Genomic DNA, 288,358 nt, shown 5'->3' with positions numbered 1-288,358 from the left:
GAGGGGATGATTGGCAGTATTAGAGGGGGATGATTGGCAGTATTAGAGGGGTGATTGGCAGTATTAGAGGGGATGATTGGCAGTGTTAGAGGGGGTGATTAGCAGTATTGGAGGGGGATGATTGGCAGTATTAGAGGGGATGATTGGTAGTATTAGAGGGGATGATTGGCAGTATTAGAGGGGATGATTGACAGTATTAGAGGGGATGATTGGTAGTATTAAAGGGGATGATTGGCAGTATTAGAGGGGATGATTGACAGTATTAGAGGGAATGATTGGCAGTATTAGAGGGGATGATTGGCAGTATTAGAGGGGTGATTGGCAGTATTAGAGGGGATGATTGGCAGTGTTAGAGGGGGTGATTAGCAGTATTGGAGGGGGATGATTGGCAGTATTAGAGGGGATGATTGGCAGTATTAGAGGGGATGATTAGCAGTATTAGAGGGGTGATTGGCAGTATTAGAGGGGATGATTGGCAGTATTAGAGGGGATGATTGACAGTATTAGAGGGAATGATTGGCAGTATTAGAGGGGATGATTGGCAGTATTAGAGGGAATGATTGGCAGTATTAGAGGGGATGATTGGCAGTATTAGAGGGGATGATTGGCAGTATTAGAGGGGATGATTGGCAGTATTAGAGGGGATGATTGGCAGTATTAGAGGGGATGATTGGTAGTATTAGAGGGGATGATTGGCAGTATTAGAGGGGATGATTGACAGTATTAGAGGGAATGATTGGCAGTATTAGAGGGGATGATTGGCAGTATTAGAGGGGGATGATTGGCAGTATTAGAGGGGTGATTGGCAGTATTAGAGGGGATGATTGGCAGTGTTAGAGGGGGTGATTAGCAGTATTGGAGGGGGATGATTGGCAGTATTAGAGGGGATGATTGGCAGTATTAGAGGGGATGATTAGCAGTATTAGAGGGGTGATTGGCAGTATTAGAGGGGATGATTGGCAGTATTAGAGGGGATGATTGACAGTATTAGAGGGAATGATTGGCAGTATTAGAGGGGATGATTGGCAGTATTAGAGGGAATGATTGGCAGTATTAGAGGGGATGATTGGCAGTATTAGAGGGGATGATTGGCAGTATTAGAGGGGATGATTGGCAGTATTAGAGGGGATGATTGGCAGTATTAGAGGGGATGATTGGCAGTATTAGAGGGGATGATTGGCAGTATTAGAGGGGATGATTGACAGTATTAGAGGGGGATGATTGGCAGTATTAGAGGGGATGATTGGCAGTATTAGAGGGGATGATTGGCAGTATTAGAGGGGATGATTGGCAGTATTAGAGGGGATGATTGGCAGTATTAGAGGGGTGATTGACAGTATTAGAGGAGAATGATTGGCAGCATTAGAGGGGGGTGATTGGCAGTATTAGAGGGAGATGATTGGCAGTATTAGAGGGAGATGATTGGCAGTATTAGAGGGGGATGATTGGCAGTATTAGAGGGGTGATTGGCAGTATTAGAGAGGGATGATTGGCAGTATTAGAGGGGGGTGATTGGCAGTATTAGAGGGAGATGATTGGCAGTATTAGAGGGAATGATTGGCAGTATTAGAGGGGTGATTGGCAGTATTAGAGGGGATGAATGGCAGTATTAGAGGAGGTTGATTGGCAGTATTAGAGGGGATGATTGGCAGTATTAGAGAGGATGATTGGCAGTATTAGAGGGGGTGATTGGCAGTATTAGAGGGGGATGATTGGCAGTATTAGAGGGGGTGATTGGCAGCATTAGAGGGGGATGATTGGCAGTATTAGAGGGGGATGATTGGCAGTATTAGAGGGAATGATTGGCAGTATTAGAGGGAATGATTGGCAGTATTAGAGGGGGATGATTGGCAGTATTAGAGGGGATGATTGGCAGTATTAGAGGGGGTGATTGGCAGCATTAGAGGGGGATGATTGGCAGTATTAGAGGGGATGATTGGCAGTATTAGAGGGAGATGATTGGCAGTATTAGAGGGGGTGCTTGGCAGTATTACAGAGGATGATTGGCAGTATTAGAGGGGACGATTGGCAGTATTAGAGGGGATGATTGGCAGTATTAGAGGGGTGATTGGCAGTATTAGAGGGATGATTGGCAGTATTAGAGGGGATGATTGGCAGTATTAGAGGGGATGATTGGCAGTATTAGAGGGGATGATTGGCAGTATTAGAGGGGTGATTGGCAGTATTAGAGGGATGATTGGCAGTATTAGAGGGGATGATTGGCAGTATTAGAGGGGATGATTGGCAGTTATTAGAGGGGATGATTGGCAGTATTAGAGGGGTTGATTGGCAGTATTAGAGGGAATGATTGGCAGTATTAGAGGGGATGATTGGTAGTATTAGAGGGGTGATTGGCAGTATTAGAGGGGATGATTGGCAGTATTAGAGGGATGATTGGCAGTATTAGAGGGGGTGATTGGCAGTATTAGAGGGGGCTGATTGGCAGTATTAGAGGGGGATGATTGGCAGTATTAGAGGGGATGATTGGTAGTATTAGAGGGGTGATTGGCAGTATTAGAGGGGATGATTGGCAGTATTAGAGGGATGATTGGCAGTATTAGAGGGGATGATTGGCAGTATTAGAGGGAATGATTGGCAGTATTAGAGGGGATGATTGGTAGTATTAGAGGGGTGATTGGCAGTATTAGAGGGGATGATTGGCAGTATTAGAGGGATGATTGGCAGTATTAGAGGAGATGATTGGCAGTATTAGAGGGGATGATTGGCAGTATTAGAGGGGGATGATTGGCAGTATTAGAGGGAATGATTGGCAGTATTAGAGGGGTGATTGGCAGTATTAGAGGGGGATGATTGGCAGTATTAGAGGGGGATGATTGGCAGTATTGGAGGGGGATGATTGGCAGTATTAGAGGGAATGATTGGCAGTATTAGAGGGGATGATTGGCAGTATTAGAGGGGATGATTGGCAGTATTAGAGGGGGATGATTGGCAGTATTAGAGGGGGATGATTGGCAGTATTAGAGGGGGATGATTGGCAGTATTAGAGGGGATGATTGGCAGTATTAGAGGGAGATGATTGGCAGTATTAGAGAGGGATGATTGGCAGTATTAGAGGGGGATAATTGGCAGTATTAGAGGGGATGATTGGCAGTATTAGAGGGGATGATTGGCAATATTAGAGGGGGTGATTGGCAGTATTAGAGGGAGATGATTGGCAGTATTAGAGAGGGATGATTGGCAGTATTAGAGGGGATGATTGGCAGTATTAGAGGGGATGATTGGCAGTATTAGAGGGGTGATTGGCAGTATTAGAGGGGATGATTGGCAGTATTAGAGGGGGATGATTGGCAGTATTAGAGGGGATGATTGGCAGTATTAGAGGGAATGATTGGCAGTATTAGAGGGAATGATTGGCAGTATTAGAGGGGGATGATTGGCAGTATTAGAGGGGATGATTGGCAGTATTAGAGGGGGTGATTGGCAGCATTAGAGGGGGATGATTGGCAGTATTAGAGGGGATGATTGGCAGTATTAGAGGGAGATGATTGGCAGTATTAGAGGGGGTGCTTGGCAGTATTACAGAGGATGATTGGCAGTATTAGAGGGGACGATTGGCAGTATTAGAGGGGATGATTGGCAGTATTAGAGGGGTGATTGGCAGTATTAGAGGGATGATTGGCAGTATTAGAGGGGATGATTGGCAGTATTAGAGGGGATGATTGGCAGTATTAGAGGGGATGATTGGCAGTATTAGAGGGGTGATTGGCAGTATTAGAGGGATGATTGGCAGTATTAGAGGGGATGATTGGCAGTATTAGAGGGGATGATTGGCAGTTATTAGAGGGGATGATTGGCAGTATTAGAGGGGTTGATTGGCAGTATTAGAGGGAATGATTGGCAGTATTAGAGGGGATGATTGGTAGTATTAGAGGGGTGATTGGCAGTATTAGAGGGGATGATTGGCAGTATTAGAGGGATGATTGGCAGTATTAGAGGGGGTGATTGGCAGTATTAGAGGGGGCTGATTGGCAGTATTAGAGGGGGATGATTGGCAGTATTAGAGGGGATGATTGGTAGTATTAGAGGGGTGATTGGCAGTATTAGAGGGGATGATTGGCAGTATTAGAGGGATGATTGGCAGTATTAGAGGGGATGATTGGCAGTATTAGAGGGGATGATTGGCAGTATTAGAGGGAATGATTGGCAGTATTAGAGGGGATGATTGGTAGTATTAGAGGGGTGATTGGCAGTATTAGAGGGGATGATTGGCAGTATTAGAGGGATGATTGGCAGTATTAGAGGAGATGATTGGCAGTATTAGAGGGATGATTGGCAGTATTAGAGGGGATGATTGGCAGTATTAGAGGGGATGATTGGCAGTATTAGAGGGAATGATTGGCAGTATTAGAGGGGATGATTGGTAGTATTAGAGGGGTGATTGGCAGTATTAGAGGGGATGATTGGCAGTATTAGAGGGATGATTGGCAGTATTAGAGGAGATGATTGGCAGTATTAGAGGGGATGATTGGCAGTATTAGAGGGGGATGATTGGCAGTATTAGAGGGGATGATTGGCAGTATTAGAGGGAGATGATTGGCAGTATTAGAGAGGGATGATTGGCAGTATTAGAGGGGGATAATTGGCAGTATTAGAGGGGATGATTGGCAGTATTAGAGGGGATGATTGGCAATATTAGAGGGGGTGATTGGCAGTATTAGAGGGAGATGATTGGCAGTATTAGAGAGGGATGATTGGCAGTATTAGAGGGGATGATTGGCAGTATTAGAGGGGATGATTGGCAGTATTAGAGGGGTGATTGGCAGTATTAGAGGGGATGATTGGCAGTATTAGAGGGGGATGATTGGCAGTATTAGAGGGGTGATTGGCAGTATTAGAGGGGATGATTGGCAGTATTAGAGGGGGATGATTGGCAGTATTAGAGGGGATGATTGGCAGTATTAGAGGGGATGATTGGCAGTATTAGAGGGGTGATTGGCAGTATTAGAGGGGGATGATTGACAGTATTAGAGGGGGATGATTGACAGTATTAGAGGGGGATGATTGGCAGTATTAGAGGGGGATGATTGGCAGTATTAGAGGGGGATGATTGGCAGTATTGGAGGGGGATGATTGGCAGTATTAGAGGGAATGATTGGCAGTATTAGAGGGGATGATTGGCAGTATTAGAGGGGATGATTGGCAGTATTAGAGGGGGATGATTGGCAGTATTAGAGGGGGATGATTGGCAGTATTAGAGGGGGATGATTGGCAGTATTAGAGGGGATGATTGGCAGTATTAGAGGGGATGATTGGCAGTATTCGAGGGGATGATTGGCAGTATTAGAGGGGATGATTGGCAGTATTAGAGGGATGATTGGCAGTATTAGAGGGGATGATTGGCAGTATTAGAGGGATGATTGGCAGTATTAGAGGGGGATGATTGGCAGTATTAGAGGGGGATGATTGGCAGTATTGGAGGGGGATGATTGGCAGTATTAGAGGGGGATGATTGGCAGTATTGGAGGGGGATGATTGGCAGTATTAGAGGTGGATGATTGGCAGTATTGGAGGGGGATAATTGGTAGTATTAGAGGGAGATGATTGACAGTATTAGAGGGGGATGATTGGCAGTATTAGAGGGGGATGATTGGCAGTATTAGAGGGGGATGATTGGCAGTATTGGAGGGGGATGATTGGCAGTATTAGAGGGAATGATTGGCAGTATTAGAGGGGATGATTGGCAGTATTAGAGGGGATGATTGGCAGTATTAGAGGGGATGATTGGCAGTATTAGAGGGGATGATTGGCAGTATTAGAGGGGATGATTGGCAGTATTAGAGGGGTGATTGGCAGTATTAGAGGGGGATGATTGGCAGTATTAGAGGGGGATGATTGGCAGTATTAGAGGGGATGATTGGCAGTATTAGAGGGGTGATTGGCAGTATTAGAGGGGGATGATTGACAGTATTAGAGGGGGATGATTGGCAGTATTAGAGGGGGATGATTGGCAGTATTAGAGGGGGATGATTGGCAGTATTGGAGGGGGATGATTGGCAGTATTAGAGGGAATGATTGGCAGTATTAGAGGGGATGATTGGCAGTATTAGAGGGGATGATTGGCAGTATTAGAGGGGGATGATTGGCAGTATTAAAGGGGGATGATTGGCAGTATTAGAGGGGGATGATTGGCAGTATTAGAGGGGATGATTGGCAGTATTAGAGGGGATGATTGGCAGTATTAGAGGGGATGATTGGCAGTATTAGAGGGGATGATTGGCAGTATTAGAGGGGATGATTGGCAGTATTAGAGGGGATGATTGGCAGTATTAGAGGGATGATTGGCAGTATTAGAGGGGGATGATTGGCAGTATTAGAGGGGGATGATTGGCAGTATTGGAGGGGGATGATTGGCAGTATTAGAGGGGGAGGATTGGCAGTATTGGAGGGGGATGATTGGCAGTATTAGAGGGGGATGATTGGCAGTATTGGAGGGGGATAATTGGTAGTATTAGAGGGAGATGATTGACAGTATTAGAGGGGGATGATTGGCAGTATTAGAGGGGGATGATTGGCAGTATTAGAGGGGGATGATTGGCAGTATTGGAGGGGGATGATTGGCAGTATTAGAGGGAATGATTGGCAGTATTAGAGGGGATGATTGGCAGTATTAGAGGGGATGATTGGCAGTATTAGAGGGGATGATTGGCAGTATTAGAGGGGATGATTGGCAGTATTAGAGGGGATGATTGGCAGTATTAGAGGGGATGATTGGCAGTATTAGAGGGGTGATTGGCAGTATTAGAGGGGGATGATTGGCAGTATTAGAGGGGGATGATTGGCAGTATTAGAGGGGGATGATTGGCAGTATTGGAGGGGGATGATTGGCAGTATTAGAGGGAATGATTGGCAGTATTAGAGGGGATGATTGGCAGTATTAGAGGGGATGATTGGCAGTATTAGAGGGGGATAATTGGCAGTATTAGAGGGGGATGATTGGCAGTATTAGAGGGGGATGATTGGCAGTATTGGAGGGGGATGATTGGCAGTATTAGAGGAAATGATTGGCAGTATTAGAGGGGATGATTGGCAGTATTAGAGGGGATGATTGGCAGTATTAGAGGGGATGATTGGCAGTATTAGAGGGGATGATTGGCAGTATTAGAGGGGATGATTGGCAGTATTAGAGGGGATGATTGGCAGTATTAGAGGGGTGATTGGCAGTATTAGAGGGGGATGATTGGCAGTATTAGAGGGGGATGATTGGCAGTATTGGAGGGGGATGATTGGCAGTATTAGAGGGAATGATTGGCAGTATTAGAGGGGATGATTGGCAGTATTAGAGGGGATGATTGGCAGTATTAGAGGGGTTGATAGGCAGTATTAGAGGGGATGATTGGCAGTATTAGAGGGGATGATTGGCAGTATTAGAGGGGGATGATTGGCAGTATTAGAGGGAGATGATTGGCAGTATTAGAGGGGGATGACTGGCAGTATTAGAGGGGATGATTGGCAGTATTAGAGGGGTTGATAGGCAGTATTAGAGGGGATGATTGGCAGTATTAGAGGGGATGATTGGCAGTATTAGAGGGGGATGACTGGCAGTATTAGAGGGGATGATTGGCAGTATTAGAGGGGATGATTGGCAGTATTAGAGGGGATGATTGGCAGTATTAGAGGGGTTGATAGGCAGTATTAGAGGGGATGATTGGCAGTATTAGAGGGGATGATTGGCAGTATTAGAGGGGGATGATTGGCAGTATTAGAGGGGATGATTGGCAGTATTAGAGGGGATGATTGGCAGTATTAGAGGGGGATGATTGGCAGTATTAGAGGGGGATGATTGGCAGTATTAGAGGGGGATGATTGGCAGTATTAGAGGGGATGATTGGCAGTATTAGAGGGGATGATTGGCAGTATTCGAGGGGATGATTGGCAGTATTAGAGGGGATGATTGGCAGTATTAGAGGGATGATTGGCAGTATTAGAGGGGATGATTGGCAGTATTAGAGGGATGATTGGCAGTATTAGAGGGGGATGATTGGCAGTATTAGAGGGGGATGATTGGCAGTATTGGAGGGGGATGATTGGCAGTATTAGAGGGGGATGATTGGCAGTATTGGAGGGGGATGATTGGCAGTATTAGAGGTGGATGATTGGCAGTATTGGAGGGGGATAATTGGTAGTATTAGAGGGAGATGATTGACAGTATTAGAGGGGGATGATTGGCAGTATTAGAGGGGGATGATTGGCAGTATTAGAGGGGGATGATTGGCAGTATTGGAGGGGGATGATTGGCAGTATTAGAGGGAATGATTGGCAGTATTAGAGGGGATGATTGGCAGTATTAGAGGGGATGATTGGCAGTATTAGAGGGGATGATTGGCAGTATTAGAGGGGATGATTGGCAGTATTAGAGGGGATGATTGGCAGTATTAGAGGGGTGATTGGCAGTATTAGAGGGGGATGATTGGCAGTATTAGAGGGGGATGATTGGCAGTATTAGAGGGGATGATTGGCAGTATTAGAGGGGTGATTGGCAGTATTAGAGGGGGATGATTGACAGTATTAGAGGGGGATGATTGGCAGTATTAGAGGGGGATGATTGGCAGTATTAGAGGGGGATGATTGGCAGTATTGGAGGGGGATGATTGGCAGTATTAGAGGGAATGATTGGCAGTATTAGAGGGGATGATTGGCAGTATTAGAGGGGATGATTGGCAGTATTAGAGGGGGATGATTGGCAGTATTAAAGGGGGATGATTGGCAGTATTAGAGGGGGATGATTGGCAGTATTAGAGGGGATGATTGGCAGTATTAGAGGGGATGATTGGCAGTATTAGAGGGGATGATTGGCAGTATTAGAGGGGATGATTGGCAGTATTAGAGGGGATGATTGGCAGTATTAGAGGGGATGATTGGCAGTATTAGAGGGATGATTGGCAGTATTAGAGGGGGATGATTGGCAGTATTAGAGGGGGATGATTGGCAGTATTGGAGGGGGATGATTGGCAGTATTAGAGGGGGAGGATTGGCAGTATTGGAGGGGGATGATTGGCAGTATTAGAGGGGGATGATTGGCAGTATTGGAGGGGGATAATTGGTAGTATTAGAGGGAGATGATTGACAGTATTAGAGGGGGATGATTGGCAGTATTAGAGGGGGATGATTGGCAGTATTAGAGGGGGATGATTGGCAGTATTGGAGGGGGATGATTGGCAGTATTAGAGGGAATGATTGGCAGTATTAGAGGGGATGATTGGCAGTATTAGAGGGGATGATTGGCAGTATTAGAGGGGATGATTGGCAGTATTAGAGGGGATGATTGGCAGTATTAGAGGGGATGATTGGCAGTATTAGAGGGGATGATTGGCAGTATTAGAGGGGTGATTGGCAGTATTAGAGGGGGATGATTGGCAGTATTAGAGGGGGATGATTGGCAGTATTAGAGGGGGATGATTGGCAGTATTGGAGGGGGATGATTGGCAGTATTAGAGGGAATGATTGGCAGTATTAGAGGGGATGATTGGCAGTATTAGAGGGGATGATTGGCAGTATTAGAGGGGGATAATTGGCAGTATTAGAGGGGGATGATTGGCAGTATTAGAGGGGGATGATTGGCAGTATTGGAGGGGGATGATTGGCAGTATTAGAGGAAATGATTGGCAGTATTAGAGGGGATGATTGGCAGTATTAGAGGGGATGATTGGCAGTATTAGAGGGGATGATTGGCAGTATTAGAGGGGATGATTGGCAGTATTAGAGGGGATGATTGGCAGTATTAGAGGGGATGATTGGCAGTATTAGAGGGGTGATTGGCAGTATTAGAGGGGGATGATTGGCAGTATTAGAGGGGGATGATTGGCAGTATTGGAGGGGGATGATTGGCAGTATTAGAGGGAATGATTGGCAGTATTAGAGGGGATGATTGGCAGTATTAGAGGGGATGATTGGCAGTATTAGAGGGGTTGATAGGCAGTATTAGAGGGGATGATTGGCAGTATTAGAGGGGATGATTGGCAGTATTAGAGGGGGATGATTGGCAGTATTAGAGGGAGATGATTGGCAGTATTAGAGGGGGATGACTGGCAGTATTAGAGGGGATGATTGGCAGTATTAGAGGGGTTGATAGGCAGTATTAGAGGGGATGATTGGCAGTATTAGAGGGGATGATTGGCAGTATTAGAGGGGGATGACTGGCAGTATTAGAGGGGATGATTGGCAGTATTAGAGGGGATGATTGGCAGTATTAGAGGGGATGATTGGCAGTATTAGAGGGGTTGATAGGCAGTATTAGAGGGGATGATTGGCAGTATTAGAGGGGATGATTGGCAGTATTAGAGGGGGATGATTGGCAGTATTAGAGGGAGATGATTGGCAGTATTAGAGGGGGTGATTGGCAGCATTAGAGGAGGTTGATTGGCAGTATTAGATGGGATGATTGGCAGTATTAGAGAGGGGTGATTGGCAGTATTAGAGGGGATGATTGGTAGTATTAGAGGGGATGATTGACAGTATTAGAGGGGATGATTGACAGTATTAGAGGGGGGTGATTGGTAGTATTAGAGGGGGATGATTGGCAGTATTAGAGGGGGATGATTGGCAGTATTAGAGGGGGATGATTGGCAATATTAGAGGAGGTTGATTGGCAGTATTAGAGGAGGTTGGTTGGCAGTATTAGAGAGGGTTGATTGGCAGTACTAGAGGGGAATGATTGGCAGTATTAGAGGGGGATGATTGGCAGTATTAGAGGGGGATGATTGGCAGTATTAGAGGGGGATGATTGGCAGTATTAGAGGGGGATGATTGGCAGTATTAGAGGGGGATGATTGGCAGTATTAGAGGGGGATGATTGGCAGTATTAGAGGGGGATGATTGGCAGTATTAGAGGGGGATGATTGGCAGTATTAGAGGGGATGATTGGCAGTATTAGAGGGGGTGATTGGCAGTATTAGAGAGGATGATTGGCAGTATTCGAGGGGGATGATTGGCAGTATTAGAGGGGTGATTGGCAGTATTAGAGAGGATGATTGGCAGTTATTAGAGTGGGGATGATTGGCAGTATTAGAGGGGGATGATTGGCAGTATTAGAGGGGGGTGATTGGCAGTATTAGAGGGAGATGATTGGCAGTATTAGAGGGGGATGATTGGCAGTATTAGAGGGGGATGATTGGCAATATTAGAGGAGGTTGATTGGCAGGATTAGAGGAGGTTGGTTGGCAGTATTAGAGAGGGTTGATTGGCAGTACTAGAGGGGAATGATTGGCAGTATTAGAGAGGGATGATTGGCAGTATTAGAGGGGGGGATGATTGGCAGTATTAGAGGGGGGTGATTGGCAGTATTAGAGGGGATGATTGGCAGTATTAGAGGGGGATGATTGGCAGTATTAGAGGGTGGTGATTGGCAGTATTAGAGGGGATGATTGGTAGTATTAGAGGGGATGATTGGCAGTGTTAGAGGGGATGATTGGCAGAATTAGAGGGGGGTGATTGGCAGTATTAGAGGGGATGATTGGCAGTATTAGAGGGGGAGATTGACAGTATTAGAGGGGGTGATTGGTAGTATTAGAAGGAATGATTGGTAGTATTAGAAGGGATGATTGGTAGTATTAGAGGGGGTTGATAGGCAGTATTAGAGGGGATGATTGGCAGTATTAGAGGGGATGATTGGCCGTAATAGAGGGGGATGACTGGCAGTATTAGAGGGGATGATTGGCAGTATTAGAGGGGATGATTGGCAGTATTAGAGGGGATGATTGGCAGTATTAGAGGGGTTGATAGGCAGTATTAGAGGGGATGATTGGCAGTATTAGAGGGGATGATTGGCAGTATTAGAGGGGGATGATTGGCAGTATTAGAGGGAGATGATTGGCAGTATTAGAGGGAGATGATTGGCAGTATTAGAGGGGGTGATTGGCAGCATTAGAGGAGGTTGATTGGCAGTATTAGATGGGATGATTGGCAGTATTAGAGAGGGGTGATTGGCAGTATTAGAGGGGATGATTGACAGTATTAGAGGGGGGTGATTGGTAGTATTAGAGGGGGATGATTGGCAGTATTAGAGGGGGATGATTGGCAGTATTAGAGGGGGATGACTGGCAATATTAGAGGAGGTTGATTGGCAGTATTAGAGGAGGTTGGTTGGCAGTATTAGAGAGGGTTGATTGGCAGTACTAGAGGGGAATGATTGGCAGTATTAGAGGGGGATGATTGGCAGTATTAGAGGGGGATGATTGGCAGTATTAGAGGGGGATGATTGGCAGTATTAGAGGGGGATGATTGGCAGTATTAGAGGGGGATGATTGGCAGTATTAGAGGGGGATGATTGGCAGTATTAGAGGGGGATGATTGGCAGTATTAGAGGGGGATGATTGGCAGTATTAGAGGGGATGATTGGCAGTATTAGAGGGGGTGATTGGCAGTATTAGAGAGGATGATTGGCAGTATTCGAGGGGGATGATTGGCAGTATTAGAGGGGGTGATTGGCAGTATTAGAGAGGATGATTGGCAGTTATTAGAGTGGGGATGATTGGCAGTATTAGAGGGGGATGATTGGCAGTATTAGAGGGGGGTGATTGGCAGTATTAGAGGGAGATGATTGGCAGTATTAGAGGGAGATGATTGGCAGTATTAGAGGGGGATGATTGGCAGTATTAGAGGGAGATGATTGGCAATATTAGAGGAGGTTGATTGGCAGTATTAGAGGAGGTTGGTTGGCAGTATTAGAGAGGGTTGATTGGCAGTACTAGAGGGGAATGATTGGCAGTATTAGAGAGGGATGATTGGCAGTATTAGAGGGGGGATGATTGGCAGTATTAGAGGGGGGTGATTGGCAGTATTAGAGGGGATGATTGGCAGTATTAGAGGGGGATGATTGGCAGTATTAGAGGGGGGTGATTGGCAGTATTAGAGGGGATGATTGGTCGTATTAGAGGGGATGATTGGCAGTGTTAGAGGGGATGATTGGCAGAATTAGAGGGGGGTGATTGGCAGTATTAGAGGGGATGATTGGCAGTATTAGAGGGGGAGATTGACAGTATTAGAGGGGGTGATTGGTAGTATTAGAAGGAATGATTGGTAGTATTAGAAGGGATGATTGGTAGTATTAGAGGGGGTTGATTGGTAGTATTAGAGGGGATGATTGGCAGTATTAGAGGAGGTTGATTGGCCGTAATAGAGGGGATGATTGGCAGTATTAGAGGGGATGAATGGCAGTATTAGAGGGGATGATTGGCAGTATTAGAGGGGGGTGATTGGCAGTAATAGATGGGTTGATTGGCAGTATTAGAGGGGGATGATTGGCAGTATTAGAGGGGACGATTGGCAGTATTAGAGAGGGTTGATTGGCAGTATTAGAGGGGGTGATTGGCAGTATTAGAGGGGGATGAATGGCAGTATTAGAGGGGATGATTGGCAGTATTAGAGGGGGGTGATTGGCAGTATTAGATGGGTTGATTGGCAGTATTAGAGGGGGATGATTGGCAGTATTAGAGGGGACGATTGGCAGTATTAGAGAGGGTTGATTGGCAGTATTAGAGGGGGATGATTGGCAGTATTAGAGGGATGATTGGCAGTATTAGAGGGGATGCTTGGCAGTATTACAGAGGATGATTGGCAGTATTAGAGGGGATGATTGGCAGTATTAGAGGGGGATGATTGGCAGTATTAGAGGGGATAATTGGTAGTATTAGAAGAGGTTGATTGGCAGTATTAGAGGGGATGATTGGCAGTATTAGAGGGGGACGATTGGCAGTATTAGAGGGGGTGATTGGCAGTATTAGAGGGGGATGATTGGCAGTATTAGAGGGATGATTGGCAGTATTAGAGGGGATGCTTGGCAGTATTAGAGGGGGTGATTGGCAGTATTACAGAGGATGATTGGCAGTATTAGAGGGGATGATTGGCAGTATTAGAGGGGGATGATTGGCAGTATTAGAGGGGATAATTGGTAGTATTAGAAGAGGTTGATTGGCAGTATTAGAGGGGGTGATTGGCAGTATTAGAGGGGATGATTGGCAGTATTAGAAGGGATGATTGGGAGTATTAGAGGGGATGATTGGCAGTATTAGAGGGGGATAATTGGCAGTATTAGAGGGGATGATTGGCAGTATTAGAGGGGATGATTGGCAGTATTAGAGGGGATGATTGGCAGTATTAGAGGGGATGATTGGCAGTATTAGAAGGGTTGATTGGCAGTATTAGAGGGGATGATTGGCAATATTAGAGGGGATGATTGGCAGTATTAGAGGGGGATAATTGGCAGTATTAGAGGGATGATTGGCAGTATTAGAGGGGATGATTGGCAGTATTAGAGGGGATGATTGGCAGTATTAGAGGGGATGATTGGCAGTATTAGAGGGGATGATTGGCAGTATTAGAGGGGATGATTGGCAGTATTAGAGGGGATGATTGGCAGTATTAGAGGGGTTGATAGGCAGTATTAGAGGGGATGATTGGCAGTATTAGAGGGGATGATTGGCAGTATTAGAGGAGGTTGATTGGCAGTATTAGGGGGGGATGATTGGCAGTATTAGAGGGGGGTGATTGGCAGTATTAGAGGAGGTTGATTGGCAGTATTAGAGGGGATGATTGGCAGTGTTAGAGGGGATAATTGGTAGTATTAGAGGGGGGTGATTGGCAGTATTAGAGGGGATAATTGGTAGTATTAGAGGGGATGATTGGCAGTATTAGAGGGGATGATTGACAGTATTAGAGGGGATGATTGGCAGTATTAGAGGGGATGATTGGCAGTATTAGAGGGGATGATTGGCAGTATTAGAGGGGATGATTGGCAGTATTAGAGGGGATCATTGACAGTATTAGAGGGGAATGATCTCTACCCCTATTCAGGGAATGATCTCTACCCCTATTCAGGGAATGATCTCTACCCCTATTCAGGGAATGATCTCTACCCCTATTCAGGGAATGATCTCTATCTCTATTCAGGGAATGATCTCTATCTCTATTCAGGGAATGATCTCTACCCCTATTCAGGAAATGATCTCTACCTCTATTCAGGGAATGATCTCTACCCCTATTCAGGAAATGATCTCTACCCCTATTCAGGGAATGATCTCTACCCCTATTCAGGGAATGATCTCTACCTCTATTCAGGGAATGATCTCTACCCCTATTCAGGGAATGATCTCTACCCCTATTCAGGGAATGATCTCTACCCCTATTCAGGGAATGATCTCTACCCCTATTCAGGTAATGATCTCTACCCCTATTCAGGGAATGATCTCTACCCCTATTCAGGAAATGATCTCTACCCCTATTCAGGGAATGATCTCTACCTCTATTCAGGGAATGATCTCAACCCCTATTCAGGGAATGATCTCTACCCCTATTCAGGGAATGATCTCTACCCCTATTCAGGGAATGATCTCTACCCCTATTCAGGGAATGATCTCTACCCCTATTCAGGGAATGATCTCTACCCCTATTCAGGAAATGATCTCTACCCCTATTCAGGGAATGATCTCTACCCCTATTCAGAGAATGATCTCTACCCCTATTCAGGGAATGATCTCTACCCCTATTCAGGAAATGATCTCTACCCCTATTCAGGGAATGATCTCTACCTCTATTCAGGGAATGATCTCTACCCCTATTCAGGGAATGATCTCTACCCCTATTCAGGGAATGATCTCTACCCCTATTCAGGGAATGATCTCTACCCCTATTCAGGGAATGATCTCTATCTCTATTCAGGGAATGATCTCTACCTCTATTCAGGGAATGATCTCTACCCCTATTCAGGGAATGATCTCTACCTCTATTCAGGGAATGATCTCTACCCCTATTCAGGGAATGATCTCTACCCCTATTCAGGAAATGATCTCTACCCCTATTGAGGGAATGATCTCTACCCCTATTCAGGAAATGATCTCTACCTCTATTCAGGGAATGATCTCTACCCCTATTCAGGGAATGATCTCTACCCCTATTCAGGAAATGATCTCTACCCCTATTCAGGAAATGATATCTACCTCTATTCAGGGAATGATCTCTACCCCTATTCAGGGAATGATCTCATCCACCATTCAGGAAATGATCTCTACCCTTATTCAGGGAATGATCTCTACCTCTATTCAGGGAATGATATCTACCTTTATTCAGGGAATGATCTCTACCTCTATTCAGGGAATGATCTCTACCCCTATTCAGGGAATGATCTCTACCTCTATTCAGGGAATGATCTCTACCTCTATTCAGGGAATGATCTCTACCTCTATTCAGGGAATGATCTCTACCCCTATTCAGGGAATGGTCTCTACCTCTATTCAGGAAATGATCTCTACCCCTATTCAGAGAATGGTCTCTATCTCTATTCAGGGAATGATCTCTACCCCTATTCAGGGAATGATCTCTATCTCTATTCAGGGAATGATCTCTACCCCTATTCAGGGAATGATCTCTACCCCTATTCAGGGAATGATCTCTACCCCTATTCAGGGAATGATCTCTACCCCTATTCAGGGAATGATCTCTACCCCTATTCAGGGAATGATCTCTACCCCTATTCAGGGAATGATCTCTACCCCTATTCAGGGAATGATCTCTACCCCTATTCAGGGAATGATCTCTATCTCTATTCAGGGAATGATCTCTACCTCTATTCAGGGAATGATCTCTACCCCTATTCAGGGAATGATCTCTACCCCTATTCAGGGAATGATCTCTACCCCTATTCAGGAAATGATCTCTACCCCTATTGAGGGAATGATCTCTACCCCTATTCAGGAAATGATCTCTACCTCTATTCAGGGAATGATCTCTACCCCTATTCAGGGAATGATCTCTACCCCTATTCAGGAAATGATCTCTACCCCTATTCAGGAAATGATATCTACCTCTATTCAGGGAATGATCTCTACCCCTATTCAGGGAATGATCTCTACCACCATTCAGGAAATGATCTCTACCCTTATTCAGGGAATGATCTCTACCTCTATTCAGGGAATGATATCTACCTTTATTCAGGGAATGATCTCTACCTCTATTCAGGGAATGATCTCTACCCCTATTCAGGGAATGATCTCTACCTCTATTCAGGGAATGATCTCTACCTCTATTCAGGGAATGATCTCTACCTCTATTCAGGGAATGATCTCTACCCCTATTCAGGGAATGGTCTCTACCTCTATTCAGGAAATGATCTCTACCCCTATTCAGAGAATGGTCTCTATCTCTATTCAGGGAATGATCTCTACCCCTATTCAGGGAATGATCTCTATCTCTATTCAGGGAATGATCTCTACCCCTATTCAGGGAATGATCTCTACCTCTATTCAGGGAATGATCTCTACCCCTATTCAGGGAATGATCTCTACCCCTATTCAGGTAATGATCTCTACCCCTATTCAGGTAATGATCTCTACCTCTATTCAGGGAATGATCTCTATCCCTATTCAGGTAATGATCTCTACCCCTATTCAGGTAATGATCTCTACCTCTATTCAGGGAATGATCTCTACCCCTATTCAGGGAATGATCTCTACCCCTATTCAGGGAATGATCTCTACCTCTATTTAGGGAATGATCTCTATCCCTATTCAGGTAATGATCTCTACCCCTATTCAGGTAATGATCTCTACCTCTATTCAGGGAATGATCTCTACCCCTATTCAGGTAATGATCTCTACCCCTATTCAGGGAATGATCTCTACCTCTATTCAGGTAATGATCTCTACCCCTATTCAGGTAATGATCTCTACCCCTATTCAGGGAATGATCTCTATCGCTATTCAGGGAATGATCTCTATCCCTATTCAGGAAATGATCTCTACCCCTATTCAGGGAATGATTTCTACCCCTATTCAGGGAATGATATCTACCCCTATTCAAAGAATGATCTCTACGTCTATTCATGAAATGATCTCTACCCCTAATCAGAGAATGATCTCTACCCCTATCCAGGGAATGATCTCTACCCCAATTCAGGGAATGATATCTACCTCTATTCAGGGAATGATCTCTACCTCTATTCAGGGAATGATCTCTACCTCTATTCAGGGAATGATCTCTACCCCTATTCAGGGAATGATCTCTACCCCTATTCAGGGAATGATCTCTACCCCTATTCAGGGAATGATCTCTACCCCTATTCAGGGAATGATCTCAACCCCTATTCAGGGAATGATCTCTACCCCTATTCAGGGAATGATCTCTACCCCTATTCAGGGAATGATCTCTACCCCTATTCAGGAAATAATCTCTACCTCTGTTCAGGTAGAGATTACTACCACTATTCAGGGAATGATCTCTACCTTTTTTCAGGGAATGATCTCTACCTCTATTCAGGGAATGATCTCTACCTCTATTCAGGAAATGATCTCTACCTCTATTCAGGAAATGATCTCTACCCCTATTCAGGGAATGATCTCTACCCCTATTCAGGGAATGATCTCTACCCCTATTCAGGGAATGATCTCTACCTCTATTCAGGAAATGATCTCTACCCCTATTCAGGGAATGATCTCTACCCCTATTCAGGGAATGATCTCTACCCCTATTCAGGGAATGATCTCTACCCCTATTCAGGGAATGATCTCTACCCCTATTCAGGGAATGATCTCTACCCCTATTCAGGGAATGATCTCTACCCCCATTCAGGGAATGATATCTACCCCTATTCAAAGAATGATCTCTACGTCTATTCATGAAATGATCTCTACCCCTAATCAGAGAATGATCTCTACCCCTATCCAGGGAATGATCTCTACCTCTATTCAGGGAATGATCTCTACCTCTATTCAGGAAATGATCTCTACCCCTATTCAGGGAATGATCTCTACCCCTATTCAGGGAATGATCTCTACCCCTATTCAGGGAATGATCTCTACCTCTATTCAGGAAATGATCTCTACCCCTATTCAGGGAATGATCTCTACCCCTATTCAGGGAATGATCTCTACCCCTATTCAGGGAATGATCTCTACCCCTATTCAGGGAATGATCTCTACCCCTATTCAGGGAATGATCTCTACCCCTATTCAGGGAATGATCTCTACCCCTATTCAGGGAATGATCTCCACCCCTATTCAGGGAATGATCTCTACCCCATTTCATGAAATGATCTCTACCCCTATTCAGGAAATGATCTGTACCCCAATTCAGGAAATGATTTCTACCCCTATTCAGGGAATGATCTCTACCCCTATTCAGGGAATGATCTCTACCCCCTATTCAGGGAATGATCTCTACCCCTATTCAGGGAATGATCTCTACCCCTATTCAGGGAATGATCTCTACCCCTATTCAGGGAATGATCTCTACCCCTATTCAGGGAATGATCTCTACCCCTATTCAGGGAATGATCTCAACCCCTATTCAGGGAATGATTTCTACCCCTATTCAGGGAATGATATCTACCCCTATTCAAAGAATGATCTCTACGTCTATTCATGAAATGATCTCTACCCCTAATCAGAGAATGATCTCTACCCCTATCCAGGGAATGATCTCTACCCCAATTCAGGGAATGATATCTACCTCTATTCAGGGAATGATCTCTACCTCTATTCAGGGAATGATCTCTACCTCTATTCAGGGAATGATCTCTACCCCTATTCAGGGAATGATCTCTACCCCTATTCAGGGAATGATCTCTACCCCTATTCAGGGAATGATCTCTACCCCTATTCAGGGAATGATCTCAACCCCTATTCAGGGAATGATCTCTACCCCTATTCAGGGAATGATCTCTACCCCTATTCAGGGAATGATCTCTACCCCTATTCAGGAAATAATCTCTACCTCTGTTCAGGTAGAGATTACTACCACTATTCAGGGAATGATCTCTACCTTTTTTCAGGGAATGATCTCTACCTCTATTCAGGGAATGATCTCTACCTCTATTCAGGAAATGATCTCTACCTCTATTCAGGAAATGATCTCTACCCCTATTCAGGGAATGATCTCTACCCCTATTCAGGGAATGATCTCTACCCCTATTCAGGGAATGATCTCTACCTCTATTCAGGAAATGATCTCTACCCCTATTCAGGGAATGATCTCTACCCCTATTCAGGGAATGATCTCTACCCCTATTCAGGGAATGATCTCTACCCCTATTCAGGGAATGATCTCTACCCCTATTCAGGGAATGATCTCTACCCCTATTCAGGGAATGATCTCTACCCCCATTCAGGGAATGATATCTACCCCTATTCAAAGAATGATCTCTACGTCTATTCATGAAATGATCTCTACCCCTAATCAGAGAATGATCTCTACCCCTATCCAGGGAATGATCTCTACCTCTATTCAGGGAATGATCTCTACCTCTATTCAGGAAATGATCTCTACCCCTATTCAGGGAATGATCTCTACCCCTATTCAGGGAATGATCTCTACCCCTATTCAGGGAATGATCTCTACCTCTATTCAGGAAATGATCTCTACCCCTATTCAGGGAATGATCTCTACCCCTATTCAGGGAATGATCTCTACCCCTATTCAGGGAATGATCTCTACCCCTATTCAGGGAATGATCTCTACCCCTATTCAGGGAATGATCTCTACCCCTATTCAGGGAATGATCTCTACCCCTATTCAGGGAATGATCTCCACCCCTATTCAGGGAATGATCTCTACCCCATTTCATGAAATGATCTCTACCCCTATTCAGGAAATGATCTGTACCCCAATTCAGGAAATGATTTCTACCCCTATTCAGGGAATGATCTCTACCCCTATTCAGGGAATGATCTCTACCCCCTATTCAGGGAATGATCTCTACCCCTATTCAGGGAATGATCTCTACCCCTATTCAGGGAATGATCTCTACCCCTATTCAGGTAATGATCTCTACCCCTATTCAGGGAATGATCTCTACCCCTATTCAGGAAATGATCTCTACCCCTATTCAGGGAATGATATCTACCTCTATTCAGGGAATGATATCTACCTCTATTCAGGGAATGATCTCTATCTCTATTCAGGGAATGATCTCTACCCCTATTCAGGGAATGATATCTACCTCTATTCAGGGAATGATATCTACCTCCATTCAGGGAATGATATCTACCTCTATTCAGGGAATGATCTCTACCCCTATTCAGGGAATGATCTCTACCCCTATTCAGGGAATGATCTCTACCCCTATTCAGGGAATGATCTCTACCCCTATTCAGGGAATGATCTCTACCCCTATTCAGGAAATGATCTCTACCCCTATTCAGGAAATGATATCTACCTCTATTCAGGGAATGATCTCTACCCCTATTCAGGGAATGATCTCTACCCCTATTCAGGGAATGATCTCTACCCCTATTCAGGGAATGATCTCTACCCCTATTCAGGGAATGATCTCTACCCCTATTCAGGGAATGATCTCTACCCCTATTCAGGGAATGATCTCTACCCCTATTCAGGGAATGATCTCTACCCCTATTCAGGAAATGATCTCTACCCCTATTCAGGGAATGATCTCTATCTCTATTCAGGGAATGATCTTTACCTCTATTCAGGGAATGATCTCTACCCCTATTCAGGGAATGATCTCTACCTCTATTCAGGGAATGATCTCTACCCCTATTCAGGGAATGATCTCTACATATTGTCACAAAGCTCCAGTAATCGTCATTGATTCGTTAAGCATTGTTCCCCAAGCATTGCTTGCATCTTTTACAATATTTCAAAAAAAATCACTATATTTTGTAGCAGCAAGTTATTCACTGGGGCACTGAATTCCAAATCTTTGTTATGCGATTGAGAATATATTAGTAACACAGACCTTTATGTATAACAGGTAAGTCTATAAAAATAAATGCATGCAAAACTTTCTCACAGACTTGTGTACATATCTAAAAATGTGAGTTTGTTTTTGTGATCAGCAGCATCTTGCAGCCTCCTATCTACATTGAGTATAATATCTGAACTCAGTCTTGATACTCTAAATTAATTGTACAATGGTGTAAGGTCAAAGCAGCACAGTTGTTATAAAATTATTCATGACTTACTTTTATGTGAACTTGACGAGACAGAAATGAAAAAGGTGTCGGTGGATTATCCGCATCATGGCGCTGCACTTTGTTAAAATTAATTGTATTACCATGCAATCTGGCTGGAGTTCCTACAAATAAGTGAATGAACAACTAATGATATGGCATCTCACTTGAAACAAATAATTGCTTTACACAGTCCTTGCAAATTGTTGAAAATCTTGTAAAGAAGGTTACTATGTGTCTTGCCAATTACACACAATGTTTGCTGCCTTCTTTTTTTCACAGATTTTGGTATGTCTGTGATTGTTTTCAGCAGGGAATATGTTAAGTTTAATAAAAAGTACATGTACTCGACCAATGACTAGACATGCCTATTAACTGGCAGAATAGTGACACCATCTGGGCCAAAAGATCCCTCATACCCCCAACCAATGCCACCAGGTGCAGTGTACTAAAGCAGTGTCATACTAAGTAAATAAAATTGAGAATCAAAAGAATCAGATTGGTCCGTGCGAACAGAGTGTACATTTCATATCATGGAAGGTGATATCATGAGACAACAGTATCTCAATCTAAAACAGACCTTTAAACAAACCTTTAAAAATCAAAGAGGGCTTCAAAATTGGTTAAAACGAAGACTTAAAGCTGCAAACCTGTTTTTAATCTTCCAATTTGAAATCCTGAATCTTCTAAAGTTTTTGCTAATCCAACAGTCGCTTGATCGCCAAGACGACCAGCTGGTTTACTTTCTAGTCCAATATGTATCTCTCCTCGTAAAAATGTACCAGTTGTTAATATGACAGTCTTGCTAAGTATTGCTGTACCATCCTCTGTGAATAACAATCAAAGAAAGCTTAGAAAGAACTCCCGTGTGCTGAGAGTTTTGGAGACACATTAAAAATTAATTCAAAATTACTTATACTTGAGATATTGATGGAATAGCTGAAAACTAATTATGCAAATAAGGTAACTAATATGAACAGATTTAGGTGTAAAACTAATAAGGTCTGCACAATGTACCAAGTTTCATTGGAATGTGATTAGAACCAAAAAAATATTAATTATTATGCTAATTAGAGAATTAATATGAACAGATTTTAACCCAAAATTAATCAGGCTGTCTATTGTCCTAGAGCATTTATGTACCAAGTTTTATTCAAATGTGATGATCAATACTTGAGATATTAGTATTAATTAATTATGTTAATTAGGTGATTAAGAAGCATAAATATTTACCAAAAACTAATATGGTGCATAGTCTTAGGTTCATTGAAATGTGATGGGTACTCTTTAAAAGTTTTATTGAAATCCAATGAGTGGTTTTTAGACATCAGTGCAACAGCCATAGAACAGCAAAAAATTAACTAATTATGCAAATTAGGTAATTAATAGGCACAATTTTTTATCTCAAAATTAATCAGGTCTCTGCATAGTCCTAGAATATCTATGTCGCAAGTCTCATTGAAATGTGATGATTAGTACTTGAGATATCAGGTGAAAAGCTGAAAATTAACTAATTATGCTAATAAGGTGATTAATATGCACAAATATTTACCAAAAAACTAATTAGGTCTCTGCACAGTCCTCAAGTAACTATGTACCAAGTTTCATTGAAACGTGATCATTACTACTCGAAATATCAAAAGCTAAAGTTAATTAATTATGCAAATTAGGTAATTAATATGTACTGATATTACCCTAAAAACCATCAGGTCTGTGCAGTGTCATAGGACACCTATGTACCAAGTTTTATTGAAATTTTATGATTAGTACTTGAGATATCAGTGGAAAAGCTGAAAATTGATTAATCATTATATAAATTAGGTAATTAATAATATTAACATATTTTTACCAAAAACTAATCAAATCTGTGCCTTAGTTCAGAGCATCCATGTGCCAAGTTTCATTGAAATCCAATAAGTGGTTCTTCAAAAATCAGTGGAAAAGTCATAGAACAGCTTAAAATCAGCTAATTATCATGCAAATTAGGTAATTAATATTCATAGATTTTTACCCAAAACTAATCAAATCTGCGCACTAGTTCAGAACATCCATGTACCAAGTTTCATCAAAATCCAATGAGTGGTTCTTTAGATATCAGTGGAACAGTCTTGGGACAGCTAAAAATCAGCTAATTATCATGCAAATTAGGTAATTAATATTCATAGATTTTTACCAAAACCTAATCAACTCTGCGCATTATCCCAGAGCATCTATGTACCAAGTTTCATCAAAATTTGATTGTGGTTCTTGAGATAACGGTGGAACAAAAAAAGTGACATACATACATACATACATACATACAGACATACAGACATACAGACAGGGTAACTGCAAAGACTCCCTTTTGTGCTTCGCACACGGGAGTCAATAATTAAAATATGAAAAGCAGCACCTACATGTATGTGTAATGTACTTTTACAAAAACACCTGGGCACTTTTTTTAAACATGCCATCAACACCAAAGCCAAGTAAAGCAGGAATGTTAAAAACTACTCAAATAGCAGTCACACATTGTATGAACATTTACAGTGACAAAGGCTTTTCAAACACGTGTACAATCTAATGAAGAGGAAACTGCTTCAAATGAAAACTTTCCTCAGTGCTTTTAGGATTTGCAAAACAAAGTAATATGCATTCAGGTTCCATAATGTCCAATATATGAACCAAGTTTGAACAAAATCCCTCCATACATGACAAAGATATACTTCTGGGATGGTAGAAATGCATGATTTTGATACATTCTTTAAACAAATCACAAAACTTTTGTGATATACATGTATAATAATAATAATAATAATAATAATACAGTTTTATTACACTGTAATGAAATTACAAATTCATTTTTGGCTGAAAGTAATAAAAGGTATAGTAAAAAGGGAAGTAAAAAACAGAACGTTAAAATAACATAAGATTTGGTAGTAAAAAATTAATGTAGTTTGTGTTTTCAAAACACACTTTCAGATACTGTGTCACATGTCGAATTTGTTTAGGATTATTAGTAGTAATAATGATAATAAACTTGTCGATATTGTTTTCAGACTGGAAAGTGGGGATTTCCTTGGTAAATTCAGTGTACATAATATCCCTTTCATCAGTGTAATAGCTACAGTCTGTAATAAAATGAACTTCGTCTTCAATACAGTCGCTCCTACACTTATCACAAATCCTGTTCTCTAATGGGATTTTAGGTCTCTTATGTCTGCCTACTTCTATTTTGAGTTTGTGACAACTAAGTCTCAATTGAGACAATAATTTAATATCTTGTCTATTATTTAACAGTTGTAATAATAATAATCTTTATTGTAATCGTATCCTTATTAGGATCTTGACAAAAGTGTACAATAAAGTATAGAAAAAAAAAAAGAAGTAAAAATAAAAAAATAACATTAAACACATTAAATAAAATTAAAATACAAGTATTGTAAGTATTTAGCTTGACTAATATCACTTTTAAGTAGACTATAAGATCTGAGTTTGGCATCTGGTCTCTTGATATTATTAATCCACATGTTAGTATAATGGTTTTTAATTTTCTGGTAGAGTACCTTACTAGAAACAGTCTGGATATCAATATTATACAGGTCTTTAATTTTGTTAATGTCTTCCAACTATGATCCTTTATAGCAGTTGTTTTCAAGTTCTTTAACTGCATGGAAAGTAAAATTAATTGGACCATTGTTTTTAATGTTTTGGTAGTACATGACAGCTTCAATTTGAATCTTTGAAATTGAAGGTAGCCTGCCAGTTTCAAGCCTACAGCCTATTGTACTACTTCTGTTATTAATATTAAAAATGTGCCTGCAATATTTTAGGTGAAATTTTTCAGTAACAGTGGTGTCCCACTTTTCTGTCCTAACCGACATACCCCATAACTCAGATGCATATAGTAAAATAGGTAGTTGTAACATTTCAAAAAGTTTGGCCTTAAGTTTAAAGTTGTTGAAATTATTATCATAAATATTAGCCATCAGTCGTTCTGCTTTTCTAGCCTTATCTGAGAGTGTCTCCATAGTTTTGTTTAGGGAGCCATTGCTGTTTAATGTCACACCCAAGTATGTGAATGTCTTGGTATGGTTTAGTGTTATGTCACCATAAGTAAAAAATGGATCATCAGATCTCTGCTGTATTTTAGAAAATGTCATGGTCTTAGTCTTAGTGGTGTTGACTTCCAAGCTCCATTCAGTAGTATAATTATGAAGTGCATTAAGTAATGACTGTAATCCACCCTTGGAAGTTGATGTAAGAACAATATCATCTGCAAATAATAAACTAGATATTTTTATCTTATTTAGCTCAGGTTGGTCAGTAGCAGTCTTATTTAATACTTCAACAAGGTCATTAATGAAAATACTGAATAAAGTGGGGCTAAGGAGGCATCCTTGTTTGACTCCATTGGCTGTCTGAAATTCGGGTGTAATTTTGTCATTAAGCTTGACATGGAATTTAATATTTGAGTACATGCTTTTGATAATGTTATATAATGAGCCATTAATGCCATTAATTTGCAATTTGTATAAACGACCAGTTTGTCATATACTATCAAAGCACTTCTTTAGGTCCACAAAGCAGCAGAACAGTTTTTTTTATGTTTTTTACCATAGTATGTAAAGTTAGAATATGATCTATGGTCCTGTGTTTTTTTCTGAAACCTGTTTGATTCTTGTGTATAATGTTGTTGTCTTCAAGATGTTTGTTGTTTCTTCCATTAAGTATCATAGCGAAGATCTTACCAATGACACTACTGGTTGAAATCTCCCTATAGTTTCCTGGATTCAGTGGGTCATTTTTCTTGTGAATTGGAGTAATGGTGTTTTTATTCCACATATCTGGATATGATCTCGTGTGTAGGATATGATTGTATAATTTTTGAAGTGCAGTAATTAACAGTGGAGTGTTGAACTTCAGCATTTCAGCTGGAATCCTATCCATTCCTGAAGATTTCCCAGTTTTCAAATTTTTGAGAGCCTTACCCGGTACTAATTTCTTGTGTTGACATCTCTTTGTTTAGAGATATGTTGTGATTATTGTTTTCCTCCTGTCTGAGTAATTGGTTGTTCATATCATGTTGTTGATTTATCGGTATGTTGGCATTATTACTAATGAATTGGAAATGTTTTATCCATTCCTCATATGCAATGTCTGGTAGTTGGTTAACTTTGCGTGGGCTTCTGCAAGTTTTCTTAACCATCAGACAGTCAAGCGCAAGATGTTCCAGTGTTTGCTGAAATTGGTCTGCAATGTAACTGGTGGAGACCTCAGAAAGGTTTATTTGTATGAAGTTATTGATAGTCTTTTCACTTTTTTCTGTTTTTAAGTACAGTCGGTAGAGACTTTTGGTTTCTGTTGACCATTAATATTTTCCTGGAGCCTTCTTTAATCGGATATTTTGATTAGTGTTATTATGTTTGAAGGATGGTAATTTGATGACTGTTGTTAACTGGCAATGGTCAGATGCTATATTGGGCTCATGTATTTTGAAATGCATGATATATTTTTGTAGATAGACGTCAGTAATTGAATAATCCACTGTACTCGAACCATTCCATTCATGACATGTAAATCGTCCAATTTTATCTCCGATAGCCCTCCCATTCAAAACTGACTCTGTTTGCACATATTTACCAATTCATCACCAAAAGTATTTTTCATTGTGTCCATATTATGTCTTTTAGTGGATACAGTATCATACAAATAATAATCTGGTGTTGGTACATGATTGTCATCATCATCTTCAATAATGTCTTGTAGATCAGCAGTCCGAGCATTAAAATCACCTTGTAGCATTATATGACCTTGTTGTTTGTAGAAGTTGATTTCATCCTGTAGTAAACTGTATGGATCAACATTGTTATTCTCATAGTATGATGAGTTAGAAGGTGGAATGTAGACCGTACATAAGTAGATGTCCTTAGTAAGATTGAAATATTCCTTATTTAATGTATTTTATGTATATGTGAAGTTTGAACATGATCGGTTCAGGCATGTATGGAATACACACAATTTAATCTTAGCAAGTGGCAATTTTCCTACCAACTGGAACATAGGTATTATCACACCTATACACAAAAAAGGTGACAAAGCCAACCCAGACAACTATAGGGGTATAACTCTGCTCAATACTCTGAGCAAACTGTTTACATCCATCATGAAACAAAGGCTTACAGTTTATCTACAAGAAAAGAACTATATAATTAAAGAACAAATTGGATTCATGCCAAAATTTGGCACAAGAGACCACATTTTTGTTCTTAAACAGCTGCTAACTAAATATCTTCAAAATAAAAAATATATATTTGCCTGTTTCATAGACTTCCAAAAGGCCTTTGATTCAGTTTGGCACCATGGCCTATTATACAAACTAAGACAAATTGGCATTTCTGGCAATTTCTATCAAGTAATTAAAAACATCTATCAAAACTCAACAAGTACAGTCAAAACCAAAAATGGCATGACTAAATGTTTCCCTGTTCAAAGAGGCATCAGACAAGGGGATGGCCTTAGCCTTCTCCTTTTTAATATATTCGTGAACGATATTAAATCACACATTGAATCTGGCAAAAATGACCCACCAATGCTACTAAACAATAGGCTCTCTTGCTTACTTTATGCTGATGACTTGGTTCTTTTGTCAGAAACAAGTAGTGGTTTACAAAACGCTATTAACAATCTACAGGATTACTGCAAACAATGGAAGCTACATATAAACATTTCTAAATCTAAATCAATGATCTTCAATAAATCAGGCAAGCTTCTAAATAATTTCAAATTCCAAATCAATGGCTCTGAATTAGAAAGAGTTTCAGCATATAAATATCTTGGAATGAAACTAAATTTAACAGGGAAATTTAATGTAGCACAACAGGATCTGAAAAATAGGGCACTGAAGGCATGTTTCAAAATTAAACAGCTACTATATTTAGAAACATTAATCCCAATTAAAATATACTTAAAAATGTTTGACTCAATGATCAAACCAATTCTTTTATACTGTTGTGAAATTTGGGCGGGTGACATTGTGAATAATAAAAAATACTTTATGAATCTCATGTCACCCATGGAAAAAATGCACATTAAATATTGCAAATTCCTACTCAAGGTCAATAGTAGAGCAACAAACATTGCATGCTTAATTGAATTAGGGAGATACCCATTAATTATCACTGGCATCAAACAAATGTTAAAATATTGGCTTAGAATTAAAAAAATGCCTGATAATACACTAATATATGATGCGTACAAGCTTGGCATCGCTCTAGACAATTCTGGCACTCAAAACTGGGTATCCAGCATAAAAAATTGCCTAGAGTATACAAGCATGGAAAGTGCATGGAGTGATAAAAGCATAGAAGATAACTTTATTGAACAAATAACTGACAAACTAATAACCAAATTTAAAGTACATGCCAGGAACACTCTAAACAACGATAATAAAGGCATCAACCACAAAAATAAACTTCGTACCTATAGGCAGCTAAAAAAGGACTTTACATTTGAAAAATACTTAGACATAATAAAAAACCCGCATCATCGATCTTTATTATCAAAATTTAGACTAAGTGCACATGTTTTGCAGATTGAAATGGGAAGATACAGTAATGTAGAAATAAGTGACAGAAAATGTCCAGTCTGTGATGAAAATGAAATAGAGGATGAAGAACACTTCCTGCTCAAATGTAAATTCTACACAAATGTGAGAGAACCCCTAATTACCATGTCAAAACATCTTAATAATATTATATCAAATGAAGAAAAAATGATAGCCATAATGACTAGTGATGATGAGTCAATTATAATAGAACTGTCTAAATATATTTACAACTGTTTCAATCTGAGAGAAGAAAATATTAAAAAAAACAGTATGTCATCTGCCTCAAAATCTAAATAGTTACATGTATTTTAATTTTATTTAATGTGTTTAATGTTATTTTTTTATTTTACTTCTTTTTTTTTTCTCTATACTTTATTGTACACTTTTGTCAAGATCCTAATAAGGATACGATTACAATAAAGATTATTATTATTATTATTATTATTATTATTACACAAACATGGACAGATGGAAGCACAGAGGTGAAATTATAAGTTTTCATACTTACTGTAACTCTACTATGTAAACCTTTAACACATCCTTACCTGTTATAACACCATTGCAATTTTTTTTTATTTCACCACCCACAGGACATGTCTGTACAATTAAATCCTCTACTGAAGAAGCTTTCACTGTCAGATTGTGCATATTTAATAGTTCATCTTGCATATATGTTTTATAAAGGTTCCTGTCAATCTGAGCTCGCGGACCCTGCATATTAATCATAAAGAGCTTTCATTACAGTGTGCAAATTTTGACATTGCTTGGTAGCTGGTGTTAACGCAAATTCATTTTGAAGACAGTCCCAACATATAGTAGTGTGATACACTTGAAATGGATTAATTGTTAATTGGTTCATGACAATATAGACCACACTGCCAAGTTATCACTAATCAATAAATATATCATACCACCATATCATTTGCTGAATACATTGCTCTGATTGGTTGAGAGTTTTTTTTTTAATTATGCAAGCTATGGTAACAGTATACTTTAAATTACTTTCACTTGGGATTTATTTTTGCTATTTTCGCTGAAGGGATGAATCAGCAAGGTAAATCAATGTTGCCGCTAACAAGAATCTTCTAGTACTCAAATAAACCTTGCAATGACCAATTACAATCAAAGAAAGCTTAGAAAGAACTCCCATGTGCTGAGAGTATTGGAGACACATTAAATATAATTCGAAATTACTTAGCTGAAAACTAATTATGCAAATCAGAAAATTAATATGAACAGATTTGAGTGTAAAACTAATAAGGTCTGCGCAATGTAGCAGAAAATCTATGTTTCCAAGTTTAATTGAAATGTGATTAGAACCAAAAAATTATGAATTATTATGCTTATTAGGGAATTAATATGAACAGATTTTTACCCCAAACTATTTAGATTTGTACATTGGCCTAGAGCATCTTTGTACTAAGTTTCATTGAAATGGAATAATTAGTACTTTAGATATCAGTGTGATGGCTTAAAATTGGTTAATTATGCAAATTAGGTAATTAATATGTACAGATTTTAACCCACAATTATCCAATTCTGTCTATTGTCCTACAGCATCCATGTACATTCATTGATATGTGATGTTTAATACCTGAGATATCAGTGTGAAAGTTGGTTAATTATGCAAATTAGGTGATTAATATGCACAAAGATTTACCGGAAACTAATTGGGTCTGCATAATTCTAGATTCATTGAAATGTGATGATTAGTACTTTAGATATTAGTAGAAAAGCTGAGAATTAATTATGCAAATTAGTTAATTAATATGCACAATTATTTACCCTAAAACTAATCAGGTCTCTGCATAGTCCTAAAGGATCTATGTACCAAGTTTCATTGAAATGCGATGATTAGTACTTGAGATACCAGTGGAAAAGCTGAAAATTAACTAATTATGCAAATTAGGTAATTAATATGCACGAATTTTTACCAAGAACTAATCAAATCTGCGCATATGTTCAGAGCATCTATGTACCAAGTTTCATCAAAATCCAATGAGTGGTTCTTTAGATATCAGTGGAACAGTCATAAAACAGCTAAAAATTAGCTAATTATCATGCAAATTAGGTAATTAACGAGCATGGATTTTTACCAAAACCTAATCAAATCTGCGCATTGGCCCAGAGCATCTATGCACCAAGTTTCATCAAAAACCGATGTATGGTTCTTGAGATAGCAGTGGAACAGTCGGACACACATACACACATACAGACACACTAACTGCAAAGACTCCCATTATGTGCTTCGCACGTGGGAGTCAAAAACAAACTTGCTCCATCAGTAATATGCTACTTCAAGGACTCATTGCAAGTTCAAGAGGAACATTTTGAGTGCTTTATAAAATTTGTACTTCATTTTTTATGATTTAAAGTTATTAATTACTCAGCTCAGAATTACATTTAAAATGAAGTTGATATAATGTTGTGGATTGTGCAACATTTTGTAGTATACCTGCCTTTTTCAGTGCCTCAGTATTAGAACAGATATTTTACAATGACAAAAATACCTTCAATGAACAAATTAATTTCATTGTCAAGATATAAACATTGTAGTAATATGTCCTTTTCATAATACACAGCAAAAATAACATTTTGGAACCAAATAAATGTTGATATCAATACATGGCCTTAAATGACATTTGAATTAAAAAAAATCTAATGTCATAAAGTCAAGCTAACTTACCCATACTGCAGGTCCTTTCCTTCGATTCAATATTTTGTAATGTATACCAGCCCGGTCTAAAAAAAAATGCCAAAATAAGTGATCACAGTAACAGATGACTGAGAACGAGGCTAAGCTCCACTTATTCAGCAATGAAATCACCAATATCACCTTGACAATTCCTTTCAGTGAGTGCACCCTCTGTGACAATTCAAAATCCAATCATTATGTTTTAGCTGCTATCTGCTAGACTAGCTCTGATTGGATACATTTACCTTGTTCAAATACACAGTCTCTTGCTGGAATCACACACAGTTTCATCAAGTTAAAATGATTAAAACAATCCAGAAAAACAAATTCTGGTAATTTTCACCACCAGATTTTTCTGCACTGTTAATTTTCAATATTTTTGGAAATCAACCCTAATTTTGGAGCCAACAGACAAAATTTGTGTAAATTTTCAGAAGGAAATGGCAGACTGTAAACAGGACTATTTTGTGAATTTTTGATGAAAAGAGGGAACTGGTGGTTAAAGGTTAAAATAGATATGACAAAAGGATGACATGCATTAGAATATCCTATTGTTTCAATACCAGGCTAGAAAGACCACAATTATAGATTTACAGATACAAACCCACTGATTTACAGATACAACCCCACTGTTTTACAGATACAAACCCACTGATTTACAGATACAAACCCACTGATTTACAGATACAAACCCATTGATTTACAGATACAAACCCACTGATTTACAGATACAAACCCACTGATTTACAGATACAAACCCACTGATTTACAGATACAAACCCACTGATTTACAGATACAAACCCACTGATTTACAGATACAAACCCACTGATTTACAGATACAAACCCACTGATTCACAGATACAAACCCACTGATTCACAGATACAAACCCACTGATTCACAGATACAAACCCACTGATTCACAGATACAAACCCACTGATTTACAGATACAAACCCACTGATTTACAGATACAAACCCACTGATTTACAGATACAAACCCACTGATTTACAGATACAAACCCACTGATTTACAGATACAAACCCACTGATTTACAGATACAAACCCACTGATTTACAGATACAAACCCACTGATTTAGTCAGAGTAAATTGGAACCCACGCTTTCGAGTCAGTGTTTTGGATTATACCATTGAAAGACTCTGCAATCTGTTGTACACTTTGTCATTTGCTCATGAATACCTAACATTGACATTACTTTCCCAGTAACCTCCATTGGAAATCTAATATCCCAGTTGTTAGAGGCTCTACCAACAGTGGTTGATGTGGATTCTATCTATCTTGTTGTCAACTCCAGACGTTGTACATTGACTAAAGCTGCTCATTCCTAGCCAAGGTGCATGGTCTTATTTACAATAGCCAGTGTTCTCACCAGGCCTCTGAATCGTCACAGTACCGTGACACTTAGATACTTGCCTGTGATGCTTTTTAGTACATCCATGCTTTGTTAAAGGGGAACCGCTCAATCCCATGGATTGCACCAAAGAATCATGGGACACTATTGTTTATGTTGTTTTTAAAGTTAATCTGTCTTTTGTTATCCATTGTAAATTTAATCCAGAAAGTAAATTTGTTGTGAGATTAGGCTTAACTTAACTTTAACAAGTGTCTGTCTCATCTTGCCCAAATTTAAAACAATAACATGTATTGCTCGAACGTTAATCCTGCCTTTGTTAGCCATACAAAGACGGTGATAAAAACGTAAGTCTGCCAAAAAGTTGCCAAGTCGTTCACGGGTGCGGCGCCGCTGAATTAAAAAACAAATACTTGAGAAAGAACAGTAATTTGCCCATTGCAGGTAATGGCAATGATGTGACAAAACAAGTCTCACTAAGGCAGCGTACATCGGGAAGATCTATCATGATTTGTTGCATTTGCTATTACTACTCAACTGCCGGTAACACTAATTGCCAAAAATAAAATAAACAAGCAGCCTGTCATCTGAGATAGCTCCACTGTTAGCAATGTACATTTCAATTAAGAACTGAAGATATCATTAGAAAATATGTATAGTATCAAAACAATCTGAATTCAAAAATGTCATGTTTTACCAAATATGACAAAAATATTCATTAAAATTAGAGAATTGAAGATATCATCATAAAATGAACAAATCTGAGAGAGGTCTAGATGTAGTACCTATACATATAATATTAGAGCAATCAGACTAGTGGTTTTCAACAAGAAGTCAAAAATATCACTTTTTACCAAAAATTACAAAAATATTCACCAAAATTAGAGAATTAAAGATATCATTGCAAAATGAACAAATCTGAGAGATGTCCACATTAGTAGCTATATATGTAATATCAAAGCAATCAGACTTGTGGTTTTTAACAAGAAGTCGAAAATATCACTTTTTACCAAAAATGACAAAAATATTCACCAAAAATAGAAAATTTGAGATTTTGACATGAAATGAACAAATCTGAGGAAGAACCATCCAAGGTACTTGCATATCCAATTTGAAAACATTTTTGCAGTTTCGAAGAAGTTGAAATTGTAAAGTTGACGACGACGGACAATCAATAATATGAACACCTCTGCTGTGTCGACTTTGTTGACAACGGAGCTAAAAAACAAGTAAAATTAAGTTGCATTGGAAAGAAAAACTGTAAATAAATCTAAGCAAAAAAATATTCAACTGCACAAAATATGTCACATTTATCTGTAGCAATTACACTCTGCATATGAATACAAGAGTGATTGGTTTACAATTAGCATAAAGATAAAGAAACGTGTATATTTACAAAATGACTAGAATAGGTCACATGACCAAAAGTTATATAAATAACCATATCTACCTTTGATACATACTGCAGTGTTTTGTTTTACTTACCACATATTTTAGCACACAGTCCATCCAATGCATCCACCTCTTTCATTAAATGACCTTTCCCAATCCCACCAAAAGATGGATTACAAGACATTTCACCTAGCACAAAACGAGCATACATTATAACGTGACATTTAATTACATTTATACAAAATGTGTCAACGTTTGGACTGTGCAGACAAGCCTCTTTGTTATACACTGCCAGTGAGGTCTCGCACAACACTGTCTATAGTCCGTGGTGAATGAACAAATACTGAAATGGCTGAAAATCATGATAAAAATAAAGAAAATAAATATCTATTACAAATTATTTGTTTGCTTCTCATTGCAGTAAATTGTATGATTTTAAGGTCATAAGTAATTACAACATATGAAGCACCTCAAAAAAGGTTACTGTGACTCTTTTAAAGTTGTATTGGTGACAAAACATGAGTAAAATATGTCATCACCTTAATTTTGCTAGCATGCATAGATTGATTTTATCCAGACATCACTTGCGTGATTAATTATCTGTTGATTTTGAAAAAAACTTTTAGAGAGAATGAGAAACGGCCGATTCCGCCTACAAACTCAATTTTTAGGAGGTTCACAGAAATGTTCGTAACTTAATCCCCTGAGCAAATATATACAAGAAAAATACATGATCCTATTCTCCTACGAGGGACGTTTAATAAGTAATGCCCCTGACCCACTTCCAGTTTTCTGATCTAGATATATATATTTATATTTTTTTTTTTTTTTTATTTGCTCTTATAGGCCACTGGCCCCTTTTGCTTATTACAATACTGATGCAACAAATCTTTTGGTCAAAGGTCAAGTACATCTTGTCTCAACTTAAATGCATTTTGTATAAAAACAGCTAAGTTACTAATAATTTCAAATGAATTACATGACATTAAAGAATAAAACTTATTTGCAGATGGATTTGTATAAGCCCAAATGGGAATGAGCCGCTTTCTAAGCATCTCGTACAGAGGACATATCATAATGAAATGATATTCGTCCTCTACTTCCATCATGTCACAGACTCGACAAAGTCTAAAATCAATGTCAAGCCCCAAGATCCTGCCGCCCTCTATTGCCAATACATGACTGGAACATCTAAAGCATGATAATGTTCTTCTCAATTTAACATTACTAATAAATAATAAATAATCTTCCCTCTGGAATAGGACTTTGAAATTACAATATGTACGTAGTTTGTCTTTTGTACACACCTCCGCTCTCCAATTTTGTCTGAAAATATCATTTGCCCTTGACATGAATTGACAAAGAAAGGCTTCAGGGTCACCAGGACCCTGCCAAAACCACACTTCACCAAAACCAAACTCAAAAAGAATAGATTTTATGTGTGTTGCCCATGACGTTCTGTCATTTTCATCAAGATTGAGCGCAAGTTTATAAGCTTGCTTAGCAACTCTACTTGGGTGCATGCTTAATAGTCTTAGCCAGTATTTCATACACTTTTTGATTGTATAATTATATATAGGGTATCTACCACACTCTCCGAGTACTGCAACGTCGGATGTGGAAGACTTAACTCCTAAAAAAGCTTTGCAATATTTTAACTGGGCTCTTTCTACTACCTGATACCTATTATGTCCCCATATCTCTGATCCGTAACTCAAAATTGGTAAAATCATACCATCAAATAATTTAAAATAATCATTATATGGAAGACTCCCAGTATTATGTATCATGCGAAAAATTGCCCCCATCGCTTTTTGTGCTTGTCTTGCTAATGTATTTACAGCCATTGACCATGAATTTCTACTAGAGATCAATAAACCAAGGTATTTGTAGTAACTTACTGTATTAATCTGTGTCCCTCCAAAAGCCCAGTTTTCACTTTTCTTAACAATGCCCCCGCGTCTAAAAACTATAATTTCTGTTTTACTTAAGTTTACCGACATTTTCCAAAGTGTACAAAATTTTTCCAAAATCGACAGAAGTCTCTGTAAGCCAATAGGAGAATCACTAAAAATGGCCACATCATCTGCATACAAAAGTGAAAATAAGTTTAGAAGTTCCTGTGAGATTTGAATACCCACGTGACCTGAATTTTTTAACATAGTATTGAGTTCATTGATGAATAATGTAAATAAAAATGGACTAATCATGCATCCCTGACGTACCCCAACATGACAAGAGAAGTAGTTTGTAATACCTTGCTGCGATTTAACACAGGCTTTGACATCTTTGTACATGGACTTCAAAATAATAAGCATTTTCCCACTAATACCCTCTATACATAGTCTATACAATAATAAGTTATGGTCTACTGAATCAAAAGCTTTGCTAAAATCCACAAATGCACAATAAAATCTACCTTTTGATTTACTCAAATATTTTTGAACCATAACATGCAAGACAAAGATGTTATCAACCGTACTATAACCTTTGCGAAAACCTGCCTGACAATCTGTAATACAACCCACAGCATCTGCCCATTTGACCAGTCTTATATTCAATATTGATGTGAAAATTTTACTCATTGAGTTTAATAAGGTAATTCCCCTGTAATTCTGTGGATCAGTCATACTTCCCTTTTTATGTATTGGTACTATTATACCTTTACACCATTCATTTGGAAAGACACCGGTGTCAAAAATAACATTAAACATGAACATTAGAACGGGAACAAGTATATTTTTGGCAGCTTTATAAAAATCATTGGGAATGCCATCCGGTCCAGGGGATTTGTCATTTTTTAGTTTTTTCAGTGCATGTAAAATTTCTATTTCTGAAATTTTCCTATTCAAAATTTCATTTATACTGCCATCCTGACTATTGCCCGCGTAATCAAAATCTTCTAAATATTGCTCAACTGTGGCATCTAAAGGTGACTTTTGTCTTTCGGGGTTGTGAAGTATTTCAAAATGTTGCAGCCATTTTGTCGGTGCAATGTTTGGACAATGCTTACTGACTCCCGTGAACCATTTGACCTGTTTCCACAAATCATTTCTATCTACCTCTCGTAAATTCTTACAAGCATCACGTTTGAATTTGCTTTTTGTTTTTTCACATACCTTTTTAAAAGCTACCTTTAATGTTTTATAATTTTGTAAGCTTTCAAGATCATCATGCTTTCTGAATTTACGTAATGCAGAGTACATGTCACGTTTAGCTGACATACAATGTGTATTAAACTAGGTCGAGTATGGCTGCCTGTGAACACCTTTGCCACAATATGCACGTTTCCTGAAATCACTAGCTGCCCAGTTTAAAACATTATACAGATTTTCGATAATATCATTTACACATTCTGTATTAGAATTTAGAACCTGATTTATCATATTTACCCCCTTATTGGACATCATATTTTCTAGAAAGAAGTGACTCTTTTCCTTATCCCATTTAAATGGTGAATACGTATAATAAAGTGTTTCAGATTCCTCTGATGTGTTATTCAACAACTTAATATTCATAGAACACAATAATGGGAAATGGTCTGAATCACCTCTGTCCCCTACACAAAAACTGGTAATGTTTTGAAATAGTGGAGTCGATGCTATAACATAATCTACCACACTGGATCCCCTGTTAGCTGTACATGTGAACTCCCCTGCTAAATCTGCCCCCAATCTACCATTCAGGAAATGAATTGAATATTCACAACACAATTCAAGCAGACTATTCCCAAAATTATTTTTAAGCATATCTTTTGAATTTCTCTTAATCTCAAAGGTATCCTCTACATAACTTTCAGTTGAAGTTTGAATGTGGTCTAAAGAATCGCCAATAATATAATCAAAATCTTGACCTGTTCTGGCATTGAAGTCGCCCATAAGTAACCAGTAACAGTCAGGGTACTGAGCCCCCAAACTACTCAATTGTTGACCTAATAAATCAATACCATTAGTTTCGTCTGTATAGGCGGTTGACCGCTCTGGAGGAATATACAGAGAACCTACAATAATGTTATTTTGCAAGCCAAAATAACCTGCATCTAGCATAATGAAAACCGAATCTTTTAATTTAGTTGACAATTTAGTTATCCCTTGGCGGCACCATCTTTTAATGAAAACAGATACCCCGCCACCACATCTACCGGATTGTGACTTTTTCTCTCTGACTGAATGAAAAACATCATAATCAGCTAAACATACATCGGGTAAATTCTGCTTATGAAGCCATGTTTCCTCAAAGGAAATAATATCAAACTCTGACACAAATTGTTGAAATGATTCATTAAATAACTTATTTCTTAACCCCTGAACATTCCATGACAGAAAACGAATACTGGATTCGGGAACATCTCGTATACCCGGGCCTTGGCCCCACCTCTATCTATGTGTATTAAGGGTTTTGACAGTACCAGTTGTATCATCTACCATATACTTAACTTTCTCCCCACTTGGATATACAACGGACATGGTAACATAATTTATATATACCTTTGCACTATTATTTGCCTGCAGAATGTCTTTCTTCTTTGCAAAAAGTTGCTTGCGTTTAGCTCTAGTGTTTCTTGAAAAATCTTCCTCGATTGAAAAGTTAGTATTTTTCAGTTTGTAAGCGTTTCTTCGAACTTTCTCTTTATCCTTATAACGCACAAATTTAACAACAACTGGCTTTGAGCCTCTAACATTTGGAGCATTAAATACGCGATGTGCCCTCTCTATGTCCATAGATGACGAATCTAATTCAAGATTTTCCGATATTTGGCTCTTCACTTTTTCCTCTGTCATTTCCCAGGTCTCATTTTGTTCTTGTGGAATACCGTAGAATACCAAATTTGATCTCCTTGCTCTATCTTCACTTTCACTTTTTTCCCTTTCATATTGTAGCAAACGGTGATTTATAGAACTGTTTTGAAGTTTTAACTGTTCATTTTCCGATCTCAACTGAGTTATCTCTTCTTTAAGCACATGGATGTCTTCAGTATTACGTTGTATTTGTTTGGATAATTCATCTTTCATTTCCTTCACATGTTCCTCAACTTTATCAACCCTTTCACGAATATCAGCTCCCATTTTCTTTAATGTGTCCATAATGGCCGCATTTGTCACTTCTTTGATCTGTTCGGATGCCGACGCAGCATGCCCATCTTTATCCTTACCATTTCCAAATGCCAATGTTGTTTGTCTGGTTGTTGGTTGTGGGCCTGGATTCACTTCAACATCGCCCGATACTATTAATAACGCGATCAGAACTAACCGTATAGCGATCGCTACAAGGTGAATGTCATGATCTGACCTTGACCATGAACGATAATGGCGATCCTTTGTTGTCTTGACACGTTGAGTGAAACAACCCACACGCACTCGAAATAGCTCTATTGAGATTCCCATCTTCACACAAACACGACAAGTTGACAGATGATACACTTACAGTCCCTGTCTTGTGTAGATAGTGAAGTTTTGGCTTTTTAAACTTGTAAAAAACTGATAGTTTTTGAGAGCGACGTGAACGCAGCAACAGCCTAGACGTGACCCTTGACCTCTGATCTAGATGAAATTTTGCATGTGTAGTGATTTACATCTCTATGGGGTATGTTGCAAAAAACAGCTCTGAACTAATTGTGGTTTCTGATTTACAGGTGTTTGAACTGAGTCTGGTGTGAAATGGAGCCAGTTGGGTGTCGCGCAGTGATCCGGTTTTTGTATTTGAAAGGACGCACATCAAAGGAGACTTTTGATGAAATGAAAGAAACTTATGGTGATGATGCTCCATCATATGGCCTTGTAAACCTTGCTAGCATCGTGGATTCAAACATGACTGGAAGTCCGTGGAACCAGCTCCCAGACCTGGTCGTCCCTCTTCTGCCATTGATGAGGCATCTGTCCATCACGTTGAGGCAGCCATTTTGGAAGATCGACGCATTACTGTTTGCCAAATAGCAGGGTACAGGGACTGTGGAAACTATCATTCATGACCATTTGCATATGCATAATGTGTCTGCCAGATGGATTCCCAGGTTGCTCACACCTTTTCAGAAGCAAGAACACGTTGAGTGCTCGTCAAAAGACTAATTACACAGGATGAAACTTGGGTCCATCACTATGATCCAGAGACCAAAGCCCAGTCAATGTAGTGGAAGCAGATTTACTCACCACCTCCAAAGAAGGTAAGGGTGCAGCCCTCCACTGGCAAGGTCATGCTCACAGTCTTCTTGGACCAGGACGGAGTAGTGATCACACATTTCCTGGCAAAAGCTACCACAATTACAGGAGCCTATTACTTTTGACGAAATTAAGAGAAGCTATCAAAATCAAGAGGAGGGGCAGGACAACGCTCCGGTCCACAACTCGCATGTCACCAGATCAGAAGCACGGGCGTGAGGCTATGAAATCCTCCCCCATCCCCCTAACTCTTCTGAGTTCTGAAGTTGTTTTTGGAAGGAAAGTGTTAATCTAGATTTGTTTCTGCAATATATGTTTATGTAATCACAGAGTTGTTGAAGTATGTGATATCATAAATGATATGTTTGTCCAATATCTTCGGGGGCATCGGCATCACTCCATGAAGTAGTCTGGCGCGAGTGAGTGTGGATGGCACGAGAGTGGAGAATGTTCGGCCGGAATAGTGGTCTGGCCCTGAGAATTAGTGAGAAATGTTGAAATAGAGACAACTTGGTCTCAATGCGCAATAATAATAATAATATTAATAATAGATATAATAGTTAATAAAAGTTATATGCGTTGCTGTGACGTGAAATACCACTTTTTAAACTGCTATACAGTTAAAGCATGTACATGTACAGATATGTAAAGAATGACATTCGCAGTTACAAGGCTTGTAAACTTGCTCGATTCTTATTTTTCCAGCGACAACAGAGGTGAACTCTGACAGGCGAGACCGTGAATTCGGTTACGAGAAGGTAAAGAGATGGTTTTCACCCCATTGTTGATGAAACGACGAACCTAGCCACGGGTACTGGCATAGTTGGTTGGCTATGATAACCTGATAGTCGGGTTGCTCAAGAGGCTAATCATGCACTTATGCGTGTCAGTTGTCTGACAAAAAATATGTCATGGACAATAGGTGGAAATGAACTAGGCGAACCATGCAAATTACATTTCCCATGACACACTGGTGCAATCCCTGGGGTTGCCGGAGCCGCACGTTACTTTAAGGGATTACATTAATCCTTCTTCTCAGACTTCAGATATAATAGACTGACAGTCTTATTTGTTTCAAGATTTATAGATAAATTTTGTAAAAAAAATTAGATCTGTTTTTGGCCAGTGTGTGTGGCTGTGGGAATTCGGTTTGAATAAATCACATACAGTAGACTCAAGTGATCAAGTTCAAAAGAAAGTCATTAACTTCTTTATTCATGGGTAGAACACTGAACATTTCAACCAGTAACGACATCAGTAGTACAAACTTCAGTATTAAACTGTGAGTGCCCTTGATGAGGGGCAAAGAAGTGAATAACTTGGAAAACTATGAACTAAATTCAAATGTAGACTCCATTGATGACTGCCATGTCTATCAAGGCTAGGAATCATGGGTAACACTTGCATAATAATTAGCATGTTTGAGGTTGATTCCATTGCTCATAGGGGGTAACTCTTAATGTGAGAACACATATAAATGATCTAACAGTGAAATAATAAGGTAATTTCCTCAGTTAATAGGGAAATATGAATAAACTAGAATAATCTAAACTGTTTATAAAGATAACACTAGATAAATAAATCTATCTAAATGTAGAAATGTATTGATACATATTATTATGCATTTAACTAATTAACAAACACACGTTGACCTGTGCCTGACAGTGTGCACATCAGCCACAAAAAAGGAGATAAAATTTGACTTTCTGCATTTTTTCTAAAAAAAAAGAAAATCACATTGAGCATCCTTTTTTTAAGAAACTTATACTCGGAAACAGATTTTTTTTTCAATGAGGAATATACTAGCTAGTGCAATTTCTGGTGTGCACTAGATAATTGTAAAACAATTGAATTGTATGGCCTGATCATGATCACATTTAAATTTAAACAATAGTAAAAGCACAAAGTGCATCACTCTGAGATGGTGCTATAGCAAAGTTTGTATATGAATCATATGAGTCATCTGATAATGTTTATTTAAATAGATGTAGATATCAACGATAACAGCGAGGACACAAAGTCTGTGACACCACACACACAGTTCCAAATTGTCCGAAAATGCATTTAGAGGCAATATTTATACATTATTGACTGCATTTGAGATTGAAGACATTATTTATGCATTATAGGCAGCATTTAGTGGAAATATTTATACATTATTGACTGCATTTATAGGTAGCATTTAGAGGCAATATTTATACATGATTGACTGCATTTGGGATTGAAGACATTATTTATGCATTATAGGCAGCATTTAGTGGCAATATATATATACATTATTGACTGCATTTGGAATTGGAGGCAATATTTATGCTTTATGGCAATATTATACATTATTGACTGCATTTGGGATTGAAGACATTATTTATGCATTATAGGCAGCATTTAGTAGCAATATTTATACATTATTGACTGCATTTGGAATTGAAGACATTAATTATGCATTATAGACAGCATTTAGTGGCAATATTTATACATTATTGACTGCATTTGGATTGGAGGCATTATTTATGCATTATAGGCAGCATTTAGAGGCAATATTTATTTACACATTATTGACTGCATTTGGATTGGAGGCATTATTTATGCATTATACGCAGCATTTAGAGGTAATATTTATACATTATTGACTGCATTTGGGATTGAAGACATTATTTATGCATTATAGGCAGCATTTAGAGACAATATTTATACATTATTGACTGTATTTGTGATTGAAGACATTTATGCATTATAGGTAGCAACTTAGACTAGAGGCAATATTTATACATTATTGACTGCATTTCGGATTGAAGACATTATTTATGCATTATAGGCAGCATTTAGAGGCAATATTTGTACATTACTGACTGCATTTGGAATTGGAGGCATTATTTATGCATTATAGGCAGCATTTAGAGGCAATATTTATACATTATTGACTGCATTTGGGATTGAAGACATTATTTATGCATTATAGGTAGCATTTAGTGGAAATATTTATACATTATTGACTGCATTTGGAATTGGAGGCATATTTATGCATTATAGGCAGCATTTAGAGGCAATATTTATACATTATTGACTGCATTTGGATTGGAGGCATTATTTATGCATTATAGGCTGCATTTAGAGGCAACATTTATACATTACTGACTGCATTTGGAATTGGAGGCATTATTTGTGCATTATAATCAGCATTTAGTGGAAATATTTATACATTATTGACTGCATTTGGATCGGAGGCATTATTTATGCATTATAGGCAGCATTTAGTGAAAATATTTATACATTATTGACTGCATTTGGGATTGAAGACATTATTTGTGCATTATAGGTTGCATTTAGAGGCAATATTTATACATTATTGACTGCATTTGGATTGGAGGCATTATTTATGCATTATAGGCAGCATTTAGAGGCAACATTTATACATTACTGACTGCATTTGGAATTGGAGGCATTATTTGTGCATTATAATCAGCATTTAGTGGAAATATTTATACATTATTGACTGCATTTGGATCGGAGGCATTATTTATGCATTATAGGCAGCATTTAGTGAAAATATTTATACATTATTGACTGCATTTGGTATTGAAGACATTATTTGTGCATTATAGGCAGCATTTAGTGGAAATATTTATACATTATTGACTGCATTTGGATTGGAAGCATTATTTATGCATTATAGGCAGCATTTAGAGGCAACATTTATACATTACTGACTGCATTTGGAATTGGAGGCATTATTTGTGCATTATAATCAGCATTTAGTGGAAATATTTATACATTATTGACTGCATTTGGGATTGGAGACATTATTTATGCATTATAGGCAGCATTTAGAGGCAATATTTATACAAATTATTGACTGCATTTGGAATTGGAGGCATTATTTATGCATTTTAGGCAGCATTTAGAGCCACACACAACAGAAAATCAGTTCAACTTTTTTTAATGGCATTGGAAATCAAGATTTACTTGGGCTTTTTATATAATAAAATGAATGCAATGTTATTGTTAGCATGGAGCCATGATTTACAAATCACGATACTGTGGAACAGGAAAATTATTTATATAAAATATCAAAATAAAAAAAAAAACACAGAAAATTAAGAAGCAATGGGCCATTCCAGTTTATATCTGCACCCCCACCCCCCCCTGTTGATGAGCTTGTGTGTTTACTTCATACATTAATGACAGTAACGATTATCTTTCATTACTGGACTCTGTCACTGTTGATAAACAGTACAAACGAAACAACATGGACAAACATACTAACAATTATGGTAAAACAATTGTTAACCTATGTTGCAACAGCAATTTCTTAATTATGAATGGTTGAGTTCCGGGGGATTCATTGGGTAAATTTACAAGCCATCAATTCGGGGGGAGTAGTTTAGTTAACTATGGTATTATCAGTTCAGGGTTATTTCATAAGGTGCAATATTTTAAAGTCATGGCACTTAATCATCTGTCAGATCATTGTCCCATTTCTCTTTCTCTCTCTGTTCAGTTTCAACAGGACTACACTGACAATTATGCAAATTTATCCCCACTACTCGGGAAATTCATTTGGGACAGTAAAGGCAGCCAGAGTTTCATTAAGGCTTTTTCAAATAAATCAATGGATGTGAAAATTAGTAACTTCCAGAGTACTAACTTTGAAGATATTGATGTAGCTGTTAGCCGTTTTAATAGTATCCTAACTGATGCAGCTAACACGTCTCTGAAATTCATTCATCCCAGGATTAAGAAGAAAAGCAGTAAACCTAAGCATAAAAAGTGGTTTGAGTGTGATGTTAGTGAGACGCGAAAACAGTTAGTTAGATGCTCTCATTTACTAGGTAAATTCCCCAATGATAATACTATCAGACAGGAAAGATATAACATTAATAAGAAATATAAAAAGTTAGTAAAAGCTAAGAAGAAAGAATATAGGGCCAAGCTTTGTAATAAAATAATGTCACTTCAGCATTCTGACCCTAAGCAATTCAATTAAGCAACTTTGACAATAGTCCCAGTAAAGATGATCACATTAGTGGTGATTCATGGCTTAAACATTTTAAATCTCTGAACAAAGAAATTAACTTAGAAAATAACAGCCACAATTTAAATATCAGAACTAGTATCAGTGATATGGAAAATAGTAACTGGCAGAATACTAACCTTGACATTGATTTTACTAACAATGAAGTTATGAAGCATATTAACTTGCTTAAATCAGGTAAATCGTCAGGCAATGACTTAATTTTAAATGAAATGATTAAGAAAAGTGCTCCTCATGTAATCCATTTAATATGTAAATTATTTAATCTAATTTTAAAGTCAGGTAAATTCCCAGCATTGTGGAACTGTAGCTATTTAATTCCCATCTTTAAATCAGGTAACCCAACTGACACTAATAATTACCGTGGTATTGCAGTTTTGAGTTGTCTCTCAAATGATACTTAATAGTAGGCTTACTAATCACTTGCACCAGACTAACCAAGTCACAGATAATCAGTTCGGGTTTAAGAAAAACCATAGAACTACAGACAATATTTACATTCTTAGAACCCTAATTACCAAATATGTTAATAGTAAGATTAAAAAATCTGGTAATTACTTTTTTTCATGCTTCTTTCATTTTTCCAAAGTCTTTGATTCGGTATGGCGTGATGGTCTAATATATGAACTCCTAAAATTAGGGGTGGGTGGATAAAATTTAACAAGATCATCAAGTCAATTTATAGTAGCACTAAATATTGTGTTAAATTAAATTGTGGTGTAACGCCATATTTCGTTTCACATCGGGGAGTTAAACAAGACTGCAACCTCAGCCCGAGTTTGTTTAACATCATTGTAAATGATTATTGTGACAAAGTTAATAATTTTGACCCTGTTGACATGAATGGTCTAAAATTTAATTGTATCCTTTATGCTGATGACCTGTTACTTCTATCAACTAGTCATGAAGGGTTACAGAGTGGTATCAATAGCATTGACAATTATTGTCAAATATGGAACCCTCAGGTTAACATTAAAAAATCAAATGTCATGATCTTCAATAGCTTGGGTAAAAATTTGGGTAAAACTTTTCAATTTTATTTTAATGGTATTCAACTTGAATGTGTTGACTCCTATAACTATTTGGGAATTATATTTCATTGTAATGGGAAGTTTGATGTGGGTATTGCTCGGTTATATGACAAAGCTCGAAAAGCACTTTTTAAGATTTACAGAATGTTATGAGATAACAATGACTGTTACTCTGTGCGGTTAGCAGGCAAATTATTTGACTCATTAGTAAAACCAATTATGCTTTACAGTTCCGATATCTGGGGTAGTTTCATGTTCAATTTATTTCACGGCACAGGAAATACTAACAGACTTGTAATTACCAATGACAAGTTTCTTTCCAAATTATTTAGTGATAAAATGCTCATTGAAAAATTGCATATTAATTTTTGCAAACAAGTCTTGGGAGTTAACAGAAAAGCTTCAAATAATGCTTGCAGGGGGGGGGGGGGGGGAATTGGGTCGATATCCAATTATTATCAATGCCTGTACTACAGTAATGAGTTATTTTCAAAGATTGCATTGTAAGAAAACAAGCAATTCTATTTTAGAAGCCGCTTTTAATTTTAGCAAGTCTAGTAGTTGTGATTCATGGTACATCTATGTCAAACAACTATTACAAGTTACACAGCTTACAGTTGATGACCTTAATCAGAATGACTTTGGTGAGATGTTCAAAGAAAAAATGGAAATCATTTACTTTAGTAAATAGAAGAAGGAAATCACCAAAACAGATAATAACAAACTTTGCACTTATAGCACTTTTAAATCTTGTACTAATTTGAACAATATTTAGAAAACACCAAAAACAGGAAATTTAAAAATGCTCTAACCAAATTCAGGATTTCAGCCAATCAGCTACCAGTAGAAAAAGGTCGACATAGAGGCATTAAAAGAGAAGACAGATTCTGTCATCTGTGTAACTGTAATGAAGTTTGTGATGAAAAACATTACCTTTTCAGATGTAATCATGACAAACTTAGGGAATTAAGAAATTCATTATTTACAGTAATCTATGTTTATGCGCCTAGTCTACAACTATTAGCTAGAGAGGATATTTTTGTTTTGATTCTTTCAAGTTCTGATCTTTTTATTTGTAGTAGTCTAGCAAAATTTGTTTTTCATGTTTTAGAATTGTTTTAGCTTATTTTTTTTGTGTTATTTTGGACTTTACACTAGCTCTGTATTGTGTATGTGCCAAATAAAATATTCTATCCTATCTTATCCTATCCTACAGAGTATAATTTCCATGGGTGTATAAGTCATACAAAGTTGTATTTCCAAATCACCATTCACCATACAGTAATGGAAATCCAAAACTATAGTTCCTACTTATGGTGTTGATGAGTTCCATTGTGCCACCATACAGAGTAGGATTTCCAAATATAACTCTCATCATATGCTGATTTACCAAGTTCAAAATTTTATATTTGATAATGGAAATCCAAACTAGTCCTGATTCACGGCGTTGATAAGCTCATTCGTGCCACCATCCTTATCTAATTTCAGTAATAACTATTTCATACTGGCCCAATTTTGTTACCATATACAGTCAGAATTCCAAATTTTTTTTAGTCATACTGTTGGAAATCCAACCTCATCAACCGGTATGTGGCGAGATAAACTAGGCCATATTTTATTTAGTAGCCATAACTGCCTGGATTTCCAGGAATTTTTTTTCCATACTCGTCTGGATTTTCAGATTCTGTTTATCTATATACAGTTGGAATTCTGAGGTATTTTCCCCATTATACAGTGCTGGAAATCCTACCACATCAACAGGGGAGGGGGGGTGCAGATATAAACTGGAATGGCCCAATATGCGTTTTCCTCCCAACGATGTCAATTTCATTCCACCCTGACATTAGAAACATAATACCTTTAAGTGTGTCACAGTCAATTGCTTGTCTTGCATGCTGAAAAGAACTTGATTTTCAAAGACTATACATATTTCACCAAAATGAGTCCTGACAGATTTTAAAGTTCCTATGAATCGTTTGAAAACAGATGGTTAAGATGAGATATTTCTTATCCCTGTCCACTGATGTCCATTGGTGAGAAATCATTTTTTAAAACACGATTTTTCCCATTTTCATTGTTTGTTTAGGAAGATGTCAAACTTGTGGAAGATCACATCTCGATAAGTTTATGTAGATAGATTATTTTTCATGTCATTGAGTGCAGAGAGAGAAAATGCACAATTTATGATAATAGTATGACTACTTTTAACCGTAAAGCACACAAGTTTAACATTTTGTAATTGTTTTTTTTAGCAATCACACCTCTACTAAATAAACAAAATTTCTCTTTTGGGATTTTGGATTTTTGTTTTACATTTATACTATACAATTTCCAGTATGGAAGAAACTTACAGACACTTAAGGTTGACCAGCAAAAGATTATTATGTTAATCTGTTTATATTTCAAGATAAACGAAGTGGATATCAGCTGAAGAGCGAATAAACTATAATTATCATAGAACAATGAATTAAATAGTGTCCTCTCTTTTTTAGCTCCATGTTGTTGGAAGTATTGACTGAAATGGATGCTCCCATAATCTCTTAAAACATCACCTGGTGATGCAGTTATATATACTGGTACTATCCATGGAAGTTTTCAGCACGTGAAGTGTTGAATTGCTGTATTTATAAAAACATAAAATAAAATACTCACCAATGCTTTGAATTTTGTGTGTTATGAGTAACGTAGATGCACCCATTCTAGCAGCAACATGTGCAGCTTCACATCCTGCATGGCCTCCCCCAACTACGATCACATCAAATATCACATCACGAATACGCTGACTGCTGCAGTAACATCCATTGACGCTAGAGAGTAAATATTTTCCAGATGTTCGACAGATCATTATTCAGTCAGCTATGAAATTAAAAAATTACTCAAATGAAAATTATTTTTTTGCAAATCAAATTGTGAACTTGAAGATCGAAGCACATGGAGTACAGTTGATTATATAGTTCCTGGGCTCCCTGTGATCGTAGGAGTGTGTATGCAGCGGTTTTTTTTTAATTTGCATTACATCTTGCTCAGTATTAAGCGCTACTTTGCTTCCTTACTCTTTGTAACATTACTACGTGTTTGAGAAACACATTATTCACGTAAACATCCTTTTGGAAATGAATATACAGTAACGATGAATCATGAATGCTGATGGAATCGTCTGGTTTCAGCGAAGTTCAAATTAGAAGTCTGTGTCCTGGTTGTACATTTCTGGTATGAAATCACAAATACATGTATCACGATCAGTTATCGACTAAAACGAATTACAACGAAACAAAGAACCGACAAGTATCACAGCTCTGCTTTCAAATCAAACTAAACATTCACCTAAAGCAAATGTAGTCGTCCTGGGCGCAGACATTTTGACTCTTGAATTCTGGGATATTAAACAGCAACACGGACACAGCGTACAGCGCCGCCTGTGTTGACGCACTGTACACCTATTCGTGGTATTTTCGTAAGCTGTAATGAATTGTTTTTATTTTCGTAATAATGTAATTTAAATAAATACAAAAATAGTAGACACGGGCAAGGTGTAAAATGTAATCAGCTATTTTATTCGTCCGTAAATTGTACAAAGATCTTATTTTTTGGAATCGTATAAAACATTTTCCACATTAAATGTCGTAATTCGTATGCAAGTTCAAGTTCCAATTTTGATTCTTAAACACAAATTATCAAATATATTATAAAAATGTAAAATGTAATTCGGAATTTGCTTTATCTTTAAAGTGGAAAAACCTATTTTTTACTGTAAATGGAACTTTCATTTCATTTTCTGTAAAATGCCGTTTTTATAATCTGTACCAGCTACCCCCTTGCCATCCCACCCCATTATACAACAGGAATTTGGAATAAGCGATATTTCTGTCTTTTCTTTTCTACCCCTCCCACTTTTATTATGAAGTTCCTTGCCTGACTCAGTAATATGTATTTTTTAAATGTTGCCTGCGTCGTTAATCTGTGATTTTAAAAATGTTTTTTTTTTAGTCAATAATATGTGATTTTCCCTGTGGTTGTGTGACTCCTTTAATTTGAATGGTTGTATCCCTTATTTCGGATGACATAGACCCGTACGAGTTGTAGTCTGTTCAAACAAAAGTTTGTCACAAGTTGAACGTTCAATCCCGGTAGAGGACGCTGTGGTCCACACGCAGTCAATCATGGAATTATCGTGTTGATCAGGTTGAAGAACTGTGGATCAGACACCAGTAAAAATGATTGGTCCATCGCTTAACGTACGACCCAGAGAGGCATTGTATTCCCAATATTATAAATAAAAACTTGGCAATTTTACAGGCAAATCACAGATGCAGATGCGCAGTTCGGTCTAAGTTGAGCAGGAAGGGGTTCGGCAAGAGAATATCTATCGGCTTTGCTTGTCCAGGATTCTAGTCTGTATTTTGCATAGTGAGTATTACCCTGTCGGTTGCAAAATGTTCTATTTGTACACTGTCTACCTCAACCACTTGATTCCTGCTTTACGTTGATGCAGTGCACGAATTAAAACTTTAACACCCCGATAGGGTGCTACTAATTTTTCTTCGGGACTGACCAAACCACAGGGGCTTGACGATCTATTCGTCTCAATGCGTGGAAGTCTATGGAACCGAGCAACTATGCCCCGGTACAGGACCTTGCCCTTGTTCAAAATAATAGAAATTATGGAATTAAAACAGTTTAGTAATGTAAAGCAAGCATATGTTTGTAAATTTAACCAGCACGTTCCGAACCACGAAAATCGCTAATACTTGTTTCCGGCTGAAGTATTATAATTAATTTTTGTGGTTTCGAATGCGACTGTCCGGGACTGCCCCGGACTGCAAAGACAGAATGCGATTGTCCGGGCCGAACATGACCGGGGTCATCCCAGTTGCCCAAAGGTCCACGAGACCTAAAGTTCAAAACCAATTAGACTAAAGCTTGAGAATACTTGAATACATTTTTTGAAAAGTTTAGAACAGAATCAGCGAACTTCTTTGTGAAGTCCGGTCAAAGCCTGCATAGTGGCAGCCATGTTTGTTTTTATTATTAGAACCGTATCCCAGAGTAGGATTTTAGTTGAAAATACAGTAAGGTAACACAAAAAGATAGCAAACAAAAAAAAACGCAAGACAATCACAGACATTTGAATAATGAAAAAAAAAAATATTTGGTGGTTGATTTGAAACAAGTGTGGATGAATTTTCCTAGCTCATAATTGTTTTGTCATTTTTACTTTTTAGTTCATCATCCGTCCACAAGTTGCTTTTATTATATTTAATATTCTTGATCATGGTTTCTCGTTCCTCCTTGTATAGATTACAATTGAAAAGAAAATGTTTTTCGTTCTCAATCTCCTGTTTGTCATAAACTGGGCAAATTCGGTCTTCCGCTAGAATGTTATTATAATTGCCCCTTTCGATTTGAAGGGTATGAGTACTTATTCTGAGTTTTGTCATAGCAGCTCTATGATTTGAATTTTTAATTGTGGTGAGCTGTTTTTCATATGCAAATTCTGTTTTAATTTTCCTATAGATTCGTAACTTGTTTTTATGGTTTTTACCTTTACTGCCATCGTGTAATGTTTCTGTGCTATGTATTGAATATTTATATTTCCCGCTAACAGCAATAATAAAGGTAGAAGAAACCATTGTTAAAAAAGTAATAACAATAATGATGCGTTAATGCATTAAGGGTTAACAATCTTGGAGGTATTGCTGTCTTAAGTCGAGGGCAGTTTTAATGAATTGTCCGAGTGTGATATGAAATGAGGTAAAATTGTCAGTGCAAATTGTTCATTAATTGTAAAATTATTAATTTGTTTCTTACATTTCTCAAATATTAATTTTCTTTGGTCATTGTAAAATGGATAAGTCATAATGAAATGTTGTTCGTCTTCTATTTGGTTTTTTGTGCAAAGTTCACATACTCTTTCTTTTACAGGTGTTTTTGGTTTGGAATGTCGTCCTGTTTCTATTTTTAAATTGTGGTTGCTTAGTCGAAATTTACATAATGTTTGTTCAATATTTTTCAGTGATATCAAATAGTTTTCTAATTCTAATTCAAATTTATTTTTAAATTTTCTGTATGTTCTCAATTTATTATCCTCTCGATCATTATTCAATTCTTCTTTCCAGTACTGTTTAAATTGTTTTTCCAATTATATTTGTAAATTTTTGTTTTCAACAGTTGTTGTTATTCTGTCCAAATTAATTGTGTCACTTTCATTGATGTTGTTAAATTGTGTCGTTATTGCGATATACCATTTACTGTTCATTTGCTTGTTTAGTATTGCTGCTTCTTTAATTAGTACGTTAGGCGAGTTTATTGCGCGGTTGTAGTATTTGATCATTTGTTTTTGTATAAATATATGTAGCGGATATTCAACCAATTCTCCGTATATTGCCATTATGGGAGTGTTTCTTTTGATACCGAGAATAAATCTGCAGAAATGTAAATGGATATCTTCAAATTCCGATTTATAAGAACTCTCATGGCCCCATATATCACTGCCATATGTCAGAATAGGTCTTACGAGCCTATGGAATAGGGACATCAATGTTTTTATAATTATATTAGGATTTTGTCCTAGTTTCCCTATTAAAGAGAACATGGCCTTTTGACCTTTACGTTTTAAGTATTTTTATGGCTTCTTTGAATTTCCCATTTGGGCTTAAAGTGATACCAAGATAATTGATTTCTTAACAATATCAATTTCCTGCTTTCATAGAAAAATATGTTATCTTCTAATAGTCTGTTCGATTTGTTGAAAACCATAATTTTATTTTTTTCTGTGTTGACTGATAGTTTTCATTGTTTTATGTAGGTGGATAAGTTATCTAAACAATTTTGTAAGCCGGTCTTATTTTCTGATAAAATCACTATATCATCGGCAAATAGAAGACTGCTAATTTTATATGTGGTAAAACGTTGCTTTCTTATATGTTACCACTACTGTTTGCTTGATCTGATTAGGAGATATTTCATTTATATCGGCAACGCTAATTTTAAAATACTGAAGATCGTTTATTTTACAGAAGAGCGCCATGGACAGAAAGTCCGCCCTGGTCGAAACGCGTGGCCGAAACGACCGGCATTCCATGTTGATATGTCTCGGACCGTTTACTTATCAGTGTCTGACTGGTATATACCATAGTTCCATGTATATACGAAATGCGACCAAGAAAACGTCAGAGAGCCACAGAACCAAAACAATCGGTCGCCGTGCACACCATCAGTATGAATTTACACATAGAAATTGCATAGAAGTGAACGTTAAATACAGCTATCCCAGCCAGAATTAGAATCATCAGTCTTCATGAGTGATGTAACTGGTGTTTCCATCTATTTGCTTAGTGGTCTGAGAGTGAATATTGTCAAGTTCGAGTGTGACATACGTCATGGAGGTATAATGCATACGTCAACGTGAACATTATTGATACAATCAAAGACGTGCTGAACAGGAAGTCCATAGTATGGGGTGAGAATACCGCCAAAATTAGCTTGGTGTCATTATTTGAACATTGTTTAGTTGGTCTTTATTTAGAAACATGTTTGGTTATTAGTTGGTCATTATTCGGTTATTTGGTCTTTAATTAAACATTATTTTGCGCTTATTCCATTATTGTGTTATTACTGCAGCATCCTATTGCTATTGTTTCATTATTTCAACTTTATTTCTTAATTATTTCATTATTGTGTAATTGCTACAATATTATTTTGTCATTGTTTCATTATGTTACAATTGTGTCGTTATTTAGACATTATCTTGAAATTCAATTGTCATAAGATTCGGTTATTTTCACGTCCAAATGTCTTGACATTCAGTTCGCTTGACTTGCGGTTACCTGGACATTCGGTTCGCTTGACTTGCGATTACCTCAACATTCGATTACCTGACCTACATTAACTGACCCCGCATACATGTAGTATACTAGTAGTTCAATCCATAGTCCCGGGCCGCCTCCGACAAAGCATTGCTCATGATGGTAATGTAGCGTTTGTAAAAGTTAGCGGGAATTTCTAAATGATGACCGTTTCATCAACATCCAGGGAACTGACTGAGGTCGTCAGAGCCTGTCGTGACGAAATATCAAATGTCCCAAAACTTATTGTTGACACGACCACAGGGAGCCCAGGAACTATGATCAAATGTACGCACTCTCAATGGGCGGCGGGGGGGGGGGGGTATTGGCTGGTATCTAGTGTAAGATATAGACACAGTCCCTCAACACCTAATATTCTTCAAGCTGGTATTTTTTTATAGATTTTATTTGTCATTCTTTTCGCCTGTTTTTCGAGTTTAAAAATGTGAGCTGGCCGAAGCCTTTATCCCTTGTATATTTCTAATACACTAGCCGATACCAGCCGATACCAGCCGATACTAGCCGATACCAGCCGATACCAGCCGATCACGCCCCCCTCGCTCATAGGTACCGCGTACAGTTTATTATAGTTCCTGGACTCCCTGTGGTCTAAGCTGTGAAAAGTGAAATTAACAATTCGTTTCTGGTGACTAGGCAGCTTGTTGGAACTGGCGCCGGCATTACTAATGTATTACAATCATGCAGGACTGTGTTACAATCAGGTGCAGCCAATGGAGCTGTTCATCGGAAAAGCTGTTCCAGGGGATTTTTGTTGAGGGCAGGGGATTTTTTTATATTTTTTGTAGGGGGCGGGAAATATCAGTAACCCCCCTAGTGGGCAGGGCAGATTTCTTAAAAAATGGAAGGACAGGGAAACTTTTTTTTAGTGGGTTGGGTACTTACTTACAAAATATCACAGGGTGGGCAAAACAGTCTTCAGGGCAGGGTATAATAAAAAACGCATTGGGGGGGGGGATAACAGCGAAAATTAATTCCAGCCCAAAATAAGATACTAATAGTTGACCCAAAAGTACTCCTAACCTTAAGTCATAACATCTCAGACTACTATAGTAACATTGACATGCGTGCATCGGTGTTTTTTTATTTCATTCAAAAGATTTAGGGACACGGAAAAAAACACGCAGAGTTAATTGTTCCTTGTTTATACTCCACACAAAGAGTAATTTGTCAGTCGTGGCGAGTATGTGTGACAGTTTATTACTTCTGTGTGAATATACTAAAATTATGTAATTTTTGGTACGGTATCACTCTTTTGGGAAAATATGGTAGCCCTGAAAAGGACCGTTTAGTTTAGTTTCGTTAGAAAACGATATGAATTTACTCCAATCTATGACCCGCGTATGTGTGTGTGTGTGGGGGGGGGTCGATCTTCTTGGCAGTGAAACTGAAACGGACACGTCGTGAAAATTACAACTCAACCTCGATTTATTCTTCAATAGCATACATACACAGTGGCAGCGGCAGCGGTCGCCCCACGAAGAAAATCATGGGCCTCGCCCCTCCAAAATCAAGCGGAAACCTATTGTGTCAGCAAAATTTTCCCCTCAAAATGGAGGAAATATCGTTTTAGAGGGTCTAGATTTAAAATTTGTGTATGCCGATGCAAAATTTCGTGCCGCCCCATCTGAATTACAGATGTGAACTAACACGAATGCCAAAAACGTACAACGTTGCCATAGATTCCGTCGAGTAACAATTTTTAGGGCGGAGGCGTTACTCCGATGTTCGAAAAATATTGGCCAAATTAATGCTCGGTGTGCTTACTTGTAGTTTTCCATAGGATTACATGCATAAAATGAAATACGGAGTAAACATATGGTTATGAAATGATGATTCTAAGAAATATACTGTCAATAAATGTGATATGAATAAACACAAACTTACATTATTCTGTAAACCGTCAAAGGTTATATATAAAGATCGATAAAACGAATGAATTGTCATGAATTAGTTTACGCGTATCTGTTGATCGACTTAATTAGTTGATTATTAGCGAATTGCTGTGTTATGTCTGTCATCGTTTAGGCCTATTTGAAGTTTTGGACGGAACTTGGCTCAGTGATTTGGAACTAATTACGAAATAACCGTCGCTATTCTGACTATTAATTCTGACAGTTGGTATCCGTAGTTATTAATGTAGTGAACGATTAATCAAAAGATATGACGTGTTCAGTACTTAGTGTGATTGGCTTTATGATTGAAGGTTACGCCCTAGAGTCTTTTTACTGTTTTGTAATTGGTTAGAGTTTTGAAAATGAATAAAGAGAGTTTGAGTTGGTCTTGACGAGTACACCGCGGAAGACGCAGTCAAAGTCGAGTCCTGGAGAGCCTTGGGGCGAGTGTTGACGCAGTCTAAAAGAGTCTTGGGTCAGCCTTGCGATAGTCTTGGGGACTTTTCTCCAGGGCGCTGTGTCTTATGGAGTGCTCGACTGACTGATCATGACTAAGACAAGAGTTGAAACGTATTTCGTTGTGAGCGTCTATTTGACTGTAAAGTATAAGTGACTTTCCCGATCCCGCACCTCAAGGGGACGAGATATAGAGACGAGACGAGATTCCCCCTGACACGTGTGGAGAACCCCGAGAGTAGAAGAGTTTCCCCGTGATAGAATCCCGCCCACACATACTGATATTTCTGGAAATTACTTAAATACATTGTGTGGTGATACTGAGCAGAAAATGTTTATAACCACAGTTTCATCTAACGAGAACCGAAATTTCACAGATACAACTGCAACCAAGTTTATTTAGTCCATGGCGCAACTTATGAAAATCCGTTGCAACCGGGGGCATGCATTTCGATGGAATTCAGCTCTCCATCTACTAAATAACAAATTTCTAGTCGACTACAGAATTGTTTGTTTTGTTCAACCGTCGGAATAGGCTACTTTGGCCAGTAATATATGGAGAATTTGACGGAGGAAACATTCACAGCAATCGAATCAAAACGAAATTATATATATATCTTTATTCAGTACTATAGACCATGGGCCCTACATGTACAATATTAAATATTCTTGAAAATAAATAAATAAACCCTCTCCCAGTCATTCAATAAGTTGTCGGCATTAATTTTCTGTAATGAAAAGAAAATAAACTTGCCTAGATTTACTAATGTAGTTGAATTGAATTAATTAACGAAATACATTTCCATTCTTCTGCTGGAGAAAAATAAAAGTGTGGAATAAATTTTAGCCTAAGATTGGCATATTGTGGGCAAATTAGAAGCATATGATATTCATTGTCAATTCGATTACAACAAAATAAACAAAACTTCAGTTCCAGTGGAACCCCCGTCCCTCTACCAGTCTCAATATTTATTAGGTCATGTGTAGAAATTCTAAAACAAGACAGTGCCCTTCTATAAGTAACATTTGAAATACATTATAAATATTTTTCACAAGTCATATTACATTTAAATTTACAGTATGTACGCATTTTGGGATACCCTGCAACCCTAGTAAGCCATTCTTGCACAGAAATATCAGGGGCGGATCTAGGATTCTGGAATAGGGGGCTGATTGCGCCGCGAAGCCCTGTTGGTTGTTAAAAATAGGGGGGCCGCGGCCCCCTCGGCCCCCTCTAAATCCGCCAATGAATATCAAAACTTCGTTGTTTAAATTCATATCGAAAGAGGTCACTGAAACTGTGAAACTGCTTTGCGAGAGGAAGTCGACGTTTACGAAAACCTCGAAGACAACATAATTATGATTACTGCAGGATGCGAGGCATGGCTGGCGAAAAACTCTCGTGACAATTCTGGCAATTGAATTTCAAGATAATGTCTAAATAACGGCACAATTGTAACAGAATGAAACAATGACAAAACAATACTGTAGCAATTACACAATAATGAAATAATTAAGAAATAAAGTTGAAATAATGAAATAATAGCAATACGATGCTGCAGTAATAACACAATAATGGAATAAGCACAAAATAATGTTTAAATAAAGACCAAATAACCGAATAATGACCAAATAATAACCAAACAAGTTTCCAAATAAAGACTAAACAACTAAACAATGTTCAAATAATGACACCAAGCTAATTTTGGTATTCTCACCAAATACATTGGGGGGGGGTTACTGTCATTGTAAAATTTTGGAGAGAGGAGGAGTATTTATATAGTACAGAAGATGTTCCAGTAGGGAACCATTAAAATTGTTCGATTGGCATATCTAAATCCTTTTTTGGAACAGATCATGTTCTAGATTCACCAAAATAACAACGTTGATATGTTTCTATGCATACACTGCAATGAACTCGAAACAAAAGAAGTCGTCCAATCGTCTTGGAAAATCGAGTCTCGTCGATCTTGTATTTCCGTGCGAAATAAGGTGGAACCCAAAAAACGATTTTCGCCCAATCTTTCCAGCGGTTAGATAGACTAACTGTATTTTTTATTTAGAGTCGCCCAAGACACTAAAATTTGGGATGTGAATCACTCCGGCGACAAAAATTCGGTGATACCGGTAATAACCAAGGGGGTGAAAGACTATTTACCTTAGCGATAGCTACAGTGATTGTGACCCAATCGATATTTGCAGGATTCCGGGAAGCGCAGTAACCAGTTCGGCCCAAAACTACACAAACCGTTATGAATTATAATGAAAGACATGAACTCAGTTTTATTACAGACTCCGGGGGAACAAACATTCGTGGTGTATTTCATTCTGGTGAGGGAATAAGTAGTTACTAGTAAGTCCCATCTTTGCTAGTTTTCGGGCCCACATAAAACTCATGCTCGTGAAATCTGTTGTATTTTTTACCTACAATATATCTATTTAATTCTTTTGTTAAAAACATCATTAGGCAGAAAAATGGGAAACTTTCCTAGGGGAGATAAACAAATGTTTCTTAAATATAAACTTACAGCGGAAATAAATGCAGTTTGAAAATTGGATAGTGACACCGTTTTTTTTTTTTTTGTATTACTTTAGTATTTGATTTACAGATTCCCGGGAACACATATTAGTGCTGCAATTCACTCTTGATTGGGAATATGGGTGACAAAAGTCAAAAACAAATTTGAGGGACGATATTTACTGCACGTGAATTTCACGACGAACTTTTCAACGTTTTGGTTATCTCTATGCGACTGCAGTCTTTGTAACAAAATTGAGAAACTCTACAAAAGCAATTCATGGCACAACACAAACGCAATGTAATGCAATATCCCAACAAACGTTTCGAAATTTTCGCCCAATCTTCCATGTTAGTTTGGCGATATGAATGATTCAGCCCAGCACTTAGATAGTTTATTTATTAGAGGCGCCCGGGGAACCAAAATTTAGCGTGAAAGGCTTTCCGATCGGAAAAGGTCGTGGTAAAAAAAAAAAAAAAAAAAAAAATTTGACGAATCATTCATTTTTTTGGTGATATTTCATTGATTCAGCCCAGCGGTAATATAACTCATTTATTAGAGGCGCCCGGGAACCAGTGGGACGTGACCACTGACGTGAATTACTTGGACGACAATAATAACCAAGAGGTGAGAGACTACTTACCGCGGCGATAGCTACGGTGATTGGGACTTTTACTATGCAAACATATTTTAGTATAAGGTAGTAATTACTAGAAGGTGAGTGTATGTGCGGAAATGTTACTCTATACATATGGCGTCTGAACTAAGCTAATAACAATAAACACAAGTTCGTTTTTAAACGAAAGTATCAGCAGAAAATAAATTTCCTTTGTATTTAGAACGATGTGACAGTCAACTAACCTCAAATGCCAATGTTTATCATGCTTTGTTAATAACTGCAAATACTGTTTACAATATAAGTATTTTTATAATATTTTTACATATATCTTGTTATTATTATGAAATTATTTTTTGTTGTACTTATCCTATGTAATTCTTTATTATTAATATTATTATATTATCTACACTTCCCATCTGTTTTATTATGTTTATGTTATATTGTTTTGTATTCAATCATATACCTTAGAAAACATGACTAAAGTATATGATTCAATACAGGATTGTATGTGATTATTATCAGACGAATACTAATTATTTGAAACGCCAATTGAATTAGGTTAATGTTAACATGCGAAATATGTTGAATACAATTGTAGTATACACAAAGAAGCTGTAATTATAGTAACTAGTTTCTTTGAAAGTTTCGAAACCTTAGATAGAGATTAAATTAATATTGCAGATGACATTTATCGCTCAAAGAACACAACGAATGACATCATGGCTGATGGAAGCACATATCAGTAAAAATCTTAATTAGTAATTATACTTAGTCATTTTAGCTATCGCTTTATAAGCTTTATAATCTTATAACATTTTTATCCTAGCCAGTACATAATATAAGGAAACTATATACTATCAGAGGTACATTAGATGATACTATTTATATAAGTGTATCTTCATCCCCAAAATCATAGTGTGGGCTGAGATGACGGAAACACATTATAGAGATTTTGAAGCGAGAATGATTGAATGAATGTGTCGATATTGTCGACATATTTTCTCAATACCTTAATAAACTGTTCAAATTATTTTATTTGCACCATTTTGAGCTAGGACGGACCAGACTCGTATTGAGACATATCCCCCCCCCCCTATATAAGCAACTGACCAACCACACAAATAGATCGTCAGACCTATATATGTTGCATATGTTGATTATGGGTAATGTATACATAATTAGTGTCAAATAAAATACAATTTTATTTACCTCTAAGAAGGGAGGAAACACACGCACTTATCTCGATGGCGGCGCTATTTCGAATGTATAATCCCTTTTTTCACAGTTTATTTACATGAACATTAGAGAAGAATTGTACAGACTAGAAAAACTGTCAAACGTTCTAATGAATGTCCGATAATTTTAGGTAAATCTTCACTTGTTCATCCCAAAACGCCATTAACAGTTTTCCGCGACAACTTTTCGGGCCTGGGGTTTCCGGTCATTCTGTGTTGTGGTGACCCAATATGGTGACCCCGACTATTTGCGCATGCGTCCAAGGTTAAGCGTGAAAATTGTCGAGAAACCCTTGGCAGCTGGTTACTGTTTACCATGTTATCTATTTACTTGGCGACCTTCAAAGATCTCCCATTTTTGGACCGTTATTCTACATGAGTGATAAAGTGTACATGATGTAGTCCAGGGGTTCAACTGAAACGGACCTGTATTTGGAGCTTCTTGAGGATTCCATGCATTACTAGTTCGTGAGATGTAAGTTTGTTTTACCACTTATAGTTTGGACAGTACAGAATAAATCTGTGTCATTAACTGGTCACTTTCATTCAAGTAGTTGTACTACGTGACATTCTCATTGGTGTTGTTTTGATCATGGACCTTACTTTATTATTATAAAAACAAAACATATATTAAAAATTCAACCAAATTAATATATATAAATTTAAAAAATAATATTATTAATGATAATATTATCCCAAACAGTTCATCAGTTTTTAAACACACCTTTTATCCCTTCAAAATGAGGTTTTAAAATCAGTACTACAAATAATATGTTCCTGTTTACTCCTTCAGAAATGAATGTCTCTCCTATTGGATATTGCAATAAACAGCCTAGATCTGTCATCTATGAATTATGTACATAAAGTAAACCCCTATAGGTGGAAATCATCGCATTTGTATTAGTTGTCACAATAATATGAGGTTATTACGAGGCTTTCACAAAGTATGCACAAAGACAGTAGAGTCAGTGTGAGTTTCGACTGACATGCAGCGCAAATAAGACAAACAAAACATCACTGAGCAGTGAAGTTGCTGAATTTTTATTTCCCTTTAATAATTACCCTAGCACAAAGCAATCCTATCTCCCATACGAAGGATCAGCTTCAGGAACAACTTGGTTATCAAATTCTCTCTAAATATGACACCGGATATGACAAAATCGTCAAACACTTCTCTAAGATAATTATGGAACAAAAGGGTATTTTTTTTTAGTGAAATCTCACTCACATGTGACTTTTTCTTGATTCTATAAACAATTGCTTTTTGGCCTTTGTAATAAATTTCACTAGTTCCATGGCCTGTCATAATTCAAACTAGGTTAGATAGAGTTAATTTATACTCAGTGTTCTCCCCAGGATGTAAACAGCGTGGCGGTCCCGCCACAGTGCTTCGATTTGCCGCCACACCGGTCTGACACCGCCACGGTGATTAGCAAGACCGCCACAGTGCTTTTTTCATTGGGGATTTCGTCACGCTGGTCGGCCCGACCGGCACTCAAAATTAGCGACCACCACGGAAACGCGTCCGACTATTGTCATATTGTTATTATACTTACGTACCGACCGACAAGCATCCTGCCAGTCGTGGATAATAACTTGTAAACAAAAGACATAGTCGTGCGATGTGGTATCGGCTTTAAACAATACAAGTCAATTTTGTAAAATTAGCACCTCTTTGTTTGTAAGTAAATATTTTCTGATGATAGATGCAGTCTTTAGATTGATAGCTAAAATTCATTCAAAATCAATTCCACCCCGATGTAACATGGGCAAAGCGGAGTTCACGATCAGTTTAATACGCTACTCAAGAAAAAACAAGGTGTTTATTGCGTGATTGGGTAAAATACATTTGAACTGTTATCATCGTGAATCATGTAAAAATTCTTCTTTCAAGACTTCTTTTACCTTTCAAAAATTGCTAATCACCTCTTTCGAATACCATCATGCAGGTTTCATCTAAAATCCATACCAACACATCGTGCTACGACATCGCTTTACTTCCGCAATGTAATTTTTATGATCACGATCATTCGGAAAACTTCGGGTTCTACCGGCATTACCATGCGGCATTCTGATTGGTTAATGGCGTTTTTGACCCACCGGGTCAAAGGACATATGCGGTCAACTAACGCGTCACAGCTATCATGGCGGGTCTGTGTTTTTCACGAAGTGATCGAGTGATCAAAAATAATTTCTCCCGATAAAACTAGTTAAAATTTTACGTTTTATTCATATAAAAAAAGAAGTATTTAATTTTTGCATGGCATCATGACCGAGTAAGAGGAATTATTGGTATAACCGGTGTATAACATCGCGAAGTAAGTTATGTCACGCCGTAACTTTGATGATTGTTTGGAAGTGTTATTTGTTCGTTCATTTATTGTAAATGTAAACGTTGTAGAAGCTGATGGTCGGAATAATAACCAACAATCCGCCAAATAATTACGTGGTCGATTTTTTTGGAGGAGAATTTTGTAGTAAATAAGATCATGAAAGTCTTGAACATAATCCTGGCTGGAACGTTTCAGATGAGTTTCATTTAATCTTTCACAATTTATTTGTTTCTTTTTAGTCTGCAGTATTTGCATTTTGAGAATGTTTCATTTTTAAATTCAAACTCTTCTAAGTTGTGAAACGTAATTTTTTGACTCCAAACAAAAATATTTGCACTGTGACGGAGCTCATTAATATTACAAAAGTGCCCAAAATAAAAGTGTTTATAACACTGTGTAAAGCAAATAAATATCTGCCACTTTGTTTTTGAAAATATATGTTGTTTATTGTGTGGGTGTAAATGTGCTTTGGTCAATTTCTATTATTATGTAAATGATATGCAAATTAGGCCGCCACAGTGGTTTAAATTCCTGGGGAGAACACTGATACTTCTATAATTTATAGTTTATTTCTAGTAACATCAAAGACAAAAATAGGGTAGGTAGATAGAAATAACTATTTATTTTATAACCCTTTTTATAACCCTGAAAATTAATCACAATTAATCTATTCTTAATTTATTATTCCACAGTGCTGGTTGGCCATAACTGTTATATGAGAGTATATTTATCCACTCCTGTCTGTTTTGGTCATCCTCGTATAGAAAAATAATATTTTTTTTATTTTGTTATTTAGAATGTAATAAAATAATGAAAGACAAAAACAAAGCAAAGATCATTAAATTCAATGAAAATAAAATAAATGCAAAATAAAAGTTTGACAACTTTAAAGCGACATTAGCTGTTTAGATTCAAAATGGATCTCGGATCTGGATCTCGGTCATGCATAGACAAATATTGTTGAAACTTGGTATGTACATTGAACTTTTATGAGAACTTAATGCATGTCATTTCGTTCATCAGATCAAACTCAAAATATTTGATGCATTTTTATACACAGAGAAGTGTGTAGGATGTTAATAACTTGGTGTGCTAACCGAAAATACCCAGGTTGCCAAGACATTGTGTAGGTTGGAAGGAATAGTAGGAGTAGAGTGAGTAGTGGAGGGAATAAGGCTTGGACCCACTATCCATAGCAGATATCACAGCAAACATTTACTACAAATCTCAGATAGACTTTAACAGTTACCAAAGGTAAAAGCTAACTATTATAGCACAGATACTGAATAATGTTTCTGTTGACATTTGCTGAATACTGCCAGTAACATTGGTGTACGAATGGACAATTATTATGTCATATCAGAGGTACATTACTTGAGGTTTGCAATGCGCATAGTACTTTATGATGACATCATGCCAAAATCCCATTCAAGTCTCATCTCGTAGATAGCGAGACTGATGCTACGACCTTCTGACATGACATAGACAGTTTGTAATAAAACATGTATTACCACATTGTCATGATTTGAGGCTATGACGTTTAGTTTAGTTATTTGCATAATGATATTGATACATTGTATGGAACATCTCGTGAGTATTTAGACTCAGTTCCAGGCCTAGCAGTTGAGCAATAAACACCTTGGCTACAAGTGCTTCTCTCCAGTGTGTTATTCTCCTCCCAGATCTGGTGACCAATACTCACTTGGTTCACTCTACCTTGAGAAGTCTGTTCTCAGTTTACACACATTCATAGTGAAAAAGTGTAATACATCGAAAATGTACTGAAAATACAGTTATCATAATCCATCATATCGTGAGCAGCTATTTTGATCCACCTGGACATCCCAGTATCCTAGTTACCTCGGGCATGCGCATTCGCATTTTTCTTAGTTGGAACGCTTATGCGAGAGCGATATTGAAACAGGATCTTGGTATCATGTCACCGTATTTGCAAACCAAAAGTAATGTACCTCTGGTCATACTTCTATTATAAGCAACTATAATCACTTGATCAAAATAACATTGCATATAATGCTTTGAAAAAAATAGAAAATAACAAACATATTGACTTGGCTTACAAATTTTTCTATTTTTGTCCACCAATCTTTTGAAAGAAAGGGCAGAATATAAGTGGAACTATTTTGTGAATTTGTGATGTTAGGTGGTGTTACAAAAGAACACTTCAAAAACATGCAACAAGATGACTCCAAAATGAGAACATTAAAATTCTTTAAACACCATTCATCAAGAAACCTATCTAAACAGTTGAATGACAAGTTGTAAGAACATTAAGCACATTTAGATTTAGCTGCCATAAATTACACATTGAAACTGGGCGACACACTAGACCAAAATCTGAAATCAATGAAAGAAAATGCCCTTCATGTACCTTACTTGAGGAAGTTTATTTTATCACTCAATGTAAACTTTACACAGATGAACAAAAACTAATGTATTCTATGTTTTCTCATTTACCCAGTACATGCTTTTTCTTCCTCATCTGATGAAGAGGAATTTATACTTATAATGAGCAGAAATGACAAAAAACTTGTTATAGAATTAATTAACACCACCTTCCAGGGTGCGGAACAGTCAGGTGGACGCCTTCCAAATAGATAGCCCCCAGACTGTTTCGGACTGTCCCAAGATAGACCTATTTGCCAAGCTCCCGGCGTATGTGACATTATTGATCCCATGGGCCCACATGGATGCGTATGCCTTTCCTCCCTTCCCGCTGATTTCCGGGTACTGTAGAAACCTCAACAGAAGCACATCTGCATCTTGATGCTGGTGGCGCGTAATTGGCCAAACAAGGCCGGGTTTCCACTATTGTTGGAAATGTTAGTCAGCAGGATGGCACACTACCAATGAGCCCAGCAGTGTATCACTTACACCCAGGAAGGCTCTCAGTAGACCCGCACATCAAGTAGCAGGATTACGTTGATTGGTGTAGTGGGAGGGAGATTTATCCATGGTTGGCCAGGTAGCTGTTTTTTTTTCGTCCACCTGTTTGACGAGTTAGGTTTACCCTATGCAGCAGGTTATAGGTCAGCCTTGTCACCCACCATTGAGAACTCTTTGGAGACAAGACTAGCCAATTGGGACTTGTCAGTTGTGTTGTCAGCTCTAAGCGAACCACCCTTTGAATCGCTTGAATCAGCACCACTGAAATATTTGATTGGTAGGCATCATTCTGAGTTAGGGGCTCTGTCCTTGTTGGATGATTGCGCTGACAATCAAGCTGTGCTAAAGACACAAATTAGGTTTCTCGCCAAGAACCAAATCCCAGGGCACGATCCACAGCCGATCGTCATCTCCCATCTGGCCAAGATTGCCGGCCCGGAGGATCAGGAGGAGTTGCTTCTATGCTCGGTTTGAGCTTTGAGTTACTACTCGAGACATACTAGGGAGTCGAGGCAGGGCAACCAGCACATATTTATGCTTTATGACCCGTGTAAACAGGACAGACCAGCCTTACTGACTTCCTTTTTTAGGTGGATCACTTCGACAGGTTTGAGGTTTATGTCCGGTTGGCATCCTCTGCACAGGGTCGACAGAGACACCAAGTACGAGCGCATGAGGTTTGTCTGATTGCAAACTCATTAGCTCTTGCGTCAGGTGCCCCCTCGAACACGCTCTGAGGGCAGGCTTCTGGAGAACGCAAAACGTCTTAATCAATTATTACCTAAAAGACACGCAATCCATTGAGGAAGGTCTTTTTCGGGCAGGGTGCGCATAGGTGGTAGAGCAGTCGCGGCCACAGATTTGTGCGGAGATGTTTCTCCCATCAGCATTCCTCGGACATCCCAGGTCTCGCTTTCGGCCTATGCCTTCATGCAGAACTGTTTCGGCCTCTTCTTCTGGGATGCTAGTTACCCCCAGAAATTAGTTTTGGGTCTAGCATCCTCAGGCAATGCCGACCCCGCCAACCTATCAGCAGTACACTGTTACTATGGGGATGACACTGGTAAGAAAAGACTCTGACTGTCTGACTCTGCCTACAGTTCAAAATAGTCATTTTGACTGACCGGAGTCTATGGTGGGTAATTGAATGTAGTGAATTTAGCCAGAGTGTTTTCAACCCGCCTATTCACCTAGTTCATACCCATCATAGACTCCGGGTCCTTCCCCTCTTTCTGTAGCGATTGGCTTTAGTCCTCGTATACGAAGAAAACAGGTGAGTAAAGATGGGGCAAGATGGCGCTGGCCTCTTTGCCTCGGTTACGTGATGTGGAAGAAAATCTATGAGGTCATGGGGCTTCCCCTGACCTAGATTTCTCTCTCTGTCATTGGCTTAATCGCAGATTAATTCCTATAGTTTAAAATAGTCATTTTGGCTGAGAGGAGTTTATGGTGGGTATCGAACAAGGTGAATAGGCGGGTTGAAAATACTCTGGCTAAATTCACTACATTCAATTACCCACCATAGACTCTGGTCAGTCAAAATGACTATTTTGAACTATCATTTCTTTGACATTTTCTGCTGTTTTCTAACCAAATCATTCTTATCATGTATGTGCCAAAAAGGATTCTATATATTCTATTCTATTACAGCCAGTGACTACAGGAAACAATTTTACATTGCAATGCGATGAAAACATGCTAGTAAATGCTCTATCAGTGCTTTGAATATCAGGTGTAATTTGAATATAATTGTCTTATTGTTTGAATATTTGCGGTTGATCATTTGGTATATATTGTATTCTGACAGTTATTAAAGAGATGATTGTTGTGTCATGTGATACATTCACACAGGGTACAATATCTTTGGCCTATTGAGTCTGCTTCATGGGCACCTAATTATTAGCTAAGTTATGTGCCAATCGCTTTCTGGTGTTAAATATCTTTTGTGTATGATTTGAAATCAGAACCTATTGCTCACAACTATCCCACATATGATTTGAAATCCAAACCGTTGTATCACAACTATCCCACGTATGATTTGAAATTCAAACCGTTGTATCACAACTATCCCACATATGATTTGAAATCAGAACCTATGGATCACAACTATCCCACATATGATTTAAAATCAAAACCCTTGGTTCACAACTATTCTACATGTGATTTACAATCAGAACCTATGGATCACAACTATCCCATGTATGATTTTAAATCAGAACCTATGGATCCCAACTGTCCCACATGATTTCAAATCTGAACCTGTGCATCAGAACTGTCTCACATTGATTTAAAATCAGAACCTATGGATCCCAACTGTCCCACATGATTTCAAATCAGAACCTATGGATCACAACTATCTCATGTATGATTTTAAATCAGAACCTATGGATCCCAACTGTCCCACATGATTTCAAATCAGAACCTTTTCATCAGAACTGTCTCACATTGATTTAAAATCAGAACCTATGGATCCCAACTGTCCCACATGATTTCAAATCAGAACCTGTGCATCAGAACTGTCCCACATTGATTTAAAATCAGAACCTATGGATCACAACTATCCCACGTATGATTTGAAATCAGAACCTTTGGATCACAACTATCACAATGCTGCTGCTGATCAGTATTAATTGATGATTTCATGAATGACATTAACTCTGATTTACCTAAATTATGTATCTTATATTTCTCTCTTTTGTTTGTTTTGTTTAGTTTATGTAAATATTCAACTGTAGTGAGTGTAGCAAGACATTGGTTCACTGTCAGAAACTACCAATCTAGCAGAGTCATTCTTATACAACCCTGTAAGTTTAGTATAAACATTATATTCTTTATTTTGTCAAATATTCTTATTTTATAGTGAAAAAAGTCACACTTGAAAAATGTGATATGGTCAATATTGACATGATTCTATTTTGACAGGTACATGTAATAACAACTCACAGTTTCTTATACAAGTGAAACATACTAAAAAATTAAATTAGTGACATTTTCTCATTCACATAATTCATGAGAATCATTAATCGAAATTATGTTTTTCTTGTGATGAAGCTCCATAATATTTGATTTTTCATTCACTGCGAGACCTCACGAAATGCGGGAAAGGTGCAAATCAAATGACTGCTAAACAATCAAATAATTTGATTTTGAATATTTTTTTTATATCATTCAGTGATGTGGTGTTGAGATACCCCTACTACATCAAAAATGTATTTAACACATTATATTAAACACTAATAATTTTGCATTTGTTGCATTTGCACTACAATACTTTTTTGTCTTTTTTAGCTCTGCTGTCGACTTTGTCGAGCGGAGCTTACCATATGAGTGGTTGTCCGTCGTCGTCCGTGGTCCTGTCAATGTTTTACTTTTTCGACTTATTCTTGAAAACTACAAGCCTAAATGCTTTGATACTTGGTGTATATGTACCTTGGGTAGACCTCTCTCAGATTTGTTCATTTCATGATCATATCTTCAATTCTCTAATTTTGGTGAATATTTTTGTCATTTTTGGTAAAAAGTGATATTTTCGACTTCTTGTTAAAAACCGCAAGTCCAATTGCTTGATATTACATATATAGGTACTACAAGTGGACCTCTCTCAGATTTGTTCATTTTGTAATGATATCTTCAATTCTCTAATTTGGGTGAATATTTTTGTAATTTTTGATAAAAACTGATATTTTCAACTTCTTGTTAAAAACCGCAAGTCCAATTGCTTTGATATTACATATATAGGTACTACATGTGGATCTCTCTGAGATTTGTTCATTTTGTAATGATATCTTTAGTTCTATAATTTTAATGAATATTTTTGTCATTTTTGGTAAAAAGTGATATTTTCAACTTCTTGTTAAAAACCGCAAGTCCAATTGCTTTGATATTACATATATAGGTACTACATGTGGATCTCTCTGAGATTTGTTCATTTTGTAATGATATCTTTAGTTCTATAATTTTAATGAATATTTTTGTCATTTTTGGTAAAAAGTGATATTTTAAACTTCTTGTTAAAAACCGCAAGTTCAATTGCTTTGATATTACATATATAGGTACTACATGTGGACCTCTCTCAGATTTGTTTATTTTGTAATGATATCTTCAATTCTCTAATTTGAGTGAATATTTTTGTCATTTTTGGTAAAAAGTGATATTTTCAACTTCTTGTTAAAAACCGCAAGTACAATTGATTTGATATTACATATATAGGTACTCCATGTGGACCTCTCTCAGATTTGTTAATTTTGTAATGATATCTTTAATTCTCTAATTTTGGTGAATATTTTTGTCATTTTTGGTAAAAAGTGATATTTTCTTCTTGTTAAAAACCACAATCATTTATGGTGAAAAATGATATTTTTGAATTCTTGTTGAAGTCCCATTGCATTGATACTATGCATATTGTTCATTTTCTAATGATATCTTCTGTTCTTTAATTGAATTGTGCATTGCTAACAGCGGAGGTATCTCAGCCGAGAGGCTGCTTGTTTATGTTAGATTTCATGCTTAGCACAAGATGACACATTGAACAGAAGTTGGTCTGTTATTTCAATAGTTAGATGCGAAGACTTAATATAAGCAAACTTATTTATTTTCGTGAGTGCTCATAAACTGCATCTATACTAAAATTGTCAACAAATAATTAACAAATAAATAACAATATTGGTCAAAGATTTAAAAATGTTCTAACATGCCATGACCTTATTGAATTATAGATTCTAGTGTTTATAAAACATGGCTTTAAAAAGAAATAAAATGATTTCAATTGAATCTTTTAAATTTTAAATTCATTCCAGTATTTTGTTTTTTTTCTCATCAGGTAAGATTGCATGCCAATATGAGTGGTTTTGTTGGTGATCTTAGTCCCAAACAGGAAAAGGCATTGCAGAAGGTAATGTAAATTTAGTTATTTGCCAAAGTGTGTGTTCTTATATTACAAATGTTCCCTAGAAGTCTATAGAACTTTTAATAGTCTTTCTATAGACTTCTATCAAATTTTTCTATAGACTTTTTTTTAATAGGAGTCTTTTTGAATTTCTATAAATTTTTAGACCATTTTTACCATCATTTTTGTTATCACTATTTTAATCCATAATTAGGCATCAGATGACAATCACAGGCATTCAATACTGTAACATCTTTTAGCTATTTTTTAGCTTTATTTTAGCTAATCCATAATTTTGCTAATTCAAGATGCTGTATATTCTCACAATGAGATTGTTGATACTTCATGTATGGAGTCAAATTTGCTAAAATAGCTTGTAGCTATTTCAACATGTTTTGCAGTATTTATGTCACAAAATAGTGTAAAACAACATTTTTATGTTATTTCTTTGTGATACCAGAAAATACTTAGTGATTGAAATATAATAATATGCATTGGTTTTAAAATGTCAGTAAATTGAAGTAAAGAACAAGTTTCAAATAAAAAAAAATGAATTCATGCACTTTTTTGACAGAAAATGTCTATTCTGTTATACTGAACACCAGTAGACTGTCTATTCTGTTATACTGAACACCAGTAGATCAGTGCTTATAATTGTTAATGTCAGCTTAAAAATCAAACAAGATGTTTTTGGCTGTTCCCATAGTAGGACGTAAACGTCGGTTTGTAACTAAACCTGAGCATAATATATGAAATTTGCAAAGAGTATTCAATCTTCCGAAGTCACTTTATTATTTGACATTATTGTTATTATATTCACGCAAGTTGACCCTTTAACTTTTTTTATTTCTGACCGTTCGGTTATTGTATTTATCACATTCTTTCATTTTTTGATTGAACGCAGAATTTACAGCTCAGTCAAAGTTGTGTTGGATCTTGTGTTGATACAGTGCAGTACAGAATGCACTAAACAGTTTTCAAATTTACTGCAAAAAATGGAAATTAAACATTAATATTAATAAATCAAAAACCATGATATTCAACAAAAGTGACAAACACATTAAAAACCAAAATTTTCACATAGATGGTAGAGATGGTCAACATACAATTATCTTGGAATTAAATTGAAAACAAATGGTAAATTTGACTTGGCTCAAGAAGATCTTAAAAATAGAGCTATGAAAGCATGCTTCAAAATGAAACAGTTATTATTCTCAGATACATATATACCAATAAAAACATATCTTAAAATGTTTGATACCATGATAAAACCAATACTGTTATACTGTGCAGAAATCTGGTCAGATAGTATAATTAAACACCAAAAGATGTATATGAATATCATGTCACCAATGGAACAATTGAAATACAACATGAAATACTGCAAATACCTACTCAAAGTTAACAGCAAAGAGACCAACAAGGCATGTCTTTTAGAATTAGGAAGGTATCCATTAATTACAACAGGTATAAAACAGATGATAAAATACTGATATTGAATAAAAAAAATGCCTGAAAATTCTCTGGTATAAGAAGCATACAGTCTTGGCTTAGAACTAGACAACTCTGGCACCTACAACTGGGTTTCTGGTTTAAAACTTATACTTTAAGATCTAGATATAGACCATTTGTGGCAGGAAGAAAAAAATGTGAACGATGTAATTATAAATAAAATAATATCAGAAAAACTAAAAACAAAATTTGAAAAAAATAACAGATTTTAGACAATGATAACAAAGAGAAAAATCACAAAAATAAATTGCGCACTTATAGAAGCCTGAAAACAAGCTTTGGCTTTGAAAACTACCTACACGTAGTCAAAAATGACAAAATTGAGGATCAGTAATCATAGACTACAAATAGAGACTGGGAGATATAACAACACAGATATAAGATAAGATAAGATAAGATAATTCTTTATTACAACCTTATAGAATGAATTACATATCTATTTTGGTTTATGAAATGCAATAAAGGTGTTAAAATAAACATAACAAGTTAGATATCTAAAATCTACTACAATACAGTTACATGAAATAATGTTAAAAAAAAAAAAATATTAATGACCCATTAGGTGGTTTTCTCTAATGGTATTTGCTGTTTTTATAAATTTGATAAGCTCTGTTAGTAAATATTTGTTGTTTGTATTCAATATATGAATGAATTTTTCTTTGTTTGTACAGTGTTGAAAATTGTTAATTTTCTTTGAAAAATGTGAATATAACAACTCTCTTTCATCTGTGTAAAGTTCACATTTTGTGATGTAATGAATTTCATCCTCAAGTAGGTTGCATTTAGTACATTTTCTGTCTTCTGTTTTTATTTTTGGTCTTTTGTGCCTTCCCATCTCGATGTTTAGTTTATGGGCACTTAGTCTCAATTTTGCTAATAGACCAATGTTTTCTTTATTATCAAGGATTTTAATGTATGGTTCAGTATTTATATTTTTCTTCAGTAATGTATAAGTTCTTAGTTTTGAATCTGGTCTTTGATTATCTTGGTTCCATTTATAATTGTAATATTCATTCACTTTTTGTTTAAACTGGTCTTTTTTAATTGTTTCTAAATTCTTAATACCATACAGCTGTTTTATTTTATGCAGATTCATTAACCATGTGTCATTATATTTGTTTTGTTGTTGATCTTTTATTGCATCATATACTAGACTGATTGGGCCATTCTTAATAATATTTTGGTAGTATATGATTGCATTCAGTTGTATTTTTGCTAGTAATGGTAGTCGTCCAATTTCCATTCTACTACCAATGTTACTTGTTCTGTTATTAACATTTAATAATCGTCTACAGAACATTAAATGGTGTTTTTCTGTACACGTTTTGTCCCAGTACTCTGGTCTGCTATTGATTCCCCAAATTTCTGCAGCATAAGTTAAAATTGGTGTCTGGATGCCCTCAAATAATTTCAATTGTAAAAGCATGTTTAACTTGTTTGATGTTAATACTGGTTTGATTGCTGCATCAGCTTTTTTTGCTTTATCTACCAATCTTTCCATGGTCATGTTCATTGCCCCATTTGTATTAAATGTTACCCCTAGATATGTGAATTGGTTTGTTTTTTCAATCGTGTTTAGCCCATATGAGAATTCTGTATTTTTTGATTTATGACCATTTTTTGTGAAAATCATAATTTTTGTTTTTCTCATATTCAACTGTAGACCCCATTGTTTTGTATATTCATAAAGTGTGTCTAATGACCTTTGTAAGTCTTCTTTGTTAATAGCTGTTAGAACAATATCATCAGCGAATAGAAGTGAAGAGATGTTTTGACTACTTAGGTTTGGACTATTCATTGTACAGTTATCAATGTTGGCTACCAAGTCGTTTATAAAAATGTTAAATAATGTTGGGCTTAATGGACACCCTTGTTTGACACCTTCTTGCATTTTAAAGCTCTCGGTCACTTTGTCATCTAATTTAATTTTGAATTGCATATTCATATACATATGTTTTAGGACTCGATATGCACCACCACATATGTTGTTTTGTAATAATTTTATGAATAGTCCCTCTCTCCAAACTGTATCAAAACATTTTTTTAAGTCTATAAAGCAAGTGCAAAGCTTTTTGTTTTTTCATTGGTATTTTTTGATCAGTGTATGTAATGTCAGTATATGATCAGTTGTTCTGTGATTGCGTCTAAAGCCGGCTTGGTTTTTATGGATTATGTTGCTGGTTTCAAGATGTTGTGTTATACGTTTATTTAAAATTATTGCAAATAATTTTCCAATTGTGTTACTTGTTGATATGCCTCTGTAATTGGCCGGATCATATTTGATATATCTGACAGAAAATAACGCTATAGAGGACGAAGAACATTTTCTTTTAACATGTGATCTCTAAGCGGGAGAAAGAATAAAACTTCATCAGCTGTTATCACCCCCACATTTCGCAAAAAATAAAGAAAAACTAAAATACATTTTAGATAATAACAATAATACAAATAGCAAAATACATAAAGAACTGTTTTTAAAACAATATAGTCAGCCATCTTAAGATACAAATGTAAGGTCATGTACATGCATTAGTAATCCAAACATTCACCAACACAAATATAAAAAACAGTTGAATTTACTTTTTTAGTTCCCGTTCGGACGTAGTCCGAAAACGGGGACTTATGTTTTGGCCTGTGTGCGTCCGTGCGTCCGTGCATCTGTGCGTCCGTGATCACCTGTATCTCGAACATGCATGGACCGATTTAGTTCAAACTTCACTCATACATCACACATTATATGGGACATATGCACATGCATTTTTTTCATGATCCGATTATCGATAGCCGAATAGCCGCCATTTTAAGGCCAAAAATGCATCAAAATCGCACATTTTCACCATTCCGGACCCGGATCTCAGTTATGCATGGACGGATTTTGTTCAAATTTGGTACATACATTAAACATAATAGGACCTTGATGTACGTCATTTTTTTGGGGGGGATCGGGCTTGAAATGGTCGACTGGTGGCCATTTTGTTTTAAAGAATTCAGTTCTGGATCCGTATCTGAGACATGCCTGGATTGATCGAGTTCAAACTTCACACACACAAGGTACATCATGTCACAAATATGTATGTGCATTTGTTTCATGATCTCATTAACGATAGCCAAATGGCGGCCGCTTTAAGGCCGAAAATGCATTGAAATCGCACATTTTCACCATTCCGGACCCGGATCTCAGTTATGCATGGACGGATTTTGTTCAAATTTGGTACATACATTAAACATGATAGGACCTTGATGCACGTCATTTTTTTTTCTCGGATCAAGTTCGAAATGGCCGACTGGCGGCCATTTTGTTTTAAAGAATTCAGTTCTGGATTCGTATCTGAGACATGCCTGGATTGATCGAGTTCAAACTTCACACACACAAGGTACATCATGTCACAAATATGTATGTGCATTTGTTTCATGATCTCATTAACGATAGCCAAATGGCGGCCGTTTTAAGGCCGAAAATGCATTGAAATCGCACATTTTCACCATTTCGGACCCGGATCTCAGTTATGCATGGACAGATTTTATTCAAATCTGGTACATACATTAAAAATAATAGGACCTTGATGCACGTCATTTTTTTTTCTCGGATCAAGTTCGAAATGGCCGACTGGCGGCCATTTTGTTTTAAAGAATTCAGTTCTAGATCCGTATCTGAGACATGTCTGGATTGATCAAGTTCAAACTTCACACACACATGGTACATCATGTCACAAATAGATATGTGCATTTGTTTCATGATCCGCTTAACAATAGCTGAATGATGGCCATTTTAAGGCCGAAAATGCATCAAAATCGCGTATTTTCACAATTCCGGAACCGGATCTCAGTCATGCATGGATGGATTTTGTTAAGATTTAGTGCATATATTAAACATAATATAAGCTTGATGCATACCAATTTTTCTTTGGATCAAGTTCAAAATGGCCAACTGGCGGCCATTTTGTTTTAAAGAATTTTGTTTTCGATCCATATCTCGGACATGCCTGGACAGATCAAGTTCAAACTTCACATGCACATCATACATTATATCATACATATGCCTGTGCATTTGGGCCAGTCCTTTTAAGGTCAAAAATTCACAAAAATTGCACATTTTCACCGTACCCGAACTGAATCTTAGTCATGCGTGGGCAAATTTAGTTAAAATTTTTTTTTTGGATTGTGTTGAAAATGGCTGAATGGTGGCTATTTTGTTTTACTGAATGCAGTTCAACATCCATATTGTTGCTGCTTTGAATGTATACGTCACTCAAATATGAACGGAACGGGGACGTGTCATTGACAATGACTTTTTTTAATTTTTTTTTTTAATTTTTTTTAATTTGTGTGTGTTTTTATTCTCACTTTAATTGTATGTTTGTCTTTATTCACATCTGTATTGCATTTTAGTCAATATTCTATTAGGGATACTAACACAATAAAGATAATTATTATTCAGTGTAACAATTTTGGTGCCAGTGGTATCTTGTTAGTGTGCAACTTAAAAAACATGATCATTTGACTGGCACAAAGCTATTCAAAAATTAAGTTTGTTGTTGTTCCCATAGCAACAGTAACAAATTAACAGAACAGTTGATATGACGTCCCTGGTGAAAAGTTACCCCAACTTTGGGGTCATATTTCTTGGTAATGAAAAAATATATCAAAAAATCAAATAGTAACTTTGGGCCAACACTCAAGCCTAGTAGAATAGCCATATCCGAGTTTTTAGTCAATTTTAGGAGATACATTTGGTGCAAAGCTATTCAAAAATCAGAGCAAATTGCTAATTATAATGATTTTTGATAATATAGTTAACATTCATGTTCATGTATTTCTTTCTTTTGTTGTAGTTCAAAGAGAATGTATCTGATGTACTGAAACCTGAGTTTGATGACCATTACATATTGAAATGGCTTAGGGGTAAGTAGTGATGGGGGTTGCCCTCTTGGGGCAACTTAGGGTTACTAGTATGTAGTGATGGGGTTGCACTCTTGTAGGCAGCTTAGTGGTATGTAGTGATGGGGGTTGCCTACTTCGGGGCAGCTTAGGGGTATGTAGTGATGGGGGTTGCCCTCTTGGGGCAGCTTAGTGGTATGTAATAATAACAACCTTTATTGATATTGTATCCCTTCTGGGATCTAGATTAGAATACAATAAGGATATATATGTAGTGATGGGGGTTGCCCTCTTGGGGGCAGCTTAGTGGTATGTAGATGGGGGTTGCCCTCTTGCAGGCAGCTTAGTGGTATGTAGTGATGGGGGTTGCCCTCTTGTAGGCAGCTTAGTGGTATGTAGTGATGGGGGTTGCCCTCTTTGGGGCAGTATAGGGGTATGTAGTGATGGGGGTGGCCCTCTTGTAGGCAGCTTAGTGGTATGTAGTGATGGGGGTTGCCCTCTTGGGGCAACTTAGGGTTACTAGTATGTAGTGATGGGGGTTGCACTCTTTTAGGCAGTTTAGTGGTATGTGGTGATGGGGGTTGCCCTCTTGTAGGCAGCTTAGGGGTATGTAGTGATGGGGGTTGCCCTCTTGTAGGCAGCTTAGTGGTATGTAGTGATGGGGGTTGCCCTTTTTGGGGCAGTATAGGGGTATGTAGTGATGGGGTTGCCCTCTTTGGGGCAGTATAGGGGTATGTAGTGATGGGGTTGCCCTCTTTGGGGCAGTATAGGGGTATGTAGTGATGGGGGTTTCCCTCTTTGGGACAGTATAGGGGTTTGTAATGATGGGGTTGCCCTCTTTGGGGCAGTATAGGGGTATGTAGTGATAGGGGTTGCCCTCTTTGGGGCAGTATAGGGGTATGTAGTGATGGGGGTTGCTCTCTTGCAGGCAGCTTAGTGGTATGTAGTGATGGGGGTTGCCCTCTTTGGGGCAGTATAGGGGTATGTAGTGATGGGGTTGCCCTCTTTGGGGCAGTATAGGGGTATGTAGTGATGGAGGTTGCCCTCTTTGGGGCAGTATAGGGGTTTGTAATGATGGGGTTGCCCTCTTTGGGGCAGTATAGGGGTATGTAGTGATAGGGGTTGCCCTCTTTGGGGCAGTATAGGGGTATGTAATGATGGGGGTTGCCCTCTTTGGGGCAGTATAGGGGTATGTAATGATGGGGGTTGCCCTCTTTGGGGCAGTATAGGGGTATGTAATGATGGGGGTTGCCCTCTTGTAGGCAGCTTAGTGGTATGTAGTGATGGGGGTTGCCTACTTCGGGGCAGCTTAGGGGTATGTGATAATAACAACCTTTATTGATATCGTATCCCTTCTGGGATCTAGATTAGAATACAATAAGGATATATATGTAATGATGGGGGTTGCCCTCTTTGGGGCAGTATAGGGGTATGTAATGATGGGGGTTGCCCTCTTTGGGGCAGCTTAGTGGTATGTAGATGGGGGTTGCCCTCTTGCAGGCAGCTTAGTGGTATGTAGTGATGGGGGTTGCCCTCTTGTAGGCAGCTTAGGGGTATGTAGTGATGGGGGTTGCCCTCTTGTAGGCAGCTTAGTGGTATGTAGTGATGGGGGTTGCCCTTTTTGGGGCAGTATAGGGGTATGTAGTGATGGGGGTTGCCCTCTTTGGGGCAGTATAGGGGTATGTAATGATGGGGGTTGCCCTCTTTGGGGCAGTATAGGGGTATGTAATGATGGAGGTTGCCCTCTTTGGGGCAGTATAGGGGTATGTAGTGATGGGGTTGCCCTCTTTGGGGCAGTATAGGGGTATGTAATGATGGGGGTTGCCCTCTTTGGGGCAGTATAGGGGTATGTAATGATGGAGGTTGCCCTCTTTGGGGCAGTATAGGGGTATGTAGTGATGGGGGTTGCCCTCTTTGGGGCAGTATAGGGGTATGTAATGATGGGGGTTGCCCTCTTTGGGGCAGTATAGGGGTATGTAATGATGGAGGTTGCCCTCTTTGGGGCAGTATAGGGGTATGTAGTGATGGGGGTTGCCCTCTTTGGGGCAGTATAGGGGTATGTAATGATGGGGGTTGCCCTCTTTGGGGCAGTATAGGGGTATGTAATGATGGAGGTTGCCCTCTTTGGGGCAGTATAGGGGTATGTAGTGATGGGGGTTGCCCTCTTTGGGGCAGTATAGGGGTATGTAGTGATGGGGGTTGCCCTCTTTGGGGCAGTATAGGGGTATGTAATGATGGGGGTTGCCCTCTTTGGGGCAGTATAGGGGTATGTAATGATGGGGTTGCCCTCTTTGGGGCAGTATAGGGGTATGTAATGATGGGGGTTGCCCTCTTTGGGGCAGTATAGGGGTATGTAATGATGGGGTTGCCCTCTTTGGGGCAGTATAGGGGTATGTAATGATGGGGTTGCCCTCTTTGGGGCAGTATAGGGGTATGTAATGATGGGGGTTGCCCTCTTTGGGGCAGTATAGGGGTATGTAATGATGGGGTTGCCCTCTTTGGGGCAGTATAGGGGTATGTAATGATGGGGTTGCCCTCTTTGGGGCAGTATAGGGGTATGTAATGATGGGGGTTGCCCTCTTTGGGGCAGTATAGGGGTATGTAATGATGGGGTTGCCCTCTTTGGGGCAGTATAGGGGTATGTAATGATGGGGTTGCCCTCTTTGGGGCAGTATAGGGGTATGTAATGATGGGGTTGCCCTCTTTGGGGCAGTATAGGGATATGTAATGATGGGGGTTGCCCTCTTTGGGGCAGTATAGGGGTATGTAATGATGGGGGTTGCCCTCTTTGGGGCAGTATAGGGGTATGTAGTGATGGGGGTTGCCCTCTTTGGGGCAGTATAGGGGTATGTAATGATGGGGTTGCCCTCTTTCGGGCAGTATAGGGGTATGTAATGATGGGGTTGCCCTCTTTGGGGCAGTATAGGGGTATGTAGTGATGGAGGTTGCCCTCTTTGGGGCAGTATAGGGGTATGTAATGATGGGGGTTGCCCTCTTTGGGGCAGTATAGGGGTATGTAATGATGGGGTTGCCCTCTTTGGGGCAGTATAGGGGTATGTAATGATGGGGGTTGCCCTCTTTGGGGCAGTATAGGGGTATGTAGTGATGGGGGTTGCCCTCTTTGGGGCAGTATAGGGGTATGTAGTGATGGGGGTTGCCCTCTTTGGGGCAGTATAGGGGTATGTAGTGATGGGGGTTGCCCTCTTTGGGGCAGTATAGGGGTATGTAGTGATGGGGGTTGCCCTCTTTGGGGCAGTATAGGGGTATGTAGTGATGGGGGTTGCCCTCTTTGGGGCAGTATAGGGGTATGTAATGATGGGGGTTGCCCTCTTTGGGGCAGTATAGGGGTATGTAATGATGGGGGTTGCCCTCTTTGGGGCAGTATAGGGGTATGTAATGATGGGGTTGCCCTCTTTGGGGCAGTATAGGGGTATGTAATGATGGGGGTTGCCCTCTTTGGGGCAGTATAGGGGTATGTAATGATGGGGGTTGCCCTCTTTGGGGCAGTATAGGGGTATGTAATGATGGGGGTTGCCCTCTTTGGGTTGGGGCAGTATAGGGGTATGTAGTGATGGGGGTTGCCCTCTTTGGGGCAGTATAGGGGTATGTAATGATGGGGGTTGCCCTCTTTGGTGCAGTATAGGGGTATGTAATGATGGTGGTTGCCCTCTTTGGGCAGCTTAGGGGTATGTAATGATGGAGGTTGCCCTCTTTGGGGCAGTATAGGGGTATGTAATGATGGGGGTTGCCCTCTTTGGGGCAGTATAGGGGTATGTAATGATGGGGTTGCCCTCTTTGGGGCAGTATAGGGGTATGTAATGATGGAGGTTGCCCTCTTTGGGGCAGTATAGGGGTATGTAATGATGTGGGTTGCCCTCTTTGGGGTAGTATAGGGGTATGTAATGATGGGGGTTGCCCTCTTTGGGGTAGTATAGGGGTATGTAGTGATGGGGTTTGCCCTCTTTGGGGCAGTATAGGGGTATGTAGTGATGGGGGTTGCCCTCTTTGGGGCAGTATAGGGGTATGTAGTGATGGGGGTTGCCTTCTTTGGGGCAGTATAGGGGTATGTAATGATGGGGGTTGCCCTCTTTGGGGCAGTATAGGGTATGTAGTGATGGGGGTTGCCCTCTTGTAGGCAGTATAGGGGTATGTAATGATGGGGGTTTCCCTCTTTGGGGCAGTATAGTGGTATGTAGTGATGGGGGTTGCCCTCTTTGGGGCAGTATAGGGGTATGTAGTGATGGGGGTTGCCCTCTTGTAGGCAGTATAGGGGTATGTAATGATGGGGGTTGCCCTCTTTGGGGCAGTATAGGGGTATGTAGTGATGGGGGTTGCCCTCTTTGGGGCAGTATAGGGGTATGTAATGATGGGGGTTGCCCTCTTTGGGGCAGTATAGGGGTATGTAATGATGGGGGTTGCCCTCTTTGGGGCAGTATAGGGGTATGTAGTGATGGGGGTTGTCCTCTTTGGGGCAGTATAGGGGTATGTAATGATGGGGTTGCCCTCTTTGGGGCAGTATAGGGGTATGTAATGATGGGGGTTGCCCTCTTTGGGGCAGTATAGGGGTATGTAGTGATGGGGGTTGCCCACTTTGGGGCAGTATAGGGGTATGTAATGATGGGGGTTGCCCTCTTTGGGGCAGTATAGGGGTATGTAATGATGGGGGTTGCCCTCTTTGGGGCAGTATAGGGGTATGTAGTGATGGGGGTTGCCCTCTTTGGGGCAGTATAGGGGTATGTAATGATGGGGGTTGCCCTCTTTGGGGCAGTATAGGGGTATGTAATGATGGGGGTTGCCCTCTTTGGGGCAGTATAGGGGTATGTAGTGATGGGGATTGCCCTCTTTGGGGCAGTATAGGGGTATGTAGTGATGGGGGTTGCCCTCTTTGGGGCAGTATAGGGGTATGTAGTGATGGGGGTTGCCCTCTTTGGGGCAGTATAGGGGTATGTAATGATGGGGGTTGCCCTCTTTGGGGCAGTATAGGGGTATGTAATGATGGGGGTTGCCCTCTTTGGGGCAGTATAGGGGTATGTAATGATGGGGGTTGCCCCCTTTGGGGCAGTATAGGGGTAGGTAATGATGGGGGTTGCCCTCTTTGGGGCAGTATAGGGGTATGTAATGATGGGGGTTGCCCTCTTTGGGGCAGTATAGGGGTATGTAGTGATGGGGGTTGCCCTCTTTGGGGCAGTATAGGGGTATGTAATGATGGGGGTTGCCCTCTTTGGGGCAGTATAGGGGTATGTAGTGATGGGGGTTGCCCTCTTTGGGGCAGTATAGGGGTATGTAATGATGGGGGTTGCCCTCTTTGGGGCAGTATAGGGGTATGTAATGATGGGGGTTGCCCTCTTTGGGGCAGTATTGGGGTATGTTATGATGGGGGTTGCCCTCTTTGGGGCAGTATAGGGGTATGTAGTGATGGGGGTTGCCCTCTTTGGGGCAGTATAGGGGTATGTAGTGATGGGGATTGCCCTCTTTGGGGCAGTATAGGGGTATGTAGTGATGGGGGTTGCCCTCTTTGGGGCAGTATAGGGGTATGTAGTGATGGGGGTTGCCCTCTTTGGGGCAGTATAGGGGTATGTAATGATGGGGGTTGCCCTCTTTGGGGCAGTATAGGGGTATGTAATGATGGGGGTTGCCCTCTTTGGGGCAGTATAGGGGTATGTAATGATGGGGGTTGCCCTCTTTGGGGCAGTATAGGGGTATGTAGTGATGGGGGTTGCCCTCTTTGGGGCAGTATAGGGGTATGTAGTGATGGGGGTTGCCCTCTTTGGGGCAGTATAGGGGTATGTAATGATGGGGGTTGCCCTCTTTGGGGCAGTATAGGGGTATGTAGTGATGGGGGTTGCCCTCTTTGGGGCAGTATAGGGGTATGTAATGATGGGGGTTGCCCTCTTTGGGGCAGTATAGGGGTATGTAGTGATGGGGGTTGCCCTCTTTGGGGCAGTATAGGGGTATGTAATGATGGGGGTTGCCCTCTTTGGGGCAGTATTGGGGTATGTAATGATGGGGGTTGCCCTTTTTGGGGCAGTATAGGGGTATGTAATGATGGGGGTTGCCCTCTTTGGGGCAGTATAGGGGTATGTAATGATGGGGGTTGCCCTCTTTGGGGCAGTATAGGGGTATGTAATGATGGGGGTTGCCCTCTTTGGGGCAGTATAGGGGTATGTAATGATGGGGGTTGCCCTCTTGGGGGCAGTATAGGGGTATGTAATGATGGGGGTTGCCCTCTTTGGGGCAGTATAGGGGTATGTAATGATGGGGGTTGCCCTCTTTGGGGCAGTATAGGGGTATGTAATGATGGGGGTTGCCCTCTTTGGGGCAGTATAGGGGTATGTAATGATGGGGGTTGCCCTCTTTGGGGCAGTATAGGGGTATGTAGTGATGGAGGTTTCCCTCTTTGGGGCAGTATAGGGGTATGTAGTGATGGGGGTTGCCCTCTTTGGGGCAGTATAGGGGTATGTAATGATGGGGGTTGCCCTCTTTGGGGCAGTATAGGGGTATGTAGATAGAATTTTTTTTTTATTTGGAACGTACCAATGAAAACTTGAGTAAAGTCCAAAAATAACAATAACAAAACAAAACATTCAGAACAACAAAAACTTTCAGTATTAATACATATCAAGAATATAGAAAATAAATTTTGCAAAAATGCTAAGAATGAAAAAATCATTACTTGAAACAATAATAGGAAATAATTCATCCATGCTAAAATCTTCCAGCTTTGGGGCATAGATGTATAAAGCTGCAAGGAATATAGATCTTTGTTCTTTGATTTGACAATTATTACAATATAAAATGTAATGTTTCTCATCCCCTACTTCATTGCATTCATGGAGATTACATAGCCTGTTTTCCTTCAAAATGCCTTTATGTCTACCGGATTCAATGGGAAGAAAATGTGCAGAAGTTCTAAATTTAGTATAAGCTATTCTATGATTTTTATTTTTAATTTTTTCCAAATAATGTTCAAATTCAACCCTTTAGCACACCTGTAAAAGTCAAGCTTACAATTGTTCAACAAATTGTTTTTCCACTTCATACGGTACAAACATTTGAGCTTCTCTTTAAAAATATCACAAAAATTGTTCTGATGTGGGTCTGAATTAGTTAGATCTGTTATGACTAGTAATTTTTGTATAAAGTTAAGCCATGGGTCATGCACAAGAGTTTTGGATTCTTCATAGGCTGCATCAATGATAGAATTGTTTGTTTTTTTACATACTAGTCTTTGATAATATTTCATAACTGAAACACAGATATCCAATATAAGTGGATATTGACCTAATTCACCTCTACATGGGTCATTAGATGCCTTCCTTTGCACACCCAGAACTCTTTTACAGAATTTAATATGAAGTTTTTCTGGAATTAATTTATCTGAGAAAAGTTTTGTTTCAAAATTGCAATTGCCAACTGTACATTTATTTTTACCAGACCCCTTGTAGATGTTCAGCATAACCCCTCCCCACACATCAGCCCCATATAAAGTTGTGGGTTTGATAATAGAGTTAAATAGTTTTTTAGCCAGACTAACAGAATAACATTCCTCACTGATCCAAAGCATTTTGTACATCTTGAACAGTGGTTTCTGTGCTTTGTCTTGTAGCCTAGACATAGCATTATGAAACTTACCATTTGTTTGAAAAACAATGCCAAGGTAATTATAATAATTAACACACTGTAATTTAGTGGCGTCCAAATAAAACTGAAATTTGTTTTCTAAGTTTTTACCTAGTCTATTAAAAATAATGATTTTGCTTTTGTTAATATTTACTTTTAAATGCCAATTGTCACAGTAATTTTGGACTGCATCAATGCACTTTTGTAACCCCTCTTGGGTTGTAGAAAACAATAGCAAGTCATCAGCATATAACAAACAATTGAGCTTCAAGCCATTTAAATCAACAAGGTCAAAATTTTTAACATCATCACAGATTCCATTAACAAAAATATTAAATAGTTGAGGACTAAGGTTACACCCTTGTTTTACTCCTCTGCATGAATTGAAATATGGAGTAATCCCTGCACTCAATTTAATGCTATATTTAGTGTTTTTATAGATAGCTTTAATAGCCTTATAAAAATTTCCTCCCACACCTAACCGAAGAAGTTTATATAACAGCCCTTCTCGCCAGACTGAATCAAATGCTTTGGAGAAATCAATAAAACATGAAAACAAATAATTCCCTGATTTTTTCAGTTTGCAATTGACATATTTATTAATTAAGGATTTAAGAATATAAATATTATCTGTTGTACGATGGTTTTTCTTGAAGCCAAACTGATTATCCACTATTTGATCAGTTTCTTGTAAGTACTTAGTTAATCTAGTATTTAGTATCATAGTATATAATTTAGATACACAACTAGAAATGGCAATGCCTCTATAGTTATTAGCGTCCTTTGGGTTACCTGACTTAAAAATAGGAATAATGAGACTACTGTTCCAATGTAATGGCATAATGCCTGAATTTAAAACTTGTGTGAACATTTTAGTAAGAGAATTAATAATAAAAGGAGCCCCATGCTTCAACATTTCATTTGAAATCATATCAGTGCCTGAAGCTTTGCCTGACTTTAAAAGTTTAATATGCTGCAATACTTCCTTATTAGTGAAATCTTGATTAATAATGTGTTTGTAATCATCTAAACTTTCCATACTACTAATATCATTTACAATAGTCTGTGAGAAGCTTTTATCTTCCATGTTAACTTTATTATTTAAACATTTAAAGTGATTTAACCATGACTCTACACTGATGTTGTCATACTTTTGTGGGTTTTTATCTAAATCACCAAGTTCCTCAAGTAACTTCCAGAAACACTTAGGATTAGACTCCTTAAGCATAATGATTCTATTACATAAATTAGCTTTATATTCCTTTTTTTTATTTTAATTAGATGCTTGTATTTTTTATTAATTTTATATCGTTCTTGTTTAATACTATTGTCCTTAGGAAACTTGTCTAATAAATGTGAATATTTAATTAAGTTTCTTCTTACCTCACTGACATCATTGTCAAACCACTTTTTATGTTTTGGTTTATTAGACTTTTTTTTAATTTTGGGATTGATAACTTTAAGAGAACTCTTTGCTGCTTTAATAATAATTGAATTGAAGTTAGCCACTGCTTCATCAACATCTACAAAATTAGAACTCTGATAATGTTGAAGTTTTTCCCCTATAGTCTTACTAGAAATTGCTTTAATATAATTTTCCCGGCTGTCGCCATCCCAGATAAATTTGCCGGGTAAAGGGGAAAGCAGGCTATGATCATCTACCATATTATGTTTAACACATGCAGACAGATATAGGACAATGATCAGATAAGTGATTCAAAGGCCAAACTTTGAAATATTGAACAGCACAAAAAAGTTCTGAACTAACAATACCATAATCTACCAAACTGCTACCCCCATATTGGTGACTCGTAAATTTTCCCAAGGAGTCACCTGGAACTCTACCATTCAAAATCCTACAGTTACTAGCACAACAAAGTTTAACCAAAGCTTTACCATATTTGTTAGTCCCTGTTCGGACGCAGTCCGAAAACGGGGACTTATGTTTTGCCCTGTGTGCGTCCGTGCGTCCGTGCGTCCGTGCGTCCGTGCGTCCGTGATCACCTGTATCTCGAACATGCATAGACCGATTAAGTTCAAACTTCACTCATACATCACAAATCATATGGGACATATGCACATGCATTTTTTTCATGATCCGATTAACGATAGCCGAATAGCGGCCATTTTAAGGCCGAAAATGCATCAAAATCGCACATTTTCACCATTCCGGACCCGGATCTCAGTTATGCATGGACGGATTTTGTTCAAATTTGGTACATACATTAAACATAATAGGACCTTGATGCACTTCATTTTTTTTTTTGGATCGGGTTCGAAATGGCCGACTGGCGGCCATTTTGTTTTAAAGAATTCAGTTCTGGATCCGTATCTGAGACATGCCTGGATTGATCGAGTTCAAACTTCACACACACAAGGTACATCATGTCACAAATATGTATGTGCATTTGTTTCATGATCTCATTAACGATAGCCAAATGGCGGCCGCTTTAAGGCCGAAAATGCATTGAAATCGCACATTTTCACCATTCCGTACCCGGATCTCAGTTATGCATGGACGGATTTCATTCATATTTCGTACATACATTAAACATAATAGGACCTTGATGCACGTCATTTTTTTTTCGGATCAAGTTCGAAATAGCCGACTGGCGGCCATTTTGTTTTAAAGAATTCAGTTCTGAATCCGTATCCGAGACATGTCTGGATTGATCAAGTTCAAACTTCACACACACAAGGTACATCATGTCACAAATATTTATGTGCATTTGTTTCATGATCTCATTAACGATAGCCAAATGGGGGCCGCTTTAAGGCCGAAAATGCATTGAAATCGCACATTTTCACCATTCCGGACCCGTATCTCAGTTATGCATGGATGGATTTTGTTCAAATTTAGTACATACATTAAACATAATAGGACCTTGATGCACGTCTTTTTTTTTTTCGGATCAAGTTCGAAATGGCCGACTGGCGGCCATTTTGTTAAAGAATTCAGTTCTGGATCCGTATCCAAGACATGTCTGGATTGATCAAGTTCAAACTTCACACACACATGGTACATCATGTCACAAATAGATATGTGCATTTGTTTCATGATCTGCTTAACAATAGCGGAATGATGGCCATTTTAAGGCCGAAAATGCATCAAAATCACGTATTTTCACAATTCCAGAACCGGATCTCAGTCATGCATGGATGGATTTTGTTCAGATTTTGCACAATGTGTTGTACATACACAGGTGCATTTCGGTCATGATCTGCTTTGAATGTATATGTCACTCAAATATGAACGGAACGGGGACGTGTCATTGACAATGACTTGTTGACAAATGAATCCATATTGTTTCTGTAATAATGTTCATCAATATTAAAATAATCTGGTAATGGTAAGTGGTCATTGTCATCATTAATAATGAAGTCTGACAGTTGAGCACTTCTAGCATTCATGTCACCCATGATTAAGACATCTCCCAATTCATTAAATTTGGCAATATCATTTTCTAAATGATCAAAAGTGTCTAAACCTGAGTGCAATGATGAATTATAAAAGCTTGACCCCTCTGGAGACAAGTAGCAAAAACATGTGTATAAATCTTTTTTAAAACCAAACAATTCCTTGCTCATTTTAATCCACAAAAGATCTTTATGATTGCTATTGATTTTACTGAGACCCTTTTGGATTGCAGTTTTAAAAATAACCATAATCCCCCCTGAATTTCTACCTCTAATTCTACGTCTAACTCTATCACTACGAAAAAAATTAAAACCAGGAAAATCTAATCTACACTCACTATCTAACTATCTAAGATTCTACAAATCCTACACAATCATGATTTTTGATAAAATTTAAAAGTAAACTATCTTGTTGTTTACCCCCAATACCATGAATGTTCCAGGATGCGACTTTCAGTCTTCTCTGCATTTAAAGTGTCAAAATTGTATGTAATGATGGGGGTTGCCCTCTTTGGGGCAGTATAGGGGTATGTATTGATGGAGGTTGCCCTCTTGGGAGCAGTATAGGGGTATGTAATGATAGGGGTTGCCCTCTTTGGGGCAGTATAGGGGTATGTAATGATGGGGGTTGCCCTCTTTGGGGCAGTATAGAGGTATGTAATGATGGGGGTTGCCCTCTTTGGGGCAGTATAGGGGTATGTAATGATGGGGGTTGCCCTCTTTGGAGCAGTATAGGGGTATGTAATGATGGGGGTTGCCCTCTTTGGGGCAGTATAGGGGTATGTAATGATGGGGGTTGCCCTCTTTGGGGCAGTATAGGGGTATGTAATGATGGGGGTTGCCCTCTTTGGGGCAGTATAGGGGTATGTAATGATGGGGGTTGCCCTCTTTGGGGCAGTATTGGGGTATGTAATGATGGGGGTTGCCCTCTTTGGGGCAGTATAGGGGTATGTAATGATGGGGGTTGCCCTCTATTAAAATGTTCTCTCTATGCTGATTTAAGAAACAAGTTCCTCCATACCACAAAGGTCATTACAACAATTGACAAATCTGATAATGAAAACACTGTAGACATTCTAAAAACAAAAGATAAACAATCACTAATTCATTTGGCAAAATATATCTTTGAGTGCTTCAATTTAAGAAATGACACTCATAAACAAAAAATACCAGCTGCTTTATAATAATAATAATAATCTTTATTGTAATCGTATCCTTATTAGGATCTTGACAAAAGTGTACAATAAAGTATAGAAAAAAAAAAAAGGAAGTAAAAATAAAAAAATAACATTAAACACATTAAATAAAATTAAAATACATGTAACTATTTAGATTTTGAGGCAGATGACATACTGTTTTTTTTAATATTTTCTTCTCTCAGATTGAAACAGTTGTAAATATATTTCGACAGTTCCATTATTATTGACTCATTATCACTAGTCATTATGGCTATCATTTTTTCTTCATTTGATGTAATATTATTAAGATGTTTTGTCATGGTAATTAGGGGTTCTCTCACATTTGTGTAGAGTTTACATTTGAGCAGGAAGTGTTCTTCATCCTCTATTTCATTTTCATCACAGACTGGACATTTTCTGTCACTTATTTCTACATTACTGTATCTTCCCATTTCAATCTGCAAAACATGAGCACTTAGTCTAAATTTTGATAATGAAGATCGATGATGCGGGTTTTTTATTATATCTAAGTATTTTTCAAATGTAAAGTAATACCTTTTCTGTTTTGTTTCTTGTTCTCCGTTTTTATTTGATTTTATTATGTTTTCACTTTGTCTTCATTTGTATTTTTCGTCTTGCCATTCTGTATGTATTTGAAACTTTATTGTATTTTAAAAATCCAGATCCTGAATAGGATATGATTTCAATAAAGGCATTACTTGCTCCTAAAAATGGACATAGATCTAAGTACAATAAAGCATGGTTGTATACAGTATATGGGTATGTAATGATGGGGGTTGCCCTCTTGGCAGCAGCTTAGTGGTATGTACATGTAATGATGGGGGTTGCCATCTAGGGGCAGTATATGGGTATGTAGCGGTGGAGTTTGCCCCCTCTTTGGGGGCAGTATAGGGATATGTAGTAATGGGGGTTGCCATCTTGGGGCAGTATAGAGGTATGTAGTAATGGGGGTTGCCCTATTGTAGCTTGGAGGTATGAATGTGTTTATTTACTGATTGTTGATGTTTGTCTGTATCAACTTTATATTTATATACACTGTATATACTTAATGACTTTTGATACCTTGGGTGCTTTTTGTTTCTCAGACTTGCTTATTTTGTGATACTGACTTAAATTATCTATTTTTTGTGAATTTTTGTGTTGTATTTGGTAAATTATCTAATTTCATTGAATTTTTTTCATCAGTTTTATGACATATAAACAAGAAGTGTGTTGGATCTGATAAATGACGGATAAATCCTTAAATATTGAATAAGATTGTTTTGATATTTGTTTACAGCAAGACACTGGGATTTGAAGAAAAGTGAAAATATGTTGCGAGAAGTAAGTATGGTTAACACAATAGAGTCTTTATAAGTCCCCGTTCGAACAAAGTCTGAAAACGGGGACTTATAATTCGGCCTTCATCAGTGCGTCCGTGTGTCCATTCGGAGTCATATTACAGAATCCTTTGAACCGATTTTGTTCATTCTTTGCATGTGCCTAGTATGTGGGACAACCGGCCGTGCGTTCGTCCGTCTATCTGTGCGTTTGTCCGTCCAGAGTCATATTTCATATTGGACCGATTCTGTTCATTCTTTGCATGTGCCTAGTACTTTATGTGGGACATATGCACATGCAGTGGTTTAGCGATTATAGTAATAATAATTATAATAATAATAATAATAATAATAATAATAATAATAATAATAATGAATTTATTGCATAATAAAATAAAATTTTAGTAATAAAGTACAATATATATAAAACTGAAGTAAAAGTAAAATGTCAGTTATTGTTATTCCTAATTTCAAATATTTTGTATAAGTATTCACCAACTTGTCTTATAGTACGTCTTCTCTTGAACTCATAATATATTTAAATATCTGGTCATCACTTTTCAATTCTTCTAGAATTTTGATATTATTAAATAAATTTGTTTTTCTGTCTGGTACCATGAAGAAATGTTCTTCATTTTCAATTTTGATCTGGGAACATTGCTCACAGATTCTGTCTTCTAAAGGTATTTTGGGTTGGGTATGTATTGGGTATTCGATTCAAAATGGCCGACTGGCAGCCGTCTTGTTTTTCGGACATGCTTTGTCAATTTTCATTCAAACTTGGTACATAGATTATACATGTTAGAATACATGTCCACGACAATTTCTTTTGCAATTGGATAAAAGATGGCTGACTGGCAGGCATCTTGTTTTTTTTTTAAATGTGGTATCTTGGACATGCTTTGTCAGTTTTCATTAAATTTGGCACATACTTTATGGATCTTAAGATACATGTCCATGAAATTTGTTTCAAAATCAGATCAAGGATGGCTGATAGACAGCTATCTGACTTTTTGGCCTTACTAATATATTTGGAGATTATGTGCCATTTTCTTTTGTATTTGGCACATACATCATACATGTCACTTTGTTTCATAATCAGATCAAAGATGGTTGAATAACAGCTGTTTTTATTTTTGGCCATATTACTATATCTCTGTCACCCATGTATCATTTTCATTCATATTTATATGTCATAAATGGGTACATGTACATGTCAATTCAATTTGCAATTTTATCAAATATGGCATCCATCTTGTTTATTTAAAATGTGATAACTTAGACATGCTTTCACTTGTGATCTATGTTTTCCTTTGCTATGTCTTAAACACATGTTCGAATTTGATGTAAATAGACAATCAGTTGTATATGCCACTTTGGACTCAAGTTTCAAGGACACACTCGCGACAACCCCTCCACTTTAATATGACAAGCACAAAGAGAACTTTAAAAAATTTAACAGGGACTTTGTCATTTTCAATGACTTGTTTGATTAGTGTAACATATCGCTGTCTGTCACCATTGCATACTTGATTAGTGTAACATATCGCTGTCTGTCACCATTGTATACTTGATTAGTGTAACATATCGCTGTCTGTCACCATTGTATACTTGATTAGTGTAATAATCCCTGTTTGTCACCATTGTATGCTTGATTAGTGTAACATATCACTGTCTGTCACCATTGTATTCTTGATTAGTGTAACATATCACTGTCTGTCACCATTGTATGCTTGATTAGTGTAACATATCACTGTCTGTCACCATTGTATACTTGATTAGTGTAACATATCACTGTCTGTCACCATTGCATACTTGATTAGTGTAACATATCGCTGTCTGTCACTATTGTATACTTGATTAGTGTAACATATTGCTGTCTGTCACCATTGTATACTTGATTAGTGTAACATATCACTGTCTGTTTCCATTGTATACTTGATTAGTGTAACATATCACTGTTTGTCACCATTGCATACTTGATTAGTGTAACATATCACTGTCTGTCACCATTGCATACTTGATTAGTGTAACATATCACTGTCTGTCACCATTGTATACTTGATTAGTGTAACATATCACTGTCTGTTTCCATTGTATACTTGATTAGTGTAACATATCACTGTCTGTCACCATTGTATACTTGATTAGTGTAACATATCACTGTCTGTTTCCATTGTATACTTGATTAGTGTAACATATCACTGTCTGTCACCATTGCATACTTGATTAGTGTACCATATCGCTGTTTGTCACCATTGTATACTTGATTAGTGAAACATATCACTGTCTGTCACCATTGTATACTTGATTAGTGTAACATATCACTGTTTGTCACCATTGCATACTTGATTAGTGTAACATATCACTGTCTGTCACCATTGCATACTTGATTAGTGTAACATATCGCTGTCTGTCACCATTGTATACTTGATTAGTGTAACATATCGCTGTCTGTCACCATTGTATACTTGATTAGTGTAACATATCACTGTCTGTCACCATTGTATACTTGATTAGTGTAACATATCACTGTCTGTCACCATTGTATACTTGATTAGTGTAACATATCACTGTCTGTCACCATTGTATACTTGATTAGTGTAACATATCGCTGTCTGTTTCCATTGTATACTTGATTAGTGTCACATATCGCTGTCTGTCATCATTGTATGCTTGATTAGTGTAACATATCGCTGTCTGTCACCATTGTATGCTTGATTAGTGTAACATATCGCTGTCTGTTTCCATTGTATACTTGATTAGTGTAACATATCACTGTCTGTTTCCATTGTATACTTGATTAGTGTAACATATCGCTATCTGTTTCCATTGTATACTTGATTAGTGCGAACTTTGTAATAATAACAACCTTTATTGATATCGTATCTCTTCTGGGATCTAGATTAGAATACAATAAGGATATAAGGAACAATAAAATACATAAGTAATAATAATAATAAAAAAGAAATAAATAGTAATACTGTGAAAATATTATTATATAAATATTTTTATGGTGTTATTTTGAGGCAGCTGGTAAATTGCTTTTCATGAAATTCTCTCTTTTATTGAAACAGTCACTGATAAACTTGGCAATTGCTTGGACGGTTTCAGAATTTTTGTTATTGAGAAGTGCTTTCAGATTACCGGATAAGTTTACGTTTTCAAACAAAGCATCTCTTTCAAATTTGTACTGGTTACAATTGAAGAGGAAGTGTTCTTCATCTTCAATTTCATTGGAGTCACAGACAGGGCATGTTCTATTTAAGACATCTATGTTGTGATATCGCCCAACTTCAATCTGAAGTATGTGGGCACTTATCCTCAGTTTAGTCATAGATGATCTGTGGATGGGGTTTTTAATAATTTCAAGGTATTTTTCAAGTGCAAAATCAGTTTTCAGCTGTCTGTAGGTACGAAGTTTATTTTTGTGATTAGTGCTTTTATTGTCATTATGCATTGTTTCTGTGCAGTGTTTCTCAAACATATTTTTTAGTTTTTTTGTAGCTAATGGGATAATAGTGTAACATATCGCTGTCTGTCACCATTGTATGCTTAATTAGTGTAACATATCGCTGTCTGTCATCATTGTATGCTTGATTAGTGTAACATATCGCTGTCTGTTTTTATTGTATACTTGATTAGTGTTACATATCACTGTCTGTCACCATTGTATACTTGATTAGTGTAACATATCGCTGTCTGTCACCATTGTATACTTGATTAGTGTAACATATCACTGTTTGTCACCATTGTATACTTGATTAGTGTAACATATCACTGTATGTTTCCATAGTTGTAAATCAGGACACATGCAAGTGTAGGTATTCAAAGACCATCAGGAGATAGTTTTGTTCGTTTGAGAAATGCCATTGTTTTTTAGGAGAGGCTTAAAACACAAAATTAAGTAATGCATTTGCATCTTAATAAATGTGTGAGCAAGAAATTATGTAATTTTAGTTTAATGTAACCTAAAACAAGCAGGAGTGGTGTTTGGTAATAAGTCGTGCATGTGGAGTTTTCCACACATTGCCACTGAATTTATTTCTGTATGTAACTAATTGTACTCACAATCAAAGAATGTGGAAGGTAACTTGATTATTTCTGACAAATATTCAATCCAAGGCTCATGAGAGATGCTGACAAATGCTACTTGAGTTGAATGAACAATAGGAATACTATTATTTAGATGTCAGCTGTGGCATCTGGAGATCAATTTTTATTGGTCAACATCTCAAACATTTTGTCTTATGATTGTGAGGAAAACATTTGCAATGGACAGGTTTTGAACATTTTGTCTTATGATTGTGAGGAAAACATTTGCAATGGATAGGTTTTGAACATTTTGTCTTATGATTGTAAGGAAAACATTTGCAATGGATAGGTTTTGAACTTTTGTCTTATGATTGTGAGGAAAACATTTGCAATGGTAGGTTTTGAACATTTTGTCTTATGATTGTGAGGAAAACATTTGCAATGGATAGGTTTTGAACATTTTGTCTTATGATTGTGAGGAAAACATTTGCAATGGATAGGTTTTGAACATTTTTACTACAGTAATCAGCAAGAACACGAGAATATACCCTGCACTTTCTGACAATACAAAATGTTGAAATTTTGCGACATGTTGCCAAATCTGGAATATGTGCAACCCAACTCATCACTTAGAATATCACATATAATAATAATAATAATAATAATTTATTTACCTAGAAAAATATTTCATACAATACTCAAAATTGTACATGCAGTCTAGGTAAAATGGAATCTGAAATAGCTTAAAAGCTAGTCGAGTCAGATCCCTGACATAACTTGAATTGAATGACTTAAGTTAAGACTGACAGTAGGTTACACCTCAGTATATTTCAAATAAACAAATATGATAATATAATAATATATATATATATGTATATACATACATTTATAATAAATATTAGTTCTATTCTAAATACTCTGACATTAAATTTTCCCGTATAGTATTTTTGAATGTAAGTTTTTGTTTAGACCTTAAAGAAATTGATATGCTGTTCCAAAGTTTGGCCCCTAAATAAGATATTGCGAATGTCCCCGCTACTGTGTTCATTCTAGGTACAAGTAAATCATTTCGACATCTTTGTCGTGTTCTATATTTATGATGTAAATACTGCAAATTATATGTTGACATTGATTGTGGGAGATTCTCATGAGTTATATCATACATAAAACTTAAAAGTAATGACTTATGAAGTTTAAAAATATCAAGAATTTGGAGAGTATTAAAAATTGGTGGAGCATGCGCAGTAAAGTCGGAAAACGTTATAATTCTGGCTATCATTTTTTGTGCGGTGTGTATAACTTTAAGATTTGACGGGTATGTACTACCCCAAACTTCTAAACCATTCCATCAAATGCACTGCAAATGTTAAATTTCACGTGTCATATACAATTGTAAGTATAAAAAACAATGGTTACATACAATTTTTTTGTGGTATTTAAATATGAATTATTACTATGCAGATTGCAAACACTCCTACTAAAATTGTGAATATGAGGCTGAATCAACGTTTTGTATAACGAAAGGAGAATATGCCGTGGGACATAATGTCTTAATTTTAAAAGAATATCCGTCTTTTTCCTAATAGTTTTATTGATCTTTGAAATGTGATTATCCCAGGTCAGATATTTATCAATTTCCACCCCTATGAATGTTGCTGATTCAGTCTCATGTACTTCGTTGTTTTTTATGGACAGGGCACCTCTTACTGTCACACACATACGCCTACCACTGATGATCATATATTTTGTTTTTGAACAATTGATAGTCAACTTATTTGCATCACACCAGTGTACAACACTGTTTAAATGTTTGTTAATAATACGCAAATCAATATCTGTCTCTGGTGAAAAAGAATGAAACAAATTGGAGTCATCAGCAAAAAGTTAAAAGTTAAAAAAATTTGTAGAGTTTGGGAAATCATTAATGTATAAAAGAAATAAGGTAGGGCCAAGTACTGAACCTTGTGGTACACCACATGATATAGGAAGTTGCCCAGATGAAACACCATTTGAAAAAATGAATTGTGATCTATCTTCTAGATAACTTTTAAACCACTTATTTGGAAGCCCGCGTATACCATAATGACCCATTTTTTTCCAGCAAAATTGTATGATTAATAGTATCAAAAGCTTTTGTAATATCCCACAATGCCATATTTTTAAGAAAGCTGTATTTCTCAACTGGACAACTGTCAACAATTAACTATGAGGCTACTGAAAACCTCATTTGAAATAGAGAACAGCTTTTTAGCAGATGACCCAGCGGAGCTGTTGACATGGGGGTTACTCCGGCGTCGACCATCCCGTCCAGTGTCCCACAGAAAGGTTTTTGGTAAAAAATCTTATTTTCGACAACTAGTCTGAAACCGTCAACCACAATGCCACTTTACTGATTCTTGTTCCGTGATAAGACAGTGGAGCTATTTCGACAGTCAGGTCGCTTGTTGCTACAATGTAGCAGTGTTTATATGTGATCATTTATACATTGCTGAGCTCAGATAACAAGCTACTTTAGTGAGTTTACTCATCGTAAAATATATCATGATGAAGTGACTTTATTACCTTTGCTGTCGACAAAGTCGACACAGCAAAGCTGTTCATATTACTGATTGTCCATCGTCGTCGCCGTTCGTTGTCGTAAACTTTACAATTTCAACTTCTTCAAAACTGTCAGAATGTTTTCAAATTTGATATGCAAGTACCTTGGATGGGAATATTTTTGTCATTTTTGGTAAAAAGTGATATTTTCGACTTCTTGGGGAAAAAAACAGCATATCTGATTACTTTGATATTACATATATAGGTACCTCTCAGATTTGTTCATTTCGTGAGGATACCTTTAATTTTTTAAATTTCATGAATATTTTGGTAAAAAGTGACATTTTCAACTTCTTGTTAAAAACCGAAAGTCCAATTGCTTTGATATTACATATCTAGGTACTACATATGGACCTCTCTCAGATTTGCTCATTTCGTGATGATATCTTTAAATCTCTAATTTTCATGAATATTTTGGTAAAAAGTGACATTTTCAACTTCTTGTTAAAAACTGAAAGTCCAAATGCTTTGATATTACATATCTAGGTACTACATGTGGTCCTCTCTCAGGTTTGTTCATTTCGTGATGATATCTTTAATTCCCTAATTTTGGTGAATATTTTTGTCTGGGATTATTGCTTTGGAATTTATTTCACATACAATAATCGAGTACCCAAAATACTACAGTTCTACCCAACAATGCACAAGTGTGCTTGCTTTACTTTGTGTGTTACAGCAAGTGACCCTTTTTTTTATTTTTCTAGTCATTAGAATATAAGAAAATGATGAAGTTGGATGAACTGATGTTGACATGGAAAGACCCAGAGGTGAGTTATAGTCAGCCAGCCTACAAGTAATAATAAAACATAATAATGTCTATGGACTGCCGTAATGGCCAAAACATAAGAAAAAATGTTTTTAAAATTTCTGTAAAACAGAAAAAATTCAAATCTTTTTGGGTAAGTCAAGTTATCTGCCAACAAAATTTCATCCTATTAAATGTTTCTGCATAAAAAATCTCTTACATTTGAACATCATTTCTAATCAGGTTCAAACTTAATGGCTGAATGACAAAATTTATATTAATAATGCTGTTATATAGCCATATCTCTGACATGCTTCGACCAATCAGGTTTAAACTTAATGGCTAGATGAAAATTTTGTTATTAATAATGCTGTTATATAGCCATATCTCTGACATGCTTCAACCAATGAGGTTCAAACTTAATGGCTGAATGACAAAATTTATATTAATAATGCTGTTATATAGCCATGTCTCTGACATGCTTTAACGAATCAAGTTCAAACTTAATGGCTGGATGAAAAAATGTATATTAATAATGCTGTTATATAGCCATATCTCTGACATGCTTTAACCAATCAGGTTAAAACTTAATGGCTGGATGAAAAAATGTGTATTAATAATGCTGTTATATAGCCATATCTCTGACATGCTTCAACCAATCAGGTTCAAACTTAATGGCTGAATGACAAAATTTATATTAATAATGCTGTTATATAGCCATATCTCTGACATGCTTTAACCAATCAGGTTCAAACTAAATGGCTGGATGAAAAAATGTGTATTAATAATGCTGTTATATAGCCATGTCTCTGACATACTTTGACCCATCAGGTTTAAACTTAATGGCTGGATGAAAAAATGTTTATTAATAATGCTGTTATATAGCCATGTCTCTGGCATACTTTGACCAATCAGGTTTAAACTTAATGGCTGGATGAAAAAATGTGTATTAATAATGCTGTTATATAGCCATGTCTCTGGCATACTTTGACCAATCAGGTTTAAACTTAATGGCTGGATGAAAAAATGTGTATTAATAATGCTGTTATATAGCCATATCTCTGACATGCTTTAACCAATCAGGTTTAAACTTAATGGCTGGATGAAAAAATGTGTATTAATAATGCTGTTATATAGCCATGTCTCTGGCATGCTTTAACCAATTAGGTTAAAACTTAATACTTAAATACCACTTAGTTACTGATTTAAATTTTGACTTTGTAACTTTCACAAGACCAAACGTGATGTGTTTTTGGCTCATTAAATACTGTAACAGTAACCTTACATTGTTTGTTATAGGTTATGGAGAAGTATTTTGTTGGAGGTCTGTGTGGATTTGATAGAGAAGGTTCACCAATATGGATAGATCCATTTGGCTACATCGACCCAAAGGGTATCATTTACAGCACAAAATCATCTGATGTCATCAAATCAAAATTAGTGCTCTCAGAGACTGTGCAGCAACTGTTACATTCACAGACAGTCAAGGTAAGCATCAAGAAAATTATCTTTTCAAATTGCTGCTTACTTAGAATGATGTTCATGACTACCCCCTTAATCCAACAAAAATGTTTTTGTAAACAATGATAATTTTCATCATAAAAATGTGTTTGTTTGTATCATCATTATTTATTCTAATATAAAAATATATTATATCTAATATATATTAAAATAAATAAGAAAAAAAAAAGTTCTCATGAACAATTAAATGCAAGATTGCGAGCACACCATGTGACTGATCTGAATTATTTTATTTTTACCTTGTGTGTATTATTGTAGATGGAAGGCAGGGTATATGATCATAAAACTTATAACATTTGTTCAAACTTGGATATATAGTCCCTGTTCAAACAAAGTTTAGACTCTAGATGGTGTCTCATATCCCCAAAAAATCATAATTATAGCCAAGCCCTTCTGACAAGTACCGGTACCCTTAATTATTTGTTAAGTATGGTTATAGTTCAAGATTTTCCGTGTCGATAATAAAAGTACTTTTCAATATTGTTAGCTTTATTTACTTATTTACGGGCATTTTGGGTTTGAATGATTGCCACATATAGTGTGTATTTTTCGCAACATAAATAAAACCAAACAGATGACTAGTGTCCTTTTACCTACGGTTTCAAACATAAATGACTTCAGCAGTGTGTCCAAGGCATTCCTAACCATCTATAATATTTACCGACCTCAGTTTTGATATATTTACATCAATCAAAGTATCAGCCACATATACGAAGATATAAACATTAATTTTCAATCTCACAATTTGGCAAATGCAACTCACCACTGTAGGCAGGCATTCTCTCCAATACATAAAATCCACACTATTTAGTGAAGTACAATGACTAGTTGAACAATAATAAAAACCATCACTTACATTTTCAGACCGGTCACAGAGTGGACACTTGTATAGTCATATTTGACTTGGACAATGTAACAATTACTCACATATGGAAACCATTTATTGATCTTTATGGAAAAGTACTAGCAATGTTTGAAGCAAATTATCCTGAAACTTTGAAGATGTGTTTCATTACTAATGGTGAGTTGGCTTAATCTTAATGAACAAAATTTTGTTGTAATGTTGCTGACATAATATTATTCTTTCCTCTCTTTAATAGTTTGAAACAGTTGAATGAATATTTTGGTAGTGCTTATATTAACAGTAGTCATGATGGATAACACTTTTTAGCTCCCCTGTCGACTTTGTCGAGCGGAGCTTATCATATGAGTGATTGTCCGTCGGCGTCCGGCGTCCGTGTCAATGTTTTACTTATTCGACTTCTTCTTGAAAACTACAATGCTTTGATACTTAGTGTATATGTACCTTGGGTAGACCTCTCTCAGATTTGTTCATTTCATGATCATATCTTCAATTCTCTAATTTTGGTGAATATTTTTGTCATTTTTGGTAAAAAGTGATATTTTCGACTTCGTGTTAAAAACCGCAAGTCCAATTGTTTTGATATTACATATGTAGGTACTACATGTGGACCTCTCTCAGATTTGTTCATTTTGTAATGATATCTTTAATTCTCTAATTTTGGTGAACATTTTTGTCATTTTTGGTAAAAAGTGATATTTTCAACTTCTTGTTAAAAACCCCAAGTCCAATTGCTTTGATATTACATATATAGGTACTAGATGTGGATCTCTCTCAGATTTGTTCATTTTGTAATGATATCTTCAATTCTCTAATTTTGGTGAATATTTTTGTCATTTTTGGTAAAAAATTATATTTTCGACTTCTCGTTAAAAACTGCAAGTCCAATTGCTTTGATATTACATGTATAGGTACTACATGTGGTCCACTCTCAAATTTTTTCGTTTCATGATGATATCTTTAATTTTCTAATTTTGGTGAATATTTTTGTCATTTTGGGTAAGAAGTGATATTTTCGACTTCTTGTTAAAAACCGCAAGTCCAATTGCTTTGATATTACATATATAGGTACTACATGTGGACCACTCTCAAACTTGTTCATTTCATGATGATATCTTTAATTTTCTAATTTTGGTGAATATTTTTGTCATTTTTGGTAAAAAGTGATATTTTCAACTTCTTTTTAAAAACCGCAAGTCCAATTGCTTTGATATTACATATATAGGTACTACATGTGGACCACTCTCAAATTTATTCATTTCATGATGATATCTTTAATTTACTAATTTTGGTGAATATTTTTGTCATTTTTGGTAAAAAGTGATATTTTCTTCTTTATGGCGAAAAATGATATTTTTGAATTCTTGTTTAAAACAGCAAGTCCCATTGCATTGATACTATGCATATTGTTCATTTTCTAATATATCTTCTGTTCTTTAATTGAAATGTGCATTGCTAACAGCGGAGCTATCTCAGCCGAGAGGCTGCTTGTTTATAATTGTTCTGTCTGAGGGATTTTTTCATTCATATTTCAGTAAGAAATGTTCTCCATCTTCGATTTCATTTTAACCCCTTGCCATCATAGACTTGACATTTTCTGTCATTAAGGTCAACTGTATTGGCCCATTATCTGGAAAATCACTAACTTTAAAATGCTTTTTTAATTTTGCTAGGGCCGAATTTTCATGAATTTCATAAGTCCACAACCTTCGCAAATGTGTTCACAAATGTCACCAATGTCGTCCTAATTTGAGAAAATTTTGAACAGTGAATATTAAGTGTTTACGATAATCTTACAATTACTGTTGTTTTTTTCTAGCTCCTAATTTTTTTTCTGTTGGATATAATTTAATAAAACCATTTCTCAGTCAAGACACAAGGAATAAAGTTGTTATACTGGGACGTGAGTATTTCTTTTCACATTTGTACATTTTATATTATTTATATCCATGTTTGATTGGCTACACTATGTTACATTTGATATGTCAGGACAAGGTGCTGTCTTACATAATATTACATGCAAGTATACAAGTGCAATTTATTTGTTATGTTAGCCATTTTTATTGACTCCCTGTGCGAAGCACAAAAGGGAGTCTTTGCAGTTACCCTGTCTGTATGTCTGTATGTCTGTATGTCTGTCTGTCTGTCTGTCTGTCTGTCTGTCTGTCTGTCTGTCTGTCTGTCTGTCTGTCTGTCTGTCTGTCTGTCTGTCTGTATGTATGTATGTATGTATGTATGTATGTAGGTGTTGGTAAAAATCTATGAATATTAATTACCTAATTTGCATGATAATTAGCTGATTTTTAGCTGTTCCAAGACTGTTCCACTGATATCTGAAGAACCACTCATTGGATTTTGATGAAACTTGGCACATGGATGCTGTGAACTAGTGCGCTGATTTGATTAGTTTTGGGTAAAAATCTATGAATATTAATTACCTAAATTGCATGATAATTAACTGATTTTAAGCTGTTCTATGACTGTTCCACTGATTTTTGAAGAACCACTCATTGGATTTCAATGAAACTTGGCACATGTATGCTCTGAACTAATGCGCAGATTTGATTAGTTTTGGGTAAAAATCTGTTAATATTATTAATTACCTAATTTACATAATGATTAATCAATTTTCGGCTTTTCCACTGATATCTCAAGTACTAATCATAACATTTATTTATAAATAAAACTTGGTACATAGATGTCATATGATACTGCACAGACCTGATAGTTTTTAGGGTAATATCAGTACATATTAATCACCTAATTTGCATAATTAATTAATTTTCAGGTTTTGATATTTCGAGTAATAATGATCATGTTTCAATGAAACTTGGTACATAGTTACTTGAGGACTGTGCAGAGACCTAATTAGTTTTGGGTAAATATTTGTGCATATTAATCACCTTATTAGCATAATTAGTTAATTTTCAGCTTTTCACCTGATATCTCAAGTACTAATCATCACATTTCAATGAGACTTGCGACATAGATATTCTAGGACTATGCAGAGACCTGATTAATTTTGGGATAAATAATTGTGCCTATTAATTACCTAATTTGCATAATTAGTTAATTTTTTGCTGTTCTATGGATGTTGCACTGATGTCTAAAAACCACTCATTGGATTTCAACGAAACTTTTCAAGAGTACCTGCCACATTTCAATGAACCTAGGACTATACACCATATTAGTTTTTGGTAAATATTTATGCTTCTTAATCACCTAATTAACATAATTAATTAATACTGTATATCTCAAGTATTGATCATCACATTTGAATAAAATTTGGTACATAAATGGTCTAGGACAATAGACAGCCTGATTAATTTTGGGTTAAAATCTGTTCATATTAATTCTCTAATTAGCATAATTAATATTTTTTTGGTTCTAATCACATTTCAATGAAACTTGGTACATTGTGCAGACCTTATTAGTTTTACACTTAAATCTGTTCGTTACCTTATTTGCATAATTAATTTTCTGCGTTTCCATCAACATCTCAAGTTCAAGTAATTTTGAATTAATTTTTAATGTGTCTCCAATACTCAGCACACGGGAGTTCTTTCTAAGCTTTCTTTGATTTATATTTGCTGTGCAGTGATTTCAACACCACAACAGAATATATGTTCAAAGTTTATGAAATAGTGCTTTGAAAGACATCCAATAAAGGGTAATTTGGATCCACAAAGCATTCTCTGAAATGCAAAATAAACATAATTTTATCATACATAGCACACTTCAGTATGCAAAATTGCTGAAAAAAGGGCTATTTTTGCCAGTTTGATGATAGTCTTTATTTCATCATTACAGAACCAAACTAACATTTCCAGCTATTACTGATTTAAAGTAACAATGTCCAGAACCAGTTTTGCTTGGTTCTTTGTTTTTGTGAATTTTATAGGCCCTACTTAGATTGCTGTGTTTATCAGAATGCACTTGTCCCTACACATGCACTTCCATAAATTACGAGATCCAGGAAATGTTTTGTGAAAATACATTTTTGACTCCCATGTGCGAAGCACAAAATGGGAGTCTTTGCAGTTAGTGTGTCTGTATGTGTGTATGTGTGTATGTGTGTATGTATGTGTGTGTGTATGTGTGTATGTGTGTCCGACTGTTCCACTGCTATCTCAAGAACCATACATCGGTTTTTGATGAAACTTGGTGCATAGATGCTCTGGGCCAATGCGCAGATTTGATTAGGTTTTGATAAAAATCCATGCTCGTTAATTACCTAATTTGCATGATAATTAGCTAATTTTTAGCTGTTCTATGACTGTTCCACTGATATCTAAAAAACCACTCATTGGATTTTGATGAAACTTGGTACATAGATGCTCTGAACATATGCGCAGATTTGATTAATTTTTGGTAAAAATCCGTGCATATTAATTACCTAATTTACATGATAATTAGCTATTTTTTAGTGGTTCCATGACTGTTCCACTGATATCTAAACAACCACTCATTGGATTTTGATGAAACTTGGTACATAGATGCTCTGAACTAATGCTAGGTTTTGATTAGTTTTTGGTAATAATCCGTGGATACTAATTACCTAATTTGCATAATGATTAGTCAATTTTCGGTTTTTCCACTGATATCTCAAGTACTAATCATCACATTTCAAATGAAACTTGGTACATAGATGTCATACGACACTGCACAGACCTGATAGTTTTTATGGTAATATCAGTACATATTAATTACCTAATTTGCATAATTAATTAATTTTCAGCATTTGATATAAGTAGTTAGCATTACATTTCAATGAAACTTGGTACTTACATACTCAAGGACTATGCAGAGATTGATTGTTTTCGATAAATATTTGTGCATATTAATCACCTAATTTGCATAATTAGTTAATTTTCAGCTTTTCCATGGGTATCTCAAGTACTAATCATCGCATTTCAATGAAACTTGGTACATAGATCCTTTAGGACTATGCAGAGACCTGATTAGTTTTAGGGTAAATAATTGTGCATATTAATTACCTAATTTGCATAATTAATTTTCAGCTTTTCTACTGATATCTAAAGTACTAATCATCACATTTCAATGAATCTAGAATTATGCAGACCCAATTAGTTTCCGGTAAATATTTGTGCATATTAATCACCTAATTTGCATAATTAACCAACTTTCACACTGATATCTCAGGTACTATACATCACATATCAATGAATGTACATGGATGCTGTAGGACAATAGACAGACCTGAATAATTGTGGGTTACAATCTGTACATATTAATTACCTAATTTGCATAATTAACCAATTTTAAGCTTTCACACTGATATCTAAAGTACCGTAAAAACTCCAAAATTTCGACCGGTTTTAAATAATTGGTGTTAGAAATGTGACATGTTTTTAGAGTCGTGGCCGAGTTGTAACTCAAAATCTAAACAAATTCATCAATCAGTGAGTATTATGACAAGCAAAACAAAACATCAAGACGCGCAGAAGAGGTCAGCACAAAACTAATAGGTCAAAAGACAAAGCTGTCTCGCACTACCTAGGAAAACTTGCAAATGTTCGAAGTACAGGTACCCATTGGACAAAAGATACATGGAAGTTTAGCAAACTATCTCCCCGACCCAGTGCAATGTATCCGGTTAGAATCAAAGCTCACGTGTCCCTTATTTGAGGGACCAAATTCTGCCGTAAATTCGCCCTTGGATTAAAAAATAAAATGGGATTTAAGAAAATAAAATGGGACTTTTAAGGTGTATTTTGGCGTCATTTTTCGGACATTTCAATCAATCCTGCCGGCTAAAATAGAGTCTAAGTTTTACCGTAGTCATTGACGTCTGTCTATTCAAGAGTACACGTGTATGATTTTTATCGTGACTAGCGTGAGCGGGTAAGCTTCCTTTCGAGAATGAGCTGTTATCACTGTGAACAATGTTAAATTATTCTTCAGATGACCAGTTTATTTTTTAAAAACAACTAATTTTTTTATTTAAAAAAAAATTATGCCGTTTTCGCATCAAAATCCAAGCCAAAATATCGTACTACAACATCAATCTCTTCCGCATTGCGTTCAATAACATTAACATATTTAAATAAGCTATGGTAATTTGAACACGTTGGCATCATCCAGCTTTTTGATTGGTTAATTAGCGATTTGACCTATTTGACCTAAGAGAACATGGCGGATATCCTACAGCATCAAACGTTTATACGAGACCGGAATCATTCGCTTACGATGAAACTTAGTTGACTTTTATTTGTATTTCATAACCATTCAACAAATTTATTTTGTGTACATTATTATAATCACTACTGAGTACAGTAATAATCAACAATTCAGAAACGCAGCATGCCGAGATTTTTGTGTTCGTTTTTATTTGAAACTTCGTTTATTTAGAATATATTTTCGTTACCAATAAAATAAAAATCTCTCAGTCAATCAGAAACCCGGATTCATGCCTTCGAGGAAGGTCCCGTTTGAACGCTCACATCGTTTTTTTTTTTCGTTTGGGGGAAAACTAAAACTGGTCGCAATTTTCGAATAAGAATGAGTCGGCAATTTTTAGTGGAGTCGAAAATTTGTAGGTAAATAAAACACCGAAACGCGGCAAATAAATAGCCAGCCGAATTTTTAGAGGGGTCGAAATTTTGGAGTTTTCACGGTACTAATTATTCCATTTCAATGAAACTTAGTACAAAGATGCTCTAGGACAATGTACAAACCTAATTAGTTTGGGGTAAAAATCTGTTCATATTAATTCCCTAATAAGCATAATAATTCATAATTTTTTGGTTCTAATCACATTTCAATTAAACTTGGAGACATAGATTTTCTGTTACATTGCGCAGACCTCATTAGTTTTACACTCAAATCTGGTCATATTATTTTTCTGATTTGCATAATTAGTTTTCAGCTAAGTAATTTCGAATTATATTTAATGTGTCTCCAATACTCTCAGCACATGGGAGTTCTTTCTAAGCTTTCTTTGATTAATACAATTGTTGTCTGACTAATTTGGAAACTGTGATTGCTGAAAGTACTGATCTCATGAACCTTACTTACAATAAATATCTTACCCATGAACTCCGGTAAATTTCCAATCTTGTGCCATTCAGCATGGTGGCTACAATAAACAGGACATGATCTAGTCATATATTTGTGTAGTAGACTGAAATTTTATATCTGGCAAATTTTAAGTATACTTGTATACTGTTGTTTTCTCACAATTTAAAGGTGTAGATATGGAAATCATGTTTTTGGTGCATGTTAATTTATTAGGGTGTTTTCATTTGATTTGCACTTGTTATATCAACAATGGCCCGCTAAAATGTTGTTGATCTATTGAGGTGATGATTGGTTCTTTTCTTTGATGACGAGGCCTACAGCGATACATTTCTCCAAACGAACACTAAACTAAATGAATTGGTATTTAGGTTGATTTATTTTACATATACAAAAATTACATCCTGTGAGAGTCTTGCAGCAGTACAACAACATGCCCATCATTTGAAGGTTGTTGTCCCGTCACTACCTTAGGGACGACGTCAAAAGATCGATGTCGGATAAAAAACTTAATTCCTTTAGTTTCCCCCACCCCACCCCCCACTGAAATTTAATTGATCAATATTGATCATGGCGTCAAACTACATTCATCATTAAATACAAATTGATAATCGGACAGTACTATGGCATAGCAGTTGGTTGTAATAATGAAGGGAATATTCGCAGGCGCAAACTACTTCTCTGGGTTCTGCACATGCTCTAGGTTCATGCCCTGAAATTGACCTCATTTGACGCACATATTTACACTCGGACCAAACCATTTTCTCATCTTAGATGTGTTTTTTTCATTTTCTGTTATGATGAATAGCAAAAAAACGAACTACAAATACTCCAAGATTTTTTTGACTTCATTAAAAAATAAAAATAAATCGTTTTTGTAAAATGGAAACTTTTTGAGGTCAACCCCTCCACCTCTACGCCCACCCCCAAACTAAAGCAAATACTTTTTAGTCCCCGTTCGGACGCAGTCCGAAAACGGGGACTTATGTTTTGCCCTGTGTGCGTCCGTCCGTGCGTCCGTGATCACCTGTATCTCGAACATGCATGGACCGATTAAGTTCAAACTTCACTCATACATCACAAATTATATGGGACATATGCACATGCATTTTTTTCATGATCCAATTAACGATAGCCGAATAGCGGCCATTTTAAGGCCGAAAATGCATCAAAATCGCACATTTTCACCATTCCGGACCCGGATCTCAGTTATGCATGGACGGATTTTGTTCAAATTTGGTACATACATTAAACATAATAGGACCTTGATGCACGTCATTTTTTTTTTTGGATCAGGTTCGAAATGGCCGACTGGCGGCCATTTTGTTTTAAAGAATTCAGTTCTGGATCCGTATCTGAGACATGCCTGGATTGATCGAGTTCAAACTTCACACACACAAGGTACATCATGTCACAAATATGTATGTGCATTTGTTTCATGATCTCATTAACGATAGCCAAATGGCGGCCACTTTAAGGCCGAAAATGCATTGAAATCGCACATTTTCACCATTCCGGACCCGGATCTCAGTTATGCATGGACGGATTTCATTCAAATTTGGTACATACATTAAACATAATAGGACCTTGATGCACGTCATTTTTTTTTTCGGATCAAGTTCGAAATAGCCGACTGGCGGCCATTTTGTTTTAAAGAATTCAGTTCTGGATCCGTATCCGAGACATGTCTGGATTGATCAAGTTCAAACTTCACACACACAAGGTACATCATGTCACAAATATGTATGTGCATTTGTTTCATGATCTCATTAACGATAGCCAAATGGGGGCCGCTTTAAGGCCGAAAATGCATTGAAATCGCACATTTTCACCATTCCGGACCGGTATCTCAGTTATGCATGGATGGATTTTGTTCAAATTTGGTACATACATTAAACATAATAGGACCTTGATGCATGTCTTTTTTTTTCGGATCAAGTTCGAAATGGCCGACTGGCGGCCATTTTGTTAAAGAATTCAGTTCTGGATCCGTATCCAAGACATGTCTGGATTGATCAAGTTCAAACTTCACACACACATGGTACATCATGTCACAAATAGATATGTGCATTTGTTTCATGATCTCATTAACGATAGCCAAATGGGGGCCGCTTTAAGGCCGAAAATGCATTGAAATCGCACATTTTCACCATTCCGGACCCAGATCTCAGTTATGCATGGACGGATTTCATTCAAATTTGGCACATACATTAAACATAATAGGACCTTGATGCACGTCATTTTTTTTTTCGGATCAAGTTCGAAATAGCCGACTGGCGGCCATTTTGTTTTAAAGAATTCAGTTCTGGATCCGTATCCGAGACATGTCTGGATTGATCAAGTTCAAACTTCACACACACAAGGTACATCATGTCACAAATATGTATGTGCATTTGTTTCATGATCTCATTAACGATAGCCAAATGGGGGCCGCTTTAAGGCCGAAAATGCATTGAAATCGCACATTTTCACCATTCCGGACCCGTATCTCAGTTATGCATGGATGGATTTTGTTCAAATTTGGTACATACATTAAACATAATAGGACCTTGATGCACGTCTTTTTTTTTCGGATCAAGTTCGAAATGGCCGACTGGCGGTCATTTTGTTAAAGAATTCAGTTCTTGGTCCGTATCCAAGACATGTCTGGATTGATCAAGTTCAAACTTCACACACACATGGTACATCATGTCACAAATATATATGTGCATTTGTTTCATGATCTACTTAACAATAGCGGAATGATGGCCATTTTAAGGCCGAAAATGCATCAAAATCACGTATTTTCACAATTCCAGAACCGGATCTCAGTCATGCATGGATGGATTTTGTTCAGATTTAGCACAATGTGTTGTACATATGCAGGTGCATTTCGGTCATGATCTGCTTTGAATGTACATGTCACTCAAATATGAACGGAACGGGGACGTGTCATTGACAATGACTTGTTTTATTTGACATCGATCTTTTGACGTCGTCCCTTAAAGCGATTGAGTTGTTGACTAGTGTTTACGTTATTAGGTTATTTATAATCTGGCCTTTGAACTATATGACCCTTTTTAGTTCCCGTTCGAACGTAGTCCGAAAACGAGGACTTATGTTTTGCCCTGTGTGCGTCCGTGCGTACCTGTATCTCGAACATGCATGGACCGATTAAGTTCAAACTTCTCTCATACATCACAAATTATATGGGACATATGCACATGCATTTTTTTCATGATCTGAATAACGATAGCCAAATAGCGGCCATTTTAAGGCCGAAAATGCATCAAAATCGCACATTTTTACCATTCCGGATCCGGATCTCAGTTATGCGTGAACGGATCTTGTTCAAATTTGGTACATACATTAATCGTAATAGGACCTTGATGCAAGTCTTTTTTTTTTTTGGGGTTGGGTTTGAAATGGCCGACTGGCGGCCATTTTGTTTTAAAGAATTCAAGACATGTCTGGATTGATCGAGTTCAAACTTCACACACACAAGGTGCATCATGTCACAAATATGTATGTGCATTTGTTTCATGATCTCATTAACAATAGCCAAATGGCGGCCGCTTTAAGGCCGAAAATGCATTGAAATTGCACATTTTCACCTTTCCGAACCTGGATCTCAGTTATGCATGGACGGATTTTGTTCATATGTGGTACATACATTAAACATAATAGGACCTTGATGCACTTAATTTTTTTACCGGATCACGTTCGAAATGGCCAACTGGCGGCCATTTTGTTTTGAAGAATTCAGTTCTGGATCCGCATCCAAGACTTGTCTGGATTGATCAAGTTCAAACTTCACACACACATGGTACATCATGTCACAAATAGATATGTGCATTTGTTTCATGATCCGCTTAAAAATAGCTGAATGATGGCCATTTTAAGGCCGAAAATGCATCAAAATCACGTATTTTCACAATTCCGGAACTGGATCTCAGTCATGCATGGATAGATTTTGTTCAGATTTAGTACAATGTGTTGTACATATGCAGGTGCATTTCGGTCATGATCTGCTTTGAATGTATATGTCACTCAAATATGAACGGAACGGGGACGTGTCATTGACAATGACTTGTATGATGTTGTAATTGACATTGCAATTCATGCTTTGTAGGTAATTTTCAAGGTGAATTGTTAAAGTATATTGATGCATCTGAGTTACCAGTTCAATATGGAGGTACACGAACAGATGAAAATGGGGATCCAAAATGCTCAAGCAAGGTAAAACTCCTCAAGCTATATATGGAAACTAATCCTGGATCCACCCCCAATTAAAAGGTTGTCCTATACCAAGCTTATAATTCTGTCTCCCAGTAGGCCTATAATTCTGCATCCATTCACTAGATGGTGCCCCATACCAGGCCTATAATCCTGCATCCATTCACTAGATGGTGCCCCATACCAGGCCTATAATCCTGCATCCATTCACTAGACAGTGGCCCATACCAGGCCTATAATCCTGCATCCATTCACTAGATGGTGCCCCATACCAGGCCTATAATCCTGCATCCATTCACTAGATGGTGGCTCATACTAGGCCTATAATCCTGCATCCATTCACTAGACAGTGGCCCATACCAGGCCTATAATCCTGCATCCATTCACTAGACAGTGGCCCATACCAGGCCTATAATCCTGCATCGTTTCACTAGGCGGGTGCCCCATACCAGGCCTATAATCCTGCATCCATTCACTAGACAGTGGCCCATACCAGGCCTATAATCCTGCATCGTTTCACTAGGCGGGTGCCCCATACCAGGCCTATAATCCTGCATCCATTCACTAGACAGTGGCCCATACCAGGCCTATAATCCTGCATCCATTCACTAGATGGTGGCTCATACCAAGCCTATAATCCTGCATCCACTCTCCAGATGGTGTCTCATATCAGACCTATAATCCTGCATCCACTCTCCAGATGGTGTCTCATATCAGACCTATAATCCTGCATCCACTCTCCAGATGGTGTCTCATACCAGGCCTATAATCCCGCATCCACTCTCCAGATGGTGTCCCATATCAGGCCTATAATCCTGCATCTCCTCTCCAGATGGTGTCCCATATCGGGCCTATAATCCTGCATCCACTCTCCAGATGGTGTCCCATATCAGGCCTATAATCATGCATCCACTCTCCAGATGGTGTCTCATATCAGACCTATAATCCTGCATCCACTTTCCAGATGGTGTCTCATACCAGGCCTATAATCCTGCATCCACTCTCCAGATGGTGTCCCATATCAGGCCTATAATCCTGCATCCCCTCTCCAGATGGTGTCCCATATCGGGCCTATAATCCTGCATCCACTATCCAGATGGTGTCCCATATCAGGCCTATAATCCTGCATTCACTCTCCAGATGGTGTCTCATATCAGGCCTATAATCCTGCATCCACTCTCCAGATGGTGTCCCATATCAGGCCTATAATCCTGCATCCACTCTCCAGATGGTGTCCCATATCAGGCCTATAATCCTGCATCCACTCTCCAGATGGTGTCCCATATCAGGCCTATAATCCTGCATCCACTCTCCAGATGGTGTCTCATATCAGGCCTATAATCCTGCATCCACTCTCCAGATGGTGTCCCATATCAGGCCTATAATCCTGCATCCACTCTCGAGATGGTGTCCCATATCAGGCCTATAATCCTGCATCCACCAATCAGAGAGTGTTTCACACCAGGCCTATAATCCTACATCCATTCACTAGATGGTGGCCCATATCAGGCCTATAATCCTGCATCCATTCACTAGACGGTGGCCCATACCAGGCCTATAATCCTGCATCCATTCACTAGATGGTGGCTCATGCCAGGCCTATAATCCTGCATCCATTCACTAGATGGTGGCTCATGCCAGGCCTATAATCCTGCATCCATTCACTAGACGGTGGCCCATACCAGGCCTATAATCCTGCATCCATTCACTAGATGGGTGCCTCATACCAGGCCTATAATCCTGTATCCATTCACTAGATGGGTGCCCCATACCAGGCCTATAATCCTGCATCAATTCACTAGATGGTGGCTCATACCAGGCCTATAATCCTGCATCCATTCACTAGATGGTGGCCCATATCAGGCCTATAATCCTGCATCCATTCACTAGATGGTGGCTCATACCAGGCCTATAATCCTGCATCCATTCACTAGATGGGTGCCCCATACCAGGCCTATAATTCTGCATCCATTCACTAGATGGTGGCTCATACCAGGCCTATAATCCTGTATCCATTCACTAGATGGGTGCCCCATACCAGGCCTATAATCCTGCATCCATTCACTAGATGGTGGCTCATAACAGGCCTATAATCCTGCATCCATTCACTAGATGGGTGCCCCATACCAGGCCTATAATCCTGCATCCATTCACTAGATGGTGGCTCATACCAGGCCTATAATCCTGCATCCATTCACTAGACGGTGCCTCATACCAGGCCTATAATCCTGCATCCATTCACTAGACAGGTGCCCCATATCAGGCCTATAATCCTGCATCCATTCACTAGACAGGTGCCCCATATCAGGCCTATAATCCTGCATCCATTCATTAGACGGATACCCCATATCAGGCCTATAATCCTGCATCCATTCACTACATGGTGCCCCATACCAGGCCTATAATCCTGCATCCATTCACTAGACGGGTGCCCCATACCAGGCCTATAATCCTGCATCCATTCACTAGACGGATGCCCCATACCAGGCCTATAATCCTGCATCCATTCACTAGATGGTGCCCCATACCAGGTCTATAATCCTGCATCCATTCACTAGATGGTGGCTCATACCAGGCCTATAATCCTGCATCCATTCACTAGACGGGTGCCCCATACCAGGCCTATAATCCTGCATCCATTCACTAGACGAATGCCCCATACCATGCCTATAATCCTGCATCCATTCATTAGACGGATGCCCCATACCAGGCCTATAATCCTGCATCCATTCACTAGATGGTGCCCCATACCAGGCCTATAATCCTGCATCCATTCACTAGATGGTGCCCCATACCAGGCCTATAATCCTGCATCCATTCACTAGACTGTGGCCCATACCAGGCCTATAATCTTGCATCCATTCACTAGACAGGTGCCCCATACCAGGCCTATAATCCTGCATCCATTCACTAGACAGTGGCCCATACCAGGCCAATAATCCTGCATCCATTCACTAGACGGGTGCCCCATACCACGCCTATAATCCTGCATCCATTCACTAGACAGTGCCCCATACCAGGCCTATAATCCTGCATCCATTCACTAGACGGGTGCCCCATACCAGGCCTATAATCCTGCATCCATTCATTAGACAGTGCCCCATACCAGGCCTATAATCCTGCATCCATTCACTAGACAGTGGCCCATACCAGGCCTATAATCCTGCATCCATTCACTAGACAGTGGCCCATACCAGGCCTATAATCCTGCATCCATTCACTAGATGGTGGCTCATACCAGGCCTATAATCCTGCATCCACTCTCCAGATGGTGTCTCATATCAGACCTATAATCCTGCATCCACTCTCCAGATGGTGTCTCATACCAGGCCTATAATCCTGCATCCACTCTCCAGATGGTGTCCCATATCAGGCCTATAATCCTGCATCTCCTCTCCAGATGGTGTCCCATATCGGGCCTATAATCCTGCATCCACTCTCCAGATGGTGTCCCATATCAGGCCTATAATCATGCATCCACTCTCCAGATGGTGTCTCATATCAGACCTATAATCCTGCATCCACTTTCCAGATGGTGTCTCATACCAGGCCTATAATCCTGCATCCACTCTCCAGATGGTGTCCCATATCAGGCCTATAATCCTGCATCCCCTCTCCAGATGGTGTCCCATATCGGGCCTATAATCCTGCATCCACTATCCAGATGGTGTCCCATATCAGGCCTATAATCCTGCATCCACTCTCCAGATGGTGTCTCATATCAGGCCTATAATCCTGCATCCACTCTCCAGATGGTGTCCCATATCAGGCCTATAATCCTGCATCCACTCTCCAGATGGTGTCCCATATCAGGCCTATAATCCTGCATCCACTCTCCAGATGGTGTCCCATATCAGGCCTATAATCCTGCATCCACTCTCCAGATGGTGTCTCATATCAGGCCTATAATCCTGCATCCACTCTCCAGATGGTGTCCCATATCAGGCCTATAATCCTGCATCCACTCTCCAGATGGTGTCCCATATCAGGCCTATAATCATGCATCCACTCTCCAGATGGTGTCTCATATCAGACCTATAATCCTGCATCCACTTTCCAGATGGTGTCTCATACCAGGCCTATAATCCTGCATCCACTCTCCAGATGGTGTCCCATATCAGGCCTATAATCCTGCATCCCCTCTCCAGATGGTGTCCCATATCGGGCCTATAATCCTGCATCCACTATCCAGATGGTGTCCCATATCAGGCCTATAATCCTGCATCCACTCTCCAGATGGTGTCTCATATCAGGCCTATAATCCTGCATCCACTCTCCAGATGGTGTCCCATATCAGGCCTATAATCCTGCATCCACTCTCCAGATGGTGTCCCATATCAGGCCTATAATCCTGCATCCACTCTCCAGATGGTGTCCCATATCAGGCCTATAATCCTGCATCCACTCTCCAGATGGTGTCTCATATCAGGCCTATAATCCTGCATCCACTCTCCAGATGGTGTCCCATATCAGGCCTATAATCCTGCATCCACTCTCGAGATGGTGTCCCATATCAGGCCTATAATCCTGCATCCACCAATCAGAGAGTGTTTCACACCAGGCCTATAATCCTGCATCCATTCACTAGATGGTGGCCCATATCAGGCCTATAATCCTGCATCCATTCACTAGACGGTGGCCCATACCAGGCCTATAATCCTGCATCCATTCACTAGATGGTGGCTCATGCCAGGCCTATAATCCTGCATCCATTCACTAGATGGTGGCTCATGCCAGGCCTATAATCCTGCATCCATTCACTAGACGGTGGCCCATATCAGGCCTATAATCCTGCATCCATTCACTAGATGGGTGCCTCATACCAGGCCTATAATCCTGTATCCATTCACTAGATGGGTGCCCCATACCAGGCCTATAATCCTGCATCAATTCACTAGATGGTGGCTCATACCAGGCCTATAATCCTGCATCCATTCACTAGATGGTGGCCCATATCAGGCCTATAATCCTGCATCCATTCACTAGATGGTGGCTCATACCAGGCCTATAATCCTGCATCCATTCACTAGATGGGTGCCCCATACCAGGCCTATAATCCTGCATCCATTCACTAGATGGTGGCTCATACCAGGCCTATAATCCTGTATCCATTCACTAGATGGGTGCCCCATACCAGGCCTATAATCCTGCATCCATTCACTAGATGGTGGCTCATAACAGGCCTATAATCCTGCATCCATTCACTAGATGGGTGCCCCATACCAGGCCTATAATCCTGCATCCATTCACTAGATGGTGGCTCATACCAGGCCTATAATCCTGCATCCATTCACTAGACAGTGCCTCATACCAGGCCTATAATCCTGCATCCATTCACTAGACAGGTGCCCCATATCAGGCCTATAATCCTGCATCCATTCACTAGACAGGTGCCCCATATCAGGCCTATAATCCTGCATCCATTCATTAGACGGATACCCCATATCAGGCCTATAATCCTGCATCCATTCACTACATGGTGCCCCATACCAGGCCTATAATCCTGCATCCATTCACTAGACGGGTGCCCCATACCAGGCCTATAATCCTGCATCCATTCACTAGACGGATGCCCCATACCAGGCCTATAATCCTGCATCCATTCACTAGATGGTGCCCCATACCAGGTCTATAATCCTGCATCCATTCACTAGATGGTGGCTCATACCAGGCCTATAATCCTGCATCCATTCACTAGACGGGTGCCCCATACCAGGCCTATAATCCTGCATCCATTCACTAGACGAATGCCCCATACCATGCCTATAATCCTGCATCCATTCATTAGACGGATGCCCCATACCAGGCCTATAATCCTGCATCCATTCACTAGATGGTGCCCCATACCAGGCCTATAATCCTGCATCCATTCACTAGATGGTGCCCCATACCAGGCCTATAATCCTGCATCCATTCACTAGACTGTGGCCCATACCAGGCCTATAATCTTGCATCCATTCACTAGACAGGTGCCCCATACCAGGCCTATAATCCTGCATCCATTCACTAGACAGTGGCCCATACCAGGCCAATAATCCTGCATCCATTCACTAGACGGGTGCCCCATACCACGCCTATAATCCTGCATCCATTCACTAGACAGTGCCCCATACCAGGCCTATAATCCTGCATCCATTCACTAGACGGGTGCCCCATACCAGGCCTATAATCCTGCATCCATTCATTAGACAGTGCCCCATACCAGGCCTATAATCCTGCATCCATTCACTAGACAGTGGCCCATACCAGGCCTATAATCCTGCATCCATTCACTAGACAGTGGCCCATACCAGGCCTATAATCCTGCATCCATTCACTAGATGGTGGCTCATACCAGGCCTATAATCCTGCATCCACTCTCCAGATGGTGTCTCATATCAGACCTATAATCCTGCATCCACTCTCCAGATGGTGTCTCATACCAGGCCTATAATCCTGCATCCACTCTCCAGATGGTGTCCCATATCAGGCCTATAATCCTGCATCTCCTCTCCAGATGGTGTCCCATATCGGGCCTATAATCCTGCATCCACTCTCCAGATGGTGTCCCATATCAGGCCTATAATCATGCATCCACTCTCCAGATGGTGTCTCATATCAGACCTATAATCCTGCATCCACTTTCCAGATGGTGTCTCATACCAGGCCTATAATCCTGCATCCACTCTCCAGATGGTGTCCCATATCAGGCCTATAATCCTGCATCCCCTCTCCAGATGGTGTCCCATATCGGGCCTATAATCCTGCATCCACTATCCAGATGGTGTCCCATATCAGGCCTATAATCCTGCATCCACTCTCCAGATGGTGTCTCATATCAGGCCTATAATCCTGCATCCACTCTCCAGATGGTGTCCCATATCAGGCCTATAATCCTGCATCCACTCTCCAGATGGTGTCCCATATCAGGCCTATAATCCTGCATCCACTCTCCAGATGGTGTCCCATATCAGGCCTATAATCCTGCATCCACTCTCCAGATGGTGTCTCATATCAGGCCTATAATCCTGCATCCACTCTCCAGATGGTGTCCCATATCAGGCCTATAATCCTGCATCCACTCTCCAGATGGTGTCCCATATCAGGCCTATAATCCTGCATCCACCAATCAGAGAGTGTTTCACACCAGGCCTATAATCCTGCATCCATTCACTAGATGGTGGCCCATATCAGGCCTATAATCCTGCATCCATTCACTAGACGGTGGCCCATACCAGGCCTATAATCCTGCATCCATTCACTACATGGTGCCCCATACCAGGCCTATAATCCTGCATCCATTCACTAGACGGGTGCCCCATACCAGGCCTATAATCCTGCATCCATTCACTAGACGGATGCCCCATACCAGGCCTATAATCCTGCATCCATTCACTAGATGGTGCCCCATACCAGGTCTATAATCCTGCATCCATTCACTAGATGGTGGCTCATACCAGGCCTATAATCCTGCATCCATTCACTAGACGGGTGCCCCATACCAGGCCTATAATCCTGCATCCATTCACTAGACGAATGCCCCATACCATGCCTATAATCCTGCATCCATTCATTAGACGGATGCCCCATACCAGGCCTATAATCCTGCATCCATTCACTAGATGGTGGCTCATACCAGGCCTATAATCCTGCATCCATTCACTAGACGGTGCCTCATACCAGGCCTATAATCCTGCATCCATTCACTAGACAGGTGCCCCATATCAGGCCTATAATCCTGCATCCATTCACTAGACAGGTGCCCCATATCAGGCCTATAATCCTGCATCCATTCATTAGACGGATACCCCATATCAGGCCTATAATCCTGCATCCATTCACTACATGGTGCCCCATACCAGGCCTATAATCCTGCATCCATTCACTAGACGGGTGCCCCATACCAGGCCTATAATCCTGCATCCATTCACTAGACGGATGCCCCATACCAGGCCTATAATCCTGCATCCATTCACTAGATGGTGCCCCATACCAGGTCTATAATCCTGCATCCATTCACTGGATGGTGGCTCATACCAGGCCTATAATCCTGCATCCATTCACTAGACGGGTGCCCCATACCAGGCCTATAATCCTGCATCCATTCACTAGACGAATGCCCCATACCATGCCTATAATCCTGCATCCATTCATTAGACGGATGCCCCATACCAGGCCTATAATCCTGCATCCATTCACTAGATGGTGCCCCATACCAGGCCTATAATCCTGCATCCATTCACTAGATGGTGCCCCATACCAGGCCTATAATCCTGCATCCATTCACTAGACTGTGGCCCATACCAGGCCTATAATCTTGCATCCATTCACTAGACAGGTGCCCCATACCAGGCCTATAATCCTGCATCCATTCACTAGACAGTGGCCCATACCAGGCCAATAATCCTGCATCCATTCACTAGACGGGTGCCCCATACCACGCCTATAATCCTGCATCCATTCACTAGACAGTGCCCCATACCAGGCCTATAATCCTGCATCCATTCACTAGACGGGTGCCCCATACCAGGCCTATAATCCTGCATCCATTCATTAGACAGTGCCCCATACCAGGCCTATAATCCTGCATCCATTCACTAGACAGTGGCCCATACCAGGCCTATAATCCTGCATCCATTCACTAGACAGTGGCCCATACCAGGCCTATAATCCTGCATCCATTCACTAGATGGTGGCTCATACCAGGCCTATAATCCTGCATCCTCTCTCCAGATGGTGTCTCATATCAGACCTATAATCCTGCATCCACTCTCCAGATGGTGTCTCATACCAGGCCTATAATCCTGCATCCACTCTCCAGATGGTGTCCCATATCAGGCCTATAATCCTGCATCTCCTCTCCAGATGGTGTCCCATATCGGGCCTATAATCCTGCATCCACTCTCCAGATGGTGTCCCATATCAGGCCTATAATCATGCATCCACTCTCCAGATGGTGTCTCATATCAGACCTATAATCCTGCATCCACTTTCCAGATGGTGTCTCATACCAGGCCTATAATCCTGCATCCACTCTCCAGATGGTGTCCCATATCAGGCCTATAATCCTGCATCCCCTCTCCAGATGGTGTCCCATATCGGGCCTATAATCCTGCATCCACTATCCAGATGGTGTCCCATATCAGGCCTATAATCCTGCATCCACTCTCCAGATGGTGTCTCATATCAGGCCTATAATCCTGCATCCACTCTCCAGATGGTGTCCCATATCAGGCCTATAATCCTGCATCCACTCTCCAGATGGTGTCCCATATCAGGCCTATAATCCTGCATCCACTCTCCAGATGGTGTCCCATATCAGGCCTATAATCCTGCATCCACTCTCCAGATGGTGTCTCATATCAGGCCTATAGTCCTGCATCCACTCTCCAGATGGTGTCCCATATCAGGCCTATAATCCTGCATCCACTCTCCAGATGGTGTCCCATATCAGGCCTATAATCCTGCATCCACTCTCCAGATGGTGTCCCATATCAGGCCTATAATCCTGCATCCACTCTCCAGATGGTGTCTCATATCAGGCCTATAATCCTGCATCCACTCTCCAGATGGTGTCCCATATCAGGCCTATAATCCTGCATCCACTCTCCAGATGGTGTCCCATATCAGGCCTATAATCCTGCATCCACCAATCAGAGAGTGTTTCACACCAGGCCTATAATCCTGCATCCATTCACTAGATGGTGGCCCATATCAGGCCTATAATCCTGCATCCATTCACTAGACGGTGGCCCATACCAGGCCTATAATCCTGCATCCATTCACTACATGGTGCCCCATACCAGGCCTATAATCCTGCATCCATTCACTAGACGGGTGCCCCATACCAGGCCTATAATCCTGCATCCATTCACTAGACGGATGCCCCATACCAGGCCTATAATCCTGCATCCATTCACTAGATGGTGCCCCATACCAGGTCTATAATCCTGCATCCATTCACTAGATGGTGGCTCATACCAGGCCTATAATCCTGCATCCATTCACTAGACGGGTGCCCCATACCAGGCCTATAATCCTGCATCCATTCACTAGACGAATGCCCCATACCATGCCTATAATCCTGCATCCATTCATTAGACGGATGCCCCATACCAGGCCTATAATCCTGCATCCATTCACTACATGGTGCCCCATACCAGGCCTATAATCCTGCATCCATTCACTAGATGGTGCCCCATACCAGGCCTATAATCCTGCATCCATTCACTAGACTGTGGCCCATACCAGGCCTATAATCTTGCATCCATTCACTAGACAGGTGCCCCATACCAGGCCTATAATCCTGCATCCATTCACTAGACAGTGGCCCATACCAGGCCAATAATCCTGCATCCATTCACTAGACGGGTGCCCCATACCACGCCTATAATCCTGCATCCATTCACTAGACAGTGCCCCATACCAGGCCTATAATCCTGCATCCATTCACTAGACGGGTGCCCCATACCAGGCCTATAATCCTGCATCCATTCATTAGACAGTGCCCCATACCAGGCCTATAATCCTGCATCCATTCACTAGACAGTGGCCCATACCAGGCCTATAATCCTGCATCCATTCACTAGACAGTGGCCCATACCAGGCCTATAATCCTGCATCCATTCACTAGATGGTGGCTCATACCAGGCCTATAATCCTGCATCCACTCTCCAGATGGTGTCTCATATCAGACCTATAATCCTGCATCCACTCTCCAGATGGTGTCTCATACCAGGCCTATAATCCTGCATCCACTCTCCAGATGGTGTCCCATATCAGGCCTATAATCCTGCATCTCCTCTCCAGATGGTGTCCCATATCGGGCCTATAATCCTGCATCCACTCTCCAGATGGTGTCCCATATCAGGCCTATAATCATGCATCCACTCTCCAGATGGTGTCTCATATCAGACCTATAATCCTGCATCCACTTTCCAGATGGTGTCTCATACCAGGCCTATAATCCTGCATCCACTCTCCAGATGGTGTCCCATATCAGGCCTATAATCCTGCATCCCCTCTCCAGATGGTGTCCCATATCGGGCCTATAATCCTGCATCCACTATCCAGATGGTGTCCCATATCAGGCCTATAATCCTGCATCCACTCTCCAGATGGTGTCTCATATCAGGCCTATAATCCTGCATCCACTCTCCAGATGGTGTCCCATATCAGGCCTATAATCCTGCATCCACTCTCCAGATGGTGTCCCATATCAGGCCTATAATCCTGCATCCACTCTCCAGATGGTGTCCCATATCAGGCCTATAATCCTGCATCCACTCTCCAGATGGTGTCTCATATCAGGCCTATAATCCTGCATCCACTCTCCAGATGGTGTCCCATATCAGGCCTATAATCCTGCATCCACTCTCCAGATGGTGTCCCATATCAGGCCTATAATCCTGCATCCACCAATCAGAGAGTGTTTCACACCAGGCCTATAATCCTGCATCCATTCACTAGATGGTGGCCCATATCAGGCCTATAATCCTGCATCCATTCACTAGACGGTGGCCCATACCAGGCCTATAATCCTGCATCCATTCACTAGACGGTGGTCTATACCAGGCCTATAATCCTGCATCCATTCACTAGATGGTGGCTCATGCCAGGCCTATAATCCTGCATCCATTCACTAGACGGTGGCCCATACCAGGCCTATAATCCTGCATCCATTCACTAGATGGGTGCCTCATACCAGGCCTATAATCCTGTATCCATTCACTAGATGGGTGCCCCATACCAGGCCTATAATCCTGCATCAATTCACTAGATGGTGGCTCATACCAGGCCTATAATCCTGCATCCATTCACTAGATGGTGGCCCATATCAGGCCTATAATCCTGCATCCATTCACTAGATGGTGGCTCATACCAGGCCTATAATCCTGCATCCATTCACTAGATGGGTGCCCCATACCAGGCCTATAATCCTGCATCCATTCACTAGATGGTGGCTCATACCAGGCCTATAATCCTGTATCCATTCACTAGATGGGTGCCCCATACCAGGCCTATAATCCTGCATCCATTCCCTAGATGGTGGCTCATACCAGGCCTATAATCCTGCATCCATTCACTAGATGGGTGCCCCATACCAGGCCTATAATCCTGCATCCCTTCACTAGATGGTGGCTCATACCAGGCCTATAATCCTGCATCCATTCACTAGACGGTGCTCCATACCAGGCCTATAATCCTGCATCCATTCACTAGACAGGTGCCCCATATCAGGCCTATAATCCTGCATCCATTCACTAGACAGGTGCCCCATATCAGGCCTATAATCCTGCATCCATTCATTAGACGGATACCCCATACCAGGCCTATAATCCTGCATCCATTCACTACATGGTGCCCCATACCAGGCCTATAATCCTGCATCCATTCACTAGACGGGTGCCCCATACCAGGCCTATAATCCTGCATCCATTCACTAGACGGATGCCCCATACCAGGCCTATAATCCTGCATCCATTCACTAGATGGTGCCCCATACCAGGTCTATAATCCTGCATTCATTCACTAGATGGTGGCTCATACCAGGCCTATAATCCTGCATCCATTCACTAGACGGGTGCCCCATACCAGGCCTATAATCCTGCATCCATTCACTAGACGAATGCCCCATACCATGCCTATAATCCTGCATCCATTCATTAGACGGATGCCCCATACCAGGCCTATAATCCTGCATCCATTCACTAGATGGTGCCCCATACCAGGCCTATAATCCTGCATCCATTCACTAGATGGTGCCCCATACCAGGCCTATAATCCTGCATCCATTCACTAGACGGTGGCCCATACCAGGCCTATAATCTTGCATCCATTCACTAGACAGGTGCCCCATACCAGGCCTATGATCCTGCATCCATTCACTAGACAGTGGCCCATACCAGGCCAATAATCCTGCATCCATTCACTAGACGAGTGCCCCATACCACGCCTATAATCCTGCATCCATTCACTAGACAGTGCCCCATACCAGGCCTATAATCCTGCATCCATTCACTAGACGGGTGCCCCATACCAGGCCTATAATCCTGCATCCATTCATTAGACAGTGCCCCATACCAGGCCTATAATCCTGCATCCATTCACTAGACAGTGGCCCATACCAGGCCTATAATCCTGCATCCATTCACTAGACAGTGGCCCATACAAGGCCTATAATCCTGCATCGTTTCACTAGGCGGGTGCCGCATACCAGGCCTATAATCCTGCATCCATTCACTAGACAGTGGCCCATACCAGGCCTATAATCCTGCATCCATTCACTAGATGGTGGCTCATACCAGGCCTATAATCCTGCATCCACTCTCCAGATGGTGTCTCATATCAGACCTATAATCCTGCATCCACTCTCCAGATGGTGTCTCATACCAGGCCTATAATCCTGCATCCACTCTCCAGATGGTGTCCCATATCAGGCCTATAATCCTGCATCCCCTCTCCAGATGGTGTCCCATATCGGGCCTATAATCCTGCATCCACTCTCCAGATGGTGTCCCATATCAGGCCTATAATCATGCATCCACTCTCCAGATGGTGTCTCATATCAGACCTATAATCCTGCATCCACTTTCCAGATGGTGTCTCATATCAGGCCTATAATCCTGCATCCATTCACTAGACGGTGGCCCATACCAGGCCTATAATCCTGCATCCATTCACTAGACGGTGGTCTATACCAGGCCTATAATCCTGCATCCATTCACTAGATGGTGGCTCATGCCAGGCCTATAATCCTGCATCCATTCACTAGACGGCGGCCCATACCAGGCCTATAATCCTGCATCCATTCACTAGATGGGTGCCTCATACCAGGCCTATAATCATGTATCCATTCACTAGATGGGTGCCCCATACCAGGCCTATAATCCTGCATCAATTCACTAGATGGTGGCTCATACCAGGCCTATAATCCTGCATCCATTCACTAGATGGTGGCCCATATCAGGCCTATAATCCTGCATCCATTCACTAGATGGTGGCTCATACCAGGCCTATAATCCTGCATCCATTCACTAGATGGGTGCCCCATACCAGGCCTATAATCCTGCATCCATTCACTAGATGGTGGCTCATACCAGGCCTATAATCCTGTATCCATTCACTAGATGGGTGCCCCATACCAGGCCTATAATCCTGCATCCATTCACTAGATGGTGGCTCATACCAGGCCTATAATCCTGCATCCATTCACTAGATGGGTGCCCCATACCAGGCCTATAATCCTGCATCCATTCACTAGATGGTGGCTCATACCAGGCCTATAATCCTGCATCCATTCACTAGACGGTGCCCCATACCAGGCCTATAATCCTGCATCCATTCACTAGACAGGTGCCCCATATCAGGCCTATAATCCTGCATCCATTCACTAGACAGGTGCCCCATATCAGGCCTATAATCCTGCATCCATTCATTAGACGGATGCCCCATACCAGGCCTATAATCCTGCATCCATTCACTACATGGTGCCCCATACCAGGCCTATAATCCTGCATCCATTCACTAGACGGGTGCCTCATACCAGGCCTATAATCCTGCATCCATTCACTAGACGGATGCCCCATTCCAGGCCTATAATCCTGCATCCATTCACTAGATGGTGCCCCATACCAGGTCTATAATCCTGCATCCATTCACTAGATGGTGGCTCATACCAGGCCTATAATCCTGCATCCATTCACTAGACGGGTGCCCCATACCAGGCCTATAATCCTGCATCCATTCACTAGACGAATGCCCCATACCATGCCTATAATCCTGCATCCATTCATTGGACGGATGCCCCATACCAGGCCTATAATCCTGCATCCATTCACTATATGGTGCCCCATACCAGGCCTATAATCCTGCATCCATTCACTAGACGGTGGCCCATACCAGGCCTATAATCTTGCATCCATTCACTAGACAGGTGCCCCATACCAGGCCTATAATCCTGCATCCATTCACTAGACAGTGGCCCATACCAGGCCAATAATCCTGCATCCATTCACTAGACGGGTGCCCCATACCAGGCCTATAATCCTGCATCCATTCACTAGACAGTGCCCCATACCAGGCCTATAATCCTGCATCCATTCACTAGACGGGTGCCCCATACTAGGCCTATAATCCTGCATCCATTCATTAGACAGTGCCCCATACCAGGCCTATAATCCTGCATCCATTCACTAGACAGTGGCCCATACCAGGCCTATAATCCTGCATCCATTCACTAGACAGTGGCCCATACCAGGCCTATAATCCTGCATCGTTTCACTAGGCGGGTGCCCCATACCAGGCCTATAATCCTGCATCCATTCACTAGACAGTGGCCCATACCAGGCCTATAATCCTGCATCCATTCACTAGATGGTGGCTCATACCAGGCCTATAATCCTGCATCCACTCTCCAGATGGTGTCTCATATCAGACCTATAATCCTGCATCCACTCACCAGATGGTGTCTCATACCAGGCCTATAATCCTGCATCCACTCTCCAGATGGTGTCCCATATCAGGCCTATAATCCTGCATCCCCTCTCCAGATGGTGTCCCATATCGGGCCTATAATCCTGCATCCACTCTCCAGATGGTGTCCCATATCAGGCCTATAATCATGCATCCACTCTCCAGATGGTGTCTCATATCAGACCTATAATCCTGCATCCACTCTCCAGATGGTGTCTCATACCAGGCCTATAATCCTGCATCCACTCTCCAGATGGTGTTCCATATCAGGCCTATAATCCTGCATCCCCTCTCCAGATGGTGTCCCATATCGGGCCTATAATCCTGCATCCACTATCCAGATGTCCCATATCAGGCCTATAATCCTGCATCCACTCTCCAGATGGTGTCTCATATCAGGCCTATAATCCTGCATCCACTCTCCAGATGGTGTCCCATATTAGGCCTATAATCCTGCATTCACTCTCCAGATGGTGTCCCATATCAGGCCTATAATCCTGCATCCACTCTCCAGATGGTGTCCCATATCAGGCCTATAATCCTGCATCCACTCTCCAGATGGTGTCTCATATCAGGCCTATAATCCTGCATCCACTCTCCAGATGGTGGCCCATATCAGGCCTATAATCCTGCATCCACTCTCCAGATGGTGTCCCATATCAGGCCTATAATCCTGCATCCACCAATCAGAGAGTGTTTCACACCAGGCCTATAATCCTGCATCCATTCACTAGATGGTGGCCCATATCAGGCCTATAATCCTGCATCCATTCACTTGACGGTGGCCCATACCAGGCCTATAATCCTGCATCCATTCACTAGACGGTGGTCTATACCAGGCCTATAATCCTGCATCCATTCACTAGATGGTGGCTTATGCCAGGCCTATAATCCTGCATCCATTCACTAGACGGTGGCCCATACCAGGCCTATAATCCTGCATCCATTCACTAGATGGGTGCCTCATACCAGGCCTATAATCCTGTATCCATTCACTAGATGGGTGCCCCATACCAGGCCTATAATCCTGCATCAATTCACTAGATGGTGGCTCATACCAGGCCTATAATCCTGCATCCATTCACTAGATGGTGGCCCATATCAGGCCTATAATCCTGCATCCATTCACTAGATGGTGGCTCATACTAGGCCTATAATCCTGCATCCATTCACTAGATGGGTGTCCCATACCAGGCCTATAATCCTGCATCCATTCACTAGATGGTGGCTCATACCAGGCCTATAATCCTGTATCCATTCACTAGATGGGTGCCCCATACCAGGCCTATAATCCTGCATCCATTCACTAGATGGTGGCTCATACCAGGCCTATAATCCTGCATCCATTCACTAGATGGGTGCCCCATACCAGGCCTATAATCCTGCATCCATTCACTAGATGGTGGCTCATACCAGGCCTATAATCCTGCATCCATTCACTAGATGGTGGCCCATACCAGGCCTATAATCCTGCATCCATTCACTAGACGGTGCCCCATATCAGGCCTATAATCCTGCATCCATTCACTAGACAGGTGCCCCATATCAGGCCTATAATCCTGCATCCATTCATTAGACGGATGCCCCATACCAGGCCTATAATCCTGCATCCATTCACTACATGGTGCCCCATACCAGGCCTATAATCATGCATCCATTCACTAGACGGGTGCCCCATACCAGGCCTATAATCCTGCATCCATTCACTAGACGGATGCCCCATACCAGGCCTATAATCCTGCATCCATTCACTAGATGGTGCCCCATACCAGGTCTATAATCCTGCATCCATTCACTAGATGGTGGCTCATAACAGGCCTATAATCCTGCATCCATTCACTAGACGGGTGCCCCATACCAGGCCTATAATCCTGCATCCATTCACTAGACGGATGCCCCATACCAGGCCTATAATCCTGCATCCATTCACTAGATGGTGCCCCATACCAGGCCTATAATCTTGCATCCATTCACTAGATGGTGGCTCATACCAGGCCTATAATCCTGCATTCATTCACTAGACGGGTGCCCCATACCAGGCCTATAATCCTGCATCCATTCACTAGAAGGGTGCCCCATACCAGGCCTATAATCCTGCATCCATTCATTAGACGGATGCCCCATACCAGGCCTATAATCCTGCATCCATTCATTAGACGGATGCCCCATACCAGGCCTATAATCCTGCATCCATTCATTAGACGGATGCCCCATACCAGGCCTATAATCCTGCATCCATTCACTAGATGGTGCCCCATACCAGGCCTATAATCCTGCATCCATTCACTAGACGGTGGCCCATACCAGGCCTATAATCTTGCATCCATTCACTAGACAGGTGCCCCATACCAGGCCTATAATCCTGCATCCATTCACTAGACAGTGGCCCATACCAGGCCAATAATCCTGCATCCATTCACTAGACGGGTGCCCCATACCAGGCCTATAATCCTGCATCCATTCACTAGACGGGTGCCCCATACCAGGCCTATAATCCTGCATCCATTCATTAGACAGTGCCCCATACCAGGCCTATAATCCTGCATCCATTCACTAGACGGATGCCCCATACCAGGCCTATAATCCTGCATTCATTCACTAGATGGTGCCCCATACCAGGCCTATAATCCTGCATCCATTCACTAGACGGTGGCCCATACCAGGCCTATAATCCTGCATCCATTCACTAGACAGTGGCCCATACCAGGCCTATAATCCTGCATCCATTCACTAGACGGGTGCCCCATACCAGGCCTATAATCCTGCATCCATTCATTAGACGGATGCCCCATACCAGGCCTATAATCCTTCATCCATTCATTAGACGGATGCCCCATACCAGGCCTATAATCCTGCATCCATTCACTAGACAGGTGCCCCATACCAGGCCTATAATCCTGCATCCATTCACTAGACGGTGGCCCATACCAGGCCTATAATCTTGCATCCATTCACTGGACAGGTGCCCCATACCAGGCCTATAATCCTGCATCCATTCACTAGACAGTGGCCCATACCAGGCCAATAATCCTGCATCCATTCACTAGACGGGTGCCCCATACCAGGCCTATAATCCTGCATCCATTCACTAGACAGTGCCCCATACCAGGCCTATAATCCTGCATCCATTCACTAGACGGGTGCCCCATACCAGGCCTATAATCCTGCATCCATTCATTAGACAGTGCCCCATACCAGGCCTATAATCCTGCATCCATTCACTAGACAGTGCCCCATACCTGGCCTATAATCCTGCATCCATTCACTAGACGGATGCCCCATACCAGGTCTATAATCCTGCATTCATTCACTAGATGGTGCCCCATACCAGGCCTATAATCCTGCATCCATTCACTAGACGGTGGCCCATACCATGCCTATAATCCTGCATCCATTCACTAGACAGTGGCCCATACCAGGCCTATAATCCTGCATCCATTCACTAGACGGGTGCCGCATACCAGGCCTATAATCCTGCATCCATTCACTAGACAGTGGCCCATACCAGGCCTATAATCCTGCATCCATTCACTAGACAGTGGCCCATACCAGGCCTATAATCCTGCATCCATTCACTAGACAGTGGCCCATACCAGGCCAATAATCCTGCATCCATTCACTAGATGGTGGCCCATACCAGGCCTATAATCCTGCATCCATTCACTAGAGAGTGGCCCATACCAGGCCTATGATCCTGCATCCATTCACTAGATGGTGGCCCATACCAGGCCTATAATCCTGCATCCATTCACTAGACGGTGCCCCTAACCAGGCCTATAATCCTGCATCCATTCACTAGACGGTGCCCCATACCAGGCCTATAATCCTGCATCCATTCACTAGACGGTGCCCCATACCAGGCCTATAATCCTGCATCCATTCACTAGATAGGTGCCCCATACCAGGCCTATAATCCTGCATCAATTCACTAGATGGTGGCTCATACCAGGCCTATAATCCTGCATCCATTCACTAGATGGTGGCCCATATCAGGCCTATAATCCTGCATTCATTCACTAGATGGTGGCTCATACCAGGCCTATAATCCTGCATCCATTCACTAGATGGGTGCCCCATACCAGGCCTATAATCCTGCATCCATTCACTAGATGGTGGCTCATACCAGACCTATAATCCTGTATCCATTCACTAGATGGGTGCCCCATACCAGGCCTATAATCCTGCATCCATTCACTAGATGGTGGCTCATACCAGGCCTATAATCCTGCATCCATTCACTAGATGGGTGCCCCATACCAGGCCTATAATCCTGCATCCATTCACTAGATGGTGGCTCATACCAGGCCTATAATCCTGCATCCATTCACTAGACGGTGCCCCATACCAGGCCTATAATCCTGCATCCATTCACTAGACAGGTGCCCCATATCAGGCCTATAATCCTGCATCCATTCACTAGACAGGTGCCCCATATCAGGCCTATAATCCTGCATCCATTCATTAGACGGATGCCCCATACCAGGCCTATAATCCTGCATCCATTCACTACATGGTGCCCCATACCAGGCCTATAATCCTGCATCCATTCACTAGACGGGTGCCTCATACCAGGCCTATAATCCTGCATCCATTCACTAGACGGATGCCCCATTCCAGGCCTATAATCCTGCATCCATTCACTAGATGGTGCCCCATACCAGGTCTATAATTCTGCATCCATTCACTAGATGGTGGCTCATACCAGGCCTATAATCCTGCATCCATTCACTAGACGGGTGCCCCATACCAGGCCTATAATCCTGCATCCATTCACTAGACGAATGCCCCATACCATGCCTATAATCCTGCATCCATTCATTGGACGGATGCCCCATACCAGGCCTATAATCCTGCATCCATTCACTATATGGTGCCCCATACCAGGCCTATAATCCTGCATCCATTCACTAGACGGTGGCCCATACCAGGCCTATAATCTTGCATCCATTCACTAGACAGGTGCCCCATACCAGGCCTATAATCCTGCATCCATTCACTAGACAGTGGCCCATACCAGGCCAATAATCCTGCATCCATTCACTAGACGGGTGCCCCATACCAGGCCTATAATCCTGCATCCATTCACTAGACAGTGCCCCATACCAGGCCTATAATCCTGCATCCATTCACTAGACGGGTGCCCCATACTAGGCCTATAATCCTGCATCCATTCATTAGACAGTGCCCCATACCAGGCCTATAATCCTGCATCCATTCACTAGACAGTGGCCCATACCAGGCCTATAATCCTGCATCCATTCACTAGACAGTGGCCCATACCAGGCCTATAATCCTGCATCGTTTCACTAGGCGGGTGCCCCATACCAGGCCTATAATCCTGCATCCATTCACTAGACAGTGGCCCATACCAGGCCTATAATCCTGCATCCATTCACTAGATGGTGGCTCATACCAGGCCTATAATCCTGCATCCACTCTCCAGATGGTGTCTCATATCAGACCTATAATCCTGCATCCACTCACCAGATGGTGTCTCATACCAGGCCTATAATCCTGCATCCACTCTCCAGATGGTGTCCCATATCAGGCCTATAATCCTGCATCCCCTCTCCAGATGGTGTCCCATATCGGGCCTATAATCCTGCATCCACTCTCCAGATGGTGTCCCATATCAGGCCTATAATCATGCATCCACTCTCCAGATGGTGTCTCATATCAGACCTATAATCCTGCATCCACTCTCCAGATGGTGTCTCATACCAGGCCTATAATCCTGCATCCACTCTCCAGATGGTGTTCCATATCAGGCCTATAATCCTGCATCCCCTCTCCAGATGGTGTCCCATATCGGGCCTATAATCCTGCATCCACTATCCAGATGTCCCATATCAGGCCTATAATCCTGCATCCACTCTCCAGATGGTGTCTCATATCAGGCCTATAATCCTGCATCCACTCTCCAGATGGTGTCCCATATTAGGCCTATAATCCTGCATCCACTCTCCAGATGGTGTCCCATATCAGGCCTATAATCCTGCATCCACTCTCCAGATGGTGTCCCATATCAGGCCTATAATCCTGCATCCACTCTCCAGATGGTGTCTCATATCAGGCCTATAATCCTGCATCCACTCTCCAGATGGTGGCCCATATCAGGCCTATAATCCTGCATCCACTCTCCAGATGGTGTCCCATATCAGGCCTATAATCCTGCATCCACCAATCAGAGAGTGTTTCACACCAGGCCTATAATCCTGCATCCATTCACTAGATGGTGGCCCATATCAGGCCTATAATCCTGCATCCATTCACTTGACGGTGGCCCATACCAGGCCTATAATCCTGCATCCATTCACTAGACGGTGGTCTATACCAGGCCTATAATCCTGCATCCATTCACTAGATGGTGGCTTATGCCAGGCCTATAATCCTGCATCCATTCACTAGACGGTGGCCCATACCAGGCCTATAATCCTGCATCCATTCACTAGATGGGTGCCTCATACCAGGCCTATAATCCTGTATCCATTCACTAGATGGGTGCCCCATACCAGGCCTATAATCCTGCATCAATTCACTAGATGGTGGCTCATACCAGGCCTATAATCCTGCATCCATTCACTAGATGGTGGCCCATATCAGGCCTATAATCCTGCATCCATTCACTAGATGGTGGCTCATACTAGGCCTATAATCCTGCATCCATTCACTAGATGGGTGCCCCATACCAGGCCTATAATCCTGCATCCATTCACTAGATGGTGGCTCATACCAGGCCTATAATCCTGTATCCATTCACTAGATGGGTGCCCCATACCAGGCCTATAATCCTGCATCCATTCACTAGATGGTGGCTCATACCAGGCCTATAATCCTGCATCCATTCACTAGATGGGTGTCCCATACCAGGCCTATAATCCTGCATCCATTCACTAGATGGTGGCTCATACCAGGCCTATAATCCTGCATCCATTCACTAGATGGTGGCCCATACCAGGCCTATAATCCTGCATCCATTCACTAGACGGTGCCCCATATCAGGCCTATAATCCTGCATCCATTCACTAGACAGGTGCCCCATATCAGGCCTATAATCCTGCATCCATTCATTAGACGGATGCCCCATACCAGGCCTATAATCCTGCATCCATTCACTACATGGTGCCCCATACCAGGCCTATAATCCTGCATCCATTCACTAGACGGGTGCCCACACCAGGCCTATAATCCTGCATCCATTCACTAGACGGATGCCCCATACCAGGCCTATAATCCTGCATCCATTCACTAGATGGTGCCCCATACCAGGTCTATAATCCTGCATCCATTCACTAGATGGTGGCTCATAACAGGCCTATAATCCTGCATCCATTCACTAGACGGGTGCCCCATACCAGGCCTATAATCCTGCATCCATTCACTAGACGGATGCCCCATACCAGGCCTATAATCCTGCATCCATTCACTAGATGGTGCCCCATACCAGGCCTATAATCTTGCATCCATTCACTAGATGGTGGCTCATACCAGGCCTATAATCCTGCATTCATTCACTAGACGGGTGCCCCATACCAGGCCTATAATCCTGCATCCATTCACTAGAAGGGTGCCCCATACCAGGCCTATAATCCTGCATCCATTCATTAGACGGATGCCCCATACCAGGCCTATAATCCTGCATCCATTCATTAGACGGATGCCCCATACCAGGCCTATAATCCTGCATCCATTCATTAGACGGATGCCCCATACCAGGCCTATAATCCTGCATCCATTCACTAGATGGTGCCCCATACCAGGCCTATAATCCTGCATCCATTCACTAGACGGTGGCCCATACCAGGCCTATAATCTTGCATCCATTCACTAGACAGGTGCCCCATACCAGGCCTATAATCCTGCATCCATTCACTAGACAGTGGCCCATACCAGGCCAATAATCCTGCATCCATTCACTAGACGGGTGCCCCATACCAGGCCTATAATCCTGCATCCATTCACTAGACGGGTGCCCCATACCAGGCCTATAATCCTGCATCCATTCATTAGACAGTGCCCCATACCAGGCCTATAATCCTGCATCCATTCACTAGACGGATGCCCCATACCAGGCCTATAATCCTGCATTCATTCACTAGATGGTGCCCCATACCAGGCCTATAATCCTGCATCCATTCACTAGACGGTGGCCCATACCAGGCCTATAATCCTGCATCCATTCACTAGACAGTGGCCCATACCAGGCCTATAATCCTGCATCCATTCACTAGACGGGTGCCCCATACCAGGCCTATAATCCTGCATCCATTCATTAGACGGATGCCCCATACCAGGCCTATAATCCTTCATCCATTCATTAGACGGATGCCCCATACCAGGCCTATAATCCTGCATCCATTCACTAGACGGGTGCCCCATACCAGGCCTATAATCCTGCATCCATTCACTAGACGGTGGCCCATACCAGGCCTATAATCTTGCATCCATTCACTGGACAGGTGCCCCATACCAGGCCTATAATCCTGCATCCATTCACTAGACAGTGGCCCATACCAGGCCAATAATCCTGCATCCATTCACTAGACGGGTGCCCCATACCAGGCCTATAATCCTGCATCCATTCACTAGACAGTGCCCCATACCAGGCCTATAATCCTGCATCCATTCACTAGACGGGTGCCCCATACCAGGCCTATAATCCTGCATCCATTCATTAGACAGTGCCCCATACCAGGCCTATAATCCTGCATCCATTCACTAGACAGTGCCCCATACCTGGCCTATAATCCTGCATCCATTCACTAGACGGATGCCCCATACCAGGCCTATAATCCTGCATTCATTCACTAGATGGTGCCCCATACCAGGCCTATAATCCTGCATCCATTCACTAGACGGTGGCCCATACCAGGCCTATAATCCTGCATCCATTCACTAGACAGTGGCCCATACCAGGCCTATAATCCTGCATCCATTCACTAGACGGGTGCCGCATACCAGGCCTATAATCCTGCATCCATTCACTAGACAGTGGCCCATACCAGGCCTATAATCCTGCATCCATTCACTAGACAGTGGCCCATACCAGGCCTATAATCCTGCATCCATTCACTAGACAGTGGCCCATACCAGGCCAATAATCCTGCATCCATTCACTAGATGGTGGCCCATACCAGGCCTATAATCCTGCATCCATTCACTAGACAGTGGCCCATACCAGGCCTATGATCCTGCATCCATTCACTAGATGGTGGCCCATACCAGGCCTATAATCCTGCATCCATTCACTAGACGGTGCCCCATACCAGGCCTATAATCCTGCATCCATTCACTAGACGGTGCCCCATACCAGGCCTATAATCCTGCATCCATTCACTAGACGGTGCCCCATACCAGGCCTATAATCCTGCATCCATTCACTAGACGGTGCCCCATACCAGGCCTATAATCCTGCATCCATTCTCTAGATGGTGCCCCATACCAGGCCTATAATCCTGCATCCATTCACTAGACGGTGCCCCATACCAGGCCTAGAATCCTGCATCCATTCACTAGACGGTGCCCCATACCAGGCCTATAATCCTGCATCCATTCACTAGACGGTGCCCCATACCAGGCCTATAATCCTGCATCCATTCACTAGACGGGTGCCCCATACCAGGCCTATAATCCTGCATCCATTCACTAGACGGTGCCCCATACCAGGCCTATAATCCTGCATCCATTCACTAGACGGTGCCCCATACCAGGCCTATAATCCTGCATCCATTCACTAGACGGGTGCCCCATACCAGGCCTATAATCCTGCATCCATTCACTAGACGGTGCCCCATACCAGGCCTATAATCCTGCATCCATTCAGTAGACGGGTGCCCCATACCAGGCCTATAATCCTGCATCCATTCACTAGACGGTGCCCCATACCAGGCCTATAATCCTGCATCCATTCACTAGACGGGTGCCCCATACCAGGCCTATAATCCTGCATCCATTCACTAGACGGTGCCCCATACCAGGCCTATAATCCAGACCTGCATCCATTCACTAGACGGTGCCCCATACCAGGCCAATAATCCTGCATCCATTCACTAGACGGGTGCCCCATACCAGGCCTATAATCCTGCATCCATTCACTAGACGGTGCCCCATACCAGACCTAGAATCCTGCATCCATTCACTAGATGGGTGCCCCATACCAGGCCTATAATCCAGACCTGCATCCATTCACTAGACGGTGGCCCATACCAGGCCTATAATCCTGCATCCATTCACTAGACGGTGCCCCATACCAGGCCTATAATCCAGCATCCATTCACTAGACGGTGGCCCATACCAGGCTTATTATTCAAAATCTACTCTTCAGTACTATATGAAATCTCAGAATGGCATCCAAAATGTACATTCATATGTTTTTTATATTATCATTTTCAGATAAATTATGGTGGTAAAGTTCCTGTGTCTTACTACTTGAAAGATAAAACCTTCAGCACTGAGAGTTTCCAAACTGCCGTGGTTGGCAGAGGGGCTGTGTTGGATATAAAATTTGAAACAACCATAGTATTGTCTGTTTTAAGGTTGGTAAACTGCCGTGGTTGGCAGAGGGGCTGTGTTGGATATAAAATTTGAAACAACCATAGTATTGTCTGTTTTAAGGTTGGTAAACTGCCGTGGTTGGCAGAGGGGCTGTGTTGGATATAAAATTTGAAACAACCATAGTATTGTCTGTTTTAAGGTTGGTAAACTGCCGTGGTTGGCAGAGGGGCTGTGTTGGATATAAAATTTGAAACAACCATATAATTGTCTGTTTTAAGGTTGGTAAACTGCCGTGGTTGGCAGAGGGGCTGTGTTGGATATAAAATTTGAAACAACCATAGTATTGTCTGTTTTAAGGTTGGTAAACTGCCGTGGTTGGCAGAGGGGCTGTGTTGGATATAAAATTTGAAACAACCATAGTATTGTCTGTTTTAAGGTTGGTAAACATTATTTATTTTTGACACCTGTGTGCTGTCTTGCATGTATATCTGTGCCATCATTATCTCAAAAACTAATCCTTGCATTTTAATGAAACTTGATACACAGATACTCAACAATGTACAGACCTGATTAGTTTTGGATTAAAATCTATGCATATTAATTACTTAATGTGCAGAAATATTAACCAATTTTCAGCTTTTCCATAGATATCTTCAGAACAATTATTGCGTTTTAATAAAAATGAAATGCGAAAGATCTGATTAGTTTTGGATTAAAATACATTCATACTAATATATAATTTGCATAATTAGACAGTTCCAGCTTTTACACCAATATCTCAAGAATGACTATGCTAAAGACCTGATAAGACCTTCACATTTTCATTTTCGAGGCATTTTGTAGAAATAAGTAGTACAAGTACAAAAAAAAATAGCATATATATAGAATATTTTTACCAGTCAGTTTAGTACTGGTGCAAAAGGTAAAAAAAACATTAGTGGAATGCTTTCTTATTCACAGATGGGAATTTCAGACACAGAATGCAGATATTGGATTTGGCATATTCAGAAAGAATGGAGAAAGTGAGCTGATTGAAGTGTTACCTGTCAGTCGTTATAATTGCAATTTTGTAATGGAGGATGGACAGCTGACATGTGATGAAATAGGAACATGTAAGTATTAAACACTTCCAATTTGTGATTATTAAGTTATAATTTAGGTGAAGAGATACGAAAAAGACGGTCAAATTTTCGATTTCTTCTCTGCCCATACTAGCCTGTACGTACTGCATAGTGGTTGCTTTGCCAGAACCTTTGATTAGTAGTTGTCATGTGAAAATCATACCTGGCGTTGAAATAAAAACAAAGGGAATGACCCTTAACAAGTGTAAGGTGAATGACAATGCAAAAAATCTGATTAGTTTTGGATTAGAGTACATGCATACTAATACATAATTTGCATAATCAGCCAGTTCCATCTTTTTACACCAATATCTCAAGAATCAATCACCGTATTTCAATAGACCTTGTACATATTGTAAGAACAAACTGGCCCCAAAATTGCACAAATTTGCAATAAGTTTACTCTGCTAGTGTCTAGTTCAGAAGGCGTTCTACTCATGATTTTATCGCGTTCAAGGATGTATCTGTGGAGGAGCATCAATATTAATTTAATATCAGAATGAATATTAATTAATATCGTTTATGCTCGGTTATTATCTCGTAGCTGGTCTATCTGTTTTTTTGTCTGATCAAGAAACAAATAGTTTTATATTTTTCACTGTTCTTAACAAAGTATTATAATTCTGTTTTTCTTTTAGATATCGTACGATTTGATAATTCCTTTAGTTGGATTAAAAGTAAGAAGGTGAAATATATCATTGAGTTATTAAAGCCAGATGAAGAATTAGAGAGAGAGTTAGAAGCTTCAACTGATCTTTAAGTTTAAAACAAAAACACCTGCAATTGATTCATTACAGCTAGGTGTTGATAAGATGTGTAATCAACACAAAATTATGAGTCTTACAAATCAATGCTAATAGACGTGATGGTCTCACATCTTAAATGCATTTAATATTTGATTGTTTTTTTAATTTAATAATTTATTTTTCAAACAAAGTTTTATGACTTATACACCCATGGAAATTATACCCTGTATGAAATAAACACACAAGCTTATCAACAGGGGGGTGCAGATATAAACTGGAATGGCCCATTGTATGGAAAATGATTGTTACCTTGGTTACAACCTTAAATTATTGGTAGGTGTTAATGTCACAAAATGTTTTATTCTAAGGTATACCTTCAAACTATGCGTGATGCACTGTGATTTATGTGTGACCTAATGAAATAGCTGGGGTTATTTTGTATGAATTTATTCTGATAGGTGATCTCTCAATACTATCCATTGCTCCTTACTTAAAGTAGACGTGAATAATGCATAATACCAAGATAAAAAGTGCCTGGATCTCCTAGTAATTGTTTCTCTTGTAAACGATAGCTTGTCTCGGGGTTAAATCAGTGATATTTGGATCACACACACTGACTATTTTCCCCAGTGCTTCACAATATTATTGTACTTAGCAATAATTGTACGAACTGCTACATTGACACCACATCTTTCAACTCCATTTCAAACTAAAGCAATGCTTAAATGTAAATGAGAATCAACCAACATCATATATATATATAGTGTTGTCATTACGCCTGCTCCCACTACAAATAATAAAACAATTGTCAATTATTTGCTTTTTGCTTAGATTACTTAAATGGTCACACTACTTGTGTTGCTCCATGAGTCCTTCAATCGATTAATAGATGCTTTGAAATTCCCAGTCTTTCCGACATATATGTCTCAAAGCAAATATTAGGTTGCTTCCCTTATTCTTAAAACATTCGTGAAAAATCAATATAAATTGCGTAAACAGACTTGCCAACAGTGTAAGCGCCCTCACATTACTGGCTAGATCTAGAGATATCATCTAATAGTCAGAACCAACATCATCTTCCAATATCACAAACAAGATCATCTGCTCATTGTACCATCGATGTATTATGACTCTTAATTTCCATTCTTATGGCAAACACGTAGCATAAACCTGTTTTAGATCAAATACTGTATTACTCATAAAACTTTACATTGTTGTAACTAGAACAATTAATAATCACAATTTAGCCATTGAAAAGAAAAAGACACACAAAATAGGATTTATAGACATTGTTCATTGTAATGAAATGCACTTCCTTTTAAAGTTTCCAAAATATAAATATTGTATTCCCAAATTTAACCAACAGTAATCTTTAAAAAAATTATTTAATGTAAAGTAGTGAAAAAAAATAGCGATTGGGTGATTTTATTCACAATACTTTCTTTTGTAGTACTTTCTTTCCTTGAACTATTTTATTCATTTATAAACATATTGATGTTACCATATAGAAAAATTGTATTTCTAAAAATGCAATAAATATATTATGCAAATCATGAATAGACATTTCACTCTTTATTTTCGGTGAGTGAAAAGGTGTACAGCATGTGTACTACTACTACTACTACTACTGATAATTAATATTTGACTTGGTAATCCTGTGAACATGCGTGTCTGGGTTAGCATAATACGAACAGGTGATACGCAACAAGTATTTTGTCATTCAGTTCGCAATGAGCAATACAGCGCTATATGTAGGGCTACTGACTTGGCAACTAGTTGTTCACCACAGATTTGCAGGGTGTATTAGACATCACATTGCAATTGCCAGATTGTGTTGATCCAAATTGGTCAGTATACTAAAACAAAGTAACAGTCAGAATGATGAATCCTTTGTTGCTATTTCATGACAGAAATATACATGTACATTTTATATCTCCATGTGTAGAGATATTAATTTCATATAATAATGGTGATTTCATTGTAAGCAATGTTAACTTCTTTTCAGCTTACTACATCACCTACCAGAAAGTCTGTGGAAATAATAATTCCATTTATTACTCGTTAGGCTTAATTACAGATTACAGCCTCGAACGGAAACAATTAGGGAATATATCTGGGTCCACAAAGAACACCATAGGGTAATATGCAGTTAAGGTTGCAGCTTGTGAACCGGGCACTGATAGCCGCGAGACTTTTGTTTCGTATAGGGCCGGTGGTAATCCCACTCCCCCGGATGGGAGAGTCGCCTTTGGACTCGTTTCCATCGGCGCTCTCCTCTCCCACTGCTGACGTGGACACCACGTCCTCTGGCCAACTCCCCTGGGCACCTCGTGTGACCAAAGCTATAGAAGAGGCTTAGAGAGAGATGGATGGGGCGATTGGTACCCTTCGGGAGAAAAGGACAAGCAGTTGGAGTTCGGGAAGCACTAGCTCTGACCCCCCGTCCGCTACTTCCCATTGGATTGCGCCTTATGCAGCACTTATCAGCTTGGCACAGGAGAATTTCTGATCCCTGGACGCTTGAAGTAGTGTCACGTGGGTATCGAATTCCTCTTCGATCTCCTCTTCCCGACTCCTCATCCTCCCTCAGGTCTTTTGCAGCGGGACGAGGTCAAGGCGGAGACAATCTGACAGGAAGTAGCCAGCCTTCTGGAGAAAAGGGCGATATGTATGGATCTCGAACGCTTGCGAATGGAAACACCAGCTGGTGTCGCTGGACTTTAGCGATGCTTACTTCCACATTCCCATTCACCACTCATGCAGCCGGTATTTCAGATTCCCATTACAGGGCAACGTTTACGAGTTTACTACTTTTCGGTCTGTGCTCGGCACTATACGTCTTCACCAGAGTGCTAAAACAAGTGACCCAGCTGCTACACCGGTCGTCGGTCTATCTGAACCCATACCTCAACGACTGGTTATTACACAATCAAGACAGGGAGGTGTTAGTGGAGCATGTACGACTGACACTAATGCTCCTCCACGAGTTGGGCTTTTTAATAAATATAGCCAAGTCCAACCCAATGCCATCCCACAGCCTGGTTTTTCTGGGTATGCAGTTCAACACTGAGAAAGGGCCTATTTTCCTCTACGGAGCAATGTGACTCCCTTGCAGAGCTCACCAGCCAACTCCGGTCAATGGGATCGGCATTGATACACGAACTGATGCAGCTTATTGGCAAAATGACGTCAGTTCGTCGTCTGGTTCCATTAGCAGCTCTCTGGTCTCATCTGATTCAGAAGTGCTTACCTGACTACAGGGTCCACATGCAGAACCTGACATTCAAGATTTAATTGTTCGACCAAGCGATGGCGGCTCTCCTTTGGTGGAAGGACGCACGGAACTTGAAAACAGGAATACCTGACGACTCCCTCGCTTACTCTCATTATGGATGCGTCGCCCCAGGGATTGGGCAGTCATCTGATTGACCTTCAGGGCCAAGGAACGTGGCCGTCCGCATATTCGGACTGCCACATCAATTGGTTTGAGTTGCAGACCGTCTATTGTCTCTGAAACATTTTCAGGAAGTCACACACCACCACAGAATCCTGCTTTGGACAGACAACACCTCAGTAGTGTCGTACATCAACAGGGAGAAGGGGCCTCCCCCACACTTTCACGAAGCTAGCAGAGGAGATTCTCCTTTAGTGCCAGGTGGAGCTATTGGCTCTCCACCTTCCAGGGATACGCAACAGCACTGCGGATGCCCTCTTGAGACATATTCGGTTTCAGAACGCCGAGTGGCAGATCCCCCAATGGGTGGCGGATCGGCTTTTTTGTCTCTGGGACGGGCCCCGGATAGATTTGTTTGCCAATCTCAGGGATGCCAAGCTCCCAACATACGTGTCACTCCTCGAGTGTTTTCGCCATGGACGCTCTATCGATTTCTTGGAGTCTCATGGACCCATACGCCTTTCCACCCTTTCATCTGGTGCACCAAGTGTTGGTGAAGTTAGCCCACCTGTCTTCTGTTTTTGGTGGCGCCCAATTGGCCAGTGAAGATCTGGTTCTCAATGTTGCTGGAACTTCTAGTTGAGTCACCCGTAGAGTTGCAGAATCTTCCGGATCTCTACCGATGAGTCCCGCGCTATTCCATCTTCACACGTGGAGGCTGTCAATAAACTCATGCAAGCGCAAGGCTTTTCTGCAGAGTTGTCCACGTTCCTCGCTTCGGCACATTTGGACGGCACCAGATGTTTGTACGAATCTAGATGGCGACTGTACATTGGTGTGACGGATGGGAGATTGATCATCTCAGTCCCTCTATTAGCGAGGTAGCCGATTTTTTCCTATATATATTTGATCAAGGAAAAACTATATCGACAATTCTTTGATATCGATCAGTTTTATTTCCATTTTTATCAGAATCTGCTGGACTGAAACTGGCCTTGAGTTCTAATATGATGCAACTGTTTAAGTCTTTCCGCTCAAAGAGGCCTCATGCCAAGGGGCTAGCAAATCCTCCTGACTGGGACTTGAATCCTCCTTGACTGGGACACCTCCCTTCGAACCTATGGATAAGACGGACATGAAATATATCACTTTTAAAACAGTGTTTCTTTTGGCTCTGGTATCAGATAAGCGGCGCTCAGATATAGGGGCACTCTCCTTGAGTGACGGATGTGCCTCCTCTATGAACTCGCAAGTTATTTTGAAGACTCAGTTGGGCTTTCTTGGGCCAAGAATCAAATCACAGGGCGTGACCCGGAGCTGATCATCCCTCGCCTCACTAACTTGGTGGGCAAGGAGGACCACCAGGAATGGATTATATGTCCTGTCCCAGCTCTGAGCCGGTACTGTGACCGTCTAGGGGCTGTGAGAAGTGCTTGTTTGTCTGTTATGGGCAGGGCAAACAGAGCCACCCTGCTTCGAATATAACCATTTCATGGTGGATTGTTGATACGGTCGAGGAAACGTTAAATTAACTGCTTCTTCATCGGCTGGTTTGGAACATCACCAGGTGAGGGAACACGAAGGTAGACAACTCATTGGCTTTGATGTCTGGGGCTTCACTTGAGCAGGTGTTCCGACCGGGGTTCTGGAGAATGTCTTCATTAACTATTACCTGAGAGATCTCCAAGCACTGGAGGAGGGTCTCTACAGGTTGGGTCCAGTGGTGACGGGTCCGACAGTGTTTGTTGACCCAGCCCGCACCTCCAAGGGGCCCTATGCGCGAAAGCGTTAGTCCAATAGTGTCTTCAGCCGAAACCAGCCTCCTTTGCTTGACGCTGGTTTCGACCAGTGTTATTGAACCCCAGCAATATACTGTTTTGATGCATTTGAATTGTTTGGGCCCTATTTTTATTGTTCAGTCGACCGGCTTTAAGTAAGCCTCCCTAAATTGGGCGGTCTACTCTTGAGGCACCTGGTATCTGAGTTGCCTGAGTGGTTGAATACCGAGACAAGACTCCTTGTTAGTGAGTAGTTTTAGATTTCTCTCAGTTTTTTTACCTTTCTTCTTTGTGTCGAAAAATATACATTTCAGCTGTCGAAACTTCCCCACCTCTGGTGAGCGTGCTACTCTGTCTAATGAGTAATAAATGGAATTTATTATTTCCACGGACTTTCTGGTAGGTGATGTAGTAAACTATTAGGGTTGTACAAACCCGTTTGTTTACCTAATCATACCTACCAGAAATTCCTCAGGAGAGGCCTTTTTTTCTATAGGGAATGCTACCCTAGGGTGTTCTTTGTGGACCCGGGTATATATTCCCTACTTGTTTCCGTTCGAGGCTGTAATCTGTAATTAAGCCTAACGAGTAATAAATGGAATTTATTATTTCCACGGACTTTCTGGTAGGTATGATTAGGTAAACATACGGGTTTGTACAACCCTAATAATTCATGATAATATTTGTATACTATGATTTGGTATATTTTGTTTAGTTTAAACCATATGGCATTTGTTTTAAAATAATTAAAAAGCATTAAAATGATTAGAAATTATTTTCCAATGGTATCCATTGACAAATAATATAGTATAGTGTACAATTCTCAAAGAAAACAGACTTTGTCTATGTATTATTATTAGGATTCTAATGAGCATCTGATATCACTTCTTGGTCTCAAACTTGAGGTTTTTTTTTTACTTTGTTGCATGTATATTTTTATATGTTCATTTTTGTCTTTTTGTAATTTCTTACATGACTATTGATTTGAGATCAATGGATGGGCTTTTTTCTACAGAAGCTTACAAAATAATGTGAAATTTAAACGTGACATTCGGATACAAGAACCTGGCTAACAAGAGCGAATAACCAAATGCGATTGAGATGTGAACATAACGGGCTGCGTTGAGATGAAAGTAAGATAGTTAAAAAAAAAACTATTTTAAGATGTAAGTCGAGGTTATAGAATGAGCTACAAAGGTTGCAATTTATAAAGATGAAATGGATAGTTCTGTTTGCATATTTTAAATAAAATCTTGATGATCCTACATATATAAAATATAAATTTTTTGTTTATCTCTCTCTCCCAAAGCAAAGATCTACTTAGGACTACGTAGAAGTCCTTAATGTTCCATGAATTGCAGTGATCTGGGCACTTCCAATTAACATAAGCTCTTCACTACTGTGGATTCTGTGATGAAGATTTAACTTATGGTTACTATGATGATAAGAAAATTACATTATTCTATATTTTGGTAATTTCTAAATAAAACAGAAGAAGAACTGCACTAGGTTTTTTAACATGTTCACCATGGCGCGTATATTCATAGGATCATTTAAAACTAAATTTCCTAATAGATTTTTTGAAAATATATTAGAACATCAGTTTATTTATTCCAGCAATTACAATTGAACAATAGTTAAGGTGAATTGGTATACATGTATGTGTGAATTCATGCGAAATATGTTTATCATGAATGCTGTATTTGTAATAAGAAACACCACGAAAATATATGTTAATCAATGGGTAAGAGGACGCTTACCTATTTTCTTTTTATTAACAACAGTTCAGTTTAAGCATTGGTTACCCGGTTTTGCTTGGCAGAAAAAAACATGGTTCAAGTCGCAGACTTTGCCACTATAACAAAAAAGTTTCTTCTAAAAAGTAAATACTACTTTGCACTCTAGCGCATGTTCATCATGGGAGAACAACTTTGGTGTGTTATACTAAAATATGTTTGGATATTTAGAGTACTAACAAATTCCCACTTCCGGTCTGGCAAGACTTAAAATACACCTCGAATATTCACTTTTGAAATATAATTTTTGTTATGTGTTGATTCTTGGATATTTCAGCTTCCTCGTCCTGTACGTTGTTTAGTAATTCTAACTTCCCAGTTTGCGTAAAAAGGGACTGTCACAGTTTCGCGATTTTGACATCGAAAATGCCTTGGCTTAATTATTTGGTGAAAGACGGCCGCTCAGGTATGTGCTCTGTAACTTGCAGCAAATGAACCTAAACACGTTAGATATTCAAACAAAAATCTAGTTGTACTAAAGTCCAAAAAGTACGTTCAAAGTCTTCACTTTTTCGTAGCATAAAAACGATTTACTACCTCGCTTATTGTGACACCCTCAAATCAACTGATTTCCATTTCCACCAAGAGTCAAATAATGGTATATGCCACCTTTTTACGCCACGACTCGAAACATTATCGAGTCTTGCAATAACATTTTGGTTCAAATTCACGCAGCTATCGCCCAGGAGAGCTCGAACTAATTTTCAACTAAAGGAAATTTGCATAACAATGCTTTTGCCCTTGGTCGCCATATTGGACACCACACAGGTTGGCGATGGCCAAGCTAAGAATCAGTGTACATATACTGCAAATAGAAATAGGAAGACATACAAATATTGATCTGAACGAAAGAAAATGCTTAATATGCAACAATGGTCGGATTGAAGATGAAACACACTTCCTTATACAATGTTTACATCCATTCTCAAGCAGCGTTTAAGCAACTATCTCCTGGAGAAAGATTTAATAATCAAAGAGCAGATTGGATTCCTACCAAAATTTGGGACCCGCGATCAAATTTTTGTGTTAAAACAGTTACTAACAAAATACACTACCAATGGAAAGTACCGATTTCAAAAAGACCTTTGACTCCATCCGACATGTGGGTCTTTTACACAAGCTCAGAACAATGGAGTCACTGGTAAATTTTATAATATTATTAAAATAATCTATACAAACTCTATTGGATGTGTGAAGGTTAAAAATGGCTTGACCAATACTTTCCAAATTGAGAAAGGCATCAGACTGGGCAATGGTCTAAGTTTGCTGCGTTTTAATATATACTATTAAAAGTCATCATCACCCAATGACCCAGCCAACTTTATTAAATAACCAAACAACTTCCATGTTTACTCTATGCAGATGACTTGCTTCTGCTTTCAGAAACCAAGACGGGTCTTCAGAATGCAATCAATTCCCTGCGATTATACTGCCACAAATGGAAGTTGGACATCAACATTAAAAAATCTGAAACAATCATATTTAACAAAGCAGGTAGACGCCTAGACAAATATAATTTGTTTATAAACCAGGATACACTGGAAAAAGTGACATCATACACTTACCTTGGCATAAATTTAAATACAACAGGGAAATTAGACAAAGCCCAGGTAGACCTAAAAAACAAAGCTCTTAAGGTCTGCTTCAAAATGAATCTGCTGTTATTTTTGGCAACTTGTACACCATTCAGAATTCATTTGAAGATGTTCGATGCAGTAGTTAGACCAATTCTCTTATACTCCACTGAAATATGGTCTAGTGATATTATTGTTCACACAAAACAGCTTTGGAATTTGACAACACCCATGGAAAAACTCCATACCAAATTCTTTTTATTAAAGGTGAACAGCAGAGCCTCAAACTTGCCATGTTTAATTGAATTAGAGAGGTACCCTCTTACAATACAGGGTACAAAACAATTTTTAAAATTGTTGATGAGGGAAATGTCTGAAAATACATTAGTATGTGAAGCATACAAGCTTGATATAAAGATGCATGATTCTGGTACTAAAAACTGGGTATCTGGAAAGATGGACGAATGAAATACAACAATACTACTATTGAAGACATTATAGAAAAACTTAAAATGCAATTCCAGAAAAAAAGTAAAGAATGCATGTTTAATGATGGGCGTGCATCACAAAAACAAATTGGAAACATACAGAAAAATAAAAACTGATTTTCCTTTTGAGAAATACCACCAAATAGTTAAAAATCCACTATATCGTGCTGCAAAGACTAAACTTAGAATAAGTGCCCATCGTTTCCAGATCGAATCAGGCAGATACAAACACATTTCCATCTCTGAAATGTGATCTTTGAGAAATTGAAACATTTTCTTTTCACGTGCCAGCTATGTGATGAAGAAAGAACCAGACTTTTTACTACACATAAAATGTATGGAGAGACATTAATAAACATATTAAATAATAAAATCGATCACATAATTAAAGACATTTCAAAACAGATTAATTATTTGTTTGTGCTTAGGGAACAAAAAATCAAACAACAACTTCAGTACCAGCTGCCTCAAAAAAAACACAAAACACAAATTTACATTTATTTACCTTATATTACAATTATTGATTTATCTCTTATTGTGAGATATGTATTTATTTCATTCATTTACAGTATTTTTAGTATTCCCTGTTATTTAGTATTTCTTTTTTTATTATTACATGTATTTGACTTTACTGTAATTTATGTCAAGATCTCAAATGGGACACGATAGCAATAAAGATTTACTCACTCACTCACTCACTTACTCACTCACTCACTTACTTACTTACTTACTTACTTACTTACTTACTTACTTACTTACTTACTTACTTACTTACTTACTTACTTACTTACTTACTTACTTACTTACTTACTTACTTAGAGGAAGTATTTAAAGCCCTGTTGTACTTCAAAAAGCTGATAGCAAAGTCTAGTTACAAGCCTTTGAAGTTGCATGGTAACAGCTAATTATTGTATAGTATAGCAACATGGGCAAACAATATTTGGGATTGTTCATCTGAAACTCTGTAGTAAACGGTTATTGGATGACCACATCAGGTACATATATTTGTTATCCTATAATTAGTCAGAATATTTAGTCAAAGGTCTATGGCATTGTTAAACCGGGGGGTTACTCTATATAATATAATAATAATATAATAATAATAATAATGAATTTATTGCATCCTTAGAAATAATTTCCATTGGTTTACAGCAATAAAATGTTAGTAATAAAGTACAATACATTTAAAACTAAAGTAAAAGTAAAATGTCAGTTATTGTTATTTCTGATTTCAAATATTTTTTATAAGTATTCACCAACTTGTCTTAATAGTACGTCCTCTCTTGAACTCATAATATATTTAAATATCTGGTCATCACTTTTCAATTCTTCTGGAATATTGATATTATTAAATAGCTTTTGTCTTTCTGTTTGGTACCTAAGTTTCAGATCACATAAGAGCAAATATGGTTCAAAAGTGTACGAGTCTTTAAACTTTATATACGTTCTCAGTTTTCTATTATCATTTGTTACACTCAACTTCCAGAACTCTACATACCTTTTTTGGATGTTTTTTTCGTATGTTTTTTATTTTACTGTGTGGTAATTTTTGAGGTATGACAGACAAGGACAAGTTTGTAATATTTTCGGAGACCATGTGTTTCACTGATGTAAACCAATTTAAATGTTGTTGTTTTTGTTCTTCAAAGGCTTGTTTTGTAATATTACCGTCTGGTAAGGCACTAATACGATACCAGTATTTAATAAGATTTTCCTGAATATCTACAAGTAATGAAAGTTCAGATCTGCATGCTGCATTTGAGGAGAATTTACTCACACCTAGTATGTTTTTGCAGAATTTCAAATGTAACTGTTCAAAATTGGTTTAATACATATCTGAAAAAGGTGCATAAATGTTCTACAGTCAGTCTCTCTTGGCATTACTTTCAACAGTGCATACATTGCTCTAGTAGCTGCTAACGTTGTCTTGTTTCTTGGAACTTCCCATTTGATTGTAAAGTTATACCTAAATAAATATAAGAATTGACACAACTTATATTTTGTTATATTTTGGAATTGAAATAACTCTCTCTTTCTCATTGTTCCCTTTTTGAAAATCATAACTTTGGTTTTATTAAGATTTACCTGGAGTTTCCATTTGTGGCAGTATTGCAAACCTAATTGTGTTGTTGGAATGAATACTCGGTCATCTGCATAAAATAGAGAGTTAATTTTATAATTATTTAATGTTACCTGGTTTACTGAATCTTTTAATGTGTCATTCAAGTCATTAACATAAAGATTAAAAAGCATTGGACTTATAGTACATCCCTGTCTCACACCCTTATTTGTATTAAATATTGGAGATATTTTTTTGCCAAAGCGAATACATGTTTTAGTATTGTTATACATGTTTTTAATTAAATGATAAAGTTCCCCATCAATTCCGTTCTTTAATAATTTATAAAATAAACCATCCCTTCAAACAGCATCGAAAGCTTTGCGGAAATCTACAAAGCATGTATATAGTTTACCATTTTGTTTCAGGTATTTATTTACTATTGTTTTTAGAGTAAAAATGTGATCAGTGGTCTGAAAACCTTTTCTAAACCCAGCCTGATTGTTTTTTATAATTTTATGCTTCTCTGAAAAATCACATAACCTATTATTGACTAAATTGCAGAACACTTTACCTATACAACTGGAAACTGCTACCCCCTATAATTTCCTGGTTCGTTCTTATCCCCCTTTTTTAAAAATATGAGTAATTATACTTGTATTCCAGATGTTAGGATAAATGCCTGTATTGAATATTAAATTATACAATTTATGGAGTGGTTTAATTAGATGGGTTTTACTGTTTTTTATAAGATCTACACAGAACCCCTTATATCCAGCTGATTTTTTGGATTTAAGTTTGTTAATTGCTATTTTAATTTCTTTTTCAGTTATTTCAGCATTCAAGCAATTGTTTGATTGTTGCATATTTTCAACTATTCCTGTTTTAGTCACAATGTTTTTCTGAAAGTCTGTTAAATCATCTTTAGTATTCAATTGTTTATAGTATTCAATCCATTTATCAGGTGAAATTGGGGTTTCTTGATTTCTGTCTGAATTCTGTAACTTGCTTATAATTTGCCAAAATTGTTTAGGGTTAGTTTTGTTTAACTGTGTTAGCTTAATTACAATAAGGTTTTGTTCTTGTTTTCTTTTTACTATATTTTTATATTTTTTTTCCTTTTAGCGTAAAATAGTTCTCTAAGTTTAATGTCAAATGGGTACGTGTTATTCATTCTTGATGTAATACAAAGTTTTTGTTTTCAATAACTTACATTCTAATCATCTCTTATTATGTTTATGTTTAATTTTTGCACACTTATTAGTTTTCCTGTTAAAAATATTGCCTGCAGCATTATCTATCATAGTATTAAAATCCTTAACTGCATTATTAATTCCTGTACTGTCATTAGAATAGTCATTGTTTTGAAATTCATTAATATTATTTTGAATTTCTTTAGATGCTAATTTGTCTTGGTAATTGAATACAGATAAACTGTCCCAGACCCGACCCGTGGGGAGATTATTTAGGTGTTTTATATTATTGATATTATTATAGTCTAACCTGATGTTTTTGTTCAGTTCAATTAAGAATGAGATTTGACAGTGATCTGAGTTGCATGTGAAGTCATGCACTCTGAAATATTTTATATTTTCTATTAATTCAGTTGATGCAATAGCGTAGTCAACTGTACTGACACCATTGTAATGGTAACAAGTTAGTTTTCCACTGGTATCTCCAGATAGTCTACCATTAAGTAAATGTATACCATTATTTTTACACAATTCTATAAGAGTTCTACCCTGTGTATTGACAGTTTCATCTTTACTATTACGGGGATTGGTGTCTTCTTTACATGTATATACATTTGACCCTGGAATGAAATTATCCATGTCATCATTGTCCTCATAGTCAGCTAAAGAACCTACTCTGCTATTAAAGTCCCCAAGAATGGCAATAGTACCATTGGACGAAAAGTTTGTAATATGGTTGTTTAACCGTTCAAAAAAGTCTGGTTTACAATGTTTAGAGTTGAATGGTGGGTGGTATACAAAACAGATATACATGTCTTTTTCTAATTGAAAAAAGTTTTTTTCCAGTTTGCACCATATCATATCTTCTGATTCTGATGCCTTTTCTCAGTTGTTGTTTTATCAATAGAGAGATACCATCTCTAGATTTGTTTTTTCTTAATGCTGAATAAGTATAATATTATGGAATGTTTAGCAAGTGTTGTGAATCTGTGGTTAACCTTGTTTCACCCAGTCCAATAATGTCATGATTTATAATTTTCTTTATAAAGTTACTGTGTTCTAGTTTGTTACTAACTCCTTGTATGTTTCAATATGATATAGATAATGCTCTCTTTTGAACACTGTTTATATTCCTGTGTTTTTGTTGATCCATTAGTAAGTTGTTTGTGGTCTGTGACCATCCGTCTAGTAACGAGGAGTATACCTTCTGTTATTCTTCTTTTCTTTCCATTAGCTACTGTATCCTGGCTTGTTTATTTGTCTTGTGACACCGATTAGTGGTCCAATCACATCTTTCATATTTTTCACAAAGACAGCTGTCCCACGTTTATTCAGGTGCACAGTATCATATATGTGGGTTATGTAACTGATGTTATCATTGTCTATGTAGATATAGTTATCACCATTGTTACTCATGATTTTTAACTTCTTGTTAAGAACATCTATATTCTTATTTATGTTAACATCATATCTTTTGTGTATTATTGATGATACGCATATTTTGGCTGTTGGATATTTCTGCTTCATGTTGTTAATCAGTTTTCTATATTTCTCCATACACGATTATATTGTACATCCATCGGACATGTTATTGGTTCCTATATGGATCACAATGTTCTGGATATTCTCATTAGTTGTCCTTTGAATATATTCATCTATGTATTTTATCTTGCGACCTGGTAGTGTTTTAATTTGTGTATTCTTGTATATACGTTTTATATCAATATTTTTCAGCATTGAGTCACCCACAATAAGAGTTTGTATTTCTCTGTTCTTCTTTCTATAATCAACCAATTTATATTTATCTTGATTTTCTAGCGCTGTTTGAGATAACGTCTTGTTATTGTTGTTTACCAATGGTAGGTTGTTGAATAGGTTTGGTGAGTGGAAGTCTAGCAGCTTTGATTTCTTTATTTCGCCATTTCTATTTTGTAGTTCTTTATTTTCCAGTTGAATTCGCTCTATTTCTTGTTCTTTCTTAACGAGTTCATCTTTCATCAGATTAGTATTCTGTGATATGTTGTCACACACATCCTTGTATTTCTGAATCTTTGACAATACAACTTCTTGAGCTACTCCAACTGAAACCAATGATGTTTTGTTAAGTTGCACTGTTTTGTCTACAGATATGATATATCTTTCCATTTTGTCTAATTTATTTGTCAACTTATCCGTGTCTTCCTTATTGGTGTACATAGCTGTTTGTTGTTTAGCTGATTTAACAACTTCCACCTTTGTTGCCATAAGTTTACACATTTTTTGAATTTCTTTATTTTGGCGTGTAAGGCTGTCTTGTACTGCTTTTAGTTGGTCTGCTAGTTCTTGACTCATATTTCCTGTTCTCATTATGTTGCAATAATTCTTGTCTATATGTTCAATTGACTTGAACATTTGCATTAATGTGGCAGCCAATTCTGTGTTATCTAATGTTGCACTATTCAACTTTGGTGTTTTTGAAATTCGTAATGGAATTTTCGATGGTGTATGATCATCCTTTAGTATTGTTCTGTTTTTTTCATTTCTCTTTCCTTGGTTTCTTTGTTTTCGATTTCTGCATCCTCTGATGAATCACTATCAAGTCTATACTTTAGCGGTTTCTGGATAATTCTCTGTGGATACCATCTCTCTTTATTTTGATCTAGGTTGGTTGTCACTTTTATTTGCAATCTGCCTTGTATATGCATCAAAAATAATGCTCCCTCATTCAGCATTCATGTGTGATATGAATTTCCTCAAATAAGCTGCTTTTGTTGTCTTTGTCTTTCTGAACCTTGTATATGGTAATTGTTGTCTAAAGTAGTTATTATCTTTCACTTACAGTTCAGTTGGATCAGTTGATCAGTATACTCTGTAGTTGTGTCGTCCAGTCTGTCTACCCCATGTGCGTTCCAAATTCAGCGGGGAAGCGGGGTGTTTGTCACCTTCTAAAGCGGGCCCGCGCAGGAAGCAAATAGACCCCCTTTAAAATGCTAAAGTCTGCAATAGGCCCCCAGAAATAAACTCACAGGTTTGCTGCGCCCGCTGTAGGCCCCTCTTGCAACAACCACTCCCATACACCGACCCCGACCAGGCCGCAAACGTCCGCCTGAACTTTCCCACCGGGACTTTTCCGCCACTTCCAACATGAGCATAAGGATCAAGTCAAGTTTCGTCATTGACTGTTGGTTTTATTTTAATTCACTTAAACGGTAGTGATTGATTCGACGTAAGTGGCAATGGCAAAGAATATAATGTAGCCAAATATCACAAATTTGAAACTAGGTCTATCCACTTATGCAATTGAGCAGTATCAAATAATTGGACGTTACCTAGCTATCACAATACTCAAGACATTCTAACAGTTATTTTAAAGTCATAAAAGCTTACATTCATGACGTTCATACAGTTGTAGCTTAAAAAGTAATATTATAACATGAAAACAGTAACAACTATGAAAATAGTTGAAATACATTCTGTTTTGTAAACTTGTATAATGCTAAATATAAAACAGAATCCAGAATAACGCATTTGTCTTCTTTGTGAGTTGTACACTATACAGATATGATGAATGTAAATATTATGGCTATAATAATATAAAAGTTGAATTACATTTTGGTGTGCAAAATAGTAAAGAGTTTCAGTAAACAAATCTAATTATTTTTGCAGCATAGAATGATAAATGTTAGTTGAATAACATCTGGTGGTAATATGTATTATTCACATCAAACCCCAAAATAGACATTAACATATGGGATTTACTGTGTATTGCATTGGTATCAGTTATTTTCATCAGAATCATCCTCATACACAGTTGTATTGATATTTTGACACAATTCCCCTGCCATACAGAAACAAGCCTCAGTACAGAGTAGATTATTTGCTCTGCATTGACAGAGGTCGATCCTTCTGCAGTCTGACTTTTTACATTTGCAAGACGTGTGTTCAAGTAACCCACTTGGAGCTGGTTCTTTTGACATGAGCACTGGGTTGACATTTCCACCAACCGTGCCCATCTAGAGACGAAAGGTTCTGGACTGCTTTCAATGACCGTTTCCACACAAACGCCTGGTAGTTTGCCCTTTGAATGTGGTGCTTAAGGCTATTTGATGTAGGTGGCATTGATGTAGTTTTCATTCCTTTGTCGCTTTTGACAAAATAACCAGTAACGAGTTTCATCAGCAGTATTACCAACATTCTGTGTAGAATATATTGCACACTCTACTTTTTCAATCGCCAACATATGATTCATACATGTTTCAGTGTTTTCGCCCAGTTGAGCAATACTCTCTTGGTATATCTCTGTCTTCTTTTTGCTTATACATAATAGTGCACTAGTGCTATCATACCCTGTAAGGAAATGGAATCATGGGGGAGAAGAGCACAGCTTTGGACCAAATCTTTCTTTGACTGAATGTATTGCTATGAATCTCTTCACACCTGTACAAAACTCTGGGCAACTGAGTGACCTCTTTGCATATACAACAACATCTGTATCAGGTGATTGTATGACAACTCTCGAGTATGTGTTGGAAGCATGTGCTTCCTGAAGTACAAGGTGTGCGTCGGCCTCCTCATAGTCTAAACTTAGAACATCAATGGGCTGTACTAGATTAGATGAAACGGCCACAGCATCATTCCATTCTTAAATTCACCAGCGAGAATGACAGTTTTACATGCAGTCACATTTCTGTACCAATATGACACCATCATTCACATAAATGTGCAGTTAGGTTAGTTTTGTTGACAGGATTGTTAGCACAGGTGTGTTAGCACCAGAAACATCGACTTCTTAACACGTTCTGCTGATTTTATGGATTGATGTATGTGGTCATGTTTGTCCTTTTGACTTGTGTGGTTATTTGTCCAGTAAACTTGATTTTACAGTTTTCCCTGACATGACTTTGGAATATCACGGCGGGTGTGGCATTCAGCAGCAGATGCTTACCCTTCATGTGCACCTGGTCTGATTCCCTTGTGGGGACTTGTGATGTTCCACTTCCATTGATTTTGTGAGTATATTTTTTCTAGACTACTGATATTTGGAGAATTGGTACTACTATAATTATCAAAACCCACATCTACTCAAAGATCTTGAGACAGTGGTGTTGTGAAAATGTGGGGACTGTTAGTCTGACCTAATTAGACACCCACTGTTGTTTCCACACCCACAGTTATTTCAACCAACCAATCACATCCCGGTGTTACTGTTAGTAGTCTGTTGGTTGTTGAATTGTAACTGGCTTGTAATTGAATGAAGCGAATAAACAGTTGAGTTATTGTTACCATACGGTAAACTTGTCTACTCGAGTTCTCTATTCCGGGTTTCTAACCGCAACCGACTCAACTCAACTCCAAATGTAGTTATTATCGATTTGTCTGAACTAAGCAGCTTTGGTTTAACTTCAGTTTCCTTCTCAAGTTCAGCCAGCAAAATGCTCTTATTATTCTTTCTTAGAGTTCCATCCGAATATGCCAGTGCAAAAGGAACTGCAGATAGTTCATATCAAAGTACCTTTTTAAGATCTACATACCGGGTTGTTTCTGCAATCAATCTTCCAAACAATTCTCTATCAGCAATCACATTCTTAACTTTCTCATCTTTTATATTAACTGCTTTCAAATGTGGTATGGAATCCCAGAAGCTTTTTACCTGTGAATTAAGCAGCTCTTGAATGAACTTATTCATATGCTTGTTACCAATTTCCTCAGCATACAGCATATTTGGTCTCCTACAATTGTGAATGGATTTGTCATCAACTCTGACATGGAGACTGTACTAAGTTTCTGCACATCACTTCCATCTCTCTTCAGACACTGTGTTCCTAATTCCTTGTGCACAACAATAGATTCATTCATCTGCAGATCACACATTGAGTGCACATGTTGATAATATAAATACTAACATACATATTGGATGTTCATGGATAGGTATGTATGTTGGTAGTACGTTTGTATTGAGTGCATAATTTGAGTAGGAAAATACTAACATACATATTGGATGTTCATGGATATGTATGTATGTTGGTAGTAAGTTTGTATTGAGTGCATATGTTGATGATATAAATACTAACATACATATTGGATGTTCATGGATAGGTATTATGTTGGTAGTAAGTTTGTATTGAGTGCATATGTTGATTAGGAAAATACTAACATACATATTGGATGTTCATGGATAGGCATGGATGTATGTATGTTGGTAGTAAGTTTGTATTGAGTGCATATGTTGATTAGGAAAATACTAACATACATATTGGATGTTCATGGATAGGTATGTATGTATGTTTGTAGTAAGTTTGTATTGAGTGCATATGTTGATAATGAAAATACTAACACACATATTGGATGTTCATGGATAGGTATTATGTTGGTAGTAAGTTTGTATTGAGTGCTTATGTTGATTAGGAAAATACTAACACACATATTGGATGTTCATGGATAGGTATTATGTTGGTAGTAAGTTTGTATTGAGTGCATATGTTGATTAGGAAAATACTAACATACATATTGGATGTTCATAGATAGGTATGTATGTATGTTGGTAGTAAGTTTGTATTGAGTGCATATGTTGATTAGGAAAATACTAACATACATATTGGATGTTAATAGATAGGTATGTATGTATGTTGGTAGTAAGTTTGTATTGAGTGCATATGTTGATTAGGAAAATACTAACATACATATTGGATGTTCATTGATAGGTATGCATGTTGGTAGTAAGTTTGTAATGAGTGCATATGTTGATAATATAAATACTAACATACATATTGGATGTTCATGGATAGGTATTATGTTGGTAGTAAGTTTGTATTGAGTGCTTATGTTGATTAGGAAAATACTAACACACATATTGGATGTTCATGGATAGGTATTATGTTGGTAGTAAGTTTGTATTGAGTGCATATGTTGATAATATAAATACTAACATACAAATTGGATGATCATGGATAGGTATGTATGTTGGTAGTAAGTTTGTAATGAGTGCATATGTTGATAATATAAATACTAACACACATATTGGATGTTCATGGATAGGTATTATGTTGGTAGTAAGTAAGTTTGTATTGAGTGCTTATGTTGATTAGGAAAATACTAACACACATATTGGATGTTCATGGATAGGTATTATGTTGGTAGTAAGTTTGTATTGAGTGCATATGTTGATAATATAAATACTAACATACAAATTGGATGATCATGGATAGGTATGTATGTTGGTAGTAAGTTTGTATTGAGTGCATATGTTGATAATATAAATACTAACACACATATTGGATGTTCATGGATAGGTATTATGTTGGTAGTAAGTTTGTATTGAGTGCATATGTTGATGAGAAAAATACTAACATACATATTGGATGTTCATGGATAGGTATGTATGTTGGTAGTAAGTTTGTATTGAGTGCATATGTTGATTATGAAAATACTAACATACATATTGGATGTTCATGGATAGATATGTATGTTGGTAGTAATTTTGTATTGAGTGCATATGTTGATGAGAAAAATACTAACATACATATTGGATGTTCATGGATAGGTATGTATGTTGGTAGTAAGTTTGTATTGAGTGCATATGTTGATTAAGAAAATACTAACATACATATTGGATGTTCTTGGATAGGTATGTATGTTGGTAGTAATTTTGTATTGAGTGCATATGTTGATGAGAAAAATACTAACATACATATTGGATGTTCATGGATAGGTATTATGTTGGTAGTAAGTTTGTATTGAGTTCATATGTTGATTAGGAAAATACTAACATACAAATTGGATGATCATGGATAGGTATGCATGTTGGTAGTAAGTTTGTAATGAGTGCATATGTTGATAATATAAATACTAACATACATATTGGATGTTCATGGATAGGTATTATGTTGGTAGTAAGTTTGTATTGAGTGCTTATGTTGATTAGGAAAATACTAACACACATATTGGATGTTCATGGATAGGTATTATGTTGGTAGTAAGTTTGTATTGAGTGCATATGTTGATGATATAAATACTAACACACATATTGGATGTTCATGGATAGGTATGTATGTTGGTAGTAAGTTTGTATTGAGTGCATATGTTGATAATATAAATACTAACATACAAATTGGATGATAATAGATAGGTATTATGTTGGTAGTAAGTTTGTATTGAGTGCATATGTTGATATAAATACTAACACACATATTGGATGTTCATGGATAGGTATGTATGTTGGTAGTAAGTTTGTATTGAGTGCATATGTTGATTAGGAAATTACTAACATACATATTGGATGTTCATTGATAGGTATGCATGTTGGTAGTAAGTTTGTAATGAGTGCATATGTTGATAATATAAATACTAACACACATACTGGATTGTTCATGGATAGGTATGCATGTTGGTAGTAAGTTTGTATTGAGTGCATATGTTGAGTAGGAAAATACTAACATACATATTGGATGTTCATGGACAGGTATGTATGTTGGTAGTAAGTTTGTATTGAGTGCATATGTTGATGATATAAATACTAACATACATATTGGATGTTCATGGATAGGTATTATGTTGGTAGTAAGTTTGTATTGAGTGCATATGTTGATTAGGAAAATACTAACATATATATTGGATGTTCATGGATATGCATGCATGTATGTATGTTGGTAGTAAGTTTGTATTGAGTGCATATGTTGATTAGGAAAATACTAACATACATATTGGATGTTCATGGATAGGTATGTATGTATGTATGTTGGTAGTAAGTTTGTATTGAGTGCATATGTTGATAATGAAAATACTAACACACATATTGGATGTTCATGGATAGGTATGTATGTTGGTAGTAAGTTTGTATTGAGTGCATATGTTGATAATATAAATACTAACATACAAATTGGATGATCATGGATAGGTATTATGTTGGTAGTAAGTTTGTATTGAGTGCATATGTTGATGATATAAATACTAACACACATATTGGATGTTCATGGATAGGTATGTTTGTTGGTAGTAAGTTTGTATTGAGTGCATATGTTGATTAGGAAAATACTAACATACATATTGGATGTTCATAGATAGGTATGTATGTATGTTGGTAGTAAGTTTGTATTGAGTGCATATGTTGATTAGGAAAATACTAACATACATATTGGATGTTCATAGGTATGTATGTATGTTGGTAGTAAGTTTGTATTGAGTGCATATGTTGATTAGGAAAATACTAACATACATATTGTATGTTCATGGATAGGTATTATGTTGGTATTAAGTTTGTATTGAGTTCATATGTTGATTAGGAAAATACTAACATACAAATTGGATGATCATGGATAGGTATTATGTTGGTAGTAAATTTGTAATGAGTGCATATGATGATAATATAAATACTAACACACATATTGGATGTTCATGGATAGGTATGTATGTTGGTAGTAAGTTTGTATTGAGTGCATATGTTGATGATATAAATACTAACACACATATTGGATGTTCATGGATAGGTATGTATGTTGGTAGTAAGTTTGTATTGAGTGCATATGTTGATAATATAAATACTAACATACAAATTGGATGATCATAGATAGGTATGTATGTTGGTAGTAAGTTTGTATTGAGTGCATATGTTGATGATATAAATACTAACACACATATTGGATGTTCATGGATAGGTATGTATGTTGGTAGTAAGTTTGTATTGAGTGCATATGTTGATTAGGAAATTACTAACATACATATTGGATGTTCATTGATAGGTATGCATGTTGGTAGTAAGTTTGTAATGAGTGCATATGTTGATAATATAAATACTAACACACATACTGGATTGTTCATGGATAGGTATGCATGTTGGTAGTAAGTTTGTATTGAGTGCATATGTTGAGTAGGAAAATACTAACATACATATTGGATGTTCATGGACAGGTATGTATGTTGGTAGTAAGTTTGTATTGAGTGCATATGTTGATGATATAAATACTAACATACATATTGGATGTTCATGGATAGGTATTATGTTGGTAGTAAGTTTGTATTGAGTGCATATGTTGATTAGGAAAATACTAACATATATATTGGATGTTCATGGATATGCATGCATGTATGTATGTTGGTAGTAAGTTTGTATTGAGTGCATATGTTGATTAGGAAAATACTAACATACATATTGGATGTTCATGGATAGGTATGTATGTATGTATGTTGGTAGTAAGTTTGTATTGAGTGCATATGTTGATAATGAAAATACTAACACACATATTGGATGTTCATGGATAGGTATGTATGTTGGTAGTAAGTTTGTATTGAGTGCATATGTTGATAATATAAATACTAACATACAAATTGGATGATCATGGATAGGTATTATGTTGGTAGTAAGTTTGTATTGAGTGCATATGTTGATGATATAAATACTAACACACATATTGGATGTTCATGGATAGGTATGTTTGTTGGTAGTAAGTTTGTATTGAGTGCATATGTTGATTAGGAAAATACTAACATACATATTGGATGTTCATAGATAGGTATGTATGTATGTATGTTGGTAGTAAGTTTGTATTGAGTGCATATGTTGATTAGGAAAATACTAACATACATATTGGATGTTCATAGGTATGTATGTATGTTGGTAGTAAGTTTGTATTGAGTGCATATGTTGATTAGGAAAATACTAACACACATATTGGATGTTCATGGATAGGTATGTTTGTTGGTAGTAAGTTTGTATTGAGTGCATATGTTGATTAGGAAAATACTAACATACATATTGGATGTTCATTGATAGGTATGCATGTTGGTAGTAAGTTTGTAATGAGTGCATATGTTGATAATATAAATACTAACACACATATTGGATGTTCATGGATAGGTATGTTTGTTGGTAGTAAGTTTGTATTGAGTGCATATGTTGATTAGGAAAATACTAACATACATATTGGATGTTCATGGATAGGTATGTATGTTGGTAGTACGTTTGTATTGAGTGCATAATTTGAGTAGGAAAATACTAACATACATATTGGATGTTCATGGATAGGTATGTATGTTGGTAGTAAGTTTGTATTGAGTGCATATGTTGATGATATAAATACTAACACACATATTGGATGTTCATGGATAGGTATGTATGTTGGTAGTAAGTTTGTATTGAGTGCATATGTTGATATAAATACTAACATACAAATTGGATGATCATGGATAGGTATTATGTTGGTAGTAAATTTGTAATGAGTGCATATGTTGATAATATAAGTACTAACATACATATTGGATGTTCATGGATAGGTATGTATGTTGGTAGTACGTTTGTATTGAGTGCATAATTTGAGTAGGAAAATACTAACATACATATTGGATGTTCATGGATAGGTATGTATGTTGGTAGTACGTTTGTATTGAGTGCATAATTTGAGTAGGAAAATACTAACATACATATTGGATGTTCATGGATAGGTATGTATGTTGGTAATAAGTTTGTATTGAGTGCATATGTTGATAATATAAATACTGACATAAAAATTGGATGATCATGGATAGGTATTATGTTGGTAGTAAGTTTGTATTGAGTGCATATGTTGATTAGGAAAATACTAACATATATAATGAATGTTCATAGATAGGTATGTATTTGTACTAATGCATTGACATAAATTTTATAGTAACACTTTTATAAGCATATATATATATATATATATAGGGCAAATTCATAAACGCACAGGTCAATAATAATAAATAGTGCAATAATGAATTTGGGTGTTCAAGCATGGGTATGTACAGCAGAATTTTTTAAAACTAGCGCCGAAGGCGCATATTAGTTTTTATGTTTATATAAGAGATTGCATACTTACCTTTGGTTAATGAAATTTTAATTTCATAAACAAATGGGATAATTGCCAATTATCATATAATACTGGTTAAATAAAATCAAAATAACAGTGGATAGCTCCCGTAGGGGGCGTCCTTCCCCTGTCATCTGATTTGCATACTTCCAGATCTTTTTGACCACGATATTGATTCGTAGCTATTTATCTGGGGTGGTTTTGGGTGGGAAGGTAAGTATGCAATCTCTTATATAAACATAAAAACTAATATGCGCCTTCGGCGCTAGTTTTAAAAGTTTATTACAGAGTATTGCATACTAACCCCTTTGGTTAATGAAATTTTAATTTCATAAACAAATGGGACAGATTACCAGAGAATATCTCTTGGCAGATAAATACTACCCCACCTGATTATGGAATTGAAAAAATTCCATCCCCCCAACTGTATAACTCCCGCTAACTGAATAATTCTTGCAGTTGCGGAAAGTTACATGCCCTATTGTTTCGTTACAACTTGGCCTGTCACTAGGTAGCCTAACGAGTGTAGGCCCTGTGACTCGGCCGCTAGGTCCTTCAGGTAATAAGAGAGAAAAGTGTTGCTAGTTTTCCAGGACCCGGCTGCTAGCACCTGGGCTAAAGAAGCTCCGCTAGCAAATGCCAGTGTATTACCTATGCCTCTTAAGTCATGCATCTTGGCAGTGACTTTGCCTGCCTCTGTGCTCAAATACTTATCACTATAAGCGTGGTAAACCGTCTCTTTTACCCATCTCGCTAACGTGAATTTCGACGCCGCTGAGCTTTGTTTACCTTTTTGGTAACAAACGAACATCGACCTTTGACCCCTTCTGACCCCGGAAGTACGTTTCTTATAATAAGCTAGCGCACGTACCGGACAAAGAATTCTGTCTTGTTTTTCATTGGAAATATTGCTCAGTGCCGGGATAACGATCGGAGTCGCCGTCTCGTGCAGTTTCTGATTTTTTCCTCTGAATTTTACTGATGTCATTAAAATCGCTTTATCGGGATAAAACACCGTAAAATTGTCTTCAAATGACAGAGCGTGTATTTCGCTAACTCGCCTCCCTGAAGCGAGTGCTAGTAGAAAAACAGTCTTTTTCGTCCAGTCCTGTAGTGACGCCAATTCCTTCGGTTCGTATGGGAATTGTCGTAGCGCTTCAAGGACTACTGACAAGCTCCATGCAGGTGCTTTGTACCTCTCAATGGGGCCCGCCTGTGTAATAAAGCCCTTGAACAGATCGGAGATTGTCGGGTCATCCGAAATGTTTTTGTCTAGGCTTAGTTTGAGTACAGAGTTGATCGCCGATTTATAGTTTTCTACTGTCCCCGGTTTCAACTTTTTTTCGTTGATCAAATAAGAAAAAAACTCCGCTACTTGGGGCAAAGAGGGATAGAGTGGATGTATATCCCCTGCAAGACACCAATTACGAAATTTTTCCCAGTGGTATTGATACAATCCATTTGAGGAATCCCTAAGCCCGGCCGTCGTTGTTTGCGACACTTGGCTTGAAAACCCTTGCGCAATTCTAAATTGCTGGATAGTTTCCACACGTGAAGTTGGTACAGCTCCGGGTTGGTTGGTGTATAACCGCCGGGTTGTGTCAACGTGATTTCTTGTGGCAGGCTTCTCGGATGGTCCGTTAGCAGAGACAGCAGTAACGGAAACCAAGTCTGAGACGGCCAGTTCGGTGCCACTAGAATCATGTGCGAGTTCTCCGATTGTTCCAGTTTTTGTAACGTTCGGTGGATCAATGGAAATGGTGGGAATGCGTAACTGAACATTCCGCCCCACTCCATCTGAAGTGCGTCCCACGTCAGTGACTGTTTGTCCGGATAACGCGTCACAAAAACGGGACGTTTTTTGTTTTCCGGTGTTGCAAACAGATCTACCTGGGGTTCCCCCCACATGTCGAACACTAGGTTTACTGCCGTCTGTGACAGCTCCCATTCTGTGTCGTCGTAGGGTTTCCCCCGGGATAGCGAGTCCGCTACACCGTTTTGGACTCCCGGTATATGTTTGCACATCAGCTCGACTTTGTTTTGTGCACACCACTTTAGCACTGCTACAGCATGGTCGTTTAACGACTGTGATTTCGTTCCCCCTTCCTTGTTGAGGTAAGCTACTACAGTCTGATTGTCGGATCTTATTAACACGGCCCGGTTTTTTACCGCTTTTTTGAAGGATTGCAGGGAGAACTGCACCGCTAGCATTTCCAGTCGGTTTATGTGAAATTTCCTTTGTTTTTCGTTCCACTGACCGTGTGCAATCCCGTCCATGCAGTGCCCTCCCCAGCCCGTCATGGATGCGTCCGTCACCAACGTTACTGTCGGTTTCGCCTTGTCCATGGGAATCCCCGCCGTGAGGTTCTTGAGGTTGCCCCACCACGGAAGTGATTCCAGAAAGGCCGGTGTGAACAGTACCGGTTTTTCGTATTTTATCCCGTCCTTTGATAGTCGCATTTTTAACTGTGCGTCTAACACTAGGCGTTGGATCGGTTTGGACTGTAGCGCCGCTCTCGGTACTAAGCCCCTCATCGAAGTTAACATCCCCACTAGTCGCATTACCTGGCGTAGTGTGGCTTGTTTTTGTTTTAGAAATGATTGTATCATTTTTTGTACATTGTCGATTCTGTGCTGGGCTGGTCGGATCATGCCTTTCTCCGCATCCAGTTCCATGCCCAGAAAGACTATTTTCTGCGTCGGTATTAATTCTGATTTTTCCATATTTATCAGAAAACCTAGCTTTAACAGTAGACTGACAGTCCGCTCGGTTGATTGACAAATCAGGTTCCGATTTTGACTTTTTATCAGCCAGTCGTCTAAGTAGGGGTTGACGTCTGCTGCGTTCTTGTGCAGTAACGCCACCACTGTGCGTAGAACTTTTGTAAACAGAAGTGGGGCTGGCGTCAGGCCGAAAGGTAGGACGGTGTACTGATACGTTACACCGTTCACCACGAATCGTAACAAGCGCCTGCTTTCTGTGTGTGTTGGTATGTGCAGGTAAGCGTCGGTCAAGTCGAGGGACGTCATCCAGTCCCCTTTTTGAATTGACGCTCTCACTAGTGCCGGAGTTAACATTTTGAACGTTTCTTTCTTCACAAATTTGTTCAACTCCTTTAAATCCAGCACCAGCCTGTACCCACCGTTGGATTTCTTGACGGGAAATAACCTCGAGATGAAAGAATTTTTCGGGTTTTGTACCCGCTGAATTACCTTTTTTTCGAGTAGTATTTCCACGCTTTCTTTCAGTATTGTTGACTGAGTGGAGCCCGGTTTCCCCGAAATACATGTTCTTTTTTTGCATTTCGGTTCTTTTATCAACGGTATTCGATACCCGTGTGTTATTATCGATATCACATACGGATCGTTTATAGTTTCTTTCCACCGGGGAATACATTTCTGCAGACGCAGTGCCACCGGCGTCGAGGGACTCACCAACCCTCGGTCGCTTGTGGCGGTATACATTGACATCGCCGATTTCTCCATTTCCCCCTGGAGTGAATGCGGCGTTATATCCCCGTTTAACGTCCTTCCCCCCCTTTTTTTCCAACCTGGAGGGGAGTAGGGACTCTGCCTTACGGGTTTCTGTTTTTTCACCGGTCGATGCGTCATTCTCCCTAGGTCCACGCATTCGGCCGGTTGTTTGTTTATACGATCGCCCACCGACCTGAGGTGCGGCCGACCGTGTTTTTGTTGTGCACGATTGAGTTCCCGCCATCCTGGGCACTGAACAAAATCGCTTAATGCACGATGTTTTGCACGACTTGGTTCCCGCCGACCTGGGCACTGAACCGAATCGTTTAATGCAAGTGGTATATGTGTAAGGGGATCTGTGGTTTGATTTGTTTGACAAAAATACTCGGAGACTTGAGTAATATTTGACATGTTTAATCGCACCTTGTTTTGATACATTACCATATTTGCTGACGTATAGTCAGGAAGACTTTTTAGTGTTACCAGTCTGTTTCGAGAATTGTTTATTCTGTCGCTGCTGGTTTTCACTTTTTCCTTTTGCCTGATTCGGGTTTGCCTTTGCGTTTCCCTTGGGCTGACCCGTAGTAGCTTGGTTAACTGGCTTCGCCTTGGTCGCGATGCTCTGTTTGTTATTAGCGGCTTGCTTGGCTTTAAAGGCGCCTTCGATCATCACACGGTTAACTTTTGCCGCTGCTTTCTCATTCAACTTAGAATTCACAGCGCTGAGTTTTCCGTCGAATAATTTGGTCCCTCTGAAATCGATCGTCGCCAATTCGTTCTTGATTTCAGCGTTGGCGGCTGTCTTTAGCATAGCGGACCAAACTGCTGCACGGCGAGAGTGTTGAATAGTCGCTCGTAACTGGAGGTGACTCTGTATTATGTCAGCGTCGACGACGTTAGTCGCGACCAACAGCGGCTCTAATGTGCTAAACAGTTCATCCTTGGTGATGTTGCCCGTTTTTAATTTCGCTAACTGAATTTGTGTAGTAGTAGTGAAAAATTCTCTATGGCTTAATGCAAGAGAAGTGTCCCAAACGTTGTTTTCCAATCTACATAGCGTTGACTGGGACAGGCAATACGGGATGTAAACTTGTGGTTTGCCGAGTGGATGTTTCGTTATACTTCCTTCGGCGACCATTTCCCGGACGCATGGCTCCAGTTCTGGTGGATGTACGCCGAGAGGTCGTTCGTGCAGGCTGGCGTCGGTACCGACCGGTGTTTTCCACTCATCAGCGGGCGGTATGACTTTTTGGTAGCGTCTGCTCCAATCGTCCCGGTTAGTCCCCAAGAAGTCGTCCTTGGTGGCTGTAGCGGTTTTCTCGGTAACTTCACGATCCCATTTGCCTCCTCCGATCACGCGTTGTGTTATAGCAGCGCCCTGTGTCAGTCGGGGAGACCATGGTAGCATTGCCGAAGTCGTAAAAGTGTCCTTTTTCGGTAGTGTAGACAAACCGATCGAGAAACGTGGGGCGTCCGCCATCGGTGGAATCGGTAGAGGTAAGATTTTCTTGACCATAACCGCACCTTTCGTGATAGCATCGGAGCGGATTTTGAATTCGGGGTCCTCCTTGTCGGTACCACTCGCTGTTGTGGTTTTCGACGAGCCGGCCTCCCCCGCGTTGCTTGTAGCATCTTCAGTAGAAAAAATCACGCCTGCCTCAGCCAGTGCGTCTTCAACATTTTCTCGCACCACTGTTGTGTAGGATTTTTTCTTTTCCGCCTGGAGAGCGCTGACACTCCATGCTTTTGGTGGTACCTCTTCGTCTACTGGGTTTTCCAAAACTTTAATTTTTCTGGTCAGTAGATCCACCTTGTTCTGTAAATGAGCTATAACACTTTGCTCATTGTCAGTCTCCTTTGGACGTTTTTGGCTGGGTTCGTCTGCCAATAGTTCGTCCTCAGCGTTGGTTGGTACCGATGAAACCGAAGACTCCTCCAAATGACGTTTTTTGGATTTCTTCTTTCCTGATTTTCCCGTTGACTTGCGTAGGCGGGAATCTCAGTTCCAAGTTTCTATCGGCCAGGCGAGGCAAACACCGCAGTTGATGTGCCCATTACATTTTCTGCCACATGGAATGCAAATACGGTGATCATCGTAAGTGAGCATCGATATATGGCACTCTTCACACTTTCGTCCGAAAGTGTTTGAATCCGAAGTGCTGGGATGAACGGTGTTCAACTCTCCGGTATCCATATTTTCCGCCATCTTGAAACTGAAGGCGGGCTTTTGAGTTTCGTTACTAAAACTACAATTTTTTACTCAAGGTGACTAAGTACGAAGTTCTTGATGTCCACAAGAGCTTCCTGACACACTAATAATTCGGTGGCTGTGTTGATGGGTGGTAACAATGTATTTCCACCGCAAAAACAATGATATTTTGGCAAGCCCAAATTTCAACCGTGAATCAATCTCGTGGTTAAAAATGGAAGTATGCAAATCAGATGACAGGGGAAGGACGCCCCCTACGGGAGCTATCCACTGTTATTTTGATTTTATTTAACCAGTATTATATGATAATTGGCAATTATCCCATTTGTTTATGAAATTAAAATTTCATTAACCAAAGGGGTTAGTATGCAATACTCTGTAATAAACAGCAGATGTTGATAGCAACAGTATTAATAATGTTTCATGTTCAGATATTTATTTACAACCAGTTTAATAAACTGACAACTATAAAAGATTAGAATAATATCATGTGGATTGCTAATGGGAGAAAGGGTGTTTAAACAAACTACAAATATGCATGTTTACTTACATGAGAGATCCAAAATGCCTAAATATTTATTTATAAACATTCATACATACAATAAAAAAACAATTCATTCTTTAATAGGTGAAAAATGACAATGGTACAAATAATTGGCAGTGTCAATACTCAATATAAAAAGTAACAACTGCTAACTATCAATAATACAATGTAGTATGGCCTAATCATGTATTACACAACAATTACATGGACACAACTACCAACTTTATTTAAAAAATACTTCTAAAAATAAATTTGCTTTTTTAAATATGTAGAGAAGAGATTTTAACCAGTTTCTGGTTTTATTTGCCATGATAGGGCTGTGAGGTGCTAAAACCTAAAGCTAATAAATTACATTTAAACAGTCTATTTTATCTTTCAGTTTTTAGAGTCATTTGGTAATAAGAATATTAGATTAACAACTATCTTCCACAGAGCATCACTATATGCTTGAGCGATAATTTATCAGCATATCTTATTTCAACAGATCCAAAACATCATTGAATGTGCAGCATATATGAAAGAAACAATTCATGTCCTTATATGGTATCACAACTGGAAGTACAACCTGACTGATTATAATCTAATGTTTTGATTACATCTCTGTTCTACATCTTGATAGTTGACAGCAACAAGCATTCTCGCAGAATAAGTGGAAGCATAGTTGAAAATGGAAAGATACTGATTGATTGGATCACATTATTACATTAGTCACTATTGTCACATAACTTTTTTTTGCACACTTTAAACCTCCTCTTTCTATATGTGTGTCATACAGTTAAGTAAGGAATACCAAAGAAACGCCAGAAATTGAGAAAGACTTTGTAGTATCACTATAAAGTTTTTTCTCAACCCTACAGAGAGGAACAAAACTAGTCTTGAAATATTACAAATGTATTTTGCACCAATGCTAATATGCTGGGTTTCAAGGGTGAACCAAAATCACATTTAGGTTTACGTTTAATATTCACTCAATTGGAAACTAGAGAATGATGGCAAGAAATTGAGGAAACCACAGAGAAACTGTATATTTAAAAAAAAACAAAGTCCTTTATGACATGATATACAGGGAGTAATGAATGGCCATATCTCTCATCGAACCACATTAATTTAAAAGTATATTGGGCTGCCAGGATGAAGGTTAAAATTGTCACTAATCTGGGTAGTCAATAGAAAGGGTGAAAACCATTTAGCTTAACAACATACCATTCAATGAGTGGATGGAAACCAGTCAGACAGATGACGTACTAAATATGAATGAACTATTGGCTGAAGTAGCATAACAATTTGAATATCAAACAGTAACATGTTCACCAATAGACTCGTACATTACGAATTAACTTTGATAACAAAGCTACTGTGTAAATATGGTTTTGCTTACATTTCTAAATACATACTCAACATTGAATATATGTGATTAACTTGGTACACTATAGTACCTATCATAAAAATGCTAAAAATTTAAAACTGACTAGCCATATAAACAACATTCTAAACTACAGTTAATAATATAATAGTGATCTGAGCATGTGATAAGATGGCAATATAAAATGACCCAGTCCCTTCAACCTAAGCCAAACCCAACCCCCCATTTTTTTACTATCCCACAATCCTTTTATTTTGTATGGCGGATCAATCCATGGCACTCACACACAAGACTAAAAGACAGGAAAACTTAGCAACAAGTTCCTACAAAAATATCAGCAATTATTGAATCACTTAAGTACATTTATTAGGTGTATTTATTGTGTTAGTGAAATCTCAACACCCCAATAAAATTGCATATTTTTCTCTTTTTCTGTATTGAACACGAACAGCAGGAAACATGGTGATGCTGTTGCATGATTAACTGAATGAATTAAATTGCTATTCATGTGTTTGTGGGAAAACAATAAATATGGAAGAGAACATGTGTTGATGTACTGATACTGGCCACATCTTATAACATCTTGTACACAGAATGAAAAAAACCACTGGCAGTATACATAAACTGTAATCACACCAAATTCCACCAAGTAAGCTTTAATAATACTTTGGAGCCGTTTCCTCAGGCATCTGCACCAACCATAGAATATATGCCTTGCTTACATTCATGTGATGGGTTTTAGACTGACAGATATAATACAGCGACATTGATTCATTCTCCCTGTACTGCTTGGCTTACACACGCTGCGAGCAGTTCATCTACTTCATCACCGTCAGCATGAGGATCTATGTCAATTTCCTGTTTGAGCACAAAAACAAAGTCATTGAATACTAACTCCAGCTGACTTAATCTCTAACAGACTACATCTGAACAAGGACAACTACAATACTAACTCCAGCTGACTTAGTCTCTAACAGACAACATCTGAACAAGGACAACTACAATATTAACTCCAGCTGACTTAGCCTCTAACAGACTACATCTGAACAAGGACAACTACAATACTAAATCCAGCTGACTTAGTCTCTAACAGATTACATCTGATCAAGGACAACTACAATACTAACTCCAGCTGACTTAGTCCCTAACAGACTACATCTGATCAAGGACAACTACAATATTAACTCCAGCTGACTTAGCCTCTAACAGACAACATCTGAACAAGGGCAACTACAATACTAACTCCAGCTGACTTAGCCTCTAACAGACAACATCTGAACAAGGACAACTACAATACTAACTCCAGTTGACTTAGCCTCTAACAGACTACATCTGCATAATGACAATACTAACTCCAGCTGACTTAGCCTCTAACAGACTACATCTGAACAAGGACAACTACAATACTAACTCTAGCTGACTTAGCCTCTAACAGACAACATCTGAACAAGGACAAATACAATACTAACTCTAGCTGACTTAGCCTCTAACAGGCTACATCTGCATAAGGACAATACTAACTCCAGCTGACTTAGTCCCTAACAGACTACATCTGATCAAGGACAACTACAATATTAATTCCAGCTGACTTAGCCTCTAACAGACAACATCTGAACAAGGACAACTACAATACTAACTCTAGCTGACTGAGCCTCTAACAGACTACATCTGAACAAGGGCAACTACAATACTAAATCCAGCTGACTGAGCCTCTAACACTCTACATCTGCATAAAGACAATACTAAATCCAGCTGACTTAGCCTCTAACAGACTACATCTGAACAAGGGCAACTACAATACTAACTCCAGCTGACTTAGCCTCTAACACTCTACATCTGCATAAAGACAATACTAACTCCAGCTGACTTAGCCTCTAACAGATTACATCTGAACAAGGACAACAACAATACTAACTCCAGCTGACTTAGCCTCTAACAGACTACATCTGAACAAGGACAACAACAATACTAACTCCAGCAGACTTAGCCTCTAACAGACATCTGAACAAGGACAACTATAATACTAACTCCAGCTGACTTAGCCTCTAACAGATTACATCTAAACAAGGACAACTACAATATTAACTCCAGCTGACTTAGCCTCTAACAGACAACATCTGAACAAGGACAACTACAATACTAACTCTAGCTGACTTAGCCTCTAACAGACAACATCTGAACAAGGACAACTACAATACTAACTCTAGTTGACTTAGCCTCTAACAGACTACATCTGCATAATGACAATACTAACTCCAGCTGACTTAGCCTCTAACAGACTACATCTGAACAAAGACAACTACAATACTAACTCCAGCTGACTTAGTCTCTAACAGATTACATCTGAACAAGGACAACTACAATACTAACTCTAGCTGACTTAGCCTTTAACAGACAACATTTGAACAAGGACAACTACAATACTAACTCTAGCTGACTTAGCCTCTAACAGACTACATCTGAACAAGGACAACTACAGTACTAAATCCAGCTGACTTAGTCTCTAACAGATTACATCTGATCAAGGACAACTACAATACTAACTCCAGCTGACTTAGTCCCTAACAGACTACATCTGATCAAGGACAACTACAATATTAACTCCAGCTGACTTAGCCTCTACCAGACAACATCTGAACAAGGGCAACTACAATACTAACTCCAGCTGACTTAGCCTCTAACAGACAACATCTGAACAAGGACAACTACAATACTAACTCTAGTTGACTTAGCCTCTAACAGACTACATCTGCATAATGACAATACTAACTCCAGCTGACTTAGCCTCTAACAGACTACATCTGAACAAGGACAACTACAATACTAACTCTAGCTGACTTAGCCTCTAACAGACAACATCTGAACAAGGACAACTACAATACTAACTCTAGCTGACTTAGCCTCTAACAGGCTACATCTGCATAAGGACAATACTAACTCCAGCTGACTTAGTCCCTAACAGACTACATCTGATCAAGGACAACTACAATATTAACTCTAGCTGACTTAGCCTCTAACAGACAACATCTGAACAAGGACAACTACAATACTAACTCTAGCTGACTGAGCCTCTAACAGACTACATCTGAACAAGGGCAACTACAATACTAAATCCAGCTGACTGAGCCTCTAACACTCTACATCTGCATAAAGACAATACTAAATCCAGCTGACTTAGCCTCTAACAGACTACATCTGAACAAGGACAACAACAATACTAACTCCAGCTGACTTAGCCTCTAACAGACTACATCTGAACAAGGACAACAACAATACTAACTCCAGCAGACTTAGCCTCTAACAGACATCTGAACAAGGACAACTATAATACTAACTCCAGCTGACTTAGCCTCTAACAGATTACATCTAAACAAGGACAACTACAATATTAACTCCAGCTGACTTAGCCTCTAACAGACAACATCTGAACAAAGACAACTACAATACTAACTCCAGCTGACTTAGCCTCTAACAGACTACATCTGCATAATGACAATACTAACTCCAGCTGACTTAGCCTCTAACAGACTACATCTGCATAATGACAATACTAACTCCAGCTGACTTAGCCTCTAACAGACTACATCTGAACAAAGACAACTACAATACTAACTCCAGCTGACTTAGTCTCTAACAGATTACATCTGAACAAGGACAACTACAATACTAACTCTAGCTGACTTAGCCTTTAACAGACAACATTTGAACAAGGACAACTACAATACTAACTCTAGCTGACTTAGCCTCTAACAGACTACATCTGAACAAGGACAACTACAGTACTAAATCCAGCTGACTTAGTCTCTAACAGATTACATCTGATCAAGGACAACTACAATACTAACTCCAGCTGACTTAGTCCCTAACAGACTACATCTGATCAAGGACAACTACAATATTAACTCCAGCTGACTTAGCCTCTACCAGACAACATCTGAACAAGGGCAACTACAATACTAACTCCAGCTGACTTAGCCTCTAACAGACAACATCTGAACAAGGACAACTACAATACTAACTCTAGTTGACTTAGCCTCTAACAGACTACATCTGCATAATGACAATACTAACTCCAGCTGACTTAGCCTCTAACAGACTACATCTGAACAAGGACAACTACAATACTAACTCTAGCTGACTTAGCCTCTAACAGACAACATCTGAACAAGGACAACTACAATACTAACTCTAACTGACTTAGCCTCTAACAGGCTACATCTGCATAAGGACAATACTAACTCCAGCTGACTTAGTCCCTAACAGACTACATCTGATCAAGGACAACTACAATATTAACTCTAGCTGACTTAGCCTCTAACAGACAACATCTGAACAAGGGCAACTACAATACTAAATCCAGCTGACTGAGCCTCTAACACTCTACATCTGCATAAAGACAATACTAGATCCAGCTGACTTAGCCTCTAACAGACTACATCTGAACAAGGGCAACTACAATACTAAATCCAGCTGACTTAGCCTCTAACACTCTACATCTGCATCAAGACAATACTAACTCCAGCTGACTTAGCCTCTAACAGACTACATCTGAACAAGAACAACTACAATACTAACTTCAGCTGACTTAGCCTCTAACAGACAACATCTGAACAAGGACAACAACAATACTAACTCCAGCTGACTTAGCCTCTAACAGACTACATCTGAACAAGGACAACAACAATACTAACTCCAGCAGACTTAGCCTCTAACAGACATCTAAACAAGGACAACTACAATACTAACTCTAGCTGACTTAGCCTCTAACAGACAACATCTGAACAAGGACAACTACAATACTAACTCTAGCTGACTGTCTAACAGACAACATCTGAACAAGGACAACTACAATACTAAATCCAGCTGACTGAGCCTCCAACACTCTACATCTGCATAAAGACAATACTAAATCCAGCTGACTTAGCCTCTAACAGACTACATCTGAACAAGGGCAACTACAATACTAAATCCAGCTGACTGAGCCTCTAACACTCTACATCTGCATAAAGACAATACTAACTCCAGCTGACTTAGCCTCTAACAGACTACATCTGAACAAAGACAACAACAATACTAACTCCAGCTGACTTAGCCTCTAACAGACAACATCTGAACAAGGACAACAACAATACTAAATCCAGCTGACTGAGCCTCTAACACTCTACATCTGCATAAAGACAATACTAAATCCAGCTGACTTAGCCTCTAACAGACTACATCTGAACAAGGGCAACTACAATACTAAATCCAGCTGACTGAGCCTCTAACACTCTACATCTGCATAAAGACAATACTAAATTCAGCTGACTTAGCCTCTAACAGACTACATTTGAACAAGGGCAACTACAATACTAAATCCAGCTGACTTAGCCTCTAACAGACTACATCTGAACAAGGACAAGGACAACAACAATACTGACTTCAGCTGACTTAGTCTCTAACAGACTACATCTGATCAAGGACAAGGACAACAACAATACTGACTTCAGTTGACTTAGTCTCTAACAGACTACATCTGAACAAGGACAAGGACAACAACAATACTGACTTCAGCTGACTTAGTCTCTAACAGACTACATCTGATCAAGGACAAGGACAACAACAATACTGACTTCAGTTGACTTAGTCTCTAACAGACTACATCTGAATAAGGGTAACTATAATACAAGTCCAGCTGACTAATTCAATATTACAACTAATTTGCATAAATCATTTTTTCATGTTCTATACTCACCTCATTTATTGACTTCAGTAACTTAGCAATCATTTTCCGCACACCTGATAACTTGGCCTTGGAATCATCTGCTTCTTTGGTTTTACTTTCTGCTTGATTTTGATAATTTCCAACAAGCTACACATATAGGATAAATTGAATACAAATATGTTGCTTTACTGTTTTGCTAACAAGTTTAATTATATTTCGCAAAACAATGAAATATATTTGAATGAATTGAAATCAATGGAATATGCAAATAAAATTTCACAACAAGCAACTTAACAGTTGAAATGATTCGATTACTGATTAGAATAAGTTCAATAATACCAAAGTTTTGGATACATCAACTACAGTTAGAGAGAGTTCCTGTTATGTTATGAAGTGATCTAATCTAATAGATGTCCTCCCCAAGGTACATGTACATATATACCAAGTATCAATTCAATCAAACTAACAGTCAAATAGCACTTTTTGACAAAAGGATTGTCTACTGCTACTACTCCTACCACTGATTAACAGGAGACTATCTCTAATGCATCTCTTATGAAAACAACATTGCTGAAAAAGATTTTGGTGTCGCACTTGTGTTTCTTTACATGGCACGATGCATGTATTATCCTGTTGAGCCGGCAGAAAAAATAAAGAGTGATGAGTCTGAGACAATGCACTGGTGTTATGATTTAGGAATCTCAAATAAACAGGATACATAGCAGTTAACATACATTAAATTCACATTTTATTGTTATTGTCATGCAAATTTACCATCTCTTACCATACAGTACAGTTCTCGCGGAAGCTTTGGCTTCACTTCAGCTTCACCTTCGCTTCAGCATCGCATCATTATGTCATTGTTATGGCTTCAGCATCGCTTCAATGTCGCGACATTAAAAAGTTAGGCGGTTATCGCTTCGCTTCATTGTGGCCTCATTATGGCGACAATGTGGCATCAGCATCGCTTCATCAAACAAAGAAGTACAGAACTCATTTCGCCCAACCTCTCGCCCGCTTCCGCTTTTCAATCGCTCGCTTTTGTGACCGCTTGTTGAATTTCCGCTTTATTTTATTTTAAATTCGGACTACTAACAATTTTCTGGTTTTCATATATCACGGTTACTAGTTTAGTAACCGTGCATAGATGTTAAACACCATCAAAAGTTCAAATACTTTTTGTTTTAACTAACTATCTATAATAATATGCATGCAATCTGACCCTTTGACCTAGATTTGGCTGGGATTGACTATTTTATTTTAAACAATATTCTGACGTGACGCACTGCTACAAAATGTATTTCAACAGAAGTACGACATGGTTGTCCGGGTTTCTTTTCCTGACTGTGTTGAGTTTACGATTTGTATAATTATTGTTATTTCCCCCAAGGAGAACACAAGCCGAAGGACCATGAAGCTAAATAGAAGTCCCACGCATGGACTGAGTGAAAGAAAATATTTCTAAGGCTAAAATAAAACCTAGTAATATCTCTTTGTGTATTTGTCAATTTTGCATATATTTGTCGTGACAGTATGTTCGTAAATATCTGGAAAAATCTCGTCTTTCGTTAATAATTTCATTTGTTTGAAATGTCTACCGACCGTGTCCCAATAATTTGTTTGGAATATCGATCCCTGTTGGTTTCTCCAAACGGCCCCGACGTCCATTATTCAACACAATCAGCATTTATTTATCGTAATTCATGGGGATCATGTCCCGTAATTTGCGGGCTGTAAACCAAATAATTAAACATGTACTATTTATTATATATATTTTTTCACCTCGTGAAACTACAACACAGCGTAGAGTTGTCGCGGTGAAACAGTCGCCTTGAAATCGATGGAACTTCAATTATCCATTCCTCGCCTTGAAATAAAATTAAAAAAAATTCGAAGAGCATCAGGGGATATATTATTAACCAGTCTTACCAATCGCTAGCTTTATTTTATTCAAATCCATAAAATTCACGAGTTTTTCGACATTTGTTGGCAACTTCCGCGCTAAAAATGGTTGAAAATGGGTGTGGTTCTCTCGCAAAGTCCCGTTGATAATACGGACAAATATGGTTCTGTGACCCAGGTCGTGCTCGGATCAGGTGACTTTCAGCAAATCAATGATGTTGTAACAAAGCATATTTGACACTAATTGAAGGGTCGTCGTACTGTCCAATCTCCGGCGTCGATTCACTGTGCTTTGACAGGCTTCACAATCATTCACTGAAAAACATCGGTATATTTTGACAAACGGCTGGGATTTGACCTCAGTTCAAAAAAAGAAAAAAAGAAAAACTGGGCGGAGATACAAATCAGTTTTGCAAGTTGGGAAATAAGGTAAACCAGATTGGGATCGATGATATTCAGTATCGAAGGACTTAATGTATATATGTGTATAATGAGTTTCAAATTGTTCATCGACTGGTCATATTTACGGCTACAACTAAATGAACACTTTTTTGCTGAAGCCCAATAAATTATTTCTGCACGTCAAGTGCTATTCGATTTTTTACCAGGCCTATGGCTCGTTTTTATTCGAAAATATATTTTTGTGAGAAATACTTTTAAAGTATGTATAGATCGAGCTCAGGTCACTTATCGTGATTTCATTTTGAAAATTGGATGTAAAGTTTTATCAGACCGACGCCACCACAACCATCCAATCATAGTTGGAAATGTACGCACTTGTTTTGGAACTTTGTATCAAGATGGCAGGCGACAACGCCAGGCGGCGTTTGCGTGTTTTGCATGTATTAGTAGTCTGGGCATGGGATCGGACTCGGCTAAAACTAAACGAAACACAGAAAAATGCCACCAAAATGAGGAATCTGAATCTGTTCTCTTACCAGCAAATAAAATGAACGAAAATAAGGTAATTTTATAACAAGAACAGTTTCATTTCATATAGCAAATTGTGTTGTTTCCGAACGACGATTGCATCGTGCGATTTAAATTTATCACGATTTTCCTTGCAGTCAATATGACACTCGTCACCTTGCAGAATGCAATGTACTTCACATAGTTTTTGGTACCCAATACTCGCAACATTAAATAATTAAACAAGATATCTTTTTAAAATGTCATTTTACTCTTGGTCATATTATTTTATTCCCCTTACCGCTTTGAATTTCAAATCGATTACATATCGAACTTCTGTACATGAGTTTTTTCTCTACTGCCTTTCCATGTGAAAATAATGAGGTCATACTCATGTCACAATACTTTGAAGCTGATGCCATGTTGACGCCATGAGACTGCGAAGCTGATGCCATGTTGATGCCATGAGACTGCGAAGCTGAGGCCACGATGATGCCACAAAATAAGAGAGGCGAACACAGCTTCAATTTTCAATGACGCGAAGCTGATGCCACAACGATGCGATGCTGAGGCGACAATGAAGCCATGAGTATGCGACAATGATGCCACAAAAGCCAAAGCTTCCGCGAGAACTGTACTGTATAAGCCCATGAACATGTAAAAACGAGAAAATTGGGGAGTGGGCTTATAAGTTTTTGGTGGGTTTGAAATTATAACCATCTTCTCAACCACGAAAAATTATCCAAATTACATTTTTCGTTCACAGTGTTATTGAGAAATATTACGTCTTTTTGAGGAAAAAAATGTGAAACGAGGAGTCATTGATTTCCACTACACTATTTACAATGAAGAAACAAACATGTTCATAAAAATACACACATTTTATTACAATAAGGTTTACATACAGTCTGAATATACGGTGAAATATGGGTAAGGGTATGTGGGAAAACAGTCAAAGACAAGATCTTTATTATTATCTTTGTTGTGAAATGTTTTCGATAGAAAGCAATTTCTGCCATGGTGTTTTTCATCATGATTTGACCTGAGAAACTTCTTTTGACCTAATAGGTCATGTCTTTCGTTAACCAATCAAAATGCTGTGTCGTACAGACAAAGTTTAGCGATTATTGACAAAGTAATTTTTTCAACACAATGCGGAAGTGAATTACCGCGATGTTAAAATATGATCTGTTAACACTGATTTTTTCCCTAAAAGCTGTTGATTCGCAATTTTTGAAACTGAATGTAGAGGACCTTTCACGGTCACCAACAAGTCGTGTCCAAGAATAGTTGCTCATTCACACCCCATTCACGATAGTCTCAATGGACACGGTTAGTCGGAAAAGTAAAACAATGTTCAATGACCAGGTTTCAAGACTTGACAATCACATTTTGGCGTTTCAAAAACTACTACTCAAAAGAAATATTGATTACTTCAGTATTGCAACGTCAGGGATAATCCTGAGTAAAGATCAGTATAGAAAAGGAGCGAAGCATGTTCCGTACGTTAGCCCGCCATGCACTCTTAAATTAATGCGAATTTTCTCGTAAAAGCAGTAACCGAACTACTGTACCAATCATGATTTTTAGGCAACAAAATACACTTTTTACATTCATATTTTAATATACTTTGCCCTTACTCGTTAAATGTCTAAAAACAGAGGGGTGTGCTTATACTCTGGGAAGTAAGGTAATTATTCAACTGTCATGATACATGTAACCTAAAGCTAGTAGGAACACGTTGCCGTACTGTGACCACTTGTACGATGTTCATCTTCAGCATCTTCAGCATCTTTTAAAAGTTTCTTCAATTTCCATTGGATCTGTTCAGTAGTGATTTTGGCCCCATAGTTGTGCCCCGATGCGTATACACGGTCAGAGCAATGTCAGGCCCCACCCCATCAGAGTCAAATGTGTATGCACAGCCATTTTTGCAGGCTCGTTGTTGTTGTGTAAACGCAGCATATATCTAGAAATTTGTGATTTTGCAATTTGCATGACTTCACATTGCATAATCACATCAGTTGCAAACTCTTATTCAATAGCATAGAAGCAATATATAAATTAAAACAATTTAATTAACAAACAAGTAAATAAACAGTGAAACGTACCTTCCGAAGTCCTTTTTCGTAATGATCTAGAAAGCTATCTAATGGAAACTCACACAATTCTTGTACACCTAAATTACTCACTTCATCCTGATTCATAGTCCATGATGGAGGAAGAAAATATCTTAGACAAGATCTGTAAGAGAAAAATAAATATATTACAATCAGGTTGGACATAACTATTAGCATCTTGAATACAAACCCCTTAAATTGCTGGAAAAAGATGATAGAGCAGAAATTTGAATCAAACAAAACTTAAGTGTAATTTGTTTGCTATTTCATCAGCTTGGTGTCTTGCTTGCATTACATACCTATAACCTTGTGCTAACTTTGCAATAGCAGGATCAGATGCACTGTCTGCAGCTTGCTGTTCAATGTTTTCTACTATTGAGTTGTCTTTTAAATCATCCCTGTTTTTTACTTCTACATTGGGTTTTATTATATCTTCTGACTTGTCAGTCTTTTTCGGTGATTGCTGCAGAAAAAACATAGTTGAACTCTGGTGACCTTGCCCTTTGTTATATAATACAATTCCCTTTATCATAGTTTGTTTCAATATAAATATGCATTGTCATAATTAATTTTGAATACAATCAAGTTTTGGTGTTGAACCAACAGTGGGGAATCAGTCTACCGAATGTCCTTAAAAGATGTAAATATCTTACAAAAACATTGGTGCCTTATTTGTTTAATTATTTTAAGGAACATAATTTCCAGCTTTATTGAAAGTAATTGAGATATTTTAGAATAAAAACAAATGTCTCATTGCAAAAAAAAAAAGTACTGCATTTAGATGTGAATAGATTCATAAAACATGCAAGATAACAGAAAAATTTAGCTGGCTTTAGTCCAAGTATTTTGTACAGATGTCTGTCAAAAATGAATGATTCACTGAGACAAATATGAACTGCCTCATTGTGTGACTACTGTATTATATGAAAAGTAAAAAAAAACACCCATATGAATAGCTATCATGTTGCAAGCTCTGCTTTGTATGCAAATCAACTTAAATAGTTGGTGTCCAGTGGAGGGAGAAGTCAACAGTACTGTTGCCTCCTGAGAAACTACATCTTCAAACACTGCAATCTCTGAAGTGCGTTTTTAAACTAGTATTATAAAAACTATCATTCTGTTCTGAAACATATTCCTGCGAGTTTTCATTTGTCGAATGAACTGTTTGTCAAATACAGAATACATATATTTTAGAATAATTTTCTTTTTAAAATGTAGATGAAATGTTTTGCTTTTAATGTATTTTTTATGTATTGTTTTTGATTTGATAACTTTGAACTAAACAGATTTTCTATTAGCTTCAGATCTTGATCAAAGTTAGGCACCCAGTTCATAGGAGTGCTTATATTGATTTTCTGACATCTTGTTTTCTGTAAAGATTTTATTGGTAGGTTTGCAAATGTGTATCAGACTGCGCAATCTCTCCATGAGTTGGTTTTGAAACCCAGTATGGGATTCTGAGATACATTACCAAGGATATTATTACAAGATAAATCATTTGCTTCATTGAACACATACAACAATGCATATTTCCACTGAGATCAGTGACCTTTGATGTGTATCAGCAGTGATCAGTCAAGTAGAAACAGTCAAAATATTTTATCAGATTTTCTCAATTTTTGCATGATATTTTCATACAGGACATCTGTTGTTCAAACTCAGGGAAGACTTTATACTGATGAATAAGGTGACCAAGTTTGATATAGTTTGGAATAGAATTAGTAAAGTTATTATGCACACAATAACAATTATTAACGACGACGACGACAACGACAACAACAACGACAACGCCGGACAAACTTTTTCCCTTAATATACCTTTCCCTTCCATCTTTGATGGTACGGGCAAGGTAAAAATTGAATGATGCAATGTGAATTAAATTTATATGTTTATGCAGATTCAGTAGAAGTGTTCATTCAAATTATAGCCCTGTGTATTGATGGTGCATTTCCTGTTTGTGTATACCCCCGGGTATGTGGCACCATCCAGGTTGGACATTGACAACTCCCCCACTTATAATGGTATAACCCCTACACAGGCCTTTACATAAATTTGGTGTAAGTATTAATTAACATGTTAAAGGTCACCAGTAACTGCTGGACAAAAATGGTTAGAATATTTGGAAGATGTTACTACTGTCAGTAGCATTCATATTTCACACTGCATGACTATGTGTAATGATAAGTATGTCAAACAAGCAGCCTATCGGCTGAGATAGCTTCACTGTTAGCAATGCACATAGCCTATCGGCTGAGATAGCTCCGCTGTTAGCAATGCACATTTCAATTAAAGAACTGAAGACATCATTAGAAAATGAACAATATGTATAGTATCAAAGCAATCGGACTTAATATCACTTTTTACCAAAAATGACCAAAATATTCACCAAAATTAGAGAATTGAAGATATCATCACAAAATGAACAAATCTGAGAAAGGTCTACATGTAGTTACTAAATATGTAATTATATCAAAGCAATTGAACTATTGGTTTTTAACAAGAAGTCGAAAATATCACTTTTTACCAAAAATTACAAAAATATTCACCAAAATTAGAGAATTGAAGACATCATCACAAAATGAACAAATCTGAGAGAGGTCCACATGTGGTACCTATATATGTAATATCAAAGCAATCGGACTTGTGGTTTTTAACAAGCAGTCGAAAATATCACTTTTTACCAAAAATTACAAAAATATTCACCAAAATTATAGAATCGAAGATATCATCACGAAATGAACAAATCCGAAAAAGGTCTACATGTAGTATCTAAATATGTAATATCAAAGCAATTGAACTATTGGTTTTAACAAGAAGACGAAAATATCACTTTTTACCAAAAATTACAAAAATATTCACCAAAATTAGAGAATTGAAGACATCATCACAGAATGAACAAATCTGAGAGAGGTCCACATGTAGTACCTATATATGTAATATCAAAGCAATTGGACTTGTGGTTTTTAACAAGAAGTTGAAAATATCACTTTTTACCAAAAATATTCACCAAAATTAGAGAATTAAAGATATCATTACAAAATGAACAAATCTGAGAGAGGTCCACATGTAGTACCTATATATGTAATATCAAAGCAATTGCACTTGCGGTTTTTAACAAGAAGTCGAAAATATCACTTTTTACCAAAAATGACAAAAATATTCACCAAAATTAGAGAATTGAAGATATCAACATGAAATGAACAAACCTAAGAGAGGTCTACCCAAGGTACATATACACCAAGTATCAAAGCATTCAGGCTTGTAGATTTCAAGAAGAAGTCGAAAAAGTAAAACATTGACACAGACGACGACAGACAATCACTCATATGATAAGCTCCGCTCGACAAAGTCGACAGCGGAGCTAAAAAGATTACAACTGTACATTACCAGTTGGAAATAATGCACAGAATATTGTCTAAAATGGATTACCTGAAGTATCCTCATATCTTTACTATTCTGTTCAAACCTGAAATACAAGCAACATACTGTTTTGAAAGTCTTTTATTGCAAGATTTCACATTTTGAGTCTTCAATTACCAGGATGTATTACTTGATATGCCATGCTAACAAGATGTGTGATATTTATGTGGCATGTTCACTAACAGAATGTATGACATTATGTGGCATGTTCACTAAAAGAATGTATGACATTATGTGGCATGTTCACTAACAGAATGTATGACATTATGTGGCATGTTCACTAACAGAATGCATGACATAATTACGTGGCATGTTCACTAACAGAATGTATGACATTATGTGGCATGTTCACTAACACAGGGCTCCCGCTACCCGATCTCCACATCGCCAATTGCGATAACAAATTCCAATTGACTAATACTATTCTGATGTGGCGAAAAAATTGGCGAGTACTTAAAAGTGAACATACAATCATGTAATTAAAACTCAATATTTATTGTGGTGAACGTGGTTGGTGATAACTGGAATGACGGAAAAATAACTCACACGAAGCACTAACAGTCTATTGCACCGAGAAACGGACGCTAACCTCGATTTGCATAATCACTGCGTCTATTAAACAGCTGTGTTGCATGCGCATGCGCACTTACAGTTAGATTTCTCTGGAATCACCGAAGCATGTTCGTGTTTTATCGGAACAACTTCGAGAGTACCCGAAATTAAATTTTGTTACGCCAAGTTGGTTCGTACGATTTCGTTGTTAGTTTTAAACGCTGGCAAATAGCACTTCCGGGATCAAAAAGGTCGATAAGTTTGCGGCACATTTCCATAACAATGGCATCCAAACGAACACTGACCGACTTTTGGGGAGGAAATGATTTGGAGAAAAAATCTCAGGAGCAATGTTCTGCGTCAGAAACGAGAAAAGATAGAAAACTTGCTACTCCTCGACGCAAAATAAAATCAGAATGGTTTTCACGCTACCCGTGGTTCAAGTACGATTCTGAAAAACAACTGTTCTTTTGCAAATCGTGTATTGCAGCAGGTAGAAGCAATATCTTCACCACAGGTAAACGATCAGAAAATCCAAAAGCAGACGATTTTTCAAAACATGAAAAAAGTAATGATCATAAGTTCGCTGTGACAGCAGCGGACTCTACTGTTAATGAAGAGATGCCCCGAGCAGCGACGAATGCGTACAGTGCCGTCAAAGAGGCTATTGTGGCAGCCATGAGGAGTGTTTACTTTGTTGCAAAAGAAGATATTGCGAAAAGTAAAGTGAGATCTGTTCAGGATTTTTGCAGAATTCAGGTGAATGATTGTAGATATTTTATTGGTTTCTGTGTTTTTTAATTACTTGTAAATTCAAAATGTATACGTAATATTTTTATTTGTGTGGAATATTGTGTAATCAGTAGCACGAGGTTTAATTTACATTTCTAAATAAAATAGCAATATTTTTCTTTTCTTTTTTAATTATTTTCAGGGGTGCAAGTCCTTAGAAATTCTGCGGCATTCAGACAGAGTTTGTTATACGCATAGTACTAGTGTTGACGACTTTTTGGAGTGCATTGCCGAAGTAGTTGAAAATGAAATTATTCGGAAAATGAAGTCAGCAAAATTCTACTCTCTAGAATTAGATGAATCTACAGACATTGGCATTTGCCAAAATCTCATGATCTACAAACGTGGTGTAGTAGATGGAAAGATTGAATCACATTTTTTGAGTGTCAGCATGTTATCTAGTGCAACTGCGGAGGCACTTTACGAAGAGGTGAAACATGTTATTGATGACAAGGGCCTACTTCTTTCAAATTTAATTTCACTGGGTACTGACGGTGCCAGTGTTATGACTGGACAGAGAAAGGGATTAACAACTCGTTTTAAAGAGGACAATCCGTTTATTCTGTCACAACATTGCGCTGCACATAAACTTGCCCTAGCCAGTGGCCAAGCTGCAGACTGCATTCCTTACCTTGTTAAATACCAAGCACTTGTTAATGATCTTTATAAATATTATCATTATTCACCCAAGAATCAGAATAAGTTAACTGCTAGTCAGAAAATAATGGGTGAAAGTCAGTTGAAATATCAACAGACATTTAGCACAAGGTGGTTATCATTCTACAATAGTGTTTCAGCAATTTGTAGAACAGTGAGCTCTCTTATCACAGCACTCAAAGACTATGTTGACAATAATAGGAACAATGCCTGTGTGTCTGGACTTCTGAAGAATATTGCCAGATTTGACTTTCCTGCTTTGTCATTTTTTTTGCTTGATGTGTTATCAGTTTTAAACACCACCTGTTTAGCTTTGCAGTCTGATGGTCTTACTTTTACTGAGGTTAAACATCACATTAACGCTTGTCAAAAAGCTGTAGAAGACTTCAAAACTAAAAAGGGTAGAAATTATCAAACTTTTATTGATACTATAACACATGATACTACCAATGATGCTGATTTGCCAACAGAAGTAGAATTCTATGGACATGTTGTAGCTGCCACTAAAAAACAAAGAGACAATTTTGCTAAGACGAGTCAGAAATTTCTTAGTTGTCTCTCAGAAAATTTGGTTAATAGATTCCATGAAGATGATGACCAAATCAGTTCAGCCTTTGATATTCTGGTACCTTCAAAACTACCAGACAATGAAGACCAGATTGCAGAATATGGTACAGCTGAAATAGAAAAGTTTAGTGAGTTTTTTGGTACAGAAAAGGCAAGTACCACATGTGTGGACCCCCCAGTATGCAAAACAGCTGTAATTAATGAATGGTCTATTTTCAAACATGTGATGCACAAGTATAGACAGCAGTCTTTCACAGATTTTTGGGAGTGGGTTTTGAATAAATATAAATCTGCTTATCCAAATATTTGTATTTTAGCAACTATATGTCTAACATGTCCAGTGACTTCTGTTAATGTGGAAAGGGGTTTTTCTCGTTATAATATTGTGAAAACAGCACTGAGAAATTCTTTGTACACAAAGAGTGTCAACACGTTACTGATGGTTAAAATTGAGGGTCCGGACCTCACTGAGTTTAATTTTGATAACAGTTTTCAACTGTGGTGTTCTAAGAAAGATAGGAGAGCACTTAAACCAACATTTCAACAGAAAGTTCATGTGGAGGAGGCTGATAAAACCATGTATTCTAGAGAGGATGTTGGTTTCATGATGGAGTATGTTGCCTCCAAATGTCTTGATATTCAACAAGGAGAGGAAACATGTTGTGACGATGAAAAATAAAGTACATTGTAAAATGAAATCATATTTTAGTGTCTCCTTTTTTTGCTTTTATTCCTTTTCAAATTTCCCACAATTAATTTTCTGACTAACCAGAATTGAAAATGGCTAAGAAAAAATGAATCTGGCTAAAGTAATGGCTAAAGTTTGTATTTTGGTAAAGGAAGCCCTGCTAACAGAATGTATGACATAATTACGTGGCATGGTCACTAACAGAATGTATGACATTATGTGGTATGTTCACCAACAGAATGTATGACATTATGTGGCATGTTCACCAACAGAATGTATGACATTATGTGGCATGTTCACTAACAGAATGTATGACATAATTACGTGGCATGTTCACTAACAGAATGTATGACATTATGTGGCATGTTCACTAACAGAATGTATGACATTATGTGGCATGTTCACTAACAGAATGTATGACATAATTACGTGGCATGTTCACTAACAGAATGTATGACATAATTATGTGGCATGTTCACTAACAGAATGCATGACATTATGTGGCATGTTCACCAACAGAATGTACGACATTATGTGGCATGTTCACTAACAGAATGCATGACATTATGTGGCATGTTCACTAACAGAATGTATGACATTATGTGGCATGTTCACCAACAGAATGCATGACATTATGTGGTATGTTCGCTAACAGAATGTATGACATTATGTGGCATGGTCACTAACAGAATGTATGACATAATTACGTGGTATGGTCACTAACAGAATGCATGACATTATGTGGCATGGTCACTAACAGAATGCATGACATTATGTGGCATGGTCACTAACAGAATGCATGACATTATGTGGCATGGTCACTAACAGAATGTATGACATAATTACGTGGCATGGTCACTAACAGAATGTATGACATTATGTGGCATGTTCACTAACAGAATGTATGACATTATGTGGCATGTTCACTAACAAAATGCATGACATTATGTGGCATGTTCACTAACAGAATGTATGACATAACTACGTGGCATGTTCACTAACAGAATGCATGACATTATGTGGCATGTTCACTAACAGAATGTATGACATTATGTGGCATGTTCACAAACAGAATGTATGACATTATGTGGCATGTTCACTAACAGAATGTATGACATGTGGCATGTTCACTAACAGAATGTATGACATGTGGCATGTTCACTAACAGAATGTTTGACATTATGTGGCATGTTCACTAACAGAATGTATGACATTATGTGGCATGTTCACTAACAGAATGTATGACGTAATTACGTGGCATGTTCACCAACAGAATGTATGACATTATGTGGCATGTTCACTAACAGAATGTATGACATTATGTGGCATGTTCACTAACAGAATGTATGACATAATTACGTGGCATGGTCACTAACAGAATGTATGACATTATGTGGCATGTTCACCAACAGAATGTATGACATTATGTGGCATGTTCACTAACAGAATGCATGACATTATGTGGCATGTTTACTAACAGAATGTATGACATAATTACGTGGCATGTTCACTAACAGAATGTATGACATAATTACGTGGCATGTTCACTAACAGAATGTATGACATTATGTGGCATGGTCACTAACAGAATGTATGACATAATTACGTGGCATGGTCACTAACAGAATGCATGACATTATGTGGCATGTTCACTAACAGAATGTATGACATTATGTGGCATGTTCACTAACAGAATGTATGACATTATGTGGCATGTTCACTAACAGAATGTATGACATTATGTGGCATGTTCACTAACAGAATGTATGACATAATTACGTGGCATGGTCACTAACAGAATGCATGACATTATGTGGCATGGTCACTAACAGAATGCATGACATTATGTGGCATGGTCACTAACAGAATGTATGACATTATGTGGCATGTTCACTAACAGAATGTATGACATTATGTGGCATGTTCACTAACAATGTATGACATAATTACGTGGCATGTTCACTAACAGAATGTATGACATAATTACGTGGCATGGTCACAAACAGAATGTATGACATTATGTGGCATGTTCACCAACAGAATGTATGACATTATGTGGCATGTTCACCAACAGAATGTATGACATTATGTGGCATGTTCACTAACAGAATGCATGACATAATTACATGGCATGGTCACTAACAGAATGTATGACATTATGTGGCATGTTCACCAACAGAATGTATGACATTATGTGGCATGTTCACTAACAGAATGCATGACATTATGTGGCATGTACACTAACAGAATGTATGACATAATTACGTGGCATGGTCACTAACAGAATGTATGACATTATGTGGCATGTTCACCAACAGAATGTATGACATTATGTGGCATGTTCACTAACAGAATGCATGACATTATGTGGCATGTTCACTAACAGAATGTATGACATTATGTGGCATATTAACTACAGAATGTATGACATTTATGTGGCATATTAACTACAGAATGTATGACATTTATGTGGCATGTTCACTAACAGAATGCATGACATTATGTGGCATGTTCACTAACAGAATGTATGACATTATGTGGCATGTTCACAAACAGAATGTATGACATTATGTGGCATGTTCACTAACAGAATGTATGACATAATTATGTGGCATGTTCACTAACAGAATGTATGACATAATTACGTGGCATAGACACTAACAGAATGTATGACATTATGTGGTATGTTCACTAACAGAATGTATGACATAATTACGTGGCATGGTCACTAACAGAATGTATGACATTATGTGGCATGTTCACTAACAGAATGTATGACATAATTACGTGGCATGGTCACTAACAGAATGTATGACATTATGTGGCATGTTCACTAACAGAATGAATGACATAATTAACGTGGCATGGTCACTAACAGAATGTATGACATGTGGCATGTTCACTAACAGAATGTATGACATGTGGCATGTTCACTAACAGAATGTTTGACATTATGTGGCATGTTCACTAACAGAATGTATGACATTATGTGGCATGTTCACTAACAGAATGTATGACGTAATTACGTGGCATGTTCACCAACAGAATGTATGACATTATGTGGCATGTTCACTAACAGAATGTATGACATTATGTGGCATGTTCACTAACAGAATGTATGACATTATGTGGCATGTTCACCAACAGAATGTATGACATTATGTGGCATGTTCACTAACAGAATGCATGACATTATGTGGCATGTTTACTAACAGAATGTATGACATAATTACGTAGCATGTTCACTAACAGAATGTATGACATAATTACGTGGCATGTTCACTAACAGAATGTATGACATTATGTGGCGTGTTCACCAACAGAATGTATGACATTATGTGGCATGGTCACTAACAGAATGTATGACATTATGTGGCATGTTTACTAACAGAATGCATGACATTATGTGGCATGGTCACTAACAGAATGTATGACATAATTATGTGGCATGGTCACTAACAGAATGCATGACATTATGTGGCATGTTCACTAACAGAATGTATGACATTATGTGGCATGTTCACTAACAGAATGTATGACATTATGTGGCATGTTCACTAACAGAATGTATGACATTATGTGGCATGTTCACTAACAGAATGTATGACATAATTACGTGGCATGGTCACTAACAGAATGCATGACATTATGTGGCATGGTCACTAACAGAATGCATGACATTATGTGACATGGTCACTAACAGAATGTATGACATTATGTGGCATGTTCACTAACAGAATGTATGACATTATGTGGCATGTTCACTAACAATGTATGACATAATTACGTGGCATGTTCACTAACAGAATGTATGACATAATTACGTGGCATGGTCACAAACAGAATGTATGACATTATGTGGCATGTTCACCAACAGAATGTATGACATTATGTGGCATGTTCACCAACAGAATGTATGACATTATGTGGCATGTTCACTAACAGAATGCATGACATAATTACATGGCATGGTCACTAACAGAATGTATGACATTATGTGGCATGTTCACCAACAGAATGTATGACATTATGTGGCATGTTCACTAACAGAATGCATGACATTATGTGGCATGTACACTAACAGAATGTATGACATAATTACGTGGCATGGTCACTAACAGAATGTATGACATTATGTGGCATGTTCACCAACAGAATGTATGACATTATGTGGCATGTTCACTAACAGAATGCATGACATTATGTGGCATGTTCACTAACAGAATGTATGACATTATGTGGCATATTAACTACAGAATGTATGACATTTATGTGGCATATTAACTACAGAATGTATGACATTTATGTGGCATGTTCACTAACAGAATGCATGACATTATGTGGCATATTCACTAACAGAATGTATGACATTATGTGGCATGTTCACTAACAGAATGTATGACATTATGTGGCATGTTCACTAACATGGTGTGTGACCTTTATGTGGCATGTTCACTAACATGGTGTCTGACCTTTATGTGGCATGTTCACTAACATGGTGTCTGACCTTTATGTGGCATGTTCACTAACATGGTGTCTGACCTTTATGTGGCATGTTCACTAACATGGTGTCTGACATTTATGTGGCATGTTCACTAACATGGTGTCTGACCTTTATGTGGCATGTTCACTAACATGGTGTCTGACCTTTATGTGGCATGTTCACTAACACGGTGTCTGACCTTTATGTGGCATGTTCACTAACATGGTGTCTGACATTTATGTGGCATGTTCACTAACATGGTGTCTGACATTTATGTGGCATGTTCACTAACATGGTGTCTGACCTTTATGTGGCATGTTCACTAACATGGTGTCTGACATTTATGTGGCATGTTCACTAACATGATGACTGACCTTTATGTGGCATGTTCACTAACACGGTGTCTGACCTTTATGTGGCATGTTCACTAACATGGTGTCTGACCTTTATGTGGCATGTTCACTAACATGGTGTCTGACCTTTATGTGGCATGTTCACTAACATGGTGTCTGACCTTTATGTGGCATGTTCACTAACACGGTGTCTGACCTTTATGTGGCATGTTCACTAACATGGTGTCTGACCTTTATGTGGCATGTTCACTAACATGATGACTGACCTTCATGTGGCATGTTCACTAACACGGTGTCTGACCTTTATGTGGCATGTTTACTAACATGGTGTCTGACCTTTATGTGGCATGTTCACTAACATGATGACTGACCTTTATGTGGCATGTTCACTAACACGGTGTCTGACCTTTATGTGGCATGTTCACTAACATGGTGTCTGACATTTATGTGGCATGTTCACTAACATGGTGTCTGACATTTATGTGGCATGTTCACTAACACGGTGTCTGACCTTTATGTGGCATGTTTACTAACATGGTGTCTGACCTTTATGTGGATTGTTCAATAACATGGTGTCTGACATTTATGTGGCATGTTCACTAACATGGTGTCTGACCTTTATGTGGCATGTTCACTAACACGGTGTCTGACCTTTATGTGGCATGTTCACTAACATGGTGTCTGACATTTATGTGGCATGTTCACTAACATGGTGTCTGGCATTTATGTGGCATGTTCACTAACACGGTGTCTGACCTTTATGTGGCATGTTCACTAACATGGTGTCTGACCTTTATGTGGATTGTTCACTAACATGGTGTCTGACATTTATGTGGCATGTTCACTAACATGATGACTGACCTTTATGTGGCATGTTCACTAACACGGTGTCTGACCTTTATGTGGCATGTTCACTAACATGGTGTCTGACATTTATGTGGCATGTTCACTAACATGGTGTCTGACATTTATGTGGCATGTTCACTAACACGGTGTCTGACCTTTATGTGGCATGTTCACTAACACGGTGTCTGACCTTTATGTGGCATGTTCACTAACATGATGACTGACCTTTATGTGGCATGTTCACTAACACGGTGTCTGACCTTTATGTGGCATGTTCACTAACATGGTGTCTGACATTTATGTGGCATGTTCACTAACATGGTGCCTGACATTTATGTGGCATGTTCACTAACATGGTGTCTGACCTTTATGTGGCATGTTCACTAACATGGTGTCTGACATTTATGTGGCATGTTCACTAACATGATGACTGACCTTTATGTGGCATGTTCACTAACACGGTGTCTGACCTTTATGTGGCATGTTCACTAACATGGTGTCTGACCTTTATGTGGCATGTTCACTAACATGGTGTCTGACCTTTATGTGGCATGTTCACTAACATGGTGTCTGACCTTTATGTGGCATGTTCACTAACACGGTGTCTGACCTTTATGTGGCATGTTCACTAACATGGTGTCTGACCTTTATGTGGCATGTTCACTAACATGATGACTGACCTTCATGTGGCATGTTCACTAACACGGTGTCTGACCTTTATGTGGCATGTTTACTAACATGGTGTCTGACCTTTATGTGGCATGTTCACTAACATGATGACTGACCTTTATGTGGCATGTTCACTAACACGGTGTCTGACCTTTATGTGGCATGTTCACTAACATGGTGTCTGACATTTATGTGGCATGTTCACTAACATGGTGTCTGACATTTATGTGGCATGTTCACTAACACGGTGTCTGACCTTTATGTGGCATGTTTACTAACATGGTGTCTGACCTTTATGTGGATTGTTCACTAACATGGTGTCTGACATTTATGTGGCATGTTCACTAACATGGTGTCTGACCTTTATGTGGCATGTTCACTAACACGGTGTCTGACCTTTATGTGGCATGTTCACTAACATGGTGTCTGGCATTTATGTGGCATGTTCACTAACACGGTGTCTGACCTTTATGTGGCATGTTCACTAACATGGTGTCTGACATTTATGTGGCATGTTCACTAACACGGTGTCTGACCTTTATGTGGCATGTTCACTAACATGATGACTGACCTTTATGTGGCATGTTCACTAACACGGTGTCTGACCTTTATGTGGCATGTTCACTAACATGGTGTCTGACATTTATGTGGCATGTTCACTAACATGGTGTCTGACATTTATGTGGCATGTTCACTAACATGGTGTCTGACCTTTATGTGGCATGTTCACTAACATGGTGTCTGACATTTATGTGGCATGTTCACTAACATGATGACTGACCTTTATGTGGCATGTTCACTAACACGGTGTCTGACCTTTATGTGGCATGTTCACTAACATGGTGTCTGACCTTTATGTGGCATGTTCACTAACATGGTGTCTGACCTTTATGTGGCATGTTCACTAACATGGTGTCTGACCTTTATGTGGCATGTTCACTAACACGGTGTCTGACCTTTATGTGGCATGTTCACTAACATGGTGTCTGACCTTTATGTGGCATGTTCACTAACATGATGACTGACCTTCATGTGGCATGTTCACTAACACGGTGTCTGACCTTTATGTGGCATGTTTACTAACATGGTGTCTGACCTTTATGTGGCATGTTCACTAACATGATGACTGACCTTTATGTGGCATGTTCACTAACACGGTGTCTGACCTTTATGTGGCATGTTCACTAACATGGTGTCTGACCTTTATGTGGCATGTTCACTAACATGGTGTCTGACCTTTATGTGGATTGTTCACTAACATGGTGTCTGACATTTATGTGGCATGTTCACTAACATGGTGTCTGACCTTTATGTGGCATGTTCACTAACACGGTGTCTGACCTTTATGTGGCATGTTCACTAACATGGTGTCTGACATTTATGTGGCATGTTCACTAACATGGTGTCTGGCATTTATGTGGCATGTTCACTAACACGGTGTCTGACCTTTATGTGGCATGTTCACTAACATGGTGTCTGACATTTATGTGGCATGTTCACTAACACGGTGTCTGACCTTTATGTGGCATGTTCACTAACATGATGACTGACCTTTATGTGGCATGTTCACTAACACGGTGTCTGACCTTTATGTGGCATGTTCACTAACATGGTGTCTGACATTTATGTGGCATGTTCACTAACATGGTGTCTGACATTTATGTGGCATGTTCACTAACATGGTGTCTGACCTTTATGTGGCATGTTCACTAACATGGTGTCTGACATTTATGTGGCATGTTCACTAACATGATGACTGACCTTTATGTGGCATGTTCACTAACACGGAGTCTGACCTTTATGTGGCATGTTCACTAACATGGTGTCTGACCTTTATGTGGCATGTTCACTAACATGGTGTCTGACCTTTATGTGGCATGTTCACTAACATGGTGTCTGACCTTTATGTGGCATGTTCACTAACACGGTGTCTGACCTTTATGTGGCATGTTCACTAACATGGTGTCTGACCTTTATGTGGCATGTTCACTAACATGATGACTGACCTTCATGTGGCATGTTCACTAACACGGTGTCTGACCTTTATGTGGCATGTTTACTAACATGGTGTCTGACCTTTATGTGGCATGTTCACTAACATGATGACTGACCTTTATGTGGCATGTTCACTAACACGGTGTCTGACCTTTATGTGGCATGTTCACTAACATGGTGTCTGACATTTATGTGGCATGTTCACTAACATGGTGTCTGACATTTATGTGGCATGTTCACTAACACGGTGTCTGACCTTTATGTGGCATGTTTACTAACATGGTGTCTGACCTTTATGTGGATTGTTCACTAACATGGTGTCTGACATTTATGTGGCATGTTCACTAGCATGGTGTCTGACCTTTATGTGGCATGTTCACTAACACGGTGTCTGACCTTTATGTGGCATGTTCACTAACATGGTGTCTGACATTTATGTGGCATGTTCACTAACATGGTGTCTGGCATTTATGTGGCATGTTCACTAACACGGTGTCTGACCTTTATGTGGCATGTTCACTAACATGGTGTCTGACATTTATGTGGCATGTTCACTAACATGGTGTCTGACATTTATGTGGCATGTTCACTAACACGGTGTCTGACCTTTATGTGGCATGTTTACTAACATGGTGTCTGACCTTTATGTGGATTGTTCACTAACATGGTGTCTGACATTTATGTGGCATGTTCACTAACATGATGACTGACCTTTATGTGGCATATTCACTAACACGGTGTCTGACCTTTATGTGGCATGTTCACTAACATGGTGTCTGACCTTTATGTGGCATGTTCACTAACACGGTGTCTGACCTTTATGTGGCATGTTCACTAACATGGTGTCTGACATTTATGTGGCATGTTCACTAACATGGTGTCTGACCTTCATGTGGCATGTTCACTAACACGGTGTCTGACCTTTATGTGGCATGTTTACTAACATGGTGTCTGACCTTTATGTGGCATGTTTACTAACATGGTGTCTGACCTTTATGTGGCATGTTTACTAACATGGTGTCTGACCTTTATGTGGCATGTTTACTAACATGGTGTCTGACCTTTATGTGGATTGTTCACTAACATGGTGTCTGACCTTTATGTGGCATGTTCACTAACACAGTGTCTGACATTTATGTGGCATGTTCACTAACATGGTGTCTGACATTTATGTGGCATGTTCACTAACACAGTGTCTGACCTTTATGTGGCATGTTCACTAACATGATGACTGACCTTTATGTGGCATGTTCACTAACACAGTGTCTGACCTTTATGTGGCATGTTCACTAACATGGTGTCTGACATTTATGTGGCATGTTCACTAACATGGTGTCTGACATTTATGTGGCATGTTCACTAACATGGTGTCTGACATTTATGTGGCATGTTCACTAACATGGTGTCTGACCTTTATGTGGCATGTTCACTAACATGGTGTCTGACATTTATGTGGCATGTTCAGTAACATGATGACTGACCTTTATGTGGCATGTTCACTAACACGGTGTCTGACCTTTATGTGGCATGTTCACTAACATGGTGTCTGACATTTATGTGGCATGTTCACTAACATGGTGTCTGATATTTATGTGGCATGTTCACTAACATGGTGTCTGACCTTTATGTGGCATGTTCACTAACACGGTGTCTGACATTTATGTGGCATGTTTACTAACATGGTGTCTGAACTTTATGTGGATTGTTCACTAACATGGTGTGTACCCTTGAACAACAACAGCAGCAACTTACCACTTATCATACTTGTCTTTGGAATTTCTATCAAATTTCACTCTCCACTTAACAGGACCATTTTTTCTAATTGATACTCGAACCACTTCACCAGGATACCACACACCGCTTACAAATGCTTCAACTTTAGTTCCCACATCTGAAAAAGCATATAAATAAAGACTGGGAGTGGTAAAGTCACACACGACTGGGAGTGGTAAAGTCACAAGACTGGGAGTGGTAAATTCACAGGACTGGGAGTGGTAAAGTCACAAGACTGAGAGTGGTAAAGTCACATGACTAAGAGTGGTAAAGTCACAGGACTGGGAGTGGTAAAGTCACAAGACTGGGAGTGGTAAAGTCACAAGACTGGGAGTGGTAAAGTCACAAGACTGGGAGTGGTAAAGTCACAGGACTGGGAGTGGTAAAGTCACAGGACTGAGAGTGGTAAAGTCACAGGACTGGGAGTGGTAAAGTCACAAGACTGGGAGTGGTAAAGTCACAAGACTGGGAGTGGTAAAGTCACAAGACTGGGAGTGGTAAAGTTACAAGACTGGGAGTGGTAAAGTTACAAGACTGGGAGTGGTAAAGTTACAAGACTGGGAGTGGTAAAGTCCCAAGACTGGGAGTGGTAAAGTCACAAGACTGGGAGTGGTAAAGTTACAGGACTGAGAGTGGTAAAGTCACAAGACTGGGAGTGGTAAAGTTACAAGACTGGGAGTGGTAAAGTCACAGGACTGAGAGTGGTAAAGTCACAAGACTGGGAGTGGTAAAGTCAGAAGACTGAGAGTGGTAAAGTTACAAGACTGGGAGTGGTAAAGTCACAGGACTGAGAGTGGTAAAGTCACAGGACTGAGAGTGGTAAAGTCCCAAGACTGGGAGTGGTAAAGTCACAAGACTGGGAGTGGTAAAGTCACAAGACTGGGAGTGGTAAATTCACAAGACCGGGAGTGGTAAAGTCACAAGATTGGGAGTGGTAAAGTCCCAAGACTGGGAGTGGTAAAGTCACACACGACTGGGAGTGGTAAAGTCACACACGACTGGGAGTGGTAAAGTCACAAGACTGGGAGTGGTAAATTCACAGGACTGGGAGTGGTAAAGTCACAGGACTGAGAGTGGTAAAGTCACAGGACTGGGAGTGGTAAAGTCACAAGACTGGGAGTGGTAAAGTCACAAGACTGGGAGTGGTAAAGTCACAAGACTGGGAGTGGTAAAGTCACAAGACTGGGAGTGGTAAAGTCACAGGACTGGGAGTGGTAAAGTCACAAGACTGAGAGTGGTAAAGTCACAGGACTGAGAGTGGTAAAGTCACAGGACTGGGAGTGGTAAAGTCACAAGACTGGGAGTGGTAAAGTCACAAGACTGGGAGTGGTAAAGTTACAAGACTGGGAGTGGTAAAGTCCCAAGACTGGGAGTGGTAAAGTCACAAGACTGGGAGTGGTAAAGTTACAGGACTGAGAGTGGTAAAGTCACAAGACTGGGAGTGGTAAAGTTACAAGACTGGGAGTGGTAAAGTTACAGGACTGAGAGTGGTAAAGTCACAAGACTGGGAGTGGTAAAGTTACAAGACTGGGAGTGGTAAAGTCACAGGACTGGGAGTGGTAAAGTCACAGGACTGAGAGTGGTAAAGTCCCAAGACTGGGAGTGGTAAAGTCACAAGACTGGGAGTGGTAAATTCACAAGACCGGGAGTGGTAAAGTCACAAGATTGGGAGTGGTAAAGTCCCAAGACTGGGAGTGGTAAAGTCACAAGACTGGGAGAGGTAAAGTCACAGGACTGGGAGTGGTAAAGTCACAAGACTGGGAGTGGTAAAGTCACAGGACTGAGAGTGGTAACGTCACAGGACTGGGAGTGGTAAAGTCCCAAGACTGGGAGTGGTAAAGTCCCAAGACTGGGAGTGGTAAAGTCCCAAGACTGGGAGTGGTAAAGTCCCAAGACTGGGAGTGGTAAAGTCACAGGACTGGGAGTGGTAAAGTCCCAAGACTGGGAGTGGTAAAGTTACAAGACTGGGAGTGGTAAAGTCACAGGACTGAGAGTGGTAAAGTCACAGGACTGGGAGTGGTAAAGTCACAAGACTGGGAGTGGTAAAGTCACAAGACTGGGAGTGGTAAAGTCACAAGACTGGGAGTGGTAAAGTCACAAGACTGGGAGTGGTAAAGTTACAAGACTGGGAGTGGTAAAGTCCCAAGACTGGGAGTGGTAAAGTCACAAGACTGGGAGTGGTAAAGTTACAAGACTGGGAGTGGTAAAGTCACAGGACTGAGAGTGGTAAAGTCACAAGACTGGGAGTGGTAAAGTCAGAAGATTTGTAATCAACATAAAAATGTCCTATGCGGTGCTGATCACACCGGACTACGATGCTGTTTGTGCACTTTGTGGTGGGAAAAAGTCCTACAGAGTTGCAATCAGACTCAATACCAGCGACTGCAAGGAGTGTTGAATGCCCTACATTCGAAGATAAGTTCGGCACCGAACCAAGTGAAATCATCGCGTTATTGCAGGTCAACCGTCACAACATGATTTGGAATCATTTGTAGGCCCGAGCTTCTTCTTTTCATAAATGAATATTAGTTCCTTACATCATGCATTGCGCTACAGAAATGCATGATGTTGTAATTTTTATTTTAAGTAGTTATTGTAGCCACTTCAAATTTCAGTTAGCATATGCTAACTTAGCTACTGGCGAGTGCTAACATAGAATAGTTGAAAACATAGGACAAGCAAAATTCTGGAAGATGACTCAAATCACAACCAAGTCTTTTGAAACTTTGATTTTTAAATCATGCATAGCTTTTAAATTAGCGATTGCAAGAAGAATATTTTTTCGCTGAGTTTGCGAATAAAATTTGGGGGCTGTGGCTGTTATTCTATCGAAGTCACTCAGAAATTTAACTCACGACACTAAGCACACGATTTAACGCCATCTTCAATCAAAGCTTGACCTGGTTGCTAAGGTGCATGAATCGTTGTTTCACATGATCTTGCATTTTGCGGAACAGGGTTTATTGTCAAGTGAGTGCATTATGGACACAACATTAACTGCGTATAAGCAGAAGAAAAACTAGCTGATAGGGAGGCATGCAAAGGATGCTGGACCCCCCCCCCCCAAAAAAAAAAAAAAACCAACTGAAGTAAGGATTCTCATGGAAGAAAGAAAGAAAATTATGTATTGAACAGTACGCATTAAGCTAATTAATCATGCACATATATAAAATCTTGCAATTGTTCTAATTATATGACTTAAGTTTCATGTGAATCTGAGCACCAGTTCTTGCCATATCATTGAAAGATCAAAGAAAGCTTAGAAAGAACTCCCATGTGCTGAGAGTATTGGAGACACATTAAATATAATTCGAAATTACTTAGCTGAAAACTAATTATGCAAATCAGAAAATTAATATGACCAGATTTGAGTGTAAAACTAATGAGGTCTGCGCAATGTAACAGAAAATCTATGTCTCCAAGTTTAATTGAAATGTGATTAGAACCAAAAAATTATGAATTATTATGCTTATTAGGGAATTAATATGAACAGATTTTTACCCCAAACTAATTAGGTTTGTACATTGTCCTAGAGCATCTTTATACTAAGTTTCATTGAAATGGAATAATTAGTACCGTGAAAACTCCAAAATTTCGACCCCTCTAAAAATTCGGCCGCCTATTTATTTGCCGGTTTCTGTGTTTTATTTACCTACAAATTTTCGACTCCACTAAAAATTGCCGACTCATTCTTATTCGAAAATTGCGACCAGTTTTAGTTTTCCCCCAAACGAAAAAAAAACACGATGTGAGCGTTCAAACGGGACCTTCCTCGAAGGCATGAATCCGGGTTTCTGATTGACTGAGAGATTTTTATTTTATTGGTAACGAAAATATATTCTAAATAAACGAAGTTTCAAATAAAAACGAACACAAAAATCTCGGCATGCTGCGTTTCTGAATTGTTGATTATTACTGTACTCAGTAGTGATTATAATAATGTACACAAAATAAATTTGTTGAATGGTTATGAAATACAAATAAAAGTCAACTTAGTTTCATCGTAAGCGAATGATTCCGGTCTCGTATAAACGTTTGATGCTGTAGGATATCCGCCATGTTCTCTTAGGTCAAATAGGTCAAATCGCTAATTAACCAATCAGAAAGCTGGATGATGCCAACGTGTTCAAATTACCATAGCTTATTTAAATATGTTAATGTTATTGAACGCAATGCGGAAGAGATTGGTGTTGTAGTACGATATTTTGGCTTGGATTTTGATGCGAAAACGGCATGATTTTTTTTAAATAAAAAAATTAGTTGTTTTTAAAAAATAAACTGGTCATCTGAAGAATAATTTAACATTGTTCACAGTGATAACAGCTCATTCTCGAAAGGAAGCTTACCCGCTCACGCTAGTCACGATAAAAATCATACACGTGTACTCTTGAAGAGACAAACGTCAATGACTACGGTAAAACTTAGACTCTATTTTAGCCGGCAGGATTGATTGAAATGTCCGAAAAATGACGCCAAAATACACCTTAAAAGTCCCATTTTATTTTCTTAAATCCCATTTTATTTTTTAATCCAAGGGCGAATTTACGGCAGAATTTGGTCCCTCAAATAAGGGACACGTGAGCTTTGATTCTAACCGGATACATTGCACTGGGTCGGGGAGATAGTTTGCTAAACTTCCATGCATCTTTTGTCCAATGGGTACCTGTACTTCGAACATTCGCAAGTTTTTCTAGGTAGTGCGAGACAGCTTTGTCTTTTGACCTATTAGTTTTGTGCTGACCTCTTCTCCGCGTCTTGATGTTTTGTTTTGCTTGTCATAATACTCACTGATTGATGACTTTGTTTAGATTTTGAGTTACAACTCGGCCACGACCTTTGCTTTTACCGTGAAACATGAGGAAGTTTACGTCAATTGACGGACATTGCATTTTTTAAAAACTAATGAAGCACACTGTCTATCATCCCCATTTTTTCATTTGCTGATTTCTATTCTGAAAAATTCGACCGTCCGAAAATGCACCTTAATTTTGACTATAAAAACACGTCACATATCGAACACCAATTATTTAAAACCGGTCGAAATTTTGGAGTTTTTACGGTACTTTAGATATCAGTGTGAAAGCTTAAAATTGGTTAATTATGCAAATTAGGTAATTAATATGTACAGATTTTAACCCACAATTATTCAGGTCTGTCTATTGTCCTACAGCATCCATGTACATTCATTGATATGTGATGTATAGTACCTGAGATATCAGTGTGAAAGTTGGTTAATTATGCAAATTAGGTGATTAATATGCACAAATATTTACCGGAAACTAATTGGGTCTGCATAATTCTAGATTCATTGAAATGTGATGATTAGTACTTTAGATATCAGTAGAAAAGCTGAAAATTAATTATGCAAATTAGGTAATTAATATGCACAATTATTTACCCTAAAACTAATCAGGTCTCTGCATAGTCCTAAAGGATCTATGTACCAAGTTTCATTGAAATGCGATGATTAGTACTTGAGATACCTGTGGAAAAGCTGAAAATTAACTAATTATGCAAATTAGGTGATTAATATGCACAAATATTTATCGAAAACAATCAATCTCTGCATAGTCCTTGAGTATGTAAGTACCAAGTTTCATTGAAATGTAATGCTAACTACTTATATCAAATGCTGAAAATTAATTAATTATGCAAATTAGGTAATTAATATGTACTGATATTACCATAAAAACTATCAGGTCTGTGCAGTGTCGTATGACATCTATGTACCAAGTTTCATTGAAATGTGATGATTAGTACTTGAGATATCAGTGGAAAAACCAAAAATTGACTAATCATTATGCAAATTAGGTAATTAGTATCCACGGATTATTACCAAAAACTAATCAAAACCTAGCATTAGTTCAGAGCATCTATGTACCAAGTTTCATCAAAATCCAATGAGTGGTTGTTTAGATACATGTATCAGTGGAACAGTCATGGAACCACTAAAAAATAGCTAATTATCATGCAAATTAGGTAATTAATATGCACGGATTTTTACCAAAAATTAATCAAATCTGCGCATATGTTCAGAGCATCTATGTACCAAGTTTCATCAAAATCCAATGAGTGGTTCTTTAGATATCAGTGGAACAGTCATAGAACAGCTAAAAATTAACTAATTATCATGCAAATTAGGTAATTAACGAGCATGGATTTTTACCAAAACCTAATCAAATCTGCGCATTGGCCCAGAGCATCTATGCACCAAGTTTCATCAAAAACCGATGTATGGTTCTTGAGATAGCAGTGGAACAGTCGGACACACATACACACACACACACATACACACATACACACATACACACATACACACATACACACACACATACAGACACACTAACTGCAAAGACTCCCATTTTGTGCTTCGCACATGGGAGTCAAAAATTACTGGTTAAACGGAAATGAATCTCTAATTCTTCAGATATCGCGTTCACAAATTTGCTGCAGACAGGCGGACAGACAAAGACAGCACCACGTCATAAGCACCTGTTGACTGTCAACAAGAGCTAAACATGTATGTTTTAAGGTAAATGCATTTTTATATGTTTTACATAAGTTTTGCATGCATAGGAAACTGACCAATGCAATCATATTGTACTACTACCCAGGATTGAAATTTTTGGAATTTTTTTTTGCCCTGAGTCAGGTTTTTGCGCTTTTATGACAAATTATTAACCCTTGCACGTGTATTTAATATTAATATGATACTTCCTACCTTCATTGTTGTCATCTATGTCACTACTGCCACAACTTGCATCAGTTTCTATTTCCATGTTTTCTTCTGTACTGCTTTCTATGGTATTCTACAATAATATACAACCAACCAGTGAATGTAAAAATTACATAACATAAAAACTACAATTAATCAATACATGGAGTTATCACGCCATATTCTACTGAACATTGAAGACTCATCGATGGACATTATCTTACCTTTTCCAACTTTCGTTGTGTGTCTTTTGTTTCAACATTTTTCTTCTTTTTGGTAGGAATATCATCTGACTGGATACCCACAAGCAAAACATGAATATTATTGTGTGTACCATGAGCATCACTAACTTTTATTGTTTTATCTTTTTAGCTGCAATGCTATTTTTTTTCTAAATATGATGAACACAAAATGGTTCTAAACATCAATAGATATTTGGAAACCAAACAAAACTGTGTTAATTAAGAAAAACAACAAACTGCAAGGCACACCATCATTTGACGGGTAGACTGAGTGCACTGTATTTATATGTTCTAATAATTATCTCCCTTCATATAATATTCCCAACTTATGTACAATTATGTCATATGATGCAAGTTCTATAGAATACTCACCTCACTGTCTGAAGGAATCACTTTTTCTAAGACAGGAGCTGGTTTCCTTTTCTGCGTGTTTGCTATCTTCTTTTCATTCACAATTTTAGTAGGAGTGTTTGCAATCTGCATAGTAATAATTAATATTTAAATACCACAAAAAAATTGTATGTAACCATTGTTTTTTATACTTACAATTGTATATGACACGTGAAATTTAACATTTGCAGTGCATTTGATGGAATGGTTTAGAAGTTTGGGGTAGTACATACCCGTCAAATCTTAAAGTTATACACACCGCACAAAAAATGATAGCCAGAATTATAACGTTTTCCGACTTTACTGCGCATGCTCCACCAATTTTTAATACTCTCCAAATTCTTGATATTTTTAAACTTCATAAGTCATTACTTTTAAGTTTTATGTATGATATAACTCATGAGAATCTCCCACAATCAATGTCAACATATAATTTGCAGTATTTACATCATAAATATAGAACACGACAAAGATGTCGAAATGATTTACTTGTACCGAGAATGAACACAGTAGCGGGGACATTCGCAATATCTTATTTAGGGGCCAAACTTTGGAACAGCATATCCATTTCTTTAAGGTCTAAACAAAAACTTACATTCAAAAATACTATACGGGAAAATTTAATGTCAGAGTATTTAGAACAGAACTAATATTTATTATAAATGTATGTATATACATATATATATATTATTACATTATCGTATTTGTTTATTTGAAATATACTGAGGTGTAACCTACTGTCAGTCTTAACTTAAGTCATTAAATTCAAGTTATGTCAGGGATCTGACTCGACTAGCTGTTAAGCTATTTCAGATTCCATTTTACCTAGACTGCATGTACAATTTTGAGTATTGTATGAAATATTTTCTAGGTAAATAAATTATTATTATTATTATTATTATGTGGCATGGAACCAATATTTGACACGATGCAACATGATGACTGTGCTGATCACATCAATAGGCAAAGTTCCAGCTCAAATAAAAATGATGATTCATGTTATATAGAAAATATTGGTGGACTTTTATTGGGAAATTATCAAAATCTCATAAATACACTAAGTCTCCATGGACACTTTCTGATGAGTTAAACACAAGACATTATGAAGAGAAGAATGAATTAAGTGTGAAAGAAAAAAATAATAGAACATGGAATAGCAGAAGAAAGGACCAACTTATTTAAAAGTGTAAATTGAAGTTGTAGTGGTAAAGAGAATAGAGATTTATGGACATTTATGAATGCCAAGATGCCCCAGTCTGAATGCCAAGATGCCCAGTCTGAATGCCAAGACGCAAGGCCATGAAAGAGATTGCCAAGTTACTGCAGCCAAAATGAGTGCCAAGATGGCCCACTCTGATTGCAAAGATACCCCAGTCTGAAATGCTCAAAATGTAGACTACAAACGTGAGGATCAACCTGGATCAGTACCTTTTCAGGTTTCCTAGATGGAGTGCTTGTTCTTCTCGTAGGATGACTGGAAGAATAGTCTACTTTAGGAAGAGTTGGTCGACTTCTACTACTATTTACAACTGGTGAAGCTTTCCCAATTGGCTTTGAAACAGTCTACAAGATAAAAGCAAGGAATAATGTTGAACAATTTAGATAAAAAGATTTTGACATAAGATAACACATTCATAAATGTTTTCCATTAACAAACTTACTTTTTCTTTATTTGGAATAACTCTTGGCGAAACTACAGGAGATGCTTTACCAACTGGTCTATTTGGTTTTCGAAGTCTTTCTACTTCTGGACTAGGTTCTCTACTCGGAAGATGATTCCTTAAAGTTACAACAGTTGTTTTCTGTCAATGCAAAAAGATCTGATGATGAATCAATGAAATCTGTTCTCCCATTTGCAAAAATCCTATGAAAACAAAACATTGCTTTTTTAACCCTTTCCAATTAGCAAGAAAACAACTGGATGATTTTATAGCATTTGAGAAGACAAAATTCAATGAATGTCACTGATACTCCCAAGAAATTTCCCTGTAAATAATTTTTTTTATTTGACCTGCGAAACTTGCCAAAATTTGTGTGTCTTGAAATCAAAGTGGTTTACAGTATTTAAAATAGACATCAGTCCTTAAAGCACAAGGTATTTAGTAGGATAACAAAAGTGACATTCAAGACAAAAATACCCCCCCCCCCCAAAAAAAACAACAACAAAACATATGGCACCCAGGGCAATTTACGCAACATGCAAAGTCAGGTTTACAAGATCCATTGTAGACAAGTTAGTTGTACTGAGATTATTTTATTTCCTGGTTGTACGTGTGATACATGTTATTTTTCTCATTAATTGACACAAGTTAGCTTCCTATACACAATATGAATGTCACTACTTACTTCTAATTTCTGCAGTTTCTCTTCCCTTCTTCTAATTTCCTAGAAGAAATTATGGATGATACCCATGTTACATTTTACACAACTGTACACAGTAAAGAGGACTATTTTTATTATTATTTATTTATTTACTGAATGTAGATTTCGTTGAAAACATCATACTATTATGGGTTTCCATCTTTAAATAAGAGCAAACAAATCACTTTATTTCCAATGTTTTACATAGATGTTGATTCAGATAAGTCATTAACTTTTTGTTTTTTAGCCACAAGAACCAATCGTAAATGGCTCAAAAATAAGCATGGGTGTTTGACACATGCCTTTGTGCAAAAGGTAGCTATGTAACTACATGCAATAAAACTATATGGAGTAAAGGAAGTCTGTTGATGATTTAAATGGTAGCAAACTACTGTATAATACTTTATTTTCACTGAGGGGCTGATTCAGTGAAAATAAAATCCAGCAAATATACAATTTTTCATATATTTTACATTCAACTTGTCAAACATCAGTGAAAATGTATTCCAGCACCATAAATAGAGCATAATGCATCATCAGACACTGTTATCAGGAGTTGTGCTTTTGAAAGACAAATAACAAATATCGTTACAAAGCAGATACCTCTAACAAGCCCTTTTTCTTGTCTTCTGATGACTTGGCTTCTTTTTTCAGTTGTCCTAGGGGTGTGATATATTTTTGTTCCCCAGCTGTACACCTAGAATGAACAACAGAAATTGATGATAGTCTGGATCTATTAATGTTCAGCATTAATGTTCAACTTTAATAATTATATTTTATTTATAATTTGTCTGGTAGTGACAATCTCTACGGGGCTGTTTAAACTGATATCATCAGCGGATATTATGCTAGCAAGATGATAATTTATACAGCCAATCACTAAACAGCAATCAGGCATCGAGACAAAAGGTTCAATTGGAATAGAATCCTGAGCATATGTACCTGTTATGACTAGTGTCAGGATTCATCTCACAAACCCAATAATCCGGGATATCTTTATTTAATAAATTACTGGCAGAAAATGGAAGAACTCTCCATTTTAAACAGGAATCTGAAGAAAAACAACAACAAAAGGTTTAATAGGAACACTCAAAGGGGCACAGAGTCACATTTTCAGTAGGAAAATCGAGACACAGAGCCACATTTTCACCCGGGAACTGAATGGTCTAATTCAGAAACAAATTGTGTTTGAGTAGATGAAATCGGATAGAAATATGCCACAACACATACTTACCACATTGTATGGTGACTGGTAGTTGCATTGCTCGTTTCCTGAGATATTTAGTATCATTTGAGGGCGGCTCTTTCCACAATGGACTAATATAACCAAAGTTTTCCCAAAATTTTGTGACTCCTTGTTGAACTGTTGATGAGAACATATATTGCATTAAATCATGTTTTCTCTGGAATTGATGTCTGCAACATTGGAATGCTATCATAAATCTTACATTTCATGGCACAATATGGGAGACAGTCAATCACAATAAGTGAAAGTCATCTAGTTGGTAAGAGGTAAAAGGTCCTTTTGTGCTGTGCACATCAAAATCAGAATTAGAGTTATTATAGGGGTTTATGTATGATTAAAATTTGAAACACTGATGCATGAAATATGTACTTGACCTCAATGTATCAGTCAAAAGGAAAAACGACCTCAATATGTCAGTCAATGATTGACACACGGACCTCAATGTATCAGTCAATGATTGACACACACGGACCTCAATGTATCAGTCAATGATTGACACACAGACCTCAATGTTTCAGTCAATGATTGACACACAGACCTCAATGTATCAGTCAATGATTGACACACACGAACCTCAATGTTTCAGTCAATGATTGAAACACAGACCTCAATGTTTCAGTCAATGATTGACACACAGACCTCAATGTTTCAGTCAATGATTGACACAGACCTCAATGTATCAGTCAATGATTGACACACACGGACCTCAATGTATCAGTCAATAATTGACACACGGACCTCAATGTACCAGTCAATGATTGAAACACACGGACCTCAATGTACCAGTCAATGATTGAAACACACGGACCTCAATGTACCAGTCAATGATTGAAACACGCGGACCTCAATGTACCAGTCAATGATTGACACGCGGACCTCAATGTACCAGTCAATGATTGACACACAGACCTCAATGTACCAGTCAATGATTGAAACACACGAACCTCAATGTACCAGTCAATGATTGACACACGATCCTCAATGTACCAGTCAATGATTGACACACGGACATCAATGTACCAATCAATGATTGACACAAACACCTCAATGTATCAGCAATGATTGAGACACAGACCTCAATATTTCAGTCAATGATTGACACACGAAGCTCAATGTATCAGTCAATGATTGACACACGGACCTCAATGTACCAGTCAATGATTGAAACACACGGACCTCAATGTACCAGTCAATGATTGAAACACACAAACCTCAATGTATCAGTCAATGATTGACACACGAAGCTCAATGTATCAGTCAATGATTGACACACGGACCTCAATGTACCAGTCAATGATTGAAACACACGGACCTCAATGTACCAGTCAATGATTGAAACACACGGACCTCAATGTATCAGTCAATGATTGACACACGAAGCTCAATGTATCAGTCAATGATTGACACACGGACCTCAATGTACCAGTCAATGATTGAAACACACGGACCTCAATGTTTCAGTCAATGATTGACACACGGACCTCAATGTTTCAGTCAATGATTGACACACACACTTCAATGTTTCAGTCAATGATTGACACACACACCTCAATGTTTGTCAATGATTGACACACGGACCTCAATGTTTCAGTCAATGATTGACACACACACCTCAATGTGCCAGTCAATGATTGACACGCACACACACCTCAATGTGCCAGTCAATGATTGACACACACACACCTCAATGTGTCAGTCAATGATTGACACACAGACATCCATGTGTCATTCAATACTGCTAAGAAAACACCCACCTTCCCCAATGTGACGTGAACACACTACTCATTGTATCTTGTATTTGAATGGAAACAAGACATTAATCAAAAGGAAGTCTCATAAATTGAACAAGATTTTTTTCCTGAAAAGTTATTTTTCTTGATCTTTATTTTTAAAGATGTGAAAAACAAATAATGTCATACAGTTAAAGTCACTGGTATTTGGGACATGACATGCATTAGTCATGCCTTGTTATATGGATGTGTGATAATCAACAAAACATTTAATAGTGTATTTTCAGTTCACTGCAATATCTCACAAAATGCGTGAAAAGCACAGACCAAATTCCTGCCACAAAAATGTGTTTTTTTATGTCTGTGTCAAAATGCTGATCTTTGAGAGCATTGAGATACCCTTTACTTCATTCAAATTTACCATTATCAAATGTGTACACAAATGTGAAAATACATTTGATTTTATACATAGCACATAGACACGCAGTTTATTAGAGGTCTTGTTGTATGCAGTACCGTAAAATCTGTATTAGAAGCCGCATCCCTAATAGAAGTCGCACCCATTCTTTTTGAACAGTTGAGAACCAAAAATTCACCATTTCTCATATGTGTAGATGCTCTAATAGAAGCCATATCCCCTCTGTTGCATTGTACCATTTTAATAGAAGCCACGGTTTCTAATACAGATTTTACAGTATATGATAACTTACCTATTCCTAAATCTTTCCAATACTGCTCTAAATGATCTCCCATAGATTTCAATAAGTGTCTGTATTCTTTAGCATCAGCAAAGTCTTGTTTATTATGAGTTGGTTCAAGTACTAAATACGGCACATCAACAATACCTAATACACCACTACAATTCCTGATAAAATAAAAACATGTGGCCATCAATGCATTGAAACTATCAGTACAATGTTATGGTTAATAAGAGGGTTCTGAAATGTTTAACATAGTCTCCGATAAATAAAACTAATAAAACTACACCACAAATTGTTATATTTTTCTGTGCAACAGCATACATCAAGCACACGGCCAAAACCTAAACTTGCTTTAGAGTGACATTTATGTTGGATTTTAGCAAAGTCAAGAACAAATTGTTCACAAAATAATGTACACCTTAAATATCAAGGTAATTAAGTTGGTAGTGTTCAAAAAGAATTAAATCAAAGAAAGCTTAGAAAGAACTCCCATGTGCTGAGAGTATTGGAGACACATTAAATAGAATAATTAGTACTTTAGATATCAGTGTGAAAGCTTAAAATTGGTTAATTATGCAAATTAGGTGATTAATATGCACAAATATTTATCGGAAACAATCAATCTCTGCATAGTCCTTGAGTATGAAAGTACCAAGTTTCATTGAAATGTAATGCTCACTACTTGAAACATCAAATGCTGAAAATTAATTAATTATGCAAATTAGGTAATTAATATGTACTGATATTACCATAAAAACTATCAGGTATGTGCAGTGTCATATGACATCTGTGTACCAAGTTTTATTGAAATGTGATGTACTTAGTACTTGAGATATCAGTGGAAAAACCGAAAATTGACTAATCATTATGCAAATTAGTATCTACGGATTATTACCAAAAACTAATCAAAACCTAGCATTAGTTCAGAGCATCTATGTACAAAGTTTCATCAAAATCCAATGAGTGGTTGTTTAGATATCAGTGGAACAGTCATGGAACCGCTAAAATTTATCTAATTATCATGCAAATTGGGTAATTAATATGCACAGATTTTTACCAAAAACTAATCAAATCTGTGCATATGTTCAGAGAATCTATGTACCAAGTTTCATCAAAATCCAATGAGTGGTTCTTTAGATATCAGTGGAACAGTCATAGAACAGCTAAAAATTAGCTAATTATCATGCAAATTAGGTAATTAACAAGTCATGAATGACACTGCCTTCGCTAGTTGTCATTCTAAAGTTGCATGGACATAAATTGGCAAACATGATTTCTATGGCATTTTCAAGTTTATAGCACTCTCCATCCAGGTCAGCATTATTCTCAGCAAGGAAACCAGATAGCACCAAACCAGTACAACAGGTAAAATGACAAGGAAGTATACAAATCAGATCTGCAAATATGTAGAGTCAGTGTTGTGTCTGTTTGGATAAACTAGTTTGTGGCCCTGGATCAGTTTCAATATCTCTAATAAGGACAAGATTACTTCTCATACGACAATGATACAAATAAAGTACAAAAATCCAGAAGAATATTATCAAGTTTTTATTATCATACATTAATATTAACAAATTGTGTGAAATTTTATGTGCAGAGAAAACACATATTTAAAAAAAAAAAAGAGGACCTGCGAAACTTTATACAATTGTCAGACACGCAGTGAATAGCACCGGTATGTTTTTGTAATACATGTAGTTCCAGTGCCTTTGCTTTCTGAGAAAAAAATCTGGCCGTGCACCTGAAAAAAACACAAAAAAAAACATTTAGTCCAAAGTAAGCAGAGGTTGTAGCATATGTGCTCCCATTGGCTGTAAGATTTATTTAAAAAAGATATTTGAGTCTTTTTAGTACGAAAAAATATTACTTAATAAATTTATACCAGCCAGAAAGAAATTGCAGTTCACACTGTACTATTTTAAACATGTTCTACCAAAGTCTGGGATGAACTAATTCAATAGTTTCCACTCTACAAAGTTGTCAAATTAATATTCACAGGATTCTGCAAAAATAAAATATTAAGAATGTGCAAAAAGCCAGAGTACTTGTGCCGAAAATTTCACTTGAGCTGAACCAAATGGATGCCAAGCTATCAAAAGTAATAAAAAAAAACTATTGAGAAAAATACAAAAAAATACATTTAATATAAAAGCAGATAGAAGTGCATAAAAAACTAATCAGCAGAGGTACTGATCATGTAACCTAAGTGTATGTCAAATTTCCTTTGAACTGGATTGCATTGTCTCAGATTGGCTGCTAATTTGCATATTAATATGCATACTAATTAACATATTGTAGTTGTATTACAATATTATATAAAATAATATCCGAAGTTTAGAAAAAAAAAAATTTTAATATTAAGTCAACATCATTAAAATTGAGGATTACGTGAATTTGACCCCTCCCTAATATTATTTCACATATCCCTTAAAAACATGGCCGGAGTTAAATCCATCTCAATCGAGGTCCGTAATTTATTTTCCTGCTCATAATGGAGATAAATTATGGTAGCTAAACATTGAAATTGCCACCCTGACTTCTGTACCGAAATAAATAGCTGATTGGGAAAATGTGTCTCTGTTGACAGAGGTTTGATTTACCGATAAACTTCCAACACCGCATGGAGCATGGAAGTCCCGGTCACGAATGCAATAACGCACTCGGGTATCATATTTACTTCAAAGGTAATTTAAAAGTGATGATAGATTCATTGATATTGAATTAAAGTACTTTTCAATTTCATCATTGCTTCCAAGCAGTCACGGTTGGCCGAACTTGACTTGTGTTTTCTCGATAATTCTAGTCTAATGTGTCGTCACGAAACCAAGTTTCAATCTGCTACAGTTGCCAATGAACGGAAATAGCAATCAAACATAACAGAATCACAATCAGCGTGTTCTAAACTTTTACGTTTTTATTATTCCAGTATTTTATATGCTAAACGTTATTCCCAAGCCTCCTAAATGACGAGATAGACTTTCGATTTACACGTTTCATAACCAGTTCTTGAACTAATAGCAGGACTGTTTTTCTGGCAAAATGTGACACTGTGCGATCGCTAGTTTCTCACTAAAGTCAGGACACAAAAGGATAAATCAAAGTTCATAATAAATACCATTGGCACAGTTTCTTACCTTTGAGATAGAATTTAATCTATGTAAGCCTTGTGCAAAGAAAGATACAGTCCGGAATAAAATATCCTCAGACGAAATCGCCGACGATTTCCTCAGGGGTTGGACTGGCGCATGCGCAATACGGTATGCCAGTTCTCTTGCGAATTTCGGCATTTGTACTAGTAAAATGTTGAAAATCACAGAAAAACACAATGAAACTTTGGCGAATCAAAAAAATACTTGGCGTGCATATGTATGGCATTGAGATATACATTTGCACCAATTTGGAAAAAAATTGGACAGAGCATATCGAAGTTATTGGAGGCAAAAGACGGACGAACGAACGGAAGGACGGACGGACAGAACCCAATCTATAAGCCTTCGACAGACTTCGTCTGCGAAGGCAAACAAGCATGGATTTTTACCTAAACCTAATAAAATCTGCGCATTGGCCCAGAGCATCTATGCACCAAGTTTCATCAAAAACCGATGTATGGTTCTTGAGATAGCAGTGGAACAGTCGGACACACATACACACACACACAGACACACTAACTGCAAAGACTCCCATTATGTGCTTCGCACATGGGAGTCAAAAATATCACTTTTCACCAAAAATATTTGCCAAATATCGAATTGATGATATCTGCACAAAATGAACGAATCTGATAGAGGTCTACCCAAGGTACTTGAATATAACATATCAAAGCAATTGAGCAGGTAGTTTTCAAAAAAGTAGTTGAACATAGCATTTTTTTACCAAAAATATTTGCTACCGTACTTCCCCGAGCAAAAGCCCCTCCCGAGTATAAGCCCACCCCTCTGTTTTTAGACATTTAATGAGTTGAGGGCATCCCAGAGTATAGGCCCAGGGTGTTTTTACCAGGCATCGACATGTATCTCATTGCATGAAAATCATAATTGGTACGGCAGTTTGATTCCTGCTTTTAGGAGAAAACTTGCATTAATTTCAGAGTGCATGGCGGGCGAACATTCGGAACATGGTTCACATCTTTTCTATTCTGTTATTTACCCAGGATGAACTCCGATGTTGCAATACTGAAGTAATCTATATTTCTTTCAAGTGGTAGTTTTCGAAACACCAAAATGTGATTGTCAAGTCGTGAAACCTGGTGAATGGGGTGTGGACGAGCAAACTATTCTTGGACATGACTTGTTGGTGACCGTTAAAGGTTTAAATACTTTCTCTACCCTCAGTTTACTTTTCAAAAATTGTGAATCAACAGCTTTTAGGGACAAAATCATCGTTTTTGTTGTTGAAATCAGTGTTAACAGATCGTATTTTAACAACGCGGTAATTCACTTCCTCAGTGCGCTATAAATTACTTTGTCACTAATCAGAAAAATTTTGTCTGTACGACACAGCATTTTGATTGGTTAACGAAACACGTAACCTGTTAGGTCAAAGGAAGTTGCTCAGGTCAAATCATGATGAAAAACACCATGGCGGAAATTGCTTTCTATCAAGAGTTTGTGTATGATCGAAAAACATTGCACAACGAAACTAATGATAAAGATCTTGCATTCGACATTCCCACAGACCCTATCCATTTTTGCACCGTAAATTCAGACTGTATGTAAACCGTATTGTAATAAAATGTGGATTTTTATAAACATGTTTGTTTCTTTATATCTGTAAAAGTGTTGTGGAAATCAATGACGACTCGTTTCCCATTATTTTCCTTAAAAAGACGTAATATTACTCCAAGACCGGCGCTGTAATTTTGATAATTTTTCGTGGTTGGGAAGATGGTTACAATTTTAAACCCTCCAAAAAATTATCTTTTCTGAAGTGGTCCTCGAGTATAAGACCACCCCCTAATTTTCCCCGATTTTACATGTTCAGGCCCCATACATACTAAAGTATTGAAGCAATTGAGCATGTACTTTTCAAGAAGTAGGAGAAAATAGCATTTTTTGCCAAAAATGACAAAAATATGATGACAACGAAGCTAAAAATATAACTAGTTAATTCATTTTGTTAAAATGAGTGAGGCTGCAAGTGTCAATATGAGTGAGGCCACAAGCTAGAATGTGATCAGTTCACACATGTCTGAGATGCAGTTGAAGAAGCAAACACACAGACAGAGATCAATCCATAATTCCTTGTTTTCTGATTTCATCACGTTTCCTTGAATGACAGATGTTAATGAACCCATGTATAAGTGCATTAGGAAAATCCTGTATTTGAACTCAGTAATATTGAATGATTTGATTTGGCATGCAATGGAGCTGGATCCATTAATATCGTTTCTGTAAACCAATGTATTTCAAATTTAATGTAATAGGTCTTGCATGGTCTTATATCACCGCACACCTTAAATAACAAAATTGTGTGACTTTGCAATAAAATTCCCATGAAAACCTGTCACAAGATGCAATTTTGTGTTTTATTTAACTTTTAAAATTCACCTAAGAAGGCGTTATGTTTGATTTTGTCAACAGTGAATGCAGGTTTATTAGTGGGAAATCTATCTGGGTACAATGGTGAGTAGATGGCTGAACAAACCTTTACTGGCAAGAATGCTATGGTATACTTACACTCCACCTTCTAATTGAGGTCCAACACGCTCATACATTTTGATAAGACGATTACAATTATATATGAACATCCCATCACACTGCCGATTTTCAATGTTCATGCCAAATATAAATGACAGAGTTTTAGGCTCTTTTAGTGACTTTTGTTTCTGTTCCGCTATTTGTTTTTTCAAGTCTGCTTCTTCCCGGAGCTCAGTAGCTTCATTCTGTGCTTGCCTGACTTTCGCCTGAAATAGAAACACAAACCATTTAACTCAAGCGACTGCCGTGATGCTTGAATATAGTGTTGTGGGGGAAACTGCCACAAACAGTATAGGATCTTTAAATCTCACCAGATAGACTGTAGATACATCAAGCAGTAGACGGTATACCAGTGTGCAATGTTCTAATAATGAACACGCATTTATTCAGTTGTACAGCAACGAGATAGAGCTAGTTGAAAAACTACATACGCTAGGACGATTTGGAACAATGTATCACTTGGAGTACAAAGGATGAAGTCTGTCTTAATTAACACTCTGTCAATTTAAAGACAAGGGTGGATTCACACCTTAGAATTTTAATAACTAAAGATAATAAACACTGATAATCACATACAACAATGAAATAAATCCGATAAAAAGAAGTGGAGTTATAGTTAAATAACATGAAAAAGATATGTATCCACATGGTAATAACGATAAGTGTGAAGAATAAACTTAAGCTCCATCACACAGGATCTATAACAACTTGAGGTCTATGGCACAGGATCTATAACAACTTAAGATCTATGGCACAGGATCTTTAACAACTTAAGCTCCATCACACAGGATCTATAACAACTTAAGGTGTATGGCACAGGATCTATAACAACTTAAGGTCTATATCACGGGGACCATGTGACAATGTTCGGCTAGTAACATTGCGCCAGACCGGCTCCTGTTTCGCTAAAAAAAATCTCACTAAAAAAGAAGACACCTCTATAAAGTATAGACGTATGGGCAACATAAATACAGTGTGACCAAATAGAGAAGAAAATGCCAGGACAAAGTTCAAAAGATAAGAAGAAAAAGCCAAAGACGAAAGAACATCAGCAGGAGAGAACCGTCATGAACGCGTTCGTTACCACCGCCATGTGTTCAGAGGCCCGACAGCGTGATTCGGAAAATGGCTCGGCGACAGAAGATGAACTTTCCGACAACTCCGTAAGAAATCTCACAAAATTGATAACTGATCTGAAAAAGAGTACTGAGGACGGCTTTAAAGAGATGGCTGTTTTAGTGTCCCGGTTAGGTGAGGTGGAAAAGAAATATCAAGATCAAGAAGATTCGGTACAATTTAACGGAAACACGGCGAAAGAAAACACAGAAGAAATAGAACGACTGAGGAAGAGAGTCAACGCATTAGAAACAGAAAATAAGTATGAAAGAGAAGAAAGATTGAAAGAACAGAGATACTCAAGAGGGTTTAACGTAAGAATTTATGGAATTGGGGAAAAAGACAACGAAAATACGATAGAGATGGTGAGAGAATTAGTAAAGGAGAAGTTCGACCTAAACCCAATGACAATTGAAAACGCCCATAGAATACCAGGTGGCCCCTCTAGATGGAAACCGTACTCGTGCTATCGTCGCAAAGTTTATATATAGACCGGATAGAAGAATACTGTGGAATACTTTATTTTCGCTGGAATTAATTTTCGCTGAAAATGCTTTTTGGGCGTTTTGCTTGGAATTTATTTTCACTGATTTTTCATGAGTTTATTTGTGAAATATAAGAAAAAAAGTATATTCGCTGGATTTTATTTTCACGGAATCATCCCTTCAGCGAAAATAGCGAAAATAAATTCCAAGCGAAAATAAAGTATTCTACAGTAGTTTTAACCAGGGCCAGGGATATACTAAAGGGAACTGACATCTTCGTGAAGGAAGATTTATGTAAGGAAGATTACCAAGCAAAGAGGAAAATTATGCCATTAATGGAAAAAGCGTGGAATGAAGGGAAGAGGCCCCGTTTTCAGAATGGAGTGTTGTACATTAATGGAAAACCACATAAACTTGACTCGGAAGATGTATTACCTTGAACGTGACTAAAAAGACAGCGAGAATGATTAATTTAGACTTTATATCCTTTGAATATTTGGTTCACTGTGAGTTATGAAAAGAGGAAATTTTGAAAATTGGTTTGAGCGAAGGGCCGGTGTTGGGATGTGTGATGTGATTATTGTTGGCTGGAGGTCTATTCCAGTAGTTTTGTACTTAAGACTGTCAAGTCGGTTAAGATGTTGTTTAGTTCTAAATTTTTACAGTTTTTTGCTATTTTCCAGGGTTTAATATTTGACCCTGTTTGTTTGTTGTTATTGAAAAATGAGTCAAAAATCAAAAAGCACAAGGAAATGAAAATGGAAAGGTACAGGGTGATTAATATTTCAAACAGCTATGCAGATGTCGGACATTAGTGTTTTGACTTTAAATGTTAGGGGAGTGGGTCAGTATAGAAAAGGTAAACAAATATTTAACTGGCTCTCTAAACAAGGAAGCAGTATTATAATGCTACAGGAAACACACAGTACATTGAACTGTGAAAGATATTGGCGTAGCCAATTAAAAGGCCAAATGATTTTTAGTCATGGTTCACAAACTGCCAGAGGTGTATTAATAATTATGAGAAACTTAGATTATGATATTCACAAAATAGTGTCAGACCCAGAGGGCAGGTATATAATATTGGATGTTACAATTTTTGGCAAGCAATTTTTACTGATAAACTCATATGCTCCCACTTTTGAAAAACAACATGCCACTTTTCTAAAAGTATTATTGAAAGAAATCAAGGGAAATTTATTAAATCCGGATGTCAATATTCTGTGGGGTGGAGACCACAATATGGTGTTGGACATTCTGAAAGATCGCCAAGGGGGGAATCCCAAACCCTGGTATAAATCATCTGAGCTGCTTATTGAATTTATGGAAGCACTGGACCTAATCGATATATGGAGGGTTCTACACCCAAATAAGCTTAGGTTTACATGGAGGAGATTCCATCCTAATACTATACAAAGCAGGTTGGATTACTTCATTATCAATGACACACTAATGAATTGTGTACAGTCATGTTCTATTACCCCATGTATTTTGTCAGACCACTCGGCTGTTGTTCTAAATTTACAATATGAAGAGACAATCAAAGGCCCTTCCTACTGGAAACTGAATACTAGCTTGTTGAGAGATAGTGTATATATGAATTAATAGACGATAAATTTCCAAACTGGTTGGAGGAAGGGGCTGTCTTACAAGATAAACGTTCCCTGTGGGACTGGATAAAATTTTGCATTAAGAAAACAACAATACAATATAGTAAACAAAAGAGTAGAGAAAGGGCCAAAAAATCTCAAACTTAGAACATAGTTTAGAAGAATTAGAATCTAAAATGGGGGAAGATCCAACAGTGGAAATTATAAATAAACATGAAAAAATTAAAAATGACCTACAACTTGAATACGATGTCATCACTGATGGCATGATCATTAGATCTAGGGCAAATTGGGTAGAAATGGGGGAAAAAAATAATAAATACTTTTTACAGTTACAAAAGTTGAACAATAAGAAATCACATATTAATAAATTAATTAAAAGTGATGGTACATCCATTTCTACTACAAAAGAAATCAATATAGAAATAAAAGCATTCTACAAAAAGCTCTATTCCTCTGGTTTGGACATTTCCAATGAAAATTTCAACCCTCTACAAGAACCGTTTTTGGAAAATGTAGAAGTCCCACAATTAACAGAGGAACAAGCGATGACATGTGAAGGTAAAATTACATTAGATGAAGCCGTTGAAGTGATGAAAACATTTCCTCCCAATAAGGCCCCCGGAAATGATGGGTTACCCATAGATTTCTACAAATGTTTCTGGGCTCTTGTTGGTAAATTAGTAGTTGACTCTTTGAACGAGGCATACGAAAAAGGCCAATTATCTCACACTCAGCGTCAAGGGGTTATAACATTGCTAGAAAAAAAAGGAAGGGATAGGAGATTCATTAAAAATTGGCGCCCTATATCATTATTAAACGCAGATTATAAACTGGGTACCAAATGCTTAGCCAAGAGGTTAGAAAGGGTTTTGCCCCACATTATTCATGTAACACAATCTGCATTTGTGAAGAATAGATTTATAGGAGATGTGGTGCGGTTAGTAAATGGTGTACTTGAATTTTCTAAAGAGCAAAACTTAGCAGGTATTTTGCTTACAATCGATATAGAAAAAGCATTTGATACAGTGGAATGGCACTTTATTCACGAGACACTGAAAACATTTAAATTTGGTCCAAATTTTAGGGAATGGGTTAGAGTTCTGTACACAAACATTACTAGCTGTGTCATGAACAAGGGAACCAGCACTGGGTACTTCCCCTTGGGAAGGGGGGTCAGGCAGGGTGACCCTGTGTCACCAATGCTTTTTATTCTGGCTCTAGAGATATTTATGTGTTCACTACGAGCTGATCCAGACATCAAAGGATTTGAAGTGCCAAATCAAGGGGAGATTAAAGGAGTAGCATATGCAGACGATCTAACATGCTTTGTTAGGAACCTGCCTTCTGCCCAAAGGTTATTTGAAAAATTAAAGCATTTTAAAATTATCTCAGGATTGGGGGTTAATAAAGAAAAAAGTGAGGCTTTGTGGTTGGGTAGATGGCGAAACAGAAAAGACAAGTCATTGTCAATGACACGTCCCCGTTCCGTTCATATTTGAGTGACATATACATTCAAAGCAGATCATGACCGAAATGCACCTGCATATGTACAACACATTGTGCTAAATCTGAACAAAATCCATCCATGCATGACTGAGATCCGGTTCTGGAATTGTGAAAATACGTGATTTTGATGCATTTTCGGCCTTAAAATGGCCATCATTCCGCTATTGTTAAGCAGATCATGAAACAAATGCACATATCTATTTGTGACATGATGTACCATGTGTGTGTGAAGTTTGAACTTGATCAATCCAGACATGTCTTGGATACGGATCCAGAACTGAATTCTTTAACAAAATGGCCGCCAGTCGGCCATTTCGAACTTGATCCGAAAAAAAAAGACGTGCATCAAGGTCCTATTATGTTTAATGTATGTACCAAATTTGAACAAAATCCATCCATGCATAACTGAGATACGGGTCCGGAATGGTGAAAATGTGCGATTTCAATGCATTTTCGGCCTTAAAGCGGCCCCCATTTGGCTATCGTTAATGAGATCATGAAACAAATGCACATATTTGTGACATGATGTACCTTGTGTGTGAAGTTTGAACTTGATCAATTCAGACATGTCTCGGATAAGGATCCAGAACTGAATTCTTTAAAACAAAATGGCCGCCAGTCGGCTATTTCGAACTTGATCCGAAAAAAAAAAATGACGTGCATCAAGGTCCTATTATGTTTAATGTATGTACCAAATGTGAATGAAATCCGTCCATGCATAACTGAGATCTGGGTCCGGAATGGTGAAAATGTGCGATTTCAATGCATTTTTGGCCTTAAAGCGGCCCCCATTTGGCTATCGTTAATGAGATCATGAAACAAATGCACATACATATTTGTGACATGATGTACCTTGTGTGTGTGAAGTTTGAACTTGATCAATCCAGACATGTCTCAGATACGGATCCAGAACTGAATTCTTTAAAACAAAATGGCCGCCAGTCGGCTATTTCGAACTTGATCCGAAAAAAAAATGACGTGCATCAAGGTCCTATTATGTTTAATGTATGTACCAAATTTGAATGAAATCCGTCCATGCATAACTGAGATCCGGGTCCGGAATGGTGAAAATGTGCGATTTCAATGCATCTTCGGCCTTAAAGTGGCCGCCATTTGGCTATCGTTAATGAGATCATGAAACAAATGCACATACATATTTGTGACATGATGTACCTAGTGTGTGTGAAGTTTGAACTCGATCAATCCAAGCATGTCTCAGATACGGATCCAAAACTGAATTCTTTAAAACAAAATGGCCGCCAGTCGGCCATTTCGAACCCGATCCCAAAAAAAAAATGACGTGCATCAAGGTCCTATTATGTTTAATGTATGTACCAAATTTGAACAAAATCCGTCCATGCATAACTGAGATCCGGGTCCGGAATGGTGAAAATGTGCGATTTTGATGCATTTTCGGCCTTAAAATGGCCGCTATTCGGCTATCGTTAATCGGATCATGAAAAAAATGCATGTGCATATGTCCCATATAATGTGTGATGTATGAGTGAAGTTTGAACTTAATCGGTCCATGCATGTTCGAGATACAGGTGATCACGGACGCACGGACGGACGCACGGACGCACACAGGGCAAAACATAAGTCCCCGTTTTCGGACTGCGTCCGAACGGGGACTAACAAACCACTTCAGGTAAAATGGCCAATTGTACCAATAAAAGTTGTTGGGATCTATATCGCTTATAACCAGACAAAATGAATATGGCAGCCCCCTTGGAGTCTCTTAATAGGTCTTTAAATTTCTGGAAAATGAGAAATTTGACCCTACTAGGTAAAGTTCAAATAATTAAAGCTTTGGGAATTTCTAGAGTTTTGTATGTGATGAACCTCTCTGAACCTCAGATGGATGTTTTGAAAAAGATAAACAGTTTGATTTTTAAATTTATTTGGAACGGCCCTGACCGGATGCCTTGGAAAACAGCTGTTGGGGGTATTGACAAAGGTGGTTTAAATATACCTGATATTTTTGCCATATATAAATCCCAGAGAATAAATTGGATGCGCCGTTATTGTGACAAGAATGTGCAACACCCTTGGAAATGGTTTTTGCAAAACAAGATAGACAAATTTGGCAAGATTGAGGATTTACTGGATAGCAATTTCGATACAATGAATATGGCAATAAAACTTAATAATTTCCATGCTAGTCTATTAAAGTCCTGGCAATCAGTAAAAGATCACGTCCCTGAAAATTATATTCTTAATCAGATAGTATGGAATAACAAGCACATATTAATTGCTGGGAATAATTTTTTATTTTCAGGAGTTCTCTGAAATTGGCATTAAATATGTTGGTCATCTCTTTAAAAACAATGGTAGACTTTTAGAGTGGAGAGAGGGAGTCTTGAGCAAATTGCCTGAACACTTGTTTTTGAAATGGTATGGGATAATCTCAGCTCTTCCAAATGAGCTGAGAAAAGGTGTGGATTTGTCAAAATTTGATATAACAAACCAAGGGAAACAGATGATAGGGGTGAAATTCACAGACTGTCATATCCATATAAAACAATGTACTGCAAAGCAGGTCACTCCGGGTATTATTGCTCAGGGCTTCATCCCTCCTAAATCAGAAAGTATTTTGGCTGATTTTTTAAAAGAGACAATACATGAATGGGAATATATATATTGTTTGCCATTTAAATTAACAATAGATACAAAATTAAGAGAGTTCCAGTGGAAGGTTAATCATAACCTTCTCACTACAAACATAAGATTACACAAAATTAGACCTGACATTTGTGAAACCAAGCTATGTACATTTTGCAAGGGGGAGGATGAAACATTAATACATCTCATGGTTGATTGTCCATTGGTGAATATTTTTTGGACAAAATTCTCAGAAAATTGGGGCAGGAAGGTTGGGCTAAGAGGCTCCCTTAACGCAATGTTAATACTGTTGGGAAACCCGCTGTTCCCAATATTGCTAAATTTTTTAATATTAATAGCAAAGAGGTATATCTACATATGTAGATGTCAAAATAGAATTCCCTATTTTAGACCTTTTGAACCATTTGTACACAATATACAAAAAATAGAATATATAATAGCTAACAAAAAAGGGAAACTTGAACAGCACCTTAAAAAATGGGGCAAGTTCCTTGCAGTATTGGCAAAGTAATAAGACCACAATTGTATCAATCACATTTTAATTTCTGACATAGTGTATGAACAGTTACTTTTCTAAGATGTAATTTTTCTATGAAACAATGTATGTGCTACTTGTAAGTTGTTGTACTATTGTACTAAGACTCAATAAAAGTTTATTAAAAATAAAAAAAAGGTTTATATCACAGGATCTATAACAACTTAAGGTCTATGGCACAGGATCTATAGCAACTTAAGGTCTATGGCACAGGATCTATAGCAACTTAAGGTGTATGGCACAGGATCTATAACAATATAAGCTCCATCACACAGGATCTATAACAACTTAAGGTGTATGGCACGGGATCTATAACAACTTAAGGTGTATGGCACAGGATCTATAACAACTTAAGCTCCATCACACAGGATCTATGGCAACTTAAGGTGTATGGCACAGGATCTATAACAATTTAAGCTCCATCACACAGGATCTATAACAACTTAAGGTGTATGGCACGGGATCTATAACAACTTAAGGTGTATGGCACGGGATCTATAACAACTTAAGGTGTATGGCACGGGATCTATAACAACTTAAGGTGTATGGCACGGGATCTATAACAATTTAACTTAAGCTCCATCACACAGGATCTATAACAACTTAAGGTGTATGGCACGGGATCTATGACAACTTAAGGTGTATGGCACGGGATCTATAACAACTTAAGGTGTATGGCACAGGATCTATAACAACTTAAGGTGTATGGCACAGGATCTATAACAACTTAAGGTGTATGGCACAGGATCTATAACAATTTAAGCTCCATCACACAGGATCTATAACAACTCAAGGTGTATGGCACGGGATCTATAACAACTTAAGGTGTATGGCACGGGATCTATAACAACTTAAGGTGTATGGCACAGAATCTATAACAACTTAAGCTCCATCACACAGGATCTATAGCAACTTAAGGTGTATGGCACAGGATCTATAACAATTTAAGCTCCATCACACAGGATCTATAACAACTTAAGGTGTATGGCACGGGATCTATAACAACTTAAGGTGTATGGCATGGGATCTATAACAACTTAAGGTGTATGGCACAGGATCTATAACAATTTAAGCTCCATCACACAGGATCTATAACAACTTAAGGTGTATGGCACGGGATCTATAACAACTTAAGGTGTATGGCACGGGATCTATAACAACTTAAGGTGTATGGCACGGAATCTATTACAAATTAAGGTGTATGGCACAGGATCTATAACAACTTAAGGTGTATGGCACAGGATCTATAACAACTTAAGGTGTATGGCACAGGATCTATAACAACTTAAGGTGTATGGCACAGGATCTATAACAATTTAAGCTCCATCACACAGGATCTATAACAATTTAAGCTCCATCACACAGGATCTATAACAACTTAAGGTGTATGGCACGGGATCTATAACAACTCAAGCTCCATCACACAGGATCTATAGCAACTTAAGGTGTATGGCACAGGATCTATAACAATTTAAGCTCCATCACACAGGATCTATAACAACTTAAGGTGTATGGCACGGGATCTATAACAACTTAAGGTGTATGGCACAGGATCTATAACAACTTAAGGTGTATGGCACAGGATCTATAACAATTTAAGCTCCATCACACAGGATCTATAACAACTTAAGGTGTATGGCACAGGATCTATAACAACTTAAGGTGTATGGCACAGGATCTATAACAACTTAAGCTCCATCACACAGGATCTATAACAACTTAAGGTGTATGGCACAGGATCTATAACAACTTAAGCTCCATCACACAGGATCTATAACAATTTAAGCTCCATCACACAGGATCTATAACAACTTAAGGTGTATGGCACAGGATCTATAACAATTTAAGCTCCATCACACAGGATCTATAACAACTTAAGGTGTATGGCACAGGATCTATAACAATTTAAGCTCCATCACACAGAATCTATAACAACTTAAGGTGTATGGCACGGGATCTATAACAATTTAAGCTCCATCACACGGGATCTATAACAACTTAAGGTGTATGGCACGGGATCTATAACAACTCAAGGTGTATGGCACAGGATCTATAACAACTCAAGGTGTATGGCACAGGATCTATAACAACTTAAGCTCCATCACACAGGATCTATAACAATTTAAGCTCCATCACACAGGATCTATAACAACTTAAGGTGTATGGCACGGGACCTGTAACAACTTAAGGTGTATGGCACGGGATCTATAACAACTTAAGGTGTATGGCACAGGATCTATAACAACTTAAGGTGTATGGCACAGGATCTATAACAATTTAAGCTCCATCACACAGGATCTATAACAACTTAAGGTGTATGGCACGGGATCTATAACAACTTAAGGTGTATGGCACAGGATCTATAACAACTTAAGGTGTATGGCACAGGATCTATAACAACTTAAGGTGTATGGCACAGGATCTATAACAACTTAAGGTGTATGGCACAGGATCTATAACAACTTAAGGTGTATGGCACAGGATCTATAACAACTTAAGGTGTATGGCACAGGATCTATAACAACTTAAGCTCCATCACACAGGATCTATAACAACTTAAGCTCCATCACACAGGATCTATAACAACTTAAGGTGTATGGCACAGGATCTATAACAATTTAAGCTCCATCACACAGGATCTATAACAACTTAAGGTGTATGGCACAGGATCTATAACAATTTAAGCTCCATCACACAGAATCTATAACAACTTAAGGTGTATGGCACAGGATCTATAACAATTTAAGCTCCGTCACACAGGATCTATAACAACTTAAGCTCCATCACACAGGATCTATAACAACTTAAGGTGTATGGCACAGGATCTATAACAATTTAAGCTCCATCACACAGGATCTATAACAACTTAAGGTGTATGGCACAGGATCTATAACAATTTAAGCTCCATCACACAGAATCTATAACAACTTAAGGTGTATGGCACGGGATCTATAACAATTTAAGCTCCATCACACAGGATCTATAACAACTTAAGGTGTATGGCACGGGATCTATAACAACTTAAGGTGTATGGCATGGGATCTATAACAACTTAAGGTGTATGGCACAGGATCTATAACAACTTAAGGTGTATGGCACGGGATCTATAACAACTTAAGGTGTATGGCACAGGATCTATAACAACTTAAGGTGTATGGCACAGGATCTATAACAACTTAAGCTCCATCACACAGGATCTATAGCAACTTAAGGTGTATGGCACAGGATCTATAACAATTTAAGCTCCATCACACAGGATCTATAACAACTTAAGGAGTATGACACAGGATCTATAACAACTTAAGGTGTATGGCACGGGATCTATAACAACTTAAGGTGTATGGCACAGGATCTACAACAACTTAAGGTGTATGGCACAGGATCTACAACAACTTAAGGTGTATGGCACAGGATCTACAACAACTTAAGGTGTATGGCACAGGATCTATAACAATTTAAGCTCCATCACACAGGATCTATAACAACTTAAGGTGTATGGCACGGGATCTATAACAACTTAAGGTGTATGGCACGGGATCTATAACAACTTAAGGTGTATGGCACGGGATCTATAACAACTTAAGGTGTATGGCACGGGATCTATAACAACTTAAGGTGTATGGCACGGGATCTATAACAACTTAAGGTGTATGGCACGGGATCTATAACAACTTAAGGTGTATGGCACGGGATCTATAACAACTTAAGGTGTATGGCACGGGATCTATAAGAACTTAAGGTGTATGGCACAGGATCTATAACAATTTAAGCTCCATCACACAGGATCTATAACAACTTAAGGTGTACGGCACGGGATCTATAACAACTCAAGCTCCATCACACAGGATCTATAGCAACTTAAGGTGTATGGCACAGGATCTATAACAATTTAAGCTCCATCACACAGGATCTATAACAACTTAAGGTGTATGGCACAGGATCTATAACAACTTAAGGTGTATGTATGGCACAGGATCTATAACAATTTAAGCTCCATCACACAGGATCTATAACAACTTAAGGAGTATGACACAGGATCTATAACAACTTAAGGTGTATGGCACGGGATCTATAACAACTTAAGGTGTATGGCACGGGATCTATAACAACTTAAGGTGTATGGCACAGGATCTATAACAACTTAAGTTTCATAGGCACAGGAAGCTTACTTACTCTGGCATCTTTACTTAGTTGACCTATCTTGTTTTCTAGATTTTTAGCTTTCTGCATTGCTTCTTTGGCTTTCTCAAGTGCTGTTTATGACAAAAAAAAAAAAACATACGATAATGCTGTTTGTAAACCAACAAGCTTTGTAGAATGAATAAACATCTAGAGGATTTACATTTTCATTTACTCAAACTGTGATTGACAGGCATTTTGCATACATTAGCCGCCAATTTAAACTCTTGATTTTTAGTTGTCGCGCTTCAAACGAAAATAACAACATTTATACATCAAAAGCCCAACCAGATGAGTGTAATCGCTAGCATACATATTCATGCCCCGTAGATTTGTATTAGGAATCAAAGCTTGATCGTAAAACATCGTAAATAGCACATTTTACGAAGCTCTCGCCACAATGCAAGCGGCTTGGTTCGGATTAGCATACTAATACAGTGGCCATCTTACCCCTTATTTATAGTATCCGTTCTCTCTTAACCTCTAATAGTCAAGGGCCTAGAGCTACATTATTCGCACTGATTTTTTTTGTTATCTCATCCAACTTAGTGCCCAGAGCTCTGGAAATTATGTATATATTATAGTGTGCATAATAATAAACAAGCAGCCTCTCGGCTGATATCATCACAAAATGAACAAATCTGAGAGAGGTCTACCTGAGGTACCTATATGTTTAATGTCAGAGCAATCAGACTTACGGTTTTGAACAAGAAGTCGAAAATATCACTTTTTACCAAAAATAAGAGAGATCCACCTAATATCAAAGCAATCGGATTGGAACAATGATCAAAGACCAGGTTTTATTATTAGATAGTCAAATTTGGGGCCATTTTGAAGGAAATGGGCGCTTAGACAAAAGTGACTCCAAAAATAAAAATGTCTCAAAAGTAGAAAGTGGACGTTTAGTTGAGCATAATATAGTGAAACGGAATGAGAAAATAAGTTACCAACAACACTTACCCCATTTTGCTTCTTTATCAGCTTTTGATGCTTCAATTTCAGACCTTTTTTTAAATCGCAATGACGTATATCTATATTGCCTGATGAAAGAATAGGGTTATGTGTTGTAGGTCAAAGTTCATTTGCCTAGCATTACACTTGACCATACAGTAAATGCATGTTGTCATAACAAAGGATGTTCATCGTAAGCATTGATCAATAACATATGTATGCTGTCAAAGTTTTTTAGTTCCGAAAAACATACCACTTAAGATCTAATTCATTTTAAAAACTTGTTTTGGCAGGAAGAGACACTGAAAGGCACTGAGCTGTATTTTGCCATATTATTATATGGCAAATCAGGAAAGCAGTGTGTAGACCAGTGTACATTGTCAATCTCGCAATAGTATTCTAAATGAGAAAATGTTTGACTGTGGGAAGGTGAATGGGTGGGTCTGTTTCAACTTGAAGCTCCAAAAAAGTTGTGATACAACATACATGTCAGCATACCATTCTTTGGCAAAAATGAGAGCAGACATCTTAGTTTAGTGATCATCAATCATGTGTAATAAAGTTGAAAATTAACTTGAGTTAGTTAATCTTTCACATTTTACTGTTGCTGTAATCTATCATACTCGCCATCAACAGGACAATGGCACATATGTTGCACAGTAAAAATGACAAAAGAATTGAATAAATAGTACAGTCTTATCAGCAACATTGAACATTATTGACCAAGACTGTTTCAGGAATACATTTTCTGAAACACTTTGATGTAAACTTTTTCAAATAACCTTTGTTTGATTAATTATATTATATGAAAGGGTTGGTAACTCAATAAAGATAACACTGGTATATCCATACCCTACATTGATATGCCACAAAACTTATCCAAAATTAAACATTTAAATATTTCAAACAAACAAACAAATGAATGAATTGATACAAACTAATGATGCATGATCTTTTCTTCGCATGCTAAATTGAGTATAAAAGTCCTGAAACAATGCCATAATAAATGCGAAAAAATACTGGCTAACATTTAGATGAGAACAATTCTGATCAAAAATAGACAAGAAAAAATGCAGTCATCATAAAAAAAATAATATTCAAGTCCCTCGAAATAAACTCAATGTCCTTTACAGACTAATGAACTGAATATAAACTATATTTATTTAAGCAAAATAAAATCATAGACAGATTTGAAAAAGCTGTGAATTTATACCACTAACAACATTTATCTAATCAACACATTTTAGAGATCATATTACTAACAACTGGTTCTCATTATCAGCAATATAAATGCCTTTATTCTGTCCAATTATTTCAACAACTAACAAATGTAGCCAAATTATACCCTATTGCTGGAAAATTGCACTTGCTAGTTACACCAAATTGGAATCTTTCCTTGTGGTTGACAGGAATTTTAAATTTGAAGATGATCAGATAAAAATTGTGTCAGTTATTGTAACCACAAAAAGACAATTTTAAGTGAAATTTAATGAATATCTTAAAAAATATACATACAACATGAACCATAATCAAATTTGGCCAAGATCCTAACTGGTTAATATATAATACATCATATACAAGTTTGAAATAAATAGAATGAAATCTGGTTGAGTTATTACAACAAGAATACAATTTTATGACAGAATCAACGATGACACTGACAACATTTTGCTTCATCTAGGATTAAAGGAAAAAAAGATAGACGATAATAGTTCATATGAATTAATAAAGACACTTACTTTGGTTTATATAGACTATTTGGAAGCCTTTTAGTCTGTACTTTGTGACCACGTATATATACCTTCATCTTAGGCTCCACATAAAGTACTGCTGAATATGCTCGGAATGACCGCCTTTCAAGATAATCTCTAAAACATTAACCATTAATTGAAACATTAACCCTTACAAAGAAATAACTTTTATTGCCAAAAATTTGCTTGAAAAAAAAAAAATGTGGGTCAATTTAATCTTTTTACTCATTTCAATACTGCATGGTGCAGCTGATGAAACCTGCAAAATTCGTACCATGTCAATTATTATATCATACTAAAAAAGAAATCACCCTGACTGGCTCATTAAAAACCATTTGAGCAGAAATTGACAGGTGCTGGGAGTAGTCAGAATGTTCACAGGTGCTGGGAATAGTCAGAATGTTGACAGGTGCTGGGAGAAGTCAGAATGTTGACAGGTGATGGGAGTAGTCGGAATGTTGACAGGTGATGGGAGTAGTCAGAATGTTGACAGGTGCTGAGAGTAGTCAGAATGTTGACAGGTGCTGAGAGTAGTCAGAATGTTGACAGGTGCTGGGAATAGTCAGAATGTCAACAGGTGCTGAGAGTAGTTAGAATGTCAACAGGTGCTGGGAGTAGTGTGAATGTTGACAGGTGCTGGGAGTGGTGTGAATGTTGACAGGTGCTGGGAGTGGTGTGAATGTTGACAGATGCTGGGAGTGGTGTGAATGTTGACAGATGCTGAGAGTAGTCAGAATGTTGACAGGTGCTGAGAGTAGTCAGAATGTTGACAGGTGCTGGGAGTAGTCAGAATGTTCACAGGTGCTGAGAATAGTCAGAATGTACACAGGTGATGGGAGTAGTCAGAATGTTCACAGGTGATGGGACTAGTCAGAATGTTGACAGGTGCTGAGAATAGTCAGAATGGTGACAGGTGCTGAGAGTAGTGTGAATGTTGACAGGTGCTGGGAGTAGTCAGAATGTCGACAGATGCTGGGAGTAGTCAGAATGTCGACAGATGCTGGGAGTAGTGTGAATGTTGACAGGTGCTGGGAGTGGTGTGAATGTTGACAGGTGCTGGGAGTGGTGTGAATGTTGACAGGTGCTGGGAGTGGTGTGAATGTTGACAGGTGCTGAGAGTAGTCAGAATGTTGACAGGAGCTGAGAGTAGTCAGAATGTTGACAGGTGCTGAGAGTAGTCAGAATGTTGACAGGTGCTGAGAGTAGTCAGAATGTTGACAGGTGCTGAGAGTAGTCAGAATGTTGACAGGTGCTGGGAGTAGTCAGAATGTTGACAGGTGCTGAGAATAGTCAGAATGGTGACAGGTGCTGAGAGTAGTCAGAATGTACACATGTGATGGGAGTAGTCAGAATGTTGACAGGTGCTGGGAGTAGTCAGAATGGTGACAGGTGCTGAGAATAGTCAGAATGGTGACAGGTGCTGAGAGTAGTCAGAATGTTGACAGGTGCTGAGAGTAGTCAGAATGTTGACAGGTGCTGGGAGTAGTCAGAATGTTGACAGGTGCTGAGAATAGTCAGAATGGTGACAGGTGCTGAGAGTAGTCAGAATGTACACATGTGATGGGAGTAGTCAGAATGTTGACAGGTGCTGGGAGTAGTCAGAATGGTGACAGGTGCTGAGAATAGTCAGAATGGTGACAGGTGCTGAGAATAGTCAGAATGGTGACAGGTGCTGAGAGTACCGTAATCCTATCAATTCGACCCCTCTATTAGTTGGACCACCTAATTTTGTCTGCAAAAATATTTTTTGTTTTTTCTTTTTTAGTCCGGCCACTCACAGGAAATGGGGCATTCAAATTGCTATCATCCCAACGAATGTTTCTCGCAATGAATAACAATAAAACAAGTTTACTATGTTTGTCTTCCTGTGCATTATTCTGTCACTTCACCCTCTTTTACCCACAAAGAAACAATGAAGTCTTCCAGACATGGCGTTGACTGTGTGAGCTTTGATAAACCCAAGTGCGTCTTTGTGGGGTCAAACTGGTGTCATATGCTAATCACTTTCACTGTTGCGTGCAGCGTGATTTATGATTGCCGGCAATTTAGACAAAAACAAAATTAATGTAAATGAACTAGTAACCACAATTTTCCTACCACTGGGCCTATAGTAAATTTGATAGCGGCACACTAACATCCTGTGAAAAGACCATGTAATGTAATCAATCATTCAGCTTGTCAGTCTAAAGGCATTTATTGTTTACTGCAAATATGCTAATGAGGAGATAAGTGGAGATGCGCATTTATTTTAAAACATGCTAATGAGGAGACAAAGTGGAGACGCGTTTGAACTGAGACAGTGCGTCTTTGGAAGTCAAACTTGTGTTGTCTGCAAGGAAACATTGGATCAACATTGACCTGTGATGGCTGTAAAACAATCATGTAATAAATTATTCAGCTTGCATTTAGATTTTTCTTTAATTTTTTTTATTACAAGCCAATATTACTGTGAAGTATTCTCCAATGTTTTGCCATGCTTTTTGACTGCTGGCCATTTATCTAGTAGTCACGGTGATTAGAATGAAGTTTTATATAAATTGAAGTTGGTAAAACATTTTTAGGGCCACCCCACTCTTTCAAAATATGCCAAGCAGTAAAAAAAAAATAGTATGAGAAAAAGATTGAGCGAGTGTATGTGTTATTATTTTTATTGCGAATTACAACTGGCATGATCGAACTATGGTTTACAAAACTTGACAAGCTCTGTGGGTGGTAAAGGTAGCGCTGCCACCGTGTCTGTTGTGTTCTCTTCTTCAAGTGGTAGTTTCTTTTTCGTTCTCAATCCTGCAGTTCATTTACTAGAATTTATACCCTTATAATTCGACCACTCAAAAAAATAATTTCTGTTTTCCTTCTTATAAATCGGCCACTCTCAAAAATAATTATTTTTTCATGATCGAATTAATAGAAGGATTACGGTAGTCAGAATGTTGACAGGTGCTGGGAGTAGTCGGAATGTTGACAGGTGCTGGGAGTAGTCGGAATGTTGACAGGTGCTCGGTGTAGTCGGAATGTTGACAGGTGCTCGGAGTAGTCGGAATGTTGACAGGTGCTCGGAGTAGTCGGAATGTTGACAGGTGCTCGGAGTAGTCAGAATGTTGACAGGTGCTCGGAATCGTCGGAATGTTGACAGGTGCTGGGAGTAATCGGAATGTTGACAGGTGCTGGGAGTAGTCGGAATGTTGACAGGTGCTCGGTGTAGTCGGAATGTTGACAGGTGCTGGGAATAGTCGGAATGTTGACAGGTGCTGGGAATAGTCGGAATGTTGACAGGTGCTGGGAATAGTCGGAATGTTGACAGGTGCTGGGAATAGTCGGAATGTTGACAGGTGCTGGGAATAGTCGGAATGTTGACAGGTGCTGGGAATAGTCGGAATGTTGACAGGTGCTGGGAATAGTCGGAATGTTGACAGGTGCTGGGAATAGTCGGAATGTTGACAGGTGCTAGGAATAGTCGGAATGTTGACAGGTGCTAGGAATAGTCGGAATGTTGACAGGTGCTGGGAATAGTCGGAATGTTGACAGGTGCTGGGAATAGTCGGAATGTTGACAGGTGCTGGGAATAGTCGGAATGTTGACAGGTGCTGGGAATAGTCTGAATGTTGACAGGTGCTGGGAATCGTCGGAATGTTGACAGGTGCTGAGAGTAGACGAAATGTTGACAGGTGCTGAGAGTAGACGAAATGTTGACAGGTGCTGGGAGTAGACGAAATGTTGACAGGTGCTGGGAGTAGTCGGAATGTTGACAGGTGCTGGGAGTAGTCGGAATGTTGACAGGTGCTGGGAGTAGTCGGAATGTTGACAGGTGCTGGGAGTAGTCGGAATGTTGACAGGTGCTGGGAGTAGTCGGAATGTTGACAGGTGCTGGGAGTAGTCAGAAAGTTGACAGGTGCTGGGAGTAGTCAGAATGTTGACAGGTGCTGAGAGTAGTCATAATGTTGACAGGTGCTGAGAGTAGTCAGAATGTACACATGTGATGGGAGTAGTCAGAATGTTGACAGGTGCTGGGAGTAGTCAGAATGCTGACAGGTGCTGCGAATGTTGACAGGTGCTGGGAATAGTCGGAATGTTGACAGGTGCTGGGAATAGTCGGAATGTTGACAGGTGCTGGGAATAGTCGGAATGTTGACAGGTGCTGGGAATAGTCGGAATGTTGACAGGTGCAGGGAGTCGTCAGAATGTTGACAGGTGCTGGGAGTAGTCAGAATGTTGACAGGTGCTGGGAATAGTCAGAATGTTGACAGGTGCTGGGAATAGTCAGAATGTTGACAGGTGCTGGGAATAGTCAGAATGTTGACAGGTGCTGGGAATAGTCAGAATGTTGACAGGTGCTGGGAGTAGTCAGAATGTTGACAAGTGCTGGGAGTAGTCAGAATGTTGACAGGCACTAGGAGTAGCCAGAATGTTGACAGGTGCTCAGAGTAGTCAGAATGTTGACAGGTGCTGAGAGTAGTCAGAATGTTGACAGGTGCTGAGAGTAGTCAGAATGTTGACAGGTGCTGAGAGTAGTCAGAATGTTGACAGGTGCTGAGAGTAGTCAGAATGTTGACAGGTGCTGGGAGTAGTCAGAATGTTGACAGGTGCTAAGAGTAGTCAAAATGTTGACAGGTGATGGGAGTAGTCAGAATGTTGACAGGTGATGGGAGTAGTCAGAATGTTGACATGTGCTAGGACTAGTCAGAATGTTGACAGGTGATGGGAATAGTCAGAATGTTGACAGGTGATGGGACTAGTCAGAATGTTGACAGGTGATGGGACTAGTCAGAATGTCGACAGGTGCTGGAACTAGTCAGAATGTTGACAGGTGCTGGGAGTAGTCAGAATGCTGACAGGTGCTGCGAATGTTGACAGGTGCTGGGAGTAGTCAGAATGTTGAAAGGTGCTGGGACTAGGGTGAATGTTGGTACCGTAGTTTGAATGTCGACAACAGTTGGGAATTAGACTGTCCACATGTCAGGATGTTCACAATACTCACCTGTCCTCTATTTCATCCTCACCAATATAAGGATTAGCCATAATTATATCCTTGGAGTCTGTTTTAATATCTAATTCTGGTTCTCCGTTATCCAGTAGTTTCAAATTAAAGATTACCACTAATGTTCCTAAATGAGTAAACCAAAAACAAATATTCTTTTAAAAATCATTTATGGATTTTGCGAATCTGAATTAACATTCCAGATATCCCTTTGCCTCAATTTATTTTATCTGATTTTATTACAGATTATCTATCTATTTACTTAAGACTTGTTTCAGATTAACTATCATGAGCATTGTATTTATGCCAATCATTTATCATTGTCAATGGTCTGCACAAGATGAGCGATATTCTGTATCACCAAGTATCTGATTATATGTAGAAATAATCAAGTCAGGCCTTCTGCAAGCCTTTCAATCAAAAATTAGCAGTTAAAAAGCATTGTCCAATTGGAAACTACTTGTATATATACACAAACATTCAGTATCTCGTACAAGGATGAGGCAAAAAAATGTAGCAGTAGATAACTCCTAATATATATCTTTATTTAACATATTTTATCAAGTATACACAATTCAAGTTCAAGTATACACACAATATACAGGACAAGTCATTATTTGTTTGAATGTGTACAACACAACATGTTATGTTGGCTGATTGTGTGTAGTCAACATTCATGGATCTAAAGATCTGAATAGTAGATTTGGTTTAGGGTACTACCTTTGAATATGGATCATTGTTGTACACATATGGATAATGAGTACTTTTAGGTGGTTATTTTTAATTCACCAACTTTCAGGTCTAGATCACTATTTGATCCTAGAGACATGCTTTTTTGTTGCAAGTACAAGGTAAGGATGGCCTCAGATAATGTAGAATGAACATGTGCCCAGATGGTTTGGAGAAGATAACCTCAGAATATGTAAAATGAACATGTGCCCAGATGATTTGGAGAAAATAACCTCAGAATATGTGGAATGAACATGTGCCCAGATGGTTTTCGGAAGATAAAGATAGAATATGTAGAAAGAACATGTGCCCAGATGATTTGGAGAAGATAAGCATAGAATATGTAGAATGAACATATGCCCAGATGGTTTGGAGAAGATAACCTAAGAATATGTAAAATGAACATGTGCCCAGATGATTTGGAGAAAATAGCCTCAGATAATGTAGAATGAACATGTGCCCAGATGATTTGGAGAAGATAAGCATAGAATATGTAGAATGAACATGTGGCCAGATGGTTTGGAGAAAATAGCCTCTGATAATGTAGAATGAACATGTGCCCAGATGGTTTGGAGAAGATAAGCATAGAATATGTAGAATGAACATGTGCCCAGATGATTTGGAGAAGATAAGCATAGAATATGTAGAATAAACATATGGCCAGATGGTTTTGGGAAGATAAGCATAGAATATGTAGAATGAACATGTGCCCAGATGATTTGGAGAAGATAAGCATAGAATATGTAGAATGAACATATGGCCAGATGGTTTTGGGAAGATAAGCATAGAATATGTAGAATGAACATGTGCCCAGATGATTTGGAGAAGATAAGCATAGAATATGTAGAATGAACATATGGCCAGATGGTTTTGGGAAGATAAGCATAGAATATGTAGAATGAACATGTGCCCAGATGATTTGGAGAAGATAAGCATAGAATATGTAGAATGAACATGTGGCCAGATGGTTTTGGGAAGATAAGCATAGAATATGTAGAATGAACATATGCCCAGATGGTTTGGAGAAAATAGCCTCAGATAATGTAGAATGAACATGTGGCCAGATGATTTTGAGAAGATAAGCATAGTATATGTAGAATGAACATGTGGCCAGATGGTTTGGAGAAGATAAGCTCAGAATATGTAGAATGAACATGTGGCCAGATGATTTGGAGAAAATAGCCTCTGATAATGTAGAATGAACATGTGCCCAGATGGTTTGGAGAAGATAAGCATAGAATATGTAGAATGAACATGTGGCCAGATGGTTTGGAGAAGATAAGCTCAGAATATGTAGAATGAACATGTGGCCAGATGATTTGGGGAAAATAGCCTCTGATAATGTAGAATGAACATGTGCCCAGATGATTTGGAGAAGATAAAGATAGAATATGTAGAATGAACATGCGGCCAGATGGTTTGGAGAAGATAAGCATAGAATATGTGGAATGAACATGTGGCCAGATGATTTGGAGAAAATAGCCTCTGATAATGTAGAATGAACATGTGCCCAGATGGTTTGGAGAAGATAAGCATAGAATATGTAGAATGAACATGTGCCCAGATGATTTGGAGAAGATAAGCATAGAATATGTAGAATGAACATATGGCCAGATGGTTTTGGGAAGATAAGCATAGAATATGTAGAATGAACATGTGCCCAGATGATTTAGAGAAGATAAGCATAGAATATGTAGAATGAACATGTGGCCAGATGGTTTTAGGAAGATAAGCATAGAATATGTAGAATGAACATATGCCCAGATGGTTTGGAGAAAATAGCCTCAGATAATGTAGAATGAACATGTACGTGCCCAGATGATTTTGAGAAGATAAGCATAGTATATGTAGAATGAACATGTGGCCAGATGGTTTGGAGAAGATAAGCTCAGAATATGTAGAATGAACATGTGGCCAGATGATTTGGAGAAAATACCCTCTGATAATGTAGAATGAACATGTGCCCAGATGGTTTGGAGAAGATAAGCATAGAATATGTAGAATGAACATGTGGCCAGATGGTTTGGGGAAGATAAGCTCAGAATATGTAGAATGAACATGTGGCCAGATGATTTGGAGAAAATAGCCTCTGATAATGTAGAATGAACATGTGCCCAGATGATTTGGAGAAGATAAAGATAGAATATGTAGAATGAACATGCGGCCAGATGGTTTGGAGAAGATAAGCATAGAATATGTAGAATGAACATGTGGCCAGATGATTTGGAGAAAATAGCCTCTGATAATGTAGAATGAACATGTGCCCAGATGGTTTGGAGAAGATAAGCATAGAATATGTAGAATGAACATGTGCCCAGATGATTTGGAGAAGATAAGCATAGAATATGTAGAATGAACATATGGCCAGATGGTTTTGGGAAGATAAGCATAGAATATGTAGAATGAACATGTGCCCAGATGATTTTGAGAAGATATGCATAGAATATGTAGAATGAACATGTGGCCAGATGGTTTTGGGAAGATAAGCATAGAATATGTAGAATGAACATATGCCCAGATGGTTTGGAGAAAATAGCCTCAGATAATGTAGAATGAACATGTGGCCAGATGGTTTGGAGAAGATAAGCTCAGAATAGAATGAACATGTGGCCAGATGATTTGGAGAAAATAGCCTCAGAATATGTAGAAAGAACATGTGCCCAGATGATTTGGAGAAGATAAGCATAGAATATGTAGAATGAACATATGCCCAGATGGTTTGGAGAAGATAACCTCAGAATATGTAAAATGAACATGTGCCCAGATGATTTGGAGAAAATAACCTCAGATAATGTAGAATGAACATGTGCCCAGATGATTTGGAGAAGATAAGCATAGAATATGTAGAATGAACATGTGGCCAGATGATTTGGAGAAAATAGCCTCTGATAATGTAGAATGAACATGTGCCCAGATGGTTTGGAGAAGATAAGCATAGAATATGTAGAATGAACATGTGCCCAGATGATTTGGAGAAGATAAGCATAGAATATGTAGAATGAACATATGGCCAGATGGTTTTGGGAAGATAAGCATAGAATATGTAGAATGAACATGTGCCCAGATGATTTGGAGAAGATAAGCATAGAATATGTAGAATGAACATGTGGCCAGATGGTTTTAGGAAGATAAGCATAGAATATGTAGAATGAACATATGCCCAGATGGTTTGGAGAAAATAGCCTCAGATAATGTAGAATGAACATGTACGTGCCCAGATGATTTTGAGAAGATAAGCATAGTATATGTAGAATGAACATGTGGCCAGATGGTTTGGAGAAGATAAGCTCAGAATATGTAGAATGAACATGTGGCCAGATGATTTGGAGAAAATACCCTCTGATAATGTAGAATGAACATGTGCCCAGATGGTTTGGAGAAGATAAGCATAGAATATGTAGAATGAACATGTGGCCAGATGGTTTGGGGAAGATAAGCTCAGAATATGTAGAATGAACATGTGGCCAGATGATTTGGAGAAAATAGCCTCTGATAATGTAGAATGAACATGTGCCCAGATGATTTGGAGAAGATAAAGATAGAATATGTAGAATGAACATGCGGCCAGATGGTTTGGAGAAGATAAGCATAGAATATGTAGAATGAACATGTGGCCAGATGATTTGGAGAAAATAGCCTCTGATAATGTAGAATGAACATGTGCCCAGATGGTTTGGAGAAGATAAGCATAGAATATGTAGAATGAACATGTGCCCAGATGGTTTGGCGAAGATAGCCTCAGATAAATGTAGAATGAACATGTGCCCAAATGGTTTGGAGAAGATAGCCTCAGATAATGTGAAATGAACATGTGCCCGGATGGTTTGGGAAAGATTATCTTAGAATATGTGGAATGAACACACGTGCCCAGATGGTTTGGAGAAAAACAACATCAACATAAATAGAATTAACAATTTCCCAGACTGTTTGGAGAAGGTAACCTCAGAATAGGTAGAATGTGCCAAGGTGGTTTGAAAAAGATAACCTCAGAACATGTCAAATGAACATGTGCCCAGATGGTTTGGACAAGATAACCTAGGTAGAATGAACATGTGCCCAGATGGTTTGGAGAAGATTATCTCAGAATATATGGAATGAACATGTGCTCAGACGGTCTGGACAAGATAACCTAAAAATATGTAGAATGAACATGTGCCCAGATGATTTGGAGAAGATAAGCATAGAATATGTAGAATGAACATGTGGCCAGATGGTTTTAGGAAGATAAGCATAGAATATGTAGAATGAACATATGCCCAGATGGTTTGGAGAAAATAGCCTCAGATAATGTAGAATGAACATGTACGTGCCCAGATGATTTTGAGAAGATAAGCATAGTATATGTAGAATGAACATGTGGCCAGATGGTTTGGAGAAGATAAGCTCAGAATATGTAGAATGAACATGTGGCCAGATGATTTGGAGAAAATACCCTCTGATAATGTAGAATGAACATGTGCCCAGATGGTTTGGAGAAGATAAGCATAGAATATGTAGAATGAACATGTGGCCAGATGGTTTGGGGAAGATAAGCTCAGAATATGTAGAATGAACATGTGGCCAGATGATTTGGAGAAAATAGCCTCTGATAATGTAGAATGAACATGTGCCCAGATGATTTGGAGAAGATAGCCTCAGATAATGTGAAATGAACATGTGCTCAGACGGTCTGGACAAGATAACCTAAAAATATGTAAAATGAACATGTGACCAGATGATTTGGAGAAGATAACATCAGAATAGGTAAAATTAACACAAGGTTTGTCTATAAGGTTTGAACAAAATTATCCCTGAATGCCTGGAATGCATAAATGGTGGATAAACTATTACATTATAGTTATCATAATCTTAGAAATATGCTTGCATCTATTGAGCAATATGGGAACAAAATGTATTTTATACAAACATTCCATACATGTGAATAACCCATGTACTTACCAGATGGAGCTGTTATCTTATCAAATTGTGCCATAAAGTCTTTTTCTGAATGAAATGGTGAATACTTCAAAATGAGTTCCATCTCCTGTTCATGCTAGTGTCAGAAGAGAGGCGACAATATAGTACAACCATAATGTATAATGAATCTTCTGTCTATTTATTTCTTCAAGCCCCTATTGTTCTCAACGTTGCCTAAATCAATTTCTCACAAATTTTTAATAGATGTTATAATGTGCAAATCAATTAAATTCAGGATATTACTGCAAGCCTATTAATACAACACCAGAGTTTCTATCAAACATATAATCACTATCTGGACACTTTGATAACAAAATTACACTACTAAAATTATTTTATTATTATTACTAAAGTTGTATTACAATGTTGTTACTTACACAATAAGTTCAAAAGTTTGGGTATGGTTTGTAATAAGTACATTTGTGGGTTCACACTGAAATTTACACACGAAAATACAACATTTTAAGTCTGAAAACCCTGATGTTATTCTTTCAATGATTTAAATATGCAGCCAACTCATCTTGGTACTGTCATTTCTTCAAACTACTTGTCAGTATGATCAATTGATGCTTATCACTGATTCCCATTCCAATAAAAGTGTCCACTGCTTTGGTTGAAGAATTTTTGCATTTGTTTGGCATTGATAGAAACACAATGATAGATTTCATGGTAAATGTATAGACGTGATTTGTAATATGTACATTTGCTTAATTTTTATTTAGCTAGAATTAGTTAATAAGATGTTAATAGGAATTGTTTTCTGTTATTACCTATTAAAATGTATTCATTGTTTTTGCAGTCTTTCAATGTAATTTTTTATTCTCTGCCTTCTCTTTCCGATTTGGTCCTGGTAAATTACCAGAACACATCAATTCGTAAATTTTATTATAAAAACAAAACTCTCAGGTTTGTTTGCATACTTCCGCTGGAAATGTCTTTATTACCAGCAGTTCTCCTCAACACAAAAATCAGAGCAAATGTATACACAACTTGTAAAAATCAGTGTACAGGCTAATGAGTAAAACATTTAGATGTTACCAATGTACTAAATAGATGCATGATAACTTGTAAATAGATAAAATGCTTATCTATAGAGAAACTCTGGTTAGCTGCCCATTTTTTCAAGTATTTTCAAGAAACACAACTATGAATAAACAAATATTACAACTGGCACTTACGTGAATATGTCAAATATGTTATTATTTATGTCTTCACCATTTACAAATAAAAACACCACCCACAAAAAAAACATGTAGCCAATATGGAATTATAACCATTTGGTCCAAAAAAGAAAAAGACAATGTTGCACCATAATCCTGCACGAAAAAATATGTCACCTTTATGGTTAATAGCATATATCCATACCTTTGTAATATCAGCACCATTCTTCAATAAAGGCTGATTTGTTCTACCATTAAAAGATGGAATTGGAACAATGACTTCTTCAATGTTTTTATCTTCATGAAATGTTCGAGATATGAAAAGACAGCTCTTTGTGTCATCTTTTTTAGTAAACAAAATCATATCCTTGCCTATTCTCATGGAACCACTAAATAAAAATAACAAGAATGAAAACAGGAAATTAAAAAAGGCGATACACATGAAAACTGAACACTGAAAACTGATGACACATTACCTACAAAGTAGTTCAAATAGTATAATTGAAAAAACCTCAAGCATTTAAATAATGTATTCATCAAGTACATGAGCATTTTTCACAAATTATTATATCAGAATATTTCTAGTGATAACGGTTTCAAACATACTTATTATTAATTATTAAAAACAGCCATCATTTCATTGAGAATCTTGAAAACGAATACTTACGATTTCAAGCCATTACCATATTGTCCAATCATATTAGAATGTATTGCTCTTTTGGATGATTTACCAAATGTTATTATACTAGCAGTGTCACCTGTATAAAAACAATTTTGAATTCAAATATTTCACAGTATCAATAATCCTGCCTTCAATCTCAACCACATAAAAAAACAAAAAGTACTTTACATTGTAGAATTCTCTAAACCAAAAAAATATGTAATTTGTAATATGTAAATAATTTGTTGATGAAATGTTCCGGGAAACATTTAATTATGTTGGTAAGTCATGGCGCTATTATCTAATCAACTTTGCATATAAATGAATATTTTTGGCAAGACTCACCAGGATCCATTCCTTCACCATCATCAAGGAAATATATAAGATAACCACCTTGAACTTCATCATTTAGAACTGAAAAAAAAATTACTGTAGTTACCTTGCAGACAAAATGTTAATGCGTCTCACAGCCTCTAATGTATTAAAAACTAATATACAAAATGTAAAGATTCCAGGCAACTATACTTTTACATACATCTCTACTTTGTAAGTCATTTCGACAAACCCAAACTAGTGTGCATTTTTACTTTGAGAGTAAATTTCTCAGAACCCCAAAACACCAAGTAAATTTCTCAGGACCCAAAAATACTGAGCCATAGCAAGAAATGATATAATAAATTTACAAGAACAATCGTATTGTGTACGTAATATCCAGGTACTGGCGGTTTCCTTCAGTTTATTGCAATAGCAATTCAATTCAGAAGCTTATGGCTCACTTACTACTAAGTTTATAGTGAACACCTTTATACAAACAATCAGTAAGAGCAGTACCTCCCAGTCGGTGCATCAACTTGCCCCAGGGTAATGGTCACTGCTTCCACTCATTAGTATACAACCATTTGCATAATGCCATTTGGACTGGTATACAATGCTTTCAATTGTTCACATAGCCAACTATTGTCTAGGCTTCATTATCCTCTTGAAAATAGGCGAGTCTGCAGTGACTAATCAGTGAATTGGCAATCCATGGACAATTTATATAAAACAACATATTTGTAAAAACAAAACATACCTGTGTCAACTTCAATTCTTGATGCACCTGCATCTCTGTAAACATTAAATGAATAAACGACTTTAAAAAGTTCTATGCATGTTTTATTAATACTGAACCCATTGATTATATATTATAGGTATATTGTATTTTCATATACTTAACATTCACAACATAGGAAAACTAGAGATTGCAACAGACCAGTGTTTGTTAAAACAGCCTTGAAACATTGCAATAATGAACACAACTTATAACCCCAAGATAAACACAAACTACAGAATTTATAAACATAAATTCCAGAGTGAAAGAACCCAAATTAACTACCTAAATTAAACAAAAAGCACGACCCATTTGTAAAACATAGATAAACCAACCGTATTAATCATTTGATTTAATGCATTAGATCCTCCCTAAACAGCGTGTATTATCAAGTGCAGGAAAAGGCAATTTACTTACATGGTCAAATTGAAAAAAAAAAAGACTAATAGTCCATATTTGCAACTACTATTAATCATGCACAAGTGCATACCACTTTTGTCCTCACTAATATAACAAAGATACAACCCTAAAACAACCATTGGAAATTATCAAACATAACTAAAATGTTAAGTGGCCTGCTGAATCTTATCCATTTGCTTGACCTTGCCACAAAAGTTACTAAATGTATACAATCTTTCCAACAATTGCATTTCAGTTAGACTGGGTCATTTCCAATCAATACCGAACTAAATGATTATTCACCAGCACCACATGTTTTATAAACAAAACACTTTTTGTTTTCCCTAGCATAGCAGTAGGATAGAAATAACATACCTAACTGTATATCTTTAGACAAAAGTCATATAGGGAAATTTACAAGTCCAAGAACACAAAACAAACGACTGACAAAACAATCCATAAGAATAAAACAATATCAGCCAACAAGCACACTACCCTAAAAAGTCAAATCAGTAAGAGACAGACACATGGACTCCATGGTATACATTAAGTGTTGTCATCTGTTTTGAAGAGAGTGAGCAGGACTGTTCCATTTGCGGCAAACACTATATACAACTAAACTTAATTTGCAGAAGAGAATTCACAAATGCAAATTAAACAAAAGAAAATCTAAGTACTAAATCCTGCCCAAATAATTAGCAAAAAGAAGTGTTCACCATGTACGCATATTGGTGTTTTTAAACACACCAATACAAAAAGAGGTATTCACAGTATATGCAAATTAAGCAAAGTGTTACCAGCAAAGCACAACTATAACACTGAAGACCTTCAATAATTGACATTTTGAAGAAATTAACAAGGATCTAATAAGCTACCATTCAAAGTGACCATTCTCTATGTATGCAAAGCATAAAGTGAGGATTGTAAAACAATGAAAGCCAATTTGAAAAGCATACAATACAATAGAAACATGCAATGTTTGGTGCACAAATGACATGCAGAGTTGATGAGATGCTCCATTGGAGATTTGAATAACAAAGTGGAGTGCCAGTATACTTGTAGCCTGAGGAATCTTTATTTAGGATCAGGAGAGGACAGAATAAATACCTGCCATAAAAATAAGGCTTTAAAGCTGAATAAGCAAAAACGACTATAATACTAGTTAAAATTCATCATGTACTAGATATATTGTTTAACATAATGTGATCATGCATCTTTGGGCCAATGTATATGTGAAACACAAATCTTTATTGTACATCACTGTATATATATTTAACAAGTAAACTAGTGTCAAAGGTTATTGGAACCATATCAAATGCAATGATAAGGTGTTACTGTACACGTAGAGGTACAAGATGCACAATTTGCTAAAATGTACTACTTAATAAAAATAATATAGAAGCAGAAGAACAACTATTGAAGCAGGCAAGCAGGAAAGGCAGGTCTGTTAAAAATTCACCTTGCATTGTCCAACAACTCAGCTAATGCTCCAAATAGAAATTCATGAGTAGTTCTGAAAAAAAAAAAACAAAAAAAAACAATTCAGAACAAAGCTGTAACCAATATGAGATTACCATACGCATTAATCTAACTTTAAAAAGGTATGATTTGATAAGTTTGTTGTAGGACACTATTTCAAATCAAGATGAGTGCTTTTCAGTAATATTGCGCAAAATGGTTGATGGTTCAGACAAGTTACTAATCATAAATTATATTAAATTATAAATAACACTCGTAAATATACTGTAAACTAGTCGTCATGCAGAACATGTTTGAATCTCGTACAAACAAAAATACATTTTACATAAACTGCATAGGCTGTATGGAACCCATATCAAAGTTGAAATTAGATACCAAACCATAAATCAGTGAACGTCCAAGAACCCAAGTGATGACTGGTTACATGTATTGATTGATTGTATGTAATCAGCTCAAAAATGATGTTCATACTATGCATATTTAAACTAAACTAATAATAATTCATGGAAAACACTGTCACTTTAAATAAGTGAATGCAGTAAAAGAAATTTCAGTAAATATCATGAGTGCAATGTAATTAAATTGGCAAGTTTGAAAATATGTAATGAGATATTGTTGAATGCCCATATACATTTTTATTTTGTCTGATATCAGCAGAATAAATAAAAGCGGATAATCATAATATGCAAATAAATGATTTATTATGATTATTATCTTTGAAGAGTGAAAACCCTATCAGTGTTTTAAACATAAGAAGAAAATCTAAAAGTTAACGTTCATATATTTGCATGTTTTTCAGTTATAAAGCCTTCAAAATCGAAAGAAAATTATATAGTTAAAATTATCTAAACCATATTTGACAGTTTAATACTATTGCTAAAATACTTTTTTTTAATTTTTTTTCTCAGATTTTTCATTTTCTTGACCCAGATAATAACAATTATATATTTAAAATAAGGTTTTTTTTTTATATATTTCAAACACATGCTCACTCAATGATGATTGTTAAAATATTTACTCTTGTTAATCACCAGTGTATGAAACAAATAAGACGCTTAGCGCCAATCACGCACGTCAATCGCATATGGTGCGTGATTGCGCCAATATGCGATTGACGTGCGTGATTGGCGCGTCAGAGGGCGATTGAGACACGCCGGAACTCAATAGAAATAATTTACATAAGTTGGCTTTCTTCATGCAGGAATGTGACCCTTTGCCGCCATTTAATACATCTCTAGTATTTCTTCAATACTAGTAGACAATACACCACTTTCTAGTATTAAGTCAGTCACCCCTCAAACTAATATAATCTATCAAAATGACGTCCATGTTAACCTCATATCGACATTCTCTCCTTTCCGGCGAACTTGATAATTTAGTAAGCGAAGACTTGGTATTCATCATTGACATTTTGTTACCACATTGCTGAAAAGCATTACCATTAAACATCTTCATCAAACTAAACAAAAACAGCGTCAATGCAATACACAAATTAAATGCGCGAAGTGTGGTCAACAGGCAAAAACAATTTAGGTTTTCGCATAACATTGCCGTTTCCCCGTCCCGTCTACGACGGTTTCAAAGCTCTGTCATCTTTACACAAATCAGGGCACGCATCCATTTTCTTACAGGCAGCCCACAAGCAGCCATGACATTACAATAATCGTGAACCATACACTCACGAGTTGGTGTGAAGATACTTTATGTCGAGCTGTGCACGACTCAACCCTTGGTATGAATCCATTCTGTCGCCGTGGAATCGTCAAACACTTCAGAAACGATATACCAGAACACGAAGGTCAACCATACATATGTACATGCATCAAACGTAAAAATTCGTGTCACCATATATTTCTTCGCGACAAACGTCCTATGTGTGACAAAACGACGAATTTGGAGTGCGGTCTGTGTCCTCTGAATGACGGGGCCTTTCTCGGGTGTTGTGAATATTCCATAAAATTGCTAACAATTACGTAGTTCGATTAGGGAGACTTCATACAGCCTATAACAACTTCACACAGCAATATTTGCAAATGGCTCCATGCACTCGATATCACGACACACCAAAAGCGAAGGTTGTAGCCATCCGCGTTAAGTAGTGCGGGGCTAGTTTACACATGAAACTCGATCTGAATTAAACCTGGTGAGTTGTGATATAGATTCTTACAGCATGATAATATTTAAATTTATGGTTACAAAATATATAAGTATTCATTACACACGCAATTCTTCTATATTTAGTAGGCTTCTGATGCGCATGGATTCAAATGCAAAGATATGCAAGAAGTCCACAACGCTGCCTGAAGGTTGGCAACGTTAGTGTTGTGACCAAGGGTTAGTGTTGGAAAACGGCGTTGTTCACCGCTTCTGTCGGTATAACATGCAATTTAATCTATACATTTTGTTTTTCAGAAACTCCATGTGTAAAGTGTTGGTCGAATCTGTAGTAAACATTTGATTCGAGGTGCATACAAAACGATGGTTGTGAGGAGCAGATCAGATGTACTCGCTTTGTCAATATGGCGCGACGTCAACAAACATACAATGGCACCTGCATTATTTGAAATTTTCAAGGACAGTGTACGTAAACAAGGATTTGGAAATTATTTCTCTTCGAACCAGTTAATTTTAACATGCTGCATTTAATCATACTAGTATTGTTATGTTTTGTTTTTGTCGTTGGGCTACGTGCAAGTTTTTCATTGGTTGAAGCGTATTCGTGGTTCCACCTATATTATATTCGCTACATACATAATTTTACGTGCAGAAACCCGGTCTGTACGATATGTGTACAAATAACTTACTATATATTTGACTTGTTATATTTTTATATTTTTTGATTATTAAAGTTTGTTTGGGTTTTAATATTTTAGTAAATATTTTCCCACTAATTTTTAATAATTTCCGAATGCATATATATATATATATATATATATATATATATATATAAACAATGAATTTTTTTTAACGTCACTATTTTTTTTGAACCAGAAAAGAATGGCTACAGATTATGACCAGTATTTTTTTACCATTGTTTTTAAAAAGGAGCAGAAAATTATTGAAGCTCGCACAGATATGCTAACCAGCAGCTGATGAGAGGAAGTTATAAACTAAATAAAAATCTTCTGAATATTATTTGTGATATGTACATTCTGTATTAAAAATATTCTTCCATTCTTTAAACCATATGTACTAAAATACAACTCTAGTAAATTCATACCATCACTGCCTTATTTGAAACCAGCAAAAAGTGTGTATAAACTTTTATGCATAACACAGTATTTCATACTATACATGGCTTAGAATGCAGGGTGTGTATTGATATTACAAGTGTGTGTAGATGGAGCTAAAATTAGGTTTATACATTCATTGTTGGTTATGATGTACACGACTCAAGTTAGAAAGCTATGTAGGCTTGTTAGAATAATACATGTATGTGGGTGGAGTTAGAAATGTGTACATTGTATTGCATGTAGGTGGAGTTAGAATGAGACGAGTATATCAAGGTCGAATGGGGTGTGTATGTGGAGTTAGAATGTTGGTCTTAAATGAATGTATGTTGAGATAGATTGTGGAGGTAGAGTTAGAACGAGTTGTGGTGGTCAAATTTGAATGTGGATGAGTTACAATGAGATTGCAAGTTGAGCCGGAAGAAAGGGTAGGTAGAGTTAGAATATTGTCTTGGTCTTCAATGAATTTAGGATGAGTTGGAATATTTGTAGGTGGAGTTATAACGAGATATGTTAATGGAGTTTGAATGTGACATGTTGGTTGAGTTAATGTATGAAAATAGTTATAATGGCATGCATGTTTAGATGTGTGTAGGTAGAGTTAGAATAAGGTGTACAAGTCTAGCTAGAAGAATAGTGTAGGTAGAGTTAGAATGTTCAAGTCATGAATGGATGTACTTTTATGCATGTGAAGCTGGATTGTGTGCAGTTGAGTTAAAATGATGTGTGTAGATGGAGTTTGAATGTAGGAATGAGGTGTGTTAAAGAGTGGAGTTTGAATGGTGTGTGTTGGTTGAGTTAGAATGAGCTTTAGAATGGAGGTCTGTCAAGTGGCAACGTGTAGGTAGGATGATGTACATAGCTTGAGTTAGAATGGGATGTGTAGGTAAGATTTTGAGTGCAGGTAAAGATATAATGTGAAAGTTAGACAGTTTGTAGGTCGAGTTATGGTATGTTAGGATTATAATCAGGTGTGTAGATGAGTTGGAATGAGAAATGGAGTTAGAATGATGTACACAGCTCGAGTTGCAGTGTGTAATTAGGATGATGTACATAGCTCAAGTTTGAATAAGGTGTCAAGGGAGAGTTAGAATAGGTGCACATATCAAGCTGGAAGAATGAGGCATAGGTAGAGCGAGAATGTTGTTGACTTGGGTGTGTACTTTGAGTTACACTGTAGTATAGGTTGAGTTAGGATGTTTTGTGTAGGCAGAGAAGTTTGAATGTGTACATTAGATTTTAATGTATATAGGTGGGGTTACAATGATATGTGCAAGTAGAATCAAATGCAGTGGTTCTAACGTTTATAGGGCCTGACTCAAACTTACTAGTTACTGTATTGAGAATCACAACAAAATATGTATTTTTCTGAATATATCTTTATCTACAGAAAGAATATTTTACAAACTGATCTGAAAATAAGTAATTTGAATACAAGTAAACGTTCAAAGATTGCATCTTTAAATAAATTTTGTTATGCACAATTATCACCTTGCAACAGGCAAGTTAATACATAATGCCACCGTATTGCAGCACATTTAACCAAAGCACCACCAAATACCGAGCATTGAATCAACTGAAATCGATAATGTCCTTTTTGATATTTAATAATTTCGGTAGACTTTAAGTATCTTAAAATCAGACAACCTAACTTAAATAATCTTTGAATAAAAATTACATTTCATGCAAACTGTATGCTTGAAAGCATATCAGGTAAGAGTCAACCTTCATACCAAATTGGTCCGGCTGCTTCCAGGATTCATTTTAACGGAATTTACAGTAACTTAATATCGTTCATCACAAAACACACAATACATGTCCATTGATGGACAGAAAATGTTAATTAGTACTTCTCAAAAAAAACACTTTATAATGAAAAAAAACACATGCCCATCCATTTTACAAGTGCCTTGCACCCTTAGTTAATGTACACAAGTGAGTACACAACATGTACAATTACCCACTATATTAATTTCTGTAAATAAATTAGACCACATAGAAAAATAATGAAAACAAAGTAACAGGCAGTACTCTGATGTGCACTGATTACAGCAGGAATTGTATAAATTACATCTATTTATTTAAATGTTTTTTTACAGTATATTCACTGTGATCTAATATGGGTAAACTCCACAGTCTGCAAATAAAGACTAATGGGCACCTTTACATGCTTATCTAAATAATTTCATTCACAGGAGAATAGAGTTTCAACAACTAATACATATCAATACAATGTACTATAGTACGAATGGAAAACATAGACGAGTACTGAAAAAGATTCATGATGGATTACAAATAATAAACAGCAAAATTAAATGTACACAAAGACTGTTTGGGGAATAATAATTGAGAATAAGAAAAGAATGGGATTTCTTCATTAGCAGACTATATTCAAAGTACCATTTCTTCCAAATTGCCTTGTTTCTTCAGATCACATGAGAAATAGTAACTTGAGTACACCATGCATTGTTCTTCTTAACATTAAGCTTGGACAAGAGGCTGTGTATGAGAAGATACAAAGAATTATACACCTAGCTTCGCTCATGAAAAAAAACTGTGTTGCTATGGAGATTTGACAAAACACTTTTCCAAGCTTGTTATTTCACAATGACCTATATGAGTGAAAACATAGATTCAAGAGATTATGTTTGTTAAATGGACAACTGTGTTTGTTGGTCATCATCTAGTATATAGAAGAACAGATTCTATATACATTGTCTTTAATACTGATGGATGATTACGAGTCAACCTACAATCAATTCATCAATGCTTCTTGTCACTACTTTACAGAACAGAGCATGGATTATAGAAAAGGTGTCTCACTGCATCATTTGATCCTGATATTATGCAAATGGCTGATATAAATCACACAATCAAGTAATGATTAACAATAACAATGAAGCATAATCAACATCAGAATGCATGAATTTATTAACTCTCTACTGTACAGGGATATCATTCCAAGTAACCTTCAGACTTTATTTCAAATAACAGGACTTGGGTAAATGATATACAGATTACTAAATACCCTAGGCAGCTGATCCTGTACTAATTACCATAGGCAGCTTATCTTGTACTAAATACCCTAGGCAGCTGATCTTGTACTAGTTACCCTGGGCAGCTGATCTTGTACTAGTTACCCTGGGCAGCTGATTCTGTACTAGTTACCATAGGCAGCTGATCTTGTACTAATTACCCTGGGCAGCTGATCCTGTACTAATTACCCTGGGCAGCTGATCTTATACTAGTTACCCTGGGCAACTGATCTTGTACTAGTTACCCTGGGCAGCTGATCTTGTACTAGTTACCATAGGCAGCTTATCTTGTACTAATTACCCTGGGCAACTGATCCTGTACTAGTTACCCTGGGCAGCTGATCTTGTACTAATTACCCTGGGCAGCTAATCCTGTACTAGTTACCCTGGGCAGCTGATCTTGTACTAATTACCCTGGGCAGCTGATCCTGTACTAATTACCCTGGGCAGCTGATCTTGTACTAGTTACCCTGGGCAACTGATCTTGTACTAGTTACCCTGGGCAGCTGATCTTGTACTAGTTACCATAGGCAGCTTATCTTGTACTAATTACTCTGGGCAGCTGATCTTGTAGTTACCCTGGGCAGCTGATCCAGTACTAGTTACCCTGGGCAGCTGATCTTGTACTAGTTACCCTGGGCAACTGATCTTGTACTAGTTACCCGAGGCAGCTGATCCTGTACTAATTACCCTGGGCAGCTGATCCTGTACTAATTACCCTGGGCAGCTGATCCTGTACTAATTACCCTGGGCAGCTGATCTTGTAGTTACCCTGGGCAGCTGATCCTGTACTAGTTACCCTGGGCAGCTGATCTTGTAGTTACCCTGGGCAGCTGATCTTGTACTAGTTACCATAGGCAGCTGATCTTGTACTAAATACCCTAGGCAGCTGATCTTGTACTAGTTACCCTGGGCAGCTGATCTTGTACTAGTTACCCTGGGCAGCTGATCTTGTACTAGTTACCATAGGCAGCTTATCTTGTACTAAATACCCTAGGCAGCTGATCTTGTACTAATTACCCTGGGCAGCTGATCTTGTACTAGTTACCCTGGGCAGCTGATCTTGTACTAGTTACCATAGGCAGCTTATCTTGTACTAAATACCCTAGGCAGCTGATCTTGTACTAATTACCCTGGGCAGCTGATCTTGTACTAGTTACCCTGGGCAGCTGATCCTGTACTAGTTACCCTGGGCAGCTGATCTTGTACTAGTTACCCTGGGCAGCTGATCTTGTACTAGTTACCCTGGGCAGCTGATCTTGTACTAGTTACCATAGGCAGCTGATCTTGTACTAGTTACCATAGGCAGCTGATCTTGTACTAATTACCCTGGGCAGCTGATCTTGTACTAGTTACCCTGGGCAGCTGATCTTGTACTAGTTACCCTGGGCAGCTGATCTTGTACTAGTTACCATAGGCAGCTTATCTTGTACTAAATACCCTGGGCAGCTGATCTTGTACTAAATACCCTAGGCAGCTGATCTTGTACTAATTACCCTGGGCAGCTGATCTTGTACTAGTTACCATAGGCAGCTTATCTTGTACTAATTACCCTGGGCAGCTGATCCTGTACTAGTTACCCTGGGCAGCTGATCTTGTACTAGTTACCCTGGGCAGCTGATCCTGTACTAGTTACCCTGGGCAGCTGATCTTGTACTAATTACCCTGGGCAGCTGATCCTGTACTAATTACCCTGGGCAGCTGATCTTGTACTAGTTACCCTGGGCAACTGATCTTGTACTAGTTACCCTGGGCAGCTGATCTTGTACTAGTTACCATAGGCAGCTTATCTTGTACTAATTACTCTGGGCAGCTGATCTTGTAGTTACCCTGGGCAGCTGATCCTGTACTAATTACCTGAGGCAGCTGATCCAGTACTAGTTACCCTGGGCAGCTGATCTTGTACTAGTTACCCTGGGCAACTGATCTTGTACTAGTTACCCGAGGCAGCTGATCCTGTACTAATTACCCTGGGCAGCTGATCCTGTACTAATTACCCTGGGCAGCTGATCCTGTACTAATTACCCTGGGCAGCTGATCTTGTAGTTACCCTGGGCAGCTGATCCTGTACTAGTTACCCTGGGCAGCTGATCTTGTAGTTACCCTGGGCAGCTGATCTTGTACTAGTTACCATAGGCAGCTGATCTTGTACTAAATACCCTAGGCAGCTGATCTTGTACTAGTTACCCTGGGCAGCTGATCTTGTACTAGTTACCCTGGGCAGCTGATCTTGTACTAGTTACCATAGGCAGCTTATCTTGTACTAAATACCCTAGGCAGCTGATCTTGTACTAATTACCCTGGGCAGTTGATCTTGTACTAGTTACCCTGGGCAGCTGATCTTGTACTAGTTACCATAGGCAGCTTATCTTGTACTAAATACCCTAGGCAGCTGATCTTGTACTAATTACCCTGGGCAGCTGATCTTGTACTAGTTACCCTGGGCAGCTGATCCTGTACTAGTTACCCTGGGCAGCTGATCCTGTACTAGTTACCCTGGGCAGCTGATCTTGTACTAGTTACCCTGGGCAGCTGATCTTGTACTAGTTACCATAGGCAGCTGATCTTGTACTAGTTACCATAGGCAGCTGATCTTGTACTAATTACCCTGGGCAGCTGATCTTGTACTAGTTACCCTGGGCAGCTGATCTTGTACTAGTTACCCTGGGCAGCTGATCTTGTACTAGTTACCATAGGCAGCTTATCTTGTACTAAATACCCTGGGCAGCTGATCTTGTACTAAATACCCTAGGCAGCTGATCTTGTACTAATTACCCTGGGCAGCTGATCTTGTACTAGTTACCATAGGCAGCTTATCTTGTACTAATTACCCTGGGCAGCTGATCCTGTACTAGTTACCCTGGGCAGCTGATCTTGTACTAATTACCCTGGGCAGCTGATCCTGTACTAGTTACCCTGGGCAGCTGATCTTGTACTAATTACCCTGGGCAGCTGATCCTGTACTAATTACCCTGGGCAGCTGATCTTGTACTAGTTACCCTGGGCAACTGATCTTGTACTAGTTACCCTGGGCAGCTGATCTTGTACTAGTTACCATAGGCAGCTTATCTTGTACTAATTACTCTGGGCAGCTGATCTTGTAGTTACCCTGGGCAGCTGATCCTGTACTAATTACCTGAGGCAGCTGATCCAGTACTAGTTACCCTGGGCAGCTGATCTTGTACTAGTTACCCTGGGCAACTGATCTTGTACTAGTTACCCGAGGCAGCTGATCCTGTACTAATTACCCTGGGCAGCTGATCCTGTACTAATTACCCTGGGCAGCTGATCCTGTACTAATTACCCTGGGCAGCTGATCTTGTAGTTACCCTGGGCAGCTGATCCTGTACTAGTTACCCTGGGCAGCTGATCTTGTAGTTACCCTGGGCAGCTGATCTTGTACTAGTTACCATAGGCAGCTGATCTTGTACTAAATACCCTAGGCAGCTGATCTTGTACTAGTTACCCTGGGCAGCTGATCTTGTACTAGTTACCCTGGGCAGCTGATCTTGTACTAGTTACCATAGGCAGCTTATCTTGTACTAAATACCCTAGGCAGCTGATCTTGTACTAATTACCCTGGGCAGCTGATCTTGTACTAGTTACCCTGGGTAGCTGATCTTGTACTAGTTACCATAGGCAGCTTATCTTGTACTAAATACCCTAGGCAGCTGATCTTGTACTAATTACCCTGGGCAGCTGATCTTGTACTAGTTACCCTGGGCAGCTGATCCTGTACTAGTTACCCTGGGCAGCTGATCTTGTACTAGTTACCCTGGGCAGCTGATCTTGTACTAGTTACCCTGGGCAGCTGATCTTGTACTAGTTACCATAGGCAGCTGATCTTGTACTAGTTACCATAGGCAGCTGATCTTGTACTAATTACCCTGGGCAGCTGATCTTGTACTAGTTACCCTGGGCAGCTGATCTTGTACTAGTTACCCTGGGCAGCTGATCTTGTACTAGTTACCATAGGCAGCTTATCTTGTACTAAATACCCTGGGCAGCTGATCTTGTACTAAATACCCTAGGCAGCTGATCTTGTACTAATTACCCTGGGCAGCTGATCTTGTACTAGTTACCATAGGCAGCTTATCTTGTACTAAATACCCTGGGCAGCTGATCTTGTACTAAATACCCTAGGCAGCTGATCTTGTACTAAATACCCTAGGCAGCTGATCTTGTACTAATTACCCTGGGCAGCTGATCTTGTACTAGTTACCCTGGGCAGCTGATCCTGTACTAGTTACCCTGGGCAGCTGATCTTGTACTAATTACCCTAGGCAGCTGATCCTGTACTAATTACCCTGGGCAGCTGATCCTGTACTAGTTACCCTGGGCAGCTGATCCTGTACTAGTTACCCTGGGCAGCTGATCTTGTACTAGTTACCCTGGGCAACTGATCTTGTACTAGTTACCCTGGGCAGCTGATCTTGTACTAGTTACCATAGGCAGCTTATCTAGTACTAATTACCCTGGGCAGCTGATCCTGTACTAATTACCTGAGGCAGCTGATCCTGTACTAGTTACCCTGGGAAACTGATCTTGTACTAGTTACCCGAGGCAGCTGATCCTGTACTAATTACCCTGGGCAGCTGATCCTGTACTAATTACCCTGGGCAGCTGATCTTGTACTAGTTACCCTGGGCAGCTGATCCTGTACTAGTTACCCTGGGCAGCTGATCTTGTAGTTACCCTGGGCAGCTGATCTTGTACTAAATACCCTAGGCAGCTGATCTTGTACTAATTACCCTGGGCAGCTGATCTTGTACTAGTTACAATAGGCAGCTTATCTTGTACTAAATACCCTAGGCAGCTGATCTTGTACTAGTTACCCTGGGCAGCTGATCTTGTACTAATTACCCTGGGCAGCTGATCTTGTACTAGTTACCCTGGGCAGCTGATCTTGTACTAGTTACCTGAGGCAGCTGATCCAGTACTAGTTACCCTGGGCAGCTGATCTTGTACTAGTTACCCTGGGCAACTGATCTTGTACTAGTTACCCGAGGCAGCTGATCCTGTACTAATTACCCTGGGCAGCTGATCCTGTACTAATTACCCTGGGCAGCTGATCCTGTACTAATTACCCTGGGCAGCTGATCCTGTACTAATTACCTGAGGCAGCTGATCCAGTACTAGTTACCCTGGGCAGCTGATCTTGTACTAGTTACCCTGGGCAACTGATCTTGTACTAGTTACCCGAGGCAGCTGATCCTGTACTAATTACCCTGGGCAGCTGATCCTGTACTAATTACCCTGGGCAGCTGATCCTGTACTAATTACCCTGGGCAGCTGATCTTGTAGTTACCCTGGGCAGCTGATCCTGTACTAGTTACCCTGGGCAGCTGATCTTGTAGTTACCCTGGGCAGCTGATCTTGTACTAGTTACCATAGGCAGCTGATCTTGTACTAAATACCCTAGGCAGCTGATCTTGTACTAGTTACCCTGGGCAGCTGATCTTGTACTAGTTACCCTGGGCAGCTGATCTTGTACTAGTTACCATAGGCAGCTTATCTTGTACTAAATACCCTAGGCAGCTGATCTTGTACTAATTACCCTGGGCAGCTGATCTTGTACTAGTTACCCTGGGCAGCTGATCTTGTACTAGTTACCATAGGCAGCTTATCTTGTACTAAATACCCTAGGCAGCTGATCTTGTACTAATTACCCTGGGCAGCTGATCTTGTACTAGTTACCCTGGGCAGCTGATCCTGTACTAGTTACCCTGGGCAGCTGATCTTGTACTAGTTACCCTGGGCAGCTGATCTTGTACTAGTTACCCTGGGCAGCTGATCTTGTACTAGTTACCATAGGCAGCTGATCTTGTACTAGTTACCATAGGCAGCTGATCTTGTACTAATTACCCTGGGCAGCTGATCTTGTACTAGTTACCCTGGGCAGCTGATCTTGTACTAGTTACCCTGGGCAGCTGATCTTGTACTAGTTACCATAGGCAGCTTATCTTGTACTAAATACCCTGGGCAGCTGATCTTGTACTAAATACCCTAGGCAGCTGATCTTGTACTAATTACCCTGGGCAGCTGATCTTGTACTAGTTACCATAGGCAGCTTATCTTGTACTAAATACCCTGGGCAGCTGATCTTGTACTAAATACCCTAGGCAGCTGATCTTGTACTAAATACCCTAGGCAGCTGATCTTGTACTAATTACCCTGGGCAGCTGATCTTGTACTAGTTACCCTGGGCAGCTGATCCTGTACTAGTTACCCTGGGCAGCTGATCTTGTACTAATTACCCTAGGCAGCTGATCCTGTACTAATTACCCTGGGCAGCTGATCCTGTACTAGTTACCCTGGGCAGCTGATCCTGTACTAGTTACCCTGGGCAGCTGATCTTGTACTAGTTACCCTGGGCAACTGATCTTGTACTAGTTACCCTGGGCAGCTGATCTTGTACTAGTTACCATAGGCAGCTTATCTAGTACTAATTACCCTGGGCAGCTGATCCTGTACTAATTACCTGAGGCAGCTGATCCTGTACTAGTTACCCTGGGAAACTGATCTTGTACTAGTTACCCGAGGCAGCTGATCCTGTACTAATTACCCTGGGCAGCTGATCCTGTACTAATTACCCTGGGCAGCTGATCTTGTACTAGTTACCCTGGGCAGCTGATCCTGTACTAGTTACCCTGGGCAGCTGATCTTGTAGTTACCCTGGGCAGCTGATCTTGTACTAGTTACAATAGGCAGCTTATCTTGTACTAAATACCCTAGGCAGCTGATCTTGTACTAGTTACCCTGGGCAGCTGATCTTGTACTAATTACCCTGGGCAGCTGATCTTGTACTAGTTACCCTGGGCAGCTGATCTTGTACTAGTTACCATAGGCAGCTTATCTTGTACTAAATACCCTAGGCAGCTGATCTTGTACTAATTACCCTGGGCAGCTGATCTTGTACTAGTTACCCTGGGCAGCTGATCTTGTACTAGTTACCATAGGCAGCTGATCTTGTACTAATTACCCTAGGCAGCTGATCTTGTACTAATTACCCTGGGCAGCTGATCTTGTACTAGTTACCCTGGGCAGCTGATCTTGTACTAGTTACCCTGGGCAGCTGATCTTGTACTAGTTACCATAGGCAGCGTATCTTGTACTAAATACCCTAGGCAGCTGATCTTGTACTAATTACCATAGGCAGCTGATCTTGTACTAGTTACCCTGGGCAGCTGATCCTGTACTAAATACCCTAGGCAGCTGATCTTGTACTAGTTACCCTGGGCAGCTGATCTTGTACTAGTTACCCTGGGCAGCTGATCTTGTACTAGTTACCCTGGGCAGCTGATCCTGTACTAAATACCCTAGGCAGCTGATCTTGTACTAGTTACCCTGGGCAGCTGATCTTGTACTAAATACCCTAGGCAGCTGATCCTGTACTAAATACCCTAGGCAGCTGATCTTGTACTAATTACCCTGGGCAGCTGATCTTGTACTAAATACCCTAGGCAGCTGATCTTGTACTAATTACCCTGGGCAGCTGATCTTGTACTAGTTACCCTGGGCAGCTGATCTTGTACTAAATACCCTAGGCAGCTGATCTTGTACTAGTTACCCTGGGCAGCTGATCTTGTACTAAATACCCTGGGCAGCTGATCCTGTACTAGTTACCCTGGGCAACTGATCTTGTACTAGTTACCATAGGCAGCTTATCTTGTACTAATTACCCGAGGCAGCTGATCCTGTACTAGTTACCATGGGCAGCTGATCTTGTACTAGTTACCCTGGGCAGCTGATCTTGTACTAGTTACCATAGGCAGCTTATCTTGTACTAATTACCCGAGGCAGCTGATCCTGTACTAATTACCCTGGGCAGCTGATCCTGTACTAGTTACCCTGGGCAGCTGATCCTGTACTAGTTACCCTGGGCAGCTGATCTTGTACTAGTTACCCTGGGCAGCTGATCTTGTACTAGTTACCATAGGCAGCTTATCTTGTACTAATTACCCTGGGCAGCTGATCCTGTAGTAATTACCTGAGGCAGCTGATCCTGTACTAGTTACCCTGGGCAGCTGATCTTGTACTAGTTACCCGAGGCAGCTGATCCTGTACTAATTACCCTGGGCAGCTGATCCTGTAGTAATTACCTGAGGCAGCTGATCCTGTACTAGTTACCCTGGGCAGCTGATCTTGTACTAGTTACCCGAGGCAGCTGAACCTGTACTAGTTACCCTGGGCAACTGATCTTGTACTAGTTACCATAGGCAGCTTATCTTGTACTAATTACCCTGGGCAGCTGATCTTGTAGTTACCCTGGGCAGCTGATCTTGTACTAGTTACCATAGGCAGCTTATCTTGTACTAATTACCCAAGTCAGCTGATCCTGTACTTATTACCCTGGGTAGCTGATCCTGTACTAGTTACCCTGGGCAGCTGATCTTGTACTAATTACCCATGTCATCTGATCCTGTACTTGTTACCCATGTCAGCTGATCCTCTACTAGGTACCCTAGGCAGCTGATCTTGTACTAGTTACCCTGGGCAGCTTATCTTGTACTAAATACCCTAGGCAGCTGATCCTTCACTAGTTACCCTGGGCAGCTAATCCTGTACTAGTTACCCTGGGCAGCTAATCCTGTACTAATTACCCTTGGCAGCTGATCCTGTACTAATTTCCCTGAGCAGCTGATCCTGTACTAGGTACCCTGGGCAGCTGATCTTGTACTAGTTACCCTGGGCAGCTGATCCTGTACTAGGTACCCTGGGCAGCTGATCTTGTACTAGTTACCCTAGGCAGCTGATCTTGTACTAATTACCCGAGGCAGCTGATCCTGTACTAATTTCCCTGGGCAGTTGATCCTGTACTAGGTACCCTGGGCAGCTGATCCTGTACTAGGTACCCTGGGCAGCTGATCTTGTACTAATTACCCAAGGCAGCTGATCTTGTACGAGTTACCCTAGGCAGCTGATCTTGTACTAATTACCCGAGGCAGCTGATCCTGTACTAATTTCCCTGGGCAGCTGATCCTGTACTAGTTACCCTGGGCAGCTGATCCTGTACTAGGTACCCTGGGCAGCTGATCTTGTACCAGTTACCCTAGGCAGCTGATCCTGTACTAATTACCCAAGGCAGCTGATCCTGTACTAATTACCCTGGGCAGCTGATCCTGTACTAATTACCCTGGGCAGCTTATCTTGTACTAAATACCCTAGGCAGCTGATCCTGCACTAGTTACCCAGGGCAGCTGATCCTGTACTAGTTACCCAGGGCAGCTGATCCTGTACTAGTTACCCAGGGCAGCTGATCCTGTACTAGGTACCCTGGGCAGCGGATCCTGTACTAGGTACCCTGGGCAGCGGATCCTGTACTAGGTACCCTGGGCAGCGGATCCTGTACTAGTTACCCTAGGCAGCGGATCCTGTACTAGTTACCCTAGGCAGCTGATCTTGTACTAGGTACCATAGGCAGCGGATCCTGTACTAGTTACCCTGGGCAGCTGATCTTGTACTAGTTACCCTGGGCAGCTGATCTTGTACTAAATACTGTAGAATACTTTATTTTCGCTTAGAATTTATTTTCGCTATTTTCGCTGAAGGGATGATTCCGTGAAAATAAAATCCAGCGAATATACTTTTTTTCCTATATTTTACATTAAACTCATCAAAAATCAGTGAAAATAAATTCCATACAAAATGCCCAAAAAGCCTTTTCAGCGAAAATTAATTCCAGCGAAAATAAAGTATTCCACAGTACCCTAGGCAGCTGATCTTGTACTAGTTACCTTAGGCAGCTGATCCTGTACTAGTTACCCTAGGCAACTGATCTTGTACTAAATACCCTAGGCAGCTGATCTTGTACTAGTTGCCCTAGGCAGCTGATCCTGTACTAAATACCCTGGACAGCTGATCTTGTACTAGTTACCCTAGGCAGCTGATCCTGTACTAAATACCCTAGGCAGCTGATCCTGTACTAGTTACCCATGTCAGCTACTCCTGTACTAGGTACCCTGGGCAGCTGATTTTGTACTAGTTACCAAAGGCAGCTGATCCTGTACTAATTTTCCTGGGCAGCTGATCCTGTAATAGTTACTCTGGGCAGCTGATCTTGTACTAGTTACCCTAGGCAGCTGATCTTGTACTAGTTACCCATGTCAGCTAATCCTGTACTAGGTACCCTGGGCAGCTGATCCTGTACTAATTACCCTGGGCAGCTGATCCTGTACTAATTACCCTGGGCAGCTTATCTTGTACTAAATACCCTAGGCAGCTGATCCTGCACTAGTTACCCAGGGCAGCTGATCCTGTACTAGTTACCCAGGGCAGCGGATTCTGTACTAGGTACCCTGGGCAGCGGATCCTGTACTAGTTACCCTAGGCAGCTGATCTTGTACTAGGTACCCTAGGCAGCGGATCCTGTACTAGTTACCCTGGGCAGCTGATCTTGTACTAGTTACCCTGGGCAGCTGATCTTGTACTAAATACCCTAGGCAGCTGATCTTGTACTAGTTACCTTAGGCAGCTGATCCTGTACTAGTTACCCTAGGCAACTGATCTTGTACTAAATACCCTAGGCAGCTGATCTTGTACTAGTTGCCCTAGGCAGTTGATCCTGTACTAATTACCCTAGGCAGCTGATCTTGTACTCGTTATCCTAGGCAGCTGATCCTGTACTAAATACCCTAGGCAGCTGATCCTGTACTAGTTACCCATGTCAGCTAATCCTGTACTAGGTACCCTGGGCAGCTGATTTTGTACTAGTTACCAAAGGTAGCTGATCCTGTACTAATTTTCCTGGGCAGCTGATCCTGTAATAGTTACTCTGGGCAGCTGATCTTGTACTAGTTACCCTAGGCAGCTGATCTTGTACTAGTTACCCATGTCAGCTAATCCTGTACTAGGTACCCTGGGCAGCTGATCCTGTACTAGTTACCCTAGGCAGCTGATCTTGTACTAAATACAATAGGCAGCTGATCTTGTACTAGTTACCTTGGGCAGCTGATCCTGTACTAGTTACCCTAGGCAGCTGATCTTGTACTAGTTACCCATGTCAGCTAATCCTGTACTAGGTACCCTGGGCAGCTGATCCTGTACTAGTTACCCTAGGCAGCTGATCTTGTACTAAATACCCTGGGCAGCTGATCTTGTACTAGTTACCCTGGGCAGCTGATCCTGTACTAGTTACCCTAGGCAGCTGATCTTGTACTAGTTACCCATGTTAGCTAATCCTGTACTAGGTACCCTGGGCAGCTGATCTTGTACTAGTTACCCTAGGCAGCTGATCTTGTACTAGTTACCCATGTCAGCTAATCCTGTACTAGGTACCCTGGGCAGCTGATCCTGTACTAGTTACCCTAGGCAGCTGATCTTGTACTAAATACCCTGGGCAGCTCAAATATGAAGCATTCGACATTTTTTTTTACGCTCGAGATAATGAAGTAAAATGTTGGAAACTTTTCAATAAATAAAAGGTCATAGACTCATTTGTATATACATGGAAGTTTTAATAGTTTGCCCTATGACAATACATGTTTTCATGTAAAAACCAATGCAGTGATGTGATGCGACAAACGCCAGAAACTCTCTTAAATGTAATTCTTTTTCAAAAATCATGAACGATAAAATACATCTGGGTTTTTGAATTAAATAAAGTGTGGTATTGCACAGCAACTAGTCAGAAAAACTTTGACATATATTTGCATACTAACTTTATGCAGCATTTAAAAACATAAAATTTAAATAATTACCATACTTGACCGTGTTAGCCCGCCCCCCACTTTTGCACAATTTTGGGTCACCTTCAGTGCCCACCCGTTCAAAATGCCATTAATTTAAAACTTGGTCTTTCATCATTGCTTAACGAATACTGGTAATTGTTTTTATATTATACAATGTGGATATCAACCGCCGTAAATATGTTGTGAATGCATAGACCACGGTAACTGTGCGTAAACTACGCTACAACAATGACCTGTTATGAAAAGTTACAAATGCAATAAATAATTCATGTCATATTCAGTTTACCTATCAATAATTGCTAGTTACCAGTTTTGAAAAAAACCATGTCATTTATTCACTGAATTTAATTCCAAAAGATCATACTTCGACATCGATAATTCACTTCCACATTGTGTTACCAGAAAGTTTTTGAGAATTACCAAAAAATTGCGTTGGTACAACACAGCATCCTTATTGGTTAATAATAGACGTTGCTGCAGATCAAATCATGCAAATACATCATCGAGGAAAGTGCTTTTCATTGAGAATTGGCATACAATCCAACACATTCGTCAGTGGGAATAATGATGAAGATTTTGACTCAACTGTGTTCCAACAGACTAATATTTTTAATCTTGTAAATTTGGATGGTACGTAATGAATATTGTAATAAAAATGCATATTTTTGTGACCATTTCTGTTTCTTCATTGTTAAAGTCAATGACGACACAACTAATTTTGTGATTTTATTTTCCCTCAAAGACGTAATATTCCCCTCAATGTGTCGCATGGTGAATTAAAGTTGAGTTGAGGGCCCTGGGTGCTAACGCGGTTGAGTACGGTATATACAAAAATCCTTATCAAAAAATCTTTTATCCCTGGGTCTGTGTTTGTTCTGGCTGTGGCTCAGGTAAAAGGTTATTGATTAGTAAACATGTGAACAATGACCACTGTAACACCTTATCTATTCACGTTATCAGAACAGATACATACAGAACAAGCAGCCTATCGGCTGGGATAGCTCCGCTGTTAACAATGCACATTTCAATTAAAGAACTGAAGACATCATTAGAAAATGAACGATATGTATAGTATCTAAGCAATTGGACTTACAGTTTTTAACAAGAAGTTGAAAATATCACTTTTTACCAAAAATTACAAAAATATTCACCAAAATTAGAGAATTGAAGATATTATCACGAAATGAACAAATCTGAGAAAGGTTCACATGTAGTACCTATATATGTAGTATCAAAGCAATTGGACTATTGGTTTTTAACAAGAAGTCGAAAATATCACTTTTTACCAAAAATGACAAAAATATTCACCAAAATTAGAGAATTGAAGATATTATCACGAAATGAACAAATCTGAGACAGGTTCACTTGTAGTACCTATGTATGTAACATCAAAGCAATTGGACTTGCAGTTTTTAACAAGAAGTCGAAAATATTACTTTTTACCAAAAATGACAACAAGCAGCCTATCATCTGAGATAGCTCCGCTGTTAGCAATGCACATTTCAATTAAAGAACTGAAGACATCATTAGAAAATTAACAATATGTATAGTATCAAAGCAATCGAACATACAGTTTTTAACAAGAAGTCGAAAATATCACTTTTTACCAAAAATGAGAAAAATATTCACCAAAATTAGAGAATTGGAGATATCATCATGAAATGAACAAACCTAAGAGAGGTCTACCCAAGGTACACATACACCAAGTATCAAAGCATTCAGGCTTATAGTTTTCAAGAAGAAGTCGAAAAAGTAAAACATTGACACGGACGACGACGACGGACAGTCACTCATATGATAAGCTCCGCTCGACAAAGTCGATAACGGAGCTAAAAATATTCACCAAAATTAGAGAATTAAAGATATCATCACAAAATGAACAAATCCGAGAAAGGTCCACATGTAGTACCTATATATGTAATATCAAAGCAATTGCACTTGCGGTTTTTAACAAGAAGGCGAAAATATCACTTTTTACCAAAAATGACAAAAATATTCACCAAAATTAGAGAATTAAAGATATCATCATGAAATGAACAAATCTGAGAGAGGTCTACCCAAGGTACATATACACCAAGTATCAAAGCATTCAGGCTTGTAGTTTTCAAGAAGAAGTTGAAAAAGTAAAACATTGACACGGACGACAACGGACAATCACTCATATGATAAGCTCCGCTCGACAAAGTCGATAGCGGAGCTAATCAAGTGTCTTATTCATATGTAAATTTAAAGATGCTGCTCTGTTAAGAAAATATACTTTGGTAAGGGTTATGTGATTGGTAAATTCTAAAATTATACTTTATTTCATATTAACTGTTAAAATGTTGAAAATTTAATAAAGAGGAGTGTATCAGGGCTTGATAAATTTTAAACTTATTTGTCTGCCATGTATGTTGCCTGTATATTTCCTTTAGTTTGTTAAAGTTAGTGAGTGACAATTCAGTTGTTAGGATCAAGCCTGGGGTATTAAACAAATTTAGTATGGGTAAACTAGGTACCAGCATTTTCATGAAAAAAAATGCTTGATAATATATTTTTAAAAACATCGAAAGATATGTTAAAACAAAATACTCAAGTGTGCATAGCACTCACTTGGAGTCCAGGATAACCGTGTGTGTGCGTGTGTGTTCATGTACGTTTGTGGTGTCATCTTTGTGACGACTTTACACCTACCAAGTGACGACTTATCAAGTCACCACCCTCACTATTTTCATAATTTATATTAATATAATTGTACCACACCTACCCTCTTTACTAAAGTCACCTGTGACTCTTTAAGTCACAGGATATTCAACTTTTATTAAATTAAACTTGAATTAAAATGCAGTTCTATGTTAAATTAAACTGCAATTAAAACAAGCCTACCGGTATATAGAATTATATTAAAAGTTAATTCAACTATATTAAAAGTTAATCTAATGTGTGTCACCTGTATGTATGTATGTACCTGAAGAACGTCTTATCTGATTTCAATGAAACTTAGTTTATAGATGCCTGGGACAAAGCACAGAAGCGATTAGGTTTTGGTTTAAATTTGTGCATATTATTTACCTATACTGACATCCTTAGTTGTATTCCTCTTTTGTACTCAAGCATTGGTATCCAAGTTTCAGTTTGTGAACCTTTAAGTTTTTGTGCCCAGTGAAACAATACATTAACATATACTATGTACCTTATAAACTAGTCTTACCACATAGTAGGTCAGTATCACAACCAGAAGTACAGTTTTTCACCTTTCACCTTACGGGGGGGGGGGATGTTCACCAGAGGGCAGTATAATATTTCCTAACAAGTGTGCTCATTTTCATCATAATTTCCAAAAAACTATAGACCATATTCAACCCTTTATGCCATGCTTTTGCACCAAATTTTGAACAGTTGATATTGAAATGTTCATTGTTCACCAGGAGTTGGTATAATATTGTTGTTGGCATAATGGTACAACGATTAACACTCTTGTAATCACACTGTTATGAGTTTCTGTCCTGATTGTACCATGGTGTGGTATCATTAGACAAGGTACTTAATGTGTACCACTTGTTTTTACCAAGAAGTAAATGAGGAAAGGAGATCTTCGGCATTTAACCCATGTGCACTTGTATATGGCAGGCAGCCAGGGTTGTATGTTCCTTGGTGAGTTGAGAGAGTTAAGAAGTGTGCTTTAGTATATTGATATTAATGTGTAACACACTTACAAATGACTTCGTATTTTAGTTCATGATATTAATAATAACAAGCTAATGATGAAGTATCATTCAACAGGCGTATACATTTCAATGCAGGGTTTAGCGTACTTTAACATGCAATTCATACATACCTTTTTATCAAGACCATGACCATTACCATTGGCCCTGGCTTTTACTGGTCTGCCTTTGATGACTGCATAACAGAATGCTGTAATCACCATCACAAATAAGAAGTAACTGGTATGCATCAAATGTAAATTAATTACATTTCTGTCAGCCTGCAAAATAGTCAAGAGCAAACTGAAGTTCACATTATCTACGCCCATGTTATGGGAACACTAAAAAACTATGATCCTCTAAGCTAATCTACAAGATACAAGATACCAAAAATGCTAATTATGTAGGATATTTGTATTTAAGGGAATTATTTTCCAAGCTCATATAAAAAAAACAAGCCATGCATGACACAGTCCTAGTTAGTTATAAAATTTAAGATATATAGTTTTGTTTACAGTAATACAGCTGGAACATAAACATGTCAGAGATATGAATCCAGAAGATGATGCTCGATTACGATTATTATTTAACATTAATATGTTTGACATTCAGTCATCTTGTATCTGATGATCAACTAAGTACTTGTCCATATTGTGAGATATTGCTCTTGAACAGCAACACTTAAGACAAAGTAGCCACCAGTCAGCCATTTTGAATACATCTGTTTATCCATAATATATAATGAATATATAAAATTTGAACATAATCAGTCAAAGCATGTCAGATATATGGCTCCAGAACAAAATGGCTACCAGTCAGCCATTTTGAATCCTACCTGGAAAACAAAATGTCATGCATCAAGGACAAATAATGTCTAATGTAAATACCAAATTTGAACAAAATCCATCCATAAATGACAAAGATCCGGTTTTGGAATGCCAGATGCTTGATTTTTGATGATTTTTTAGCACAAAAATGGCCAACATTCGTCAATTTTGAATCGAATTATAAAACCAATAAGGGGTGATCTCATATTCAAACAAATGGGTCAAACCTAGGTTAACCCAGTCTGCCCTTGCTAGCCCTAATCAGACCTACTAGACCTACAATATGCAAATTAGTAGTAGGTTTGAACCTAACCTCCAGATTAACTGCCCATTAACGCCCCCATTGAAAACAAACAACAGAGAACAAAGAAGACAGACCTAAGGAAACCTAGGTTTTCTTACAATACTGTTTCAGCCTGGTTGCAGTAGGAAAAAAAATAAGATGTATACTATGGAGCTCCATGTTCATACTGAGTGTTATATTTTGAAGTGTTAAGAATTACAGCAGCGATTTTTTTTCTTTGCAAGTCTTGTACATGTAAATGCTAATAAAAAACAAACTTGCATTTGTTTCACAAATCTATTTACATCATGTCATTTATAAGTGTGATGAAAAGTTTATTTATTTCTGTGATTGGTAATAATAATCAGTTTCCCACAACTTACATTTTGGTTTGTACCAAATACAATTGTTATTCATGGAATTAATTACAAACGTGATGGTTTTGTTATATTTTGTCATTAAATGTGAATCAAGTGATACCATAGACCCTCTCTATTGTGATATATATGGTGAATTAATGTTTGAAACAGAACAGGGAAAAAATGCACTAGAATTTTAATGAGCAGCTTCTTAGGATAAATTACTTACATTATATATATTTGGCATAGTCAGTAAAATATGTTTATCCATTAAGCGAACTGGTACATTTTGTCCGCAACAAGTACGGTCAGTTTTGTGACCATGTCAGTTCATAAATTCATAGAACACATTTTTTGGTTAAGTTTGTAAAGTCTGTGAGACTGCGAGTTATCAAAATATGATGATATGATAATAAATTGATAATGGCAACATTGTCTTTTACGAAGGCATCTGAAAACCACTGTCCCTCTATCACTGTGTGAAAACTAAAGTCGGGGCTAACGCTACGACTCCGGCGCTACGACCACCGTAACATTGTCAGCTGACGGCATTGCGGGGAAATTATGGGTATTTACCGCTGCCGATATCTTACTTTTCTGTGACAAAATGCACACATTTCGAACCCCCGGTTAATTAAAAATAAACGATTATTTTAGAAAATACATCGAAGTACAGTGCTTTGAGGGACTGTGGGCGAAGTAGGCAGTGAGGTGTTGTTTTTAAATTCACCGCAGAAAATCATGCACTCAACGCAGCCATCTTGGTTACCTCAATCAGAATTTCTCCTTGTCACCCAGCATGCATCGATTGCGATATCGCAACAGGCACTGTGTCGCCTTGGACGACGGTCTTAGGTCCAAGGCACTCTATGAATAAGGTATTTTCAGAGGTCAGAGTTCGTTTTTTATAAGCAGTCTCGTCTGCAGATGAATAGCCTTAAATAATCAGCGCGAGTCCATTTAATTTAATTTTCTGTTTTGATACTACGTGTCACTGGCAATTGAATAAGAAAAACTGCAAATAACCGATGTGCAGCAAATCGAAATAAATTTTCATGGCGTACGCTGCATTTGTTTTTCCGGATTTTGCGATGACTCACTCCTGAAAGAACTGTTTGAAAATTGAACGCGCAACAGTAGTAAAGACTTGAACACTGTAGCGTAAGTCTCAAGTGCAACTTAGTATCAACAAATGTTCGTCTTCTGATACTTATTAGCTGTCAGAGACACATATCAATTGTCCAGCCCAATGGAAAGTCTGATTCACATCCTCTGCTCAATTTGCGACTCGAGCATAACAGTTTATCAAAACAAAACAATTTATTCAGCACGCTGTTCACCGATATATAATAGAGTGTTTTTTAGGCAAGACACACAGTAAAATGACTACTGTACACCAATAAATCAACACATTTTAGCGACAACTATCTAGTCTTCAAAAAGCAATGTAAACTCTGTCAATCCTAAAAATAAACAACAGCTTGAATGAGGTATGAATGAGATCAGTTCGAACCGCAGTTTTTATGCAAATTCGCAGTCGTCCTGAACCACACTGTCTATTGTTTAAACTTCCAAACCGCAAAACTGGGTTTTGTTCGGGCGGTTTAGGGCGGTTTGGGTTTTCATAGGTTTGACCCGCATGTTTGAATATGAGATCACCCCTAAATCTGTATATCTACATGATGTATAATGAATACATAAAATTTAAATTAAAAACTTGTCGGAGATATGGCAATAGAACTGCATTCATTAAAACAAAATAAGACGCCAGTCGGCAATTTTAAATCCAATATGAAAAATAAAATGATGTACATCAAGATCCCATAATGCCCAATGTATATACCAAGTTTCAACAAAATCCATCTGATGATTTTTCAAATGGCTTCCATTCAGCCATCTTGAATCAGATCAAGAAACAAATTGATGTGCATATGTATAATATTATGTATGGTATATGTGTGAAGTTTAAATTTAGTCAGTCTAGGCATTTCTAAGATATAGGGACGGACACACGCACACAGATTGCGTCCGAACAGGGACTAATAAACAAACTGTGTTATGCTGGACCTGAAAAGTAGCACTTGTATACTTCAGAATTCTCCATTTTTTCTATTTTGTTGACCAAACCTTTTCTTCTAAGATTTTTAAAACGATTCATTTGAAAGTTTTGTCAAAATCACTTAAGTGGTATGAGAGTTCTAGCTTTCAAGGTGATTTAATAAATTTATGAGGCAAATAAAATCATAAATTATTCGGTAATGTAGCTTTTCCTGCATTTTCTAAGAATTTTCCACATGATAGCGATACTCCAGTATAGCTAGTGTGGTCTGAATACAACTCATTTCTTTCCACATTTTGAAGATATGTTACTTCGCATTGTAAACAAATAATTCAAAGGCGTTTGCATGCGAATCAATAAATTTTCTGCCGAGTGTCAGTTTTGGTCAAATGAAAGCTCTTAATAACAAGATCACATGTTTTGATTCCGTTGTTTAAAAAACATGGCAGACAAATACTACTAGCTTCAACCTTAGCAGTGACATGCTGCAATATTGACAGGATGTGTGCTGGTCAGCAGGATGTGTGCTGGTCAGCAGGATGTGTGCTGGTCAGTGTATAATTATAATACATGTAATAGGAAAATAGTCCTGGTCGGCAACGTATTTGGTAGTGGTCATTAATTTTGAGTGTTAGTCAGAGCTGATCACCTATGACCAGTGTGATGAGATCCCCAATTGCCCCATTCATCAATCCCATAAATTCAAATTTAATTAACATATCTTTTCATTACAACCAAGAGAAGCCAAGCAGGAAGGTAGTCCATTAAAAAAAATGTAATATTAGCGATGTAATTAGAAAAGTGTTATATACTTGATGATTTGTGTTACACTTGAGTGCACAATGACAATAAGTGTATTGTGTGCATTGACTAATTAATGTAGTTATAAAAGATCCGTGTAATTATTAAAATTGGGTTTTGCAGTGTGCGAAGTAACAAGCAGCTCAGGGAAATTTAGTCATGCTTACAAAAAAAACCTTGCATTCTGAGATCAGTAATAAATATTTATTGGGGTCTTGGGACTATCATGAGGTGTGAATTGCAGACAATATTTACTAAACATTTATTTACTGAATGTTGTGAATTTTTTCAGGTTTTTATTCGATTGTTGTTTGAAATTTATTGGCTAACAATTTTCATTTATCATCCAATATAGATTCCTCTATGTTCCAAATTATAGTAGTTGGAAAAAGTTCAGAATGAGTGGAATTTTGGTGAATCCAAACATATTTCTTGCAATTTGCTCATATTCATAACATCAATGTCATGCACCAGTAATGCCCCAAAATAAAGCCATTTCCGACAACAAAATTTAGAGAAAATTCTTAAAAAATAGGGAAAAAGTTATTCTAGTAATTTGTCAACACAGTATTAAAGCATATGTGTTCTATTAGTAGCACATTACAAAATAGATGTGATATCAGAGGTAATTGTAAAGTGCCTCTAATCATGTTATAATACAGTATTTTTTTTTTTATTAGCTGTGTCAACATTCCAAAGTTCAAAGACACATGTACACAAAATAAACTTCATTCTAGTCTAGCATTTCTGATCACTGAATTGGCATACACAAATGAGTTAGCAGTGAATACTTACTTGTGAAAGCATCGGTGTAAGACTAGGATTATCAGGATGATATGCAGATGCAATGGCACCTTGATTACACCATGCGACATCCATCATGTCAGATACCTTTGTAGACAACCAAGACACGTAATACTCTTTGGGACTGTCAGTTGCATTGCAGCTTTGTGGTCTTCTGGAGATGACAAATAAAGTAGCTATAATGGACAGTCATGGCCAACAAACTTTAGATACAGAATTTCAGAAAACTATGTAAAAGCTACAAATTCATTGTGCTTTCTGTCACCCAACAAATTATCAAGACTTTGTAATGCTGTAAAGGTACATGTAGCAACAGACAGACAGACAGACTAGCTATCCTACTGTAAGTATGCTACCATAACAACTTACAGTACTCATTCCGCCCAACCTCCCGCTTTTATCGCTTTTTTTCCGACCGCTTATCGCTTAATTTCCGACCGCTCGCTGCTTTCCGACCGGAAACCGACCGCTTTTTTTCCGCTCGCTCGCGTTCGCTTTTGTTAGCTCGCTCGCTCGCTTTTGTTCGCTCGCTCGCTCCTGCTATGACTGGCTTCAGAAACACCGTCCGCTTGCCAACCGACCGCTGGAGTAACAATGATCGTACATTGTATGTATAAACTTAAGTTTTTATTCGTAATAAATTTAGGTTTTAATGACGATTCAAAATACAACGCCTATTGCTTCTCTGTTTTGGAAAAAAGACGCCTTCAAATCACTTGACACATTGTAACCTTTGCTACGCAAGTCGAACTGTGACCTGTATTTACATATTTACGTCCTTGTATGTGTAGTTCAAGCAGCTATATGACTGGTCAATCGCGATATTATTGAGTACTAGTATTTGTGTGTTGTGTGTGTGTGTTTCTGTGTGATTTTGACTAAATTTATTCCGAACGGCGCTCAAAATAATTTGACACTTTGCTATTTGCGAACGCAACTCACACTATGACTCTTACTCAATTTGCACAAGTAATACGAATGCTGTAGTTCAGAAAATCTATTGGTTAACTTTTGATGGTGTCTGGGTGCGCAAAACAAAACTGCACATATAATTATCGCATAGCTGAATTTCTACAAATCAATTGGACTTAAACTACTAGTATAATGACTGTGACGATTAATCGCTTGTCTGATTACATGCGACGACGAATTATTGGATTGGCAGCAGCCGGACGAAAAATGAAAGAGATCTTGGAACAGTTAATTTGTTGAAGAAAACAAAACAAACGCAGCTAGTGATACATTTTGAAAACAAAAATACAAAATAAACGCAATCAGAGGCGCCGACCACGCGCGTTGGAAATAAATAAAACATCTGTTTTAGTATGTTGTGACAGTCTCACCAAACTCTTTTACTCGCGCAATATAATTATGTTATTTCCCAAAGCACTTATATTTAATACATTGACGAAAAACACCGCAAGAAAAATGTAAATCAGGCTTATAATTACTAGTAACTCTACTCGAACGCAATGTTGATCACTGTAAAAGTGGATAAATTCGAACCGTCATCAAATTCAAAATTCAAGCGATCTTGTTGAATGTCAAAAATAAACTCGATGTTTAGAAAGACAAAAACAACAACATATTAGAGTGCAAAAAAGCTAGCAGCAAAGAACGAGAAGTGCATGTGGGAAAGCGATGAGTGAATTCGAGAAAAATTATGCTGATGTGAGAACAAGCCATATACCCGCGGAGTACTCGCTAAAACATCAAGAAAATGTGCCATTTCAAAGAGCACCCTTACAAATAATGTCTGCGATTGTGTGAACATGATAACGTGCAAACAAGGAACAGAGCTCGTGGTCCACCAAGGAAACTTAGCGATGACGCAGTTTTTGATGTATACGGCTGTTGAAAACAGAGACTCCTTCGATCTCATATAAGCAGGTTCACGTGGATGTATCATTTTCAACTTTTACCAACAACGCTATGATAATAAAGACATTGTGAAATTATTTTGTTTTTATGTAGAAAAATACAGTAATTTTACCAAGTAAAATCATATTTATTAAAATTATTGTTCACACACGAGTTGTCGAACACACTACATAGTTTGTAATTTCATCCAGCTCCTTTCAGTCACAATTCAAGACAAATAAAAGGCACAAATATAGATAATATAGCAAATTATTTTTTTCTGTAATATTCGTGTGTAATCAGTAATTATGAAAAAAAATTATGGGTACATATGGAATACATTTCGTTATGAATTATTCTTAATATCAATTTCTAAATTATCTTGTCAAAATCAGTTTTTTTTCAGGGTTTTTCCCCCAAAACGAAAGAAATTCATAATGTCGGGAATGAGAAGTTTTTTTTTTGTTATTATTATTATTTATTGGGAACGGAAAGTCTTTATCGTAGTGCTTCGCCTCGGTTGACAATGAGCTCTTCGGGTCGCTAAAACTGTATGTGCACCTCTGTTGGGGTGAACATTTGTATTATTATACTGAATAAATCTTAGAACAGAAATGGTGGCACTCAATCATGGCAATCTTCCAGGTCATCGTTAGAAAGATTTTCGGAGGCAAATTTAATCTTGAAGGATTGCAGGAAATTGACCCTTAACGATTCATATTAATGAATTAATCGGGATTCAGGTACCATAGTGTTTGTAACAGAAAAAAAAAGGTTTTCGCGGGGGATTTTTCATGCAAACATTGTGAATGGTTCCCCGACACTGATTCCTTTTTAACTTTCAATTTTTCTAAGACGCGGCAAACCCTGCTCATGACCGGAGACGTCGTCGAGATGCAGGTGCGATTCCTCTTAGCAATGCGTTCTATTTATTTCCAACGCGTGTGGTCGGCGCCTTTGATTGCGTTTATTTTGGTTTTTTTATTCACGTAATCTATCACTGGCAGCGTTTGTTTTGTCGCGTCTCACAACTTAATGTCCAAGCTGACTTTGTTTTGGCTGTAAGTGAACTACGACAGCTCATGAAAGTATTTCGCCCAGAGTTCGCAAAAAACGGAATACCCTGCAAACTTTGAATCCTTTATTTTATAACGAGACATTGGGCGCAAAAATAAAAACCATAATTGTAATTCAACAAGTTTATGTAACGTGTTAGTCCGCTTGCCAGCCGCCTAGTTAAAAAACGCGATCTCCATTGATGTCGGCTTCGACAACTTCGGACAAGTAAGATGGGCGCTGGCCGACATTACATTTGCAAGTATTGTATTTGTTTGACAAATTTTACACTGCTGTCATTCTATAACAATCGATTGGTCGTTTTTTTTTTTCACAGTCTTACTATTCCTGCAGATATTCTTCAATTGTTATAGGTGCCATAGATTTACATATCTACAACTTGACCCGTGTTAAACCCAAACCATGCGTGCATGACAACCGTCACCCTACACACGGTTACTCAATGAATACCATACTCTACAGTAGACATTTTAGCTCTCCACCAAAAATTGAATGGTTTTATTTCATATTAGTTGTGTCTGTGTCTGTGTCAGTGTCGTATTTGATTTCACATGTTTGGTTCGATCTTGTTTATGGTGGACATTATTGCTACGCGTATGTATTATTACCAATTTTATATGGCCGTGTGATCCACCGTATTTTTCAACGGTCGTTCTATAAATTTTTGATTGTATTTATTCTTATTTTAACATCATAAAAACAAAAATGACACACTTGTACATGAAACAGTAGGTAATGAATTGTAAATGCGGGCGGTTGCTCTGTCAGGCGAGCGAGCGAGCGAGCGAGCGATTGCACGAGCGGGTACTTCCGGATTTGCGCGGTCGAAAAAAAAAGCGGAAATTGCGCGGTCGAATTGAACAAAGCGAGCGAAAAAAAAGCGATCGAAATCCGGAAGCGGGCGGGAGGCTGGGCGAAATGAGTACTGTATACAGCATCTGAAAGCTTAGATATATACAGTAGTGCATAAACTGTACCCAAGGTCTGTCTAAAGAATTACCCAATGACCAATTTTACACTTGGAATTTTTTGCAAGAGAATATACCTTTTTTCCTATATTTTACATTTAACAAGTGAAAATAAATTTCATACAAAGCACCCAAAATAGCAGCAAAAATTAATAATTTTACAGTATTGGAAACACAGATTTCAGTCATATAATTGACCTGTGAATTGCACATGGCGTATGTAACACTGTAGGCCAGACGATCACATCTTGTACATTGTGTATCCTTAATATTCTTCTGTTTTCTAGTTACACCCAAATATCTACAGACATGCTGCATGAATTGTCGGTGGTACATACATGTTCATAGTTATTTGGTTGTAGCTAAAAAAGCAAAAGAGGATAAAAAAAAAAAATGAGACGTGATCATCTAGCCTATATGAACATTACTATTCTCTCAAGAAAACGTCCAGGCATTTTCGCTGTCAGGCAACTACTATAGGAGTAAACACTGGTCCAAAAACTTAGCAACATACAACGTGACATAGCTCCGCCCCTAAGAATAATAAAAAGCTGGTCAATCTTTTCCCAACAATAACCACCAAATTTTAATCTGTTCAAGTAATAGAACAATTACCTTGTTGTTGGAAAAACAGTGGGTGATGCTACCATTGTCACACATGAAGTAAATTCAATTGGTTTACATTGACCTTTCCTGTCTTTGGCACATCTCTGACCATGCCATCCTTCGGGTAACTCAAAGGTAATATTCACCTGTTCCTCTGCATCAATACCTGTTGTTAACAGACACATGACAATCAAGTGGAGGAGAGTGGAGTTTGTAAAACAAGTCATTGTAAATAACACAGTCCCTGTCAATAATTCAAGGTAGCAACACGGGATAATGTGTTAAAAATGGGGAAATATCCTCTAAAAGTTACTAAATATGCTACTATAACAACCTATGGTGGTGCAAATGAATAGTGAATATCCTGCAGTAATAACAAATAATACAGCACGAGATTTTAAAATATGTAAAATAAATTATTTGTACTATATTAGCGATAGTTACTGAACTACCTGCCTATAATAGTAAAGATACTCACAATATGTACATGCTGTAGCATACATACCTTCTAAACCTAGCTGATAACCATAGAGACTGCCCATGAAATGGGTCACATTGTGTGGAAATGCCACAAATGTTGATGTGGGCTTAATAACCAATCTGATCATAAATGAGTAATTTCTAGCAGCCTCATATTCTAGAATATCTTTATGTAATGCTCCATTTGTAGAGACTGAGGGAACCATTGCTGAAGTATTGTCCATAGTATTCCAATGGTCTTCTGAATGGTTACGTGATGCACAGAATTTCATTTCAGAAAAATTATCAAGGAATGTATTCCAATCCTGAAAAAATAATGTAAATATGTAAATTATCTTATTACTCACTGTTAATCTACAAAACATGGTGAATTTTCAATATCACATAGTAAACCATGGATAAAATGTATTGCACTGCATGCACACGAGTTACTGTGAATAATGTATAATTAACTAGGAAAGCATTGAACAGCAGGAGTACACAAAAACTGTAACATCTGGACCCAGGTTTGTTTTTAAGCAAAATCATAGAAAGAATTAATAATTTATTTTCAGAATAATATTTTAGAATTTAAATTTTCTGCTATTGCAAGATATCCATAAGTCAGTTTCATGTATAGATGAAGGGATTCAATACAAGTGGGTTTTTTCATGTGTCACAAAGTGACTTTGGTAATGGGAATTGGGTTTCATTAGTGGTCACATTATCTGAACCATAATAACACACATACAAACAATAAATATACATAATAAATAATTTCTATATTTAGTTTTATTATTTCATACATATAAATTATTTTGTGAAGCGACAAATGTTTTAACAAAAAAATTAAAATTTGACATCACTGACCATTTAGAAATTCTGATTTAATCAAGAGGCTCAATCATAAGAGTAGGTGACTATTGTAAATTTTCTGTATTAACAAATTTAGCTGAATTACTGTTTACCATTTGCATTTGTTCAAATCACATCTTTATCCATTCTGACATTCAAAATTTTCCATATTTGAGTCATTGAGCATATACCATATAAAACACTTTTCCTTGCTAACATCAAAGGCTGTAGCAATATATCGCTTGAAAGAAAAAAAGAATCCAGGTACAGCAATACAGGATCACATTGTCCTCCACAATTACTATACTGCGTTTGTGCTTATTATTATTCATAGTAGTTATGTTTGTGCATGGCTCATAAGCATAAGCTAAGCAGTCAAAAACGTCAGCCCATACTAAGAACTTGAAGCAACGCTTAGCATGGGCTAAGAAACGCTAATTACCCGGTATGAGTTTTTAAGACCCAGTCCAGATCCTCAGCACTGGATAACAAAGTGTGCATGAGCACTTATCTTCCAATTACTAAACTGCCTTTGTGCTTATTTTGCAAAACCTCACAGTAATTAGCAAACGTAGATGGATAACATGTCATAAAAGATATTAGTAGACGACCAATTAGACTTTCAGGAAACACCTAACAATAGAGCTTTATTTATTTATTTATTAAACTTCTACAAAAGTCAGGAATAGATCAGCAGGTGGTCAGCTCATATACATAGAACAACTTTCTACACACAATTCACATTTTGTTTTTTTCTAAAAAGACGCATTTGTTAGTTTTGTCACTCTCAGCCTTGTAACTCTGATTTACATGTTGAATAGTTTAAACAATTGACGTCTACTTTGCATATGTGAATGTGCTGCATGAGCAGCTGACTGTTTATTTCACAAATTATTTTTTTCAAAACACGCATTTACAATAGTCCAACGTGAATAATTTGTGACCAAATCATTTTTAAAAAAAATGAAATTGGAGAAAACATCAGTTTTGTAACAAATATGTTTCGCGCATCACAGATACGGTTTAAAATTTTCTGGCAATAACGATTTTTGCAAAAATCATTGATATTATGCCCGATTAACCTTTACAGTTCTTTTTGTAAGGATATTTGGGAAAAAAAAAAACATTTGAAAGTGTTTTATTATGGCGACCATTTTCAATCCTTTATAAATACAGCCATGTTTTTTTACAGGACAATCTACACTTAACTTGTAATGTATCTGCAAACAATATTGTTGATGTAGGTTAATTGTAGAACAAGACAAGTCGATGATCTAGGGCGTGTGACTCAAGGCGAGGACAAGAGCATACTCGCTTGTTTTGAATTCAAAGCGAAGACACAGTTATCGCTTGTTTTGGTGAAATGTAAAATGTGATCCGGATAAGGAGCTTAACAGAACACTGATAATATCCAATACGGCAATTGTCAAATGCTGCTTGAAGATGTCACGCAGACCGTGCAATTTTACATCACTGGAGTCAGCGTGGTTCAACTAGCGTGTGAGTGTGTATCATCAACCTAGGCCAACTTGAACCTGGTTGTCTGGCAAAAAAAAAAAAAGAATCAATTGCGCAGTTTTTTAATCATTCACAGACTGGCACCTTAGTCTTCTGTCTGCTTTTTTTTCTCTCCAATAGACTGCAATGAGGCGACCAGTAATTGAAACAGATAGTCTTCGAACAAGAAATTTCAGGTGTTTTTAAGTTTTAGGGCGGACATCTCCTTTGATGTACCACGTTTGCGCTTTTGGAATTTGCCAGGCATTGTTAACAGCGATGCTTTACTTTCAAATAGGGAAGTGCAACTGAAAGTCACACTCAAAATCCTGTGAGTGATTTGCGCATGAGCCAAACCGAACGCAGTGTCTCCTAAATATTGCTTATCGTAATCTGTTGTTATCTGCGAACAGTACAACCAAATCGATAGATCCTGACACATATGTGTTTTTTATCATATTTTCTAAACGTAATTTCATACATGTAACTGTAACTTGTACTCTATTATTTGGATAATTTGATATAGATTCAGAAAATCACCCCAAAAAACCTTTAAAATTAGCCACAAACATGTGTCGCTACCTTAAATTGTGTTTAGAGGTAAATTCAATTTAAAAATTTTCTCTAAGGCAACATTCTACAATAAAATATATGAAAATGCAATTGCCTAAGTGCTTCACTGTTAGCTAGTATTATTAGCACCTAGTTTTATTATTATCTTTGAATTGCCCAAAGTCAATGCCGTAATGACCACAAATACATTTAAATTAAAACATACAATCCAAAATTAAAACATTCAGCAGGATCAAATGACTTTAGTAGTCAACTCCCTTTGCACTGATCAGAGGCCATATTTTTAGGCTATTTTTGTTGATCGTGTTTGAACACTCTTAAGGCAAAACAATAATTTTTAGAACAAGCAGACCAATATTGAGTAGAATTTTCAATATTCAATCAAGATCTTTTGAACAAAAGAAAGATACATGTACAACATACATTTTATTTGAATGGACCACACACACTCTGAATAAGACCCAATATGTGATTGGATTACATGGCTATATTATATACATGTAAATCCCATCATATATTATAAGACACTTCAAATCAGATATACTACCAACAATCTGAATATCTCCTATACATATGCATACATACATCAATAATATAAAGAAAGAGTAACTTACAATTGCACAAATCTGTTACAATCTAAATTCCTAACAGAGGGAAATGAATCATTCTTTCCTTTGTCAGAAACACAATTCAGTATTGAATGCTTACTAGCATACACAAACTGGTATGCTTAAATAATGTAAATGTAACTAATGTTATTTCATTTTATTTTCAGTGTTTCAACTGTGATAGTGTATACAAACAAGTATCAATATAGAGATGTACACAGTACACTACTGTGATAGGATAAAATATATAAACTTTACCTGCGTGATATCTGGATTCTGAATCTCGTGTATTTTTACATAGTATGCTAATGATACCATGGCAATGGCAAAAGCACCAACACACATAATAAATACAACCAGTGGAGGGCGGGTTATTATAAAACCCTTCATGTTTTCTAAAACCTTTATACCCATCTTTGAAAATTATTTAAATCTGAAAAAAATAAGAAATGGAACAAACTGTCATGCTTAATACCAATGTGAATGACATGACATTGGGAAGACCAATATGTGAGTTTTCTTCTCTGCTCTTCAACCTAATGAGGTTTTCCAAGAAATCTTGACCAATGCTTAAGTAATTACCGGTATTGTAAATTCGGTATACAATGAAGACTATAATATTACTAGTTGTAAATTGTCTACTACTTGACAGGTTTTTGATCTTTTAACAGTGAAATATGTAGGTTTACTGACTCTCTCATCTGAGGGTTTGTTTTATGCTGGGCAGAATATAACAAAGAATACAGGTACGCAATGAACAGTCAGCTAGTGTACAAGTAGTGATATAATAAATGTATTGATTTTAATAGGATGGTGTTTACTCATTGATAGGGGAAAGTTAGATGAAAGCCATTTCAATATAAAGTAACTTGGACAAAAACAAAATCTAATTTGAAAGTTGCCATCATTGCATCATATTATTTTTCTTCACTATAATAAATGCTGTCATAAATTGCAAGCAGAATTCTACATCTAGAGTGTACTAAATAATTACAACATAATGTTGGCAGTACATAATTATCAAAGTTCGCTCAGATGCACTAAGAAAAAGAGTTAATCATTCATCCTATAATTCAACAGAAGGGCCCTAATGGTTATACAGGAAACTCAAGAGTGTGGTGTTCATTTTACGACTAATTTTAATGAAAAATTGTTCATAAATATTATTTTTGTAATATAGCTCATCTTCAATACCGAAACAGAGAATCCCACATGCGATTCAATAACTTGATGGCACCCTAAGACGTTGTTAACTACCAAAACTACTCAGTGTTGTTCAGTTATTGGTTGTTATCTTGCAAATAAATTTATCAATTTTTATAAATGTTGATTTATGTTCAAACAAAATAGTGAGACTTTTGTTATGCCCTCTATGTTCAAAACTGATTGTTAATAGGATGACGCAAAGACTATTACAAAATTATATTCATTTCCAGTGCTAACGTTAAAATCCCTGGTGTTGCAATTGTTGGTAAATATTTTTTTTTTAAATGTATAAACCAACCATAAACCACATCATGGATGTATAATAACATTACACAATTAACAAACATCACTACCATCATTCAGAAAGTATAGTCATGGAATTTGGAAGGTGTATAGTGAAGCAATACGAAGCAAAATGTATGAATAATGGTAAACGAATTACAGAACTACAAAATATATACGAGACCCCAATCACTGGTTGGTTGTGTAGTTATAAAACAGATTATTTAATATAATTAAAAACTGATATTCAGGATTTGGAGTCATATTTAGACGCGTTACGGAGGCGTAACACAACAAAAACGGCATAAAATAAACAGCTATTACACATGACGCAAGGTACTAATGTGAGATAATGACAGAAATTGTACTTTCACGCTGAAATAAAAAAAAAATAATTAAGCAAAAACACATTTTCATGTTTGCCTCCTACGACACGTCACAGGCGTAAACACTAAAGCTGTGCAATGTCGTGTGTTTAACTCACCTCCACGCACAATTGCAGATATGTTTCAGTAAAAACAACTTATATACACACAGTTAATAGTGTATAAATTATCACTGCAATAGTCATTTCCACCAATATTTTTGCATTTCAGAGAGAACTGTTGCTTTTTACGAGGAAAATACAGTTTCGATTCTCAACACAGCAGCCATTTTCAAAGAATATTTGACCTTTCACTCCATGACGTCACTACATCGACGTAGATAGTTAGTCCGTGTCGTTGGTGGCGCTCACCAACTTCCGCGTTTATTACAAGTAACGAGACAAGCACTTGACAAGCAGATCATACACAAGCAACGTATGTGGTGTTGACAAATAAAAACAATTAGCGCCGAAAACATAACAAATGTTTATTGCTGATGTTTTTTTAGTTCGATGGTTGACCCACATGCGAATGATGCTAAAATAGGAACAGAAAGGAAATAAGTAAAATATATTTCAGATATATCAGTGACACGTGTCATTTCTAAGCCATCTTATATATAATTTTGAATATATCCTGCAGAAAAGTGCATATCTCCTTATGGATGAATAAATGGCACATGTTTTGAATGGCACAATACAGAAAGGTGCACATCTCCTTACAACTTGCAACTAACCATGGTTGAATAAATGGAACATGTTTTGAATGGCACAATACAGAAAGGTGCATATCTCCTTACAACTTGCAACTAACCATGGTTGAATAAATGGAACATGTTTTGAATGGCACAATACAGAAAGGTGCACATCTCCTTACAACTTGCAACTAACCATGGTTGAATAAATGGCACATGTGTTGAATGGCACAATACAGAAAGGTGCACATCTCCTTACAACTTGCAACTAACCATGGATGAATAAATGGAACATGTTCTGAATGGCACAATACAGAAAAGTGCACATCTCCTTATGGATGAATACATAGAACATGTTTTGAATGGCACAATACAGAAAGGTGCACATCTCCTTACAACTTGCAACTAACCATGGTTGAATAAATGGCACATGTTTTGAATGGCACAATACAGAAAGGTGCACATCTCCTTACAACTTGCAACTAACCATGGTTGAATAAATGGAACATGTTTTGAATGGCACAATACAGAAAGGTGCACATCTCCTTACAACTTGCAACTAACCGGCGTTGAATAAATGGAACATGTTTTGAATGGCACAATACAGAAAGGTGCATATCTCCTTACAACTTGCAACTAACCATGGTTGAATAAATGGCACATGTTTTGAATGGCACAATACAGAAAGGTGCACATCTCCTTACAACTTGCAACTAACCGGCGTTGAATAAATGGAACATGTTTTGCATGGCACAATACAGAAAGGTGCATATCTCCTTACAACTTGCAACTAACCATGGTTGAATAAATGGAACATGTTTTGAATGGCACAATACAGAAAGGTGCACATCTCCTTACAACTTGCAACTAACCATGGTTGAATAAATGGAACATGTTTTGAATGGCACAATACAGAAAGGTGCATATCTCCTTACAACTTGCAACTAACCATGGTTGAATAAATGGAACATGTTTTGAATGGCACAATACAGAAAGGTGCACATCTCCTTACAACTTGCAACTAACCATGGTTGAATAAATGGCACATGTTTTGAATGGCACAATACAGAAAGGTGCACATCTCCTTACAACTTGCAACTAACCATGGATGAATAAATGGAACATGTTCTGAATGGCACAATACAGAAAAGTGCACATCTCCTTATGGATGAATACATAGAACATGTTTTGAATGGCACAATACAGAAAGGTGCACATCTCCTTACAACTTGCAACTAACCATGGTTGAATAAATGGCACATGTTTTGAATGGCACAATACAGAAAGGTGCACATCTCCTTACAACTTGCAACTAACCGGCGTTGAATAAATGGAACATGTTTTGCATGGCACAATACAGAAAGGTGCATATCTCCTTACAACTAGCAACTAACCATGGTTGAATAAATGGAACATGTTTTGAATGGCACAATACAGAAAGGTGCACATCTCCTTACAAATTGCAACTAACCATGGTTGAATAAATGG

At 38.4% G+C, this 288,358-nt stretch overlaps 4 protein-coding genes, 1 long non-coding RNA gene and 1 pseudogene across 8 annotated transcripts in view; 3 read left to right on the top strand and 3 right to left on the bottom strand.

Annotated features, from left to right (window-relative positions):
- LOC102801360 (5-taurinomethyluridine-[tRNA] synthase subunit MTO1, mitochondrial-like) overlaps positions 1 to 50,555 on the bottom strand; it is an 82,571-nt gene extending 32,016 nt beyond the window's left edge. The window contains exons 1-7 of the mRNA XM_085491415.1: positions 50,505 to 50,555; positions 49,833 to 50,036; positions 35,056 to 35,151; positions 32,189 to 32,244; positions 30,048 to 30,213; positions 22,565 to 22,741; positions 21,927 to 22,039 (exon numbers count right to left, since the gene is read on the bottom strand). Of these exons, the coding sequence (XP_085347541.1) occupies positions 21,927 to 22,039; positions 22,565 to 22,741; positions 30,048 to 30,213; positions 32,189 to 32,244; positions 35,056 to 35,151; positions 49,833 to 50,025 (801 nt within the window). The 5' untranslated portion in view covers positions 50,026 to 50,036; positions 50,505 to 50,555. The remainder of the gene's footprint in view (positions 1 to 21,926; positions 22,040 to 22,564; positions 22,742 to 30,047; positions 30,214 to 32,188; positions 32,245 to 35,055; positions 35,152 to 49,832; positions 50,037 to 50,504) is intronic.
- An 11,482-nt stretch (positions 50,556 to 62,037) lies between these two features.
- Positions 62,038 to 142,214, top strand: LOC144358857 (SEC14-like protein 2). Of its 2 annotated transcripts, XM_085491413.1 has the most exons (13): positions 62,038 to 62,241; positions 69,716 to 69,807; positions 71,823 to 71,894; positions 78,233 to 78,302; positions 91,794 to 91,837; positions 99,171 to 99,233; positions 100,511 to 100,699; positions 101,597 to 101,753; positions 103,414 to 103,497; positions 112,744 to 112,850; positions 138,693 to 138,835; positions 139,755 to 139,906; positions 140,554 to 142,214. In XM_085491413.1, exons 3-13 carry the CDS (start codon positions 71,841 to 71,843, stop codon positions 140,673 to 140,675), a joined length of 1,185 nt encoding a protein of 394 aa, XP_085347539.1. In that variant the 5' UTR covers positions 62,038 to 62,241; positions 69,716 to 69,807; positions 71,823 to 71,840; the 3' UTR covers positions 140,676 to 142,214. The 2 variants fall into 2 exon arrangements, with proteins under 2 accessions (XP_085347539.1, XP_085347540.1); XM_085491414.1 differs by lacking the exons at positions 139,755 to 139,906; positions 140,554 to 142,214 and having other exon boundaries at positions 138,693 to 139,099.
- A 28,624-nt stretch (positions 142,215 to 170,838) lies between these two features.
- On the bottom strand, positions 170,839 to 251,108 carry LOC102801601 (ATPase MORC2A-like). 3 transcript variants are annotated; one of them, XM_085491416.1, is made up of 28 exons: positions 250,732 to 251,108; positions 249,030 to 249,083; positions 247,154 to 247,188; positions 246,427 to 246,495; positions 246,088 to 246,178; positions 245,626 to 245,809; positions 244,243 to 244,336; positions 238,576 to 238,702; positions 233,589 to 233,717; positions 231,859 to 231,938; positions 230,893 to 230,972; positions 218,822 to 219,048; positions 213,156 to 213,310; positions 210,704 to 210,832; positions 210,412 to 210,520; positions 210,073 to 210,166; positions 209,455 to 209,493; positions 208,770 to 208,910; positions 208,537 to 208,671; positions 207,091 to 207,195; positions 206,701 to 206,769; positions 206,483 to 206,570; positions 199,741 to 199,879; positions 186,396 to 186,432; positions 183,266 to 183,429; positions 182,958 to 183,090; positions 178,066 to 178,182; positions 170,839 to 173,189 (listed from the first exon to the last, which is right to left on the bottom strand). In XM_085491416.1, exons 1-28 carry the CDS (start codon positions 250,791 to 250,793, stop codon positions 173,103 to 173,105), a joined length of 2,973 nt encoding a protein of 990 aa, XP_085347542.1. In that variant the 5' UTR covers positions 250,794 to 251,108; the 3' UTR covers positions 170,839 to 173,102. The 3 variants fall into 3 exon arrangements, with proteins under 3 accessions (XP_085347542.1, XP_085347543.1, XP_085347545.1); XM_085491417.1 differs by lacking the exon at positions 250,732 to 251,108 and adding an exon at positions 250,385 to 250,404; XM_085491419.1 differs by lacking the exons at positions 170,839 to 173,189; positions 178,066 to 178,182; positions 182,958 to 183,090; positions 183,266 to 183,429 and having other exon boundaries at positions 186,414 to 189,064.
- Positions 187,221 to 188,545, top strand: LOC146733845 (zinc finger protein 862-like; annotated as a pseudogene).
- On the top strand, positions 251,108 to 251,914 carry LOC144362338 (uncharacterized). The gene is made up of 2 exons (XR_013422571.2): positions 251,108 to 251,192; positions 251,462 to 251,914. It is a non-coding gene; the product is annotated as an uncharacterized LOC144362338 (long non-coding RNA).
- A 2,581-nt stretch (positions 251,915 to 254,495) lies between these two features.
- On the bottom strand, positions 254,496 to 286,461 carry LOC100374117 (transmembrane protein 248-like). Its single transcript, XM_085491412.1, has 7 exons — positions 286,296 to 286,461; positions 284,582 to 284,756; positions 280,837 to 281,116; positions 280,341 to 280,497; positions 275,812 to 275,974; positions 270,822 to 270,968; positions 254,496 to 254,778 (listed from the first exon to the last, which is right to left on the bottom strand). The coding sequence occupies exons 2-7, from the start codon at positions 284,735 to 284,737 to the stop codon at positions 254,761 to 254,763; spliced, it is 921 nt and encodes a 306-aa protein (XP_085347538.1). The 5' UTR covers positions 284,738 to 284,756; positions 286,296 to 286,461; the 3' UTR covers positions 254,496 to 254,760.
- Positions 286,462 to 288,358: the final 1,897 nt, after the last annotated feature.

This window comes from Saccoglossus kowalevskii, chromosome 16 (assembly GCF_978046115.1).
Source record: "Saccoglossus kowalevskii chromosome 16, keSacKowa6.1, whole genome shotgun sequence".
In the NCBI taxonomy this organism is placed as follows: Eukaryota; Metazoa; Hemichordata; class Enteropneusta; family Harrimaniidae; genus Saccoglossus; species Saccoglossus kowalevskii.
This window is presented reverse-complemented; position numbering and strand designations above follow the sequence as displayed.

Excerpts from the sequence above, each read along its gene's own strand:
- LOC100374117 (XM_085491412.1), bottom strand. The coding sequence starts at position 284,737 with ATGGGTATAAAGGTTTTAGAAAACATGAAGGGTTTTATAATAACCCGC. Across the intron at positions 281,117-284,581 it reads AGAATCCAGATATCACGCAG|GATTGGAATACATTCCTTGA; the intron begins GTAAAGTTTATA and ends TTATTTTTTCAG. Across the intron at positions 275,975-280,340 it reads ACTGTTTTTCCAACAACAAG|AAGACCACAAAGCTGCAATG; the intron begins GTAATTGTTCTA and ends TGTCATCTCCAG.
- LOC144358857 (XM_085491413.1), top strand. The coding sequence starts at position 71,841 with ATGAGTGGTTTTGTTGGTGATCTTAGTCCCAAACAGGAAAAGGCATTG. Across the intron at positions 91,838-99,170 it reads GTGAAAATATGTTGCGAGAA|TCATTAGAATATAAGAAAAT; the intron begins GTAAGTATGGTT and ends TTATTTTTCTAG. Across the intron at positions 99,234-100,510 it reads TGACATGGAAAGACCCAGAG|GTTATGGAGAAGTATTTTGT; the intron begins GTGAGTTATAGT and ends TGTTTGTTATAG.
- LOC102801601 (XM_085491416.1), bottom strand. The coding sequence starts at position 250,793 with ATGGATTCATACCAAGGGTTGAGTCGTGCACAGCTCGACATAAAGTAT. Across the intron at positions 238,703-244,242 it reads TAAGATAACAGCTCCATCTG|GAACATTAGTGGTAATCTTT; the intron begins GTAAGTACATGG and ends TTACTCATTTAG. Across the intron at positions 186,433-199,740 it reads AAAGACAAGTATGATAAGTG|GTTTGAACAGAATAGTAAAG; the intron begins GTAAGTTGCTGC and ends CTTGTATTTCAG.